General features: G+C 40.2%; 2 protein-coding genes across 7 annotated transcripts; one reads left to right on the top strand and one right to left on the bottom strand.

The window, feature by feature from the left end:
- Nucleotides 1–47,334: 47,334 nt before the first annotated feature.
- LOC135983647 (uncharacterized) lies at nt 47,335–49,925 on the bottom strand. The gene is made up of 2 exons (XM_065596442.1): nt 48,947–49,925; nt 47,335–47,952 (listed from the first exon to the last, which is right to left on the bottom strand). The coding sequence occupies exons 1-2, from the start codon at nt 49,521–49,523 to the stop codon at nt 47,477–47,479; spliced, it is 1,053 nt and encodes a 350-aa protein (XP_065452514.1). The 5' UTR covers nt 49,524–49,925; the 3' UTR covers nt 47,335–47,476.
- A 17,935-nt stretch (nt 49,926–67,860) lies between these two features.
- On the top strand, nt 67,861–287,727 carry TTC29 (tetratricopeptide repeat domain 29). Of its 6 annotated transcripts, none has more exons than XM_065596439.1 (13): nt 67,871–67,996; nt 70,687–70,719; nt 75,212–75,309; nt 82,151–82,234; nt 112,098–112,321; nt 138,369–138,554; nt 154,571–154,783; nt 158,502–158,587; nt 187,391–187,482; nt 197,905–198,028; nt 203,100–203,331; nt 281,600–281,675; nt 282,579–287,727. In XM_065596439.1, coding segments are annotated over exons 3-13 (1,410 nt in total). In that variant the 5' UTR covers nt 67,871–67,996; nt 70,687–70,719; nt 75,212–75,217; the 3' UTR covers nt 282,580–287,727. The 6 variants fall into 6 exon arrangements, with proteins under 6 accessions (XP_065452512.1, XP_065452511.1, XP_005284331.1 ...); XM_005284274.5 differs by lacking the exon at nt 67,871–67,996 and adding an exon at nt 68,714–68,817; XM_042850269.2 differs by lacking the exon at nt 67,871–67,996 and adding an exon at nt 68,736–68,830.
- The last annotated feature ends 631 nt before the right edge of the window (nt 287,728–288,358 follow it).

Raw genomic sequence — 288,358 nt, 5'->3', positions numbered from 1 at the left:
AAGGTATCTTTTTACAGGCTACATTACTTATATACCTTAAATTGGCCTGACCTGCCACTTCTAATTTTAAAAAGATGGTTGTATGGGATGTGGATGAATATGGAATTTCTATGCAGCACAAAACTTTTGAACGGTTCCTGTCCTCTGTGATAGTGAGTTTTAAAAGGGAAATCTCCATAGAGCTAATTAGTAGACAAGTAGAGCTCAGACTGAACAAAGCTGAAAAGATAGCAGATAACTAAAAGGACCTGGCCATAGCTGACAAAAATCAAAGCACTGACAGAGAGCTGGCAGTAACCTTGGGCTGCTAACTGACAGGGACAATAAAAAAAAAAGCCTCTGTATGTGGCAGAGAGTGACAGCCACAACCACAGGCTCTCTAAAGAGCACAAAACCTCCACCAAAATGAGAGAGAATTTTTTGACTGGCAGTACCATAGACTTTTCCATCCCACTCCAGTTCTGGAAGATCTAAGCTTGTTTAAATAATTCTCTCATGGAAGAATGTGAATTGAGAATGGAAACATGCAAGAATGACCTGAAAGGTTAGTGGCAAAGTGCTCTGGGTGGGAGAGGACTTGTTCAAATGTGTATGAAAGATAAGGTTGGTTATAAGGAAATCAAAGTTTGTTTTCTGCCTAACTTGAGATTCCTGCTGCATTTCCACCCAGCTGTGTGGACACTAGCCCTGCCACAGTTAGATACATCCTCTATGACACATACATATATGTGACAAGGTAAATAAATAACACAAACTTTGAAGTTATTTACACTTTATATATGCCCCCTTTGCATGTAATGTGAAGTGAAGTGAAATGTAAGATTAGCTTCTCCCAAGGGAGATATTCTGAGTTACCCCATATTTGTAGTTGTAACTTGGCCCAATTGGATTCTATAAGTCGCATACCTATCATTTCATAGGTTGTGGTGATTCTCCATGTGAGCACTATTTGCACTCTTAGTGCAATTTACTGCCACACTCAGTTCAGGTCAGCAACCAATCACGCATATAGTCTATCCAAATGTATTGCAAAAGTTCACCCAGATATCATGTCACACAAGAAGCCAGCAAGCACCTAAGTATATCATTCAAGAAAAAGTGTGAATCGCAGGGACTTCTGGTGTCTCATTAGGTGGCATGGTTTTCCCCAGAAACCAGACTAAGATGAGTTTGAACAATTATATTGGATGGATGGGTGGGTTAGGGCAAAGATTTCAGAAGTTGTATTCTCTTCTCCCAATTTTCCACTCTCACCAATTCTTTTTCTCCTTTCTTCACTATAAGTGGCTGAAGGCCCATAGTCTATGCAATATATTAGTCTTACTCTTCAGCAGTGACCCTTGAATTACATGGCAGGAGTTCCAGAATTACATAGCTCTATCCTACAGGAATAGATAAAGCTCCTCCTTTTGCTCACATTTTGAGGGTTATCCTAGCAACCATTAAGGCTAGACACTTTTTTAAATGACTGCTTTAATTCTAGAATGTAGTTTTACTCCAAATGGAAAAAGAGGCCACCTTAGAGGCCATTTATGTGATGACACAATTGCATTGTCCACCGAGTCCTATATGTAGCCAGTGAAGCTGTTTAGAACTACTGTTGTAGCTCTGTGTATAAAAAAGATAAACATTTTAAAAAATTACATTCTTTTTCACTATGAATAAAAATAGCCTTCCCCTATGCCCCATTTCTCTTTCTCCTAATTTGTCTCTTGCACTCCTATTTCCTTTGCAACCTACCCCTTCTCTAAGACTTCTTTTCCTCCCTTTCATGCTCAGTTTCTTGCAATCTCCCTTTTTCACTTCAAATCCTTGTGCTTCTCAACTCTATTCCCTGTTTCTCACTTACATTTCCTCTGCATCCAATAGTCTCCCTCGCCTTCACTCATATGTCAAGTTCACCAGAGTGGCACAGAGGCCAGAGCTAGCCAGAGAATCTGGACATTTGTATGCATGTCTTTCCTTGTCTCTTTTTCTGAGCTAAAATTCGCTTTGACTCCCCCCCCCCCCTCAGTTTTCCTTTCCTCTTCAGACTGCAGTTAGCCAAACTAGATTGTCCTGCTGCAGTGAAGTGTCTGTAATTCATGGTGGTGCTTGAGTGCATGCCGCTGCTTAAAGTAGATACACAATTGCATCCCCTTACACCTGCGCTTCTTCATCCACATCAAATAGAAGCACTGATGTAACTGAGGCATACTGTGCTAATTGCAATTTTTTAAAAATATGCTTTTGATGTCTGGTTAATCTGAGTGATTTCCTTCCCTCACTAGCTATACGGTGGCTAGTGGTTTAGATGACAACATACATAAAATGCAGCTCTTAAACTCATTATTGATTATAGCAATGAGCTACTTTTATTTCACAAATCCATTCAAAATAAACAGCAATTTGGGCAGGTGACACTGGTTTCAAGCAGCAATTATTTTAAACAAAACTAGACCGGTTTAACACAGATTGACACTAATTTGTTAATGCACAGTTACCTATATAACACAATTTTATGTATTATATGTTCAGGAATGATTTGTTACATTTATAATACGAATTCTCCGACATAGGTGAGATGGAGCTAAATAGTCATAAATCATTGTCATTTGATCTCTCAGGGTTGTATTGAGGGCTTATCCTGAGGAGCTCTTGTAGCAGTTTGCTGTAGAATAAAATAGGGATGTGGGCAGTGTTACCCAAAATTGGGCTAGCTTAGGGAGGACTAATGACCCACCAGAGTTTGGCAGAAAGCAGCACTTTTATTATACTGATAGCTAAGCTCAAAAGAAGCCGGGGGAGGTCACACTCACACTTGCATACTCACGCTCCCAGGACTGGCACGGCACTGGAGATGTCAGGATTCTTCAAGGTAAGTGTCCCACAGTGCAGCAATGGACGGTGTGATGAAGGTAAGTCTTCCTGAGGCATGATGGAATGCAACGGGGTGAACCACTGGCCAGGCGGTCCGGGCGAAGGGCCTTCACGGGAGGTACAGTTTTGTGAGTGCACTGCTGAGTACATGGCCCCTTCCCCTTTTAAGGACCTGGTCCTAGTGGGCTGCGACTAGAGATGACTTGGCTGCATCTGGTTGGTCACACTCCACCTCGGGCAGTGTCCATGCATTGGGTGTGTGAGCGCTGCCTAATTAGAGTCCCAGACACCTTGTCTACCTGGGAGCTCTTCTGATCTTCCAGCTGTTCAAGCAGCCCATTCATTCCACAAGCATTCCAGGAGGGAGGGGGAGGGAGAAAGCCACTTCACAGGTATTCAGAGAGAGAGAGAGGAGACAAAAGGGGGGGGGGGAAAGTGTAACAGACCTTTTGAGCATACAGGTTATACATAGCATATAGATCACTGGTGTTCCTACAACACTCCACCCCTGGATCTATGATCATTACAGCAATTGTTGTCGTTGTAGGGCACAGGTGATCTTTTGCAAACAAACCAAACAACTATAACCAGGTGAATATAACTAAAACCATTACAATTAACTAAACACCAGATATAACATAAACACAAATGCAAACCATCATAATCATAACAATTGGGAATACAATAAAACCATCACCATTACAATAATTGGGTACATTGACAAACAAAATGAGGCCCAAGTTTGATGCTGCAATAGCCATCAAACAATAAAAGTCAACCCTAACCCTTAAGTACACACAACAAACAAGATTTGTAGGAGTACCACAGTTGTCATGCATGGTTAAACTGATTTGGAAGATACATAGTAACAGAGAACTTGGTGAAATTGCTGATACTTAAACTAACATTTAGTTGTACAGGTTATGGGGGCCCATGAGCTACCCTTCAGGGCTTGGGGAAGTAGAACTAGGGTGCATAGAGGAAAGTGGAATTAACAATACAAGAAAATGTAACTAACAATACAAATGTATTAATAACAAAACTCAACAACAAAATGATTATTAGAGAACCTAAAAAAAAATAAATAAACCTGATGCATTGGGGACCAAAGTCTTTTGGACAGAGGTGGATGTGATTGATAATTTGGTTGGAGATGGGGGAAGTAGAGAGAGGGAAAGGCATTTACCCTGTCTAGTGTAGTATCCCTTCTCTCTTTCTGGACCCAATGCTAGCACAGGACACCCACCAGAGACAGACACAGAACATGGAACACAGAACACTGAACACAGACTTTGTTGCGACATTATAACCATTGTATTTCTGTAACTCTTCAGTTGGTACCAGCTCTCCTGATGTTCCGGTTCATAGGCTGAAAGATAGAAGATTAGAAACAAATTAGCACAGTGCTCCCACCATGGCAAACCCTGCTCATTTGAGTTGTCCGCGGTGTACCCATTTTCCCTCTGGGGTATTATCTATGCCACCCAGAGTTTTTGCTAACTCTATTGCTTGCGCAGGAGTCAACTTGGTCTGTGCCACAGTGTGTCTGGTACTTGGGGCTGTCCCTCCCCCTGCGGACGCAGGCCCATAGTTTTGAACCACCCTCTGGACTGCCACAACACGGTGTCTGGGGTCTGGCCATCTGGGGTCCGGATCCGGGGGATCCAGATCATACCAGATATCCCCATCCCAATCATCATATGGTCCCACACTCCCCTGGGCTTTCACCCCAATGGCGGTGACCTGGGCTGATTAAGCCCCCCGGACCCTGTTCTCCTGGGTGGACCCCTCCAGGACCAGACCCTTTAGGCAGGTAACTGCCTGGCTCAGAGCGGCATTCTCTACTTCCGCAGTCAGAACCTGCACCTTCCACATATCCCGTTCCTTCTCCAACTCCTAGGTGGAACAGCCCCTGACATCCAGGGGTCTGCCCCTTTCTTTTGGAGCCATTCTAACAACACCCCAGGCAGCGACGCCGCTCCCCAAGGGGGGGTGTGTGTCTTTTTGCTCAGGTTGCTTCACCTTTTCCTTCCCCTTGCCCCACAATGGCATACTTAGCAGCAGCATCCTTTTCTCCCTGCAGTGGGTTGCTAGCCTACCACTTTTTCATGCAAGCTCGAGCTGGACCCACCCAGTAGAGCACCGGGGGACAGCAGGGGACCCCTACTCTTGGGTCAAATCGTCCACTAAGCTGCCCACATTCTCCACCATTAATGTTACCCGAAATTGGGCCAGCTAGTAAGCTTAGGGAGGACTAGTTTGGCAGAAAGCAACACTTTTATTATACTGATAGCTAAGCTCAAAAGAAGTGGTGGGGAGGTCACACTCACACTTGCATACTCACGTTCCCAGGACAGGCATGGGACTGGAGATCATGGAATATCAAGTTTGGAAGGGACCTCAGGAGGTCATCTTGTCCAACCCCTGCTCAAAGCAGGACCAATCCCTCTCAGATGTCAGGATTCATCAAGGTAAGAGTCCCACAGCACAGTGATGGATGGTGCAATGAAGGTAAGTCTTCCTGAGGCATGATGGAATGCAACGGGGTGAACCACTGGCCAGGATGTCCGGGTGAAGGGCCTTCATGGGAGGTACAATCTTGTGAGTGCACTGCCGAGCACATGGCCCCTTCCCTTTTTAAGGACCTGCTCCTCATGGGCTGCAACTAGAGATAACTTGGCTGCATCTGGTTGGTCTCACTCCACCTCGGGCAGTGTCCATGCATTGGGTGTGTGAGCGCTGCCTAATTAGAGTCCCAGACACCTTGTCTACCTGGGAGCTCTTCTGATCTTCCAGCTGTTCAAGCAGCCCATTCATTCCACAAGCATTCCAGGAGAGAGGGAGAGGGAGAAAACCACTTCACAGGTGTTCAGAGAGGGAGAGGAGACAAAAGCCGGGGGAAGTGTAACAGACCTTTTGAGCATACAGGTTATATATAGCATATAGATCACTGGTGCTCCTACAACAGGTACCAGAGTTTTCAATAGGGCTTCCTGTAGAAGTTTTCTTTTTTTGGCTGATTTCTCACTTCCTTTGTTTGTTTCAGAGTATTGCGTGATGATATAAGCCATTGCAGTGATGCACTTGTTATGTTAGTGCACTTTTTGAGAGGGCTCACTCTGATACTCCAACTTGATTCAATCTAAGAGGCATCCCAATGAAAGGATAATGCTGTGGAGTAGCTAGTGGTTCTAGTGTCGAGGAGTGCTTAGAATCTGAAGTAATGAGACATTATTTTGAATGCTAGACAGCTAAGACCTTTCTACTTTACTTTTCTCAGAACTACCTTGAGCAATGCTTTGGGATGTTAATATTCTATCAGTTCTGGGTATAAGCTATCACAGCAAATTACTTCCAATTTGACAGTACCATTATTATTATTTATTTGTATTACCATAGTACCTAGCATCTCCAGTCATGGATCAGGATCCCATTGTGCTACGTGCTGTATAAACATCTGCTAGCAGAGTTGGTCAAAGAATGTGCAGAGCACTGTGTGTTTGTTTGTTTTTAAGTTGCTTTCTACAGTGAACATCAACATGCCTCATAGAGTTGGCTGAAAAATTTTGGACAGAACAGTTTCCCAAAAAATGCAGCTTCACTGAAATTTAAATGTTTTGCAGGAATATTCATGTTTCAATGATATTTTCAATGGAAAAGCATTGAAATGTTTTTTGACTTTTTCATTCAGACATCTATATTATAACTAGAAATGCAGTATATCTTTAAATATTTACTATTATAATGTTCTAACATTATAGAAGTAAATGGTTTCTTGTTTGCAGGCTGTATTTTTTCTAAACCCATCCACCAACATCAATACAGTGCAACATCACAGTTTTAACCTCTACTTCTTTCAGCCCTTCTTTGCTAGGGCCCTAGGAGGAAAGGGAGGTCTCCATCTCTCTAGGGAGCTCCTTCAGTCCACACTCAGCTAGCCTTGTCCTCCTCTCTGTGGTTAGTCAGCTGAGGGCTAATTAGTCCCTTACCTCCCCAGCCTCTCCTTATTAGCTAATTAGTCAATCAGCTGTTACTGGGGGAACTAATTGAGGCTACAGTGATCAGAGTGCTGACCCATCTGTCAGATCTCAGCATTCCGTCACACTTATCAAAACAAAATGTTTTTAATCAAAATGTTTTTTAATTTTTGTTCAAATTCAGAATGAAAACAAATTTCAAAATGTCATAATTTCCCTCCAGGCAGAAATGTTTTTTTCTGACTGCCTTTAATGTTTAACCTATATATAAAAACTTATGATTTGTCTTCCATCAGAAGTCAGACTGTGTATTCTTTATTTTGTGATTCTGGGTATAGAGGACACTATCTGTATGAGTTGTGATTTCTGATATTTATAGCCTGCACACAGGATTCCTAGTTCCACTGCATTATGGCACCTGTAGCACAATTTCAGTTCCTGTTGCAGATTACAGTCTGTCCTTTTTGAAAAAACAAGTGTCTAGTTCTTCAAGAGATGCTTTGGAGAATATAGTACATGTTCAGAAACAGCCAAGTGGGGATGTGTGTGTGCTACGGTGCAGCTGTTTTTCTAGTGCCTTTGGGATGCATTCAATTTGTCTTCCTGTTTTACTGCTCTCCTTTCTACATCTGGCATTTGTGCATAAGTAGAGTGGATCTTTCTTTCAGCAAGGCCCCCATTTTCTTGGGGGACACTGCTTTTGGGAGATTGCATTTCAAACTACATTCCATGTGCTAATTTTTCCTGTGTGTGTTCTGATCACTTTCTCAGGAGTTGATTTGTAGTTCTCCAGTGTGTCATGGTAGGCATTGTGCAGGATAGCATCTCTGCATTTTAATTTGGAGCGTTCTCCCACTTCTTTTCCCTAATGTGTGGCAGCCTGCATCAAACGATTTCCCCCCTTTCTTTGAGTTGCAATCCTTTTTTGTTGGGTGTGTGGCTAGAGTTTGCTTTGCTACTCCGGTGAGGACTTTACGTAAGTCCTCACTGGCAATGTCACTGTCATTTTGCTGTTTCATATAATGTTTGTTTAGAAACATATACATTTGAATTCCACGGCGCACTCATTTTTCTTCTATCTGGAGGCAAGATTTAAACTTCTTGGGAACCCATAGAGGTTTTGTGATATTTTGTTTACTGCAATTTGGTGTGATTTGTTAGATATATCAACATTTAGCTGTGGTCTGAGTATGACTGCAGTTTGACTATTTGTCACTAAAGTGTGAAGCCACTAGGACATGGCTAATCATACTGTTCCATTTTGCTGACTGAAAGTAAATCTGCCTATAGAGACCCCTTCTGCTCTCCCATATAGACCAAGGGTTTTACACATACTGAGCAGTTTCTTTTCATTTGTGTTGATGACAGTGTCAAAACTATGCTTGGGTTTCAGTGGTGTGTCGTAAAAAGCTGTATCATCTCCAAATATATGCTTATTTCCCTCAGTAAGGACCAAGTCCAGTTTTCTATGCCTATTTGTGCATTTATATCCACTATACACTGATTTTGATGAGTGTGAATGACCACACAAGGTGCAAAGCTCCCAGGGACTTAATCTTGCTTCTCTGAGATCAGTTTTTAACTCCACTGATGTAAGTGAAATTACTTCTAATTTATAATGCAGTAATGGGAAGCAGAATCAAACCCTGTGTATGAAGTGTCTCCTGTAATTTACTCATTACATTTAACATATCCTCAGACCCTCCTGTTGGTAGCAATAGAAGCAACCAACAGGAGAGTCTGAGATGTATTTGCAATGTGTGGGATTTAAAAAGATGAAGCTTCATCTGCCAAGAAAACACAAAGATCGCATGTGTACAGTGGTATCTGCTATTTACTGAAGGAGCATCATCACAAAGAGACAGAAAGGTGAATAGTGCCAATCTTCCTGTTTTCTCAATGTATGGAGTGATATATCCTCACTATCTTCTCTCCCTCCCACTCAAATTCTGAATGCTGCCTTATCTACACCTAACCCTCTGGGTTCTCCCTAAAACTCATCTGAACCCATGAGCCACTGAGCGATGTTTTGAGGGAAGCCAATCCTTTGAGGTACCTTAACATATGATTTATGCAATTGAAGTTGGTAGTTGGTGAGAAACATAGACAGAAAAATAAATAGGATGAAATCTTACATGTATTGCAAATAAAATTATATTCTGCCATGGTGGTAAGGCCTAACCATGCCTATCATTACCAAGTATACTACATTGCAATTATTAACTCCTCTTAACAGATCGCAAGTCCTTTTATAATATGTTTGTTTTCATGTACTAGAGCCATTGTACACTGCCTTTGAATATATTCTTAGGTTTGGTACATTAAGTATCTTTGGGAACATGTGTTACTCAAAAAGAAAAAACAACCTTCTCCCCGCCCCCACCCGTGCATTAGGTTTGAAGTAAAGCAGGTTGAAAAATGGGAAATAAGATGTTGCTAAAAAATTAATTTTGAAGATTCAATTTTGCGTAGTTTGAACTCTTTTTTGTGAGCAATTTTGCACTGAGGTTTTTTTTTTTTTTTCAAAAAGGAAATTTTTCAGTGGAAAATTTCTTGTGCAAAGATTTTTAACCAGTGCTATGTATAAATCAGCACTGTTAGAAGTGTAATGTGTAGAGAGATAATAAAAAAGCTTCTGAGGTCTAAATTTTTTTTAGTGCAAAGAAATAGCTTCTTGCTTCTATACAGATTTAATATAAAAAGTACTGATTGGAAAAAAATTGCTCAGTCCTGCTTTTGTTAGTAAGATGTGCAAACTTCTGTCCTTGGCTGCATGCAGTTCGTTGGACAAATTGCAGTACAAGAAGCCAAGAGTGCTTTTTATACACATTTGGCAAGGCAAATTATGAATTTTCCTTTCAAGTGTGCACCTTGCCACAATTATCCATGCCCCGTATTGCACTCTACTTGGGGCTAAATCTGAATACTATTTGGAAACTTCAGATAATACCATGTGGTTACTTGCTTGGTGAGTGGAATTGCTTACAGGAAATGTCACTAACCATGCTTGCCTTCAAGTGACTTCTAACTTCCAAATTGTTTGCAAATGAAATTCAAGACCTTCATGATTTGGGTCCTAGCTACATTAGGGATCACCTCTCTCCTCATGGTCTAGCTTGACACTTGAGATCAGATGACATGCTTAAGTGGAAAAAAGCACTTAAACCTCTGTGAGATGATGGCTCACTGCAGCATTGCAGGACTGACAAAGCCCTAGTTTGTTGACCTTCAGAGCTCCAGGTCTGATCTTTAGGAGAAGACTCCACCACAAGGTGTGGTTTGATATAGAGATTTACTGAATTGTTGAACTGGGTTATTGGAGGAATCTGTTAATTGACAATGGCTCAGTTTGTCTAGTACACCTCTACCTTGATATAATGCTGTCCTCGGGAGCCAAAAAATCTTATCGCGTTATAGGTGAAACCACATTATATCGAACTTGCTTTGATCCGCCGGAGTGCGCAGCCCCACCTCCCCGGAACACTGCTTTACTGTGTTATATCAGAATTTGTGTTATATTGGGTCGCGTTATATAGGGGTAGAGGTGTATGTGTTAATCTTGTATGTGCTCTTAGAGTCTCATAAGCATCCTTTAAAAATCAAACCAGATGATACACTATTTTATGATACAGTCAAAGAGAATTAGTCATTAAAGCATATATTAAGACTATTTAAAAGAACAAAAACATACAGCATACAGTAGTCGTATGAAATAAAAAAGGGATTACACTGTAACCTCATCACATTTAAAAAGCTACTAGGTTTATTCATACAAATGAAAAAATCCTAGTTACAGTAAAAGATACAAGGTAAAATTAATGAGCCAAATTCATCCTTCATGAATTTGCTCCAATGATACATATGCCTAATTAACCCTGGTGTTAATTAGCTAACTTTAATTAACTCTGCAGTGAAGATATTACTATTAAGTAGAACACTTCTCTGCTGTTATAGGCATGTTTATCATTGTGCTCCTTTGGCCCACCTTTCTTGCAGGCTTCAGAGACATCAAATATTCAGCTGCTCACAGTAAACCTAACTTGGTCTAGTAAGACCTGTAGGCTCCAACTACTCTAAATAAATAAAAATGACCTGCTGTTGTTAATAGGTGTCTTCTACTACAGCCAGCACTCCGAACTGACTTTATTATGTTATGTTAATTAGACACAATCCCAAGAATCTAGTGGAGGGGCCTCACAGCAACAGTAGCAGGGGAAAGCATCTTCCCACCCTGACAGAATCCATCAGATGAGTCTAACAGCTTATCAAAGACTTTTTTTTTCTCCCGCCCCGGCTTATGATGTAACTACAAACTGCTGATTTAAAACAGTTTAGACTGCCAGCGATAGCAATAGCCAGACTGTCCACATAATGGAGATTCACAGACCCTCCCACCACCATCACCACTAATTAGGTGAAATCCCATTTCTAGTAACCCCCTGAACACTCAGATAACCACCTTTCCCATATCCCTACAAAAAAATCAAACCCAACAAATACTGTCATCCATACCCAAAATATCTGTGATTTGAGAGGCTTTTCAAAATAGGTAGGGTGGGAAGTGATAAATGGATAAGACAAGCTTTCCTTCACCTTAGCTAACACTGTAGAAAGGGGATTGTTATTTTATTTGCCAACTCAGCTTCATTTCAATTAGAATATTTGGATGGTATATGGTTAAAGGCACTGAACCAAGCCTCGGGTTATCAAGATTCTTTCCTGGTTTTACCACAACTGTTCTGCATGACTTTGGGGAAGTCATTTTGTTTTTTTCTGTTGAGGATAAATTAGTGTATGTAATTTGCTCAGATACAGGATATGTGTACACTAGAAATGCAACTGCGACATAGCTGCAGTGCTGCGGCTGTAGCATAGATGCTTACTACAGAGACAGAGGAGGTTCTTCTGTTGCTGTAGTAAATTCACCTTTCCCAGAGGCAGTTGCTAGGTCGATGGAAGAATTCTTCTGTCAACCTAGCTGTGTCTACATTGGGGCTTAGATTGGCTTAACTATGTCTCTCAGGGAGTAAATTTGTCACTTCCCTGAGCAACATAGCTAGGTTAACCTAACTTTGTAGTGTAGACCAGCCCACAGATGAACTCCTATAATAGGCTAGCAGTGTCTGCTCTAAATGCCTATGCTATTAGTAGGTGTTGATGTTCCTAGGAAAGGTTTAAGTGGGTTCTGCTAACTCAGGCCTGGCCTACGCTAGGAAATTACATTGGGATAACTGCGTCATGTGAAAAATCCACACCCCTGAGTGAGAGTCAAACCAACCTAAACCCTGGTGTAGACAGCACTAGGTCGATGGGAGAAGTCTCCTGTTGACCTAGCTACCACCTCTCAGGGAGGTGGATTACCTATGCTAATGGGAGAACCCCTCTAGGTAGCATCTTCACTGAAGAGCTACAGCAGCGCAGCTGCAAGGTTTTAAGTGTAGACAAGCCCTTGTTCAGCAAATGGCTTGTTACTACCATCTGGATATAATGGAAGTATGTGGAAAGGGTGTGAACTGAATAGTCCTGAGGGAGTTCTGCTAGTAATACCAAATCTGGGGACGTTTGAGATGAACTTTTATTCTTGTTTTTTTTTAATGAAGTCAAACCCCAGGTAAAGGGGTAAGTTTCGACTCTACATAGTGAGTAAACTGTGTTTGTAAAGCAAATTGGGAAAGGAACCTGCTTACAACTCTATGAAAAAGCCTATAAACAACTAACAAAATGTTTAAAGGGCTTGACATGTAAATGTAATCTAATCAGAGGGATACTGAGAGCAAACTGTTTCCCTTGGATTGATCCATGGTCCCTAATATCAGTCAAACATTGTTCTTTGAGGAGTTTATTCTAATGCAACTAAATTCAGAAAGGGTCGAATAATAGGAGTTTAGGTGTTTAATTGGTAGAGTCAGAAGAGGAATACTCCAATACTTACAAGCCAAAAAGATTTATGGCTAAATCTTCCCATGCTATTGGAGGCTTTGAGCTGCTCCCTCAATGTAAAGCACTGGGAGATCCTTTGCTGGCATAGAGCTTCCATAGTAGCTCTTGTGCTACTTCACTGCTCTGTGACCAGTGAATGCAATGGTGCCAGGATATGCCACAGTCTTGAGTTAGTGGATCTTGATTATACATATTTGCTGCATGACCATAGGCAAGGAGGCAGGGCAAATCTCCCAGTATTGACCAAAGGGGCATCTCTAGTAGTGCATCCCCCATGGAGCAAGCATAGGTAGGAGTCAAAGATCAGAGGCAGTACTGAGATAAAGGGCTGTGGCCCAGATCCTCAAAGTCAGTGGGAGTTAGGTGCCTAAATACCTTTGAAAATCTGCACCTGTGAGTATGGGGGACCTCTATCTCCAATGACACATGAAGTCACCATGAGAAAATCCTTGCAGAAATTTCCTTCTTCAGAGTCTCATCCGATGAGTTTAACTGCAGTGGAGGATGATCCCAGCCTTGTAAGAACCTCAGACTTTAATTCTTAGTAATTGATTCCTTTCATAATCAATAATAATAATAATAATTATAATAAGGTATTATAATACCTAGTTCTTGTGTAGTGCTTCTCATCAGATCTCAATGTGCTTTACAAAAGACATCAGCATTATCATCCCCATTTTACAGATAGATAAACTGAGTCACAGAAAGGTGATGTGATTTCCTCCAGATCCACAGGCAACAGAGCTAGGAATAGAACCCAGAGCTTCTGAGTCCCAGTCTAGTACTATGGGATTCCACTGCCACACTGCCTCCTTAAGTAAGGAACATACACATTAAACAATTCAGTCACTCCAAACAGGTTTAAAAGAACCTATTTTATGTTTCAGATATGTATAAAAACAATACAAACAGCAAAAGCAAAAAGTACCCTCATAAAGATGAAATACTGTATTGATTTTCTGAGATGTTCAAGGCCAAATTCAGAGGTGAGTCTAAGAACTTTGGGGGGGGGGCGGTAAGTGTGTTTCACTTGCACCTATTTTTGCTCTTCCCTCTCCCTTAAATGCTGTATAAAAACCTGCTCCTGGAAATTTCCACTACATGCATTCGAAGAAGTGGGTATTCACCCACGAAAGCTCATGCTCCTATATGTCTGTTAGTCTATAAAGTGCCACAGGACTCTTTGCTGCTTTTACAGATCCAGACTAACATGGCTACCCCTTTGATACTCAGATAATATTGTAACCTATTATATTTATATTTGTAACCTATTTCAGTCAGTTTTAGGCAAGAGGCCCATTGATTTAAATGGGGCAGGATCAGTCCCTTTAATAGTAACCATTGTATGTGCGCATCTAAAGGAAACCATTAGCATTTAGCAAAACCTAGAAGCTTAGAACTTTGATATGGGAAAAGACCCACTGGGTCATTCTGTTGATCTCCCTGCCCACGTACGATTGTTCCCTACAGTAAAAGGTATGCTCTGTTACCTCACTGTCATAAACACGAATGACACAAGAAAGCTGAACTTTAAGTATTTGCTATAAAACACATACATAAGTGTTAGTTTATTAAAATTCTCTAAAATTATTCCATTCGTGTCTCATGATGCATGTGTCTCAGATCTGATTAAATAAATCTTGGAGTTTAAAGCACAAAGGGATACATTCATGCGTAGGATTAAAGGGCCCATTGAAGTCAGCAGCTGTTCCATGTACAGTGCTAATCACGCATGTTGAACAGAATGACCAATCTGAAAACGACACAGGCAGTCCATCCCAGTCTGAACACTTAGATGCTCATAGGAAATGAATGTAGTGCTACTGGTTTATTAACCATACTTTATGGTGCAAGACTTGGACATATATATCCTATTCCAGCAAAAACACCTAGACATACATACAGTATATCAGCTCAATATTTTATAAACTCTTTTTGTTAACTTTACTGAGCTTAACAATAAACTGTAGAGCCCGGTAAAACAAAAGTATTTAACATTTCTTTTTATTTCACTGCTGCTATCACTACATATTCTTTTTTTCTGCACTGTTGTGTCCTGCTAGTTTATCAGGTTTGAAAAGAGATGTAAGACAATATTGACGCAAGAAATGACGTAACCAATTGTGGTGCTGGATCCAAAGTTTTGCGGGTGTTCAGATCTGCGATTTTGGTTTAGTCCATCCTAGAAGGAAAGGCCAACAGCAAAATTGAGGTTAAGATCAAAACTTGCTCTTAATTTGGGTGTGTTTGGTTTAAACAAATTTATAAGAGAAGAGATAATGGTCCATGAACATTCATATGAGGTCACTTCACAAAGTAAATCAAAATGCTGAAAACATTCTAGACCACAGCTAAAACGTTGTTTTCCCCTTGAATCTTCTGTCAAAATACTTTTGTACTCGTACCAGCCAACCAGGAGGGGAGAACAACTTGGAATTTACACCCCACTACCCTTAAGGGCTGGTGGGATGTAGAGAGAGAAGAAAGAGACCCTTTACCTTCTCCCCTTTCTGGGAGAAAGATAAGCTCCCTCATAAATGCAGGATTTCCTGAGGGCTGCAGCAGCCCATTCCCCCAACCACCTGTCTTTGGTCCCTTCTCCACAGCAGAAAATGAAGGAAGAGAGAACATGAGAAACAGGAGAGCATGACAGTGTCACCAAATATGCGGGACAAACAGAAAAACAAATGTATCCATCTGTGACTAGATATCTGGGATGGACCACACTGAGAGTGCCACACTCAGGGAAGACTGCAAGAAACAGAGCAGGCAATCCTCCAAAACTGGTGGTTTATTCTATAATTAGATTCACCAAGCCAATAACAAAAGAGCTTCTGCAGTACCACACTGGTTAGCCAGAAGCCAAACACATTAAGAATCCTGACCCTTGGCTCCCATCCAGACAAATAGATCTAATACACCTCTACCCCGATATAACGCGACCCGATATAACACAAATTCGGATATAATGCGGTAAAGCAGTGCTCCGGGGGGGTGGGGCTGCGCACTCCGGTGGATCAAAGCAAGTTCAATATAATGTGGTTTCACCTATAACACGGTAAGATTTTTTGGCTCCCGAGGACAGCGTTCTATTGAGGTAGATGTGTATAGTGAAAACCTAATTCACCATATGTGGCATTCTTTCTAATGCCAAAGGATCAGACACTTACCCCAGTTCAATATGTATCTCAGATCTTATCCAAATATCATGCTGTCAGCCAATCCTCAGTAAACTAACTAAAGATTTATTAATAAAAGAAAAGAGAGTTATAAAAGGTTAATAGATCATATACATACAAATGCCTGCAAAGTCCTTATATCAGGTTTGTAGGAGTGACTGAATACACGGCTGGCTTCCAAAGTCACTCTGGTAACTTCCAAAAAATTGGAAGGTCCTCAGAGTTCAAGACACTCCTTTTAGTTGTAAATCCACAGTCCAGAGAATTAGAGCAGGAAAGAGGCAAAATGAAGGCATCTGAGATGCCTTTTATATCCTTTGCCATGTGCATGGAAATGTACTGTCCCAAACAAAGCTCACAGCGCCTGTGTATGGAAAGTTGCTGGCCTAAGATGGATTCCAGGGTCACATGAGCATATCACATGTCCTTACATGTTTTCTATTGATACCTTACATGACACATTTTGTGGGGCATGGATCAGCATTCATGTTGTGCTCCCTGTCAGTACCCAGCCCAGGCCGGGGAAGCTAATGATCCAAAAAGCGGACTACATTTGATTATGCATCCTGGTCATATGCCATGGGAGGCATGTTGCGCGTACACTAGGAAGATGACATACTTTGTACAAGATTTATGGTAATTTTGAAACAGTGGTAACAGCGGTGATATAAATGGTTACCTTTTTTATACAAAGAATCTCACCATCCATAAGCCAGAAAAAATTGCAGGGAGCTTGAGCTCCTTATTGTGGTAATTTAATTTTAGCAGCCAAGAGGGCATGAGAGTGTTTTGAGGTTGTGTACATTTTACATTTATGGATACATATTGTTCTTAATCCATAATAGAACTCCTATTGCTGTTCAAAGGAATGGTGCATGTGGATTTGAGGGCAATAAATTGCCTAAAGGTTTCAAGAGTGCCTTCTCACACCACTTATGGTTCTATTCACAAAAAATGTAAAGGGAACATTAATGCCGAGTAACACACACAAACACATTTAGTTATTGTACATAGTGGGGTGCCATCCAGACCAGTGAGGGGGTTGGGTCACCATCTGCCCTGCAACCCTAGGTGCCTTCCAGTGCTTTGCTGCTGTTTGCTCCCAACCTGGCCCGTCACAAACAGCATGCAGGTCACACCCTGAGTGTCTGTCTGCAGCTGCAGCCTGCCAGCTACATTTCAGTCAGACTCTTGCTTCCACCAGCTTTAGGTACCACTTGCATGGTGACTTCAACGCACTCCCAGCCTCTAAATTTCCCAAAAATGTTTGTTCTGAACTGTCCAGCCCTCTCCTGGACAGTTCAGATATTAGACGTCTGTTGCCCCTGTAAGGGGTCAAGGTATAACAGTTTGCTACTTTAATTGGAATTACCAAACAATTCAGTTTAAAAACAACGTTGGATTACTTTTTATTAAAAAAAAATTAAAAAGTGTATTTGACTACAAAGAGCGATTTTAAGTGAGTAATAGTACAAGGGATTAAAGTCAGAAATGGTTACAAGAGAAATAAAGATAAAATGCTTTCTAGTAACTAAAACTTGGTTCAAGGTAAAATCCTTATCATATGTTCCCAGCAACGAGGCTGACCAAATTCTCTGGCCAGGATTTCCCCCCAAAGTTAAAGGGTCGATTCTTTTCTCTTCTTGAGTGAAAGAGAGAACACCTGTGTTGTGTTTGCCCCTCACTTTTATAGTCCAGTCACCCTTTGAAATGCATTTTCCTGAGGGTTACCCCTAGATAAAGTTCCTTCCCAATGTGAAGACGGAGACATGGAGTCTCATGGTGAAAGAAGTTCACATTGTTATTTGCTAAAATGCAGATCAATCTGCTCCTGCCCCTCCCCCCGTTCATTGCCAAAGAATGGCCACTTGACAAGTGATTGCCAATCAACTTTGACACCTGGCTAGATGCATTAGCTTGTCCATTGTCTTTACACCCTCTCCAGACTTATCTGGTAAGCATATTTCAGTTACATATAATCTTGATACACACATTTAATTATGATATTACTAACCGGTGAGTTATTAGTTTTCAAATGATACCTCACAAGGCATATATTGTTCAAAGATTATTACAGTAGTGCATAGGGTGTGAATACAGAGGTGAATTTGGTCAGTCATACGTTGCTGTCCGCTTTGTCTGTTCGTCTTGACTATTTAGGTTATAATCGCTTGTGGCAGGAACCTTGTCTTTTGTTATATTCAGCACCCTGGACACTGTTGGCTTTTAACAAATAATAGATAATAGGTCAGAACCTGATAGTCTTGCAATTTCTGGTGTAAAAGGTCAAATAGAGTGAAAATTATGGGGATATCCTTATAAACTCTAAAGTAGCAATAAAAGATACAAGTGATTTTAAAGAACATGTCGGCATGAACATGGATTGTTTTGTGAAGTACACTTAGAAATAGCTGATCCTTATACATTCAAGTAGCACCGTTTAGACAGTGGAGGTACTATAGCTAAAATGTGGTCCTCAGCAGCAAATGATTTTCTAGGTAGCCAGATTGTAAACTCTTCCCCTGCCGACAGGGGCTCTGGCCAGGCAAGGTTCCACTGAAGGGATCTCTTTTAGAGAGAAATTGCTCTGTCCTCAAGAAGCTACATTTTCACTGAAGAATCAAAAAGTGACTCAGCGTAGAGAGATGGAAGTAGCTTTTCCTTCACCTCCATGCACGCGCACACAGCAGCTACTGTGTTTAGTGGAAAGGGCAAGTATATCTCTCTGGTCTCCATTGTAACAACTGTTGCCAGCCCATGCAGTGAAAAAGCAGCCATTTCCCTGGTAGTGGCTGATGGAAATCAGAGGAGGGAGAGCTTCTCCAAGCTTCCTATCTTCCTTTCCAATTCCCCACCTTCTGTTGCCAGCCCCCAGACCTTGAATTTGTCTTGATGGGACATGAGTGTTGTCTTGCTGAGAGTTAATGAGTCATGAACAGCCAATGAGCTGAGGATATAAATAGCAGTTTTATCCCAGGTTCCCCACAGAAAACTGCTTTGAAACATGTACTAATGGTACTACCTACTGATATGACTTCCCTTCATTCCAGGGAGCAGGCTTTTGTATTAACCTACTGAGTAGAGTGTAGGTTCATTGCTAAATATGTTTTACTGTGCTCCTTCATTGTTTGTGTGCACTATTGCTTACTGTTTGTGGTTACTGCTGTTGACATAGTCAACTGAGCAAATAGTTTGTAGCAAATAATTTCACAAATTTAAATTAAATCAGCCTGTTTTTCTCTTTGTGTAACGTTCATGAATAGTTTACAATTTTCTCGTATGCATGCATTATTTTAAACATTTTACCAAATAATTTATTTTAATAATTCTTGGCCTGTTTGCAAGCAGTTCATTGAAATTTGAGTTGTGCTGACCACTTTCCTATGGACAAGTGGGTCACTTTGTACTAGGGTGACCAGATGTCCCAATTGTATAGGGACGGTCCAGATTTTTAGGTCTTTTTCTTATATAGGCTCCTATTACCCCCCGCCCCCTGCCCCAATTTTTCACACTTTCTGTCTGGTCACACTACTTCGTACTCTTTCCATTCTTTCACTGGATGGGAATAACTTGTAGTAAGATTTCCAGTGTAAATACTGACATTTATGCATTTGTTAGTTCTGTGAACATTCCTGCCAGCAAACCTGCTTGCTGGAATACTTGTGGAAAGTGAAAATAAAAAGAGCACAGGCGTATTTGCTTAATACAAAATTGGATTTGTATCAGGCTAATGTTCTCAAAAAAATTTAAGGTATTCTTCAATCTGCTCGTGCAGACAGATGTTTATCCTCTGATTTTATTGAAAAATAAAATAATTTTTTCCTACATTCCTCAGTCGATGAGGGAGGAAGCAACAATTCGGACTATCGTTTTGTTCACATACATTCAAAATTGGTGAAACCATATTTGCTCAAACTTTCCAAAAACCATTTCCATCAGACAGAGACCTAAAGTAAGAAAATTTTAGTCTGACGGCTGGAAGCTTCAGAAAGTTACGAGCTTCTGAAAATAAGATTAGAATGGAAACCATTATACAACCTTCACTAAAACAGTCATGGTTGCTCCAACTACAAGATATCATGGTATAATTTAATAATGTTCTAAGGTATATTCAATGGAACTAATGAATTCTTAGTAATAGCACGATGTCTAAGTTAATTCTCCTATTAGTTGCTGAGAAGTAAATTGAGACCAAAGTGGGATTTTTGTTTCAAATAAGTGGTGTGCAAGTTATTTAAAAGAATTGGCAAGATTCCCTTGTACTTGAAAATAACAGAAAGTAGTTATCTAAATGCCATTTCTCATTGAATTTTGGCCTGTAACCCTGGGAAACATTTACCTAAATAGCTTCTTCCTCATTGAATAGTTTGTTCCTCATTCTTTCTGATGCCTTTTTGGAATATTTATAAAGATTCCATAGATATAAAAATCTTCCTCACACTTCACACCATTTTAAATGAACTGTTTACATAACAGCAAAGCTTAAGCAAAAAATGTAAAAGCATTTTAGTCATTATACTTGTGCTTTGACACATCAGTGTGTAGCGACAAAGTTGATTTTGCCATAGATCACTACATTTTCTAAATCAGACTGAATTAATCTGGTAGAATTTACTGTAAAGCTTATTTTTATACTTTTTTCTTTGAAAAAAATCAGAAACTTCTGTTTATTTCAGTAAAGATTCCAGTCTGTTTCCAAGCAGGCCATGACTTCCAAAGCATTATTTAAATGCCTCAGCTGAATAAGGGGATTCTTTCATGCCATTCCATACATTGAAGTACCAAAAGGGTAAATAACTTGCAATATCATTTTTGACTGACTTGACTTTGAAAAATGCACAGCCTACATAAACAACTGCTCAGTTGTTAGGTGCTTAAGTGCATCTCTAAATGGGGTCTCATATGTTAGTATGCTGATGTTGGTAATGATTATAAACACATTCTTTCACCATATTAATGAGTTATAGCCAATAGGAAAGGACAAAAATCCATAACTTTTCCACAAACTTAGTTAAATGTCAAGGTTTTTAAAGGCCTAGTTAGCAAGTATATTAGATGAGATATGTCAGTTTCCCAATTTACGACTCTGACTTGTCTCTTGTGATTCCTTATAGCCTCTAGCCATTCTCCTCTTACCTGAGGCATTCTCTGGCAAAAACCTGATGCTTCCAGTCATTCTGCATTCTTGTGTTCCTTCAAAAATAATTGGACAGGCACCTCTCCATAAACAATCATCATTAGTCATATAAGGTACACAGATAAGAATACCATACAAATAAGATTCAGTAGACTGTCTTCAGCCAAATAATAATAATTTGGCCAGCATGCTAAAAATGTGATTGACAAGGAGTTAATGCACTTAACACTTTTCCAGCAGGCTGATGGAATTAGTTCCTTGATGCTCAAAAAGTCCTGCTCCCAGAAAAGTGACACCGACATTGACCAGTGAATTTGTTGCCTTTCAGTAACCTGCTCCATTGCCAGACTGTATGATTAAAGTCATTATGGGAACTGTCAGTAGAAGGGGAAAATGAAAACTGTCAAAAGAAGCAACTGTTGGAAATTTTAAAGATTTTTTTAATGTTAAGCTAATTTAAATATTGATTGTAATTTTAATATTATGATACAAAGCTCAAATAACAAAACTCCAAATAATAAATAGAATCCTCTCAAGTTATAATGGAAATAGTGTACTTATTTTTCCTTGCTACTGTAAATCAATTAAATGAATTGTAAATAGTATTTTTCTTTAAAAAAAAAAGCAAGGAATTACCATATTAAAATCCATTACCTTTGTTTAAACTCTCTAGATCACATTATATAAAATAGTAGAAAGAAAATCCATGAATTCACAGAATAAAACTCCTTTTTAATAGACTACTATATCAGTAAAGCTCAACAACATAAATTATTTCCAAGTGTAAGATTAACAAGTGCTAAAGAACTAATATTTTGCATGATATAGAGGTACCAAATTAAGAATGATTAATTTAAAATTTAAAATTGTCTACATTACTGTAATATTTGATGCAGTTTTACGTAAGTGCGCATATACAGTAATATATGAACACATGGCAGGCAATAGTTTCATAAAGTATTTCACACTTTTGGATACCTACTAAATGTCATATTTTTCATTGAGCTACTGAATGCAAAAGGAGTATAGAAATTGCTAGTTTATTGTAATAGAGTACATAGTACTCTATTTAATTCAATGTTTTGTTTAAAAATATATAACAAATAACATTTTAGTATCTGACATGTGCTTGAATATTTTTTCAGTGGACTTTTATAATGCCTCTTTACAAATTCACACATACTTAAATCCTAAGTTTTAGTCAAAGATTTTTTTTCTTGCATATCAACATGAAGACCTGACCCTTTCCTCAATTATACTTTAAGATACCTTTTATATAGATCAAGAGGGAGCCTGGAAGAGAGGACAGCATCTTTATTTGATACAATAATATCAACACTATAATTTTCTTATATTTATTTTTCTTTCCTCACCTGCTATGCCCAGGTTTTGACACTAAGAACATTGTGTTTGATATTTTCAGCATTAAAAACCACTTTAGGCTTTGGTTCCATTTTACTCCCAGTCAGAAAGATCAGAAAAAGCTCAAGTCACACAGTGAGAAACTTTATCCACTGAATGAGACATTATCCATTCCACCAGACTACAAATCAAAGAGTATCTCTTAGGCTGCTTAAAAATTAATTTTAAAATCTGATCCTGATTGTACTTTTATGGTAATTTTATACCATCAATCATCCTTTTACCTTTAGTCTCTAGGTCCACTGCTTTCCCCATAGATCTCATTCACTCTACCTCATTATAATTCTTTAGGTGAGAAAACAGGGTAAGAAACCTTAACAGAAAATGAGAGAAAGATGTAAATTTCTTGAGAAAAGTCAGGTTCACTATGAAGCATGGCTAATGATATGTTCTGATCTATTTTTTGAAAAAATTAAAAGATGGGGTGGGGGGAATGATAGAATAGAAGTGAAAAACATGTTTCCCATGCAAATAGCATATTTGTAATCGGTATTCTAGCTCAGTCATATAATTTATACTACTAAACTGTCAAAATAATATCTTAGATGGAGTTTGGCTGAAAAAGAACAAAAGAGATATGTTTGAAATTCCACAGAACTTTTCTTTAATTTCAGTGTTAAACTTTCTAGGAGTCTGTAATTTCTATTAAGAATAAGGAAGCCTCGTCTTTGTTAATTCTATAGACTATGAGTTGTGATTATTAGCAAGTGGTACCATCTAAAGATTGCTGTAAACACACTGATCAAAAACTCTTCCTGGTGCACAAACTCATATTACATTAGTTATATAAAATCAGAGCTATAACTTTGCTTATTTTCCATCTGGCAATACTCAAGCCTTCTCCAGCAAACAGTTAATCACAGGAAAGGAAAAATAATATATGTGGCTCTGTCAACCAATGCTCAGTGGCAACTAAAATTATGGGGAACATCTAGCTTAAATCCAGTATTTGTCTAGTATTTTCTACATGATTCATATTTTACTAACAGTGAATGTTATAATTTTACTCTTGATTTGAATTCTTACTGTAAATGAAAAGCATATTTTTAGAGCAACAAGAGATATAACAGATAATAAACCCAGCAATGCACACCCAATACATTTAGACTGGAAGAAAAAATGGCTGTTAACCACAAGGGAAAAGAATATTTTTTTCCAACACAGTTGGTCCATCGACATTGCAGTTCATTTTGTTAATACGTTTAACAAAATGTAGCAATAAACCACTGAATACTGGTAATAGCAATCCCTTCTAAATGGGCTGTTACCAGCAGTTAGTAACCAGTTTCTTAGTTAATGGCCTGAGGGGAAGGGCTTTAAAAAAAAAAAGCTGTATTCACTGTTTCCTGTCAGGTAATTTAACTGGATGCATTAAACTGCATTTTCATTGGGTTTCCAAATGTGTATGCTCTGATAAAATTCTAATCTGAGGGGGAACAGTTGATTTAAATCATGTTTATAGAACAAATTATAGTCTAAACATCTTGAAAGAGGTTATGAATTGTTTCATTAGTCTTCTAATTAACAACCTAAATTGTATTAGGATTTGGTGCAAAAAATAATATTCATGGTTTTTAAATATCACATGAAATCCAGTGCGCTCTACAACTCCATCTGAAAAAGATTTGCAGAATATTAATATAGCTTTAAGGTAGGACAGAAAAATCATGGAATGCTGCAAAGAGCAGTTATGCCCTTTTCTACAATATCAAATGGCTATTTTAAATATACCTCATTCCTTTCCATAAAACAATTTTTTTTTAATTCTTATTTGGAAGTATGCTTAGCACTAACATGATATATGGCAATATTGAAAGAGTTAATCAAATATAAAAACAGGATTGCATATAAGACAACTAATACTGTTTTCATTAGACATTTTACTGAGTTAATACATTTTTTCATAAATGCTTCCAATTATGTCATTGATACACATGCCTATGGAAATAATGTATACACATGCTCTGCCTAGATGCACACAACAGTATTTTTTTTAAAAAGCACTATTATTGAAAGACACTGTGCCACCAAGATTTAAAGCAAAGAATGTAGTTTCTCTTGTTGCTTAGTGTAGTAATCTATAAATCAATCAAAACCATGAACAAGTTATGTGTTGACTAATTTATCTGCCTGTGCAACTCTTTGGATTTAAATGGTATCTCTTAGTTACTCATTAGCTGAGGGGGTAAAAAGTCTCATTAATGAGAAATATTAACTTGACTATGGCAGTAAAGTCAAAGGAAATGATTGGCATTACACAGAACACTCCACTCCATACTATACACACAGGAATGCACTCATTCATTAGGCATACCACATTAAAAAAAATTTGACACTTTTACTTACACTATACACAGTGTAGAACTAAGGCATGAAAGACAAAGAAAAACATGCATGCAGACCATTTTACTGTGGAGAAAAATCAGACAGCCGGGGAGAGAATTCTGGTTTCTATAGTCTCATGTAGGAATAGAAAAAAATTATTTTTGAGGAACTAAAACGTCTGCATTATGGATTTGAAACTTCTTGGATCAGAACTATTGGTGAAAGCCTGGTTGCCCACACAAAACCCCAGTGAACTGATGTTGCATGGAAGACCAATGTGAGGATTTGAGGGGATAGAATGTTCCTTCCAATCTACAGGCGGAGGGCGTGGGACACTTACACTGTTGGTACTTGTACCCAGCTGTATGAAGATTATATAAGAGTTTTGGCCAGTGGATCTATGCAGTTCATGAACCCACAGGCCATACTCGTAGAAATACCCCACACTCATGTTTGAAAGCTACTGTGGTACTCAGCTCTGCTGTGTATATAAGACTATGGGTCCCCACTTCTATTCTCTCCACTACCTGCCCTACATGCAGCACAATTCTGGGAATTTTGAAGCTCCCATTCCTGGGACGATTTCACCTTATATGATATTCAAGTTGTTTTTTATCACATTCTCCCTTAAACAGGGCATGCAGGAACAAGGGGTGCTGGGGATGTGGCAGCACCCCTGGCTTGAAGTGGTTTCCATCATATACAGGGTTTACAGTTTCATTCAATGGCTTTCAGCCCCCACACTATACAAACTGTTCCAGCGCCACTTCCCTTAAGGTTGATGGTTAATTCTGAACTGATTCCATAGATAAGTGAATTGTAATGGGTGGAGAGAACTGTAGCCAAGATGAAGGGGTTAGTAAGTAGTACACAAGCAGTGATGGTTTGGGAAGCACAGTTAGCGTTGTTAAGTGGCATTGATACTTTTAAAGTAGAGACAAGATGGTGAGGTAATATCTTTTATTGGACCAACTTTTGTTGATGAACGAGACAAGCTTTCAAGCTACACAGAGCTCAATAGTAGCATAAGCAGCATTAATATTAGTGAAATTAAACATCAATAGGTAGAAAAGCTATGTGTTGGACTTGAAAGGTAGTTAGGTAGGAATGAAGGAGACAAAGAAGATTGCCAGGAAGTTGAGTGACAGTAATTAGGCTCTGTAGACAAACAAAAGGAGACACAGACCACTGGAAGCAGAGTCAGAAGATCCTTCAAGAAAGAAAGGACATTGCCAAGAAAACCTACTCCAGGTGTTCCTTCTAGTCCAGGAAGGTTGAAAGTTTTAACATTTTTTTCCAACATAACAAGGTATAAATGATTCAGGCCCACCAATTGGGGGGGGGGAGATGGGCAAAGGGGGCAATTGTCCAGGGGCCCGGGCGATTTAAAAGGAGGGCCCCAAGGGCCGGCATGATTGGCCAGTGCAGTTGGTCCCTGCACCCCCCTAGGGATGGCCCCTGTGGCCCGGAATTGCTGTCAACGAGCCTGAAATGGTTCTATTTTGCTAGCAAAACATTCATTGCAGTAATTTCTAATTTCTAAGGTAATTTCTAAGGTAATAAGATGTTCAAAAATTATCTGAAATATTTCTTTGAATACCTCAAGTCTTTTGAAATTCTTCCAGATGTTTCACCTAACCTCAAACTTCTACAAGTATTTCACCCTATTTTCTCCTCATACAGCTTTGCCTGTATGCAGAGGAAATGAAGCAGACATTAAAATGGGGAGAAATTCTGCCCTAATTTACACAAACCTAGTGAGGTGGTGGTGTTGTCTGATTGTAACTGGGGATAGCATTTGGGCTGAAGGAAATGAAAGAGAAAAGTATAGTGTTTTCTGTGTTTGTTAGAACTAGGAAAGTTAGCTGGACGCACTGGGGATGGAGATACTGTAGGATTGTGTCGAGTTCAGAAATATAGATCCATCCAGAGCAAGTAATTGTAGAAACAGTTGTTCATGAGTACTCATTTGAATTCTGATTGCTTTTTGTTCAACCATGGTTTTCCCTCTCATTTTTCATGGAATGTTCTTGAACAGGTATTTTTGTACAAGATTCCCAAGCCCTCTTACAAGGCAATTTGCACAAAGGCAATTAAAAGTGTGGGACAAGGATCTGGCCACACCCTTTGCAACTAAAAGGGCACATACTTGTGTTACTTGGTGTGAATGTGATGACAGAAAAATTAAAACTCTGCAGCCAGTCAATAGAACTTAGAGTAGCCTACATTTGTCAGAAATTATGTCTTTGAGCCCTCCATGGCGCACTAAGGCAAAGATTTAAAATGTTCTGAAATTCTTTAATTCTGTTTATCTTCTTCCTCTCCCTTAATTGTTACCTCTGAGAGAGACTGACAGCCAGCGGCATTTTTTCTAGGCCTCCTGATTATAAAAGTTCAGTCAGTCAGTCATGTACCAAAAGCACATTGACAAGTTCAACTGACAATTGGAATTTCAGATATCAAGTATTGAATACTCTCAGCAAATTACTCATAAAAAAGTTTACAAAAATATTCATTGGGTAAATTCAGATATATTTGAGAGAAGTTGCCTGTGGATATTTCAAAACTAGGAAAAGAGGCTAAATTTGTCAAGTAAATTTTATTCAGTGCTGATTGTGCTCAGCACTACAATTGTTACTGGATGTTTCTCCCATTAGTATGTAGAGCATAGGGTGGGGTGTAGATTAAGGTCCATAACTGTGTTATCAGTATAGCAGAGTGTGTGCTGCTAGGTATCTCAGTCAGAAGTTGATCAAGGATAGGGAAGAGCAGAGTTAAAGTTTTTATGGAACCTTAATTCTGAATTTCCTGACTTTAGTCTCAGTTTTTGAACTGCAACATTCCAATGAGGCTATTTTTGTGTAAGTCCCATAGACTTCCAACCGTAACTCCCTCAAAGTTTCTTTGTGGATATCTTTAGATTTTTTTTTTAAGCAGCACCTTAAAGAGATTTTTATAATAATTTTTTTTGCTTTTTTCTGCTGTATTTCATAGGTAAAGAGAGCCTATCAGGTCTTTAGTTTTTTAATTTCTGCTTGTTTTTTATCTTCAAAACACCAACTCTGTTCTTCCCTGGTTTTTCTGGAGGACTTCCTGGCTATCTTTTGACTATGCATATTGTTAGCTCTCAGACCATAACTGAATTGGAAGGGGAGAAGGGGGCGAACCTTTATTAGAGAAAATCTTTCTCTAAAACAGTAGTGGCAAATATGAATTAGAAGTGCTCAATATGAAACTCTCCAGAGAAAAGGTTAAACATAGAGGGCCTGATCATTCAGGGGGTTTTATGGGGTTACACACACTGTTTTACATGGAAAGGGATTAGCAGAAGTGCTGAGTAGTGTCAAACCTGCACAAGTGGTAGAGCTGTTGCACCTGATCTAATCCATGCTTGGTATTGGGAACACGAGCAACATCTGGCCACTGGCTAGTGACTTTGGGCTAAAAGGTTTCCCACATGAAAAATACAGAGCACAGATGAAGGAGAGAACAAAGAATGCACTAAAAGCAAAGAGACAGAGATCAAGAGTGAGAGAGAGAAGGAAATTCTTTACTTAGCATCAGGCCTTGACACAATGGTGTCTAAGCAGGATATGCTGCAAGTACTATTGCCTGTGTGCAGTTTCTCTATTTAAAGTAAAAGAATAAACATATATATTTTATAAGAAATAAGTTGCATTAGAAATATATGCCTCGTCTGCATCACCAATTTCTCTTCCAGTAGGAATCTGGACCATTGCAAAGTCCTAAAATCTGCTGCTGTGCAGAAAGGGGCAATGTGGAGCCCTCCCGGCAGGGGCACGGCTGGAGTGGCAGTGCCCCGCTGAAGCCCTGGCCGCCCCCCTTCTCTCTCTCCCCCCGCTCCCTCTTCCTTCCCCCATTAGCCGGAGCACATCTGCAGGGCAGGGAGTCCCCCTGCACCGTGACTCCGGCCGCGCCGCAGGTGTGGGGTTTTTTTTTTTTTTTGGCTTGGGGTGGCCAGAAAGCCAGAGCCGGCCCTGAACATGACTAGTATCTAAAAAGCGCATGAAAAATGTCCTCGTATAATTCTCTTATAAATGACATTATGGACCATTCATGTGTTTCAGTGGTAAGGCTATGAAGAAACGATAAAAAATGGTCCTATGCTCTCGTTTAACGACATACAGCTATGGGTACAATGAACTCGGCCAGAGGCCATCTTGATTTGACTTCATGCTAGCAATCTACTATTTAATGTCAGATTGCAATTAAAATTTTACGAACCCTTTCAAGTTTGGTTCAAAGAGCTTCGGAAATTTGTGTGTGGGAATTGCAGCATTGCCAATCCCAACTGTTCAGAAATTATGAGTCAGGCCCTCCAAAATTCATGAGATTTTTAAAAATGACAAATTTTGAGTTCGTCACTTGCCTTTTGGTTTTTGAGCCTGTAGGGTTCACATTTTCAAGTTTTTCTCTGTAACTATGAGGGCTAGGAACTTAATTTTTTGTTAAATGAAAGCTGAAACATCATCATATCACTATAGGAGCTGAAACTTTAAGAAAAAGACTAAATATTGCAAGACTTGTGATTTTTTTTTAATAGCAACATTAGAATTAGTTTGCCTGGGTTAAACAGACTCTGAAATATGAAAATATTTATATTTACCATGTGCTTGAGAATGTTCTTCCCAAACATACTACAGACTTAGCTGACTCTTCTTATAAAATTCCTGTTTGTTAGATATAGTAGATTCCCTGACCACAAAAATGTCATATAGACAGTCTGAGGAGAATCGCAAAGATTCCACGGAGGTTAATGGGCATACAGATAAGGCATTGGTGGTCAGTAGGCACCAGAACCAGAGCCCCTGTCCTGGCTGCAGGACAGATGCCAATCTCAGTACCGATGGTGATCTCTGGTGCCTATCCAAAAATAAGACAGTGGACAACGCCAACCTGGATCTTGAGGAGTCCCAGAGGCTCTTTGGTGACAATGGGGGAGCCAACCCCAATGGGGAAAACAGTCAGATTTGTCTGAAGGCCAATACAAGGGAAACATTAGTGCCAAAGACAAATGGGGGATTGGCATCAATGGTACCAAATGAGAGACACTCCCACCCTAGTACCAGGAGAGGTGCTGGTTACCAGGCTAAAGGTGGTACCAAGCTTGATTAAGAGATCTTTCACTGAGAGACACACCAATGTTGAGGGGGCCTTTGGTGCCAGGCCCAGTGTTGCCCTCAACTCCACAGTCTGAGGCCCTGGTGGTGCAAGCTGTGGTGCCAATGAGCCTGATAGCTTTGTGCAGCAGCCAGAAGGTGCCAAGGGCTCAGCAGAGAATGAGATGGTAGAAGCCATCTCACTAGCAAACTCTTGAACCAATGGAGAGTCCAGGACTGAGAGGCAAAGCAGGTCCGATGCCACCTGATATGCTGCTGGCATGGAGACAGTTAGCACAGATGCCAACATCATCAGTACTGGATTCAATGGATGCCCCATGGCCGGAACTGGAGTCAATGGTATGGACTGTTGCTGCTCTCAGCCTGGTACTGGGGAGTGATTAGACAGACTGCTTCATCCTGTGTGCTGGAGAGAGTAGGGTGCCAGTCAGCACTCCTCTGAGAAGACTACCCAATTCCTGGAATGGTCCCAATTCATTTTGTGAGATCTCTTCCTTGCTGTACAAGAGGAGGGGGAATGACTCCTCTTCCTCTTGGGGGAAATGGCAGAGCCCAAGCACTGAGCAGCATTCCTTGCCAGCTTTAAAAAAAACAAACATGATCAGCTCTTTCTTTTTGCCTTCTGGTTTTTGAACTCTTGGGTTACACTCATCCCATTTTCAAGCTTTTTTAAGCAGCCACGCAGGTTACAAACTTTCATAAATGACAGCTGAGATTCTAACGTATCTACGTGACTCCAGGAGCTGGGCTTTAATAAGCACTGATGATAAAATGATGAGTTGACACCACGACATATAGACACCACCCATTCACAAACAAAAACACAGCTAAAAACTAATTAAGCTATTTCTTACTGTAAAAGAAGAGAGAGATTGTTATTTCTATTTTTAAATATTTGGGAGGTGCTTAGAAACTACAGTGATGGGGACCATAAGTAGCAACAGAGATACCCTTATCATTCTGCTTGCCTGCCTCTGAACCCCCTGTATTTCTCAGGTATCCTTTTGAGATACGAGTTATCATAACTGAATATTGTATTCCAAATGAGGGAATGCTTATGCTTCACGCAATGGCCTTCTGATAGTTTCAACGCTATTTTCTGTCCCATTCTTTGCATATTCCATTGCTATTGAGATATTGCTGCTGCACTTGGATTTCATTCTTCAGGAAGCCTGTGGTAGAGTGGGGAATTGAACCTGGGTCTCCTCAGTCCTCTAACTGCTGAGCCAGCCTTCCTCTACCTTTGTTGAGATGTTTAATGATGTGCAGGTGTTTTTCCTCAGTAGTTACAGTTAATTTAGAATCCAGCAATGTGTATGAGTAGTTCAAATATTGCTTCTAATGTGCATTACCTTCAATTTTCCAACAATGATTGTCGCCTGCCATCATGCTTCCTGTTTGCTTAAGTGCCTCTGAAGTTTCTCACTATTTCTGCTGGACTTAACTAATCTAAATAACGTTATCATCTACACATTTTCCTACTTCATTGTTCTTCCCTCCCCCCACCTTGCATTCCAGATCAATAATAAATATATTAAACACTAATGAGTTTTAGTCCAGAACCCCAGATGACATTCTGTTAACCTTTTGCCAAGATGAATAGTGACCATTTATTCCTACTATTTATTTTGTCTCTTTTAACTCTGTCCATTCCCTGATAGAACTTTACCCATTCATCTCATGATACATGGTTTCCTTAAAATAGCCTAATTGTGAGGGACTGAGGGATTTTTGAAAGTCCAAATAAGATGTTACCTGGTTCTCTCTTATCTGCTAATTTGTTGACACTAAAAGAATTCTAAAGATTAGTTTGGAGTGTTTTTAAAGTGCACTGTTTATATTTGAAAAGTACTAGACTGACTACACTGGGAACTGAAAACCTTCATGAGGTACAGAGTGGTCAGCAATGCATAGGCTTCTCCATGATGCTTAGCAAAAAGAGCCCCCAGATTCCCATGTACTGCAAGGACCACTTCTGAGGATGAGGCAAATGTTGACCTCTCCACTGAGACAACAATAAAAGTATCTGTTGTAATTGGGATGGTAGCTTTGTTCCTAGGGTCATAAAGCACAAAATTAGTGAATCAAAAGGAGGGGACTCCTGGCAACTTACACTGAGTCATCATAGATCTCTCACATTATAATCTGCAGTCTTATGTTGAAGGCTTTGATGCATAATCACATTCACTCCTTTACTTCAATACAGTATAGATTTGTGAATGATGGATAGCCTGTCCTGGATGACTGAGAATCCACAAAAAGGGAAATTTAGAAAAGAGTTGACTGCTAGCAGCACCACAGGAGTTACTTCACTTCCAAGAATCTAACTGCGTTCTTTGTGCTTCTGACAGCATCACTAACAAAATGCATTCTTGGCTACAAATCTTGTTTTCTATTGTTCAGGATGATGTCTGAAACCAAAAGAACATAGCTGTGCATCTGTTAGGATGTACAGTGGTGAAATGATCAAAAACTTGTTTTGATTGGTAAACTCAACAAATATAAGGTGGAAGTTATAAAGCAAACATATCTGTGCAACGCGAAGGTCAGACTGTTGCCAAGTGACTTTTGGAGAGAGAGTGAATGGGAGTGAGTCGGGGGGAAGGAAGGCAGGAGGGATTTTAGGTTTTATTTACAAGTGTAAATTCCTGTGGGTATACTTTTGCACTAAGACAAAACATGAGATGTTATATTTGATGACAGGAGGCCTAAAATGGTCTGTTTCTGTGACACTGTTGTCTTACTCCTTTTTAGAAAGGCTGAGGATTTTTTCTTCCTCTCCATTGTCCCCTGCGGGGTCTTCCAGATATTTTGATTCAGTCCCTGCAAAGAAGCATCTCTTCTTGTGACCCCTTTTTGCTGCCTACTGTTTGGCTTTTCCCTTGTAGGCTGCTGGCCTATCTCCTCAGGAAGGAATTATCCCATGCCCAGCATCTGGTTCAGACCATTTTCTCAGGGCTTCAGCTTTATTTCTTCCATGGAAAACTAGAACAGCATATCAATTGTCCATTCCCCCTAACCTTGCCTGAGAGTCATACCCTGCTCTAGGGCCTCCCACAGAAACTGACCTGCTTCCTGTGGCATTCAACACTCCCTTCCCCTATTGACTCAGTGGCTTCCCGCCAGATCCTCCTTGCTTGTGGCAGCTCTCTACACCAACTGAGGCACTTGCTTTGCAGTCCTTTATAATCCTCTGATCCATAGTTGATCACTTTCAGCTGGGAGGTAGATGACTGGTTACAGGTGAGGCTGGGCTCAGTTACCTTTAAAGGGCCAGCCAACCTGTAACACCCTTGTTTTTATTCTTCCATTTCCTTTTGGTGCCGTCTTCTCAAATGTGATCCTGCTCACCCCTCTTTCTAGTGGGAGGAATCCTCTTGACTGTAACAACTATCCTTTCTCAGAGAAAGTAACCGCTTCTCAAGCCTACAATGATCTTGCTTTTTTATCTCTAAATTTCCTCAGGCTTCCACTGATGGATCTATCCAGTGCTTCCTCTTGGCTGCTCCTTTTGCCACTCACACATCAAGCTCCATCCTTACTTGTTTTCCTTTAAAAAACAAACAAAAAATTAGTAAATAAAAATCTCCTTAAAATCCCATGTATTCTTGCATAGCATTCTTGCTTCAGTGGCTGCACACTACTCTTTGACTACTCATCACCTGTTTGTTATGCTTGCTTGTACTAAACCCACTCATGCTTTTAATTTAATAACTCCTCAAGGCAAAGACCCTGTTCTCTTTATGGACACCACCAATTGTAAATTCCTGTTTACATTTATTTACACACTGCTAAATGTAATTTATAATGTATGTATTTGTTTTTATTTTTTTAATTCACCCAAATATCCAAGTCAATTTCAGTCTGGTTCTTGGTCTGACCATAGCAAAGAAAAAAGCCATCTCTATGTAGCTAACATCCCTGTTCTTTAGCTGCTGCTGCTGATACACCTCTCCTTCCTCTGTGCAGTCTTTGCCACTTTTGATCCTCCCATCCTCTTGAAAACTAACTCCAGAGTTGTAAAGCATTTTGGGATAGTTTGCCATACTAAATAAAATTGAACTATTCTGTCATTTTAGTAATACATATTGACTGCATCTGGTTTCTTTTAAGATTATGACAAGGTTATAATGAACATAGCTGTAGTAACTGACATACGAGATTCAGCCAGAGGTCCTTCTTGTCAGGTAGCTTGTCTCTGACAGTGACCAGTAAAAGTTGCTTCAAAGGACAGGGGAAGGAATCTTATAATGGAGAATTATGGAATAATCTGTCCATTGTAGTGCTTCTTCCAGACTCCTATCATTTTCTGGTTGCCTTATGTGTTGAAGCAGTTTTATAGCATTTATAACCCCTTTTAAATCTTAAAATTATTCCACAACAAAATCCTAATTACCTCATTTAACAGTGGGTGTTATCTATATATAAATATCTACTTATTTTTTTAACTTCTGTTAAGCTCTTGGATGCAGTAATATAGTGTGGTAATGAGTGGCACAGATTAAGCGTGTGTACAAATACATGATGTACAGGGACTAATCAGTGTGGACAGACATTATTTAAGAAACTAATTATGATTAAATAGCTGTATAACTACAAAACTACTAAAAAGGAAGTGTACTGCAAATATTTTGGAAACAAAACATCATTAGTTATTCCTAGGAGGGTTATTTAACAGGCATAAACTGTGAAACAATTCATTTTCTGACTCTCTTCACTAACGAACCAAATCTACAGAATCTTCTGGTTTTCATCTGGTCACATGACGAAAATAGGACCAAGCAAATGTAGGCAAGTCATGGGCTAGATTCTCAGCTGGCATATGTCAGCCTATTAAATGGAACTACAGTTTTTGCCCACTGAGGATCTAGCTCCATGTATCTGAATGTTGTTCATTTGCTATCTTACAATAGATTTTTTTAATTAAAAGGAAATGAGCAGTTTTGCTCTGCATAGCAATCTGAAAGTTAACATGGTGAGCAGTACTTCACTGTCACTATCTGTAAACTGAAAATAAGTGTTTAACAGAGTGGGAAGCTTCTTGCTGATATTCTTTGGACGTTTAATCAGTACTAATTAGAGGCTAGAAACCCGTAAAATATCTTAGAGACCCAGTCCTGGCTCTGTGAGCAGTCATTGATTTCAATACGACTACTTGCGTGAGTAGGACCGTCGCCAACCTGAGTCATTATTTTGGTTGGCATATTTATAGGAGGCTGCATAGCTTGTGATAGAAAAATATTAGATCTTCAGAATTTGTACTGTACATGAGAATTTAAAAGAGAAAACTGGACTTGTCTTCATAACCCTCAAATACTTGTAAAGACACATCAACTCCCTGTAAGACATTGAGCATGTCACTGAATAATAGGGGAGGGCAAATAGACAGTATTCATGTGATACTTGTCTTCAATATTCTCCTATTCTCCTCTAACCATGAATTTCATTATTCCCCCCCATCCCTTTTTCTTTCTGATGCTTGCTGCAGCTGCTGCCTTTGGAGTCTTCGTCTCTCAGCCCCAGCCATGAATTCTTTCACAGCATCAGCTGCTCCTCTCTCTCAATTCCAGCAATGCAGGGTGGGAAAGACCAGCACTAAACACTGCTATTTCAGGGGACCCTTCTTTTCACCGAGCATTGGCTGCTCAAATTTTCTAATCTCTACAAAGGAGGCAAAAGAAGTGCCCTGCTTAGGTACTGCTGAGCTGAAGGACTTTTCTTTGCCCACTGCTGGCTTCTCCTCTTCCCAAAAGGGTTTAAGAAAATCTCTTTTCTCCCTTTATGAGCTACTCCTTCCCTCCAGTCTTTTTAGAAAGAATGACATGGAAATGGCAGCAGATCCTTCTGGTAGAGGATGGTCATCCTAATATCCAAATATTATTCATCTGTATTCAGCAGTCCAGATATGCCCACAGGAAATCTGTTATCCTTCTTAACATGCTGAGTGAAATTTTAGTGTCTTTGAGTGGTGTTGGACTGAAGTCTTCTTCACACTGTCCGGGATACCTCAACCCTAACCTAGAGAGACTATGTCTACCAGGTGAAAAGTTAGGTTAGTTCCTATGCCCATTTAATCCTTGATCTCTCTCCTGGTTCTTCCAAAATTCCAGTTATTGTAATTTGTGAATGCTAACACCTGCCCTCTGGAAAGTGAAGTGTACTTCCCTTCATTCTCATTCTTTTTTCTCAGCAAAACACTTGGCTTCATGCTCTTCCTTTTCATTTTCCTCCTCCTCCTTTTCCATATGCCTTTTGCCCACCTCTCAACTATTTCTCTCCCTCCCTCTCTCTTAATTATGTCTCTTTTCTCACATTCAACCCATCATCTTCCAATTCTTTCATCCATAGTCCCTAACTTCTCATCCTTCTCTCAAGTCATTCCTATTTCTTTTCATTCCCTACACAACCTGTGCAGATGTTCACTATCTGTTCTCTCCTTCAACAATCATGCTTAAATGCTTTGTCCTTTTATCTCTGAAAAGCCATTCTCACTTTACATATAATTCCTTTCCTAAATAACCCTAATTAGTTCTCTAATCTATACTCTGTATACTCCACTCCTCACTGTCTGGTTCTTCTCCAACTGCAACAGTCCATTCCTTGCACTCAAATCCATGGGAAATGTCTGTGACAATTGCCATCGTTCAGACCAAATTTTGTAAGACAATTCTCTAAACCTTCCGTTTATTTTGGCTGGATCTGGTCTCTCTAGCACACTACAGTGGGTCCCAAAGTTTACACACCCCAGTCCATTGTTTTGATTTGTTTTGGAGGCAGCCTTGGCAAATCCATCTGGTACAATTAAAGAGCAATTTAACAGCCACTAACAAAGATTTATTTATTTTCTTTATTCTAAGGTTATTTGACTTGCTCTTTTGACCAATGCAGTTTGTGCTAATATAATAAACTGTTGCTAAAGTGGCCAGATGGCATGGATAAGGTTAGGATGTTATATGGAAGATACTACCCTCCACTTCTATAACTAATTTGCTATTTTGAAACCTGGAAGAAAAAGGAATCTGAGAATAATAAATAAATATGCTAATACAGTAAAAAGAGCTTATGAGCTCTGAGTGAGGATTGTCACTTGAGCTCACTAGTAGGGGAAACTCTTTTGTGTAAACTGCCCTGCTGATAAGCAAAAACCGTCATTGGCTATGTTAATACAATCAAAGATATGATTGTGATCATTTCAACCCTATGTGGAAAAACTGGTACAGAAAATAAGGAGCTACCAGTTGATCCTGCACACACTGAAGAAAATAATAATCAAAACATGTTGCTAATCCAACCTGATGACAAGATTGTGTGAAATTAAGAGATCTTTACTCCAAAAAAGTCTTCAATGGCTGGAGGCAGTGAATGTAGGAAATGTACTGTAGGCTGTAATTGCTGTCTGCCCTGGGAAATGGCATCAAGGCCAGAGAAGTCATGGCTCCATGCAAGCACATCCTCTAATTATTGAAAAACCTGTGTAGAGTCTCAGTGTTAATCAGTCTCTCAGAGACTTCAGGTTTATGTGGTTAGTGCAGATTTATGGCATTTTTCCTTTCTTGTTATTAAAACTGATAGTTTCTTCCTTGTGAAATATCTCCAGACCACTGTTAAAATGCAAAGTTTCAGTCATAAAAGAAAACTGCAGGATTATTCTGAGAATATCCCACAGAGAATCCAAACAAGGAAGATAAGAAACAACACATCAAAGGCACAGGAAAAAAATTAAAAAGAGAAGATTTTAAAATTTTAACAAAAAATTCAACAGTTGGCCTATAGATTCAAGAGGTTATAGTGTAATGAATTTAAGTGCTGGTTACAATTATGGAAATAAACACTGCATACACAAATGCAATATGAATTATACATAATTATAGAAAGGCAAAACAAATTACAAGATTTGCATGGATGTGTGCCTGGAGCGATTTGCATTGTTTCATCAATGATGTCATTAGAAAATGTACATATATATAAAGGGTTTTTGAATTAAATTACATAAGACCAAACTTTGCCACCTTTACTGTACTTACAGGTTCTGCCAGGACACCCACTTTTAGCTCCCCAGCCATTGTCTTTCTTTGTGAAGACTAGCATCTCTCTCCCTTCTGACTGGGATATTCCCAGGCTGCACAGTTCCTTGCCTTGCCATGTATTTCCCAGCAAAGACAGTCTGTCTAAACCAGGGATCGGCAATCTTTGGCACGCGGCCCATCAGGGAAATCCGCTGGTGTGCCGGGCTGGTTTGTTTACCTGCAGCGTCCGCAGATTTGGCCAATCGCAGCTCCCCTGGCTGCAGTTCGCCGCTCCAGGCCAATGGGGGCTGCGGGAAGCAGCGCAGACCAAGGGATGTGGGATTCTGCAGATGTGAGGGGTGACTCTCATCTGACAGAGCTGTCTCTAGGGCACTCTAATCAGTATAACTTAAAGCAGCCGCTATTTGTCAGTTCTAGGATTGTTGAAGCAGAAATGTGCCTGCAGACACCTTTTCTCCTACTGTAACATGCTGCATCAACTCTCCCTCACAAAATTTTAGATAATGCAGCAAACAGCGAAGCCCTAGAAATGTAACAGTGCAGTATACAGAAAACAAGATCATAACAATTACATAATTGTGCATCACTGATTGAAATTGATAAGGATTTGGGATGGGGAGTAGATCGCCCACAACCAGATATGATAATCATGCAAGTCAACCTAAAAAACCAGAACCAGCACGGCATATAATGTTGGCTACAGGGACTTAGGAGATCCTGGTCATACAGCATTCAATTTGCCTACAGCATTCAATTTACTAGTCATTACTGACTGCTCTTCATAATAGCATGAAATAACCATCCTAAGAAAAGTAACTTTCGACAGTCTTTCTGGGGAAAAACATGTACACATGGGCTACCACAATGCATCGTAACTGATGATGGGTCCTATTTCGTATCATAGGACTGCCACACTTATTCTGTACAGGATGAGCAGTAGGTATCATAGTGAAATCTTATCAGCTACAGAACACGAAAAGTTGGATAAATGAAACCGGACTTTGCATAAAGCAATCTGAATAACTGAACCACAGCACAAAGCCTGGAAACAAAAACTGCTGATATTCTTTAGAACCTGCAGGTCAATACCTCTCGCCACTTCTTCATAAATCCAATGGAACAGTTTGCATGGAAAAGAAATTATAGGTTAAGATACCTCACATATCGCTAGGAAAGGAGCAGAGCAACTTAAAAGTTCAAATGACTATATTGAAGGGCAAGATGTGTGTGGCCAAGAAGTGTCACACAAAAGAAGGAAGATCTTGGAACCTAGATGTAAAGTTAGTTTTGAGAGAGAGGTGGTAGTTGTGATAAAGAAAAAATGGGACAGTATCCTTTCAGACAGTGAATGTTGTCAGAGTCTCATGCAGAACTCATCACTGGTGAAGACATTTCAGGACTGTCATGGACTAACTCATGGTCTGTAAACCAGTAGATAAGAACATAAGAATGGCTCAGTATTCTGTCTTCCAACAGTGGCTGGTGCCAGATGCTTTAGAAGGAGTGAATAAAAAGGGGCAATTTATCAGATGATCCATCCCCTGTTGTCCAGTCTCAGCTTCCAGCAGTCAAAGGTTTAGGGACACCCAGAGAATGGATTTGCATCCCTGATCATCTTGGCTAATAGCCACTGATGGACATATCTACCATGAACTTATCTAATTTTTTTTTGATCCCAGTTATACTTTTGGCTTTCACAACATCCTCTGGCAATAAGTTCCACATGTTGACTATGCATAGTGTGAAGAAGTAATTCCTTATGTTTGATTTAAACACAAAATGATGGAAAGAACAGATGTTCTTAGATTATGGCTGTGTCCAACTCCCAACCAAAAAATAGGGTCTTTCAGGATTTGGATCTGACCTAGAACCAAAACCATATACAATTTTTGAAAAGCATCTAGGGTAAAAGCTCCCACTGACTGCAGTGGGATTAGGATTTTACCCATAGAATTGTTTATAAAAAAAATTCATCCCTACATAAAATACATTATTCTCTTTTACCATGACTAATATTACAATGTCTGCTATAATATAAAAAAAATAGTACAAGAATATAAAGCTGTGCAGCAAGGAAGTTAGTGGGTTGTGTCAGCCAGACAAAAGCAATTTTAGCTAAGGTTGTTTATCTGACAACACAATGTGAAAGTTCATCAAGGTGCAAAAAGACTTCTATAATATACCTCTCGATGGTCTGCACTAATAAACATTAATATCCACATATTCTCACCTTCGTTATATGTTGTTCTTGCTGTTCAGCCATTCCCAGAGATTATCTGTCACGGGTTATCTTGCTAATAGGATGTATACCCAAAAGGAGAGAGCAGTTTTTTGCAGTATTCTAGTTACCATGCAGTGTTAAAACTGCATATCTAGTTGCAAAAAGTATAGAGTATAGAATGGTCAACTTCTAGATATTCGGAGATAAATTTTCAAATCAGCTTCTATATTTGCATGCCTATAATTGTGCATCTGCATTTTTACATGCCGTCATCTTAGTTCAAATGTGCCAAAAATGTGTTTTAGTGAGTGAATTTGGTAGTTAAATGCCACCCTTATAAAATACAACAGAATTCTACAATAATAGCCCCAATTGTATTGTTGATATTGTTAGATGTAGTGCTTTGGATCATTTCTACAGAAACACTGTCGTACTTTTTGCAATTAGCTGATTTGTGCAGTTTGCATACCCATTACTGAGTTTTTGAACACATGAAAATTAAGGCTCTTTTTAGAGAACTCCTATTACTATAAACCACATGTAGGTTCCATTTAAATTATATGAAAGTGGCAGAATCAGGCTCTCCCCTCCTATTTGTGAAGTTAAGTTGGTGTCAATTGGTGAAAAAATATCATGTAATCAGGGCTGGCTCCAGGCACCAGCTTGGCAAGTAGGTGCTTGGGGCAGCCACTCCGGAGAGGGGCAGCAGGTCCAGCTATTCGGCGGCAATTTGGCGGACGGTCCCTCACTCCCACTCTGAGCGAAGGACCTTCCGCCGAATTGCCGCTGCAGATCGCGATCGCGGCTTTTTTTTTTTTTTTTTGGCTGCTTGGGGCCGCCAAAACCCTAGAGCAGGCCCTGCATGTAATATTAATAATGTAAAGAGAGAGTGGACTTCTGGTTAGTCAGTCTTCTTTATTTAACAGTCTTCTTTTCTAACTTGCCATTTTGTGGCTTTGTAGCAACACAGTATTACTCTTCCCCCTTTTAAATACTGGGTTTTGAAATAAGTAGTTAGTATGGTCATGCTAGATCGGCAGGTGTGATTGGACCATCTTCACTTATAAATAAAGCAAAAGGTCTGCAAAGCCCCTTTAAAGTTCAAATCAAAGATGTTCCAGAAAGCACTTCTTCCCTGGTTCATTTCCTGCTGTTAGCCAAGATGGAGACCATCACATACCCGGGCGTTTACCAACCTGCACTGCACCAGATATTCAGCAGTTGGTGCCAGAAAAAAGGGTAGCTTTAATCCTGGGGCCACCAAGCTGGTTCTTGGGTGCAACTTAATGAAGCCTCAGTATTGCTATATATTCTTCCAGCTGCCAGTGGCCTTTCAGGAGCTGATCTGCCAGCTGACGCTTGCTGAGGCACAGGCACTCCCAGGGCAAAGCCCCTATGGCTGGCTCTAGGAATGTGGCCAGGGATTCCTCTCAACTCATTCCCCTCAAACAAATCCAAAACCAAATTCAAAGGGGGCTGGGTAAGATGGCATTACAGCTGCTCTGTGCTGCAGGAGCAGATATTTTATTTCATTTCAATAAAGTTCAATAAAGCTTCAAATCTTTACCACTTCTGGGGCAACAGACTCAAGCTATTAGCCTGAAGTCCCTCTCTCAAATGAGCCATGCATGTTACTGAAATATAATTTCAGTTCAGTTCAAGACAAAGAATGAAGTTCAATAGTGAGCCAAATCTGTCTGAATAACATTGCTCCAACATATGATGATCCTTTGTGAAAATGCATCTCTGGCAACCTGGCATCGCAGAACTAATAAAGACAGAAATTGTTAGGACATAAATAACAAGGGCAAACCAGTTATAATGACTTCTTATACTAACAGATCTGTGTCAGGAAAACACACACATTGATATAATCCTCTCCCCTTTTTGTGGTGCAGGGATGTAATGAGCTGAAAACTCAATATTATTTTGAAGATTACAGAGTTGAGCCAGGGAGACAACATCCCTCATCTTTTTGATTCAAACTGTGCATTTGGGCAATGCAGTTTCAGTAATAAGGAGTTTGGCTGTACAGGCAAGACAAAAAGTCATGAACCTCTACTCTCTGCAGTATCTTTCCCCCATAAAACCCAGGGGGGTTCTCTCTCCGTGTCAGTATTAAGTGATACAGGCTCAAGCTTCACTCTGGGAAAGGGGTTGGCCCTCTAAAATTGTGGGTTTTTGGATATTTGTGCAAAGCCCTGCTCCATCTGCCCAGCTCCCAGAGCCAACCTCTGTTCCCACAACAGCATGGCTTCGTCGGGAGACATGTTCCTTGTCTTTAACCACTCTCTGAAAGGGGTTACACTGAATAGATGAGCAACCAGCAAAAGATAATGCTGATTACTCAACATTATCTTACACCTCACAGGGTGAAAGGAAGATAATGCAACAAACAGCAGCTCTTCCCCTCACCAATGCTACCCTAACCTGACTTTGAGTCACACCCATAGTGCACTTGTGAAGAAGTTCTACAGGATTGGGGGTGGGGGAGAGCATGCTGCAGAGCCGGTGCAAAATGGGCCTTATCTGCTGCCTCTTTTTGTACAGTAATAAATAGAAAAATCAAGACAATGTTACTGATATATAACTTGCTTGCATAGCACAATTGCATTTGATGCTCTGTAGTACTTCTGCTCAATTCTTCGGCTTCAGCAGTTCAGTTGTTTTTATTTTTATATTATCTGGTAATTTTAGATGCAGTTGTTTTACGTTTTTCAGCCTGTGTTAGATATTCTCTATAATCCCCAGAGTTTTGTATCCTGTTTTATACTACTTCTCTTGTTTTTATCAGTTGTCATCTACTGTGCCTGAGCATTTTACTCTCGGGTGCTTCAATTATATATGAATGTGGTGTGCTTCACAGTAGTAGCAAGTTTCCATTTGCCATCTAAATATCTTTGTACATGAATGGAGTAACCTACATTTAACTTCAGAGGCACTTGTGCAAATCTGTTGTATTTCAGCTTTTGCTTTTGTCTGCTTACTGTTATTTGATAATTGATTTCTAGTTGGTCCTTAGTTTTATTGTTTTTGGAATATAGATTTTCTTTCAAAAATTAGCTAGGGAATGAATCACAGGGCTTTTTCCAAAAGCTGGATGATCCCAGGGTCATCCATATAAAGGCTCCATACTGGCTCAATGCCCCCAGCAGCCCTCTCCAGACCTCAGCACAAAGAATTCTTTACAAAAATGTCAGAATAAGGACTTCAGAATCTAGCCCTAAGCAGTGCAGCAACATACATACAATTACAGATCAGATACATGTTGGGGAAAGGTGTCATTCCAAAAGAGCAAGGAGAAAGCAGATGCCTGAGCAGACCAGACATAAATCAATAAGCCACACAAAGTAAAAACTAGAGGTGGGCAACATTTTTTGGACCACATTTTTTTCATTGAAAAATGCAAGTTAGGGTCAACTGAAACATTTTGCAAGTTTGCATCGATTTTGGCAAATTGTATTAAACATAGGAATGGCCATAGTGGGTCAGACCAATGGCCATCTAGCCCACTATCCTCTGTTCCGGAAGAAGCTGGTGCCATAGGCTTCAGAGGGAGTGAACAGAACAGAGCAATTAGCGAGTGATCCATCCCATGTCATCCAGTCCAAGCTTCTAGCAGTCAGAAGTTTAAGGACACCCAGAGCATGGGGTTGCATCCGTGACCATCTCAACTAATAGCCATTGATGGACCTATCCTCCATGAACTCATCTAATAATTTTTAAACCCAATTCTGCTTTTGGCCTTCAACATCCCCTGACAACAAGTTCCACATGTTGACTGTTTGTTGTGTGAAGAAGTACCTCTTTATGTTAATTTTAAACCTGCTGCATATTCATCTCATTGGGTGACCCCTGGTTTGCGTGTTATGTGAAGAGATAAACAACACCTCCTTATTCACCTTCTTCATACTATTCATGCTGAAATGAAAAGAGGGGAAAAAATTAAGAATGTTGAGATTATCGGATGAAGCATTTTGACTTTTCTGACTAGAGTCACAAGGGGTTTTAGGCATCATTCACAAACCTGGTGGTGGGTAACTTGGCCTTACCCTTATAACTATTATCCCAGTGGTTAGGAACTCATGTGGGATATGGGAGACATAGGGTCAAATCCTCACTAAGGAATAGAGACTGGAATCTGGGACTCCCCCTTCCTAGGTGAGTGCCCTAACTAGGCTATTCTGCGGGGAAGGGGGAGCGGGGAGTTGTCGCCATCTCTCCTGCTGAAGGTGTTCCACTTTGTATACACTACTTGAATAGTCATTGTGCATGGCTCTATAGCCTGGTGGTTAGGGCATTCACTTGGGTGAGGGGACAGCGGTGCCTGGGGTTCCAGTCCCTGCTCTAATGACTATTTAAATATATAGTCATAATGGAACAGCTTCAGCAGTTGAAGGAGACATTGAGAGACAGGAAATATTTTATACAAGGTCAAATGAAATGTTTAGCTGAATCCGAAATACATTTTTCACGCTTCTTTCAATTAGCTAATTAGCTGAAAATTCTGAAATATATCAGTTTCAGTTTGACTGGCACCAATTTTTTTTAAAATATTTCATAACAGCCAGTGAACTGAAAAATCAGTTATTCACCCAGCTCTGGGAAAATTTAGAACATTTTTCAGAATTTCAAGTATCTGCAACATGGATTTGAGTGTCTAACAGTTATGGGTATGGCTGATGGCTTCCTCACTGACTCCTGTAGCATTATGAGTCAGTTTTTACAAAAGGATAAACAGTATTTCAACTACAGTTGGTTGGAGAATATTAAAATTTTGATGACAAAAACATTTTCTCAAAAAATATTGCAGAAAGTTCTGTTTGTTCTATTTTTAGGCCTTGTCTACACTACGAGAGTAGTTCGATTTTACTTGCATCGAATTTTGTAATCGATATTGCAAAGTCGAACGTGTGTGTCCACACTAAGGACAGTAATTCGACTTTGTGCGTCCACACTAACAGTGATAGCGTCGACATTCGAAGCGGTGCACTGTGGTCAGCTATCCCACAGTTCCCGCAGTCCCCTCTGCCCATTGGAATTCTGGGTGTAGCCGGCAATGCCTTCTGGGTAACAAAATGAGTCGAGGGTGCTTTTGGGAAACTGTCGTCATCCGTCCATCACTCCCGCCCTCCCTCCCTGAAAGCGCCGGCGGGAAAACAGTTCGCGCGCTTTTCCAGTCATTGACAGCGCGGACGCCACTGTACTCCGAGCATGGAGCCCGCTGCGACCATCGCTGCAGTTGTGGCCGCTCTCAACGTCTCGCAGCTTATCATAAAGGTTTCCCTGAGGCAGATGCAGAAAAGTCAGGCGAGGAGGCTACGGCACCGCGGTGATGTCCTGAAGTCTGAGAGTAGCACAGACCTGTCAGAAAGCAGGCGACCCAGCGCCGAGGACATCACAGTGGTAATGGGTCATGTTGATGCCGTGGAACGGCGATTCTGGGCACGGGAAACAAGCACTGAGTGGTGGGACCGCATAGTGCTGCAGGTCTGGGATGAATCCCAGTGGCTGCGAAACTTTCGCATGCGGAAGGGAACTTTCCTGGAACTTTGTGAGTTGCTGTCCCCTGCCCTGAAGTGCAGTGACACCCGGTTGCGAGCTGCACTGAGTGTACAGAAGCGAGTGGCCATAGCCCTCTGGAAGCTTGCAACGCCAGACAGCTACCGGTCAGTCGCGAACCAGTTTGGGGTGGGCAAATCTACCGTGGGGGTTGTTGTGATGCAAGTAGCGAAGGCAATCGTTGATGTACTGCTGCCAAAGGTAGTGACCCTGGGAAACGTGGAGGCGATCATAGATGGCTTCGCAGCGATGGGATTCCCAAACTGCGGTGGGGCCATAGATGGAACTCACATCCCTATCCTGGCACCGGACCACCAGGCCACCCAATACATTAACCGAAAGGGATACTTTTCCATGGTGCTGCAAGCACTGGTGGACCACAGGGGACGTTTTACCAACATCTACGTGGGATGGCCGGGCAAGGTTCATGACGCTCGTGTTTTCAGGAACTCTGGTCTGTTTAGACGGCTGCAACAAGGTATTTACTTCCCGGACCACAAAATAACTGTTGGGGATGTGGAGATGCCTATAGTCATCCTCGGGGACCCAGCCTACCCGCTAATGCCCTGGCTCACGAAGCCCTATACTGGCGCCCTGGACACTGAAAAAGAACTCTTCAACTACCGGCTGAGCAAGTGCAGAATGGTGGTGGAGTGTGCTTTTGGCCGTCTCAAGGGGAGATGGAGAAGCTTACTGACTCGCTGTGATCTCAGCGAAACCAATATCCCCATTGTTATAGCAGCTTGCTGTGTGCTCCACAATCTCTGTGAGAGCAAGGGGGAGACCTTTATGGCGGGGTGGGAGGTTGAGGAAAATAGCCTGGCTGGTGATTACTCACAGCCAGACAGCCGGGCGATTAGAAGAGACCAGCGGGAAGCGCTGTGCATCCGGGAGGCTTTGAAAGCAAAGTTCCTGAGTGAGCAGGGTAACCTGTGACTTTATAGTTTGTGTACTGAGAAGCTAAACCTGCCCCTGTTTCTTTACCCAGTGAATGTTGACTATCCTATCCAGTTACATACCCCCTTCACCCCCCCTCCAACACACGTGTCGAAATAAAAATAGTTCTACTTTGTTAAAGCACACCGTTTTCTTTAATACTGTTTTCGCGGGAATTTTTTAAAACTGGGACGCAGACTGTGGTGCGGAGCGGGTGTAGTGTTGTGACGCGAATGCAGCTTCTAAACTCAAGGATTGACAGGCTCCGCTGCGGTGGGATGCTTGTTTCAACGGAGCCTGTCAACCCTCCTGATCGGGACTGTGTGTATGGGGGGTCTATTTGACTTTGTGGCAGGGGGAGGACGGTTACAGATCCCATGCTGTGTGGCTCTGTGATCCTGCCTAAGGACCGGCGCTTAAGATCTGTAACTGCCCTCCCCCGCCACAAAGTCACAGAGCAACCCCCCCCCCCCCAACATTACATCAAAACAACCTCCCAGACTAACCGGGGCAACTAGTCACTGCATCACTGCACTGTGTATGTGCCCTGCTGCTGTGCCTGCCCCCGACTATGTACCCTGCCAAAGGAGACTGTCCTGTCCAATTACCAACCCCCTTTCCCCTCCTCCTCCAAAAGAACATGATTGAAACAGTAGTTAACAGAAACGAATTTTTTATTATCAACTACACATGGCATTGGGAGGTGAAACTTGGACGTGGGCTTCTGTCAGGCGGGAAGGAAAGAACTTTTCAAAGTTTGGGAAATGAGAGCCTTCTGCTACTAGAGCTCTCTGCAGGGGTGGAGTGAGACTTAGCAGGGACTCTGCCGCCTCTCCTTCTTTGCACTTTGGGTGAGGTGGGTATGGGACTTGGTGGCGGGGGAGGGCGGTTAGAGATGGACTGCAGCGGGGCTCTGTCCTCCTGCCTCCGTTCCTGCAGAACATCCACAAGGCGCCGGAGCGTGTCCGTTTGCTCCCTCAGTAGTCCAAGCAGCGTTTGAGTCGCCTGCTGGTCTTCCTGCCGCCACCTCTCCTCCCGATCCATGTTGGCTTGGTGCATTCGGGTCAAGTTCTCCCGCCACTGGGTCTGCTGTGCTGCCTGGGCTTGGGAAGAGGCCATAAGCTCAGAGAACATGTCCTCCCGTGTCCTCTTCTTCCTACGCCTAATCCGCGCTAGCCTCTGGGAGTGTGATTCCAGGCTAGGTTGTGAGACAGTCGCAGACGGGGCTGTGGAAATGGGAAAAAGGGAGTGAATTCCTCAGAAAGATAAATGTAGTTGTGAACAAAGAACATAGTCTTTCTCTGTGAACAAGACCATGCACAGCACCTTTCACATGCGCACTCAGCACAAGGTCGAATTCTCGGCCTTCGCATTCAGTGCCTGGGGTCTTGAACAGCACATTTGAGAAGCGAGGCAGCACAACGGAATTTCTGTTGCAGGCAGACATGGTAAGCCGTACACTTGTGGCAGTTTAAAACTTTTATATTACCACTGGCCTCATTTCACATTTAAATCAATGTCAGTCCCTGCTGCCAGCAATCCGGCAAGCGGGAACTCTGCCCCTGTCCCACCCCCTCGCGGCTGTCCCCGGGAACGATCCCTTTCGGCTGCCCCTCTCCCGCCTCCACCGCGTGGCTGCAAACCAGCAGTTACAGTTCTGTAAAGGAACGGGAAAGCAGTCCCAACACTAACATTCCCCTACCTAATTAAAAGCAGGTCACCATGGCCGACATCACCCTGATGAGGATCTCCGAGAGCGACAAAGAGAGAATGCTCCGGGAAAGCCTCCAAAGACCAGGGCCATATGCCGCCCTGCTGTGCAGAGCAATGATCCCCGAGTACTTGATAATCTCTTGGCGCGGCAACGTGTCATACTTCGGAGGACCCAATAAGGCCGCTCTCCCCAAGAACCTCATGCAACGGCTTTCAAGTTACCTCCAGGAGAGCTTCATCGAGATGTCCCAGGAGGATTACTGCTCTATCCCCGGACACATAGACCGCATTTTACTGTAGCTGCAGTAGCAGGGAATAAACAGTAGAGCGGCTTGTGCAGGACAATCACTGAAAACCGGACATTGCTAGATTTCTTTTCAAAACTTGCACTGCCCCTTACTAAACCGTTAAGCGCCTAGGGCACACTAATCATGAACAACCCATTCTTTTAATTGTTAATATTCCTGTTTTGTTAAAAATAAATGTTTAGATGTTTACAACACTTACTGGCTGATCCTTCACCAGATTCTGTGTCCGGGGTAACGGCTGGGGACGCTTCGTAGGGGATCTCTGTAAGGGTGATGAAGAGATCCTGGCTGTCGGGGAAATCAGCGTTGTGAGAGCTGCCGACTGCCTCGCCCTCCTCATCTCCTTCCTCATCTTCCCCGTCCCCTAACATGTCCGAGGAACCGGCCGTGGACAGTATCCCATCCTCAGAGTCCACGGTCACTGGTGGGGCAGTGGTGGCGGCAGCACCGAGGATGGAATGCAGTGCCTCGTAGAAACGGGATGTCTGGGGATGGGATCCGGAGCGTCTGTTTGCCTCTTTGGTCTTCTGGTAGCCTTGTCTCAGCTCCTTGATTTTCACGCGGCACTGCGTTGCATCCCGGCTGTATCCTCTCTCTGCCATGTCTTTAGAGATCTTCTCGTAGATCTTTGCATTCCTTCTTTTGGATCGCAGCTCGGAAAGCACTGACTCATCGCCCCACACAGCGATGAGATCCAAGACTTCACGATCAGTCCATGCTGGGGCTCTCTTTCTATTCCCAGACTGCACGGCCATCACTGCTGGAGAGCTCTGCATCGTTGCCAGTGCTGCTGTGCTCGCCACGATGTCCAGACAGGAAATGAGATTCAAACTGGCCAGACAGGAAAAGGAATTCAAATTCAAATTTTCCCGGGGCTTTTCCTGTGTGGCTGGTCAGAGCATCCGAGCTCGTACTGCTGTCCAGAGCGTCAACAGAGTGGTGCACTGTGGGATAGCTCCCGGAGCTATTAGCGTCGATTTCCATCCACACCTAGCTTAATTCGACATGGCCATGTCGAATTTAGCGCTACTCCCCTCGTCGGGGAGGAGTACAGAAGTCGAATTAAAGAGACCTCTATGTCGAACTAAATAGCATCGCAGTGTGGACGGGTGCAGGGTTAATTCGATGTAACGGCGCTAACTTCGACATAAACGCCTAGTGTAGACCAGGCCTAAGTGTCTTATTTGTAGAAATTATTATTTGCATAGCTCCAGAAGTGTTCAGGTGGCTTGATTTTTCAGAGGTTCTGAGCTCCCACAACTCCTATTCAAGTCAATGAAACTGTTTGCTCAGCACTCTGAAAATTAGATGATAATCTGCAACTAAAAGGCGATGTCCCTGCTCTGATATGATTATTACCTAGACAGAGAAGGTACAGATAAAGATGGGGATGGAATGCAACAAAAAGCAATGTGGTTCAACAGTAACATTTTGCACATGCCTTAGTAGTTCCATGATTTTGCTATTTTTTTTTTTAGGACAAAATCTGCAGCATGCACTATGCACAAATACTTTTTCATAGTAGCTGCACAATTTCTGTTTAAAGAGGAAATAAACATGTACAAATGCAAATAAATCTCATTCCCTGTTCATGTTTGTTTTCTTTTATCCCCACACAGTATCTTAGGATAGTGATCTGATACAGAAGATTGTTCCAATCATATCATATTTGTAAAATTCTTCCTTAAGACTCCTGAGCCAAGTAGCAGTGTTCATAGACTTTCTGCACCAGCAGAAAAGTTCTTCTAACACTGAAGTTATTTTCCCCCCTATTCACGTGATAACTGTGCCTCATTTTATGTTACTCAAGTGTGATGAGTGAACAATACATAATATATAAAACCACAGGCCCACAGAGCTCATGCACTAGCATGAGTATTTTGATGCTGTTCCCACCTCTTCATTTACTTATGAACCAGTTCATGTAGCATGCATTCATACCTGTGTTTTTTTTAAAAAAAGTGACTAAACTAAGTTAAACTAAATTCCTTATTCTCCAAATGAGAAGTGGGTAAACTCCATATTCCCTCAAGGACCCCCATGTGCACTACTGGTGTACACTAACATTTCCTTCCAACTCACACGATCATGTAAAGTGTATAGCTAATGTGAAGAGGAGAGTCTGGTGTTAAAACTTGTATTTCTCCCTTAAGCAACTGAAAAAAAAATGGGGGAGGGGAGGGTGGTGGGAGAATAATCTTGGTACTCACATTTGAAGACCATATTCATATATACATTTACACCAGTCTACATGGATGCCAGTAGACAGGTGAACTTTTGCAACAATAAACACATCTTCCTGTAGCAAAGATCTGTAGAACAGAAAGTAGTTATCTGAGGACAAAAAAAAAAAAAAAAAAAAAAAAATCAAAACAGAGTCTTTAATATTTAGCTACATAATATTGTATTTGTCTTTAAAAAAAATGTCCATGAGCACCCGACTGTTGGTACAAATTTTAAAAAAATAACAATTTGAAAAGATTTTTGAATCAGTTGTTAATTCGTGACTTGACTGACAGTCTCATTAATCAGGAAAGCAGCATGAACAAGTGGCTAAGTAAATATGAGTCAAAAAGCATCGAGAAATAAATGACTAAAAAAACAACAACAATCCACTAGGGGATTTTCTGACTTCAAACCTGTTCAAACACAGATTGAGTTTAAGATGTGTGGTTATTTGTTAAGCTATGTTTAATGAAATGTAAAGACCTATGTGCTTTTAAATGGATAATTTATGTGCAATTTTATTGTCTCTCAAGGTTTAATTAAATGTTTGCCTTGTGGCTAATCAGCTACACTTAATAACAGAAGCTTATATTCATGTCACTTATAGGGAACGCTGAAACTGTCTCCATGAGAATTTCAGTATCTTGTTTATGGATGGCTGAGAACAACAGTCTAGTATACCAGATGCTTGGTCAAAATAACACTGAGGAAACTAAAACAAAATCTCACAAGCATGCAACACTTGTATCACAATACATTATGTTTTAAAGGCCACTGTGAAGATAAATATAAGAAACTTTTTATAATATATTTGTACAGCACTTTTCATCTTAAAGGTTCTAAAGTGCCAAAAAACCCAGCTGCTTTGTACCTCTTAGCCTTATTGGGGGAAGGGGGCTTATATCTCATTGTTGAAGTATTCAGAAGAGAGGAATTTTGTGCTGAAATTGGGCTGAAGCAAAATTCCACATCTGGCCTTGACTCTGACTCAGGCCCCAGTGCCATTGTAATTGAAGGGTGTGAGCTACGGTATTTTAGCAAAATAGAAAAAAAGAAAAGGGTACGGGCTAGTGGTGCAAGGCATTAAATGTCTTTGAAAATATTGTGGGATGATGACTGGTTATTATATTCCTACAAACTGTTCTGCCAAGTCCTGTTTCACACAAGCTGCATGAGGTTTCATAATGCTGCAAGTGTTTTTGATGCTCAGCAAGTAAACATTTAAAATGTAAATAACTGACTACTAAAAGCTGTTCCCCAAGCTTATTATACTACATAAAACCATAGGCATCTACAAAGTTCATGCCAACAAAGGCAGTCCTTACCTGTCATTCTGGAAGTTGGATGGAAAGAGAATTTCCAAATCATTTGAGGTGCACAAGACACCTCTTCTATGTAGTTATAATTATTGTTATAGGTTGGGTTAAACCTCACTGAAACTGGTAGTGTAACAGCTGCCCTTCATGTAGGATAAATGTAAGAAACAATAAGGGCCTAAAGCCAGACCCAGGCACATGTCACTGGCCAAAACAAAGGCACATCTATGGCCTGGTCCACACTAACCCCCCACTTCGAACTAAGATACGCAACTTCAGCTATGTGAATAACGTAGCTGAAGTCAAAGTACCTTAGTTCGAACTTATCGCAGGTCCAGACGCGGCAGGCAGGCTCCCCCGTCGACTCTGCGTACTCCTCTCGCGGAGCAGGAGAACCGGCGTCGATGGCGAGCACTTCCGGGATTGATCTGGGATCGATTTATCGCGTCTAGACAAGACACGATAAATCGATCCCAGAAGATCGATTGCTTACCGCCGGACCCGGAGGTAAGTATAGACCTACCCTAAGTCTGCTCAGGAATGAGAACTATGTGGGAGGAGGGTTTTTGCTGGATATTCTTTGGTAGAGAGCAGTTCATGTGTCCATGAGAGAAAGGAGAAAAACACCAGAGAAGCAGAGAGGGGAGATACTCTCACAACTGCACAAGCACTGTGAGCCTGGCCCCGAGAAAAGCCTTTGAAACAGCCTTTTGGGCTCAACACTGGATGAATGAGGCTTGGAGCTGTGAGCAAAGAAATTCCCTCCTGTTGTTCAGATTCCTCCTGTGTTCAGGAAAACAGGACTTAATACAGTCTTTGTAATTAGACATGATTGCATCCAAGATACACCTGACTCCACCAATTTGTCCTTCTAATGGAAACAATTTGCACAGCTCAGAACTTTGGCTCACTGCTCTGGCCAGAAAGGGGTAACATTATTTATTATTAGCATTGCAGTAGTGCCCAAAGGTCTCAATCAAGATTGGGTTCTCACTGTGCATGGTGATGTACAAATAAGACACAATCACTGCTCCAAATTGCTTACAGTCTAATTTAAAACAAGAAGCAGTGAGAGTTACAAACAGCAGGAGGGAGTAGCAGAAGGAAGAAGAGGTTAACAGTAATAAGAATATATAGTTACCTAGGTGAGCTATATGCACAGGTTCATAGTTCCAAATCACTGGAAAAATATTTATCCTTCAATATATAAATATTGGCAATCTCCACTGGCCCTCTTCCTACCTATTAATTTCTCTGATGTAAAATGAATTTTTTCCTGTGGCTTAGTGCATTGTAACAAACAAAGAGAATTGTGTGAGAGAACTTGTGTGTCAGCATTTGTTTAATATACACCTCTACCCCGATATAATGCTGTCCTCGGGAGCCAAAAAATCTTACCACGTTATAAGTGAAACTGCGTTATATCAAACTTGCTTTGATCCGCCAGAGCGCACAGCCCCACAACCCCCCCGGAGCGTTGCTTTACTATGTTATATCCGAATTCGTGTTATATTGGGTCGCGCTATATTGGGGTAGAGGTGTATTTTATAGTGTCTGTTTTGACTTTAAGGTCTCGGTTCCTACACAAGACCATGTTTTAAAAAAATCAATCTGAAATGCAGTGCAGTGCAATACATTTGGAGGAACACAAAGGATTGCACTACACTTATTTTTGCATTGGTATAAATAATTAAAGACCTGTTTGTTTTTAATTCTTTAGAACACATCCAGAATGTTGGTTATTTATGTATTAAGTAATATAAATAATTTGTTCAGTTTTAATATAATTTATAGTTAAAAGTATAGTTTAAAGTAGAGTTAATCTGTGACAATCTAACGTCATACAGTGAGATAAATGAGTCTTTGAAAATGAGAATATCTCACTTCTAAAGGGTGACTTATTTTTTGTTAGGAATGTGAAAGACTCCTTTACCAAGAAATCTATAGCCTTCTCAGATATGTTTCCATTTAGTGTAGCCTGAAGACCATCCAAAATGGATAAAGTTTGAATATCTATATTGGATAAACTTGGAGGGTCAAATTCACTTATCCACCCATAAATGGGAATTGTGCCCCCTTAAACTGGAGCTGAATTTTGTCCTGTAATTCTGAATAAACAAAATGCAGTAGGGCCTTCTGACTGCAACTACAGTGAGAAAATTTCTGTGCTGACTTTTATGCTGTGTTACTCAAATGAAGTCAAAGGAGCTACTACAGAGTTCCTGTGATGTAACTCAGAGAGCAGAATTTAGCTCAGTTTGCAATGGCTAGTATCAGATAAACATGGTCTGCATCTGTTAGTAATATGAATTCTGACTTCAAGTTTTAAATATTTCCTCAAAAAAAACCCAACCCCCCCCTCCAAAAAAACCCCACCTCTCCATAGAATAAACAGCAGCTCGACCTAGATTTTGATTATTATCTTTTATTCACTCACGAAGGAAACCTTCAGACTCACTTGCCTGAGGCAATCAGGAGCTCCAGGTCTTTCAAGCTCATGAAAGAAAGATAACACTCACTCTTCCAGGGAGAGACATCTGACTATACAAATTCACTGTTCTTTTGTATCCTTTACCAAACTGCACCTCTGTAGACTTCTAATTTCTTAACAGTTTATTTAGGCTTTCCCGCATAATTCATTATGCTAACCTGTATGTCAAGTGGATATTGAAATAGCAATGAAATGGATCAAGTATTGACCAGCTGTATCAGTGATGCTGAGTGATAAACTTTTATAAGTAAATCTTTCCTGATAAACTTTTTATGTTAAAAGTCGCTGAAGCAAATAAGGTGATCACATTAGAAATGTTTTAGTAAGTCAACATCTATATGACACACACAAATCTATATGAAATATATACAAATTCACCCATACATGGATGCACGCACACATACCACATATTTAAAGATCCTACCAACAGGATAAATTGTGGAGCCTTGTGATAAATTGCAGAGCTATGTGATTCATATATTTATCATGCACCTTTGACTGCTTTACTAGCCCTCTGCCCACTAATCCATCTCTACCTGACTTATTCTGAAAATCTAATTCCCTGGGCAGCTTCAAGCACTCACCATTTTCTTTAAATCAGCCTCCCAGAGAAAAGTTTCCTCCTCCTTTTCTCAGATATTACCCTGCCGAAGGCCCAGGACAGGCAATATTCAGTTCTGCACTGAGGACTGGTTTTGTAAACAGAAAAATGTCACAGTTTTAAATACTGGTATCTTTCACCCATACAGGGCTAAAAACAAAAGCTTTATACCAAATGGAGAGATTCCCAATGAAGATCAGTACTCATTTTACCCTGAAAGGATCTTAGACATTCATTGAGTTTTAAAAATCCCATTGTAAAGGCCATATTTAGATACCTGATTTTTTCAATGAGAACAGAAAATCAGATCATTGACTTGGGAGCCCTAAACTGAACTCCTATTTTTAAAGTCTCGTCCATTGGTTTCAAAATTGTGACTTTTTTTTTAGGTATTTTAGGTTATTTTAGAGGTGTTTATGGCTCCTTCTGAGCCTCATATAGTTGGACTCATGATAATGACGGTGTCTGGCTTTACAAGTGGAGGGCTACAAAAATATCCCAATGAATGTTTTAAAAACTCTCTAAAATATTGTTCGTCTGTAAACATAAGTAGTAGTATATACCAAATATAGAATGGTGTGGCAAGGTATGAAGGTTTTATCAGCATGAGTTTTGGATGACTATATTACTCATGAGTAATGGAGCCACAAGTCAATTAAGCAGGCCATACCAAGCAAGTGCTACTAACGTTTCCATACCACTCCTCCACCTCATTTATCCTGTGTATGTGACATGGGTTATAGAAAAACTACTTTAGAAATGTCTGAGAGTTTGTGAAAAATGTATTGGGATGCCTTAGTTACCATGATTTCAACTACATAGGGCTCAAAGGGAGAGGAAAATTATAACAAATGCATTTAGAATACCTCAAAGAATTACTTCTAAAAGCCACACTTTAAAGTATAATATCTCAGTTTGGGGTTTTTTCCCCAAAAAGACGTATCCTTTAATGTCACTATAATTATCAGTTTTTAAATCATGCTAGATAGTCTTCAGAAATAGAGATAAGCATTTACTGAAATAACCAGAGAAAATACAATTATCTTCTTTCCTATAACAACCTGTGAGCATAGGTGTTGGAACAATGGGTGCTGGGGAGTGCTACTGCACTCCCTGACTTAAAGTGGTTTCCATCATATTCAGAGTTTACAGTTTGGTTCAAAGGCTCTCAGCACCCCCTCTATTCTAATTGTTCCAGCACCCCTCCCTGTGAGCTGTGTGTTTAGGGCTAGTTTGTTTGCAAGCTTTCACTTACATGAGTAGTTCCATTGAAGTCAAGGGAACACCTTGAGTGAATGAGTGGTCACCAGCCTGTGTAAGACTAGCCTAACGTGTCCCCAGTTTTATTTAGTTTTGCATTATAGTGGTTTAACTGGCATAAACAGAAGGAATAGGAAAGTTGATAAAACAGAATCTTAAGGTGTTTAATCGTTTTGCTCTAATACTCTTTTGGAAGACTTCCATCTAAACTACTATTGATATGGTGAGATGAAATATGACAAGGAGTGAAAAGCTGAACTAAAGGTATTGGAGGCTTGACTTTTCTCACAAATATTTGGCTCTTCCTTCAGCCTATCATGCCAGCAGTGGGACTTGACACTGATCAGGTATATTGAAGCATAATATGTATATAATGAACAGCAAGACTAGAGATCCTGACAGTGGTTTCTACACTGTAGGTTTTTGATCTTCATCTGCTGTCTCCATCTCATCATTCAAACAGAAAGTTAAAAAAGGAGAGACATCATGTAGACACACTGGTTGATTGAACAGAATGCAAGTGCCACATTAGAAAAGTAGAAATCTTTAATCAGCAAGATGCTGCTTATCCAGGTATGTATTCACAAAAAATTGCAATGAAAGAAAAGATCAGATGCAAACCAGCAAGGTGAGTGTAAGCTCCACATTTGTCTTTCAAATTAAAAATAGCTCTTATTGTAGAGGGAACTTTTAAATTCAAGTTACACTTTACTGCTGTCAAAAAAACCAATCATTTGGGTACATCAGAAGTTCACAGCCATTTCTGATGGAGCCCTCCTTGAGGTGGACTGGAAGATTGGGACCACCTAACTTGGTAAAATGGCTAATTATTACCTTTTTGAGAAGTCCTTCCATTTGTGAAATCCTTATTTTATTTTTTTTTTCATTCCACTTGCTGCTTGAGGTGCTAGCTTCATGCTGCATCTGGCCTTAGGACTGATTCAGCAAGTTGCTCAGCACTCTCAGCTCCCACTGAAGTCATTGGTTGTTGAGGCTGCTTAGTATCTTGCAGGACTGAGTCCCTTACTGGCAGCTTTGCCCACAAACTCCTGTACATTTCTAATGGAAACAGAGTGGCAACAGCATGTATCTGGTGACTTTGAATAATGCACTTGTTTCATGTACTGCATGCTGGGTAAGAATATGAGTGCTCCACATTTCTAAAACTAAACTGTCTCTTTATTAATCAAACTATATTTACAGATGCAACTGCAGCTAGCATTCAAACCAAATGCACACAGACTGGCTTCCTAGTGCCTCCTGCAAACATAATTTTCCTGCTGCAAACTGTGTCCCTCCTCCTTGCCATGCAGGTTGCCAAAACACTAAAAGAGAGTTTTGAACATTGTGCACAGGGAGGGGGCTGTTTGTGAGACTGATACCTAATTCTGGCTGGAAAAACAAAAGATGTGAAATCTTGTGAACTTCCATCTGAATCAAGTGGTGACAGCAGAGGGGAGAGTTCTTTATTGTCTTAAGTATATTTTAACTTCCCATAATAATAACGTAATCATAAAAGTTGGTGGGGGAGAAATGTAGGATAGGGTGTGTGTGTGTGAGTAAAAATTACTGTAAGAAAATCCATTCTGAGAAATGATAGGTCTGTGATGGTTGTAAAGGAAAGCTAATATGATGAATATGGAATTCAGGTAAAAAAGACTGAATGCAAAACACTTTAAATGTTTCTGGGCAGTGACTCTTTACTTTTCTGTGTTTCTGTACATTTTATTTAGTGTCAAGAAGCATTATTGCTGCCACAGTCACTCTGGGCATGGTGTGCCTTTCATCACTGGAGTGACTATTCATCTGTAATTTACCGTCATTCCAGACAGCATTCCAGTTGTAGTCAGTGGGAGGTTTCTGAATGAAGTGATGGCTGAGTGTTTTGCTAACTGCCTTGGAGGGGTGAATCCCTTGTTACAAGGCAAAGCATACAGTAATATTCTTACAGCTATGCAGTCACTCTGGTGATGACTGGCAGCTGTGACTGTGAGAGACTTTAACAGCTGACAGAATATCTATGATGGGGCTGCCATAATTTTTAATATCTACAAGAACGTATCACTACAGATACTGGTTGTTATGCACTTTAAAGCCTAAAAGCTTTCCTCCTCTCTAAGTTTTAAAACAATCATAACTAATAATAATAAAGTGTGCTCCTGACTACTTTTCTAATAAATTACAAGTATCACTCAGAGATTATCCATATGTAAGGCTTTGATCAGTCCTCACCACTATTGCATTTGCAGACAAGACACATTAACAACCATATTTTCCGCTTGCATTTCAATATGTGTCCACATATTTTGTGTATGTAAATGACTGCACATGTATACCAAAATACTGTAAATTTTTCATGTACAGTTTAGGTATTAAAGCATGCAAATAGCTGGACACACATTTTTGCTCATGAAAATGAATTTGAAAATTTGGCCGTGTGTGTTTTACAGGTACTCTTATGTGTAAAATTTAGCAAGGTAAAAACTACCTCAATCAACAGTAGTAAAATCCAAGCAAACAGAACCCTTCCAATTCACATCAACATTTACAGGATTGGTCCCATAATTTCCACTGAAAGGAATGGGAGCAGGACTGAGCCCAAACCTATTGACACAAAAAATGTTAATAACTTTGAAATAATTTTTGTTCAAACTTTGCAAAAATGAACTCTTTTCTCTTCAGAGTGAATCCGACAATTTTCAGGCCAAACAAATTTCCAAGCCAGTTACAAGGATGCTAAAATACAGCTTTTTAATGGAAGCTGGTTTCATCCTTCACTACGGAAAGGCTACTGTCTCTCCATATTACTACACAGATACAGACTGGCTTTGATTCTTTGTGTTAAAGACATGCCTCCTGTAAGTTACATATTGTTTGGATTGAGGGATCCTTTGAACTTCTAAAATATCTCCATAAGATTTTTTTCTTACTCTTCTTCCAAGTAAAATGACTTATAAATGTTTAATGCAGGAGACCCTAACATGGAGTAAAATCACTGCTTGTTCAGTGCTTAGCTAGATTTTTTTTCCAGAATGTTGCCAATAAATGTCAGGTTGCCGTTTGAATCTTTTCCAGTTCTCACAAATTTTCTTTGTAACTGAGCAGGTGTGAAGGCCTCAAGCTCTTGTTTTTTCACTCAAGTTCTCTTCTGACATGCTGTACAGGTAATAGTCCATCTCTTTTACAAACAACTTTAGTGTCTGCCTGAAAGAGCATTGTCAGCATTGACAGGCTAAAACTCTTACATATCAACTTGGTTAGAAGAAAAAAAAATAGTTACCTAAAACAGAGACTGAGGCAAAACAACAAACTGAGGATGCCACATTTATTTGGGATCATAGACACAAGTGTGCACATTACATGCAACCCATCCCTCTGGTCAACTAGTGGCAGCCTAGCTTTGTTTATTTTTGGTCACCCATTTTATCAGCTTGGATTTTTTTAAATGTTGGTGTTGTATCCTTCATTGTGGAGAGCTGATAGTATTTTCTGCTACAGGAGGATCTCTCTCTATGAAAAGTGCAAAATACAATTCCTCATGGTGGGGATTAATCAAGTAGATATGGGCTTAGATTCTCCATTATGCAGCACAAAGCAGCCTGTATAGGAGGAATCTCTGTGGGCATAAAGCTGGCAGACAGTACACATTTACTTCCTATATGTGTCTGCCCTGCCACCTGACATAAGGTGGCACCAAGAGGGAGTGTGGCAGAACTGAACTCCACTACACCTGATCCTCTGATGGCATAAATACTCTTATGCCAGCAATTTAAACTAGAGCAGGACCCTTCTATGTTTAAGTGAAATCAGAGCCAATGTCAAAAACTCTGAGTTTAAAAAAACAAAACAACAAAACACCCAAAAAAGATTGACAACACTGAGGCCCTTGCATCAGCTCAGTTTTGAAGGAAAGGGTTCATTTAAAAAATACAGACTTCATTTCACATACATTTCAAGCACAAAACAGTATGTATCATGTCTCTTATGAAAATGGATGTTTCTAATAATTTTCTGTTCCAAAACTTTTATATATATATAACAATAATTTCTAAATATATATATATTGACCCTTTTAGTTTTAAGGTTTGCTGGGACAAAGTTTTGTCTTAGTTATTTCTGAACCACCACCCCTCTCTCCAACCCTGAAGAAATCAACCTTTTCTAAACACTATGTAACATATTTAAATCTCTGCATTGACAAAGTCACAATGCTCCTCCACTCCATTTACCTTAGTGTATGTAAACAGATATTTTTACAGAGCAATTAAACCTATCCTGCAAAATTTCATAAAACCAGCAATTTAAATTTATACCAAAGACTTTTGGTAGAACATCTAATAACAGTAATTATTAAAACTATTTATTATGGTAGTACCTCAAGGCCCCCACTGAGACTACATCTCCATTGTGCTAGACAGTGTACGTACACCTAATAAACTTTTGGGGCCAGGATTTGTTTCTTATCATCTCAATAGACATGACAACAAAGGCTGCGAGGGAAAGAGAAGACAGATTAGTGGCAGATCTGCATCTTCGAAGTTCCAGTCCAGTGTCCTGTCCACACAGTCACAGTACTTGCAATAATTCTGTGAAGCATTTGGTGCTGTGCTTTTATAATAGAAGAATCATAGAATCATAAAAGATTAGGATTGGAAGAGACCTCAGGAAGTCATCTAGTCCAACCCCCTGCTCAAAGCAGGACCAACACCAACTAAATCATCCCAGCCAGGGCTTTGTCAAGCTGGGCCTTAAAAACCTCTAAGGATGGAGATTCCACCACCTCCCTAGGTAACCCAGTCCAGTGCTTCACCACCCTCCTAGTGAAATAGTGTTTCCTAATATCCAACCTAGACCTCCCCCACTGCAACTTGAGACCATTGCTCTTTGTTCTGTCATTTGCCACCACTGAGAACAGCCGAGCTCCATCCTCTTTAGAACCCCCCTTCAGGTAGTTGAAGGCTGCTATCAAATCCCTCCTCACTCTTCTCTTCTGCAGACTAAACAAGCCCAGTTCTCTCAATCTCTCCTCGTAAGTGATGTGCCCCAGCCCCAGATCATTTTCGTTGCCCTCTGCTGGACTCTCTCCAATTTGTCCACATCCTTTCTGTAGTGGGGGCCCCCCAAAACTGGATGCAATACTACAGATGTGGCCTCACCAGTTCCAAATAGAGGAGGATAATCGCTTCCCTCGATCTGCTGGCAATGCTCCTACTAATGCAGCCCAATATGCCATTAGCCTTCTTGGCAACAAGGCACACTGCTGACTCATATTCAGCTTCTCATCCACTGTAATCCCCAGGTCCTTTTCTGCAGAACTGCTGCTTAGACAGTCGGTCCCCAGCCTGTAGAGGTGCATGGGATTCTTCCATTCTAGGTGCAGGACTCTGCACTTGTCCTTATTGAACCTCATCAGATTTTTTTTTGGTCTAAATCCTCCAATTTGTCTAGGTCACTCTGGACCCTATAACTACCCTCCAGCATATCGACCACACCCCGCAGCTTAGTGTCATCCACAAACTTGCTGAGGGTGCAATCTATCCCATCGTCCAGGTCACTAATAATGATGTTGAACAAAACCGGCCCCAGGACCGACCCCTGGGGCACTCCGCTTGATACCGGCTGACAACTAGACATCTAGCCATTGATCACCAGACAATCTAGCCAGCTTTCTATCCACCGTATAGTCCATTCATCCAATCCATACTTTTTTAACTTGCTGGCAAGAATACTGTGGGAGACCATATCAAAAGCTTTTCTAAAGTCAAAATATATCACATCCACCGCTTTCCCCATATCCACAAAGTCAGTTATCTCATCATAGAAGGCAATCAGGTTGGTCTTGGTGAATCCATGTTGACTGATCCTGATCACCTTCCTCTCCTCCAAGTGCTTCAAAATGGTATCCTTGAGGACCTGCTCCATGATTTTTCCAGGGACTGAGGTGAGACTGACTGGGGGTCTGTAGTTTCCCAGGTTCTCCTTCTTCCCTTTTTTAAAGATGGTCAGGAGACAAGTTAGAAGGGAGCATTTTCTAAATCCAAGAATAAATAACTTTAAGGCTCTGATCCTGATACAGGCTCTGCATGGCTGTATCTCTTTTATTTTCAGTGGGGTTGTGTGTCGGCACAGGTCTCCACCTGTTTGGGGCAGGGATTGTCTCTATATGTGTTTAAGGCCTAGCACAATGGCATCCTGATCCTCACTTGGGCCTCTAGGCCCTTCTGTGTTATATACATTAATAATAAATTCTAGCAATAGGGAAGTGTCCTAGCAAAGATCATCAGCATCCTCTTCATGCTGTCATTTTTAGATTTTGTTTTCCCAGAGCTTTATGGGATGAAATATTGCTTTAAATTGTTTAATTTTTTGTGATGGCATTAGACTGAAGTTTCAAAAGATAACAGGGAAAATTCTACTATGACAAAGTCCCTTGACCAGAACTGTCTGCATATCTTGGATGTTGGATTGTATTGGTCACAGTGCTCCCTAGTCCAGTTTGCCTCTGGTTCTCTTGACATGGAATACGGTAGCATTGCTCCCTATAAATGTGGGATTCTCTTTTGCTTTTCGTCCCAGCTAACCTAGGGTTTTATGTGAGACCTTTCCCTATCAGCTGGTATTCTCGTGATTCATTTATTCCTAACCAGGAATTAGTTTCAATACTTGCCTTTTATTTCCAGCTTCACACTTCTATTTCACATCTCTTAAGTAGGGTGATCAGATGTCCCGATTTTTGGGTCTTTTTCTTATATAGGCTCCTATTACCTCCCTACCCCCGTCCTGATTTTTCATTCTTGCTGTCTGGTCACCCTACTCTTAATCCCTGCTATCTTGTGTTAGAACTAAACATGGATTTCCCAGTTAATTCTTTAATTTCAGTGAAAGGGACAAATGCATTATTCTATCTGATTCCAATTCTTCCTTCTCAAATAGCCCATCAATTCAATTATATCTCTTCAACTGTAATTTCTGTATTTTATAACTCAACTATTACAAGCACGTGCTATGTTTTCCCCAAAGTCTAAGAAGCTTTCATCAAGTTACAGTAGCTTCCATTTAATAGCAACTTGGATAGTAACAACTTCCAGTTATTAATAACATTTTGTTGGCAAACAATTCTGCCTTGTTGACTTTAATATTAATGGGATTCAGCTATTGGCAACAGTATACAGCTTATTAAGGACACTTTTTGTAAGAAAGGCCCCAGCTTCAGGCAGGTTTGCGAGGCTGAAGCCAGGGAAGGAAGTGCTGGAACATGCCCAGACACTGGAGCTGCACAGTGCTCTCTCCAAGCTGTGCCCCGCTGGGACATTGTACCCAGAGAAGGAAGCACTGGGATGTGCTGAGTTGCGATCCCTGGATGGTGTGGGGAGAGGTACTGTAAAACTCTATGAACCCTTAGTGCCCCCACTCCTCTTAGAAAGCCACAACATCCAGGTTGCAGCTACCCTCCCCACTGCTGCCCTATACACATCAAGGTTGCAGGGCTTCCTTCCCTGACTGCGGCCTTGCAAAACTGCCTTCCACTTATTGGCAACTGCCAGATAATGGTAACTTTGCTGGCAAATGAGGAGTTGCTAATAAGTAGTATCTACTATATAATTAAATTTGGAAGGATTAGATTTTTGTCAGTAAATGTCAGTAAACCTCAATTTCACTGTACACACGCAAACCAAGGAACAAATATTTTCATTGATGATAATTGAAATTGTCTGACAGGCAAATAAGAAAAATGCTGCTTGAGAACTTATTAGAGTTCAGTTTAAGGCTATTTATTTTGTATATTTTGACGTGTGATGTTGACAATTTGTGTTTTAACAGTTATTAAACTTTACCTTTTTGAATCTTGAGTCTACTGTCATTAAATAATTATTTTAACCCTCTCCCCCATAATTTCCCATAACTGTGAAAATGTTAAATAGATAAAAAAATTAAAATGTTTTAAAATAAACATTGAACTTTACCATTGAAATTATATAAATAAAGATCGAATTCTGCCAAGCTGAATTATAATATATCTGCTCCGGCACCAGCGCTGCATTATCAAAGGAGGAAGAGCAGCTAAATGCAATGTAGGCCTCTGCTTGTGCTTTGAAGCAGGATTGCCCTAACCTTGGCATGCACTGGAGGCGATTTCAGCCACCTTTGCCTTTAATACAGAAGTATATCCAGTAAAGTCCAATGAAGAGTGGATGACTGCACTGATCAAGACGCAGCATTCTACACTGAGGCTTGTTACTGTGCACTGTACTTTTGTATCAGGGAAACCCTATTGATGAACTCTATTTTGCATTGGTCCACCTTTTGGCAAATGAGGATACAAAGCCCAAAGTCTCTTGCAATGACTGATGAATGATTGTGCTATTATATTTATACTTCATCTAGACAGGTAACACTAAGGAGGCAATTCTTTTATCAAGGATGCCTTGAAGGTGCTTTGGCCAACATTCTTTACACCAAAGCCATTTCACTGTGTCCAGTCAACAGTCCATCCCTTCATGGGGTTTAGTTTAGGAACAACAAAAATTAACAAGATAAAAGTTCAGCTCCATGCTTCTCCCCACACTTGGCTGCTCTGAGGCTTCCGATCTCAGGACTGCTCAGCATACCCCCTAGATCCTCTCCCTCCAGAGAGCCACTCCCACCTTGCTTATATTAAACTGGAATTGGGACAATGAGTAATTTGCCTTAAAGTCACCAGAACCATCTTATCCCTTTACTAGCAGGATCAATGCCCACTGAAGCAGGGAATGGAGATTTCAGCCTATTACAAAGGGACAATGAGAGACAGCTATTCTTGTATGATGCTGATATTACAATAGGAATTTAGTCTTTACTGCAAATTTGCATCCCTTGAAACTCTGTGCTCATCTCTTCTCTTTTCAGTTAAACCCTGCATAATCTCATCTGGATGGTTTCTCCCCCTTAACTCTTACATCTTCAAGTGTTTATCCAACAACTCTTCCTCAGTGACGAACTGAATTTACCTTCTCCCCTTCAAACTCCAGCTGCCTTCACCTCCTTATCTATTATTGCTGAAAAATCCACTATTCTGCTCAGTCTGAAGTTTTGTAACCATGATGCCAGGTTCTTCTCTAGCAGGTTCTGAGTCTAACATTTTACTTTCCAAAACTTTTAGCATTTGGCTCATCAGCCTTATTTGGTTTCTCTTCCCCCATGGAATAGCACCAGTGTCTGCCTTGATTGCTGCTCCTTACTCCTCAAAACAACAGCAATGAAACTGACATGACTGGCTTTTTCACTCTTGCCTAAGAAGTCCAATTAGCAGTCATAGAGTTTAATCTGAGTTAATTTCACTCTGGGGCTGAAGCAGCCAGCCAGAACTAGGAGCAGCAGTTGTCACCGGGTTGTCCTCCTTTGAGCTAGGGATGGTTCTGTGGTGAGGATAAGGGAAAGACATTTAACTTTTTTCCAGCGGAAGGCAAGATTCTGGAGAGGCTCCCACTGTGGAGACAGGCCATGAAGGAGGTGTAACACTGACATCAGCTCTTCACACTAAGATTGCAGTCCCTCTGTGTGCAACTGCCATACACCTAGGGTTGCCAAGCCTCCAGGATTGTCCTGGAGTCTCCAGGAATTAAAGATTGTCCTGTGATGAAACCTCCAGGAATACAGCCAACCAAAATTGGCAATCCTATACACCTATCACGATTAGCATTGAGGGCCCCCACGTGGCTCTTGCCCCAGCAGGGAGTCAGGGCCCCCAAGGATGAGGTGGGGTGCCTGAGACTGCATTGCCAGTGTAGTTACAAATTGCTTTCAGAACAATTTGCTATTGGTAGCAGCTACTGACATCTAGGTATGTTTTGCTTCGTTGCCGTAATTTGCTATGCCATATCTTTCCCCATTGCCAGGTCCTATGGCAGCAAGTTTTACTCCCTGTCATAATTTGCTACCATGAATTTTGCCCATATCCTAGTCCATGGGTAGCAAATTCTACCAGAGGAAGGTCTCCCTGTCAGAATTTGCGCCCCTGCCCTTGGTTGTGTTGTGTTCCACAGACCTGAACTCAAGTAGTTAGCTGCATCCACTCCAACTGCCATTGTCTGTGTTCAGTGTAGCTGTACTGAATGGTGAGGGATTAGTTGGAGCAGGCTGGTAGAATTGTCAAGGCAGTGGTTCTCAACCAGGGGAACATGTACCCTTGGGGGTACGCAGAGGTCTTCCAGGGGATACAACTCATCTAGATATTTGCCTAGTTTTACAACAGGATACATAAAACGCACTAAAGTCACTGGAAACTAAAAATGTCATACAATGACTTGTTTATATTGCTTTATATACTATACAGTGAAATGTAAGTACAATATTTATATTCCAATTGATTTATTTTATAATTATATGGTAAAAATGAGAAAGTACACAATATTTCAGTAATAGTTTGCTGTGACACTTTTGTATTTTTATATCTGATTTTGTAAGCAATTCATTTTTATGTGAGATAAAACTTGGGGGTATGCAAGACAAATCAGGCTCCTGAAAGGGGTACAGTAGTCTGGAAAGGTTGAGAACCACTGCCTAAGGGATCAATTATCCCTCCTTTCAGTGCTAAGTCTATAGGCTGTGTCAGCAGAGGTGCACAAGGACATCATCTTGCCATGAGAATTGCCAGCAGTCAGGTGGTAAACATGGTAGTGCTGGGACTGAGGGATAAGTGAAGACAATGTCTCAGAAGCAATCCTCTGGGCATGGCTGAAGGGGAGATAACATTTTGCAAGTCTAGGGTGATTAGTGTAGAGTAGGCTCGGTTTTGAGTGGAGACCAGGTGTAGGTAGCTCCTCTTTGCTAAATTGGACCTAAACCTAAGCTCTGTTTGAGCAAAAAGAAGTTATTTTGTTATACAGTGCTCATATGCTCTGTTCCCAAAGTGCTCTGTAGCATCTGTAAGGTGCTACCATTTGTCTTACTGATTTGTTGGTCAAAGCTCAAAGGGAGGAGACGAGCTAAGGTTGCATTGCAGGGGTTGTGTGTACATTACCCTCTTATTTCTTGGTTTTCAGAGACTTACGTTTTTAGCCACTCTCCACATTCCAGAAGGACACAAGACACCACTGGGCAAGCTTAACTCTGCCTTAATTAAGTTTTTGGGCAGTAAACTACCTTTTAAAAACAAATTGTTCAAACATGGAGGATGATAAGGTGATAAGTAAAAGCCAGCATCGGTTTGTCAAGAACAAATTGTGCTAACCCAACGTCACTTCCTTCTTTGACAGGACAAGCAGCCCAGTGGATGGGATGAATTAGTTGGCAGGATGTACTTGGACTTTAGAGAGGCTTTTGGCACATTCTCATAAGCAAACGAGGGGAGCAGGGCCTAGATGCCATTACTATAAGGTGAGTGCAAAACTTGTTGAAAGACTATTCTCAAAGAGTTTACTACTCAAGCCATACATGCAGAAGCACAATAATATCCACTTGCACAATAATAACCAAGGTAAAATATGTTCTGTGGACAATGAGTCATAAAAATACTGCTTTAAAAAAAAATAAACTGACTGAAACTCCATTTCTAGTGCATGACAGGAACTGGGAGTACCACTCCAGCCACCCGAGCAGCCCAGAAGACAAACGTGAGAGCTGTTCTGAGGCTCCATGCGGTCATGTCACAGCTCTGTGCATTGACTAGGTATTTTAAACAAAGTATGTAAATTTTGACTTTTTAGCGTATTTGTTCGCGCTAAGGGTTCATAGACTCTGGGTACATCATTTCAGAGAGCGAAGAGCTGCCCTGCTTGGCACTGGGCCACGCTATGCCTACAAGGCACAGCCCCGGAGTGGCTGCTGAGACGTTCCGTCCCACCAGGGAACAAACCTCCTCGGCCACCTACACCCAATTTCTGCAACCACTGCCGCTGGCTCACCCCAAGGGGGTCCCCTCCTAATCCCCCTGCTCCTCCCTACGCCGGAGTCTCCCCGCCGCGGCGCTGGCTGGCAGCGCCCCTCCCCATCTGCCGCTCACACCTGGCCAAATTCTACCCCCGCCCCGTTCATGGCAGGGAACTGACAGTGACGCCAACTGAGGGCAGAACCGAATGCCCCGACCTCAGCCGAGGTTACTGCGCATGTTCACATCGCTTCTCGCTCCGGCCCCTCCCCTCGCAGGCACCGCCCCGGTTCCCACGGTGACGGCTCTAGGCGTCCTAGGACTCGGCCAGGTGCGGCCGGCGGGTGAGCGGGGCCCATGTGGGTATCGCCCCCTACCCGGCCCAGTCACCCCGTGGGGGGTTCGTGGGGGTTGGTCGGGTGAGGCCCCGCTTCCCCCGCCGGGTCCCTGGGGTGGGGGGTGTTGTTAATTCCTATGTGGGTTTCTGGTTTGCCCCCTCCCGGGGTGGTGCCGTGGGGAGGGGGGACGGCGGGGATACACCCAGCCTTTCGTGTAGGCGGGGGGATCTTGCAGCTCAGAGCAGGGCTGCACGGCTCCGGCGCTCGCAGGGCTCCCCGCTGCGCGTAAGCTGCAGAGTGTGTCTGGCGCTGCGCGTTAAGGCAAGAAGCCGCGGTGCGATTCGTGCTGCATGCTTTGGCGGTGTCAGGGCGCTTGCACTGTGCTGGAGCTGGAGGGTCGCTCGCTCCTGTTGTGTGTGTGCCACAAATGCTTTCCCCCCCCAAAAATATTATTTGCCCTGTTGCTATTGTAAATGCAACAGAATGGCGTGGTTCCAGTCTCCTAGAGCGGAGTTCTGAGTGTGCTGGAAGAAGTGATTGAAAAGAACCGCGAGGGGACCAGTAGGCGCACCGCTGTCTCCACACTTAACAGTTCAAAATACTTCCCCTAGATTCGCATAGGTTTCCAGTTTCTTGGAAACTGGAGCTCTGATTAAAAATTAAATAAGTGAACAGTTAAAAGAGTCTGTAGTTAAGTTACACAAATAATAGTGTGTTCCCAGACAAATTTGCAATTGATTAATATATAAGATTTCCTTTACTCTCCTCAAAGTTCATCAGATAGTTAATTCACACAAATCAAAAAAAATTGCAAATGGCAAGAGTCCTCAATCCTCCACTGTGAGACATTATCCCATTAAAATGATGCATCACATGGTGAATTCCTTTAACTGTGTTTTTGTCCATTATTCTTCAGCTCTTTTGTTTAATTCCCATCTCCCAAAGCCACTTCACCCTTATCCCTCCTATTTCTGTTTTCACCCTTTTCTTACCTACCTATCTTTCTTCATATTGCTGCTGGTCTTTCTCTTTTCCTGTCTCCTGATGGTGTGGTTAGTGAAGCAGCACCAGTTCTCAGGAAGGCCTTCTCTTCATTAGGGAATTTTCAGAAAACATTGCTACTGGTGCTATTACTATTGGGAGACCTAATTTAGGAAAAGTTCTGGTGGGATCCAGCATTTTGAGCAGCTGAAAGTTGTAGCACAGGTGGGAATTTCCCCTTAAAAGTCCATAGTATAGACATGACTGAAGATGCTTGATTTCACTCATGGCTCGTGAAAGTTGTTTCTTGAAGTCTTGATTCACACTCAGAAGCATCACACTTTGTTCGTGATCTTTTGTCAAGCTGACATTTGGTTACTCTTGAATATTTTATAAATAAGTATCAATTTTATACAGTTAGTCATATAATAGATAAATGGTTATACAGATATCTCTGTGTGACACCCAGTCATGTAAGTGGATCATATGGGAGGATCTGTGCCCATGAGGAGTTCCGTTAACTTTTGAGACACTCATCATGAACTTAAGAGTTTGCCTGCATGAATCAGGTTGCAGAGTCAGGGCTTTTGTACAGTGCCATAAGCATTTATGGTGCTTTGCAGACGAAAAGTGACATGGCCTCTGCTCCAAGAGCTTAAAGTCAGTACTCTGTTTGAGGGCAACTAAATGTCTTGATCCCCATGACTGCAAATTCTGATTGTTTTAATGGTGTGGGGATTTGGAACTGTGTTAGAAGGGAGGTAGATGAAACAAAGTGGCATTATGAAACATTCTGTAAGTTAGCTATTATATAGAGTAAATAAATTTAATAACTTCATTGGACTCTGTAGAGTCAATACATTTGTTTTTCTTATTTTTAGCCATCTTAGGAGTGAACAAGTGCCTTCTATACAGTAAGTGTTCAGTTATATTCTCTATTCTCTACCACTTTCCAGTCCAAAGCCCTGTAACGTTGACTTTATTGATTTCTAGAATGCCTATTGTGGCAGCAAAGTGCTTAATCATAGGAACACAGGAATTGCCATACTGGATCAGTAGAGCCCTGCAAATCTGCAGACATCCGCTTTATATCTATGGATATCTGCATCTGCGGATGCGGTGACTATCCGCAGACCATGTTTGCAGATCTTGGATGGATAAGGATCCAAATTTTATATCTAGAGCGCTGCAAATCTGCAGATATCCACTGACCATGTGTGTGGATCACGGATTGGATGCAGATACAAATTTTATATCCTCACAGAGCTCTATGGATCAGACCCAAGGTCTGCCTAGTCCGGTATTCTGTCTCTTACAATGGCCAGCACTAGATGCTTCAGAGGAGGGAATAAGAACCCCATACTAGGCAATGTGGGATAATCTGTCCCCCACCCCAACACTCATAGCTCTCATCATGGTATTTAATAGCGATTGGCTTAAGCCCTGAAGCACAAGGTTTAATATCCCTTCCAAAATGTTTGTTGTAGTTAGTTATGATTGTCATGCTGCCTAGTATGGGACACAGCTAAGAGCACCAGTTTCAGGTCAAAAGAAGAACAGGAGTACTTGTGGCACCTTAGAGATTAACAAATTTATTAGAGCATAAGCTTTCGTGGACTACAGCCCACTTCTTCGGATGCATATAGAATGGAACATATAATGAGGATGGCTATATTACAACAGAAAAACTTCAAAAACAGACTCCAAAGAGAGACTGCAGAGCTAGAATTGATATGCAAACTAGACACAATCAACTCCGGTTTGAATAAGGACTGGGAATGGCTGAGCCATTACAAACATTGACTCTATCTCCCCTTGTAAGTACTCTCACACTTCTTATCACACTGTCTGTACTCGGCTAGCTTGATTATCACTTCAAAAGTTTTTTTTTCTCTTAATTAATTGGCCTCTCAGAGTTGGTAAGACAACTCCCACCTGTTTATGCTCTCTGTATGTGTGTATATATATATCTCCTCATTATATGTTCCATTCTATATGCATCCGAAGAAGTGGGCTGTAGTCCACGAAAGCTTATGCTCTAATAAATTTGTTAGTCTCTAAGGTGCCACAAGTACTCCTGTTCTTCTTTTTGCGGATACAGACTAACACGGCTGTTACTCTGAAAGTTTCAGGTCAGACTGCCATAAGAGAGGGCATGTACCCCAGACTGGTGGTCTATTCTATCATAAAATTTCACCAAGCCAGTAACAAATGTTTGCTTCCAAAATACTATACTAGTTATAATGAAGCCAAAGACAGCCCTCTTTCAGGCTCTCTAGCCTCTCATGTACCAAACCAGACTTCTATGTTAAATTATATTAGGTTCTTCCAGTTCTAAAGAACCAGACACACACCCAGGTCAAATATATTTCAGCTCTTCCCCAAAACCCATGCCAGTAGCGAATCCTTTAGTTACTACAAAACTAAAGGTTTATTAAAATATAAAAAAGAAGAGAGTTATTAAGAGGTTAAAATGAATCATATGCATTACAGTTGATTGCAGAGTCTGTAGATCAGGATAATAGCAGTGATTTTAAATCTGCCAGTTTGCAAAAATCTCTCTGGTTCTCCCCAGATATTGGGGTCCTCGGGTCATTGTTCAAAGCTCTTCATTGTTAGAAATCGTAATCCAGAGATGTGGAGCAGGAAAGAGGCAAGGGAATTATGTCACACTCTCCAATTTATACCCCGCAGTCCACGTGCATGAAAAGTTACTATCGCAAACATCACATGTTCTACACGCCCTGATGAGTCAGTGGGCCTCCATTGTCCATATGCTCTTTGTGGCATCCTCGAGAGAGGCCTATTAGAAGAGTTGATTCTCCTTAACCATGTCTGGCTGGTCTGGATATAAATCTATCTTGTCGGTGTTACCCAAACACATAGCAAAGATTCATAACGTCCTACACATTGATAATACACACAGCATACACAGGAAAACATTGTTCAACAGATTGCAAATTTTCCATTGATACCTTACAAGTCATACTTTATACAAGAGCTATTGCAATTGTATAACAGTTGTAACAACAATGACATAAATGATGACCTTCCTTTTTATACAACATCACAATGATAACTATGGGTATTTTCATGTCCGTATAACTATCCAATCCCTCTTTGAATCTTGTTAAATTAAATTATGGCTTCAGCAATTTCCTGAGTCAGTGAGCTTCACAGTTTAATCACATGTTGTGTGAAAAAGTATTTCCTTATATTGGCTTTGAATTTCCCACCCTTTAATTTCATTTAATGTCCCCTGAATTACTTGCTTAATTTTAATATGTACTTCATGCTTAAGTGATGTGCTGAATCAGAGCCTTCTGGTCTTCTTCAAAGCCCATGAAAATCAATAGAAGCCTTTCTATTAACTTTGGTGGGTTTTGGATCAGGCCCTTAGCGTCCAGTCCGTTCCTCATTGAAACCAGCGGAAAGACTCCCATTGACTTCAGTGGGAGATAGATCTGGCCCCTATTTAAAGTTGAATTATGCTACCCTCACTTTCACAGAATATCACCTTATCTTGTGGGTAGTCTGATTGCTATTAGTAAGTGCAGTACAATTTGACCCATGCAGAATAAGTAAAATGTAGAGAGATTATCACTCATTTACATGAACATCAAAATGTGTTTAAGGGAATATTATCATAAATTGCTACACTGAAATGTATTACCAAAACCTTTCTTTTTTTGTGTACTTATAATTTATATGTAAAGTTTGTTCTTAAATTTTGGAAATAAAATAAATCACCAAAAATTCCATATACTTATGAAGACAAAAACCAAAATAAATGAAAAACAAAAATTAAACACTAAACTAAAACATATCTTGCATCTTGTCATGAAGCTAACTTGGGCTGTAAAATACAATTGCAGATAATTATTAGATGTACAGTAAGAGATGAGACTTATAGAAGGATTTGTTCTGAAGTCTTTTTCCATCTCAGGTCATTGATATTTTTGTTACAGTGACAGGAAGGCTAATCAGTGACTGGCCATCTCTCATTATAGACCACTGCCAAACGGAACTCGTTTTCACAGAAAAACTTCTTTAATCACAGACACAAATACAAATCTAGAATTTTTAAAAGGTATAATCCTTAACTGAGATCAATTACTATATGCTCTTACTTTTATTGCTGTTTTTTAGTGACATGTGGTTTGAGATGTTTAGATGAAAAGTGTCACCATATACTGTAAATCTGGTTGTTTGTATAATGTCTAGCTTTCACTTGGGCTGTGAAATACAGTTGTAAATGTTATCAACAATATTCAATCCCTATTAAACCCCCCCAGCCTCCTTAATGTAGTGCCCTACTGTATCTCTTTCCTTACTCTCCATTACCTTATTGATATGCCATTCTAAGTGATGAGGAACAAATATGCTTTTTAGAAACTTTAGCACAATATTTTTGTGTGCTATTGCTCACTATAGCAGCAATGAAATTTATTTTGCTTTTTCAGAAAGGCTAATTTAAATAGGTTGTGCTACCTTTTGATTGATTGGTTATCTATCAACTACTCCTGACAAGTAACACAAAGTAAATTTCCATTCAATACATGTAACAAATAGCTAACTTTCTTTCCCCCTTTAAAATCCTGTTTCCCATCCCCATTAAAATTTTGTCTCTTGGGGCCTGCCAGCAGATCTTGCAATACCTACATTAAACCAAATTAAAGTAAGGGTGCTCCTGCTGCTAACGTCTTCAGATCACAGATGTGCAAATTGAAGGAACTGGCAGCTGAAGCTTTAATGGTGGGAAGTGTAGGTTGAGTACTTGAGAGGAAAGAACACAGTAGCTCTATGTGACAAAAAAGTCCTGTTAACATTTATGTACTTCAAAAAGACAAAGTAGACTGCTCTATGTAGCTATGGGGACTTTTTGGTTTTGTTCTCCATAAGTAAAAGCCTGTGTTCATATAGCATTACTTATAGTTATAAAGTTAAGTGGTTGTTTCTATTATTACTTATTTTGTAGGATAATACAATACCTGCTGTTGCATCATTATTATACATTGCATGTTTTATCATTTCTGTATTTTACTTATCTATTTAATAAGATATGATTGACATTTGAGAGCCCATAGACCCTTAAAAAAGCCTGATTCTGATCTCAGTTAAACCCATCTAAATCAGTAGTACCGCAATGAAGTTACAAATGGGATCAGAATCAGTCCCGGACATTATGTTCCAATCCAGTAACTACAAGGATCCAATCCTGCAAAGACATATGCACATTAATCACATGTGTAAGTTTTTGCAGCATAGGGACCTAATTTTACATATTATGTAACAAAAGGGGAAAAACAGTAAACGGGGAAAGACTGGAGAAAGGTAAGGGATCATTAATCATGGGTCACAGGAAAGACACTATTTTAAATTTTATGTATATATTATTTTTTTTAGTTCAGAATGAGTACTTTGCCTCCAGTGCTGATACAGTGTCCAAAGAGATATCCCAGCCTCGTAGAGCAGATGGTTTGCCCTTCAATAAAACTTGCAAGGTATGTGTGTCTCTTATTGACTTTTGGAAGACTAACACTTTTGTTGTAAATATCTTCAATCACATATGTTAAAGAGAAGACAAATTATGGTTTGAGTAGTAGGGATATTTTAAAAAGCGAAAGTTTAAGACAAGAAAATCATCTTTCAGCAAAGTTATATGCACATAATGAATAAAAGGCAATAGGAAGCGCAAATTCACTTGTCTTTTTAAGACAGAACAATAAAATCCAAATGATCTTGTCATCTAAAATATAATGTATTGAAAATGTCCATATTTGAATTGGCATCATCTAATCCACAAGGTTGCCTGCAGTTTCAGTAAAATTGTTAAGTTCAATGAAATTTCAAGATGCTGCTTAAAGAATGAAGAAAAACTTTCGAACAATCAGTGAAGTATGTAAAGGCAGGAGAGATTAGTACCACCATTTTTCTTTGGCATTATGATAGATTTCAAAAGAGCTCTATTCATGGTATACACTTTCTCCTAAATTTTCAAGAGTTCTTTCCTCTAAGTAGGTATTTCATTGCTAAATCTTTATTTGCCTCTTTGAAAATGTAATCTTTTGGATTAAAAAAAGAAGACTTTATCATTTTGACTTTGCATGGGAAGGAAGCATCCCTATATCTCTCAAAATATAATGTATACAAATTGTCATGAAAAAATTACCCAAGACTTGATAGTTCAAGGACTAAACCTATTCACCAGGCTGAAATACACCAGTGCCTCAAATCACACTCCCTACCAAGTCATGTCTCCAGCTACCTGGTCTGCCATTAGTTAGTTGCTTTCCACTGCTTAGGTTTGAAGACCCTAGTCTCCCACTGCTTGAGTACTGAGATCCCAATTAATGCTGCTCCCCACTCCAAATAAATCAGTTAATATTGGGTCACAGTAAATTAATGGTAAGCAGCCCCACTTAACCTCCCACAAATCAATTTATTTTAGTCCTAAAAAGAGAGCTCTCTGCATTGAGAGATGCATCACGGCTGAGGTTTTTCTTCCTCCTGGACCAGACTGCAGCATTTAGAAACTGAGAACAGAATGTAGTGAGCTGAGGAGCAGAGAGGCTCCAGCTGGCCTGAAGACCAGCAGTGGCAGGACTCCTGTCTGGTTTAGCAGAGATCTCTTTGTATGGGACAGTCCTTGTCAACATCCTCTAAACAAACAGAGAATTCTATATGGGATAGGTGTGGGGGGAAGGATGGATGGAAGCAGCCTCTTGCCAAACTAGCACAGGGCTCCTTGCTATTGCCACACCCTAGTAGAGTACTCTGTTGGGATGGTGGCAGTGGAACTCCCCATATACAGAATCCTCTGTTGGGGTAGTAGGTACCCTTGTTGGCAGAGTAATTTTGATGTGGGCCCCATATCAACACATAGATCCCTTTGCTGTGATGGTTTGTCCCCCTTAGAATTCCTTCTGAGGGAGGCAAACTCCCAGTTCCCTCTGTGCCAGAAGGTAGGAATAGCAGCCCCCTCTGGTTATTTTAGTCCTAACAGTAGCAGCCCCTCTCCAGTCTAATGATAGCAGCAGCTTTGGAATTGTCTCTGTGCAAGCTTCAAAAGATGTCACCACAGTCTGAGACACACAGGAGCACACCTGCTATGGCCACTAGCATTGGGACTCCATAGCAGATCAGTTGGATGCCTCCATTGCCTTCTGTTCCTGAAGCCTCACGCCCAATTATTTCTCCTTCCTCCCTGTATCCCCATTGAAACCTTTGCTCTCTGGTTCCAGCCATGCTCCCTTGCACCTCAGGCAGCCAGCTTCTTTACCTGTCTCAAACCCTCCAACAATCTTATGTTATCCAGCTTCATCCAGATCTGAAACAGGCAGACGGGTGGGTGAAATGTTTAAGAACTTCAGTAGTTCACTTTAGAACTGCCTTCTGAGCCTCTGGCCGTGCACTGAGGCAGCCTTTCAGTGCAATCCAGCCCAGTTCACGTCTTGCTGGAGCTGGGGCAGAGAAATGGGTCTGGATCATTTACTCTGTGTAGCCCAGGCTTCCCTGAATCTCTCAGGCTTCCCTGAGCAAGTCCTGTCTTGCCACTTTCCCTTGAACATTCCACCTTTCACTATGCCCATGCTCCCTTGGCATATATCTGCTCCCTCTGTCTTTCCAACAAGGGTCCTTCAAAATCATACTAACGTGGCCAGTAACTCTGACCTTGTTTAATGTAGCTTACCAATAGACAACCTTTGAATAAATTCTGTTACTATTAACTATCAAAACAGTCCATGGTTGGTTTTACAAGCCTTTGTGTGATTTTTCTGAAGAACTGGATATGGGTATGTGGTGATTTTATTTTGGAATTTAAAGGGAATTTGTTATGGATTTAAGGAATCTGTTAGCATGTTTGAGTATTATGACTGAGTGATAAATCCTGGGAGTGTTAATGTTTACTATAACTATTGATTTCTTTGATATTTTGTCTGCATTGATACAAAATGTTGAGAAACTGACTCTAAGGCATTGGCTACACTTACCCGGTAGTTCGGCGGCGAGCGATCAAACTTCTGGGTTCGACTTATCGCGTCTAGTCTGGACGCGATAAGTCGAACCCGGAAGTGCTCGCCGTCGACTGCGGTACTCCAGCTCGGCGAGAGGAGTACCGCGGAGTCGACGGGGGAGCCTGCCTGCTGAGTGTGGACCAAGGTAAGTTCGAACTAAGGTACTTCGAACTTCAGCTACGTTATTCACGTAGCTGAAGTTGCGTACCTTAGTTCGAATTAGGGGGGGGTAGTGTAGACCTGGCCTAAGTTACCAGTTTTTGAAGTGGGAATAAGATAAGATTTAAAGTGTATTTATCGCTCTTTATCTTTGCATGGTTCTGTTTTGTGTAAATGTTACAAGGCTGATTCTTTATCTTTGTTGTATGTATAAAGAATGTTTTCAGTAAAAGAAATTGGATAATTTTGCTCTATAAACTGAGGAGGCAAACAATTGTAAAATAGCTGCTTCAAAATGCTAGCAAGTATGGACTAGTCATCAGTAAGAAGATGACAAAATTGATTTTTTTAAAATAAGAAATCAATTTAAAATTAAATAGAAATCAACTTAAAGGGAAAGAAGATCTTTACATAATCTATTTATGAAATGTGGAGAGTCATGGCACATGGCTGAAGCTGATTGGTGAAACAAGTGACAACTTCTGGAAGAAAAAGTATAGTGCAGGGGTCGGCAATGTTCGGCACGCGGCTCGCCAGGGTAAGCACCCTGGCGGGCCGGGCCAGTTTTATTTACCTGCTGACGCGGCAGGTTCGGCTGATCATGGCCCCCACTGGCTGCAGTTCGCCGTCCCGGGCCAATGGGGGTGGCGAGAAGCCGCGGCCAGCACATCGCTCGGTCGCGCCGCTTCTCGACGTCCCCATTGGCCCGGGACGGCGAACCGTGGCCAGTGGGGGTCGCGATCGGCCAAACCTGCCGCGTCAGCAGGTAAATAAAACTGGCCTGGCCCACCAGGGTGCTTACCCTGGCGAGCCACATGCCGAACGTTGCTGACCCCTGGGATAGTGATTCTTACCCAGTTTCACCTTCACCCCATCTCTCAATTATGACAAAATGAAAATTCTAAATAAGTGCACATGACACCTTGAAACAGACTTATAAGACATGGCCAGATAATTTTCACATTAATAATTTTTGTTGCTTTCAATTCTGATTGTTTAGAAAACCCTGGTTGGAGCTTTAACTTTTTCCTATTTGGTAGTAATTGAATTGACTCTTGTATTTTTATGGTGAATAAGCTATTATGGTTCTTCTGTTTTTTCTTTCTTGTTTGTGCACAGACATCATTGATGGTGTCAGCAAGGTCTGAGAGAAGTGTTTATTTTTTTCCAGTAGCTTGAATTCTTTATGATGGATATCTGTCTTGGCAGGCCTTTTAATACACCACAAAACATTGTAGATCTTTTGTAAACAGTAGCTGATTTGTGAGGTGTGTGTTGGTTCAATTCTTGGCTATGCTTAATTTTTTTTTTTAAACTCTGGAGCACATTCCCCCATCAGAGTAGAATAATTTTAAACCTGGACTACATGACAAGTGCCACTTTAAGCTTTGTGATTCATCTTTGCTGTCGATAGAGTGTAGTATTAAAAAAAAATAGATTCCCAAGAAGCAGAGGTGAGACAACAGACTTTCCATCCATCTTACTGGATATTATATTTAAATGGTGATTTAAATTAAATGTTGGTTAGATAATTGTGGTGCTTGAATATTGCCACCTCTAGATATTTTCTGCCTTTTCTTTGTATTTGGAATGTCCCCAGGAGCAGGATGGTTCCTTTTGCAGACTTCCTAAGGTGCATAGTTTCAGGGCATTTTGGTGGTGTCTAGCCAAAGAGTTTTTGTTTTTAATTACATAGTCATATACTATTTCTCGAATACATATATATATTTTGTCTACATTCTTGGCCAAACATATAGTATCGTGTAATACATCTTTTACATTATTGCACACTATTTGTATTGTCCTAATGGTCCATAATACCTTCATTGATTTAGACTCTTAGGTGTAGTCTGCAGACTTTGATTTGGGTGGTAATTTAGATTATAGTTTGATAATTATGATAAATTGTTTTCTTTCTAAGGTATGTATTTTTATGTAATCAGTAGCATGTTCTATGGGGTGGGGCCTTTCTTAGGTGCAATTGAGGAATGAGATAGTGTACTATCAGGCTAATGTACTTTAAGTGCAGTTAAGGCAGCAATAGTTATGTATGAGTTGAATTTAAGTGGCCTGTATATGGCAGCAAATTTTCATTTTTTTTGTTTTTGTTTCCTACTTTATAGGGTTGCCAACTTTCTGTCGCACAAAACTGAACACCCTAGCCCTGCCTTTCCCTGAGGTCCCACCCCTGCCCTGCCCCTTTCCCAAGGCCACGCCCCTGCTCAGTACATTCCCCCTCCCTTGGTGGATTGCTCTCCCACACCCTCACTCACTTTCACTGGGCTGGGGCAGGGGGTTGGGGTATGGGAGGGAGTAAGGGCTGTAATTAGGGGTGCAGGCTCCAGGGTGGGGCCAGAAATGAGGGGTTCAGGGTGCGTTGGTGGTGGGGCTCCTGGCTGGGGCAGAGGGTTGGGGTGCAGGCTCCAGTTGGGAGTGCGAGCTCCAGGGTGCAGCTAGGATGAGGGGGTTGGGGTACAGGAGGGGGCTCCAGGCTGGGTGATAGGGCCAAGGGATTCAGGATGTGGGAGGGAGCTGTGGGTGGAGAAAGGGGGTGTTAGAGGGGGTACAGGCTCTGGGCTGGGGGTGTGGGCTCTGGGTTCGGGCTGGGGATGAGGAGTTTGGAGTGCAGGAGCAGGTTCCAGGTTTGGAGGGGTTCAGGGCTGGGGCAGGGGGTTGGGGCACGAGCTTACCGCGGGCGGTTCCCGGTCAGTGGGGCTAAGGCAGGCTCCCTGTCTGTTCTGGCATCGCGCTGCACCCCGGAAGTGGCCAGCAGGTCCGGCTCCTAGGCAGGGGGGCCAGGAGGCTCCGAGTGCTGCTCTCTCCCGCAGGTACCAGTCCCCCCCAGCTCCCATTGGCCACGGTTCCTGGCCAATGGGAGTGTGGGGCGAGGACAGTGCATGGAGCCCCGTCCTCTCTTTGCATAGGAGCCAGACCTGCTGGCCACTTCCAGGGTGCAGTGCGGTGCCAGGGCAGGTAGGGACTAACTTTCCTTAGACCCACAGAACTGCCGACCACACTTTTAACGGCCTGGTTGGAGCTGTCAGGGTGCCGTTTCAACCGGGCGTTCTGGTTGAAAACTGGATACCTGGCAACTCTATTACTTCAGTGTGGTATGTTTTGTAAACACAGTTTATTATGTACATATAAATGATTTTTTGGCCTTTTCTGGCATTCATAGAGTAGTAGGCAACACTGCAAAATGTTATCCAGATGTCCATATAATTATGGAAAAAATATATCAGAGGGAGAGGATGCAATGAGGTAATTATAGGCTGCAGTGTAATCTATAGCCACAAAGGGGCAGAGTTATGCATTTATATACAACAGTGCTTAAGCATACAATCTTAGTGTTCTCTTCTCATAGTTTTTTATTGAATAAAAGTTAATTCACATTACTGCTATAAAAGTAATATCCTCTAACGTGATGTTCTTAGTATATATAAGAAGGCCTCATTGCTTTTATGGTCAGTACATAGTGCCTTTGCAATGCCAGGGCCTTTGTTATGTATGGGATTGGAGGCACAATTAAAGAACTGAAATGTTGGCTGAAATTGAATTGTCTGTCAATCCAACTTCCAACCTTAGCACTAGATCAGAACACACTGAAGTCAATGGGAGTCTTTTTGGTGGCTTCAGTAGGCTTTGGGCCAGGCTTTTAATGAAGGTCACCCATTAGGATATGCTCTTGAGATTTTTAGATAGGTAAAATTGTCTCTGAGCCTAGATTACACTACGCAGTATCTGCGTGAGTAAATTTTGTTTTTAAGGAGTCTAGTACAAAACAGATTTGACACTTTGCTTAGTCCAGGCTGTCAAGACAAAAATGTAATGATTCCATTTTGGAAAAAAGTTTGAGTCTAGGGGGGTGCTAAACACTGGTTTACCTAACAAAGAACTCTGTAGTGTATATAGAACCATTGGATAACAGGGTCCCTAAATACCAAAGCCAACTCTGCTTCCCTGCGAAAATAAAGATTTGAATAGCTACAGACCAAAAAGTTAATGTGATACTTGTAGGTGTTTATAAAATGTGTCTGATACATTACTTTGTCAATATTTCAGTATTTATCTGTCTCTGCGTAGCAATGATAATACATTATACATACTGCAGACGTCTACTTTAGCACCTCACAGTGTTTCTTTTTAATTTTTTTTCATTTAAATTTAGGATTCATTTGATCAAAGACAAAGATGCCATAGATCATTATTTGGCGATGAATATCAAAGGGTTGTCAAAACAAGAGGCTGCTGCGTAAGTATGGCCTTTTTGAGGCATTTTAACATACAGTAAGTTTATTGTTTCCTTTGTTTCTAGTCATCATATTCAATAAAATCTGAAGTTCCCCAGGCCTTACACCTTCCTGAGTGGAACTTGGAACTTAAAAATGATGTTTCAGTTCTACTTATGTCTATCAAAGCATTTAGTCCTGTGGTTTTATTAATTCTCATTTTTACTGAGGTTATATTACATTTCAAACATTATAGCTAGGATTGTGTCAGTAATTATATTTGAAATCATCTTTTTAAAAAAAAGCCTATGTGAAAACATCTCCTGTGGGTCTGAAGTTTTGTGAACCAAAAATAAATGTTCTTGTATACTGAATTAACATCTAGCCAATCCCCACCTCCAAATGCTGATTTTAAGATGTGGCATTTCATACACCATTAATTCTTCAAAAAGCTAATGACTGAAAGCACACTAGATATATTTTTATTTCTTACTGCTGGGATATTTATATTTAAAAGCTACAAAAGACTACACTTTTTCTGCAGTGCTTTATCAGATTTGGGATTTGGCTCCATCAGAATTAATGAAGGGATCCTAAAAATGTGGAATTACTAGTAGCTTAAAATGGGATTTATTTCTTTCAATATTTAAATAACACTGGTCTACAATTTTTGAGAAGTTGTCTGCTTCAGAGATAAAATGTGCTATTTATTATGTATTTTATAGATTCATAGATTCTAGGACTGGAAGGGACCTCGAGAGGTCATCGAGTCCAGTCCCCTGCCCGCATGGCAGGACCAAATACTGTCTAGACCATCCGTGATAGACATTTATCTAACCTACTCTTAAATATCTCCAGAGATGGAGATTCCACAACCTCCCTAGGCAATTTATTCCAGTGTTTAACCACCCTGACAGTTAGGAACTTTTTCCTAATGTCCAACCTAGACCTCCCTTGCTGCCGTTTAAACCCATTGCTTCTGGTTCTATCCTTAGAGGCTAAGGTGAACAAGTTTTCTCCCTCCTCCTTATGACACCCTTTTAAATACCTGAAAACTGCTATCATGTCCCCTCTCAGTCTTCTCTTTTCCAAACTAAACAAACCCAATTCTTTCAGCCTTCCTTCATAGGTCATGTTCCCAAGACCTTTAATCATTCTTGTTGCTCTTCTCTGGACCCGCTCCAATTTCTCCACATCTTTTTTAAAATGCGGTGCCCAGAACTGGACACAATACTCCAGCTGAGGCCTAACCAGAGCAGAGTAGAGCGGAAGAATGACTTCTCGTGTCTTGCTCACAACACACCTGTTAATACATCCCAGAATCATGTTTGCTTTTTTTGCAACAGCATCACACTGTTGACTCATATTTAGCTTGTGGTCCACTATAACCCCTAGATCCCTTTCTGCCGTATTTTGCTGTGCTGAATTCAAATATGACAATTAAAACAACTGATTGGCTACTGTTTCTAAGATATTTAAGTTTTTACATTTTATGTCTATGTATATTGTGTAGATAGTAGAGTTTTAATCATAAATTGTAAACCTAGGTCTTTTCATGTGTTTATGGTTGCTTTACATGATAATATTTCACCTGTCCTGTTTATGGAACACTTTAAAAATCAGCGAAAGGGTTATATAAATAAAATTTATTATGAAACAAAAAGCAAAAACTATTATGTACATAGTTTAGTCCTATTCAGTATCTACTCGGCGCTTCTTGGCTTGTCTCTTGTATTCATTAAATGAAGCATTCTTGTCACTGTTTAGCAATAGTCTGCAAGCACTGATGAGCTCCATTTGCCCTGATAGCGTTTCTCCATTGTTGCAATGTCCTGGTGAAATCGCTCGCCGTGCTTGTCACTCACTGCTCTGCAGTTCGGTGGAAAAAAATCTAAATGAGAGTGCAAAAAATTTATCTTTAGTGACATGTTGCAACCAAGGCTTTTGTATGCCTTGAGGAGGTTTTCCACCAACAACCTGTAGCTGTCTGCCTTGTTGTTTCCGAGAAAATGTATTGCCACTAACTGGAAGGCTTTCCATGCCGTCTTTTCCTTGCCACGCAGTGCATGGTCAAATGCATCATCTCGAAGAAGTTCACGAATCTGAGGACCAACAAAGACACCTTCCTTTATCTTAGCTTGACTTAACCTTGGAAATTTTCCACGGAGGTACTTGAAAGCTGCTTGTGTTTTGTCAATGGCCTTGACAAAGTTCTTCATCAGACCCAGCTTGATGTGTAAGGCTGGTAACAAAATCTTCCTTGATTCAACAAGTGGTGGATGCTGAAGACTTTTCCTCCCAGGCTCCAATGACTGTCGGAGTGGCCAATCTTTCTTGATGTAGTGGGAATCTCTTGCACGACTATCCCATTCGCAGAGAAAACAGCAGTACTTTGTGTATCCAGTCTGCAGACCAAGCAAGAGAGCAACAACCTTCAAATCGCCACAAAGCTGCCACTGATGTTGGTCATAGTTTATGCACCTCAAAAGTTGTTTCATGTTGTCATAGGTTTCCTTCATATGGACTGCATGACCAACTGGAATTGATGGCAAAACATTGCCATTATGCAGTAAAACAGCTTTAAGACTCGTCTTTGATGAATCAATGAACAGTCTCCACTCATCTGGATCGTGAACGATGTACAGGGCTGCCATCACACCATTGATGTTGTTGCAGGCTACAAGATCACCTTCCATGAAGAAGAATGGGACAAGATCCTTTTGACGGTCATGGAACATGGAGACCCTAATTTTTTTTAATTAATGGAGATATCCCATCTCCTAGAACTGGAAGGGACCTTGAAAGGTCATTGAATCCAGCCCCCTGCCTTCACTAGCAGGACCAAGTACTGATTTTGCCCCAGATCCCCAAGTGGCCCCCTCAAGGATTGAACTCACAACCCTAGGTTTAGCAGGCCAATGCTCAAACCACTGAGCTATCCCTCCCCCTTGACATCACCTGCCAGGAGATTCCACTGCTGTAGTCTGGAGCCCAACAGCTCTGCCTTACTCTTGGGTAGTTCCAAATCCCTGACAAGGTCATTCAGTTCACCTTGTGTTATGAGGTGTGGTTCAGAGGAGGAGGATGGGAGAAAATGTGGGTCCTGTGACATTGATGGTTCAGGACCAGAAGTTTCATCCTCTTCCTCTTCCTCATCTGACTCAAGTGAGAATGATTCTGGTGCATCAGGAACCAGCAGTCCTTCTCCGTGGGGTACTGGGCGTATAGCTGATGGAATGTTTGGATAATGCACAGTCCACTTTTTCTTCTTTGACACACCTTTCCCAACTGGAGGCACCATGCAGAAGTAACAATTGCTGGTATGATCTGTTGTCTCTCTCCAAATCATTGGCACTGTAAAAGGCATAGATTTCCTTTTCCTGTTCAACCACTGGTGAAGATTTGTTGCACAAGTGTTGCAGCATATGTGTGGGGCCCACCTCTTGTTCTGATCTCCAATTTTGCAGCCAAAATAAAGGTGATAGGCTTTCTTAACCATAAAAATATTGGTTATACTGCGCTTTTGTGAGGCAAAAGTCACTTCACCACAAACACAGCAGAAGTTATCTGCACTGTTCACACAAGTACGAGGCATCTCTGCTCACTTTGGCTAAACAGAAATGTGTCCCTTTGCAAAATCAAACACTGACAAATAAGAGAGCACGACACTGTATGATTTCTAGAGCTGATATAGGGCAATTTGTTCAGCAGAGTGATGTAAGCTTTGTTATGACTGCATCATCCATGACTTCTGGGAATAACATGATGCAATTCATATCATGTATGACGCAATACCAGCTTCAGATTGCATCATTCATTGTTTTGCCTAAAAAGCAAGTACTGTCCAAACCCAGTCATAGATTTATTCATAGATCCAGACAAAGATGTATTTTATTCATTTCTGGTTTAAATTGAGATCCCTTCCCTTTATAACTCACTTATCCTCCGCCATTCCCAAGTCAAGGGTCGTATATACTGACCCAAGAGCATATCTTGAAAACTAGAGCCAATCAACAATTTTAAGCATCATTTTCATTCTCAGTGACCCAGAATTAGTAAAGTTTGACTACATTTATTTCAGAAGCATTTTGGCTGTAGAGCAGTGTAATGAAAAGATGTCTCTACAAAGTTAATTAACTATTAATATTGCAACATAACCCCATCAGTGTTAAAATAATCCCTCAATCCAACAGGAGTTGGCCAGACAACCATATTTTAAAAAAAAGTACTTGTCTCCTCTTCTACATTTCAGGAACATACCCTCAACTCTGTCTCCACACTCTGGCAAATGCATGTCTTTTTGCAGCATGCCCTGAAGGTTCCCAAATTCAGGCTATTTCTGACCAATGAAATGGGTATAGCAAGTTCAAGAGTCTTAACCGAGAATGGCCTGCCAGCATTTGCCATTTCTTTTGTAATGTTCTGGATTCAGCTTGAGTGCTTCCGTTTACCATAGCTGTGGCTGATTCAAGAGTTGCTCAAGCTCTCTAATGTGTCAGCAGGAAAGATCCTAATGTATCTTAGGAAGGATGTGTTGAAAAAGCAGTTTATGTTAAAATAAACTTGTTCTTTACTTTAGAGTTGGGAAACTACTGGAAGATGATGGACTACAAATAGATCCAAATTATGGGGCAGATTATGACTCTCTTTGTATATAGTACAAAGGAGTAGAAAGATGTAAGGGTGCTCCCTTTCCTTATCTGTGTGAATTATCTGTATCATGAGTCACAGTGTGAGATGGGGAGCAGGGGCAGAGAGCGGGCAGAACCTGTTCCTCTGCATCTTTGTGCTAGCTAGCATAGATGGTGAAGGAATCTGCGTCAAGTGTAAGGACTGGCTTGGATTACTTCCCTAATGGGGAGAGGGGGAAACCAGGGACCAGATTGTCACTTTCTAAATCACAGTATGATCCCTGGTCTGCTCCTGGGTCTTACCCTTACTTAGGGGTTCTGGCACAGCCACAATCTAGACCTATTTAAATAACAAATCTCTCCCTGGACAACTCTGTGGGTACAGATGGCCTGAATGATGTGGAGCTAATGTGGTTCCAGTGTGCAGGGGGAGAAGGAGCAGAATACAGAGACCATAGAGAGGAAGAAACATGTATTCACTCATTATTACCCTAGCAACATGGAAGGGGAGAACACTAGCCATGGAGGGCTACTACAGCTTTGAAACTGCAACAGTGGTTGCATACTGGCTTTGCTTCTTAATGGCGGAGGTTTGCTTCTCTGCCTGGCCCCATGTGGATCTCCCCAGCACACAACCTATGCAGGGAAAGAACTGTCTTCTCTGTCCAACTTTGGGAAAGCTCTCATGCCTCTATATTGTAGGGTTCTAATTTGATGAGATCTACTTTCAGCCATAATAAAGAGATTTTTTTACACATAAACCATGAGTTCTAAGAGAGTGTTGAGGTTGTAAGACAGGAAAAAGCAAGGAAATCCACAGTGGAGTGAGAAATGTACCATCTGTCCTTTAGTACCGGGATACACTGGGGTACAGTAACACAACACGCTGCTTTCAAAGTTATTAAAGCCTTTTGATGGATTAAAACTGAAATATCATGTAATTAATTGGGTGTATCTTTATTCGTATGTTAGAAGTGAACCTCCTTTAAATGGTTATGTTGTTTTTTCTTATCTTTAGAATTTTAATGAATACTTATAGTAACTCAGAAGAAAGTAACAACCTCACTTCTACATACAGTTTATCAGTGCAGTCCTGTGTACCTACCTAGTATATCCACAGGGAAATGTCAAAAGAATATTAACACAGTACATCAACTAGAGAGCTGAGGTGTATTTATTAAGTTTATCTAGTTATATAAAAAGGAAAATTAAAGTCAGTCAGCTGCCATATCTCTAAATGGTTTCATTGCAGCCTAATTTGTGCTTTGTGTTGCTCAACAGACTACAGATACTTTTTATTAAAGAAACTGCAGGAAAACATTTATATTTTGTCAGGTAATTAATTTTTTCCCTCCTAAGCATGGATTATTGTATTTATTTTACTTAGGACCATATAGTATATTGAAATAAAGGGGAAGGATATTATCCACTTGCCACCAATTCTCTAGTGTTCATATTTGAAATTATTTTAAAAGATGTTATCAGATTAGATTTGGTCCAAATTTTAAGTGATGTAAAATGAAACTTTTTCAAAATAGTTAAGTTTGCTAGAAATATTGCTAGAATTAAAACAAGAAAGAAAAGATTTTTGTAAGCAAGTGTTCTGCTGTGTTAGCAACCCCAACATTGCAACACTAAGAACTTAAAAGTGAAAGACTATTTTATATTAAAAAAAATAAGTGAAATTGACTCTCTTGAATTTCATCATCCAAGCTGAGAGAATTACAAAAAAGTCAACAGAGCATAATCAGTTACAAGTGAACTGGAATTTTAAAATTCTTTAACATCTAATTATCTAGATCCCAATTGTGGAACTTGTAATCCTTCTAGAGAACACTCAGATATGTCTACACTTTGAACTGGGGGTGGGATTCTCAACTCAAGGAGACGTACTTTCATTAGCTCTCATTGAGCTAGTGCACTAAACATAAAGTGTATTTGTGGCAGGATGGGCTAGCTACACCAAGTATGGGCCTAGGGTCTCAGATGGGCACATACTCTGGGTGACTAGCCCCTCCCTCCAGTTCAAAGTATAGACATACCCAGGGTCAGTGGTGCTACTCATGGAAGTATGTGCTTGCTATCATGAGTCAAGGTTGTCCTAATTGCGATAGCTGATGGATTTCTTCACCAAGTAGTTGAAGAACCAACAAGAAGGGATGCCATTTTAGATTTGGCTTCGGTGAGTAGTGAGGACCTCATAGAAGAAATGGTTGTAAGGGACAACCTTGGTTCGAGTGATCATGAGCTAATTCAGTTCAAACTAGATGGAAGGATAAACAAAAATAGATCTGGGACTAGGGTTTTTTATTTTAAAAGGACTAACTTTACAGAATTAAGGAAATTAGTTAGAGAAGTGGATTGGACTGAAGAACTTGTAGATCTAAAGATGGAGGAGGCCTGGAATTACTTCAAGTCAAAGTTGCAGAAACTATCAAAAGCCTGCATCCCAAGAAAGAGGAAAAAATTCATAGGCAGGAGTTGTAGACCAAGCTGGATGAGCAAGCATCTCAGAGAGGTGATTAAGAAAAAGCAGAAAGCCTACAAGGAGTGGAAGATGAGAGGGATTAGCAAGGAAAGCTACCTTATTGAGGTCAGAACATGTAGGGATAAAGTGAAAAAGACCAAAAGCCATGTAGATTTGAACCTTGCAAAGGGAATTAAAACCAATAGTAAAAGGTTCTATAGCCATATAAATAAGAAGAAAACAAAGAAAGAAGAAGTGGGACCGCTAAACACTGAGGATGGAGTGGAGGTTAAGGATAATCTAGGCATGGCCCAATATCTAAACAAATACTTTGCCTCAGTCTTTAATGAGACTAATGAGGAGCTTAGGGATAATGGTAGGATGACAAATGGGAATGAGGATATGGAAGTAGATATTACCACATCCAAGGTTGAAGCCAAACTCGAACAGCTTAATGGGACTCAATCGGGGGGCCCAGATAATCTTCATCCAAAAATATTAAAGGAACTGGCACATGAAATTGCAAGTCCATTAGCAAGAAGTTTTAATGAATCAGTAAACTCAGGGGTTGTATCGTACGTCTGGAGAATTGCTAACATAGTTCCTATTTTTAAGAAAGGGGAAAAAAAGTGATCCGAGTAACTATAGGCCTGTTAGTTTGACATCTGTAGTATGCAATGTCTTGGAAAAAATTTTGAAGGAGAAAGTAGTTAAGGACATTGAGGTCAATGGTAATTGGGACAAAATGCAACATGGTTTTACAAAAGGTAGATCGTGCCAAACCAACCCGATCTCCTTCTTTGAGAAGGTAACAGATTTTTTAGACAAAGGAAACGCAGTGGATCTAATTTACCTCGATTTCAGTAAGGCATTTGATACGGTTCCACATGGGGAATTATTAGCTAAATTGGAAAAGATGGGGATCAATATGAAAATTGAAAGGTGGATAAGGAATTGGTTAAAGGGGAGACTACAACGGGTCATACTGAAAGTTAAACTGTCAGGCTGGAAGGAGGTTACTAGTGGAGTTCCTCAGGGATCAGTTTTGGGACCAATCTTATTTAATCTTTTTATTACTGACCTTGGCACAAGAAGTGGGAATGTGCTAATAAAGTTTGCGGATGACACAAAGCTGGGAGGTATTGCTAATACAGAGAAGGACCGGGATATCATACAGGAAGATCTGGATGACCTTGTAAACCGGAGTAATAGTAATAGGATGAAATTTAATAGTGAAAAGTGCAAGGTCATGCATTTAGGGATTAATAACAAGAATTTTGGTTATAAATTGGGGACATGTCAGTTGGAAGTAACAGAGGAGGAGAAGGACCTCGGAGTATTGGTTGATCACAGGATGAGCCGCCAATGTGATATGGCTGTTAAAAAAGCTAATGCGGTCTTGGGATGCATCAGGCGAGGTATTTCCAGTAAAGACAAGGAGGTGTTACTACCATTATACCAGGCACTGGTGAGACCTCATCTGGAATATTGTGTGCAGTTCTGGTCTCCCATGTTTAAGAAGGATTAATTCAAACTGGAACAGGTACAGAGAAGGGCTACTAGGATGATCCGAGGAATGGAAAACCTGTCTTATGAAGGGAGACTCAAATTGCTTGGCTTGTTTATCCTAACCAAAAGAAGGCTGAGGGGAGATATGATTGCTCTTTATAAATATATCAGAGGGATAAATATCATGGAGGGAGAGGAATTATTTAAGCTTAGTACCAATGTCGACACAAGAACAAATGGATATAAAATAGACATTAGGAAGTTTAGACTTGAAATTAGATGAAGGTTTGTAACCATTAGAGGAGTGAAGTTCTGGAACAGCCTTCCAAGGGAAGTAGTGGGGACAAAAGACATATCTGGCTTCAAGACTAAGCTTGATAAGTTTATGGAGGTATGATGGGATAGCCTAATTTTGGCAATTAATTGATCTTTGATTATTAGCAGGTAAATATGCCCAATGGTCTGTGATGGGATGTTAGATGGGGTGGGATCTGAGTTACTACAGAGAATTCTTTCCTGGGTGCTGGCTGGTGAATCTTGCCCACATGCTCAGGGTTTAACTGATGGCCATATTTGGGGTCGGGAAGGAATTTTCCTCCAGGGCAGATTGGCAGAGGCCCTGGAGGTTTTTCGCCTTCCTCTGCAGCGTGGGGCACGGGTCACTTGCTGGAGGATTCTCTGCACCTTGAGGTCTTTAAACCACGATTTGAGGACTTCAGTTACTCAGGCATAGGTTAGGGGTTTGTTACAGGAGTGGGTGGGTGAGATTCTGTGGCCTGCGTTGTGCAGGAGGTCAGATTTGATGATCATAATGGTCCCTTCTGACCTTAAAGTCTATGAGTCTAATGCATGGGTTCTCAGCCTGGGGTCAGGGTCACACTGTACCTTCGATATTGGTAATTGGGAAGAGGTCCTGGTTAGATAGAAGGGATGTTCATGAGGGGGATCAAGACTCAGAAAGATTGAGAACCACTGATATAGTGTGTTGTTAGTAACATAAGTAAGGAGATTTGTTTGATTACACAACTTATTTTTAAACTGAACTTGTCCTTTTAAGCAACTTGATGTTCTTATGTGTATGAGATCATTATGTGAAGAGAAACTCTCTTAAATTACACTTCTGTTTAAAATTATACTCCCTGTAATTGTCAGTATACCCTGGGCAAGCTTTGAGTACCTCCCAAATAAGGGAATTTCTGTGGTTATCACTCCTTTTTTGTCAAACAATTGAAAAAAAATATTATGGAGAAACACTAGTGTGACGGGTTCGGTCACAGAGACCCTCTTGGGACTGTCACCTGATGTGCTGAAATTACCTCTGAGCCCATTTTCCCTGTCAGCTTGAGACACCAGAACCCTGCCTTGTTGAGCCAGATACACTAGCCTGCTGCAACACAGACCCAGGGTCTGGGCCATGCCCCGAAAGCTGCAGGCTTTAAGTGAAAACTGCTCTGCAGGTTACCTGACTCCAGCACCCAGACACCCAGCTCTCAATGGGATCCAAACCCCAAATAAATTAATTTTATTCTGTATGAAGCTTATACAGGGTAAATTCATAAATTGTCCACCCTCTATAACACTGATAGAGAGATAGGCACATCTGTTTGCTCCCCCAGGTATTCATCACTTACTCTGGGTTTACTAATAAACAAAAGTGATTTTAGTAAGTATAAAAAGTAGGATTTAAGTGGCTAGTATCTTCATAGTTATGGTAAGCTAGCCTTGCATTATATACCTGATTTGAGCCCTGTTCAGAACTTTTCCAGAATTAAAACAACTCCTTAAAAGTGCTTCTGTCATAGTCTTATTCATCTTGCTTTAGGCATGTGTGAGATCTTTTGGGTTTTCTCTGAAATCATTGTTATGACATAGGGAGGTTTAATGGAAGGAGGTGTTGCTAAGGAGAGGGAAAAGGTGTATAATAATGTTGAGGTTGAGAGGAGGTTATATTTTGCTTGGTTGTCTCTGTTACTCAAGACTATGGCTCACCACACTGCTACCAGTGATAGTGAGGTTAAACTGCTGTTCCTGAAACTGAAAGGCGGGGGGAGGTTGTGTTTCAGGTAGAATATGGCTGCTCTCCTCCATGGGTTAGGCTGTTGTAAGTTTGTGCTGTAGTTCCTCCACAGGCTCTCAGTTTGTCTCTGCTGCCAGGGCAAAGCCGTGACCTTGTTCCATAAAGCCATTAATGGATCAGGTCCTAGAAACATTAGTAACTACATCTTCATCTGTGAACTGCCAAGACAGTTGATCTCTTTAACAACGTAGATCACTAAGCGCAGGATGAAGCATGTGAAAGAAAAAGGTAAAGCATTCTCAGCCAAAGAGGTCTGTTTGTGGAATGACTTTTCCAAGGAGATTAGACAAATCCAGAATTTGACAATGCTGCAAGACCTTCCTCTTTGCTAAATTTTTTCTACTATAACCAGAATGACATAGCAATAATTGTCACATCCCCAAAATAAACAAAAACTATCCAAAGAAGAATTTGCCATCACCAAAGATGGGAGAAATGCTAAGACTTCTGAGTACATTAGGGACCTCACTTTGCCAATGTTACATGGCAGGTGCTCATCTATTAGAATGATTCAAGTCAGTACAAAATTTTAAGACTGCTAAATAGGTTATGACTGAGAGCCTATGTAGCCGTAGTTCCTGTATTTCTCTTTTACAGTGTTGGAGGCATCCCTTTGGTTGGCCACAGTCCCCAGGGTCCTTACCAAAGTCCAGGTTGTTTTCCCCTGAGTAACCTGTCAATAAGAGCAGAGTATGTGACATGATTTGTGCAGGCAGGAGACAAGATCCCCCTATGGTTTCTAGGAGTTTTTGATAAACTGGGAGAAATCCCACTTAGAATTATCCAGGATGTCACTCCACTTAAGGACAGACCAGGACACAGAAATTGGGAAATCTTTAATCCTCAGGCTCTTGTCCTCACAGTCTTGCCTCACAGACTGCTAGTCATCTCAACTAGCAACAATACCAACAGGGTCCATTATTAAACTACTTTGCACCCTGTATATCCTTGGTCCTCCAGACATGACTTCATCAAAGATCTCTCGGCAAGGTTTTCTCCAGTGAAGTGGAAGTGTCTCTATTTCTTGGAGGTCCTGCTGCTCATTCCACTAGCAGTATGGTTGTCCCCGTGTGGAAAACAATGTCCTCCAGTTTCTAGAGCTTACTCTCCAGAAGTAAAGATATGCAGAGTTGCAGATGCCAACCTTCCGAGCACTCTCCTGGTCCTTTTTTCTGCAGGCAAATAGATAGTGTCTCTGAGAGTCATCCTGATATATTAATGTGTTGGAACTTAAGGCACTGAGGTATCTTGATTTTGGAATCATTGTTTAGGGGTCTTCATACTTTGGCATTGTATGAAAATAGTACAGTTGTGTGCTACACCAAAAGGCAAGATCACAGCAAGGGTTGGACTCTACTTTTTGTGTTTTTTTTCATAGGGCAGAAACAAATGATCTTCTTAGGTATTTATTTACAGGACACAAACAATATCTGCTTGATTGGCTCAGCAAGAAGGAACAGATCCTGGAGGAACAGAATTTGAAGCTGGATGTTTTTCAGTCCATTTCTTATCCTCTCGGTCATACATCAGTGGATTGGTTTACCACTATGTGGAAACACTTATTTTTGGTTGAATACAATAGCCATAGAAATAGATATTTTTTATTATTGGGGGGTGTAGATACATCTTTCCACTAAATCTTCCTGGAGAAAGCACAAGAGAGTTTATTTATATCCTTTGGTGCTTCAAATCATGTTGTTCCATCCCAAGAGCCTGACTGACGAGAATATTGGAAGCTTCCAATGAGACTGGAGAGACAAAGCCTAGGAAAGTTGGATGCCACTAATTGCTGATGGACTGTTTCTCCCAGGAGCAGGCAGGTTGTAATGTCAAAGAGCAGAAAGTATGTTGATCCATTTTAAACCTTGTACTAATATCTTGTGTCTGAAGATGACACAAGGCATACGTCTTATTTTGGAGGAATTTAGAAGGGGGTCTGAATATTAAGACTCCACATGCCTACTATTTCTAATGATGACTTGAGGCCTCAGCCCGGTACAGATTTAAGAAGAAAAAGCCCAGTAAGTAAATAAACTGTTGGGTTAAATTGTAGCATCCAGCACAGGGTTGGAGGAAGCATCTTAGTTGTTGGGGTTTTTTTAGATGTCCCTACTTATTCCATCAATCCTTGTCTGAATCTCTTCACTACATTCCTTCTCCTCTGAGTATCTTAGATTCTCTTTCCTGCCTCCCTCTGTTGTCCATATAAGCGCACACATCAATCTCTGTCTGTCTCTCCCTCCCTCACACACATGGGTAGTCCTTATCCTTCTCATTCTCTCACTGCTTTTAGGAATGGAGTGTCACCGGGAGGGCCTTCACAAAGACTAGGGAGGATATCACTTGTAGGAGGATGCCCTGGCTAGAAGGAGGGCCAGAGCCAGGAGGGTTTGGAGAATCCAGCAATGGGGAAGAAGAGGAGCTACTGAGCCAACAGGGAGGAGATACTCCTCAGATGGTTTTGCCTGCACAATTCAAAGCACTGGAGTTTTCTAGCTCTTTGTTTTCTTAGTGGGTGGAATGGAGGTGAGGGAGAGACCACCAGTGATTGAACTGACCTGTCTAGAACTCTGTAGCTGTTCAGTTTTCAAACATGTTTTTTTTCAGTAGAGTTTGAGTCTGACTCGCCTGGTGTTAATGGGGGAACTTTTTCACAAGCAGAATAAATATTGCTACTTTTGTTTTTGATGAAGCCAGACTTCTTAGTTGGCATCACATTTGCCAGGTGACTCAATAATTGACTTTTTTGATTGTTGACCTTCCTTATCTGTTCCTGAATCTGGGGCTTTTTGTTTGCCCTTTACTTTTGTTCCTAAAGTTAACTCTGGTTCATGTTAACAAGCTTACTGTATTGCCATTCTCCCCCCTCTCCCCCCCTGCTAATTCAGGGTACTGAATGCACACAATTATTAATTTAGGATTGTAAGATATGTGTTACTGAATGTTTTTGTGCCACTTTGTAGGTTGTGTGGATCTAAAAATCTGTAGGTGGGGGCTAGTGCTGCTAGGGTGGTGCTCTTGGAGGATGCTGGTGCTGCTGAAATGGGCAGGGGGTTTGGGGAGGAGTCTGTTATGTGGGTGGGGTTGTGCTGCTGGGGTATAGTGAGTAGGGCTGCTGCTGTTGAGTGGTGGTGGGACTGCTGAGATACTGGGTAGGATCTGGTGATGGTGCTGCTCATGGATGCTGTAGGCTTCTCTTTTCTCATGCCCTCTATTGCTTGACTACATAGTGCTCAGCTCCAGGAGTGAGGAAGCACTGCTCCCACCCACCTCCTTGCCTCCTGAGCCAGGGAGGGGAAAGCGCCAGTGTAATTATGTTAGGAGTGAAGAGGGCATAGCAGATGAAGGGGGCAGGTGTGAACTCCTCCTTCTCTTTCCTGCCAGGCCCCTACCGGGTCTAAGGCCTGGTCTACACAATGAGGTTAGGTCGAATTTAGCCACGTTAGGTCGATTTTATAATGAATGTGTCTACACAACCAACCCCATTCAGCCGACCTAAAGGCTCTTAAAATCGACTGCTGCACTCCTCCCTGATGAGGGGAGTAGTGCTAAAATCGACCTTCCTGGGTCTAATTTGGGGTAGTGTAGACGCAGCGCTGTGCAATTCGATGGCATTGGCCTCTGAGAGCTATCCAGAGTGCTCCAATGTGACCGCTCTGGACAGCACTTTCAACTTCGATGCACTAGCCAGGTACACAGGAAAAGCACTAGGAACTTTTGAATTTCATTTCCTGTTTGGTCAGCATGGCGAGCTCAGCAGAACAGGTGACCATGCAGTCCCAGAATCGCAAACGAGCTCCAGCATGGAGTGAACGGGAGACACTGGATCTGATTGCAGTATGGGGAGAAGAATCTGTGCAGGCAGAACTCCGATCCAGCAGAAGAAATGCTGATATATATGCCAAAATCGCACCAGGCATGATGGAGAGAGACTACACCAGGGATGCACAGCAATGCCGCGTGAAAATTAAGGAGCTCAGGCAAGCCTACCAAAAGAAAAAGGAGGCAAATGGTTGCTCCGGGCAGAGCCCCAGACATGCTGCTTCTATGATCAGCTGCATGCCATTCTAGGTGGGGACCCTACCAGTACCCCAACACTCTGTGGCAGCCTCACGCAACACAGATGAGGATTTTGTGGATGAGGAAGAGGAGGAGGAGAATGCACAGCAGGCAAGCGGAGAATCCATTCTCCCCAGCAGCCAGGACCTTTTCTTCACTCTGGAGCCAATACCCTCCCAGGGCCTATTATTCCCGGACCCTGAAGGCGGAGAAGGCACCTCTGGTGAGTGCACATTTATAACGACACTGGAGGGGTTAAAAGCAATTGTGTTTAATGTTTGATTTGCCCTGAGCAATTGGGATGCATTCGCAGCCAGTACAGCTAATGGAAAAGTCTGTTAACATGTCTGGGGATGGAGCGGGAATCCTCCAGGGACACCTCCATGAAGCTCTCCTGGAGGTACTCTGAAAGCCTTTGCAGAAGGTTTCTGGGAGGGCTGCCTTATTTTGTCCTCCATGGTAGTACACTTTACCACGCCAAGCCAGTAGCAAGTTGTCTGGAATCATTGCAGCACAAAGCATGGCAGCGAATGGTCCTGGGCTTTGGTTGCATTCAGGCAACATTTGGTCTTTATCTTTCTGTGTCAGCCTCAGGAGAATGATATCATTCATGGTCACCTGGTTGAAATAGGGGAAGTTTTATAAGAGAACAGTAATCCCCTCTGTTTGCTGATCCCTGATACATCAGATCCCGGGCATGCTTGGCTGTTTGTGCTTGGCTAAAAGGGATCATCCCAGAGAATAGCCACACGGGAGGAGGGGAGGGAGGGGGTGTGCTGCACATCCACCCCAAAACTGCAGCCCCTCCTTTTAAACAGCAACTGCAGCCCCTCCTTTTAAATGGCAAACACAACCGGCATTTGTTACTATGGGAAAGGAGGGCGCTGCAGTTTGAAACCATTCCCACATGTTATGAACTCGGAAGAAGACAACCCCACATACCCTTTGGTTTACCATGGCTGCCTGCAAACTGAATTCTGTTGCCCAGCCATGTGTGATGTGTCACCATACCAGCAGGCACTCAATATAAAAGGCAAAATGCAACCTTGTACCTAAAACACATGTGCTGTCTGCTGTGAATTGCTTGATTCACTATGAAAGAGTCTCCCTTTTGTTCTCATAAATGCATCTTCTTAAAAGTCTACTCTCCCTTTTCCCCCCGCTGCAGCTGCAAATGCTTCTATGCTCCCTGCATCAACTCCGTCCCTGAGGTTATCGCAGATTAGAAGGTTAAAAAAATGTACTTGCGATGACATGTTTTCAGAGCTCATGCAATCCTCCCGCACTGAGAGGGCACAGCTGAGTGCATGGAGGCATTCGGTGGCAGAAGCCAGGAAAGCATACAGTGAGCATGATTGGAACACGCAGGAGGAGATGCTGAGACTAATGGGGGAGCAAATGGACATGATGAGGCGTCTGGTGGAGATACAGGAAAGGCAACTAGAGTACAGACCACCACTACAGCCATGCACTCCTTGCCAAGTTCCATATCCTCCTCACCCAGACGCCCAAGAACGCGGGGCGGGAGGCTCTGGGCACCCTGCCACTGAACTCCAGGGGATGGCCCAAGCAACAGAAGGCTGTCATTCAAACAGCTTTGATTTGTAGTGTGACTACAATAAGCAATGTGGCCTTGTCCTTCCCTCCTTCCCCACCCTATCCTGTTATCAAACCCTTTGTACACCCCAGATTCCTTTTACTAGTGAGCATTGTCAGTGATCTCACATATTTTTTAATAAATAAAGAATGAATGGATTCAGAACAATAGGGACTTTTTTTTTCTGTGTCAGCTGTGGTCAAAGGGGAGAGGGGGGTTAGCTTACAGGGATCTACATTCACCAAAGGAGGTGGGTTTGCATCAAGAAGAAAAACACAACTGTCACACCGTAGCCTGGTCAGTCATTAAACTGTTTTTCAAAGCCTCTCTGATGCACAGCGCGCCTCAGTGTGCTCTTCTAATTGCCCATGTGTCTGGCTGTTCAAAATTGGCCACCAGGTGATCTGCCTCCACCTCCCACCCCGCCATAAATGTCTCCCCCTACTCTCACAGATATTATGGAGCACACAGCAAGCAGCAATAACAATGGGAATATTGCTTTCGCTGAGGTCTAACCTATTCAGCAAACTGCGCCAGCACCCCTTTAAACGTCCAAAGGCACATTCTACCACCATTCTGCACTTGCTCAGCCTATAGTTGAACTGCTCCTTACTGCTGTCCAGGCTGCCTGTGTATGGCTTCATGAGACATGGGAGCAAGGGGTAGGCTGGGTCCCCAAGGATAACTATTGGCATTTCAACATCCCCAATGGTAATTTTCTGGTCTGGGAAGAAAGTCCCTTCTTGCAGCTTTCTGAACAGCCCGGATTTCCGAAAGATGTGAGCGTCATGCACCTTTCCCAACCATCCCACATTGATGTCAGTGAAATGGGCCTTGTGATCCACCAGTGCTTGCAACATCATTTAGAAGTACCCCTTGCAGTTTATGTAATGGTTGGCAAGATGGTCCAGTGCCAAGATAGGGATATGCGTTCCGTCTATTGCCCCACCACAGTTAGGGAACCCCATTGCAGTAAAGCCATGCACTATGACCTACACATTTCCCAGAGTTACTACCCTTCTTAGCAGAAGGGTATTGATTGCCCTGGCTACTTGGATCACAGCAGCCCCCATGGTAGATTTGCCCAGTCCGAATTGATTAGTGACTGACTGGTAGCAGTCAGGCATTGCAAGCTTCCACAGGGCTATCACCACTCGCTTCTCAACTGTCAGGACAGCTCTCATTTTGGTATTCCTGCGCTTCAGGGCGAGGGAAAGCAACTCACAAAGTTCCATGAAAGTGGCCTTACTCATGCAAAAGTTTTACAGCCACTGGGAATCATCCCATACCTGCAACACTATGCTGTCCCACCAGTCAGTACTTGTTTGCCGGGCCCAGAATCGGCGTTCCATTGTATCAACATGCCCCAATGCCACCAAGATATCCCAGTTGCCACGTCTGTGTCCATGTCCTCCTCACAATCTTCCTTGTGCTGGCAGCTCCTAGCTAGGCTCTGCACAGGGGTGGCTCTAGGCACCAGCAAAGCAAGCATACGCTTGGGGCAGCCCATTTGCAGGGGCGGCAGGGATCCAGCATGGGAGCTGAGAACCAACAGGGGGCCCTGGGAGCTGAAGTTCCTTGGTTAGCTCCCTGCCTATAGAGCCAGCCCTGGAGCAGGGAAAGAATTACATTTCCCAGCATTCCCTTGGCCACTACCAACAGGAAAGACGGGGAGGGAGGGAGGTAGCTGAGACCTCATGCTGCAGTGAATGGAGAGCTGCACTGTGAATAGGGATTCCATATTTAACATTCAAAAAATAGGACACTCCATGGGGAGGGAGGGTAGCCCTACCCTGCCACCATCCACTCCCTCCGACTGCCCCCCACAGGAACCTCAACCCATCCAACCCCCCTGTTCCCTGTCCCCTGATCGCCCCTTCCCGGGACCCCTGCTCCAACTGCCCCCCAGGATCCCACCCCCTATCTAAGCCCCACTGGTCCTTGTCCCCAACTTCCCCCTCCTGAGACCCCCCCAACTTCCCTCCTAGGACCCCACCCCCTACCTGTCCCCTGACAAACCCCTGGGACTCCCATGCCTATCCAACTGCTGTCTGTCCCCTGACTGCCCCCTCCAAACCCCTGACCCATCTAACCCCCCCTTCTCCCTGTCCCTTGACTGCCCCCACGGAACCCCCTACCCCTTCTCCAGCCCCCCCAGCCCCCTTACCGTGCCACTCAGACCAGCGTGTCTGGCTTTGCGCAGCGCCAGACACGCTGCTGCGTACATGCTGCCATGCTCCCCTGTGGAGCCACAGCGCCCCCCCCAGCACCTGCCTTCCAGATTTGAACACCTCAAAATTCAGGAGTGCTCAAGCTCAGTTTGGGCGGCTCTTACTTCATTTCTCCCAAATCAAATATACTGATACACTGTAACTTGCTGTAGAAAAAGTAGGATAAAATTGAGCAAGAAATGCTTCCCAGTGGTTATTAGGACTGGAATTGCTATTTTCAACAGCCATTGCCTTTTTTTTGTTTGTTTGTTTAAAAGGAAGACAGTGATATTGCATTAGCAAATTCCCCATAGAAAGAAAGTGGAACAAAAGAATAATAAAGGCACCTCAACTTTTCCTCATTTATTTAGGACAGTCTTATAATATGCATCCAGATATCCTCCAATCACACAAGTTGAAAATTGTTCCACTTTATTGCAGTTCTGTAACCATATGGGAACCAATCCTGTCTGTGTTCTGTGCACATCTAAAATTCCTGCTGAATGACCTGTCCTGGGAGTGAGTTACCAGTGACCCGGGGCTGTGGCGGAAGGAGGGTGCAGGTTGGGTGGAGGTGAGCCCAGGGCTGGGGCGGCAGGAAATGTGTGTTGGGGGCAATGGTGGGGGTGGGGGGAATCCAGAGCTGGGGTGGCAGGATGTGTGTGTGTGTGTGTGTGTGTGTGTGTGTGTGTGAGTGAGAGCCCAGGGCTGGGGTGGCAGGGGGGTGCGGGTCGGGGGGGGGGGTGAGAGCCCAGGGCTGGGGTGGCAGGGGGGTGCAGGTCGGGGGGGTGAGAGCCCAGGGCTGGGGCGGCAGGGGGGTGCGGCGAGGAGCCCAGGGCTGGGACGGGGGGCAGCCAAAAATTTTTTTGCTTGGGGCGGCAAAAAATCTAGAGCCGGCCCTGGCTCTGCACATACTGCAGGATAATGCGTGAGGTGTTTACAATGCTCACAAAAGCAGTAAGTGGCTGAGTGGGCTCCATGCTTGCCGTGCTATGGTGTCCGCATGGATAACCCAGGAAAAAAGACGCGAAATGATTGTTTGCCGTTGCTTTCAAGGAGGGAGGGTAGGGAGACTGATGACATGTACCCAAAACCACCCACGACAGTGTTTTTGCCCCATCAGGCATTGGGAACTTAACCCGGAATTCCAATGGGCAGCGGGGTCTGTGGAATAGCTACCCACAGTGCACCACTCCATGAGTTGATGCTAGCCATGGTATTGAGGACACACTCTGCCAACCTAATGCACTTAGTGGGGTCATGCACGATTGACTATATAAAATCGATTGCTGAAGATCGACTTCAATAAAATCGACCTAGTTTCATAGTGTAGACATGCCCTAAGCTACTGCAAGATTTTTGTTGCTGTCAGCGATTTGATGTGATCCATTGTGCCAACCTCCTTATGACCCACTTTTGGGTTGTGTCCCACTGTTTGAGAATTGTTGGCCTATTTTGTAAATTCATTTACATTTTAAAGGGCTTTTTTCTTTATTTGTATATTTTGAAAATCTTTTTTTACAGAAAATGGAAATTTGCAAGCAAAAGTTATATCCTTTCATAACAAAAGAAGTTCAACTTTAAGGCTCTGTATCCTAAACCCCCTTCTGATGTGGTGCTTATTTAAATATGTATTTTTTTCTTTCTGAATAATTCCTCATAATCTTACTTGTCATGACCAGGATTCAGTGTTTATTAAGTAACTTTCAAAAAGAGAATTTGATACCTAGAGACACACATTCTTTTTGGTCAGATGAATGCAATCTCTGAATTTCAGGTCTGGCATACATGTGATTTAGCGTAATTAGGCAATGATCTAAAAAATAGAACTGTGGGGGGAGTGAATGGTTTACCTTTCCTATAGAAACTTCTCTGTGCAGTTGTGTAATGTGAAAGGTTTTTCTTGAAAAGGTTAAAAAAAAGTTCTAATCAACTTCTGTACATTATGTAGAACTTCATTTTCTAAACTCTGCAAAAGAAAGTTTCATATTTAATGGGAAATCATGAATTATTCCATTTATTATCTACTTCCTCCTTTCAAAGACATGATCTGGATAAAAGGCGGGGTGAATAATTTCAAAAAATACAATACATTTTTAATGGGAAGGTGCAAACTACAGATTCTCATGACTATTAGCAAGTGTAGAGGAAACAGAATTTTACTTGCAAAAACTCATCAAACTCTTGCAAAGATAAAATACATGACAGACTTTAATAAAAAAGAACACAGTGAGCTGAAGTTTTTTTTTTTATGTGACTTGTTGTTTTTACTAAGTTTGGTCTTACGGTTTTCTAGAGCTTTTATTTCTCAGTAGTACAACAATATTTTCTGCTGAAGAAAACGTAAAAAGTATACACAATTGAGTTCTATTTTTGAAACAGTGTGCAAAGGTAAAGCATAGATCTATAATGTACAAAAAAGAGCGTGAAGTATAAAAAGACAATTTAATTTGCTTTGAGACAATCAAGACTTTCTAATAATTCTCATAGTGATTTTGATTTGTATAAGACTCCTCTTTGTTTTCCCCTTCATTTAACTTCTGTCTTGTCTATAGGTCCTTAGACTGTGAGCATCTTGGGACAGGAACTGTCCCTTCTTGAATGGTGTGATCATAAACAAATATAATATACTGCGGGGATAGGAATTGAATAGTAACTATGTGATAATAAATACTTAGCACTTATATAGTGCTTTCCATTTTCAGAGCATTTTACAAAAGTTAACTAAGCCACAGCAACCCCTTGAGGAGGTGTAGTAGGTAAGTAACAATACCATTAGTATGTTTTCATACATTTTATATTATCTTTCTGAAAGAGCTTACAGTCTAAGACAAAAGACAACAGATGGATACAGACAGATGGGGGAGTACAAGAAGACAGTGAGAAAATATGAGTATGATAGGTACTGTACAGTTTTACATATAGTGAAAGAAAAGAACAGAGAGGTTAAATGACTTGTCTCAAACCACACAAAATGTCAAAGATGTAGCTGAGATTAGAACCTGGAAGTTCCTGGCTCCCAGCCTTGTCTTCAGTCCTTTAGGTACAATATTAATTAACACAGAAGAATTAAGAAATCCTTAATTTTGGTAAGCGACGATCTATAACAGAGGTGGCCAAACTGTGGCTTGTGAGCTGCATGCAGCTCTGTTACAATTAAAGTGTGGCTCCCAGAGGCCCCCCCCACCCTCTTCTCTGCCTACCAGACTGAGATGGGGAGCTCGGGGCTTCTGCCCTGTGGCGGGGTAGTGGGGCTAGGGGCTTCTGCCAGAGATGACTGGTGCCTGCTGGAGGGGGGGGCAATTTAAAGGTTTGACCCTCCCCCCAACAGCTTGAGTCATGCTCCCAGAGGCACACCCCCCTCTTTCCCTCAGCGGCCCCTCCCTTCAGCTCCCAGGTGTTAGCTCTGCATGGAGAGGCAGCGGCAAACAGCTGGGAGCTGCAGGGAGGGGCCTCTGCTTTAGCTCCTTGGGGAGAGGCAGCAGCAAAAGCAGTGGCTTTCCCTGCAGCTCCCAGCTGTTTGCCGCTGCCTCTATCCAAGGTGCAGCTCCCAGCTTGCTGGCTCCAGCAGCTGCCGTGCAGAGAGGGGGCCTGGCAGCACCATGTTACTAAGCTGGGCCAGCAAACTCTGGCAAAAACCTAACCTGGAAGAGCACGTGACCCCATGTGTGCCCCTCCAACATTGTCTCTGACTTCAGCCCCTGTGGGGAAGGGGGTCTTGGCGGGACTGAAGTCCTGAGCCCCAGCAAGCACACCCCGGCTCTCGAAGGGTCAGTAAGTTTGGCCACCCCCGATCTATAACAAAATTCGGATGCAACACCACAAGTTAGAATTAATTTTGATTAATGAACATCCCTGAATTCCAGGAAAATGAGAAAAAAATCATTACATTCTAAATGTAAGATACAGTGAATTCCTAATTACCATTTAAAAATCAACAAAGATCATAGAAAATCAACAAAGATCAACAAAGAGAATAACATTTTCTCTGACAGTGCCTGAAATATTCGCTAAAGATCACTGATACATGTTGCGGTGCACGAAGAATATTTTCCTATGCTTATCACTTTTCTCTTTAATTGTTCTGCTTTTAGAGCATTTATATTTAGGGACAGAATATATCAAAAATACATTTCTAAATGTATATTTCCATTTACCTGTATTACTGATGTATTACTGATGATTTTTAATTATTACAGGAATGGTATTCATTTGAAAACATTTCTTCAGTATCATCCTTTGATGTTTACAATTGATTAACTTTTCTATTCTTGTAATGTTAAAGTGGCAGTGTGGCTTTAAATAAAAGGAAGAGAGGCAGATATATGTATTCATTAAAGAATTCTCACTGACACTTGTATTTTTACGTTAGGATATTTCAAATTTTATATTTGAATTGCAACAAAACACAAAATAAATGACTTAATCCTCAACCTTGCTGACTAAAAATATCTGATTTGGAAGTTAATTATCTATTGCTACTTAATGGGATCTACTGTACTTTCTAGTCTGCTATTTAATGAGAATTAATATACTCTGCAATTTAAAGTATTACTATCCAGTAAGAATTTAATGAAAGGGAAATATTTTAAGCAGCCAGGATGAACGAGAATGACCGGGGAAAGGCTCTCTGGTATTAGTTAAATAACACTGGGTCAGTTCCAGCCTCCAATGATAATATATGGGACACACTGGCCCTTTAAGCCTCAATCCAGCAAAGCACTTACGATGTGCTTAGCTTTAAGCATGTGGGCAGTCCCACTGAAGTCAGTGAGATTACACGCATGCTTGAAGTTAGGTACGTACCTGAGTGCTTTGCTGGATTGGGGCCTAAATGATTGGTCCTGTGACTTGCAAGGGTATGTGTACATGGTCTTATACCAGTCTGACATGGCTTTAAGCATTACAGTCTGAGATATTTGTTGAATTGGTGAAATATTTCAGTTTTACATATGTATAGGCAGTCAAACTAAATCACTGCAATAATTCTACTTTTTGGTTAAGTATTTAGATAAGTTTGTATCTTCAAGAATGCACAACAAAAAAGTGTACCTTTATTTTAGCAGCAATTCACTACCTTGTATTATAGAATTCTTCATTCTTAGGAAGAATTGTCTATAATTGACTTATAGGTATTATCCCTTTTGATTCTTATGAGTGGAATCCTGAAGGTTTTAACAATGCAGCATTTTTGGTTTTATGAATTTTCCAAATAGCATTCTTTATTATTACTTAAGCTATATACTTCTAAAATGTTAATAGAGTGGTTCTGTTTTCACATCTTTATTTTTATATGTATATATGTTTCTGTATATACTCAGACATACAGACAATGCCTCATGCTTCATAAATCTCAAAGTATATCTAAGTATTGAAACATTTAGAGTCATTTGGGGATTTTTTTAAACAATTTATTTTTAACAAGCAAAAATATCTTGATTTTTTTCAGGATTTTGGATAGTAATCTGTATGATAACTTTATTGCCAGATGTTGACTTGCCTGCTAAAGAAAGAAACCCAGTTTAGGTGTGAAGAATATAATTAGGCTTGGAAGAATTCAGATTTATTTTTATATAATTTTGATGGATAATATCAATTTTCATTGTATCTATTTAATTTTCTATAGGTGCAGGAAATTATGAAGGGGAGAATAATTATTTAATGATAGTAGATTTGAGATTCAAAAAGTTAGAGCTTCATAACCATTAAAACACAAATTGTCAACATCACATGTCAAAATATAAAAAAGTAAATACCTTAAATTAAACTCAACAAGTTCAAAAGAGGCATTTTTTCTTTGCCTATCTGTAAATTTCAATTATTATTGATTGATAGAAATTTTATTTTGTCAGTTTCTGTTTGTATGGTGAAGTCAGCATAATTAATACACTGTGCAATAATGTTACGTTATAATAATTATGTCTTTTTAGTAAACTGTATATTATCATTGCTTACTGCATGTAATCCTGCGTTCTACTAACTACAGTAGTCTGTTTAGAAAAATTGCCAGCTGACATTTTCTTGTGTTTTTTTTTATTAAATACCAAAGACCTAGCGATATGAAGCCTGACATGGAAACGCTATCAAATGAGAATGATAATATTTTTCACCCACTTTGCTGAGGTGTAATTGACTACCCAAGGTGTGAGCTGTGGGGAGTCAGGACCGTTAAAAGTATCTCTGCCACAATATATTTTTAATGTGATTATTTTAATACAAGTATAATTCTTTTGGCCTCTTAAAATGCAAATAGTAAAATAAATCAAAAATAGGTTAACAAATGTGAAACGGTCTAATTTACATCATCTACTGCAAGGAAATTTGAAAGTTAAAGCAAAAAATCTGGGATTATATTGAACTGAATTCAGAGCATTATTTAATTTTTTTTAAGAGTACAACAGAATAACAAGAGAAATACCATGATTTGGGCAATTTACTACAAGTTTCCTTGAGTTTTTAATATTGGTGCAACTTAATAACCTCATTTTATACTGGTTCAGGCAGATCAGAAAAGGCTTGTGGGTTTCAGCCAGATCTTCTGCACCAATGAGCATTGCACAAGCATTTCTTTAGGTAGCTTTTAAATTTTTTATTTTTTTTATACAGAGAAAAAGGTATAAATAGCTATACAATGGAAGAAAGTTAAAATGATTATAACATTAAATGTAAATCTGAAGTCTTACTAAAATACCTTGTGTTTTAAAAGTAGCAGCGCCTTTTAAGTTTACATATCCGGGTTTTTTGTAGCTGCTACCATATGTGTGATAATATAAGGTGCATGAAAATTACCTTATATAATTTTTTTTGTTAATGCAAAATAAACAGCTATTACAGAGTAATCTCCTAATTTTCAGAAGTCACTGGTAGCTTCTGAAGATGCTCAACACTTTGAAAATCAAACCATGAGATACTATATTTCAATAACTGCTAGAGCAGGCTAAGGGCAAAATTCCCAATCAGATCTACCCGCTGGATCTCAGTCCCAATATTCTCCTTATCCTACATAAATGGACAATCCATTGACATCATCAGGCTTCCATCAGTGGGAGATCGAAGCATGTATCGACAGATAAAGGGTAGACTCAGAATTGTATGGATTTATGTTAAGAATTTTGCCCTTAATCTGTTGAACTTTATATACTGAGAAACAAAAACAACAACAAAATAAACTACATTGTCTAAAAATAAAAGCAAATAAAAGCATTGTTTGGAAAATTGCTTTTAAAATGCTCATCTATGTTCTAAATTTTTTAAAAACAATTTTTAAGTTCATGATTTTAAAAATGCTTTCTGAAATCTTGTTTAGGTTTTTTGCTAGGTGATCACTCGCCAGGAAAGCAAAACCCCATGTTTATCTTCATATTACAGTCTTTGCAATTAAACATAGTTTGTGAATCATCTGATTAAAAAATAATGTATGCTTATACTGTGTTAAGTCCACATGGTATTATAGCTTGCCCAACAGTGCATGCGGTATTTGCAGGTTTTGACGGTCATTCTGTTTGTGTGACATTGAGAACGGTGGTCAAATTCACAATCAGTGTATGAAGTTCAGCTCTACTGACTTCATTAGAGTTGTTCCGATTTATCCCAACAGTGTATTTGACCCAACATTTGCACTTTTCTTTTGTTCTGAAGTAGTATGTTGTTGCAGTGGAAGTTGCTTGTTTAACATGATCTGACTGCAGTTTTGCCAGATTTCCAGTAGATGCCCCCAGAGACCATTCAACCTATTGAAAAATTGTTATTACTGTTAAAATCAAAGTTCTTTTTTTTTCTACTTGACTCTCAGTGAGTCTTGAAGTGGCCTAAATGTTGACAGGAAGCCTCAAATCAGAATGGATAGAATGTAGACAAATAAGTTTTATAGTTAAATAATAACATCTTACTATGCAGTAAGATTCACTAGGGTCAACATAAATGTATTGGAAAAAAAAAAGCAGAATCATCAGGTAAAAGTTCACAAGTAGTTTTAAAAAACCACTGAACTATGTGTTGGATATTTTATGCAATTGATAACTAATTGTCAATTATTGAAAACATGATCAATTTGATTTAGTATCTCTGTTTATTCCTGTGCACTATATAATGTTATAATGAAATATATGCTGGAATATAAACAATAATGTTGGTAGGGATCGTTAATTCATCTTAAAATGTTATCAGAAGATTACCTCCCTTGTCTCCACTACATCCATGTTAAAAAGTAACATGCTTTACTACAGTGTTAGGGGAAAAGAACACTGGCATTTTCAACAGGAATCGTGTTGATAATTGAAACAATTTCAGTATAATTGTCAGATGATCCCTTAGATTACATTAGTAAAATGTATCCCAACAATGTGAATTTAAGATCATTATAACTCATGCATGATCCGTTTATAAATGTTTTACAGTAATTTAAAGGGGCAAAAGTATTATGCTGCTCCATACAGTACTTTCTATCCTTTAAGTGTAACTTTTTGTCATATAAACTAGTGTTATTTTTTATTATACTGTAGTTGAAATGTTATTACTGTAGGTAGGCTTGTTATTGGTACAATATACAGTTATACAATTATCTTCCCCTGAGAAGAACTATATATTAAGTACAGTGAGGTCACTCCAGCTGTAATTTAGTTTCTTTTTCTTTTAGTTAATTGGCATAGCCTTTTGATAGAAAATTGGTGACGCAAATTGTAGTTACACCACTGACTTCATCCTCCATGTAAATGTATTAGTTTGCAAATGATACTGCTCATTTGAGAAAATGTGCTTTGACCTTAAGTAAAATGTATTTGTCTAATGAGATTAGCACACTTGGCTGGGGCAATTTTATGTTATTCTATAAATACTGGTATCATGTTCAAATAATTATGATGGAACCTACAATTGAACTGAATAATGTTTTGACTAGTTACAAATATATTTTATATATTTTCTAAAATGATGGCTAGTTATTTTATCTCTACTTCCTAAATGACTTTTAACATTCACTTCTCTCTCCCTCCCCCCACTGCTTTCACTACGCTCAATTATACTAATTTAGAGTTCGCTGTTATTCCCACTGAAGTCAGTGGGATTTCCTCCCACCCCCCAATTACTCTCCACAACCACAGGTGAATTACTTATGCAGGATCAGTATGCATTAGTAGAAGAACAGATCCTTTATTAATGGCTTTTATTTTTATTATGTTAATATAATATAAACAGCACAGATCATTGACACTTAAAGCTTATTTTAAAACTTGGCTGCTCCATTTTCTCTTAAATAAAAAGGTGTTTACATAATTTTCATTAATATAGAACTGGAAAATAACTACAGTAGTAATGAATTGGACAGAGACTGGGCCAGCCACAAAAAGGAAATCAGTATGCTTTCCACTATGGCAATGAAGATGTTGTGATGGTCAAATGATTGGACACTCCTTGATGGGAAATGAAATGAGGTTGTAAGGGGCATACTGCAGTTGCTCCAGTTGAAGACAAGTTGAGGAAGGTTAGCCTCAGTTGGTATGAGGTATATTGGTAGGATGGCTGCTGCAATGATTGTCAATGGAAGGCGACCAACCGGGAGACCAAAGACTCAGTACATGGGCTGGATATCAGCAGGCCTCAGAGATAACTATCTGTATGACAGCCATATGTGCAATAACATAAGTAAGGCTGCAAATCATGAGTAAGGCTGCAAGTCATCACAGAAGTCACGGATTCCGTGACTTTCTGGGACCGCCATGCAGTGGCAGGTGTGGCTGGCCCGAGGGCTGCCTGAGCTGCTCAGGCAGTCCCTGGGCCAGCTGCATCAGCCGCTACTGAGGCAGTCTCGGGCCACCGCCCCTCCCTCCCCCCAGCAGCAGCAGGGGTCCCGGGCCGTGCACCACCAGCTACCTTCTCCCCCCAGCAGCAGTGGAGGTCTCAGGCTGCCACACACATCCCCAGCAGCAGCCGGGGGCTGGGGCCAAGCACCACAGCCAGCTCCCTCCCCCCACCTCTCAGCAGCAGTGGGGGTCCTGGGCCGGGGCCACGCACTGCCACCCGCCCCCCAGCACCAGCCAGGGTCACGGACCGTGTGCCATCTACCCCAGCACCCGCAGCACGCCCTGGGCCACCCTACCCCCCAAGGAACCCAATATTTAGTCGGGTATATAGTACAAGTCATGCATAGGTCATGGGCCGTGAATTTTTGTTTACTGCCCGTGATGTGTCCGTGACTTTTATTAAAAATATCCATGACTAAAACGTAGCCATAATCATGAGTTTTGGAAGAAGGCTATAAAAGTTGCCAATCCTGAATAGGGAAATGGCTAGAAAGAAGAGTTGTTCCTAGGCTAGAATTATTCTTATTCTGATTTGTTAAATGTACTCTAAACATCAGTTTTCAGAATTCCTTATTTTCTTTTATATGCTCTGAAAATTTGGCAGTAAAAAAGATAATCTTTTAATGGGAAAAATTGTTTGGGAATATCAGTGGCATAATACAAAATCTGAAGATTTGTCATTTTAGTGGGATAGAGAGGGAATTTTTACCCAACACTAGGGGCCCAGTCCTGCAAACCATTATTTCTGAGTTTAATCCTTAGTGATGCAAGCAATCCCATTGGCTTCAAAGGTTTTTAGTATTGGGCTCTAGATTGTTTCATGCCACTTGAAAGAAGTATTTGGATTATGTCCATAAATAATGTCTCAAAAGATGTATTACCTCTTGAAAATATTTAATTATGCATCTCTTTTTTAATATGTATATCTTACCCATGTTTATCAGTGGAATAACTTTGATATAAATTCTTCATTGTATCTCTGTGGACATGTCATTTGCTTTTAAAATTAGGCAGAAACCATGAAATTTCTGTACCACTAAACTAGTCCCAGATGATTCTGTTTCTAACAAATACCAATCCACCATTACCTCCAGCAAAACTATTTAACATGTACATTGTTTTGACATGTAGTATGTGCTTTTTTTTTTCCTGATCACTCTTTTTAAGCTAACTAAGAACTTACGGTGTTTCAGTGAACTAATGTCAGCACCTTCTTTTTTTTCTATGTAGATTAACTCATTTGACTGTCCTGACTGATGTCAGTTGAAGAACACTAGTATATTTATAATGCAGTTCCAATAAAAGTGCTTATAGATTACCACTATTGCTATATTCTGTTCTATAGTATAGGATCTAGTTAAAACCCATTTTGTAAAAAATCCTACAATTATAAGTGGTTCAAATATCACCTCTCCTTTGTTGGCTTCTGAAGTCTACATTTGAAAACCATTGTAGTATCTTTAATTATGTGTGTGTGGGAGGATTGTAGAGAACATAATACAGATTTAAAGGACTAAAATCAGTATTTCTTATTCCCAGTTACAGGAATTCATACAAGAAGAACATCTGCATAGACATGCTGCGACAGGGTTATCACAAGTCCTTCTCTGAGCTCTTCACTCTGATACAGAAGTGGAATGCCTTGAGGGAGGCTGCAGGGCCTGGGTCAGCCATATGGCAGCAGAAGTCCCTGGAGGAGCAGCCTGATAAGCTGGATCAGCTTCACCATTTCCTGACCAGGGCTGAGGCAGCCCAACGAGCAGGTAAATGGGGGAACTGTGGGTAACAGAACAGCAGGAGCTGCAGCAGTGAGTGCCTGAGGGAAGATTCTAAATTGTTTCATGTATGAATTTGAAACATTACCGCATCTTAGCACATTTCAGCCTTAGTCATCTAAGCTGTATTTATAGACTAAATGATAGGTAACTCTGAATTTCGACACCACGGATACAGTGAGAGGTTCTGTGAAATAAACTGGGAAAGAGCATCTAGAGTGTATTATGTCACTAGAAATCTTGAGATATATTTACAGCCTTGATAACATCTCAGTTATAACGTAGTTCATAGTTTCTTTATTTTTTTGTTTTATCTATTGATTTTAACAGCTATTTTTGTACTTTACTAGAGAAATATAACTTAAAACATTCTTTTACACTATCAATATTTTATAAATCTGATATTTTAAAACATAGATGCTGCTCAATATGGTTGAATTTGTAACTGAAAAATTAAAAATGAATTGCAAATATGTCAAGTACATCATGATACACTGATGTGACATGTTATTTGTGAATTAAAAGGTGTTTGTGAAGCGATAACTCTGAATTACTGTATATTTTTGCCGATGTCTAAAAATAAATTTACTAAGCTATTCTATTTATAATATTCTTTTACTGTAAATACTAGATCATGCAATAAGTTTTTTTTCTTATGTTTCAGAATAATAATAGGAGTTGAGGTAGATGAATATCTACAGGAACCCTGTTATATAAGATTTCCATTACACTCCACTAATTTCAGTTTATATTTTTGATCGTTTAGGGTAGGAAAACTTAAAACAAGGTTTCTAAGGTTTTGACAAGGAACATTCTTCATCTCAACTTTTTAGACAGGGCAAACTTTTTTTTTTTTTTAAGGAGCAAAGCTAAAAACCTTTGATTTATTTTTAATATTATTGTTCTCCTGTAGTTCAATATTTGTACTTTAAAAACTGAAAATTTTAGGCCATTTTATTTATCCTGAATTAATTGTAATTACAGCCAACAAACTCCACATTGGGCTAAGGTTCTGGAACAGCCTCCCAGTGGGGTTGTGGAACAAACATCCTAATGAGTAGTAAGATGGAGCTTGATAAGTTTATGAATGGAATTATATATTGTGGTTTCCTGTGATAGTATCAGACTGGACAGGATGATCCAGCAAGTCTTCCAGTCTTATGTTCCTAAGACAGGTAAAAGTTAATGGACTGTCCTGGAGTGGGGATAAAGCTATCTTCACTTCATAAAGCTGCCTCCCAGATTGATGGAATACAAGGTGAAGAAATAGCCTTTCCACCTGAGCTGTCCTGATACAGGAATTTTCAGTATGATGTCTAAAAAGAAAGGCTTAGACTGGACTTTATGTTGACTTATGGTTCATTTGTTTATTAACAAAATCAAAGTCCATGAAGGGAGGAGAGTTGTGACCCTACAGAGTGTGTGGGCTGTGTCTTAGAGCAAGTGGGAAAGGCAGGGAATATAACAAAATATTAGCATTACTACAGTTAATACGATATTGCACTATTTAAGGACCATAGCTTAGCATAACATTATCTTCTAAAATTAAAAATACTAGAGCCAACCAAGATTTTGAAGATGGGGAGGGGGGGGCAGGAGGATTAGTTTTAGGTTTATGCAAGTATGCATTTGAAAATATAATTTTAATAGCCATTTAGCCACATTGTTTAGATATTTTCTATATAATCAGAGAGATGTAGGGCAGGAAGGGATTCAAGAAGTCATGTAGTCCATCCCCCCCATGCTGATACAGGATATAAGACTTGTTATATGTTCTATTTGGATAATATCTCTTAAATGGTAAATCATCTATCTATATATGGATGGTGCATGTTGTGACTTCTGCTCCATTGCTGTAAGATGTTGTTGGTTAACAGGAACAGTTGCACAAGAAGTTATTTTCCAGTGCTGTGGATTAACTACCCATATCTTAGAAGATCAGAGGTGGGGATAAGTGAATACCACTTTATGAAATACGAGGATGGTGAAAGTGAACTTAGTTCCCAAATCTTAATAATGAATAAACCCGTGATTAAAGAGACCTTTGGCTTCACAACCACTATCAGACATTCCAGATGCTTTTTAAAAATTCTCTAGCAGTGTTTGAGGTGGAATGGGCTATTTGGAATACAGACACTTTTGTATTGTATGATGTTACTACTTAATGATGGTCATGGAGTAAGAGCTGCTGTTGCCAGGTTTAGAAGTTTATAACTCCTACACACCAATTGCTAACCTACTGTGTTGATAACAAAAGCTAGGTATTTATTTGGCTGCTTTCCACATCTCAGTAGGCAAATTTGTTATTCTTGTCCTTATGATAACTTAATAAAAACAGGACCTCTTGTTCAGAAAGAATTTTCTTCTTGGGAAATTCCAATATGCTGTACAAATCAGCATTGGAAGGGCACTCATTTTTGTTGCTTTCTAGGTTATGGATATTGTGATGGGTTGATTTTTGTTTAGTGTTTTGTAAGGATAGTTTAGTTTTTCATGTCCTTTATTGCTATTGCCTGCTGATGTATTTCTGGCTGATGCAATGTTTGCTGATGATAGACATATAGTTTAGATAAAACTGAGTCTAGCCTGATGCAAACCAGAAAAACTTTTTCCTTGCCAGCTGCCTGTTTGTTTCATTTCAGGTCTGAGGTGCTGCTAATCAGCAGTCATAGCATAGCTCTTTTGAAGAAGCACAAGTCCAACATGTGTGTGAAAATGTTTTCTCATTACTGTGGTACCCTGGTTACCAACCTTTCTTATTTTACTTAGCATTTTGAAATGAACAAGACTACATGGCATGGATCCTCAGTGTTCTAAGAATAGTGATCCAAAACAGCTAATGGATACCTTTGAAGAAAGCTCACAGATTCTGGTGACATAACAGATGATTTTACTCATACGTGGACTAATATATAAGTAGTGTTAAGGTACAAGCTGTGATATTGGCATCAGAAGAACCAAAACATTTTTTTCCTTTCAACTTTTGGCAAACTGACTTTTGGTCTCTTTTTTAGCACCTGTTTTCACCAGATGTTCTTATCACAGCCTTTTGCTTAGTCAGTTTGTGTTGCTGTCGTTAGTGTGGCATATCTCTAATGTATTGGTTTTGTTACCATCGTCAATAAAAGGCACATGTTCCCTGACATTGTCAGATTCACCTTCCATCTTCTCCATATTGCTCCTGTTAGTATCAATATACATCTCAAGCTTGTTTGTTTTTCATATCATTACAAAATAAGTTGAAGAATGCTCTTCCATTCCGATTGCATGAATCAAAAAATGAGATGCATCAATGCATGTTTTGCCAATGTTACATTTTTATAGACCATTTACCATTGCTCACAGTCAGTGAATTTTCACTCTGTTTTCATTTTTACTGGCAAATTACAATGGGCCTTCAGATCTTATAAGAGTGCAAGACACGTCCTCCAAATCAGCCACCAAAGCAGTATCATGCAAGGTGCTGGTTATCGAATCTGGCCCCCTTCACCACAATACCTGAGTACTTCCCAAGTATTTAAAAATAGAGTTAAAAGAGAGATACTATTGTCCCTTGCAGCTTGTAGGAGAAACAGCTGACAGGGATTTATCTGGATGAAAATAAGAACCACTAGCAGAAAATGGAAGAATTATAGATGATATGTATAAAGAAAGTGCAGGCTTGGAGTTTGTTGATGCTGATATTTCAGATGTTGCTAATTTGAAAGTAGACATGTTTACAGTTATTCTCCTGATCTCAGCCTAACTACTGTGGGCCTAACTCATCTTTTTGCTAGATTTGTTTACAGAAATAAAACAAAAAGTCTGGGCTGCTTCTCCATGTTATATTCTTTATAATGTAAGTTTGTCATAAATAAACAGGATAGATGAATGCCAGAGCCACCTTTCTGTGTGACATAGCACTTGGTGTAAACCTTCACCTTTTGATGTGCTTGCAAAAATACTATTAATGTCTGTTCACTTAAAACAATATTATGGTTGACGAGCAGTAGTGTGCTGAGGATAGGTAGAAGGTGCACCACCTGAGCAGTTGTATCTGGAGGCATATGTCCTTGAAAGGCAGACTTAGTGCATTCAAGAGGTGCTGCTAAGCAGTTGTTGGTGTGCCTTTGAAGAGGGTCAGCTAGACTTCCCCCTCACCTCTCCCCTCCCTCCCTCCCCCACCCCCCGACTTGTGCTGGTATGTAGTGAATATGAGGCCATAGTCCCACCCTTCTCAGACATGCCTTCTCGGGTGCTGCTTGCACTGCCAGCAGTGCTAGCTGTGGTTCTCAACATCTTCTAGTCAAATTATGGCTAACCCCCAAATAGGTGCAATGACTGGGAAGAGTTCCTTGCATTCTTTTCCTTGGTAGAGTGCCAGCCATAATTTGGTTATTAATGTGTGGGGGGAGGCAACATTTACTTAAATCTTTTACTTTGCTTGGATCTAGAACTTGTGAACAGCACCCAATTAAAGCATACTAAGGAGAGCACCCCACCTCTTTGAGGAAGCCTCTGACCCTTCCCTACTATAAATGATTTAAAAGAAAATAGAGCCCAAAACACTGGCTTTTAAGGGGTAGTTGCTGTGATCTTATATGATGCATGTTGCTGACCCTGTAAACAGCTCTTTAGACACTGCTATCTTATTTTATCTTATTTGTTCATTTATGCTTTTGGCCTATGTAGGCCCCATTTAGGCTAACTAACTCATTTGAATCAACTTCCAAATCTCACACATCTATTTTTTTTTATTTTATTTATTTGTTTACTTATTTATTTACTATTAGAGTGCGATACAAATTATACTGTAAAGGATCACAGTGTTCCTGCCTTGATGAGTTTACAGTCTAACAAGATAGGCAACACACACAAAGGTTTAGAAGTTGATACTAACTTAGACTTAAGTTTTCCTCCCATAGTAGTGTGGACACAGGTTTTGCCAATAAGATAGTATTGGTTGACTTCAAAAAATGCCTTTTCAGGAGTATATGAATGAAGAGAGAGTGGGCACATGATGCATTGTTATTGGGAAGTTATACTTCTATCTTCCAGCACAGATATTAACAGTTATGAATGACTTACTGTTGAAAAAGACTTTGGCACCATATAATAAGAAATTTTCCTGTAAAATTTCAACCTTGTGTCTTTGGCTGATTTAGATATACTGCAATAACGTGGCTTGTGGTATTTAGGATGAAACCAGAAAGTGACTGTGCACCAAAAATAATAATAAAAAATTAAAATATGTGAAGATATCTGAACTTCAGAAAAGGTTTGGTTGTAGAAGCTGTGGATGGTGGACTTTTTTTCTAAACAGGTTTGTCCCTCCCTAATTTCTACTGATACACAGAAACAGTATCAGAAAGAACAGTTAACAGAGACTGATCAACAGTAAGTGAAAGTGCTAGTTGCCTTGACCACTTCTCAATTCTCTTTTACTACTCATGGCAGTGAGATGGAACTTGGTGGTGTCTGCCTGCCATGCCATAGTGACCTTTCATTGACTCAGTTTGTAACTACTAAATTAGTGAGTTTCGTGTAGTGACAAATTTCTGCCCTGTTGGCAGCCCTTTATAGTTTAAAATCTCTTTCCTTTCTTGTGACTACCACTTGGTGCCAAGGTGACTCTCTTTCCAGGAGTTCCCCCAAGTAGATCAATTCCTGGACTACTACCAACCGACTTTAGGGGCATCCCTGAGGTTTCCAGGCCAGAGCTCCTAAACACCCCCAAGTCATACTGATATTCCTTGGCAGAGACCTCTTTGAGCCTCAGCACCTCTCAATCTTATCTCATTAGTTTCCAACGCTATCCTTACTAGGCATTTGGGGGCCCCTTATAGATCCTCTAGTAGCTGCTCTGTCTCTTATTCTTCCACAAACAACCTAGATCCCCTTCACCTGTTATATCTCTTACTGGACCACTCAGGGAAGTCTACTTCCCAAGGGAATGGGGGAGAAAACAATTTGAGGAGAAGGCAGGGTCAGGAGGAAAAATCGGAAGATGATTCTCTCCAGGATCCACAGGAAACTTTTTAACCTCTTCCAGCTGACTACTCCTAAAGATGAGTCTTCCTCCTTACCAAGTGAGGCAGTGATATCTGCTCCAGTACCACCTCCTGATTATTTCAAGTCCTTTCAGGAGTTGCTAGGAAGGCTAGGAGGCACTCTGGAATTATCTGTGTTAAGGAGAAATCACAAACATTATTTGACATTACCCTTTCTAATTTCCCAGACAAATTTGCAGTGCCAATAAATAGTCTTAGAGCATGCTAAAGACCTCTGGCAGACTCCAGCCACTGTACCTGCAGTATCAAAATGATCGGAGAAAATATACCAAGTCCTTCAAAAATGATTGAATACTTCTACTCATATGTGACTCTTGTTTCTCTAGTGGAATATGCAGCACAGGAGAAATCCAAAAAGACAAGACCATGTAAAACCACTTCTAGTGACAAAGCTCTCAAGAGTCTTGACCTTACAGGCAGACAGGCCTATTTCTTAGCATCTCTTCAACTCTAATAGCCAGCTAGTCACTCAGTATGATGACCTGACCTAGGACAAAGTATCACCATTTGACAAGCTCCCACAGTAAGCAAGGGTTGACATTTCATCATTTCAGAGTGACAACTAACAGCACAACTTTGCTCCAACCAACCCTGGGTGCCTCTCATATAGCAGCCCATTCCAAGGCTACAGCTATCACCATGATAAAGGTCATCCTGATTACAGTTCTCAGGGATTACCGAGAACTCCAAATGATTATATAAGATCTTCCTTTCAAAGCTCACACACATATGAATCATTACACTACCTAAAGAACTGAAGGGATACACTGAGATTTATGCATCTGCTACCAAGAGACAATTCAGTCAGAGAACTTCTTTCTTTCAGCAACAGAAGCCTTCTCATTATACTCTTAAGGGGGAAGTGTCACTTCTCCTCCCTCTTCTACTACCATCACTCTGCATCATCATCTGAGTAGGAGGTTTGACATTCTAGTCAAGAGCTGTAGACCATCCTTCTCTCTTTTTTGGATGCTGCCTTTTCCATTTTTCTCTGGCATGGTTTTAGGATTATTTCATATTGATGGATATTAGAAATTACCAAAGCCTGCTCTATTTGATTCTAATCCTTTCCCCGAACTTTGACCTTCAGAGAGCTTATTTTCATATAGCGATTCATCTAGCCTACAGAAAATCTCTCTCTGTTTTATAGTGGGACCTGACCACTGTCAATACAGGATTCTACTTTCTGACCTGTCTGCAGCCCTGAGAGTATTTGCAAAATGCTTGTCAGTGGTAGCAGCCTATCTGAGACAGGAGGGAATACATGTTACCCATATATGGACAAGTGGCTTCTGAGAGGGAAATTCCACAGGAAGTATCCAGTGTCTTATCCACAGTCCTCAACCTGTTCCACTCCTTAAGATTGAGAATGAATTTCAAGCCATCTCTCACTCCTTCTCAGGCCATAGAATAAAGGTGTTTTTCTGGATTCCAAGTTGGTAAAGGCATTCCTCTCTCTAGAAACGATTTCAGACTATCACATAAGAGAAGGCAGAATCCTGCAACAGTAAGAATCTGGCTCAAACTATTATATCACATGGTATCATGCACTTATGTGATACCTCTTGCCAAATGTCACCTTTACAAATCTGGCTGAGATCTGTTTACCAACCCAGATATCATACAGACACCTCTCAGATTCAGCTCCTGTATTATCTTCCCTGGATAGATGGACAAGCCCAAAGAGCTGCAAAGGTGTCCAATTTGTATCCCATCTCTCATGATGACACTGATTACGGATGTCTCCACAGCAGGTTGGAGGCCCAATATAAAGCACCTACAAATTTAAGGCATTTGGTTCTGGAAAAGGTTGTTGCTCCATGTCAGTGTGCTAGAACTCCAGACAATTTGACTGGCCTGCAGAGGCTTCCTATTGATCCTGAAAAGAATCAAAGTGCAGATACTGGCAGACAACAGCACTGAAACATATTCTATCAAGAGGCAGTGGGTGCCTGTCAAGAAGCAACCGAAAATGGTGCCATCTTGATGGGATAACTCCCATAGCCCTTCACCTACCAGGAACAAACAACTATCTTGTGGATTACCTCAGCAGACGCGTACTCTGCCAACCACGAGTGGTTGCTGAAGTATTCTATTTTCAAGCCTGTATTCCACAGATGAGGCACCCTTGTGACAGGTCTGTTTGCCACCAGCGAGAACAAATGCACCTTTTTCTGTTCCAGAACAGTGCCAGCCGAGGATCCCTCTAGGATGCTTTTCTCACCCCTTGGTCTCAAGACAGCCTCTCATCAACTGAACTCCCTACCACCATTGTAGAATGGATCGAAGAGCTCACTAGGAGTTGGGGCCCGTTTATTTGTGTTCTTTTAGCCATTTCTTCATCCACCCACTGGCTATGCTGTCAGTGGCGCATTTATCTCCTCAATTTAGCTAGCACCCAACCTCAAGAAGGAGGACAGCTGTCCTCTCCCTGGGTTGGTAGTCTGACACCTTAATAACATGGTCGAACCTACTGAAGAATATACTCCGCTATACTCGCTGTCAGACAAGCCAGGGTCACTGCTGCGCCACTTTCAGGTGTTGAGGTAGGATTTTGCAGCAGAGAAGAAAGTGCTACAGATGGCAAATCAGAGACAGTGGCCAAAAATATTCGACAAGGCAATCTTGAAAGCAAATATTTACAAGGAAGACTGGAGTCTTATAGATAACTGTAATGAGGATTATAAAAACTTCACTGATAAGTTGAGGCAATACGTGAAATTAGCTGAGAAAGAAAGACTGAAAAGAGTGAAGGGAAGAATCTCGAAAGAAATGTGGAACTTGCTAGAGAAGTGGAGGAATATGAAGTGAAATGATGGTGACAAACTTGAGTACTCCCTCCTCTGTAAATTGATAAGAAGAAGACTACAGGAGGACTTTGAGAAGTACCGAAATGAAAGGCTCTTAAAGACGGCTGAAGATCGCAGAATCCTCAAAAAATGCAAAAGGAAATTGACACTGTACAGGTCAACATTAATGGCGCTGAAAAACAGGGACGGAAAACCAGTAATTGACAGAATAGGGATGGAAGCGGTCTGCAAAGATTTCTACACCAAACTGTTCGCATCTCAGATAAATGTCCCAGTACCAACACTTCAGCAGACCAACAAGCATGTACTTCCAGCCCTCATCAGCCAAGTTCAATATGCAGTTCACCAAATGAAGGAAGGAAAAGCCCCAGGTAAAGATAGACTGACAATCGAAATGATAAGAGCTGGAGGCCAAGACCTCTGGGAAACCCTTACCTGGAAATGCAGAAGATACCATCTAGCTGGAAGGAGTCCAACACCATTCTGCTGTACAAGAAGGGTGATTGTCCAGTATGCCTGCTCTCACATGTCTACAAGCTGTTCACCAAAATAGTAACAAACCGATTCTCAGAGTCTGGACAAGAAGCAGCCGAGAGAGCAGGCAGGTTTTCGAAGGAATATCAGCACAATGGACCATATTTTCACTATAAACCAGCTATTGGAATGCTCAAGGGAATACAAATTCCCTCTATGTATTGCCTTCGTCAACTACGAAATTGTTCAACAGCATAGAGATCAATGCAGTGTTGAAAGCTCTTGCAGAGCAGGGCATCGACACAAACTATATCAAACTATTAAAGGAAGCAAATTCTGACTGCGCTACAGATATAACTTTATTTGATGCTCCCCTTCGCATCCCAGTTAAGAAAGGTGTGAAACAAGGAGACAAGGTTTCACCGAAACTCTTCACAGCCTGCCTCAAAATGGTAATGAGGCGGATGAATTGGAAGGGTGGAATCAGCATCAACGGAGAGCAGTTAAACCATCTCAGATTCATGGATGATAGTGTGTTGATCACCGAAAATATTATCAAACTACAGAAAATGGTGCGAGAACTCAACACAAAAAGCAGCCACGTCATACTGAAAATTTACTGCTCCAAAACGAAATTAATGCGGTCTGATACCTTGCCAAAAGCCCAAATAACAATCAAGGGAGAAAATAGAAGAAGTTGAGCAATATGTCTATTTGGGCCAAGAAATTAATATGCGCCACAATCAGGATGGTGACCTCTTGCAAAGAAAGAAAGCAGGTTGGTACACATTCAGTTCTATCAAGGATGTCCTCCAAGGAAAAATCAAGAAGGCAACATGCGCCAGCATCTTCAACTCAACTGTACTGCCAGCAAGGTTGTACGGCAGCGAAACATGGGCACTGACAAAGACAGAGGAGCAGCAACTGTTGGTCACGGAGAAGGTGATGGAAAGAAGAACTCTGTGAATTTCCATCTGCGACCGAGTCCCCAATGAAGTGATCAGACAGCAGAGTGGCGTGCAGGATGTCATTGTTGAGAGCAGGCATAATAAAATGCAATGGGCCAGGCATATAGCGAGGCTTACTGACAATCGATGGACTGCAGCTTTCACCAAGTGGTACCCATGGCAACTGAAATGACCACTCAGCCGACCTCCAAAAAGATGGGAAGATTTTATCGTGAAAAGACATGGTCACACATGGAGAAGGAAGGCGAGGGTACAAGAAGAGTGGAAGATGTGTGTGATCGGCACAATCTAATGAGGACTGAAGGACTGATCTATCAAGGTGGTGATCACGGTGGTCTCAAGATCTTCTCTGTGCTTTTTCTCCCATCCCCCTGATACCTAAAGTCATAAGAAAAACCAAGGAAGATGTGGCTACAGTGATACTTATAGCCCTTTGCTGAGCCAGACAGCATTAGTGCACAGCCTTACTGCATCTGTCCATACAGCTACTGATCTTTTGCTCCAATTTGCCAGAATTGAGGACAAATTCTTCACTTAGATCCCATCGCTGTTTTGACCTGACTACTTGTAAGTTGTCTACCTGAGCACATCACACAAGATAGCTCCACAGAAGCTTAAGATGAGATTTTTCTTCTTGGCTTCATAACAAAGTCTTAACTAGAGCTTAGTGGGAACTGGATTTTTCATTTTGTGGGAAAATTCAATATTTCATTTTTTTTCCATTCCAAAATGTAATTTTTTTTTCAAACTTTCCCACAAAACAATATTCCAGAAAATAAAATAGTTTCAGGTTAATCAAAATGTTTTGTTCCTATTTTAACTTTTTAAAAATTTAAATTAAAACTATTGAAAGAGAATCATTTTGCAATGAAAAATGTAAACATTCTGTTCCAAAAGGTTGACTCTATTGAAATACTTCCTTCAAATTTTCTTTCAAGAAAATAACTAATTAAAATAGACGTGTTTCTGTGAAATGTTTTGCTTTCGACAAATCAGCCTTTTCAAATCAGAAAACTTCTAACCAGTTGTAATCTCAGCCCATTGCAAAATTATTTCCCCAAGATTCTTGTTTATATACTCCATTTTGAACTATCAGGCTTCTAGCAGGTCTGTCAGAGTACATATAGCTGCCATTTCAACTTGCCACCCTCCTTTTCAAACATACAGTGTTTACTGATTCCATTGTTTCACAGTTTTTAAAAGTTGTGGTTCATGTTTATCACCCTATGCAGAAGCCTCCCACATCCTAAGACCTAAATGTAATTCTTCTAGACCTTATGGGACCCTCCATCTGAACCCTTATCCAAGTGTTCTCTTTACTATCTCTCATTCAAAACCATTATCTTTATTGAAAGAGTGGTTTCACAATTGCATATCCAACTCTTTCAACCTTCTCCTTTCCATCCATGTGGTATCTCGCTACTTGGCCAGTACTATCATGACCCCATTTGATAAGTGTTTTTGGATGAGAAATGATAATATTGTATTAGTTTTCTATTCTAGTATAAACAATAAAACATTTAATATATATTTTATTTCCTGATGGCAGGAACACATTTTACAAAAATAGGGTGGATCAGTCATTATACCCCTTTATGGGAGATTTTATATCATTGTTACCTAATTTCTGATATTTTTTTCTCCTGGGAAAAGTTGTAAAAGTTCACTCTGACTAAGTCAGCTGTCATTTGTTATTGTCAAAATAATTTCAGTATATTCCTAGATTTGAAAATCCAAGATTTTTAATCTAGAAGAAAATAAGGCTTTTGAAAGCCCATCTTTGTTGGATGTGCTTTCTTGTGATGCCAACACCCTGTGATCAGCTTCTATCCAAGACAGTTATACAGAAATGGTTGTCTTTGTGCACTTCTCATTGTTATTCACTGGCAGGATAGTCACTGGAGGGTCACATTAAAGTTCATTCAATCAAAGCTGCGGCAGTAACAATAGTCAGCCTCGGGTCAGTTCCATCTCTTGAGATTTGTAGGGCAGCTACCTGACGTTATTTGCATAATTTTACGTAATATTACTGCCTTGAAATTTGTAACAAAGAGAGTTTAAAGGCAACCTATCTATATCTAGGGCTCTTTGCCCAATTGACAGTTCAGCTCGCCTTTGCCTTTTCCCGTTTTTGTCTTTCTGGTAGTACCTTTTTTGTCTATGCATCTTGTGGTATGTTTCAGGGTTTTTTACTTTGATATAATTAGAATATAATGTGTAGTGTTATATTCTTATACTTAAAAACTCTTTAATAGCCAGTATTTTTGTGTGTGTGAATATTACTACTATTTCAAGGTGACCTCTGCTTGTTTCCTTTTCTAGAATGATCTTCAGAAGCCATCTGGAAAGCAGTGCCCACTGGGACACACAAATGCCCTCATGTGGTAGCAATAGTTAGTGCCTGATTATAACATGGCTGTGTGGCCCCAACCACTTGAGTTGCTTCCTTTCAAAGGCCAGTTGTAGGGATCTTCTATGCCCCGAGCCATTCTGAGAGATTTTGAGCCAAAATGCCATTAATTTCTAGTGTGTTGTATAGTTAGCCCCTCCTCCCTGAGGTCCCTCTCCCCCCCTAAAGGGACGAGTCAGTCTGTGACTATGGTGTATATATATATAACTGCTGCTTGTTCTCACTGTGCTTGAGTAGAGGGCCTACACATGTTGAGCCTGCAATCACAGGCTGTGGAAATCCATGCCTTCTTCACTAAAGAGGCTTATAAGTCCAGTCCCTGGATCCAATATCAATTGAGCTGCCTGTTCCTATGAATAGAGATCGCAGGTTACCTTCAGCTTCAAAGCCAGGCAAGTTGAGGATGACCCCTGGCCAAGTTTGTGCCAGATAGAGGTCCAGGGCTCTAGTACCAATGTCTTCTACAGGCAGTAAGGTCTCGTTGGCATCAAGAACATCAGCTCAAAGAAGTGAGCCATCCAGGGCCAATTTTACTGGTGCCAATGCCAAATTCAGCTTCTAGGGGTCCCTTCATGGGTGGCAGGAATGTCTCAAGTATCTAAAATCCAGCTACAAAGCAGATACCTATTGATGTGTTGGAGCAGGGGATTCCCTTGGGAATGGAGAGATTCATTTCATTGAAGCAAGCCAATGTGAGTACTCCCTTGGTGTCAAGTAAGGTAGTGTCAAAACATGAGGCTGTCAATACAGAGTCCTCAGGCACCATGAGCTCAGCCTGAAGCAGGTCCTCTTTTCAAGGATGCTTTGGTTTCTCTCTCAGCTGCCTTCCACAAAGGCAAGAGAAAGAGAAGTGCTGACGGGCTGTGACAGGATTGGGCCTCACCACCATGGCGCCTCCCTCTGGTTGCTCTGGGAATTAGCTCCGTCCTCTGTGGGGCGCCCTCTGTCGGTGGTGTCCCATCCGTCGTCTGCTCCTGTTGGTGTCTGGACCCGCGTTGCTCCCCGCTCGGCGGCATCCTCTTCAGGACACTGCCCTCCAGCAGTGCCCACCGCTCTGGTCTCACCCCCTTCCAGGGGTGTGGTGTTATCAGCAGTCCTCCGTCTGCACCTGTTCTAGTGACCGGCTGCAGCCTCAAAGTCTAGTCCCTTTGTCACAGGGGCCAACCACAGCCTGTATCAGGCCATGCTCCTCCTCAGCCAGATGTAGTACAAGGGGAAAGGGGGGGACCCAGACCCACCCACTACTCTGGGTCCCGACCCAGGGACCTTCTAGTGGCAGCCTCCCTGCCCTCCTTCTCTCCCCTTGTCAGACTTTGTCCCTGGGCCGCTTCCCCTTCGGCCCTGTGCACCCGCTCGGCCCCTCTGTAGCAAGGTCTGCAGCCTGGGGTTTTCCTTGGCTGGAGCTCCCCAGCTCCTTCTGCCCTTCCCCAGCACTGTTTTGTCCAAGGTGCTGGTCTCCTGCTCCAGAGAGACCTTCCCCCATGAAGGTCTGGGACAGACTGCCTGGTCCTCTCCTAGGCAGCCTTTATATAGGGCTTAGCCTAGCCCTGATTGGCTGGCTCTAATCTCAGCCCTGATTGGCTCTCAGTAGGCCCTTCTCTAATTGGCTGCTGGCTTACTCTAGCCCTTTCTCTCATGGCAGCCGCCCTACCACATGGGCCTTCAGTACCAGAGTTCTCAACAGTGTCCCTGAAAAGGATGAGGTCCAGGAACCATAAAACTTAAGTTGCCTGCCATGGCACTACCATTGCCAATGGCTTCAGCTTTATCAGTGTTCCTGACACTTAAGATTCCTGTTTCCTTTCCTCCATCTGTGTTTTTCAAGGACCTTTATCACCATGAACAAAGTAAATTGTCTTATTCTTGAGTGTGCACTTTTCTGGGGAAGATTGAGCCCAGTCCCATTGGATCTGGACATTGTAGTGGAGTCTTAATCAGGGCCTCCATTCTGTGGATTTTTCAGGTTGGCTGTGAAGCTGACATCTCAAACAGGGAGTGCCTCAACGCCCTCGTAGTCTTGTTCTCTTGGGTTCTAAAAGGAACTCTTTCTCAGTTTCTTCAGCCTCTTGGCTGAAGTCTGAAGTCTTGGCTTTTGGAAGTCTGGATGTCATAAAGGTCAGCAATAAAACCTACTACTCTTCCTCATCCATCTGATTCTCCCAGCACACCTAGGATGTTTGTTTTCCCCACCTCCAGATCAATGCTAGTATTTGCAGCATTATCCTTTCCATTTGTCAGTATTCTAGTCTGCCTGTTTGAGGAAAAGAAGGGGAGGAAGATTTGTAACAACCCCTCTTCTGATCAGCAAGAACGGTTTTGCTACTATTGTATTTAGATAGAATATATGGGCTCAAAGTATCAAAGATGTTAACAAGACCCTGTCATAGTCCATTATTAAACAGTGTTAAATAAGTGTAGTGTATGGTATGCAAAGACCTCAGCCTGCTTAGTACCATGTCAAAGACACCATTAAACATCATTTTAACTGTTTATTAAACATAAAGAAAAGAAGGCAAAACAGTTAAAGTATTTGAAATATAACATTTTAACACATCCATAGTTCCCTTTCCCTTTAGCTGGAGAGAGTTTTTAGAAGGAAAACCACTCTTGTTTAACAGTCTGTTAGATTATATTAACAATGGTAGTAATTGTTCTTATGGGGAAAAGGGAAGAAATTAGTTGAGCTGGACTTAAGCTGGCGTCGCTGCTGCTGTTAAAGTCTGATCCTGTTTCTTGGAAGACAAAACAAAATACACACAAAAGGGGAGAGAAAAGAACAGCAAAGATAGAAAATACAGTTTCTGGTTTTGACTCACTTGTAGCCTCATTGCTGGAGAAGCACAGGCACAGCACATAGTCTTATCAGCCACTCTGAGACTTGGAAAACTTGTACCAGCATTGTGCTGTTTTGGACATTGCTTCCAGTTGCTGCTTCCTGGTCATAGGCTTTCATCAGTCTTGCAAAATATACAGTCTTGGCCACCTAAGCCAGACTCTTATTAGACAGAAGGAAAGAGGAGAGGGATAGGAAAGAGAAGAAATAAAGTGGGGAAGGAAAAGGACACATGGTGTGGGGAGAGGATATATGCAAATTCACACATCCCAGGTGGTGGTTGGGATTCAACTGAAGCCAGTAGAAGTGGCAATGACATCTGGGTCCCGTTCTATGGGCCAATCTGTTGAAGATTTTTCTCAGGATCAGGATGACAAAGGCCTGGGGTCCCAAGAGATGGTTTGAGTAGAGCTATGATAGTGAAGATCTCTCTAGTAGGCCACTTTTCCCCTAAATTCTGTTTTTTAAGGACCCCAAAAGAGAGTGTTGGGTGGAATAGCTCATCCTTTCATTATTTTTCCGCCAATTAACCCTCGTTTCTGACCCACCAATTTTGGTTCACTGATTTTTGGTCTCTCACTGTCTTGTTTACCAGGTATGATCTTAACACAATTTTTGAATTATATCAGTAAGCCTTTGTGTGTGGACTAATTCAGTCTTTCTGTCTCCATTTTGTACCTTTTCCCATCAAAATTTGTGATTGTAGGTTCTTGTGACTTTTTATAAACTTTACTCAATTTTTACAATTGAGCTCACAATTAGGGTAAATTTGAAGGCCCAGTTATCACAATGCTACTTCTTCAACTTTCTCTGAGGATTCAGGCCCTCCATCTCATTCATCACTAGACTATTTAAGACAGTTCCAGAAGTTGGTAGGACATAAGACAGAGGCTCTGGCATTGGAAATATCAGCAGTCCATGAAAAGACTCTCATGGCTATTCAACATTCTAGAGCCTAACAGAAAGAAACTCACTTGCCCCATTACTATTAGACTGCTGGACCCTGTTAAGAACATCCTCAATCCCAAGCACATCTGAGAAGGCAGAAGAACTTTCCTCAGGTGTCATAGCAAGGCGTCCTGTACTTCCTAACCTACTATACTCCGGACTCATGGGTAGTCTGTTACCAAAGAAAGGGTGAGATGTTCCAACACAGGTCAGACCTTCCTATTAGATAAGCATGGCAAAAAAATTACATTTTGGGAAGGAAAGTGTACTTTCAGTATGGCCAATTATAAAGCCAGGCATCAGTTTCATCTTTAGGAGCAAATGCTCCCCATAAATGACCACCTTCCTGAGGAGCAGAAAAAGTCAGAAAATGTGCTGGTGATTGAGGAACATGAAGTGACCAAGAACATTCTTTGAGGTGGTTTATGAGGCTTAAGACATTCTGGCTCAGATGTTTCTTTCGGGTAGTACTCCTTGCTTATATCATTGAACCTTTCTCCTAAAGCTCAGGCCTGTACTGAAAATTTGTATTGAGGGTGAGGTGCTTTTTCAGACTCAGGAGAGAATGAAAGACATCAAGTTCACCACAAGATTACTGAAACTCCTTCAGTAATGTCAGATGAGGAGCACCTCAACATTCCTGTTGTGTTATCAAAAATCTTCCTTGCCATCCTTAGCTTTCAGCCTCAATATCAGAAGAGGCAGAGAAATGGAAAATATCTAACAAAGACAGCTGCTTCATATTCTGCTGTTTGTCTTTCTCAGAAAAAAGAATGCAAATTTGATGCATTGGCTGAAAACCCAAAGGCCAGTTTTAATTTCTGATTTCTTCTCTTTACCTCTCCCTCTGGTACGCACTGTTTGGGCACTTGTTTGATACATTTTGTTGTGGCTTGGGTGGATTTACTATGGATTCTTGGGTACTCAACATCTGTCAGTTTTGATAGGTGGTCCAATTCCACTCCAAGGTTCCTCACAAAGTAGTATAGGCACCATGCTAAGTAATCATTTTTTTCTCCTTTGTGACACTGCCCCCATGTAATCACATTTTAAGAGTTGTATGCCTGGCCATGCAATTTTTTTGACTTTTAGGGGTGTGCACACTTTCTTTGAGCCCAACATTCTGCTAACTGATGGTATGAACATCTCGTCCCTTATAACTGCCTGTTGACTCTTCTCTACTTCCAGAGGCTTTAGAATTCGAACTCTGTGCAGCAAGAGAAAGGGTCAGTGTAGCTCTTTGGAAACAACACATTCAAATTTCAGAGAACAAAAGTTACTTTGATAACCCCTTTTCATCTTAAAACTTCATAGTTTAGACGTTTACTGTGTGTTGTGGATTTTCAGATCATGGCTTGATGAAATATCTTCTTCCTGGGTGCATATACATATTTACTGTTAATTAAAATATCCCCCACTTACCAGACTTGTGCATCTATTTTCAAATGAGTTTGTGGTATTAACACATGTAACCTTGGAGCCATATTGAAGATATTGAGATCTGGGAGTAATTTTGGGGTTTCTCTATTTTAGTGGTTTTAAGGAGATTGCCAAGGACACCCAGATTTTGGGATGGATGATACTTCATTTAGCATAGTAGAAATCTAAATATATATATATCATGTATATTGTGACAGGGCAAGGCCAGATGGCTATAGCAGAGTAGTGGGAGACAGATATATTAGCCACAGGCTAAACAAATTCCTGTTACCAGGATAAGCAAATGGCAGGTGCTCCAGGTCAATTAAGACACCTGGGGCCAATTAAGATCTTTCCAGAAGGCAGGGAAGACAGCGGTTGATTGGGACACCTTAAGCCAATCGGGGCTGGCTGAAACTAATTAAAAGCCTCCCAGTTAGTCAGGTGGGGGTGTGTGTCAGGAACTGTGGGAGGAAGCCGCGCTGTTGGAGAAACTGAGCAGTGCAAACTGTATCAGACACAAGAAAGGAGGCCCTGAGGTAAGGGTGAAGTAGATATTGAGGTAGTGTGGGCTGATGTGGGGAAGTGGCCCAGGGAATTGTATGCATCCTGTTTCCAAAAAGTCAGCTACTGTAGCTGCTACTATTAGAGTCCCTGAGCTGGAGCCCAGAGTAGAGAGCGGGCCCAGGCTCCCCCTCCCCTCCCTGATTAATCACTGAGGCTGGGAGACAATAGAGATTGTGCGAGGGAGGATAGCTTCTCCTCACCTCCCTTGCTGGCTTATGATGAAAATGGCTCAGTAGGCTGTGACCCTTGCCTCTAGAGAGAAAAGGGCTACATGGAGGGTCACAGTGAACCTCTGAGGCTAGTGAAATCTGACAGGAAGCACGGGATCCACGGAGACAAGGTCAGAGCTTTGTCACAATATGTAGGATCTAGAAACCCTATTATAGACCATTTTTGTTGTTCATGAATCATGTTAATTATAGAACACAGCCAACAATAACCTTAATCTAAAATGCACCATTTTGAGAATTCTGATGAAAGTTAAATAATATTTTAGAATCACAGAAATAAAGAGCTGGAAGGGTCCTCAAGAGGTCATGAAGCCCTGCACTGAGACAGGACCAAGTAAACTTAGACCATCCCTGATGGGTGTTTGTCCAACTGGTTCTTAAAAACCTCCAGTAATGGGGATCCCACAACCTACTTTGGAAGTGTATTCCAGAGTTTTACTATCCTTATGGTAGAAAGTTTTTCCTAATATTTAACCTAGAACTCCATTGCAGCAGATTGAACCGATTACTTCTTGTACTACTTTCAATGGACATAGAGAAAAATTCATCACAGTCCTCTTTATAACAGTCCTTAACAAACTTGAAGACCATTATTAGTCCCTTCTCAGTCTTCTTTTCTTAAGACTAAACATGCCCTGTTTTCATAGGTGGGATTTTCTAAACCCTTTATTATATTTGTTGCTCTCCTCTGCACTCTCTCCCATTTGTCCACAGCTTTCCTAAAGTGTGACACCCAGAACTAGACACAGTGCTCGAGCTGAGGCCTCATCATTGCTGAGTAGAGCAGGACAATTACCTCCCATATGACACTCTTGTTAATTACCCCAGAATGATATTAGCTGTTTTTGCAACAGCATCGCACTGTTGACTCGTATTCAATTTCTGATCCACTACAAACCTTGATCTTTTTCAGTAATATTACCACCTAGTCAGTTATTCCCCATTTTCAGTTGTGCATCTGATTTTTCCTTCCTAAGTGTAGTACTTTCTTTATTGAATTTTACCTTGTTGTTTTCAGACAAATTTGTCAAGGTCATTTTGAATTCTAATCCTGGCCTCCAAAGTGCTTGCAACTCATCCTAGCTTGGACTCATCCACAGATTTTATAATCATACTCTCCACTCTGTTGTCCCAGTCATTAATGAAAATATTGAACAGTACCTGACCCTACCAGACCCTACTAAATGCACCCTCCCAGTTTGACAGTGAACCATTGATAACTACTCTTTGAGTACAATCAGCTGTGCACCTAGCTTACAGCAATTCCATGTAGATCATATTTCCCTAGTTTGCTTATGAAAGTGTCATGTGGAACAGTGTCAAAAGTCTCATTAAAATAAATATATATTAAGTCTACTGTTTCACCCCATTCACTAGGCCAGTAACCCTGACAAAGAAGGAAATTAGGTTGATTTGGCATGATTATCTTCTAGGTGCTTACAAACTGATTGTTTAATAATTTGTTTCAGTATCTTTTCAGGTACTGAAGTTAGGCTGACCAATTATATGGTCTATAATTTCCTGGGTCCTCTTTGTTCTCCGTTAAGACAGATACTATGTCTGCCCTTCTTCAGTTATCTGGGACCTCACCCGTTCTCCATGAGTTCTCTAAGATAATTGCTAAAGATTCTGAGACTGTTTCAGCAAGTTCCTTAATTACCCAAGGATGAATTTCATCAGACCCTGCTGATTTGAGTATGTCTAATTTATTTAAATATTCTTTAACCTGTTATTCCCCTATTTTCCTTTGCAATTTGTTTGTATGGGCATATATATTTCGCAAATCTATACTTCAGAATTCATCAGTGTTAGGGATACATTTCTAATACACTTTGAAAAAGGTATGCAGTGTGGCTCTTCTAGGTGAGCTGCTAGTGACACCTATTATAGTTAAGCAGCAGCTCTCCTGTAGTTAAGCTTGTGAGTCATTTACTGTTTAAGAGATAACTTTTCTAAATTCATTTAAGGTGAGAAATTACTACTTGTAACCAGTTTCTTTAGTATCTTATGCTTAGGTTGCATTTTTGTTTTATTTGCTGGGTAATCTGCTTTGATCTGTTTACCATCCCTTATAATCACTTAAAATCTATATTTTGTAGTTAATAAACTTGTTTTTATTTTGTCTAAAACCCAGTGTGTGGAATTCATAACTGGGGTTGGGGGGGGGCAGCAAAAAGCTGATGCATATCTCTCTCCACATTGAGGGCGGGAGCGAATTTCATAAGCTTATGCTATACAATTCTCTGTGCAGCGCAAGACAATACAATTTTGGGTCTACCCTTTAAAGTACTGGGCAATTCCTTAGCTGAATCTTCCCATGCAGAGCTAATCTCAGCATCTGTGTGTAAAGCTGCAGCTGCGTCTGTCCCTACCCATATGTGTGCTGGTAAAGTGAAGTCCGAAGCCTGAGGGAGGGCTTGGCTAGCTTGCCTCAGCAATACAGTGTGAAGGAAACCCAGGCTGGTGGGTCAGGTGGGCTCAGTGGTACCCCAGTTCCAAGTGGCACGTAATATGGGCCTGGGCATTGTAGTGGATCACAGATTGAATATTTGCCAACAATGCAATGCAGTTGCAAAGAAAACTAATTTAATTCTGGTGTGTATTAATAGGACTGTTGTATGTAAGATATAGGAGATAATTATTCCACCCTACTTGGCATTAGTGAGGCCCCAGCTGGAGTACTGAGTCCAGTTTTGGGGCACCACACTTTAAAAAAGAATGTGGACAAATTGCAGAGAGTCCAGAGAAGAATAACAAAAATGATAAAAGGTTTAGAAAACCTCACCTGTGAGGAAAGGTTAAAAAAACTGGGCATATTTAGGCTTGAGAAAAAAAGACTGAGGGCGGGACCTGATAAGTCTTCAAATATGTTAAGGGGTTTTATAAAGAGGATGATGATCCATGTCCACTGAAAATAGAATAAGAAGTAATGGGTTTAATCTGCAATAAGGGAGATTTAGGTTAGATATTAGAAAAAGCTTTTTAATTATAAGGACAGTTATGTATTGGAATAGATTACCAAGGGAGGTTGTGGAATCCCCATCATTGGAGGTTTTCAAGAACAGGTTAGAGAAAGACCTCTCAGAGATAGTAAGTCCTGTCCCAGCACAGGGGGATGGACTAGATGACTTCTTGAGTTGCCTTGTAGCCCTAACAGATATATATATATGTTGACATTTGTGTGCATATCACCTAGGAAGTGTTACTAAATTTACTTGTAATATTTAGGCTAACCACTCATCACACATTGTTTGCTATTCATCTAGTCAAAGCATCAGCTTTTGCTGGTATCAAGCATTAAATTCAGTCTTGCATTGTGAAATTTGAATATCTGTGTCTTGGAGCAGTATTGCGACATTGCATAATTTAGTACATATATCAGTATCTCCTACATAAAAGATCGCAATAAGACTTTTATACCACACAACATATGATCATTGGGCAGAAAAAATAGTGGCCACTTTAGATTGCTTTTTATCACAGTTTTCTCTAATCTATGGTGCCAATTAAGTGAATTATTATAACTTGACCATTTCCAGCTGAAATAACTAAAATCTTTATCAGTTACATGAAGGTTAATAGTTGTTTATTTGGGAATAGAAGAAAATGCTGAACACTGGAACTGAATTTGCATCACATTATTGAGACAAAAATTAGAGTAAAATTTTAATTGAGGAAACAAAATGATTGGGAATGATTGCATAACAATGGGCACAGGAAGTTTATTTGTGGTAACCAAAAAGCAAATTAATCTGTCAGAAGAATAAAACAGAGTAGCAGTGAGTTACAAGTGCTGAAAAGATAATTCAGAGACGTAGAAATTTTGGGCCTGAAGAAAATAACACAAAAGAGTCTTCAAATGAAAATTCTCTGTATTTTAAAGGAAGCTGATTATGGAATCTTAAAAATGATAGAAAGTGTGGAATGTAAGAATGGATGTGCGAAATGTGAACAATTAAGATAACTCTGAGAAAACAAACAGGAATGGAGAAGGCAAAAATTGAATTAACAAGAGGACAGAGTTGTTTAACAACAAGGGAAGTAAGTTTAATTGTCAAAAGAAAAATAAAAAGAAGAACAGGAGTACTTGTGGCACCTTAGAGACTAACAAATTTATTAGAGCATAAGCTTTCGTGGACTACAGCCCACTTCTTCGGATGCATAAAGAAAAATAAAGGGGCGGTAAGAGTGGAAGAAAAGAGTTCAGAGTGGCTTCAGAAAACAAACAGGGAAAAATCTGCTCACATTACTCAAATTGGCCAGGATCAGATAAAAAATGAGAGTTGTTAAAGCACTAGTTAAATGTGTCAAGGGGATGGCAAGAAACATGAAGGGGTATGTGATATTTGGAAAAGTCAGAACAGGGAATAGCACACATGAACAGAATACAGAGACTTCTGTTATATGACACTTGCTGCAGTGCTTCATCGAGGTTAACTTGAGGTGATAAAGAAATTAATCCTGTCTGAAGATAGTACAAGGCACTCAGAATACTTCATATTAGAAAATATGTAATCCAAGTTTTGATTTTGAAATGGAAAGATGTAAAAATGGGGAGGCTGTGGAAAAAATCTCTCTTCCTGGTTAGAACTGAAGCAAGGAGTTGTAAATTTTGTACAGAACACTCTTCAGAGTAATTACTGATAACTTTTTGTTCAGACAACCTAAGTGACTGACATGAAAGTTATCATTTGCAATCCATATAGTAGTTCTTTACAGAGGTTTGACTTTTTTGTCCGTCCCCACCCCCCAAATTGTCTTTAGAAAAATATACATTAAGGCTTGAATTTCCCTGTTAGATCAGCTATTATGAAGGCTTCAACATAGAATTTAAACATGTTTTGATGTGGTATTCTGATTTGTAAGCAGTAAGGAAAGATTTGCACTCCAGGAGTGAAATCCTGGCCCCTTTGAAATCAATGGGATTTTTTCCATTGACTTCAGTGGGGCCAAGATTTCACCCAGGGCTGGGTTTTTCCTTGTTTAGAGATAGATAAGTGGATGCAAGCTCAGGATATCTGTTCCTACTCCTGCATGTAGATCCTGTCATTGCTTTGAGCACAAAAGCTAATCAACTGTAAAAACAACAGCAAAACTTACAACTCACAGAACTCCTGAACACAAAGCATCTGTGTTCACACCTTCAGCTAGCCAACAGTTTCTCTCACCAAACACTGTCTGACCTGCTGTGAGATATGCATGCAATTGTATCTGTGTTAGTCCCAGGATATTAGAGAGACAAGGTGGGTGAGGTAATATCTTTTATTGGACCAACTTCTGTTGGTGAGTGAGACAAGCTTTTGAACACAGAGCTCTTCTTCTCTGTGTGGCTCGAAAGTTGTCTCAGTCACCAACAGAAGTTGGTCCAATAAAAGATATTACCTCACCCACCTTGTCTCCCTGCTGAGAGATATGTCTGTTTTAACCCCTCCATCTCCCCAAATACATTAAAATCCTTTAAGAATATGTTCCTGGACTTCCACTCGGTAACCAGCCACATAAACAATATATCAATCAAAGTTACAATAGCATTTTAGTCAGTTGTCCAAATTTAACTCTGGCTTAAGTGGAGACAAATTCATTACCTTATGTCAGCATTAAATTTGGCCTGATATTTTTGCATCTGTGAAGTAGACAGAAGGGTTATGTGTTCTGCTAATTACTTCTGTGGACCCTCTGAGCCCATGAGAGAATAGGTGCTTCAAACCCACAGTAAGAGGAAACAATGTGGTAATTATTGTCAAAGTTCTTCAGTCTGATGCTGATGCCTCTAAGCACCAGATCATTAACCTAATTCAGCAGAGTATTGAGATAATCTCCTGTGATTTTTAAATGGACTCTTTTGATGGGAAATCTCTCCTATTTCATATAAGCTGTAACTTAGAGCAATAAATAATACATTTGATAATATATTAACACTCCTTGGATTTTGGACTTGCAGCTAGCAACAGTTTAATTAAGCTTCATAAGGTGTCCAATGTGCTGTTACTTAGGTTGTTGAGAAGCTGAATAATGAATTACATTTCCAGTATCTTTATAAATTTTAGGACAAGATTGTGATATGTACTGTTGGTTTGTACATGTGGAGAGAGCATAATCTGTGAGGCTGCTACTTCACGCTTACTTTCGCAGGTGGGTGGAGAGTGGATGGAGCCCTTGGCTGGTCCTCTCAACATGCCACTAGGAAGTAATCTGCTATTGGTAAAGAGCGGGAGCAGACTGTTTTGTCCTTTTAAGCAAGGGGATTTGGGGTTTGAATCTCATTTACTTTCCAAAGCTGCTTTGTGGGCAGCACCTCTATGCACTATCCCTTATTCATAGCAAAATATAAAGTTTCAGTCTTGCCATTAATTTGTCACAGTTTTTAAGGAAATAGAAACAAAAATGTACATGAAAACTATTAGCCTTTTTCATTATTCCTTTTTACTTGTAATGCTTAAAATGGATATGAAAATGGTCAAGATTAGTTAAATAAATGTTTCATATAGGATTTTTTTCAGGTATTATTGTTTTCCTTTTACCTCCTTCATTGCAACCGCTAAGGGTATGTCTACACTGCAATTAAAAACCCACGGCTGGCCCATGCCAGCTGACTGAGGCTCATGGGGCTCTGACTTCAGGGCTGTTTAATTGCAGTATAGATGTCCAGGCTCGGGCTGAAGCCTGAGCTTTAGGACCCTTCAAGGTGGGATGGTCCTCATAATGTCTACACTGCACTTAAACAGCCCCTTAGCCCAAGTCAGCTGGCGTGGGCCAGCCACGGGTGTCTAATTGCAGTGTATACATACCCTTAGACACAGACAGTGATTCTCTTTCAGACTCAGGCCCATTCTGAATCCTGTCAATGCCTTTGCAGTCTCAATCAGTGGAGGTTGTTCAAGAGTCATATAAGGCATTCCCTTCTCCTTTAGTGGGGTTGTGCTGCTCCAAGCTCTGACATCTGCATAGCATTGTGTTGTGCTGACACAGGAGTGCTTTCTAGTAAGTCCATTTCTATAACAGGTACTTATTTTACATACTTTGAAGAAATATAGTTTGGTCTGGTATACAGAAAATAATATTCATGTATTCATATTCCTGCCACAATTCATTTTTCAGTGGTGCTTTTACTTGGAAGTTTATCCCTTTTCCTTAGTTTATATTTGTTTAACAAGTATGTATTTAAGAGAGTGTTACTATATGTAGTTGAATGGGACACAGTAAACATCCCTTTAACTGATATGTTTATTATGAAAATAAATCTGATTTTACCAAACAGGCCTTCCTCTTGAAAGTTAATAATATTCCATTGTTTTGACTGAATTGTAAATTTTTTTACATTTTAAGAGTACTACGAGGAGGTGTACAATAACCAACTTAATTTGGCCTACTGCTTCAACAACACTGAGGACAAATGGTTAAGGAATTACTTTTATGAACAATGTTTTAGCACCGCCCAGCTAATCAAAATCGATGGTGGGAAAAAAGAGGCTGAAGCGCATGCAAATATGGGCCTTGTCAATGAGGAACAAGGTAAGTAACAGTTTATATCATTACATCAAAATGTATTTCCATTTTCACACAGTCACATTCTATTGGTCTATATTTATTTACTCTGCACAATATTATACCATAATATATTATGTAATGCTAAAATTTCTGTGGGTTTGTGACGTAGTCATAATTTAAATTTTTAGATCGGCAAATCTACAAATAGAACAGTTCATCATTAGAGACAGAATTTTGCACCCCAGTTGTAGTTTGAAGGTTCTCATTCAAACTGAAGACAAGCTATGTGAATAGAGGAAGCATTTCTTTATAAATAAAGATGTTCCGTTGCTTTAAGTTTACCTCCTTTCATCATGTGCTGTTTGTTCAACTTCTCACTAGCTAATGTTGTCGCAGATTGTGAGCCTGTGATATCAATGAGAAAAGATGTTAATATAAGCAACAATTGACTTCATTGCCACATTTTAAAAATTGTGCTAGTTTTCATGGCAGAAAGGTTTGGGTGTATATGACAGGGTCTGTGTATGAAGGAGGTTTCTCTATACTTAATACTAGAAAAGAAAAACAATGAGCAAATTTTTCACCACAGGTAATTTGTTCTGTTTCTACTTGCTAAATGTACTTTAGCTGTTTATGATTTCTTCAAATGTATTTGTGTGAATATTCAGTTAATATCTTCTCATATATTTACTTTATAGATTGACCACAGACTTTTAGATATATTGCTTCAGTGTGATTGACCATGTAAGAAACAGTGTATTGTTTCTATTCTCTGATTTGATGAACAAGCAAGCACTTCTGGCATGAATCCTTGTCTATATAATTTTCATGAATACTTGTGTATGTAATTTTGAAATCTGCTTTCCACAAAAAATTTTGCTGATAAAACTCAATCATTCCAATGTTGTCAGAAAAAAATGTACAAAGGGTCATAGGTGTGGCAGAAGTTAATTTGTTAAAAAATCCTGAGCTATATTCAAAGAAAATATTTGAGGTATCTGTGATATTAAATTGTATTATTTGAGAAATAGAAAAGTAGAAATGTAGCGCTGGAAGAATCCTCACCTGGTCATCTAATCTGCCACCTGGGCTTTTTAAAAGAACTGAGCGAGCGGTCAGTCTGGAGTTGAAACCACAATGAGCAGGCAGACTCCTGTGAAGGGCCCTGAGTCAGGGTTTTCAGGAGAAGGATACTCCATGGAAACAAGCCTGGGGACAGCATTCTTGCCCAGAATGGAGAGTCTTTAAGGTAGCCTAGAAAGGGGCTGGGAACAGGGCCCACAGGGTGGGCTGAAAAAGAAGGGGTTATGTTTGTTGTAATTTGGCTGGAAGACTAAGCCACATCTCCAGTACAGATTGGTGTGTGGAGAGCTGAGGAGACACACCTTGGGGGAAGGAAACTGAGTCAGGGAGCACCTGTAGTGCCATACTTGACCATTAGGGAGCACACTGTTATAACTGACAGCTGAATATGGGCCGGTGTGTTTTACTGATATGATGGCTAATGTCTGTTCTGTTCCATATAGTTTCTTCCTATATAGTGTGTACCATACTTATCACTGTCGTATCTCGGTACTTTTCAGTAGTGCATTAAGCAATGTGATTAACATCATTCACATGAGGAATATTATATCATGTTAAACTTATTAATTTGTTAACCTCTATACCAGATTTTCAGATAATGTATTATGTCTGTAGGAAAAGTGACCAAAAGGAAGAAAGGACTCTGAATGCGCAAAAGCCATGTACTTTGAAGGGGTTGTATCAAATTAGATTGAAAGTGTCAGTCTAACTTAAAAAACAGAAAAAATTAAAATAGGTATCTAATCTTTTTGTCTTTTTAAAAGCAGTTGAACAAAACTACTTCAAGCAAATTTTATAGATATGAAAAAACAGCAATTCTACTTAAACCAATAATTAACTAAGCACTGGAACAATTTATCTAGAGAGATAGTGGAATCTCCATCATTGGAGGCTTTTCAGAACAGGTCAGACAAACACCTGTCAGGGATGGTCTAGATCAGTGGTCTCCAACCTTTTTACACCCCAGATCACTTTTTGAATCTAAGGGCAACCCAGGAAATACTACGCTCCTTCCCCGAGGCCCCACCCCTTCCCCAAAGCCCCGCTCCACTCACCCATCCCCCGCTCTCCATCGCTCGCTCTCCCACACCCTCACTCACTTTCACCAGGCTGGAGCAGGAAGTTGGGGTTCGGGAGGGGGTATAGGCTCTGGGCTGGAGCCGAGAGGTTCACAGTGTGGGAGAGGGCTCTGGGCTGAGCCTGGGGCATGGGGTTGGGATGCAGGATGGGGTGAGGGGTGCAAGCTCTAGAAGGGAGTTTGGGTGCAGGAGGGGGTTCCGGGCTGGGGCAGAGTGTTGGGGTGCTCAGCATGAGGGTTGGGATGCATTAGGGGGTTCAGGGTGCAGGAGGAGGTATGGATTGCTGGCTCAAGGTGGGGGCTCAGCGCTGGGGTGCGGCTTCTCGCTAGACATCATTTACTTCCAGTGGCTCCTGGTCAGTGGCGGGCACAGCAAGGCTAAGGCAGGCTCCCTGTCTACCCTGGCCCCACACCGCTCCTGGAAGGGGCCAACATGCAGGGGGTGGAATAGATGACTTGTTGAGGTCCCTTCCAGTCCTATCATTTTATGATATAATCCCCTCAGCTTGTGTTTTAGATAGAGTCCCAACCTCTATTTCAGACAACTCTGAAATTAGCTGGGAAGTCTAAAGACACAGCTAGAACTAACAAACACCTGCAGTAATGTTATTTTTTCATAAACATACAAGACTTTTGTGCCTTTAAGCTACAGCCCTGCATTAGTGGTGGTTTAGAGGTGTGCTGTCCCAGCAGGATGTCCAAGGTATAGTGAAGCAGGAACAGTGCTCTCAGAGCAGAGTGGTGGAAATGTGGCCACTGGTACATCCTTTTACAGGCATTTGTTTCCCTCTACCTGGCTGGCTATGCAGAATGGTGCAAGTTCTTCCATGTGTACTTTTCAGAGTTTAGCAGGAGCAGCACTAAATTCTTATAAGCAGGGACTTCAAAGTGCCATTTAAAGTGCCCCTCTCCCCCTCCTGCTGACCTTCCTCCTCTTCCCCTCTGAGGTGCTTCCACCCACCACCAGCAGTCTGACCCTCCTTGGCCTGTGACCTCCTGAATCACTCCTCCAAATTTGAGTGACAGATTGGCAGGCAGGCCAAATTTGAGAAAGTGGCATTGTGACCTGGTGCATGGAGTCACAGAGCCACTAAGGTTTGGCTGGGTCAAAAAATGGTCAGTCATGGCCCAGCTGGCCCCTTTGGCTCTGCAGCCTGTGCTTGTAGGTCTTGCTCCCAAGGAAGTGTAGGGATTTGTAAGCTTATCTATCGTTACGTGTTACGTTAACCAATTACCCACCCCAAGGTGAGCGTTTACATGTACTTTAATCTGTAAGAATTCAGCCCCCAAGATCAACTGCAGTAGAAAGTTTACCAGTAGAAGGGGGAAACTCATGGTGCACGAGACTACGTAGTGCTTTTTGTATAATTACTTTTACTAACCAACCAAACAATACACATATTGCAATCTGGTAAAGGAGAGAGACACCAGTACAGACTGTATAATATTTGCATTACTCACACCAAGGTCTTATAGAAAAACCCAAAGTGCTTGTCTTCATCCTCTCCATTGTCATCTTGGTATTTCCCCTCGACAAAGGCACACAGGGTGGGATACAGCTTTCATAATGTGTTACGTTAACACCCACTGGGGTTCATACATATTTATGAAAGTTTTAGCCCCTTTTCCTTATTTGAATTGCTACATCCCACTACTTTTCAGGTTTCCCATTTTTCACAGGGTAACTCATTAGTTTCCCTTGTACTCATTGACATTTATGTCACCTTGTCACCATGCTAACAGGTGGCTACCTTAAGGAAGTCTCTAACATTTCACCCCAGCTACCAATGGTCATCTTGTGGTATCTGCTGATCTCTCATAGACATTATTGTCCAAACTCAGCAATTATTTTCAAAACATCGTCATATCACATAGACACAAGCTCAGCAGGTTTATTATTAATGTACTTATGGAAACTTGTCTTTGGCCTAATTTGGTGATGCTAAATATCTTACAGGCCTAATTACAACATTAATTAATACTTATATTTCACCTCCTAAAATCGGGTATATATCATATATATACCCAATATCTTTTATCCTTGGCTACAGATTACAATTGTGTCCAGTGAAGAAAATCTTCCAAACATATGCCAAGTGTAAGTCAATACTGTGTGTGCCAGAATCCATTGACAATCTGAAACGGAAGCTCTGAGATGTGTGAATTGTGCCATTCATCTCCCTGGGAGGTTAACTTTGAATAATTATTTTAATTTATATTCTGGTACAACATAGAGGTTCTGTTCAAGAGCAAGTCCTTGCCCTGAAGAGTTTTACATTCTAAAAGACAGGAGACAGAAAAAGCTAGGGAGAGTGGGGTACAGTATACAAACAAAGATCTAATTATGCCAATATCAGTGTCTGCTATCTCGGGATTATGGTGGACGAGAAACTGGATATGAGTCAACAGTGTTCCCTTGTTGCCAAGAAAGCTGATGGCATATTGGGCTTTATTAGTAGGAGCATTGCCAGCAGATCAAGGGAAGTGATTATTCCCCTCTACTAGGCACTGGTGAGGCAACATCTGGAGTATAGCATTCAGTTTTGGGCCCCCCAATACAGAAAGGATGTGGACAAATTGGAGAGAGTCCAGCAGAGAGCAATGAAAATGATTAGGGGGCTGGGGCACATGACTAATGAGGAGAGGAAGAGGGAACTGGGCTTATTTAGTCTGCAGAAGAGAAGAGTGAGAGGGGATTTGATAGCAGCCTTCAACTACCTAGAGGGGGTTCCAAAGAGAATGGAGCTAGGCTGTTCTCAGTGGTGGCAGATGACCAAACAAGCAGCAATGGTCTCATTTTGCAGTGGGGGAGGTCTAGGTTGAATATTAGAAAAAACTATTTCACTAGGAGGCTGATGAAGCACTGGAATGGGTTACCTAGGGAAGTAGTGGAATCTCCATCCTTAGAGGTTTTTAAGGCCTGGCTTGACAAAGCCCTGGCTGGGATGATTTAATCGGGGTTGGTCTTGCTTTAAGCAGGGGGTTGGACTAAATGACCTCCTGAGGTCTCTTCCAATGCTAATCTTCTATGACCTAGCTGTTTTTAAGTATCTCACAGCTGATTATTACTACATACAACTAATATGCTTGTATCATAAACTCACATGTTTCCAGATGCTCAAAGTCCCAACTATTCTCTACCCAGTTTCCCCTTGACAACTTCTAAAGTTCAGTTATGCAGTTTCAAAAATCTGCATCAAATTAGGGTGGGACATTTAAAAACATTCGGTATTGGCTTAATTCTCCCCCCATTGAAGACAATATTAAAACTCCCATCTACATCAGTGGGAGCAGCATTAGACCAATTCTGTGCACTTTTGAAAACTCCACCCTAAAAATGTAGACAGACCATGAAATAAATTAGATTTTATATTAAATTTAATAACAGGGGAGCTTCTGTTGCTGTTATATTCATTGGCCTATTTTGTATGTCAAAAATTTCAATGCCGGGGAAACCATGTAAAAGTGTAAGAGAAACCAGATAATCTTTTTTTAAATAAAGATTAAAAGACTAAAATACATGCTACATGGAAAATTCTCCATAAAAATACAACTACTAGTATATTATGCAATAAATAGAATAATGATAAAGAAAAATTCAAAAAAATTATATTTCTTCATAATCAAATAGTGAACTACAAGAATATTTAAGAACTAAACGTATTACATGTGACCTAGACTAGTGTACTCCTTAAAGGCTTACAAATTAGAATACTTTATATTATTTTCCAGTTACAACACCCAAGATTATAAAAACCTGCAAAATACTACACTCACCATCATTTCAAATATTACAAGTGCAACAGTTGCCATTAAAAAGTTAGCATTTGAGTGGTATATGAGATTATCAGTTTTCCTCCTTTATTTAGCAAAGGAAATATACCTGATAACTAGAACTGGTTGAAACATTTCTGATGGAGCAGTTTTTCATGAGAGAATGCTGATTTCACACAAATCTATCAATTCTGTCAAAATTTATGACAGGTAACTGAAATAAAACAAAGATCCAAAATTTCAACTTTTCATTCCAATTCAGAAAGAAACCAAATTTCAAAATCTCAGAATTTCCCGTGGAATGAAAATTCCAGTTTTCAACTGGCTCTATCGATATCAGTAGTTGAAATTTTGGATTTTTTTTTGGCAACATTTAATTTTGATTTTATCAATTTGACTTTTGTTCTACCATGATTTCTAATATAATATACAAGTTGGCTTGTATATTATGTAATATTATATAACTTGAAAATTGCAATGATAAAATCAAAACGAATAATTGATTTCAACCTTAATGAAATTAAATGTTTTATTTCAGTTTCCTGTCATAGTAGTTGTATTTTTATGGAGAATTTTCCATGTAGCATGTATTTTAGTCTTTTAATCTTTATTTAAAAAAAGATTATCTGGTTCCCAGTGGATATCTTGGCTGGGAGGTTAGGTTAGGAAAGCAAAACAGGGAAAAGAGTTTCCACATATTTCATAACTGGGTGATTTACAAGGTGCATTTCCCTAGATTACAACTGGGAAGGAAACTTTTTGAGATTAGTAATTAAAGCCCATTAGTCCAAGCTACCTTTTGAGCAAAAAAAGAGGAGCACTATTAGTAGGTGAGATCTGAAGACCATGTCATGCCTTTCCAAACATTATAGGCTTCATGTAGTGGCCCTGTCAGATCCGACAATTATCTTAGGGAGTTAGTCAAGAAATATCACTAAGTCCTGGATTTAGGTTTATATGGGGACTGCTATTTAAAGATTGTTGTCTACATCAGAGGATCTGAAAGGCAGAAAATTGACTTTTCCTTCCTGTAAAATGGAGTTTTGCTCATCAGATCTCATCATTTGGAACCCTACCAAACATTGATTTTATGTAATCATATAAAAAAAAACCCACTATTTCTAAATTATTCTACAACTGCATTATTTTATACAATAGCTGTTTTATTGTTCTAGTTGCATGAGAAGTTAATGTGTCAGTTAGCTAAGGAAGCACTTGACTGGAGAGTCTGGCATAAGAGGCTTAAGAAGTAGTACAGTAGGAGAAAAGGTCTTTAGATGCTGCTGCTTTTCCCTGCCAGTCAATGGCCAGAGGGAAGCACCTATAAATCCAGATTGACAGATCTGAAGACTAGACAGATTGAAAAGGCTTATTAGATAATTGAGTCTATCCCCATCCAAATGCAGGATGTAGTTTCCAGATAAAGGACAGCATATTATTACATAGAAATAATATATTGTTATTGATATTGAACTGACAGTTACTGGATTGAATTGATGTTACAGAGATTGTGTATTTTCAATTCAAATTAATACAATCTAATAAAATCTGAGAGTAACTCCTGAACATACAGCATGAAGGAGAAAATTGCAAATTGAATTGATAGAAAAATATAGTACATCTTATTAATGTTTATTCTTATAACAGGAAAAAAAATACTGGCGGGCACTGTGAATGTTTTGAATTAAGTGCTCCAGCAGTTACTCCCAAAGGAGTATTGTAACAAAAAATATTCAAAACTCTTATTTTGTTCTTTTTAATGAATCTAACTTCCCTGTATGTTTATACTTCTTTAATGAAATAAAGTAAGTGTATCCTTTACATTTCTAATCTTAAGAAAAGATAAACGGATCTGATTTTCACATTAGGGAGTCTCTTAGTTTTAGTAGAATTTTTAGGGGCAGGAGACAAATTAATTCTATTCATATATTGTAGTGAAAACCTCTTCAAGTCAGTCACAGTAATGCATTAGTGCAAACTCTAATAATCATAATTTACATGTTCCATAAAAGTTTTATGGCCTAGGCATAAACAGTCTTATTTTTGACTCTTCAGGCATTTGGGGTTATAACTTTTAATTGAAGACAGAGTTCCTAAGATTAGTTCAAAAACTTCTTTATTTTATATTTTAAAAATTAAATTGAACTGTAGAAAGTAATTTATTAGAAACTTTTTTTACTTAGGCAAAATTAATTAAATATTTTAAAAACTTGCTATAATTCAAATAATTAAAATATATAATCCTTTTTCTATAAGTTAATTGTTAACATTTTTGTAGCATCAAGTATTGTTCTCTGCTTTATGTACATGTTTGTAAAACTACGGCATTCAATGAAGAGATCTTTTTAAAATATGGATAGTCACAAGTAAATTAAACTATGTTTGATCTATGTTAAAGATTCAAAGTCCAAGGTCTTTGAGTAGAACTTAGAATAAAAATGTAATTAGGTTACATCCCTAAAGTCTGATATATCTTTAAACAAGACTGCAAATGAAACTTTATTAAAACTTCATATGAATTATTTCATTGCTTTTTTAAATTCATTTTCCCTCTCTTCTCTTTCATGTCTATTACTGACATTGCTGCTTGTATTTTACCTGTCTTTTCCAGGGTATTTTCATTATTAACTGCTTAATGAGTAGTACTGAGATGAAGCTTCATTCAAAGCTGCCTGCTCAGAAACAGATTTTTTTGCTTCTAAGCTTCACAAGGTCTCGGACTACTGCAGCTGGGCCTGCAGTTCTTACCACATTATATAAACTTTTCTGGAGGCAGGATTTACTCCTAGTAATTGACAGAGGAGACACTGCTTCTAGAGATGCCTTCTCAATGGGACTGATGGCCAGTGGGAGTGGCCTGGCTGTCAGTTGAATAATTTTTTCCTCAGTCTTCCATTGTTGCTAAGATTGTCTTAAATCTAAAAATCATTCGTTTTCAACTTCTAAGGCATGATGGAGGGGCAGCCAGGCCAAATTTGAGTGGTGTGTAGGGTTGTGACCCTCTATGCCAAGTCAAATTGCCAACCAGCAGCACTTTTTGGTTGAAATACAGGATAAAAGGCATCCTGTACTGGTTTAGTATGGGACAGGGTAGTTTTCATTTCAATAGAAGACATCACTCATAATATAGGACTGGTGGCAATCCTAAACTGTTGGTGGATTCCCATAAACACACACTTTTTTTGGTAACAGATGTTTCCTTTCCTAGGGGTGTCAGAAATAAAAAGGTGCAAATACTAGTGCTGTCAAGCGATTAAAAAGATTTAATTGTGATTAATCGTGTGATTAATCGCACTGTTAAACAATAATAGAATACCATTTATTTAAATATTTTTGGGTGGTTTCTATTTTTTAAAATATATTAATTTCAATTACAACACAGAATACAAAGAGTACAGTGCTCATTTTATATTTATTTTTGATTATAAATATTTGCACTGTAAAAAAAGAAATAAAGTATATTTCAATTCACCTAATATAAGTACTGTAATGCTATCTCTTTATCATGAAAGTTGAACTTACAAATGTAGAATTATGTACAAAAAAAACTGCATTCAAAAATAAAACAATGTAAAACTTTAGAGCCTACAAGTCCATTCGGTCCTACTTCAGCCAATCACTCAGACAAACAAGTTTGGTTATATTTGCAGGAGATATTACTGCCCACTTCTTGTTTACAATGTCTCCTGAAAATGAGAACAGGCGTTCACATGGCACTGGTGTAACTGGCGTTGCAAGATATTTATGTGCCAGATGCACTAAAGATTCATATGTCCCTTCATGCTTCAACCACCATTCCAGAGGACATGAGTGCACGCTGATGATGGGTTCTGCTCGATAATGATCCAAAGCAGAGTGGACTGATGCATGTTCATTTTCATCATCTGAGTCAGATGCTACCAGCAGAAGGTTGATTCTTTTGTGGTGGTTCAGGTTCTGTTGTTTCCGCATTGAAATGTTGCTCTTTTGAGACTTCTGAAAGCATGCTCCACACCGCGTCCATCTCAGATTTTGGAAGGCACTTCACATTCTTAAACCTTGGGTCGAGCGCTATAGCTATTTTTAGAAATCTCACATTGGTACCTTCTTTGCGTTTTGTCAAATCTGCAGTGATAGTGTTCGTAAATCAAACAACGTGCTGGGTCATCATCTGAGACTGCTATAACATGAAATATATGGCAAAATACAGGTAAAACAGAACAGGAGACATACTATTCTCCCCCAAGGAGTTCAGTCACAAATTTAATTAACGCTCTATTTTTTTAACAAACATCATCAGCATGGAAGCATGTTCTCTGAAATGGTGGCTGAAGCATGAAGGGGCCTACGAATGTTTACATGACTGGCACGTAAATACCTTGTAATGCCAGTATCTCCCGTCAATGTAAACAAACTTGTTTGTCTTAGCGATTGGCTGAACAAGAAGTAGGACTGAGTGGACTTGTAGGCTCTAAAGGTTTACGTTATTTTGTTTTTGAGTGCAGTTATGTAACAACAACAATCTACATTTGTAAGTTACGCTTTCATAATAAAGAGATTGCACTACAGTACTTGTATGAGGTGAATTGAAAAATACTATTTATTTTGTTTATCATTTTACAGTGTTTATCATTATACAGTGTAAGTAAAAACTAATATAAAGTGAGTACTGTACACTTTGTATTCTGTGTTGTAATAGAAATCAATATATTTGAAAATATAGAAAAACATGCAAAATATTTAATAAATTTCAATTGGGATTCTACTGTTTAACAGTGCAATTAAATGCGATTAATTTTTTTTAATCATGGTTAATTTTTTTGAGTTAATTGCGTAAGTTAACTGTGATTAATCAACGGGCCTAGCAAATACCATTGAAACAATTACTTTAAATTACAACACAAAAGGTTAAACCAATAGTTCCTAAACCAGCACTGAAGGATAGTTCAGTACAGTGGTATAAATATAAGAGTCCTGTAACCCCTGCACATCATCCTGCTTCCCCCTGCCATGGCTATTGCTGCTCCCCTGCTAGTAAGTCTCAGCCCTCCAGTGCTAGCTTCCAGGCTGTTTGCTGCCCAGTCTTCCCTCTGTAGCCACTTTTCAGGCCTCCAGGCTGCTGCTTCTGCTCTCACAAAGCCTTTGGCTCTCTCTTGAGATTAATGTCCTTCGACCATAGGAAGTCCTTTTTTCTCTTTGTACTCTGGGGATTATGGAGCCTGTAAGGAGTCCCACTGACTTCAATACAATCCACTTTGCCTCAGGAGTCCAGTCTAGCCTATCTATTTGCTGAATTAGGGCCTTGTTTTATCATTTTGTATGCTATTTATTTCATCTTCCAGCAAATCTCCACTGAAGATTTATAAAACCTCCGTAAATAGTGGCTTATATTGGAAACTGTGACAAATCCGTAACTATTTCAGCATGAATAGTGCTACCATAATTATCATAATTGTATATATGAAACTAAAAATAATATCAATAGTTCAAGCAGTTAAATTGAAATGGAAGCCAATATCTTTTAAAAGTGGCAATAACATTTTTCTTTTTTTGCTATCACTAAATATTGCTTCTAGCAGACTTTGTGTACGTTGTACAGTATAATAATTTATTACAAAAGATGCCCACTGGTTTTAGATTAAAACGCAACATAATATACATGAAGCTTTATTGTTCCTTTAAACAGGTTGTTTTAAACTAAAGTGGAATATTTTGCTAACGTCCCAACAAATGTTTACAATTTAGAACTAAATGTGCTTTCGGCTTGTACTAGTATTGCTGAAGAAATGTGCATTATAGATCTGCCACATTTTTTTCATACAGTTGTTTATACTGCATTATTTTCATTGGTAAATGTACAAGCTGAGAGAAAAGGAAATAATTAGGTACTTTCAATATTGCTGAGGCATGGAGCTAGAACAGGTCAGTCAGTGCATCTTATTGTGACATACTAAATTACCTGAACAATACTAGAAGCAATCTTTGGACCTAATTAACATCCCACCTAATTAATGTCATCTCTGTATGTACAGACCTCTAGACAGAGTCATACTTTATTTATGTATTAAATATCACATTATTAAAATTTGCTATCTTTAATCTCTGTATTGAAAACTTAAGATTTCTGTGCTGTTTTCTTAAGTGGGAGTAACTCTTCCTTTTTTTTTTCTCCTTCAAGTAATCAATGCACTGCTGAATGAGTTCATTTTAATGCACTCAATCATGCCTCTAATGTTTGTAGCTTACGGGCGCAAGCATCAGTAATGCAGGAATGTTATATGGCTTTAGTCTGGCCATTTCATAAAATATTCATGGAATCAAAAATGTGCATCAAAATAGCGGTTGGGAGAATTACATTTATGTGCCTGCTTTTATGGCAGCTTCACATTTAAACCCATTTGTGTTAATATCTAGTCAATCTTTCTACTTAAAAAAAAGGAAAATGGTAGTGATCATATACATCCTTCATGGTTAATATTTGTCTAAGATATCTGCTGTGATATAACATATATAAACTTTTGGAGTATTTTGTAGGAAGAGGATTTGTAAAGGAATACTTGGATAATATTCAGAAATATAAAATGTTTGTCTACCATGCTTTTAAGTTTATATCATGTTGAGTTTTGTTCTTTGAATGAATGGATGGATTCTCTTTTTTGTGGGCTTTCGGTAAATTCATACTCTTCAAATAGTTTTATTCAAAAGTAAACTTTCCTTCCATTGAAAAACTATAACACAAACCTTAGTGTGTATACATCTAGTTAGAATGAAAATAATAATGATTTATAATATTTAATTTATTTAGTGGATGAATGATGCTTTGTATTAATATAATTGTTTAGAATGGGTCTCCTACTGTAAAAGTTATGTGGTTATACCACTTCCTTCCAATTATTAAGATGAATTGATTACTGATAGCTTTTTGATGCCTTGTCCTGGGGCCCCAGTAAATTATAACATTTTTGTAGTACTGCTATATATTTTATAAGAATTACATTTGTGATTCTGACTCATTTGATTAAATGAGAGAAAGTATCAGTATTTCTCAAAATTCAAGTTTAAGACACATGGGGATAACTTCTGAGCACATTGCTTGGGGAAATTAGACATGCAGCTACTTTTGTTAACAATAACAATGGAAATAATTTCCTGTGTAACATTTTGAAAATATGTGCTATAGATTGTCTGGAAGCAATCATTTTTCTTCATGGAATCTGAGATAGATATATGGGATATCCTTTCTCTTCTACGAAATATTCTTGAGGATCCCTCCCGCTGTCTGTCCCTCTTCTTCCTTTGTCTATCTCCCTTTCTTTTCTCAAAGACAGTAAAAATCATTTTAAAACTAGCCTTCCCGTCATTGAATTGATATAAAAAGAAATCCTAACTTTTAAAGCAGAGATGCTGTGTAACCAGCTTCCATTCCTCCTAATACTTTCCATAATTTTATCTATTTGTTTATTTTTGAGTTATTACAAAAACACCTATTCAAGTGCTCTAGCTACTTGTGCAACAAATAAAATAAACAACAACAATAATAAAAAACAAAAATAACACAACACTTAAAATTAAAATACAGGAGACAATCCTACTAAATACACAAACTCAAACTGAACCAACTAGCCAAACAGAATGAATAAATTGATTCCCCATCACCCTGAAGATTTTATTCTCCCCAAGCTTTTGACTGTCTATACTGAAATGCTTCAGAGAACGGATAGACCTTGCAGGTGAAGATGGGCAATTTCAGGTTATTTTGGAGTGAGGAGTCAATTCCAAAAAATGAAATGTACTACTAATAGTAACTTCCCAGTTAATCCAAGAGGACTTCACCTTGAACTCTTTTGCTGATTGCAACTGTGATTCTCAAGTAGACAAATCCCAGGCCCGTTAAGTCAAAACCTTTCACTTTTTCTTTGCTTAGGAAATTCCCAGCCTATTTTTAAACTTATATTTCTTTTTATTTTCTGTTTAGCATCTTCACTCTTGTTCTTCTGTAACCAGATTGAGTTACTTGTGTTTTCAATCTTGGCTTCTTTTTTATGTCTGTAATGGAACCACACTTAGATGCATTTTCACCTAATTCTATCTGAATGATACCAGAAAGCACAGTCTGCCTCTGTATTTTGGTGCTCACTGAGTTCTGGCAACAAAGATGTCAGGACAGGGCCCTTATGGCTAGTTCAAAGGCCAATGGGATATATGGATTATATTACTTCAATTTCCGCTCTGTTAGGAATGCTCTCAAGGGAGTCCCTCAAATATGAGGTTGCCCCTCAAATATGAGGTTGCATGGGAGAACAGGACCACCATATACTGTAGCTCCAAGCATCCTAAACAGGCAATAGAAAGGTATGCTGATTCTGGAAGTTCACCTGAATCTGTCCATCTAAGAGATAACATCTCAGAGTCTGAGGAGGAACAAGTACATTAGATTCACCTTCGACATCCACCTCCCTGGATGACTTGCTTGTCACCTCTTCCTGTCCCTAGAAATCGTTTCTCCTTAAGGTGTTTTTTTTTCTTTTTAGTTTCACCTGAATAAAACCATATGTCTGCCAGTCTTTTCCCTCCATTATACATCTGGTGAAATTAGGTTGCATAAATTGAATGGCAAAAGAGCTTTGCATTATTACCTGAAAAGACTCAAGCCCTTTCAAAAGTCCAAGCCCTTTGTTCATGGACTTTGGGGGAAAAAACAAAGAGGGAAGTGAGTTGTGCCAGAGACTAGCCAAGTGCATAAAACTCTATATCCAGCTCTTTGAGTCAGAGCCTCCAATTCATCTTCACAGTAATCTATCCCAGAACCAAGGTCAGCTTAATCTCCAATCTCTGAACCTAGCAGCTTGGAGTGTGGTATTATGTTGACTTTTGACTTGGAATGTCTCTGAGCAGTTCACCAGATTGTGATAGGGGTTGTAAAGTTTCTTCAAGGAAGACTAATGCTTTGAAATGGAAGATAGATATTGTTATGGGTCTTTAAGAAGTCTTCCTCTGTCACTATATTAGGCTATCAGTAGATTGTCCACTTCCCTGGATTGACTGTAATCACAGTCAAGATTAATTTTGAAGCTGTATCAAATTAGCATCTTCTGATTTTGAGTCTTCATACATCCAACAGTTTAAGTTTTTGAAAGAACTAGTACATATCTTCCTATCTGTGTATGAGCTATTGCTTATGTGGAACTTAAATTGCTTTAACAAAGCTGATGAAATTCCTTATTGAAACTTCTTGAAGATTGTCCCCTTTACCATCTATCTTTGAAAACAATGTTGTCATGGCAGTAACTTCAATCAGAATTTTTAATGAGGAGCAATCCTTGATGACTGACCCTGTTACACAGCATTCACAGGTATAAGATGGTACTTTGTCCAAACTATAATTTCTTTACTAAAATTACCTTAAAGCTCCTTCTAAACCAGTCTACCTGTCTCCTAGCATTTTTCAAAGCCCACTCTTTACCCAGGGAAAGCTAGTCTCCATAAATTAGAAGTTAAGGAGGCTTTGAATTACTATCTTGGGAGGACTAAATTCATTCATTGTAAGTCTACTAGGCTGCATGTGTATATAAATCCAATAAGGGAGAAAATCCATTCAGATTGTTGAAATGGATTAGACTTTATCTTCAAACTTGTGTTTACCTTATCAGTGTTTCAGTAACTGAAGATATTAGAGCACATTTGAAAAGTTCTACCTTCTACTCCTTTCTTACCTTCTCAGAATCTTTCAGCCGAGGATCTGGACTGTGGTCCTTTACACACACTTGATTTTAAAATATCACATCCACAAGGTATGGTTTCTACTTTCTAGAAGATTCTGACTTCTGCTTCCTAATATTGTGGATACAGGCAACCTACTCAAAAACTACATTTACTAGTAAGTAACTTGTAGTTTGGGCAACAAATTGTGAATTGAAGGTAAAGATGACTTACTGATACCTGTAAGATCTGGAATATTTTTTCCGTTATTCATATTTTTATTAAGTTATGGGTTGATGATTTTTGGAACCTTTGTGAAGTGAAGTTAGAAACAACTTCTTTTGTAAGAAAATGATAATATGCAAAATGTTTTGGAATATTTTGTTAAATATACTGCTTATATTTATGAATTAGTTGTGTTTTTCAGGTCAGTTCATGAAAGCTGCTGAGCATTATGAAACATTCCATCAATTGACACTGGGACGGATGTGGAATGATGAGACAGGCCATACTTACAACTCACTGGCCTGTGAGCATCTCTGGAGAATTTACACATTACTAGCAGACAAAATGCTAGAAAATAAAGAACACCAACAGGCCATCAAAACTCTAATAAAAGCTTTTGAAATGGCAAAAAAAGGTGGGTGGAAAATAACACTTTCACATTCCTTTCTTTAATGTGCAGTCTCTGATTTTCCCAGGAGTAAGGTAAAAATCGTCAAGGGTTTGAATGATTATTTCCTATGAAATTCAAAGACAAATGCCATCAATACACTTCCAAATCTCACTGTAAAACAGAAGTGCCTTCTTGCTGACAGCAAGGAATCCATTAGTTTCTTGAAAGCTTTATCTCCAAAAATGCAGTCTTCTGGGACTATAGTGTTGTAAAACAATGAACCCATAATCAGAAGTAAGGTCATTTACAGAAGTTGAGATTTTTGTAGGTTAGCCACTGTTGGTTTTTCATTTCCTTAGTAATGTTATCAGGCAGATCACTACTGTTTCATTCTACATGACTGATAAATAATTATGGAAAGAAAACCATTTGTTTTCCTACTGCAGCCTTTCCAGTATACCTGAAATATTGAAAATAGTTTTAAAACTTAAAGTTCAGGAAATGCTGTATATGATGACTATCATGATAGTCTTAGTGTTTTGACTATCTGTAGTAAGAATCCAAAAGTTGATGGAAAGATGAGGATGCCATTTGAATATATGATGTCAGATGCTGAACAGTTACAAAGCAACTGCTTATTTATGGGGCATTATTATATATGAGAGGGAGTAGAAAAGGGAGAGTGAACCATCACAGTTGATTTTAAGAAAGTACAGATTATTTTTCTGTTTTTTGGGTTATCTTAATAATGCTTATTTGTTGGAAGATGTCATTAGATTCCAACATCTACGGTTTTCTATGTTCTGAAGGAAAGAAATTATTTTATGTGTTTCCCAGAATTAGAATGGAAGATATTGTATAATCACCTTTATTCAATTAGCATTGTTATGCTAACTTTGTGGCAGCTTTAATATTTTTTTGTATAAGAATTATGGTTAATACACACTAGTAATTTGAAATTTATCAGGAGAGAAATTTTAATCTAAATGTTAAGAAAATATATACAAGTATTGATCGATCAGTCAGTCCCTAAGAAGTAAGTGGAATTAAGCTTCAGCCAGAGTGGCCAAAAAAAAAAAAATTCTCCTTATGTGTTTAGTCTTGTAAAATAAAATTTGTGAGAGTGAAATAAAATAAAGTTTGTTCTGTGTAATATACAGAACAGTATAAAATGTATAGAATTAAGCATTAACTGTGCTATTCATTATTTAAAACAATATTGAATTATTTCTGTTCGTTTTCTTTAGTCATATTGTTTCTAAAGATCTAATATTGTTAAAATTTCTTTATACTGTTAAAAAGTTAAATACTTTAAAATACCTTAAAAAAGCTTACAAATCTATATTGCACTCCCACACTGTAATTTTCTGAGGATAAAGCAAAATGTTTTTTTTAAATTTACTACATCCTGGATCTGAGGTTTCCATTCATTCCATAACAGTCCTTTTGAACGTGTGTCTTTTTTGAGTGCATTTGTCTGAATTTTGATTGGGTGGTTCCTTCTTTCTTTGGATTTGGCCCTTAAGCAATCTGTCCTACTTCTTTTTCAACACAGAAGCTAATAGTTCTCTTTTGAGACTTGCTTCTTCAGAACCCCACTCCTGGGAGCAGGTGACTCAATAGTGTGAGTTCCAAGACCATTTAAAGCAATAACTGTTGCAAATAGGCATATATTCTACCATAAAATGAAACTTCACATGTGTCATGCTTCTTATTATCTGTTTATATAGTCAAGAGAATTGTTAAGAGATTATCAAAGTGGATCTGACTCTGCACTGAGACCACCAGGCAGATGCCCCAATTTAGAGCTGGGTCAAAAATTTGACCAAAACTTTTTTTTGGAAAAAAAAATGCAGATTTGGCAATTCCTAACCATTTCACAAATTTATGTTGACTTCACCAAATTGTTCCAGTTAAGAAAACCAAACCAACTTTTTGGTTTTAAATTTTCTTTAATTTTGTTTAATATAGAAATTTTAAAAATGCTCTAACGCTAAACAAACTTTTTTCAACTTATCAATTTGCTGAAATTTTTTTAAAAAATTCTTTTATGGGTTTACCCAAAACACCTTTTTTCCCCAATTTTTCAGAATGCCAGAAAATTGAAAGATCCATTATTCACTACCAGATGGCCTTAGAGCTAGACATGTGTCTTTGAAACTTGTGGGAGTTCTGCAATTCACACCTTTACTCACCATTATTCTGTAGATATTTAAACAAGATAAGATGCTCATTTCAGAAGGGCAGTCCTTCAATCTCTGTTCAAAAGCCCCCTCTCTCCCTCAAAGAGGCCCTTATTCAGCAAAATATTTAAGTACATGATTAAGTTTAAGCTAGTGCTTAAATCCATCTCTCTTCAGCATTCAATCCATTCCACTGGACTTAAGCCTGTGGTTATGTGCTTTGCTGAATCTGGACCAGAAATTGATAAACAGTCTCTCAAGATTCAGGCTCTACAGAGACAGTTCTTGAAGGAAAAAGAGAGGTTTTGAGTGTGTTTCGTCTATAGAGCCATATTTGCTCATCCTCTTTCCATGCCCACTTGGAATCTTAGGAAAAAGAACAGAAGGGCTTGGGATTGCCTGCTTTTATAATTTTTCCAAGTGTGTTCAATTCTTTAGGTAGGGGGGTGTCCTTATGGGCTCAGCAATTATGACTTTCAAAGATTTCAGGATACTTGGAGCCTAAACACGAACTTCCATGAGTGTGGATCTGTAAAGACAATATATTAGGAGAACATCAGTAGGGGGAAAAAATCTTCCTTTTTCATGTGTAGATGTTTATACTGGTGCAGGAGTTGAGAATTTGTTGACCTTCAGGACTCATTTCAAAGCTCATTTTCTAGGCTTTTTATGTGTTGAATGGGCAGTATTGCGTGATGAAAAAAGGTTTTATATTTTGGACATTGATTCCAATTTGTTTGCTTTACTAATCAATTTTTGTATATATCCCCAAACTCTGGATGGGTTAATTTTGAAAAAATGATATAAATAAATTATTTTATAAAAATTAGAATATTAAATATACAGGCCAGGTTTTCTTTTGCTGGAGCAGTGCAAAGAGCCAAGAAAGCAGCCCATTTTGGCCAGCTGAGAATTCCATTAGCTGTTGGGAGCTCACGGTGGGGCCAAATTAGCTTACCTAACTCATTTGCCACCTCCAGTCTCTGGAATAAGGAAGAGGCACATCCAAAATGTGCTGTACTTCAGTTGTCCACCAGTTGTGTAGCATTTCCTGGAACCATTGCCGCCTAGTATAGATTACAGCAGCTTTCAGGCTGCTCTAGCCTATGCCGGTGTGGAAACCTATCCTGAGAATCAGGGAGCTGTAACTGTCTCCCTGACTTCTTTCTGCTGCACCAAGTTTCGTTTTGTATGTAGCTAAATAAATATACAGAGATATTGTACTGACCCTCTAAATGTAAGGTGTTTCGTGACTGTCTTTGGCGAGGTGGTGGCAGTGCTGTGAAACAATTCATAGTAGAGAACCTTATAGCATGATAAACTGTGTGCTCTGTCTCATGACAACATTTGTACTTCCTATGTTTGTGGCTTTTTTTAATTGAGTATAAGTGCCCTAGATAAACATGGACAACATCAATGTTATAAAGTGATAAATGACAAGCTATAAGGAAAAATTTCATATGTTATTAAAAATGACGTACGTTATTTTCAAGAGCTGTCAGTAGTAGTGTAATTTGTTTAGAACTAAGAGTTATTATAACCCAACTCCTCCCCTTTAGGAGGTGATAAGAAGATGGAAGGAGAAGCTGCCTATTGCTTAGGGCTAGCCTATCATTCTGCTGGAGAAGAACAGACAGCAATAATAGTGAGTTTACTTAACGTTTCTTAACATGCATTTTATAATTTGTCCGCAAGCAATTACCTTGGCTTTGCTATTAAGTGACCTTAAATAAAGGTAGATTTTGATCTGCTATTTTTAGTGAGGAAAGTTTTTATTACTGTTTAATATTTATTTTATGATTTTACTACAATTGCCTGTATGAAATATCTGCTGGGAATAGATGGTGAATAGGATAGGAAAGAGTTCTACATGTGAGAATTCTGGAAGGACAGGACCAATAATCCATCTCTGCCTCTTGGATCAGTTTTAGAGGAAAGATCAGTGACAACCGAGTATGCTTCTGTCAATCACTGCTGTATCTCTAGGGAAATACGCCAGCATTCGATGATCAACTGTAACAATGTTATGGGGAGATCCAGTAGTATGAATATGGATGTATTTTGTCCTTGTCCATGGACAAACAAAAGGACATTCATCAAAATAACCAGTGCCATCTCTGTGCATGCCCAAGCCTTAACCTCAGTTTGGAGGGATCCAGTGTTCTAGCAGCAGACATGTTTCGTGGAGAGGACTCTTCACTAGTTTATTTTATTAACTTGCTCAAAAATTGAACACTGGAAACCGGATAATAGTTGAAGTTGGTTGAGTTGAGCAATGATTTCTTCAGTATCAGCTTGTTTAGTGTATGCGTATAGTTGATGATGGATTCCCTCTTCAAAGGAGGCATTGATAACTTGATGTTCCAGAAACTTTCTATTATCTTTTTCATGATTCTTCAATGCTTCTTGGATTTTCTTACATGCAGATTGACTGAACTGTGGAAAAGAAAGTGTCATGTTATTTGTCCTGTTATAGACGTGTGCTTTCTGGTGTTCAGAGAAGCCTACCTTGATACTGCAGATGATCAATGTGAATAGGCTGATAAATCCTCACACTCAGAGGTTCTGGGTTGTGAAGTTGAATGAAGGCATTTCAGATTGAAAGAGCAGTTTCTGATCCAGAATACTTTACAGAGTGAGATTTAGTGGTTGCAGTGGCAAAGGAGAGAGAATTTTTTTGGCCTTTTCCAGGTTCTAGTCAGATTAGACTAGAATTCCTTGTGCTGAAATTTTTCTGCATGTCCACAAGTTTTTGACCACAAACACTCCAAGTTTTCTTTCCTTCCTGCTGCTGCATTAACAGGTGTCTGAGAGCTATGGGAACAATGACCAGAAAGACCGGTAATAGAGATAAAGAATTCGGCATGGACACTTGATTTGTTCATGACCAGGAGAAGCTCCTTGACCAACAAGACAAGCACAGTCTTCATTCCATTCAAAGGCCAAAACCATACTTGAAAGCAGCCCAAGATTATCTGAGGACTATGATATTGTCAGACAGTTTTCTCATCACCATCTCTTGCATTATTTTTTCTTAAAACAGGAAGGTTAGAAACCACGTGACCATTTACTAACCTGTGGCTTTTTGACCCTGGGTCAAATAATTGCTTTTTTGGAGGATGCTGGAATCTGTTCTTTCAGTTAAGATGCTCAGCTTTATATATTAGTGTGTTTTATAATAGTTTTTAATCAACAGATAAAAACAACTGACAGATGGTAGAAAACAAAATTTGCCTTTTTTTGTTAAATATGAAACACTCCCTATACAGTACAGAATGTAAATGGGGTTCACTAGGGTGGATCATAAAATACTTTAAGTATCCTTACTTATTAATATTTCCATCACTTGTGTGCTAATTAAAATAAACATGTTAAATAGAGTTTAACTTATGAATGTTGTATAAAATTGTGAGATCAACTCTTTACATAAACTGAGAAGACTTACATTTAGAAAAATAGGTTAGTTTTCACACACACAAAAAACACGAACCCACATGAGAATGAGAAAAGAAATAGGTAGTATTTTATTTCATGCATTCTTTTCATCCTCAACTGTGATCAATATATACAACAGTAAAATATCAATGGTTTCAGTGCCATTGAGCACAAATTTTCTTTGCTCTACAATTAGAAATCATTGCCTAAAATTTACCCTTCTGTTCTCAATTTAATGGTCTCTGTATCCAAGGGGAGCTCAGATGCTTACAGAGATGAAATCATTGCATCCTGTTCCCAGAGGACTACTGCTTATCATTACACATAACATACAAACAATACTGCTAGGAGCCAGTTTGCTTCATGGTAATGTGTAGTTCATCACCAGCTTCTGTAGCATGCTAAAGAGGTCTTGCCACTCAGCTTGGGACTATTTGAGTGTAGACTCAGGGGTCTCAGCAGTTATTTTCCTGCTTTGCATCAGAGTTTTCATCTTCTTTATCCTTTTGTGCTGTGGCCCACCTCAGGCAGTCTTCTTCTAGGGGAATCTAAAAGGAACAGCTGTTACAGATACCATTTCCTCAAATTGTTGCCATTTGGTTCCTTTTGCTATTTAGTGTGTCACTCCCTTCCCCCAACATGCACACACACCAGTATGCATATAAACTTGTTTCTCTTTCATTATCTCTTCTAACAAAGTGGAGAAGCATATGTTCAAAATATTCATTATCTGACACATAATTAAAAGGTTGAAATTATGAAGCTACAATCTGTTATATCAAAAATATAGCCTCTTTGTCTAGAGAATGGAATATTTTCAGTGAATAGAATTTTGTATTGCTAAGCATGTAGTATATAACCTCACTAATTGTTGATAAATTACACTGCTCTACAGCCAAAATGCTTCTGAAATAAATATAGTCAAACTTTACTAAGTCTGGATCACTGAGAACAAAAATGATGCTTAAAATTGTTGATTGGCTCTAGTTTTCAAGATATGCTATTGGGTCAGTATATACGACCCTTGACTTGGGAATGGCGGAGGATAAGTGAGTTATAAAGGGAAGGGATCTCAATTTAAACCAGAAATGACTAACATACATCTTTGACTGGATCGATGAATAAATCTATGACTGGGTTGGACAGTACCTGCTTTTTAGGCAAAACAATGAATGATGCAATCAGAAGCTGGTATTGCGTGATACATGATATGAATTGCATCATGTTATTCCTAGAAGTCATGGATGATGCAATCATAACGAAGCTTACATCACTCTGCTGAACAAATTGCCCTATATCAGCTCTAGAAATCATACAGTGTCGTGCTCTCTTATTTGTCAGTGTTTGATTTTGCAAAGGGACACATTTCTGTTTAGCTAAAGTGAGCAGAGATGCCTCGTACTTGTGTGAACAGTGCAGATAACTTCTGCTATGTTTGTGGTGAAGTGACTTTTGCATCACAAAAGCGCAGTATAACCACTATGGTTAAGAAAGACTATCACCTTTATTTTGGCTGCAAAATTGGAGATCAGGACAAGAGGTGGGCCCCACACATATGCTGCAACACTTGTGCAACAAATCTTCACCAGTGGTTGAACAGGAAAAGGAAATCTATGCCTTTTGCAGTGCCAATGATTTGGAGAGAGAGCCAACAGATCATACCAGCAATTGTTACTTCTGCATGGTGCCTCCAGTTGGGAAAGGTATGTCAAAGAAGAAAAAGTGGACTGTGCATTATCCAAACATTCCATCAGCTATACGCCCAGTACCCCACGGAGAAGGACTGCCGGTTCCTGATGCACCAGAATCATTCTCACTTGAGTCAGACGAGGAAGAGGATGAAATTTCTGGTCCTGAACCATCAATGTCACAGGACCCACATTTTCGCCCATCGTCCTCCTCTGAATCACACCTCAGAACACAAGGTGAACTGAATGACCTTGTCAGGGATTTGGAACTACCCAAGAGTAAGGCAGAGCTGTTGGGTTCCAGACTACAGCAGTAGAATCTCCTGGCAGGTGATGTTAGGGTTTCCATGTTCCGTGACCATCAAAAGGATCTTGTCCCATTCTTCTTCATGGAAGGTGATCTTGTAGCCTGCAACAACATCGATGGTGTGATGGCAGCCCTCAACATCGTTCATGATCCAGATGAGTGGAGACTGTTCATTGATTCATCGAAGACGAGTCTTAAAGCTGTTTTACTGCATAATGGCAATGTTTTGCCATCAATTCCAGTTGGTCATGCAGTCCATATGAAGGAAACCTATGACAACATGAAACAACTTTTGAGGTGCATAAACTATGACCAACATCAGTGGCAGCTCTGTGGCGATTTGAAAGTTGTTGCTCTCTTGCTTTGTCTGCAGACTGGATACACAAAGTACTGCTGTTTTCTCTGCGAATGGGATAGTCGTGCAAGAGATTCCCACTACATCAAGAAAGATTGGCCACTCCGACAGTCATTGGAGCCTGGGAGGAAAAGTCTTCAGCATCCACCACTTGTTGAATCAAGGAAGATTTTGTTATCACCCTTACACATCAAGCTGGGTCTGATGAAGAACTTTGTCAAGGCCATTGACAAAACACAAGCAGCTTTCAAGTACCTCCGTGGAAAATTTCCAAGGTTAAGTCAAGCTAAGATAAAGGAAGGTGTCTTTGTTGGTCCTCAGATTCGTGAACTTCTTCGAGATGATGCATTTGACTCTGCATTGTGTGGCAAGGAAAAGACGGCATGGAAAGCCTTCCAGTTAGTGGCAATAAATTTTCTCAGAAACAACAAGGCAGACTACTACAGGTTGTTGGTGGAAAACCTCCTCAAGGCATACAAAAGCCTTGGTTGCAACATGTCACTAAAGATACATTTTTTGCACTCTCATCTAGATTTTTTTCCACCGAACTGCAGAGCAGTGAGCGACAAGCACGGCGAGCGATTTCACCAGGACATTGCAACAATGGAGAAACGCTATCAGGGCAAATGGAGCCCATCAATGCTTGCAGACTATTGCTGGACAGTGACCAGAGATGCTCCATTTAATGAATACAAGAGACAAGCCAAGAAGCGCCGCTTTGACACTGAATAGGACTAAACTATGTACAGAATAGTTTTTTGCCTTTTGTTTCATAATAAATTTTATTTATATAACCCTTTTGCTGATTTTTAAAGTGTTCCATAAACAGGACAGGTGAAATATTATCATGTAAAGCAACCATAAACACATGAAAAGACCTAGGTTTACAATTTATGATTAAAACTCTACTATCTACACAATATACATAGACATCAAATGTAAAAACTTAAATATTTTAGAAACAGTAGCCAATCAGTTGTTTTAATTGTCATATTTGAATTCAGCACATCAAAATACATAATAAATAGCACATTTTATCTCTGAAGCAGACGACTTCTCAAAAATTGTAGACCAGTGTTATTTATTTGATACGTGTAACCTCAGTTTTGCAAAGACTGAGGGCAAGTCTACACTATAATATTAAGTTGACCTAAGTTACCTCAGTGTACAGCCACTGCAGTAATTAAATTGCTTTTGCATGTCCGCACTACGCTCCTTGTGTCGGCGGTGCATGTCCTCACCAGGCATGCTTGCAGCGATTTAACTGTCACTGTAGGACATTGTGAGATGGCTTCTGAAAGGCAGCAACAGTTGATGTAAGCAACGCAGTGTCTATACTGACACTGTGTTGACCCAACTACATTGACCTAAGCGCTACGTCTCCGGCAGAGGTGGAGTTATTAGGTTGGTGTAGTGGGAGAGATACATAGGTGGGAGAATATTTTAGTCTAGACACTAACAGAGTTAGGTCAATGTAAACTGCCTTACCTTGACCTAACTCTGTAGTGTAAACCAGACCTGAGCTTAGTGGGACTATTCAAGTGTGTAGAGTTAAATACATAAGTCTTTGCAAGATTGAGACTTAACTCCATTTAACATCTTTGTGGTATTTTTGTGTGTCAAGCAAGGTCCGGTTTATAATTGTCTCTAATTACTTTTGCCATGCTTGGAAAAAAGTATAAATGTCTAAAATGTAAAAGTCTACTGTGGGTTTTGCCATGAAAAGGTTAGCTGGTTGCTGTCTAGACTAACTTGACAATAGGTCTTGCTATAGATGCTTCTCTTCAAAATTGTATTGCTAACCAAATATTTGTTACAAATATTTTAATTAGAAATCTTGTATATGGCAAAGTATCTTATTGCATATTTGACATGGTTTTTTAAAGTTAATGTAGATTTTATGGCTGGATTTTCAAAAGTGCCTTAAGGAGTTGGGCACCCGATTTGTCTTTCAATTATAGTCGCATGCCTAACTCTCTTACCTTAACTCCTCTTGACAATCACAGTGTACATTGTGTACATTTCTTGTCTAAGCATTCACAATAGGGACCACTCAGAAATAAAATCCTTATAAAATGGATATTAAATTCTATATTTCATATAAGGTATGTTTTAATGTGCAATAATATAGGGACTGCGACATTCAACACTGCAAAAAGAAACATGATAATTTATGGCACAAAATCACACCCATGATTAAAACTTATAATAGTTATGTTCTTAAAGCTGATGCTTCAGAGTTTCAGCTGGCCACCAGCAAGGGGCAGGAAGGAATTTTTCCCCCAGTGTATTCTGGGAGGGTTTCTTAAACTCCTTCCTCTGAAGCATCAGAGATGGACATGGTTGGAAAAGGGACATTGGGCAGAATGTACCAGGGCTCTGAGGCGTCTGAGCATTCTTTCTCTCAGGGGCTTGCTTGGCTGCTTCTTGATGACATGCTCAGGATCTGACTGATCACTATACATGGCATCATGAAGGATTTTCCCTCAGGTCAGATTGGCAGTGAACTTAGGGTGGTTTATTTTTGTTTTTGTTTTGCTTTCTTCTGCACCATGTGGGTGCAGGTCACGTGCCAGGATAAGCTGAGTATATCTCATTTAATCATTTCCTTAGGGACTGGTGAACCTCAGTACTTCTTGTTCTGTCTGTGGCACATAATAATCTAGTCTCCTGTGGTTTATAATATTTTGGATTTATTTCAGTGGGTGGTTTTAGTGTATGGGTGCTGAGTGGTGTTGGTGGCCTGTGTTATACAGGAGTTCAGATTAGATGATCTATGGTTCCCCTGTCCTTTGTTCCTGATTTTAGGAGGTTAATATTGTTATTTTAGATAATATGGGTTATAAACTCACCAGTTGATCTGATCAGAAGATAAGATTCTTGTCCCAGAATCAGGCTACACAGAGTTTGCAAGGACTCTCAGAATGTAAGACAAGGATGCTCACACTTAGACAATTGTAGCTTTAAAGATTTTTATTGAGATAAATGATATAGTAATTAAATGGTAAAATAATCAGAGTTACAAAGGTAACAATGTTGTTCTAGATGTACATGTGATATTATGCACTATAAACTTTTGATTAATATACTCAAACCCTTCCTTGATAATCTGGTGGTAAAAGACAAAGGACCAGCCTCGCCTCTGGCATGCCAAAAGAGTTCAGTCCAGGTTCCTCAGTTCTTGAGTGACCTCCTACTCAAGAACTTAGGAGCTTAGGAGAAACTAAAGAACTGAGAGCTATAAAAGACTAAATAAGCTAACTTAGAATTTTACTTAACTAACTGACTTAAAACTTACAATTGAGAACTAATAGACTAATAAACAAAAGGATAATAAACAGAGAAATAAGAAGCCTACTTGGCATGGTGGGTCACCCCTCGTATAGAGCTTGAACACTTGATCCCTCCTTCTATGTCCAAACTTAGTTTCCTCACCTACAGAAAGGTTGGGGTACACTTACTCCAGAGGCTGGTACATTTGTACATATTGATGATATATACTTACATATTAATGACATTAACTTATTCTCACATTTTTTATTTCTGGCCGAAGTGGTTATTTTGGTTATTTCCAACTTCTTTGTGGTGTACCTGATAAGTTTAAAGAGGGTATGAACTTAGGGAGCCCCCCCATATCCGCCTGCTCCAAGGCATCCTTTATCTATCTATGTTAAGGGTTGCAACCATATATGGACCTTATGCTTTAGATCATCACCACTTATCTAGGTGAAAGGCCCCAAGCATATATATGCTAACTTTGCCTTAGCTCAACATACAGGATGTGGCCTGTAGGTCCCTTGAATTACAGCCAAAAATACTCCTATAAACCTGTTATACCCTATTATAATAAAACAAATAATCAAACCCATAAGAAAAGAAGCCAATAAGAAAAGAGATATAGGCAAGCCCTATAGGCTATACCTTAAACTCTATGACCCTAAGTTTTCTTAACATCTTAAATGATTCCATTAAAGTAATCAAAGAGGATTCCCAAAGTAGTATGATACACTAACCTGTATATCAGAATCAAATGAAAATTTCACTTCAGCTCACATAGTCAATTAGAATATAAATGGGTACATATGAAGCAGGTGGCCGTAAAATTAATGTGTACACTGCTATATAATGAATTTTTCTAATCATGTTTGTCATGCCCATCACCATGGTATCTGAACGATTTTTTTCCTGCTGGGGGAAGTTCTACAAGATCACAAGATACACCTGATTAGGTATGCACCATTCTCAAAGTGATTTTACCTTTACAGAAATGAGCTGCTTTCCCTTGACATTCAAGATAATAAATAGCCCCAGTATTGTCTGCTACTGTCTGTACCACTGATCCCTTGCAGCAAGGAAGAAAACATTTTGCTGTCAGATATATTGCTTGATTCTCGAATATATTGATGAGAAGTCTGAACTTCAGGTCAAGTTTTGTCTAGATGTTTTCCTAAATTTAGGTTTGAGGTATCCGTTCCTATCACTACACATAGAGATGCTTAGCAAACTGGAACTCCCAAAGGAAATTATAAGATATTGTCCACTGCATGGAGGATTTTTGAATTTGCTGAAGTATTATCAGCAGTGGTCTGTCCCTTCCAGTTCTATAATTGATACTTAATCAAGATTGTAGGAAATTTGGCAAATGGAGTCACATGGATGCAGAAGGCCATATAGCCTAGAAACATTAGATAAGATCTGATCATACCTAGACTCTGCATTCTGATTGTTTTTGAATATCGGTAATTATTTAAGGGAAAGCAGTGGTGTTCCTCCTCTGGAGTGTGTCTGTCTGTTTTTTGGGGGGGAACTTTGCATCTGAGTGAAGGAGCACTTCTGATTGATGTGAACTGAGGGAGCACAGTACATATAGGTCAGAAGAGTCTCTTTGTGTAAATCAGGGGTTGATGAGACAGTTGTCCAAATATTTATAAGTTTTTAAGGTTTACATATTTATGAGGTGTGCCACCATTACCAGGCATTTGCTGAAGATTTGAGGATTCATAGCAAAAGGAAATGGGGGCACTTGTATTGGTAGTGATCATTGCCCACAAAAAAGCTTCTCTGTATTACCCTGAGTGAAATGTGTAATTATGAATCTCTCAGGCTGAGAGTCTTGAACCAGTCCTACAACTTCAGGGAAGAGATGATTGTTGCCAGGGTCACCACATGAAACCTGAACATTCAGTTAATTTGTTCAGCTTCCTCCAATCTTCATCTGGAAAGAAGATCTAATTTTTTAATTTGGATTTGGGTGGTGCTAGGCATTTACCAGTACCATGAGGGATTTCATTGATCGCTTTGTTTTAGAGAAGCATCTTCATCTCTAAGAAGTTTCTCATTACAGAGATCCCTGAAGAGGGATGGGAACAGAGGGTTGAGGTAGCATGGAGTGGAACTGAATAGAGTGCCCTTTCTCTAAAATGTCATGACATTTTTTCCCTTCAGTGCTCACCTATGACACCCAAATTTGCATCTTAGTGATACTGCCTCCCACCTTGTTTGTCTTGGAGCAAAACAGTGGTTTTCCTTTGGGGTCTGTGGTTAAAATGCTTTCCTGTTTGCTCAGCTAATGGTGTCAGAATAGCTCCATCACTAATGGACTGAATTTCTCTTGGGTAATATGCCCTCTGAGGGGAAACCCCCTTAAAAGTGATGCAGTTAAAAAAATTAGAATTAACATAAAAATATTATGCCATGGGAAACAAGAAAAATAGAATATACTGAAAGCATGTTACTAGATCAGAAAATTATCATGCTTTTGGAAAGCCTTGATACAGCAGAAAATAATAGCATTTATAAACATCCCTTCTTACAGTTAATTGCCTGACTTTTTTGTCTCAGGGTTGCTTCTCAAGAGTAGGAGACTCATGTCTCTTTTAGTTCTCAGTTTTGATGACTTAAGCCCCCATTTCCCCCCTTCCCCAGACTAAAAAGATGATGAGCTATAGTCTTGGCCACCTATCCTGATAGATTAATCTAAAATAAATAAACCTTTCAGCATAAACATGTTTACATGACCATCAGTATCTGTTGTTGGGAATTTGTGTCACAGGCAGTAGGGGAATCGGCACAATGAACAGGTGTCAGGAAGTTTAAAAGACTGAGTATTTCTCGATATCAGATAATGTTGTGTGAAACTTGCTGGCTTTGTTATTTGTGAGTGTCACATCTGTGCAATTTTGCTTTAAGTTTCCAAACCTAGAGTTTCATTAACCTTTATGCATTGCATATGATTGCCTAGACTTCACATAGTTATTGTACACAAGATTTTTGATTGTCAAGTTTTATTATGAAACTACAAAACATGCACACAAAGAATTAATAGTTATGCAAAGACAGTAAAGGACCATGGCTGGGTTCCTTCGTGCTACCAAACTGGAAATAAATAATAAAAATTTGTTCCTGATAATCAGTGAAAGATTCTTTGCAATCTAAATAATTTTCACAAAATGTAGCTGGTTTAGCTTTCATGTTTGAACATGAAGCTAGCAGAGTTTTACTTGGTTTTCACTTTCCTTGCAGAAGGTTCACATAGCTGTAATATCAAACTGCCTGATGTGTTTGATCATTGAAGGCACAATCATAACACCAGCTATTCTGACGTGCAAGGGAGTGAGAAAGTATATGGAGCCCTCCTATTCCCATGCTGTGTCTTCACTGCTGTTTCAGCCCAAGTTACTTAACACAGTTTAGCTAAACCATGTTAAGAATTTTCCTTTCATTTGTGGTGAAGACAAACCCTATGCGTCAGCCAGTGCAGCAGAAGATGTAATCATTGCTAAGTATAAGGCTGGCGCAGATTACATTTTCCCCATCCCCTATTATCACGGTGGGAGTCAGGAGCCAAATTGTGTGTGCCCTTTATACCATGCCCCTTACGCAGAGCTTGTAGCAGTTTAAAGCCACAATTAAGCCATTTTGTCCCATTTGAGGCTTTTGAAATCTCAATTGTTTCCTTCCATGTGTCAAAATAGGTACATTAAGGGACATTTTCTGCCACTTATGGTGAAACTGTTCCCTGGTGCAGTTAGTTAAAAATGACCATGCTTCTATTTCTAGACACTGTTTCAATCTGTGTCATTCTTATAGGATAAAAAAGTAAAATTAAATATAAAACTATATAAGAGTGAGTTATTTAGTGCTCAATCTTTTTATTAAAAAGCAGAAATGTAAGAACTCTGGTGTGCAGGGCTGAGAAAGATCTGGAAATGTTTTTGTGAAAAATTGTACAGTTCATTTCTCAGGTGATTAGATACCCACAAAAACTGAGCTTTTTGCATGTTTTGAGAAATGGAGGATTTGCACCAAAAATCATACAAACCCCATGAATTTGTACGTTTTTGTTGCAAATCCACCTTTAACTGAAATTGACTTTGTGTGAAAACTTCAAAACAGTATGTGGATTTTCATGAAAATAAGGCAAATTTCAATTTCTTAATGAAATGCAAATATCGTTAAATTCTGAGGAGGCTTTTTAGTTTGATTTCAAACATTTTCCATAGCACATATAGCAGGCATTTTAAAATAATATTATAATTGAATATGAACAAACTGTTATAATGATTAGTTTCTTAAATTATTATAAATCAGGCCCCCAGTTCAGCAATTCATTTACTGAGACATGGTCTTAAATTTCAGCATGTGAGTAATTCCATTGACTTCAGTGGGATTACTCATGTATTTAAGCACATGCTTAAAGTTTTTGCTGGATTGGAATCATAACAGCTATACAAGAGTGAGGGGGAAGGTCTAGTGTCTAGACTTAAAGAATTTAAACATTTATTGTTTGACAGATGAATAACTTGAAAAGCTAGAACATTGCAATATGCCAATTTATACTATAAAACCCTAAAGCTTGCTGTGGCATTGCTAGCAGCAGTTTGTTTTGCTGTTTTACTTTCAGGCTTTTATATTATTTTAGAGCTGATCAAAAGAATTGGTAGCAAAGTGTGAAGTAAATTGTACATCTAAATAAATCGATTTAACATTCCTTAGTGCTTTAAGTGATTTTAGTAATATTAATATTTAAAATATTTCTTTCTGAAATCTTTTTACGACTACATATAGCAATAATGGCCACCATTTCATTCTACTGTTTTTCATAGTAGAACATTACACAGTAAACATTGTAAAATTATTATCTTTTAGCATTGAAATGGATGCGCAGAATTGATTTAAACTCTTTATTTGCATGTAAATGACTCAAGTTTTATTCAGTCAATAAAAATATAGTCTATTAATCCATTCGGTATATTTCGTATATAGGTTAAGATGTACAAAAAATGCAAGGTTTCCTATTGAATTAGAACTTTGCCTTTAACTTTCATATCTGCACAGAGAAATTAGATTCTTTAAATTGCATTTTAAATTTTATTAAATGCTTTCCTAGCTTATTTCCAATTTTTTTTCCTCTCTATACAATGCAATTTTGTATTTTTGATTGGGTTTTTTTTATTTAGGAAGATTTTTATTGTATAAACACATTTTTATGGATAGAAATAAAGATATAAGTAAGCGTTAAGCAGAATATTGATAGAAACTCAGAGGTAAGGAGTTATGGGCACTGAAGCATGTACATGCATACACTATGATATTAGGGTCTTAGGAGGCTACAGCAATTTGACAGCCAGGTATATTAGTGTTGACACAGCTATGTGATAAAAGCAATTCAGACATCTGGATCACAGTGTTGCTCTACAAAGGCATTTCTGAACAGTTCATGCATTTGTACTTACCCAAGTCCCCAGTCTTGTCCACCCCTCTCTCACTGTTTCCTTCTCTGCCTCTGTCTGACTTCGTCTTGTATGTACTTGAGGAATCTCATTTTTCCTTTACAAGTCACCTCCATCTGCTTATGTGTCAGCGTGGCCCTTACGCCACACATCATATTCAGGCACTTTCAAAATGAAGGGCTGTATTCTTATCACTACCTCTGTCTCAGCACTGTTTCATGCTTGTCACTGCTCAGCACTCAGCGCCACACTGGCTTGTTTTGTCAATAACCATTTATTTGTTGCTGGAATAGTAGCAACCATTACATCTGACCTCCCTGTTTCATCAATTATGGATAAATTATTGGATGTGAACATCTGCAAAAGCTTGCTGTTGAACTCACCTCCTGGCTGGGATTAGATAAAGTATTAAACTGTTGTTTATTGTCAGGCCAAAAGTCTACTGGGAAGCCAGGGAATTCCAAGACTAGCAGACCCCCATCAGCAAGCACCAAAAATTGTTTAGTATTGCCACTGTTTCCCATAAGATCGTAGCCATTTATTATTTACACTTATTACTAGTTATAACATACTTGATAAAAGCTCTTGGCAGGCATAGTGTTTGTAGCCATTGTCACATCTGTCAGGATGGAAAGGATACATAAATTGTTTTTTCCTCTTATATCAGTGTTAAAGGATAACAGATGAAGTTTCTTCCCTCCAGACGGTTATACCATGTTTTATTTCGAAGAAATATGTCCGAAGTGGCTGGTTTTGAAAACATTACATTCCAGTTCTAAATTAGGGTTACAACAACCTTTGCTGTAGTAATGGCTCATGCAATGAAGATTTCAAATTGTACAAAAATACTATACTAGGATGTCTGGGATTTTTTGAGGCATGTATAGACTTCTGCACTAAGGGAACTGGTTGGAATATTTTTGTATTGAGTCAGACCTTATATGAGGTTCAGTAAGGGAGATTATAAAATGACTGTATTTTATAAATGACTGAACTGATACATCCAATGCAGAAATAGAATCAGAATTAAGAGTTACTGTTAGTGCTGATTACAGCACAGAAAATTATGACAAGGAATAGTAGTACTGATGAAGAAAGAAGCAGAAGGAGGAGTATCAATAACAAAATATTAGAGGGGAAAAGTGACCATAATTAACCTTTATTTAATCACCTAATAAATGTTGTGTGCAGCAAAATGCTAAGCATATGAGGTGAAATCTTGGCCCCATTGAAGTCAGTGGGAGTTTTATGTCACCCCTTGAAATAAGTTTTGATGCTAAATTACTTGTAATTACATCCTATCAATTTAAATCCATTCTGCCAAAATATATACATTACATTATACAAAACATACATTATGTAATATACATTATGTGTGTTAGCAAGAGATTTGTGGAATATTCTTCTTCTTTCCAAGGCATTAATCCTGCAAGCACATATTGCACATTAATAGCTTGAAACACCTGGTTTCAATGTGCCTACTCACATGCTTTACATTACTCACATGCATAAATGTTTTCAGGATTTGGGTGTCAGATTGCTAGTTCTTTGGGGGCAGGAACTGTATCTTCATACTTGTTTGTACAATGTCTAGAGGAATGGGGCCTTGATCCTTATTGGGGCCTGCGGACTCTACCATAATAAGTACATTAAAAATAATCTCTGTTTGCTTTTTGACTTCTTCCACTTTGCAATTAAGTCCATGTAATCATTCAGCAGGAGCCACGTCATAAAACCCATACTCAGATTTTGCTTAGCCCTTACTCAGGTAGATCTGTAGGCATGTAGACACTTAACCAATCAGTGTAAAAACTGATAGATGAAACGGATACACACACACACACACAAATTACAGATGTAGGGACTGGGTGAAAACAGAGTAAGGATCAGAAGATTTGGCTCCAGAAAACAGAAAAATAATATTGAAAATTAAATATTAGAAGTATACTTAGTAAATAAAAGGAGCTTGATTGGTTGCTTGCTCAGTATAGTGAGACAGTTTATGTCCTGTTGATCCACATTTAGAGGGCATTTCATACTGTGGTAGAGCTCCGACCTTGTCCTCGCGCTTCCAGGCAGTTTATGCTAGCTTTAGAGGCTCACTGCTACCCTCCACGTAGCCCTTCTCTCTCTAGGACCAGGGATACAGTCTACTGAGCCCTTTTCATCATAAGCCAGCAAGGAGGTTGGTGAGAGAACCCTCACAGTCTCTGTTGCTCCGATGGCCTAATACCAAAACAGTTCAGCCTCCTGTCCTGACAGGGGCCTGTCTTCCCCTCCTAGGAGGTGTTCCTGTAGTGGTGGGTTCGGGGGAACCCAGGCCCACCCTCTACTCCAGGTTCCGGCCCAGGGACCCTAATGGTAGCAGCTGTTGGCAGTCAACCTTTCACTGCCAGAGTTGCTACATTTCCCTGGGCCACTTCCCCACAGCTCTCCTGCTTCTCCCTTCTTCACCCTTACCTTAGGGCTCCCTTACCAATGACTTGAGGGTGTCTTCATTTACCAGCCCTTCAACTGTACTTACTCTCCTTAGCCTGACTGGAGTGAGTCCTTTCATAGTATCAAAAAGGGCCTTAATTAGAGTCCAGTGATCACATTACCTTAATGGCCTCACCTGACTCTTTGCAGGTTAATTGGAGTCAGGTGTTCTCATTAGCCTGGAGCAGCCCTTACTCTGGTCAGTCAGGGAACAGAAAACTGCTAATCCAGTGGCCAGTATATCTGCCTTCGACTACTTTGTTGTACCCAACTGGCCTGGATCAATCACAATACATAAGAACGGAGCAAACCAGGGTCAGAAGGACATATATCACTCCCAGCCCTCTGAAAATCTGAAGAAAAATTGATGCAGCTTTAGGTTGCAGTAATTTTCCTGGAGAGACCTTCTGTTGTGTGGAACCTCTGCTTTAATGGGATTATAGGAGCGGTTGCAGCAGAAAGCCTCAAAGACAATGTGGAGGCATAGGTCCTCTGTTTTGGTGACACTGCCTTTGGAAGATCCTGTCACCTCCAAAAGGTTTGGAGACCAGCTCCCTTTTCTTCTGTGTGGGGTTCAAACCGCGCCACAAAACAGAAGAAATGAAAGGAAACTCCAGGATGGAATATTTTGGTAAATTTTCCTTCCTGTGATCTGACCCAATGTTTTTAAATACAGTAGTAGTGTGAGCTGCCTTAAAAAAAATCAACAAAATATAAATTTCTTTGACATCTTTTGTAGTATTCTTACTGAATTGCAGATTAAAATGCCCATGAAGCACCAGTGTTTTTATTTTAACTGCATAATATGTCTAGAAAAAGATTCTGTTTACTGCCATGTCAGAATTATGTGCTTTTTCTGGAAGTGCATGAGAGGCATTAAGTGCACATTGCATCATCTATCTACCAGCACCTATTGTTGGCTCCAGTAAAATACCCTCAGATACTGCTGCCCAGTCTGGTTCTTAGCCTGTTACTGCAGCGCTTGTCAGAAATCATTAGCTAGTGATCTCTTTGACTAATGTTGCGGTTGATTGTCTAAATCATGTTCAAGAACTGGAAATGAGGCAGAAACATCTTTACAGCTCACCGACTGTGAAATAGCTAAACAGGGTTAGATTGTCAGAAATCAAATTAAATGTATTTCCAATAAAATTTGACAACAATTTAAAGTGCAGGTTTGGAAGCAGAATTGTATTTTATGTTTTTAAAGTTACAGTAGTAGAAATTAGTATCCTCCTGTCATCTTTTTTGCAAGAGCAAATTGATAAAATATTGATAGCAGCAGTAATCTTTTGTTAACATGGATAGTCATTTTTCCAACATAAGTTCTCACCTTAGTCTCACTTTTGTGTCCTTTATCACCATATATTCATATCATAGAATCATAGGACTGGAAGGGACCTCAAGAGTTCTTCTAGTCCAGTCCCCTGCATTCAAGACAGTATTAAGTATTATCTTCTAGTCCATCCGTGACAGGTGTTTAACCTGCTCTTAAAAATCTCCAATGATGAAGATTCCATAATTTCACTAGGCAGTTTATTCCAGTGCTTAACTACCTGACTGTTAAGAAGTTTTTCCTAATGTCCATCTAAAATTTCCCCTTCTGCTTCTTGTCCTGTCCTCAGAGGTTAACGAGAACAATTTTCCTTCCTTTTCCTTGTAGCAATCTTTTATGTACTTGAAAACTGTTATCGTGTCTGCTCACAGTCTTCTCTTCTCCAGACTAAACAAACCCAGTTTTTTCAATCTTTCCTCATAGGTCATGTTCTCTAGACCTTTAATCATTTTTGTTTCTCTCCTCTGGTCTTTCTCCAGTTTGTCCACATTTCCTGAAATGTGGTGCCCAGAGCTGGACACAATATTCTAGTTGAGGCCATATCAGCAGAGAGTAGAGTAGAAGAATTACTTCTTGTGTCTTGCTTACAACACTCCTGCTAATACATCCCAGAATGATATTTACTTTTTTTGCAATAGTGTTACACTATTGACTCATATATAGCTTGTGATCCACTATGACCCCCAGATCCATTTCTGCAGTACTCCTTCATAGGCAGTCATTTCCCATTTTGTATGTCTGCAATTGATTGTTCCTTCCTAAGTGGAGTATTTTGCATTTGTCCTTACTAAATTTCATCCTATCTGCTTCAAACCATTTCTCCATATCATCCTCCAAAGCACTTGTAGCCCCTCCCAGCTCGGTATCGTCCACGATCTTTATATGTGTACCCTCTATGCCATTATCTAAATCATTGATGAAGATATTGAACAGAACTGGACCCAGGACCAGTCCCTGCAGGACCCCACTTGATATGCTCTTCCAGCTTGACTGTGAATCACTGATAACTAGTCTCTGGGAATGGTTTACAAACCAGGTATGCATCCCCCTTATAGTAGCTCCATCTAGGTTGTATTTCCCTAGTTTGTTTACAAGAAGGTCATGCAAGACTGTATCAAAAGCCTTAGTAAAGTCAAGATATACCACATCTACCACTTTCTCCCTATCCACAAGGTTTGCTACCCGTCAAAGAAAGCTATTGGGTTGGTTTGACATGATTTGTTCTTGACAATTCCATGCTGACTGTTACTTGTCATCTTATTATCTTCTAGGTGTTTGCAAATTGATTGCTTAATTATTTTCTCCATTATCCTTCCGGGTACTGAAATTAAGCTGACTGGTCTATAATTTCCCAGGTTATCCTTATTCCCCTTTTTATATATTTGCCCCTTTCCAGTCCTCTGGAATCTCACCCGTCTTCCATGACTTTTCAAAGATAATCACTAATGGCTCAGATATCTCCTCAGCTAGCTCCTTGAGTATTCTAGGATGTATTTCATCAGGCCCAGGTGACTTGAAGATGTCTGACTTGTGTAATTAATTTTTAACTTGTTTTTTCCCAATTTTAGCTTCAGATCCTACCTCATTTTCACTGGTGTTCACTATGTTAGACATCCAATCACTACTAAACTTTCTGGTGAAAACGGGGGAAAAAAAGGCGTTTAGCACTTCTGCCATTTCCACTTTTTCTATTATTATTTCTCTGCCTCATTGAGTAACGGGCCTCTCCTGTCCTTGGTCTTCCTCTTGTGTCTAATATATTTATAGAATGTTTTCTTGATACCCTTTATATCTCTAGCTAGTTTAATCTTGTTTTGTACCTTGGTCTTTCTAATATCATATTCCTACACTGCCTACTTCCTTGTGAGAGGACATCAAGGTATACCTATTGAGGCATTATGACAGATTCTCCAGTGTTGCAATGTATTTGTTTGATATTGTTGGGACTCTACAGAAATCAGTGGGGTCACGTTGCTGTAAAATTGGAGTAACTGAGCAGTGGATCTAGTCCACAGTGCCTATCATTATGGACTGTTATTGGGATGAGGAGACCTTCCTCTAGTGTTCCTGAAACATAAGCTCCTAAATGTTCAAAGGATTGTGTGGGGTTTTAGCCATACAGTTGTCATTGATGTTAACAGGATTCAAGTGGCTAAAATCATTCACCTTGCATGCACTTACAAGTTGTAAGTTTAGGAGAGCACATTTTAGTAATATAATACTTAGTAAATAAAATTGGTATGGTTTATTCTCTGAAGCATAAGGGTATGTGTGTGTTGTTTGAACAGATTTACAGTTTTACTATATTTGGTGCTTTAGTATCAAGCAAAAAACTTGTTTAGAAATTACAAGCTTTCATGTTGATTCAGAATTAAAGATAGACAAAAAAGTGATTCAAATGCATTATGATGATGTGCCTCCCTCTTTCTCAAATGTACAACCATAAATAACGTTTTATTTGGCAAAGGACATAAGGGTGACCACTTCAGCCCTATTTTGAGGATTTATGTGGTATATAGACTGAGCTTGCTTTCTGCACAAAAAAGTGACTTTCAGCCGCAACAGACCTGCTAAGACCCAGGGAGAGAGATGTTGTTCTCAGAACCAGCCTTTCTAAACAGAAATGCTGTTCACTCAAATATTCATCCTGTCCTGTGTCTTAACATAAGTCTATGTCCAGTGATTATCCTGGTAAGAGTTTGCACTTGCAGTCTGCTGTTTTAAAAAATCCTAGCCTTGAGGCTTGACACTTGAGGCAGTGTTGTGGAGGAAATGATATGGGGAAGGAAAGATCAAGGTCAAAGATAATTCCAAGTTTATGGAAAACATAGGTATGAGTAGGAAACTTTCCCCACCTGTTGTAAGATGCAGTCCACAGGCACTGTGTATGATCAAAACTCATCCTCATTTTGCGATTTGACATTCAAACAAATACATTAATAAGAAGATAACCTAAAGCCAAGTCCAAGTTTTCTCTCCAGATTTGGCTGCTCCTAAGATGCCTAGTTAAGAGCTACTCATCCCACAGCCTTTCTGTCTCAGACCCAAGATCTCCGCCTTTTTTATTTCCTCCCGCTAGTGTTCTCTCATTGTTGGCAAGGGTTGTGGGTCACATTGACTTTAGCCCTAGTGTGCAGGGGAGATTACTAACCCTTTCTTGCCCTGATCCAGTATGAGATTTGTCCACCATATCACAGGAGGCAAAAGAGAGGTCTAAGTTGATAAAGGAAATGTATTTGTGTTTGAGGCTGCTTTTCTTGCTCAAAGAAAGCACTTAATGTTTCGAGTCATACAGTTGCAGGAGGTTGAGATAAAGGCATCAGTATACTTGGTCAGCACAGGCTAAGAAGAGATTTATGACAAAATCAACACTTCAATTATGATTTTTCTTCCATTAATTTTACTTCATATTTTCTTTTTCAGTGGTTCAAAACAAAGAGAAAATAGCTATATCCTCTTATTTTGAGAACTGTACAATAATTTAATCAGTTCAACTGCACATAGAATATGAAGTCATTCCACAAGATTCCAAAAGTACAAAAATATCAATCTTTATTTGAAAAGATGTTATAATGGACCTAGCAACATCAAGTTCATGCATTTCAATAGTCTGCCTTCCTCAGAACTTTTTGTACAAAGCAAATTTTTAAAAACCCACTTTAAACCCCTCCAATAACTCTAAACCTCATAAACCCTACCTTCTGCTCTTTTGTTTTGTCAGCAGGAAATTCATCAATCAAACTCATGCAGGTACCAAATAAACCTCTGTAATGTACATTAGCAGTATAGATTATCCTGTCTAGTCCAGTTTGTTATATCATTTATATATATGCAAACACAAAATGTGAGAAAATAGAACGTGCTTGCATTTTCCTTGCAAAGGAAATTACCAAAAGTCATGCTAAGTAGTATGCAATGCATAGTATTTTATCATAAAATGCATTTTTATTTCATGCTCTCAAGTAAAAATGCAGTAAAATCCATTTATTTGCTGTACTTGTAGTAGTTGACTAAATTCTGTGGGTATTTCAGCATTGCAGCAGATATACACAAATGTACAGTTACTGTATGGCCTTCCAACCCTATTGACTTATCTCCTCCATGACTGTTGTGATTTCATAGCCACTGAACATCCTCTTCTAGACATCCATGTGCTCCGCACAGATGGGCTAAGAAGCTCAGTGGTTTGAGCATTGGCCTGCTAAACCCAGGGTTGAGAGTTCAATCCTTGAGGGGGCCACTTAGGGATCTGGGGCAAAATCAGTACTTGGTCCTGCTAGTGAAGGCAGGGGGCTGGACTTGATGACCTTTCAAGGTCCCTTCCAGTTCTAGGAGATAGAATATCTCCATTTATTATTATTTATTTATTATAAGAAGGAGTGTAGCTAGCAGCGGAATTATTTCCTTGACCTGATTCCTATAAATAAGCTACTGCCACGTGACAGATCAATTTGTATAAGGAAGGATAGTGTGAATTTCTCTAGGTCTGAGCAGATGTGTACACATTTAAAGACAATGAGAACATTGTTCCCTCTTCCAAATGCCTACCCCAGCTCCTTTGCTAATGTTTGACCCTTCCTCGCGCTTGCCCACTATCAGCCGCCAACTGGCTTTCCCAACCCTGTCTCAGCCCTTTCCCCTTCATCCTCTGCTTGACTCACCAGTGTCTTCTCCAAGCTATGGCACCCCAGGAATCACCACATTCAGCTGCAAGTCCCCTCACTGGTGCGATCCCACCAGGCTCTAAACAGCTACATTCTCCTCGCACCACCACCCCACTTTATCAACATCCCTCACATCCTACTTGTTTTATTAACTTACTATCACCTAACCAAACTACTGATCCCCTTGTAGAGGTATACAAGGGCTGGATTAAGGCGGTCTGTGCTATAGGCACACCATGATATGGACTTCCCTGTGGCATGGGTCAGCCACATGGGGACCCCTTCACTTTCTAGGCGAGACAACAGGGATTCCCCAGTATTTACCCCAGCAGTCAGAGTGTATCTGGGTGGGTGGATGGGTCAGGACTTCTGCAGTGATATTTTCTTGCCACAAATACTCTCCTGGGTGGTGTTGGCAGGATGCCTCCCATCAAAAAAGTAGGTCTTGGAGTTAACACCCAGTTGTGAGATGCATGAGGCTCTTCTTCTCAGAGCTGGTTGTTTCAGGCTAACTGCAGACTCTGGCATTGGTAACATTTGAGTCATGTTTTCAAGCTTGTCTTTACAACCATGAAGGCCACATGCTTTTTTCTAAAATAAAAGTTACAATTTTGATATAATCGTATGACTCCAGGACCTGGGGTTCTGGCATGAGTCTATAGTGCCTATATCTTAATCTGTCCCTTTAAGTACACAGTACCTCCTGATGTTTTTCCTCCCCAGCAGCTGTTAGTGAAACCTTGACAATAGATGAGGCTCTCATGCTCCACTCACATATTCCGCTTGAGTGAACACTGGGCACACAGAGAGTACAGGGACAATTGCACATCTCCTTTCCTTTGAGGATTCACCTCATTATGTGGTAGATCTGCAGTGGCAGAAGTTGGGGAAACAGTCTAAGGTGGACCCATACAGTATATCTTGTCTGTTCCCTTCTTCATGTTCATGATTTATTTGGTTTATTTTTTTGCAGATCTTTTATGTGCAATTTGGGATTGCGTACACAAATATTTATCTCTTAAGCATCCTGTTTTGTGAAAGAGGTACAATAAAGTAGGCCATATTCATCCCACTAGGGCAGGCATTCTTCTCAACTTGCCAAGTCCCAAATATGGGACACAGTGGGCCAGATCCTCAGCTGGTACCAATCAGCTTCAGTGGACCTATGTCACCAGCTGAGGCTTTGGCTCAGTGTTGGACCTTGACCCAAAATGAGGGACACAGAAAAACTTATTCAGACAGGAAAATTAAAATTCTACAGGATTAGTCCCTTTAGTGTAAATAGCTCTTTCTGTAACCTTGGTTGCATGAGTCTTTATTTTGGATAGCTTTAAATAGTTTTCAACAATGTAAGTGACAGCATACCAAATTTGTGTGGAATGTATGTAACTTTGGGACCAAAATAAGTAACGTCCCTCAAATGGGGGACATTTGAGAATTATGAGTGCCCATTGCACCTCCTTGTACAAGCAATGGCTTCAGCAATCCAGGTGGGAAAACCATTCTCTGGGGAGTGCAAGAGAGGTTACCACTTCCGCCTTCTCTAAGGATTTCTTCCTAGGGAGAGCAGCTTTACTTTCTTTTGAGAGTTACCAGGGCTGGCCTTACCATGAGGCGAACTGAGGCAGCCGCCTCTGGTGCCAGACTGTGGGGCGGGGAGGGGGGGGCGCCACTAGGACCCAGAGTGTAGAAAATTGTGTCTGCTGCTGGTGCATATGTATTCTCTCTGCTCTAGATGCACAGAGATGGTGGAGTGCTGTGCTGGAGGAAGGAGGGCACAAGAGACATAACAGGCAGGCAGGAGAAAAGGTGAGAGGGAATAACAGAAAGTAGCAGGAGCTGCAGGGAGAGAGAGGAGGAGGAGCCTCTTATGTACCTCTCTAGCACCCCTAGGAGCCTGGACTGATTAACACCAGCTTCTCAGGGAGCTTCCTGTTTCCTGCTGCTTCACTGAACCTACTTGCGGAGAACAGGCAGTCAACTGAAGTAGTAGGAGCCAGTTAGTCCCTTAAGATGCTGATATCTTCCCTCACTCAGGCCCTGCTACCAGCCTGCTTATTTGTCCCCTTCAATTGAGTGATGAGAGCCAGTCATGAGTGAAAGAAGAAAACGCCTTTCTGGGGCAGCATTCAGAAAAAGAAAGAAAGCAAAGGAAGCTTTTCTATCTAAGCAGGAAGGAGCTCCCCTGAGATACATAGACACAAATGTTCACGATGAGCCTTCTAGCCCCAGTGAGGATGTGAGTGGTGAGGAGATGCCTGATCTTCCAGTTAGTCAGAGTGCAGGTGACCTGGCAGCTACTGCAGCATCTATATCTCCATCTCAAATGGATGTAACCATGCACATTCCTGAAGAAAAGTGTAGATCAGAAAAGACTGTGGTGGAGGCACAAGAAACAGCTGCTGCTGAGTTTAGTTCCTTAAGTCTAGATGATCCAGGACTGTGGACCCACTTGAGCAGTAGCCTTTGGGACTTCCTTGTACTGCATGGGCCACAGCAAGTGAAAAATGTCATGTTCCCCAAAGACAATGAAAATAGAAGTTTCCATCCAACACATTACTGGTGTGAAATCCCCAATGGTGACAAAGTGGAGAGGCCATGGCTTATGTACTCAAAAATCTAGAACGCTGCATACTGTTTTTGTTGCAGACTCTTCCAGTCTAATGTTCCAGCCACATTGGGTTCTACAGGAACAAAGGACTGGAAAAATCTGACTAGAAATCTGGCATGCCAAGAGAAGGCAGCAAATCACTAGAGAGCATTCCATAGGTGGAAAGAGCTTGAGATGAGACTAAGGTTAAAGGCCACCATAAATGATCAGCATCAAGAGAAGATTGCATCAAAGTCTCTTTACTGGCAAAATGTTCTGAAAAAGTTCATTGCCATTGTGAGAATGCTTGCTACCCAAAACCTAGCACTGCGTGGCACTTCAGATCAGTTGTATGTGCCAAACAATGGAAACTTCCTTAAAATTATGGAGCTGATAGCTGAGTTTGATGCTGTACTCCAGGAGCATCTAAGAAGAGTCACCACCCAAGAAATGTACACACACCACTACCTTGGGAAAACAATTCAAAAGGAGATCATACAGTTTCTGGCAACAAAAGTCAAACAGAAGATTGTGGCAGATCTGAAGTCAGCAAGATATTACTCTGTTATTCTGGACTGCACACCTGACATCAGCCATACGGAACAAATGACTTTAATGGTGTGTTTTGTAACAAGTGAAAATGATCCTGCAATGGTGACTGTCAGAGAGCATTTTCTAGAATTCATTGACACTGATGATACTACAGGAGCTGGTATGATAAATGTGCTTCTAAAAAAGCTGGAAGATACGAGAATTGCGATAGCTGACATGAGAGGTCAGGGCTACGATAATGGTGCCAACATGAGAGGAAAGAACAGAGGAGTGCAGACACAGATCCGAGAGTTAAAGCCTCGAGCTTTTTTTGTCCCATGCAGTTCCCATTCATTGAACTTGGTGGTCAGTGATGCAGCATCAGCTTCTAGTGAGGCTCCTGAATTTTTTAATGACAGGTTTCAGAGTAGCAGCCGTGTTAGTCTGTATCCGCAAAAAGAACAGGAGTACTTGTGGCACCTTAGAGACTAACACATTTATTAGAGCATAAGCTTTCGTGGACTACAGCCCACTTCTTCGGATGCATATAGAGTGGAATAAATATTGAGGAGCTATATATATATATACACAGAGAGCATGAACAGGTGGGAGTTGTCTTACCAATTCTGAGAGGCCAATTAAGTAAGAGGAAAAAAAAACTTTTGAAGTGATAATCGAGATAGCCCAGTACAGACAGTTTGATAAGAAGCGTGAGAATACTTGCAAGGGGAGATAGATTCAATGTTTGTAATGGCTCAGCCATTCCCAGTCCTTATTCAATCCTGAGTTGATTGTGTCTAGTTTGCATATCAATTCCAGCTCAGCAGTCTCTCGTTGGAGTCTGTTTTTGAAGTTTTTCTGTTGTAAGATAACCACCAGCAGGTCTGACATTGAATGGCCAGACAGGTTAAAGTGTTCTCCCACTGGTTTTTGAGTATAATGATTCCTGATGTCAGATTTGTGTCCCTTAATTCTTTTGCGTAGAGACTGTCCGGTTTGGCCAATGTACACGGCAGAGGGGCATTGCTGGCACATATCACATTGGTAGATGTGCAGGTGAACGAACCCATGATGGTATGGCTGATGTGATTAGGTCCTATGATGATTGAATAAGGACTGGGAATGGCTGAGCCATTACAAACATTGAATCTATCTCCCCTTGCAAGTATTCTCACGCTTCTTATCAAACTGTCTGTACTGGGCTATCTCGATTATCACTTCAAACGTTTTTTTTCCTCTTACTTAATTGGCCTCTCAGAGTTGGTAAGACAACTCCCACCTGTTCATGCTCTCTGTGTATATATATATCTCCTCAATATTTATTCCACTCTATATGCATCCGAAGAAGTGGGCTGTAGTCCATGAAAGCTTATGCTCTAATAAATTTGTTAGTCTCTAAGGTGCCACAAGTACTCCTGTTCTTTTTGTGAATTTTTTAATGTAATTCAAAGCATCTATGTATTTTTTTTCTCTGCATCAACTCATCGATGCCAAATTTTGAAGCAACATCTGGGAACATCCTCTCTGATACTCAAACACTGAGTGCCACATGATGGGAAAGTTGAGTGGAGGCGATAAATCCTATCAAACACCAAATTGGGAAGATAGATGTTGCCATAGTTGCCATTATGGAGGATAATGCTATGACAGGTGCTGTTCATGGGAGAACAGTGGCAGAGGGAAATGGAATCACCAGAAACATACATAAATTCAAATTTTTGTGTGGCTTAGTGTTGTGGCATGACATACTGTTTGAAATAAATGTTGTAAGCAAGAGACTCCAAGGTGTTGACCTTGATATATCTGGAGCAACAGAACAACTGGACAAAGCAAAGTCATACCTACAGTCTTACCAGTCAGATGAGGGATTTCAAAACGTTCTGAAGAGTGCACAGAAGTTGGCAGAGGAACTTCACACTGAAGCTATTTTCCCACCCATTCAAGAACACAAGAGTCACCAAAAAAGAAGACCTTTTGATTACAAGGCACGGGATGATCCCATAAGAGACCCCAAAAAACAATTCAAAGTTGAATTCTTTAACCAGGTGCTAGATTGTCAAATACAGTCAGTTGAAGAACGTTTCATGCAGCTCAAGGAACACAGCAGTATATTTGGAATGTTGTATGATATTCCCAAACTCCTCACTATACCTGAAGAAAACCTACACCAGCAATGCAGGACACTAGAGACAGTATTGACATATGATGACGTGTGATATTCATGCGAGTGATTTAGGTGATGAACTGAAAGCCCTTTCAAGATACATTTCAGCAGGATCAACTCCAAAGGCTGTTCTGGAATATATGTGCACAAATAAAATAACCACCCTCTTTCCAAATGCTTTTGTTGCTCTGCGCATACTTCTAACACTTCCTGTAACAGTTGCTAGTGGAGAACGCAGCTTCTCCAAGCTGAAGTTAATAAAAACACATCTACGCTCCACAATGACACAGGAGAGGCTGGTCGGCCTTGTAACCATCTCAATAGAGCATGAGCTGGCCCAGACTGTGGACCTTCAGGAATCAGTTCAAATCTTCGCAATCAAGAAGGCATGGAAAGCACCACTTTGATTATTCAAACAGATAAAAATGCCAGTGTTTACTATGCAGACAAGAAAAGTTACATTTGCTGTTCAGGCGTTTGAAAGTTAAGTGTTACTTAAAATTTTTGAACAAGGCATTTAAAGTTGTTAGTTCTCCTTTACTGGGGTAGGTAACAGAGCAGTACCATGAGAGGAGTAGAACAGGAAGAAGGCAGAATTGAGACCTTTCAAAGTTTTGGCCCAAGCGAGGGGGCATGGGGCATCATTTGAGCTCCCCGCCTCAGGTGCCAAAATGTTGTGGGCCAGCCTTGACAGGACCCCAAAATTCTTTAATTCTGCACCATTGAAGACTTTAATTTGAGCAAACACTCAGTCAAGAGAGAATTCCAAGCTGGTGCTACGAGCCTTATGACCAGTGTCATCTGTTCTCTTTTTGACATCTCATTTGCTTCAATGCTTCAATTCACAATGCTCTTCAAAACACAGGAAGTAATACTGCTGAATATGAAGAATGAAGCTCTGTTGATGAGGTACTGAAGAGGAAATAGTGCAGAATACATATTGGCAAATGTTGCTTTCCAGTGCATACATCGTTTAGATGACTCAAAAATAGAATGAGAATCCATGGAGGGTTGGATCAACTACCCCTACTCAGGCCTATACCAGACATGCACAGTAGACAACAAGAAATCTGAGTGGTAGAAGCAACAATAGGAGTGCTGAAATCCATGCTCACTGATGCTTGGCACACAGATGTTCTTCTTCTTTGAACCCTCTACTTTACCAGATGAAGAGAGATGAGCTCTTAATACAAAGTGCCCTTTCTTTTCCCACAACATAAACTGCCCTAGACAGGCATCGTGGGGTAGGTAAGGTGCTGTCATATGTCCCTTTACACCTCCCATCCCCCTTCAGTCTGGTAAATGACATTCACTAATCCTTTCTTGGAAATGTGCAAAAAGGATTTCCATAGATAGTCTTTGGAGATTTCCTGTGTCCTCATGTGTGTAATAGGTTGGGTCAAGGAACAAAGAGGGAGGGAGGAAAGAATGGGATTTCATTTTATATGCCTTCCCTCCTCATCCCCATTGAAAAAAAATGGATGAAAAAGGGAAATTATGCAATACAGATGATGTCAGTGTTAAATTAAATTAAGATCATATGTTTCTTGGTGGCAGCTGTTATCCTTTGATTATAGAAGAGGTCATGTTAATGGAGTACATTCCAAACAAGTATTAACAAATTGCTTGTGTGCTGGAATAATTAGTAGTGCATGTAATGAAATGATCTACAATATTCTTTTCTGATTAACCCTAGCTTAATATACAGCCTACAATTTATTCAATTTCCTTTATGCCTCAGAACTGTACCAAAAGCAGAGTTCTCATAATTAGTGTTTTAAAGAAACACTGAAATGCACATTTTCTATCATATCAAAATATATCACATATGAATGCAGAATGCGGTCTTAAAATATTGACTCATAGATTTCTTTAAAAATATGCAGAGCTCCTAAAATCTATTAAATTATAGATAAGCAAATTATTTTGTAAATCGCATATTTGTTTGGTTTTCTGTAGTACCAAAAGAGTGATTTAAGGAAATTGGACATCCTTCTGTTTATTACTTGTAATTGTTGCATATACAAAAATGAAATAATGATAAAAAGTAGCACTCTGTAGATAATAAAAATGGCATGTTAGCTCCTTGTATGGACAGATCGATTCTAAATCAAAAGCAGTAATGTTTGATGTTATGTTTTTATTGTTTGTTTTTTCCTGCCTCACAGACTCTGAACACCTACAAAGAAATCTCCACAGAACTGTGTGATATTGTTGGCCTAGGTAGAGCATATCAAGCTATAGCCAAGGTCCTGGTAAGGTAGGTTAGCACACCCTTGTCTTGCTGTCAGTGCAAATTCATTCAACTGTGAAAGACTTAAATTGTTAGAGGTCTGTCAGTTCCCATTACTGACTGCTTAAATTTTAAGCAGTGCCCTTCTTCCAGTAAGTGACCCTTTCATCGTAAGTTATTTTAAACCAGCACAGTTTTTTAAAAGTGCATGAGCAAAGCTTTTCCTGTCTTTTTTGTTTGTTTGTTTGTTTTGTTTTTATATTTTCAAAAAGTTAGGAAAAGACCTTGCTGAAAGACAGAAATTCAGTCATATTTTACAGGTTAAAAAGCAGAAAGCCTAGAAAAGTATAGTATGCTCCAGTAAGTGTGCCTCAGTGTAACCTTTCAAGAACTCTTCTTAACAGAAGTTTCCATTTATTGTTCTACCTCACTTTTTCCATCGAGACATTTGTGTTTTGAGCATGTATGGGTAAACAGTTTGTTGCAAATATAATTCTTCTCTGTTGTTTCAGTCCAGCATTTTGAGCCTTTAAAAGCCTCTGCCTGATGGATTAATTTGAAATTAGAACTTTTACAAAAATCATTGATACAAAATAATATAATGCAATTAAATATGATCAATAAAAGCAAGGAAATTCAAAGTTAAAGTTTATGGATTGCCCTTGACTCATTCTGTTGTGCGTAGGTATTGCAGGATACATGATGTATACATACTATTCCAAGACTCCAACAATATCTGCACAAATCAGCCTTTATGGGAAAGAGAGCACTTGTACAAGGCAGGGATGGAGAGAAAGGGCTGACCAGACAGACACAACTAACATTTCCTTTCTCATCCTGGTTGCCATCAAAAGGTCCCAGCTTTGCCTATAATGAGCCCTTTCATAAATTCCCCCATTATTTCTCTATCACCAGTGCAGCACCACCATTGCTAGCAACAATGGGAGAGCTGGATCTGACTGTCCACTGGTTCTTTTACCACTGTGCCATCTAAATCTGCTTTGAGCAGGGGAAAACTTGCTGCCTGACTTACATCAGCCAGACTTATCTCTAGCAGTCCCTTTACTGCCAACAACCCTATTTAGAACTGGGCTCTGAGCAGAGGAGAGAGTATCATCCTGTGACTCTGTGGAGGCAATACACTTGGAGAACAGAGTTACTATTAAGTAACTCCTTTATCTTTTTTGTGACATCTGATTAAAAAAAATTAAAGCACCTAAGAAATTTAAGCCCTTAGGTCTCATTTTCAAAAGTGAGTTAAGCACTTAGCGTAAGGCCAAGTCTACACTATAAACTTACATCGGTATTACTGCGTTGCTCGGGGGGGTGAAAAATCCACACCCCTGAGTGACACAGTTATACTGACCTACCCCCAGGTGTAGACAGCACTATGTCAACAGGAGGGCTTCGAAATAGCTACCACCTCTTGCGGAGGTAGATTAATTATGCTGATGGGAGAAGCTCTCCCATTGGCATAGTAGCATCTTCACTGAAGCATAACGGGCCACAGCTGTACCAGTGCAGCTACCCCGCTGCAGCGTTTTAAGTGTAGACCTACCCTTAGTCTCATCGAAAGTCAGTGAGTCTTAGACTTCTCAGTCTTTTAGGTGCTTTTGAAAATTTTACCCATTGTCTCCACAGAGCTCCATTGTAGGAGACCAGCTAGCACTGACTCCCTAACGTGAACTGAGAAGTCCTGCTAACTGAACAATGACTATGGTATTGCCCTCCTGAAATCAGCATCAGTTCTTGATGCAGTGTTGAGAGACTAGTGATTCATGAAAGTGTGAACTGAATTTCAAGATTTTAGATAATGGCACACTGCAGATTCTTGCCACTGATGCTGCTACCTCCCTAGCTCAGTGTTTCCCAAGATGTTTGGTACACAAACATCAGGTAGGTTATAACATGATTGGATGCACGATTTTATCCACTTAAACAACTTTAGAGCTGAACTGTCTTCATTGGTAGATATTTCTCCAAAGTCCACAAGTACTCTGACTTTCTAAACAACTTCATTCTGATTAAGTAGTAACTAAAAGTTCTTTTATCATTCATGGTATGTACCCTCTCTTCCCCAGCATGCCTATGGGGATTCTGCGGAAAATACAGACATTGATATAGACTGAGGTGAAACTCTGATACTGTTTTTGCAGAAATTTTGGGCAAAGTCTGCATATCACATTGTCATTGTGAAATGTAGTATAAGGTGGAAGGGTCATCAGGTCCTGCAATTCCAAGGCCCCCTGGCTGATTTAATGGCCATGAAGAATGAGAACTTCAGCAAGAGGGTGGTACAGACCACAGGATCCCATAAACTTAAAGGGCTCTTCTATGAGTTTGTGTAGTGCCACAAGTTCCAAGGATCAGCAGAATCCCAAATGGGAAGAAACAAGTCTGTAACATCCCTTTAATAAATATTCTAAGAAGGGATGGTTACATTCCATGATATAGGCAGATATAACAGCTAAGTAGATGTTAGTGGAAGCTAATGACAGCCTTCATACCATCAGAAACTAGAGAAATTCTAAAATAACTGAAACTGGCCATAAAAATGGGTCCAGGTCTTTTTCTTAAGGTAACATTTTAAATTGCCTTGCATGGAGACAGGTTTCAGATGGTATGCATCCGAAGAAGTGGGCTGTAGTCCACAAAAGCTTATGCTCTAATAAATTTGTTAGTCTCTAAGGTGCCACAAGAACTCCTGTTCTTTTTGCGGATACAGACTAACACGGCTGCTACTCTGAAAGGTTTCAGAGTGATAGCCGTGTTAGTCTGTATCAGCAAAAACAATGAGGAGTCCTTCTTGCACGTAAGAGACTAACAAATGTATTTGGGCATAAGCTTTCGTGGGCTAGAACCCACTTCATCGGATGCATGAAGTGAAAAATACAGGAGCAGGTATAAATACATGAAAGAATGGGGGTTGCTTTACCAAGTGTGAGGTCTGTCTAATGAGATAAATCAATTAACAGCAGGATACCGAGGAAGGAAAAATAACTTTTTAAGTGGTAAGAGAGTGGCCTATTACAGACAGTTGACAAAAAGGTGTGAGTAACAGTAGGGAGAAATTAATATTGGGGAAATTAAGTTTAGGTTTTGTAATGACCCAACCACTCCCAGTCTTTATTCAGGCTTAATCTGATGGTATCCAGTTTGCAAATTAATTCCAGTTCTGCAGCTTCATGTTGGAGTCTGTTTTTTAAGTTTTTTTGTTGAAGAATTGCCACTTTTAGGGTCTGTTATTGAGTGACCAGGGAGATTGAAGTGTTCTCTTACCGGTTTTTGAATGTTATGATTCCTGATGTCAGATTGGTGTCCATTTATGCTTTTGCATAGAGACTGTCCAGTTTGGCCAATGTACATTGCAGAGGGGCATTGCTGGCACATGATGGCATATATCACATTGGTAGATGTGCAGGTGAATGAGCCCTGGATGGTGTGGCTGATGTGGTTAGGTCCTATGATGGTGTCCCTTGAATAGTTATGCGGACAGAGTTGGCACCAGGGTTTTTATCAGGGTTTGGTTCCTAGGTTGGTGTTTTTGTTGTGTGGTGTGTAGTTGCTGGTGAGTATTTGCTTTGGGTTGGGGGGCTGTCTGTAGGTGAGGACTGGCCTGTCTCCCAAGGTCTGTGAAAGTGAGGGATCGTCCTTCAGGATAGGTTGTAGATCCTTGATGATGCGCTGGAGAGGTTTTAGTTGGGGGCTGTAGGTGACTGCTAGTGGCATTCTGTTACTTTCTTTGTTGGGCCTGTCTTGTAGTAGGTGACTTCTCGGTACCCTTCTGGCTCTGTCAATCTGTTTCTTCTCTTCACCAGGTGGGTATTGCAGTTTTAAGAACGCTTGATAGAGATTCTGTAAGTGTTTGTCTCTGTCTGAGGGACACCATCAAAAACCAGTAGGAGAACACTTCAGTCTCTCTGGTCACTCACTAACAGACCTAAAAGGGACAATTCTTCAACAAAAAAACTTCAAAAACAGACTCCAACATGAAGCTGCAGAACTGGAATTAATTTGCAAACTGGATATCATCAGATTAGGCCTGAATAAATACTGGGAGTGGTTGGATCATTACAAAACCTAAACTTAATTTCCCCAATATTAATTTCTCCCTACTGTTACTCACACTTTTTTGTCAACTGTCTGTAATAGGCCACTCTCTTACCACTTCAAAAGTTATTTTTCCTTCCTTGGTATCCTGCTGTTAATTGATTTATCTCGTTAGACTGACCTCACACTGGGTAAAGCAACCCCCATCCTTTCATGTATTTATACCTGCTCCTGTATTTTTCACTTCATGTATCTGATGAAGTGGGTTCTAGCCCACAAAAGCTTATGCCCATATAAATTTGTTAGTCTCTAAGGTGCCACAAGGACTCCTCATTATTTTAAATTGGTTCCATTTGGCCATATAACACCTCCTAGTGGATGGCTTCTGGACTCTAACAGAATAGCTTTGATCTCTTTGGACAAGCATAAATCTACTTGACCTTAGAAATCTAGCAACCATACTGTCAGTAGAAGTGACTTAAGATTTGAGAGCATTACCCTATTCTGCTCAAACAAAGTATCATGACTGGGTAAAGATTAATGAGAGCCAATAGTTCCAAGAACCAGTTTTGCCCAGCCCAGATGATCATGACTAAGATCACTCTGGATCTGTTTTGTTGAATCTTCCTCAATATTACGTGGATGAGGGGAAATGAAAGACAGGTGTAAAGGAGCGCTTTCCCCAATGTAAAAAAGGGCATGTGATACACATTGTAGGTCCCCGTTCACTCTCACACAGAACTTTGGATGCTTATTGTTCTGACCTGTGTCTGGATGACCCCACTGGAAAATACTGGATGAGCCAGTGAAGGTTTGAATGACTTCCCATCATGATTCATAACCTTTAGAAAGGCAGATTTCTACCGACTCAGAAAAATAGTAGGCAAGGTCCTATGGAAAGACCAATTAAGAAGAAAGGGATTCAAAGTCAACATCAAGTTATTCCGATGCAGAGGAAAGATAAGAAGAGCCCCAGGAGGTCAGTGTGGCTGCATAAGGAGCTTCTAACTATCTAAAAACCAAAAGGGCTACATACAGGAAATGGAAGGAAGGGCATGTCCTCAAGGAAGTATACATGGGAATAGCGTGAGTGTGTAGGGACAAAATCAGGAAAGCCAAGGCAAAGAATGGCAAGAAATGCTAGAGATAACAAGAAGGGGTTCTTCAAATATGTCAGACGAAAAAGAAAGATCAAGGACGGTGTGGGTACACTGCTCAATGGAGAAAGTGAGCTGGTAACGAAAGATGATAGGAAGGCAGAGCTGCTCAATGCCTTCTTTGCTTCAGTCTTCTCCCCAAAAAAATAACAGGTGATTGGACAACTAATGAAGTCAAGGGAAGGAATGCTGTAAATATGGGATAAGTAAAGAACACATCAGAGATCTTCTGACCAATTTGAATGAATTCAAATCAACAGGGCTGGATGCTATTCACCCAAGGATACTGAAGAAATTAGCAGAAGAAATCTCAGAGCCACTAGCAATAATATTTACAAAGTCATGTATGACAGGAAAGATTCCAGTAGGCTGGAAAAGGGCTAATGTAGTGCCCATCTTTAAAAAGGGGGGAAAGGAGGAGCCGGGGAAATATAGACGAGTCAGCATGACTTCAATACCTAGGAAGCTGCTAGAGCAATGTATAAAACATTCCATTTGCGAATACCTGGCAGATGAAGAGGTAATCACTAGTGGCCAACATAGATTTACCAAGAACAAATCATGCCAAACCAGCTTGATTTCCTTCTTTGACAGGGTAACTGATTTGGGGTGGATAGGGTGAATGCGATGGAGATAATATACTTGGACTTCAGCGAGGCTTTTGACACAGTCCTACATGACATTCTGATAAGTGAGCAGGAGAAATGCAGGCTCAACAGCACTACCATTAAGTGGATACATAATTGGTTAAACAATCGCAAACTAAGAGTCACTGATAATGGAATGATTTCGGGTTGGAGGGAGGTTTCAAGTGGGGTTCCACAGGGATCTGTTCTGGGTCTGGTGGTGTTTAACATCTTTATTAATGTCCTGGATTTAGGAATAGAGAGCATACTGATCAAGTTTGCAGATGACACAAAGCTAGTGGGGGTTGCCAATACTTTGGAAGATAGAGCTAAAATTTAGAGAGAGTTTGATAAATTGAAGAACTGGGCTATAGACAACAAAATGTAATTCACCAAAGATAAATGTATGGTGCTACACTTAGGGAAGAAAAACAAAATGCACAAATATAGAATGAGGGGAAACTGGCTTGGCAGCAGCACTGCTGAGAAGAATCTGGGAGTTGTGGTGGATCACAATCTCCACGTGAGTCAGCAATGCAATGCTGTTGCAAAAAAAGCAAATGTAATATTAGGTTGCATTATCCGAGACAAGTCCCGGGATGTGATAGTCCCACTCTACTTGGCGCTGGTTAGGCCTGAACTGGAGTACTATGTCCAATTTTGGTCACCAGTGTATCGAAAGGATGAAGAGAAACTGGAAAGGATCCAGAGGCAAGTGACAAAGATGAGCAAAAGGATGGAGTGCAAGCCTTATGAGGAAAGTCTGAAGGAACTGGGTATGTTTAGTTTGGAAAAGAGAAGGTTAAGGGGGGACATGATAGCGGTACTCAGATATTTGAAAGGACACCATAAAAAAAGATGGAGAAAAGTTCTTTTTTGCCACAGAGGGCAGGACAAGAGGCAATGGGTTCAAACTACAGCATAACAGATTTAGATTAAATCGCAGGAAAAACTTCCTAACTGTAAGAACAGTAGGACAATGGAACAGACATCCTAGGGAGGTCATGGAAGCTTCTTCGCTGGAGATTTTCAAAAGGAGGCTGGATCTGGAGACTTGGATGAACAGTAGGACAATGGAACAGACATCCTAGGGAGGTCATGGAAGCTTCTTCACTGGAGGTTTTCAAAAGGAAGCTGGATCTGGAGGCTTGGATGATTTAGACACAAGAAATCCTGCATCTTGACAGGGAGTTAGACTAGATGAGCCTTGCGGTCCCTTCTAACCCTATGATTCTATGATTCTAACCTTCAGACCCAGGTTATTGGTGCAGAATAGACCGGGTCACCTCATTTTGAATGCATCATTCCACTGATTGCCTCTTAACACAACAGAGTTGAACAAGCTTCTCTGGTCATTCAGGTAATATATCACAACTGCAGTGTATTGCCCTCTGATCCATGGGGAACCAGCCTGTTGTCCCATATATTTTGCAGTTTTATATGGAGTCTTGGAGATCTTAACCATGCTACTGAAGCCTGATTGGAGATTTCTAGGCCTATCGTTATTTGAGGTGCAGTCTGGTATAAGGGCATCACCTTCAAGATAATCTCTGGTGGTGTCCTCTGTAGTAAAGAGAGGCATGTTGTGGACACTGGGTTGTACATCAGATTCAGCCACCCTCGCAAGACTTGCTTGAGCAATGTCACAAAAGGTTTAGGCCTCCATAATGCCTAACACTTGCAGAGAAAGTTCCATTGGCTCATTTAGCCTGAATCGAGAAAACAAGAGTTACTGCAGGTATGTAATACCTTTTACTTAAGCAATCATAACTGCCCTATGGAGTCATGAATGCCAATGTTGTAAGGAAGTACATATCTCACAAGTATAGGAGGGTAATATCTTAGGAAGCAGAACATGTATAGTTATGCAAAGCATGTAGAATTTTTGAAAAATATGCATTTTTGAAAGAACCATAAAATTATAGTTGATTGAGATGGATAAGACCTATTTATAACATTATTAGTGCATCTTACTGTCCAATGCAGAGTTGTTTCTGACAGACTGTATTTTAGTGCTTTGTCTGGACTAGTTTTAAATGTCTCAAGCTATAGGCTTCCATAACTTCTTTTGGAAGACTATTCTACCATCTAGTAGCAGAGCTCTTTAGTAGTGTGAGAATTACCTTTTCGTTATTAATCAAATTAATTTCCTTTTGCCTGAGAGAAATTATATGCCTTAGTAATTTTTATATTTTCTATAAATGGAACATAAGGTCTTTGATGTGAAATATCCAAAAATGACCAAAAATACATCAAAACATTTCTATTAATTCATGAGATTAAGAAAACCTTTTTACATTTTCTCCTGTCACTGATTCCATTTGCCTTATTACTTTCAGCCTCTAGCCCACAAACTTGGTGGCACAATCAACAAACCCCTTAGTGGCTGTTTCATCTCTGCTCTATTTGATTTCTCCACTCTGAGTAAATGATTAAGTTTTCATGCATTGGTTCAACCAAAATCTATGTTCACTCAACCACATCCTTTATTGATTACTTCTACTGCAAACAGTAGGCCAAGTGTGATATACATAATTGGACAGTTGTCAGGGGATGTGGGTGTTAACAGTCCTGTTTTCCCAGTTGGAAACTGGAATCACCTTGATACACAAATATTCTGCACTGTTTCATTCTCATCCTTTGGACCGAGGAGTTCTTTTCCTCAGAATATATGTTTTTAACTCTCTAAGGTCTGGTTGAATGGATTTAATGATTATACCATATAATATGCTGTTCAAGTTGCACCTGTGCACTGCATATAGAAAACTAGAAAAACTGGAATTAATATTTGTCTAACACTTTAACCTTGTCCTTTAACTTATATAAATCATGTGCCATGCTTCTGTGTGGAAATGTTTGATTTTCTCCCCTTTGGAAGAAAGATAGGTTTCCAAATATGTTTCTAATTCTAAAATTCAGAAACCTTTTGACATTGAGCAAATGTTTACAATTCAGTACATTTCATATTGTAGTGCTGTTTAAATATGTTCATTTAATAATTTTGATAAATAGAATTCTACTCATTTAAAAATATATTCTTTACTCTAACATAATACTTGAACATTTTAAGCACCCTGTTAAATTCTGGATGTTTTGGCAGCCTATTGCAATAGTGCAGCTGACTCCACTTATCTAGAGGCGGTCGCAGCAAAATTAAAGATTTGCATCAAAGCTTCACTGTTTTTTCCTGTTCAGTGGCAGGAACTTCACTGTTCTGATTACTCTGTTTGCATAAGCCAATTAAGGAACCATAGCAGACATAGCACCATCAAATTCTGGAAACATGTATCCCTAATATGGTTTATATTAAAAGGATTAGTTTAAATAAACCTCAGTCAGTCATTTGTTGCAGGAATATAATTTAAAGGTATTTTAAAATAGTATGAATTTTCGTCACTTACAGGAACTTAAATTTGTGAGGATCTAAATTAGGACTGGATGTTTTTTGGCTGGCTTGGTGACTTGACATATAGCATGCTGCACTACTACGTTAGAGACTCAGGTTCATGGCTTATATTGAGGTCAGCTGCAGTGACAGTCAGCCTTAAAGAGAAAAAGAGTGCAGTGCTTCACTCGTAAGCAAACTCGAGCATCTGGCCTAGAGGGCAGAGATACTATATTGTTAACATGGCCAGCTTTATTAAAAATGATATGTGAAAATATTATTGTCAAAGTCATTAGCCAATTTGCATCCTAGATTCAGAGTAACCTCAAGTAGCTTGAATCTCAGTGGGAATTGGAGGTGACCCCTGCAATCCATAGTTTATAGGGCAGCCTGGATGACTGCAGCGACCGTTAGTCTGTGCAGCCAAACAGCAGCATTACATCCTGAAGGAGGCTACCAGCTCTATGGTCTACAGTGTTAGTGTCATTATATTGCTGCTGCTGTACAAGAAGAGAGAGGATTCTAAAGCAAACAGTGGCATTCATGAGTGCTGGGGGCAGAAAAATATAAAAGCAAGATTCTCACTGACAAACTAATATGCTTAGTCCCCTCCCTCGGCATGTTATCTCAATTTGGTCGCTAGGTGAGGTCTGACCTATGTGTGACCAGATGCTGATTACATAAAGCAACATTTTAGAGTACCGGAAACTCAGAAACGCATTGTAAATAATAACCTACCTATTTTGTTCATTCTTGGTACTAAAAATAATGCAACAATACACTGGAAATTTAGGAAATGTATTTTTTCTTATTGTGTATGGAGGACCTAATTCTGCCCCTTGTCAGCTACAACTGGTTAATAACATAGTAAAAACATCCTGATTGATTAATAACTTAGATTGGTTAATAATTAAATCACACAATGTTTTAATATCATGTGCTGCAAAGAGCTGCAGGAGACACAGTAAAGAGCCACTTGTAGCTCACAAGTCTCAGTCTGAGTATCACTGCCCTACATGCCTCCATGGAGGCAGCAGATATGCAAATGAGGACAGAATTGGGTTCCAAATTTCACCCCAAAGCAAGTTAGTAAATACAGTTTCTAGACTTCTGTACTTCAAAATAAGTCTGCTAAGGGAAGCAATGACAGATTATCAGCTATAGTCTATTGAAGTGTATGAAGAAACAACCTCAATAAAAATTTAATTGCAACCTTTGTCATTTGTTTTAGTCAGGGGAAAGTGACTGAGGCTATTGAGTACTTGGAAAAGTTTGTGACAGTTGCCAAGAGTGCTCAGCTAAGCCGAAGTCTAGTGGATGCATGCATATCCCTTGGAGATATTTACAATGAAAGAGTAAGTATTAATTATAATGATGATGCCCTACAGTTGATTGTAATTTAGGGTCAAAATCTGTGTTCTTGTATGCGAGACTGTCTCATCAGAATCTGATGAATGTATTGATTCAGATAGGAATTTCTCCTTTATTGCCAAATGACTAGGTATGGATGTGAACTGGAATGCCAATTCTGAACACTTTTGGGTAACGTTAAAATGTGTTTCTAAACCCAGATCCAAATTTCACAATAAGGATGTAATTCTGTAATGAGTCAAACCCCAAATCCAAACAACCCCATATTTCAACTCTGTCAATGGTCTGGGTCCAGTTATGCAGCTTGGGCACATCTATACAAATTAACAATTAAATCACAAATAAATATCCTATAGAATACCCCTGTACAGTATAACTACTGCTCTTTGAAGATTAACAAATGGACAAATAAAAATTCTAACCTACTACACTGGTGGAGATTTAAATCTTTTAGCCTAATTTGCTATGTGTGCTCTGCCAGCATAATTCAGGAAGTGACTTCCAGTAGAAGAAAGTCCTCCGGGGGAGTGTATCAGTAGTGCAAAATCTTTTTCCTCACACATGTGCTCGCATGCACTCACACACATTCTACTTAATGGCCTTGATTTGGTCTGTGCAACCCAGAAAATAGACAGTGCTGGGCAAGGCAAGGTTGGGGTACCCATGAAATCTGCTGATTTAACTTATCTCCCAGACAGCTTCCTTTTGAACTAGGCCTGATATTTAAAACTGTCCTGTGGTGAAACCCCAAATGAAGGCACTAGCTGCCTTTCTTTCCATGTAATAAAAGCCTCTGCCAGTGCAGCTGCCCATGCAGGGACAAATAAAACCTGAAAGAGTATTCAGAAAAAAAGTATTTGATGCTAACTGTTTTTAAAACATTTTTGAATTTGAAATGATACATGGAATCATGTTGAAATAATAAGTAATAAAAGAAAATTGTACCCATCTTGTTCAGCCCTGCTAGTTGCAGAAGGTGGAAAGGCATTTTCACCATGAATAAATTCTATATAAATATTGAAGATGAAGTTTTAAATTACTAAGAGCATTTCTGAGCTAAGGCTACCATAGTGCTGAAAAAGTGAGGGAGCTCTATGGGTATGCAGCAACCATAAATCTGGTATTTCCTAACTTTCAAATGCTTGATTTGGCGACCTAAATAACATTCTTTTAATTTATTCTACAGCTGCATGTCCACCTTAGAAATTGCAACCCCCAAATGACTCCTTACTTTTATGTTTTATCTTATACAGAATTCCCAATGCAAAGGTTACTGTCCTGTGATGTTGCTTAAGCAATGAAACAAAGTCTATGCTGTAATCTTTGAATTAACCTGGGACTTCAATATTATGATATTCTCATTTAAAGATTTGCTCCTTAATGCAAATGCAAAAGACTCGGCCTTTATAAAAAATGGTCTTGAAAGCCAAAGAATTTGCAAGGTATATAAGAAATATATTTAAAATGTACCTTTATTGTAGTTTAGTGGATTTGGAAGTCAGAATAAAATAGGCTTATATCAACAATAGAGTTAAATATTTCCCCTCCACAGTTCAGGCAAGTGTTGCAAAATATTTAACTCAAACTCTGGTTAACTGCCATTTACAGTCTTCTGCCATCATTGCTGATTACCAACTGCATTCAAAGTGATCTTCTGTAACAATCAGCCTTCTCCTACATGTTCTCCTTAAGTTTTGTTTGTGATATCAGAATTCAAAATTGATTGGTGTCTCAGCACTGAATTATGGTATCACAAAAAGAAAGAAATACAGAGAAAGAATATTACTTTTAAATATTCTTGGGGATTTTTGTAAAATATGTTACTTTAAAAGTATGGCAATATTTCTTTAAAACTAAAAACGTATAGTGAGAGCTCACTGCATTATGTTAAATGACATCTTTTTTCAAACTGTCATTCTGAAACAATGTATAAGTCTCATGAAATTAAAAATACTAAAGCAAAAGCATATATCTGCTCTGCAGAGTTCTTTCCTTCATTTGGTTCATTTTAAGGAATGTGTTACTTTTCTTGTTACAGTTATTGTTGTTACTATTTAGTTTTAGAAATCATACTACTTGAAACATCAATAGCAAATTATATTTCTACTTGATAGGAAATAGGGTTTTCTTTTAATGGTATATATCAAATAACATGTAGTTTAACTAGCCTTAGTTTAGTATTAGCTCTCAGCATAAATATAGGAGTGATTTTGCAAGACTAAACAAGTTCTGAGAGTTCTAAATCCTAGTTAGTCTCAACAAAAATTGAGGAAGGGACTGTCCACAGGAAAATAGTGCTGGATTATGTGACTGAAAAGAACTCTCTGCTCCAATATGCAAGCCAGGTTGCTACTTCTATCACTGAAGAATTTTTTCTAGTGATTGGTGTTTTTTAAATCATATCCCATTAAGCTGCATATTTAACATCAGAAATACACTTTTCCTTTTTACAATGCTGACCATGCTCATGAGGTTTTGTATGCATAAAAAAAAATCACATCTACCCATAGCTCCTTCTCACCAGGAAGCCCTCTAAACCTCCACAGTCTAATCAGACTCCCAAATTACACAGGGGAACTGAAATCTTCAGTGGGGAGTGGGGACTTAGTCAAGTTAAAAGTAAAGGGGTCAAGCAGCTGACATCTCTGAAAAACACTCGTGTGCCAGGAAGGATGTACCCAACAAGGGCTGCAGAATTCCATGGGACTTTGAGGGATGGAAACTGATCCACTATGGCTGCTAATAATAGGAACATAGGAATTGCCATACTGGGTCAGACCAGTTGTCCATCTAATATGTGTTCTTGGTCAGTGGCCAGTTTCAGCTGCTTCAAACAAAGACACGGAATGCCTGTAAGAGGCAGTTATATGATAATTTGCCTCCAGGGAAGGTTTCAATCTAACCCCACTAGTGAAAGTTTGGCTTATGCCCTAACACTTGATCCTTTATATCCCTTCCAAAACATTTATCTATTTTTAAAATATTTACGATTACAATTTGGATATTCTTGTTACTCATATCAGTGTCCAATCTCTTTTTTAAATCTTAAACTCTTGGCCTCCATGATATCTTCTGCTAACTCTGCACTGTGTGAAAAAAAAATTTCTTTAATTAGTTTTGAATTTGCTGCCTTTCATTTATATCAAATGCCCTCTTGTTTTTTGTTTATGAGAGAGAATCTTCCCAATTTATCTTTTCTGTACCATTTGTTATTTGGTGTGCTTTAATCAAGTCGTATCTTATCTCCTGTCTAGTGTAGGCAGTTCAGTTTTTTTACTCTCTCTTCATAGGGTGGTTTTTTCATGGCCCTAGTCATTCTCATGATATATCTCTGAACCTCATTTATTGCTGCTGTATCTTTTTTGAGGTGGAGTAAATAGAACTGAACACAGTATTCCAAGCGAGGGCATACCATTTATTTATATAATCTCACATTATAATATTTTCAGTATTCTTTTCCATCTCATTCCTTATGCATCCTAACATTTTGTTTGGTTTTATTAATATATTATATTTTATTTTTAAGGCTGCTGCACATTGAGCAGATATCTTCACTGAGATGTTCATATGGATGCCTGGCTCTTTTTCCTGAGCTGATACAGTTAATTTATAACCCAATAAGTGTAATAAGTAATTCAAATTATACCCTCCAATGTGCATTTGGCATTTTTCAACATTGAATTGCATTTACCATCATGTTGCCCATTGACCGACTTTGGTTAGATTCTTCTGAAGTTCCTCCCAGTCTTCCGTGGTCTTGACTAACTGAAATAATTTTGTGTCCTTTGCAAGTTTGCCACTTTACTACTCGTCCCCTTTTCCAGATAACTAAACAAACAAATTAAACAACACCGATGCTAGTACAGAATCTTGTGGCACCCTATTTTTAAAAACTATAGGTGTGCCACTTGCTACCCTCTATTATAGTATCTGATTTTTATGAGAGATTCCATATATTTGCTGGCAACTCAGCCACTTCAGTTTCAGGTTCCTTCAGAAACTCTATGCTGTATACCATCTGGGCCTGGTGATATATTGCCTTTTAAATTGTCAGCTTGTTCCAGCATCCCTTCCTTAGACACCTCCATTTCAGATTGTACTTCGTCTTTATTACCAGAAAGATATAGGTCCAGTGTAGGCATCTCCCCAACATGCTTTGTGGTAAAGATAGATACAGAGAAATCATTTACTTCTCAGCAATGTCCTTATTTTATTTAATTGCTCCTTTACTCCCCTGTGGTGCAGACCCATGGATTCTCTCTGTCTTTCTGCTTCTGATGTATTTAAATAATTACTTATTTGTTTTTATTTCTTTTAGCTATTTGTTCTTCAAATTCCACTTTAGCCCTTCTAATGCCTTCTTACATATTGTCTGCTGTAGCTTATGCTCCTTTATTTTGGCTCCACTAGTGTTGGATTTCCATTTTCTGAAGGAAATCTGTGGCTTGAATAACCTCTTTAACCTTGCCATTTACCCATAGGAGTTTACATCTTTCCCTCCTGTTTCCCCCATTTTTTTTTTGTATAGAGAAGTGCATGCATTCAGAGACACTATTATTATTTCCTTATTTCTAAACATTTTAATTTCTATACTTTTGACAGTAGGGGTTTTGACTAATTTCCTTGTTTCTTAAAAAAAATCCCTGTTTCTAAATGTTAGTGTCACCATGCTAGTTTTTATCCTTTTCCTCTCCCAAGGATGTTGAACGTATTGAATTTCTGGTTACTGTTACTGAGTGGCTCAGCTATAATCAGAAATAGAATTTACCATTTATATAGAAGTTTACATGTTCAAAATGCTATACGAATAGGACTAATAAATACAGTTCCCCAGAGAAACAAGTAAGTAAGTCCTATTATCTGCATTTTACAGATTAAGAAACTGAGGCAGAGAGGTGTGAGTTTTCCAAGATTACACAGGGAATCATTCTGGGGGTGGAATAACAACTGTGACTTCTTTAAGGTTGTGAAGGGGGAAGTACAAAGCACTAGGGTAAAGATGTGCTAGTTAAAAAAATGTAAAAACCTCTTCTTCACTTTTCTCTTCCTTATTAGGGGAACTATTACAAAGCCTGTGAATATTTCAATCAGGCTTTTGAGGCAGCAAATACTCTAACTGACTTGCCCCTGGTGGATGAAACAAAGGTTTATTACGGCATCGCAAAAGGTCATAACATGATGGTGGTAGTTAACAGTCATACAGACGCTGCAGATCACGTCAGCATTGAGTACCTGCTGGCATGGAAGGAGAACAGAAGTGACATGTGCACTGACCCTTTTACAGTTGGTAAGACATTGGTTATGAAACGCATTAGTGCTGCATTGTCCTTAATGGTTGTCATTTTTCTTGTAGAGTTTTATTAAATTATTTGCTGAGCTTAATCCTATTGGATTACCCTTGTACTGTATGGAGGTTGGATGTGCACTTTGTTGTGTACTTATTTTTAAAAATTAATTAAAAGAGGTTTAAACAATACATAGAAAAGAAACAGATAGTGGTAATCTATTTCAAATGCTAACTCTAACATTCGCAATGCTGTTTTTCAAATCATCACAATTACAGACAAACAAGATTGTTAGTTTAATCAAATGAAGATCTGAAATTTAAAAAATCTTCTCCTGTAATCTGTTTTTACAAGAAAAGGGTAATATAAACTCTCTTATTAAGAATAAGAAATACTTTCTCAGTTATCCCTAGCATGGTGGACTTCTTATAACCCTGAGCACTCAAGCACATTTTTGGCATCTTTGCCCACGGCACTGATATCACTTGACCAAAGGAATTTAAAAAAAGAGCTTTTCCCCATTTCCCTAGTGTAATTTCTTGTATCAAATAGGGTAAATGTGGGTGAAGTGAGATGGATCTTTCTTTCACTGTTTAAATTTTCTTTAGTTTTTTTTATTTCCTTCTGTCTTCTTTAATGAAAGGAAGAATGGTAATACAGTACGAGCTGTCTAGTTCCTTGTTATCTCTAGTAATCACATTTAGGCATTAAAGCGTTGATGCTATTTTACTGAGGATAAACCTACTGTGTATTCTCAGGAAATAATTTCCTCTGCAGATTCCCGTGCTTGGGAGAATGTGCACCTGGAATGATTTAGGAAGGAATGACATTTGTGGCATACTGCATGATACTCCCTTGCAGTAAATGTTTGGATCTGCAAAAATGCTATTTATAAAGGACAGTGCCTCAATTTCTTTTTTACTCCCATAGGCAAAGGATCATTCTGTCTGTGTTTTCTTGTTTGTCCTCTTTTTCCCTGTAATAGAATTAGGACAGGTAAGTGTAATTGTAATATGTAAAAATAATTGGTTAGGCATTTTCTTGCTGAAGATTTTGGCAGCTGAATTGGAGACAGTTGGGTGTTGATACCTGGGACAGCATGGGAGGTAACTGAGAATTGTGGGATGCTATGATATAATTGGATATTTCTGCTCAAATGACCAGCAGTGAAAGAGTTAACAATTAAATTATCATTAGGTTTGAGTCTATATCTCACCGAGATGATTATGGCAGTTCACCCTTCTGAGCTATGTTAAGGATGTTTGCAGATCCAAGAAGGCAACAGCATATTTATTTACACTTGGGTCACATATTCAAAGTTACTCAGTATACGTAACTATGTGGGCTAGCTGCAGGGGGGGGTTAGAGTGAAAGCTTAGATTCTTTAGCACAATTGTATGGCAAGGAGTGAGCAAACAGGAGATTCTGCTGCAAACTCCATGGAATTGCAGAATGCTCAAGGCACTGATTACATTAGAAAATTTCTGACTCCAAAGGGAAAGGGTCTTTGTTCTGTACTGAACAGGTTTGTTTCAAGATTCAGTTTTTGTATGATGACACTGGTAGCCACCATGCCTTTTATCAGTTCACAGGACTGGTTTAGTGCTTTCAGCCTGAGAGGCATTCTTTCACATTTCGTTCACTACACACAGTTTGCTTTCTGCTCAGGAATCAATAAAGTCCATCTTTACCCAGACATAGAAATTAACACTCATAGGGACCGGTCTAGATGCTTCAGTGGTTACTGCCTTTTAGCTCCACAAGAAATATTAAACATTCAAAGAAATATTGCTTCTATAAATTTGCAGTTACGTGCAAGGGAAGAGGGTAATTTTTTTTGAGGTCTCATGGCTTCCTGCATTCATGGGAATCCATTACACATGCTGATTGTGAGAAACCTACAGTCTTGGTTGAGTGCAAATGGCAAACCAGAAGTCAGCAGTTCATAAACATCGAATGCAAGATTCCATCATCTGATGGATAGTGTCTTCAAACATTCTTTAGGATTTTTTCCCCTAAACCTCTCCAGAATGGTGATAGGCACTTGGGCTGTATTGCAGAGTTCTCTAGAATATCTTAATATTAATATTTTGTGTAAAGCCAGAGAAACCCAGAGTTTGCTTTAGTGTATTGTAACTTAGTGTGCCTGGCATTAAGAGCTATGTTCAAGGATTTGGCAGTTGGTTCACAACTCAGTATACTCAAATACAGTAGTATAAACTCAGATGTACAACTCAAGAGCAGTGTATTATCTCAACCATTTGGGGTAGGACTCTCACTTAAACTGTATTATGAAGACAGACCACTCTGGGATTGGTGCATCCTTCATAACTTTTTTACAGCTATTCATCTGATAGGGGGAAGCTAGTCTCCTGCAGACAATCTAAAAACTTTACAATCAGCTCAAGTGCTCTTTGAAAACCGCAGTCAGGTAGCACTTCAGTGTAGATCTGTTTAGCTACAAGGTCAAGCACAAGAAAATGCACTGTAGGAAACAATTCTGCATCTTCATAATGATGAACTGAATGATCTAATAGATCTTTTCCACATATAGATTCTATAACATCAGATGTCCTTGGGATTGATAGGAGCTGGTAGGCATCCAGATTCCCTGATTTTATGTTCCCTCTAGACTTAAGTCACAACCAGTTATTTTCCTTCCCTCAATTTCACGTATTTCCACAGTCTAGAGAAAGGTATTTGCTTAGCACCAGTGAGAGTTTGCTCAATTCTGATCTTCCAATCTCCTGACCATGCCATTAGAACCAGCTTTCTTTCTTCCTCTGTCACCAGGCCATCTTACAGGTAAGGTCAGATTCCCCAGGGAGATCCAGACTTATTCCATCTGAGAGTCTGCATCTTGGCTAGGGTGACCAGATGTCCCGATTTTATAGGGACAGTCCCGATTTTTGGGTCTTTTTCTTATATAGGTTCCTATTACCCCCCATCCCCTGTCCTGATTTTTCACACATGCTGTCTGGTCATCCTAATCTTGGCACCTCTTAATGTGGCTCTTGAATGCTGTGACAAAGTGGGACAGTTTCCAGTGGAATGCAGGAAGTCAACTACAAAAAAGGTATTTGCATAGAAGAGGAAGAACTCCATAATGAGAGTTCACAAGAGCAACATAGATATCTGGTCTTCCCCAACTCCTCAGATTGAGACTATTTACCTAAAAATTGTCAGGTCTTTTTTTGGCTGCTTTTAAGGGTCAAATAAGTGATAGTAGCCAATCATTTTATAGTATGGAAACCAGTAATTTGGGTTTATTCAACTTGTGTTTGGAAGGCTTTGAACTTCTGATCTGTGTTTACCATCTGGCTTGAGACCCTCCTCCTTCCTAAATGTAGAACTTGGTTCTAACAAGGTGTCAGGGAACAGACACTGAGGTGCAGAGCAGACACTTTCTATATACACCTCTACCCCAATATAACACTGTCCTCAGGAGCCAAAAAATCTTACCGCATTATAGGTGAAACCGCGTTATATTGAACTTGCTTTGATCCGCCGGAGCGTGCAGCCCTGTCCCCCCGGAGCGCTGCTTTACCACGTTATATCCGAATTCGTGTTATATCGGGACAAGTTATATTGGAGTAGAGGTGTACCACCAACAGAATATGAGTGTACTGCTGGTGTAGGTGGTCTCTGGAGGAACACCCCAGTGTAGAAGAATCTTCCAGTAGCACAGATCTATATTAATGACTCCTTTTACAATTTTCTGACATCCATTTAGGGAGATGGTCAAGGGGTAATCGTCTCTGTTTAGAGACTATCCAAGTGGATTAGACTCTGTATCCATTATGATCATGTAGATGTCAAACACCAATGGATTTTTTTTTCTTTCTTTGAGGTTTGCCCAGTGATACCTTTAAATAGTATAAGTGTTTGTTTTGTGTGAGCCTTATATCCCCACTTCTCATGCACCCACTGGTAACAAGCTTTCAGATAGAAGTAAGCAGAATGATTTGAAAACTCCTTTACTCCTTTGCAAGTGTGGTATGAGAAACAAGTTCTGCCTTCTTGAATCCCTTTCCGTCAAGCTTCTCTGGCCAATTCACACTATGCTGCTTTAATGTCAAAATTACCACTCTAGTTCCAGCAAGCTCCAGGCATCCTATGACTACTGCATATTTAGCAGCTCTTTCAGGGCTGTATTCTTTTTCTCATTAGTATCTCCAGGCTTACTCTCATGATACCCAGACTACATCCAAGAAAACATCATGTCACACTGTCAGCACAATCTGTAGCATTTTCTGCATTTTTCTTGCCAAATCGGTATATGGTGCTGGCATTACATTTTTGAATAGCTTTGTGTGGCAAAGCATAGGTTTGGCATGAATTCAGTATTAAGACTCACCAGCTTTCTGTTTCAAGCATTGACATCATGCTATCTTCTAATAATAATATTTGTGCATTCACTGATGAATTTTCAGTTGTCACTTCATTATTTTGGAAATTTCTTCTGTGCTAATAAGATAGTATCTCCTAGTTTATGTTGCAAACAGATCACATTGATACTCTGCAAGACTATTCTCAGTCAAATTGAGGATAAGAGAGTTAAAGATATCATTTAGTGGCCTTCCTTATCCACATAGAAATATAATACAAGGAAGCAGGGGTATTGCTAGCCCTCTAAAAGCAAGTTGTAAGTTTCCATTTCCAACTGTTCTGTATGCATCATTGCCGCTAAAAATTAATAGCTTCTGTATTCTTGAGTGAACTCATTAGTTGGGCTGTTCACAAACTATGACACTTAAACACAAGAATTTCCAGATCACCCTTTCCTTTCTTCCCTGTCCTCTACACCTTTCAATCAGTATTCATTTGCTTCATCAGTCATTTCAAGAACCCAACAAGATGAACCATCAATTACCGAACTTTCCTCAAAATTAATGAATAAAATGGATACTTTGACAAAGTTATGGACAACAGGGATGGGATTGTCAGAGAACAGAAACATGTTTCGTTCATTAGTATATCAATATCCTTTGCTTGTTTGGCCTTAATTTCGGACCCAAACACTAAGAAAGTTATTTAATGCCATCCTAAGTCCAAGTGTGTCTTTACTAACCTTTAACGGAGGCATATAAAAGAAGTTATTAATACAGGATGGCAGCAAAAAGACACTCAGATCTACATCTGATCCCATGTTAAAGCCCAAGAAGTAACTCATGTATCACAGGGTCCTTCTCACACTACCTTGTGAGCAGCACAGCCTAATCTGTTTTTGTGGACTCCTATTCACAGACACACATAGTCTGTTTCTTCTTACACCACAGGTACCTTTAATCCTTAGTTTCCAAACATGGCGGGACTTAGAACAGGTATACAGCAGGAGATTTCACACAGCTTTCTCTCTTCCATCTGAGCTCTCCCCTTACTTCCTGTTCCTCCCAATTCTGTAACCTCCCATTACTAAGCCAATTACCTCATTAGCACAACAATTACCACCAACTGTCAGTAACCCCACCAGGAACAGGTTGATTTATTTCAAATAAGCTTATAGCATCCTCTGTGACCAAGATGCTACAACTAGTACTCTGTCACATAGCTCCCCTCCTTATTTCAATTGAGACCTTTTCTGGCCTTCCTAGTCTGAGCTCCGCCCTCTTTACAGGTCTGGGGCTCTGTTGGGATTTCCTGGGCCCTCTCTGTCTGGCCTTCCATGGGCTGCGGTGAGGGTCTCCTGCATTCCAGCCACAAGAAGTAAACTCAGAGAATGGAGATTTCCCCCTCATGTCCATCTCTGCCCATAGGTCATCACACCAGTTGCATCCTATGGGCCTTTCCTCTAGTTTCCTTTTCCTCTGATTTATATCTACTCTAGTAAGTTGTCCCTCCAGGGCTTCTATGTCAGGATTTCTCTCCTCCCCTGACTTACCTTGCCCCAGGGTCAGGTAAGTTCACCTGCCAATGCCACTTTATCAGGACCTTTCTCTCCCTCCTTGGTATGTCTTTCATCCTGGGCCTTGCCCCAGCTTGCTCCTCCTGACAGTTGGCCAAACCTCTGCCCTCCTATGCTGGATGTCTCTGATCTTTCTCTCTTGAATGGTGACAGGGCACACTACTCACCACTGGACAGTGCCTCCTCCTGGCCATTCTGCGGATTAGCTCTGCCATGCCAATGCCTCTTCCTGCAGTTGCACTTCGTCACTCCCTGTCATTCTCTGACTCTGAAGCTCCTCTCTCGCTTCGGGACCTGCAGCTTTCTCTTCGTGACTCAGCCCTCCTGCTAGGTGACTAAGTGGTTTCCCCATCTGGGGTAGAGTCCTCCAAAGTCTTTCTGCTCAAGTAGAATCAGGCATTTCTCATGCCTGCCTCCCTGCCCCTGTCACTCCTGCAGTCTCTCTACACTATTGCCAGCCTCCTGGCTTTGTAGAAGCTCCTGTCTGTTCCCTCACAGGTGAGCTTCTTTCTAATCAAGGCTCTCCACAGAACCCCAAATCTCCCTTGTTTACTGCTTAATTGGGCTCACCTGACTCAATTCATGTCTCTCAGGTCCAGTGTGTGATTACACGCCATCACATGGATCCTCTTCCTCTCAAGTCCACCAGCATGTTGTTCTCTCTGAGCTTGTTGTCTAGAATCATTACACAGTGCACCTGGAAAATTTCCTTACATGGACCCATTGTTTGGGTCTCCCTCTTTGTCCTTCGCTCTTTTTACATAAGGGGACAGAGTCGAATCAATTGCTATCATCACTGCATACAGCAACAATTTTACCACACCCACTCTCTGCCACTTAAAATTTTCCTTCTCCTTCCAATGGAACGACTGCCAGGGCATAAGTATTCTTTTTCCCATGTACACAGTGGATTGTTATTGTCTCCCCATTTTGTTACCTTGATTAAACTGCAGTGCCATTTCATATAAGGTTACATGTTGCTGCCGAATCCACCACACCCCATGTGATTCTCCAGCCTACTAGGAACTGTCATTGTTCTAGGCCTGCCTTTTATGCCCACCCACCCACAAAACTCTGTGAACCCACAGTCCATGTATGGGCAGTCTTCCTTTAAATGTCCTTTGCCACCACAATGGTAACGAACCACTAAGTGGGCACTAAAGACACTCTTGTTTGCCTCTTGCATCCCCTTCCCAGGCTTTGATGAAGGCGGTTCCTCAACCATCCATTCTCCCCTCCCTAGTGTAGGGGAACAGACCTCTTTTCATGGAAAATCTGCTTCCACATACTCCTTTATTAGTTTTACATGACCTCTAGTGATTCCAGCTGATGACTTTGGACCAAAATTCTCATAGCCTCAGGGAGGCTCTGCATAAACTGCTCAAATATAATTGAGTCCCTTATGCCTTTGTGTCCGGTCTGTCTGGCCTCAACCACCAATTGGCCCAGTCAGATAATTTTTGCACAAAAGTCTTGAGATATATCCCATCATTCCATCTGGCTATTCTGATTTTTGACAGTATTTTTCTGATGTCAGGCCCACCTTGTCCAGAATAGTGGCCTTCAGCATATCATAGTCTTTGGCTTGGGGCTCACTCAGTGCCATATAAGCCTTTTGAGCCTTGTTGGTCAGGCATCCTTGTCCCATCCAGCACTGATAGCCACCATCTCAAAAGTTAGCAAAAAAAAACCCATCAGGATGATGCCCTGGGGCCATCTTACGTAGTCAAAGTTCCACTGCCTGATTTCCAGTTCCCTCATTGGAACTCACCAATCTGCAATAACTGCTGCTGTACACTGAGACTGCTCATTGATAAACTCCTGCAGTGCCCACTGCTGCTCCACCTGCCAACCCAGAAGTACTTTCCTCTCTGTCTGCTGGGTATTCTACCTCTCTTTTTGTTGTTCAGTTAACCAATGCAGCATCTAATCCATTGCTCCCCTGCCCTCACGGAGATCACCTCTCAAGCCTCCTTCTCTTCACCAAGAGGGTTAAGATCATAGACAAGTCCCCACATGTCACAGAATCCTTCTCATGCTACCAGGTGAGCAGCACTGCCTAGTTGGATTTTGTGATCTGTTCACAAACACACACAGTTTCTTTTCCACCATGTGCGTCTTTAATCCTCAGTTTCCATTCATGGCAGGACATAGCACAGGTATACAGCAACAGCCGGAGGAACTTTCACACAGCTTCCTCTCCTTTCCTCCACACAGCTCACCCTCTGAGTTCCTCTCAATCCGATATTTTCCCATTGTTCAGCCAATCAATTTATTAGCCCAACAGTTGCCACCAAGTTTCAGTAATTCCCACCAGTATCAGCTGATTGATTCCATTCTCTCTACTGCAGCAACTTCAGTGACCAGGGTGCTACAGCTAGTGTTGTGTCAAACCATGGCAGAACTAACCATGGCTGATGATAAAATATTTCTTAGATCTTCTAAAAAGTAATCTCCAGACTTGGTTCCTTCCTGAAACAACAATAATTAAAATTAAATGCTGTACTCTGAAATAATGAAAACTTTGTATGCAACCCTATAGATTTGCGCACAAAAAAGATGCTTCAGCAAACTTGACTGTATCCTATTGAATTCTTAGCAGAAAATTAATAAATAATATATGGCTACATTTTCATATTCATACTTCAATATCACAGTTCTCTCTGGGATAGAGTTAGAGGACTGGGACAATCACTGATTGAACCCATGGCCATTTGTCCTTTTTTGTTTACAAAAAAGGAAAGCCGCTGGTATAATACTAACCAAAGATGTCTACAGATAGCAATGTAGCCTTTCAAATAAAATCCTTATGCTGCAACCCTGAGAAGATCTGACTAGTATGGAATTTCAAGATTTGCCTTTTCCATCTTGTGTCTTGTTGAAAAGATAAATGTGATTTTAAAACAGACTGATCAAATAAATGAAATAGACAAGCTGTAAAAGCTGTGCAGTTATGCTCACTTCAGAGACCTCTAAGCATACTATTAGCTCGCAAAGCAGCAGTGGTCTTCTAAGTAGATGTCACATAGATCATGTAAGTCTGTAGGTAACATAAACCATTGACTCTCCAACTATCCTCACTCATTTTTATATCTTTCACAGTGAACTAAGCAAATGATAAGAGCTCTCCCCATTCTACTAATCTGTTTCAATGGTGCTATTTTCCATTTCCTGCTTTAAAGAAATAACTTCATTTATATTACCATTCTGAAAAAAGCTGTAGCAACTTCTGAGAAGATCCGTAATCATTAGACTCTGCTTAGTTTTAATAATCAGATTTTAACTTTCTAGAATTTAAGATGCAATTTACTATGAAGCGTATGGGCCAGATCCTCTGTTGGAGTAAGTCAGCATAGTTTCACTGAGGTCATTAAATGGTCATAACTCTCTGTGTTCTTGTCTACTTCTTTAATTCTTACCCCTTTGGACATGTGAGAGTAAGGTCTGAATTTGAACATTTCTGATCCTTGCTAACGTATGGGAAATGAATAGATTTCTAACGCTATTATTTATGAATAATCTATAAAGCTATACTGATTTACACCTACTGGAGATCTGGCCCATAGACTTCATAGTAAATTACAATTGTCAATTTCTACAAATTCTAAACATTTAACATTTGGTCATGGACAATAAATAGATTCTGAGAACATAGGGTCTTCTCATGGATTTTTACATGATAATGTAAATGAGGTGGGTACCTCCTCAAATTGTAACGATAACATTGAAACTGTAAAGTGAATCACCAATTTAAAACAAAAAGTTATGTCTGCAGGAGCAAAAACTAATATAAGCAAAAAAAGTATCAAAAAGGAATATTAATCCATTGTAACAAACAAATGTATATTAATGGCACCTGCTCACCTCTGATTTATGACATTGGAAGCAAATATGTAAAACTTTTTTTTTTAAACGGTTTGGCTAAAAAACAGATTTTCAAGAGTGTGTTATGTTACAGCATACAGTAATAGATCTGAAGTTCAAGCCATCAGTCATATCTTTAAACTGACTCATGAAGTCAGTTTAGTGGTATGACTGATGGTTTGTACCTTAGAGCTATTTCTCTATGCAATAGTGTAACATTTTCAACATTTTTTTTAAAAAATGCCGTTTTTCAAACAAATTATCCATCCTATTTATCAAGAACTAGGTCTGCCCACTGCCAAGTACACTTCCAAATGGGCAATGACTGTATTGAGAAGGCCTAACTCCTAGATAAATAAGAAATTTTCATTCTTTGCTTCTGCCAGTCTCGTGAAGGTTTTGCTTCCTGGGCAGGCTAGGTCAAGAGTTTAATTTCAAATTTTTGATACACTTAGTTTTTGACCTCAGCAACTCTGACAAGTGTAATTATAAAATGTACCCTATGGTTAAACTTGGCAGAAATCAATTTTTATTTGTTTTATATTTTTGACAGTTATCAGTGGTGATATTTAAGCATTTTTAATATCTTACTGAGTTTAATTTTCACAGTTGTGCAAAACTATGGATGGTAAGCATTTATATTTTATCAATTGTAAATTTTCAGTTGCTAGAAATTAAGGGGGGTAGATAGCAGGGGGGTGTCAGACAATAATTATTTAATGACCGTAGAGGTTGAGATTCAAAAAAGTAAACTTTATACCCATTAAAACACAAATTATCCACATCACATCTCAAAGTATACAAAGTAAATATCCTTAAATAAAAGCAGCATTTTTCTTACTTTGCTTGTTTGTAAATTTCTATTACTGGTTGAAATATTTTTCCATTAGTTTCTGTGTTTGTACAGTGAGTTGATGTATCCCAACATTTACTGATAAAAATCAAGTCTACTTATGGTGTTTATATGCAGTACTTGTATGTTATTATCAGACCTACCTTTCTTATTCCCTTATTATGACTTCTTAGTCCAACCATTTCCCTTATTTTTGCCTATTTGATAGGCATACCATCTGAGCTAAAGAAGCAAGTAGAAAATGGAATAGTTGGGTTATTTGCTCTAAAGGAGACCTTGTTCCATAAGTTTGAGTAGCAGCCGTGTTAGCCTGTATCCGCAAAAAGAACAGAAGTGCTTGTGGCACCTTATAGACTAATAAATTTATTAGAGCATAAGCTTTCGTGGGCTACAGCCTACTTCATGGGATGCATGTAGTGGAAATACAGTAGGAAGATATATATATGTACATACACAGAGAACATGAAACAATGGGTGTTACTATACACACTATAAAGAGAGTGATCAGTTAAGGTGAGCTTTTATCAGCAGGGGAGAAAAAAAAATGTTTGTAGTGGTAATGAAAATGGCCAATTTACAGCAATTGACAAGGAGATATGAGGATCTGTAGAGGGAGGAAATAAGCATGGGGAAATAGTTTTACTTTGTGTTGGAGAACACTTCAATCTCCCTGGCCACTCGATTACAGACCTAAAAGTTGCAATATTACAACAACAAAAATTAAAAAAACAGACTCCAATGAGAGACTGCTGAATTGGAATTAATTTGCAAAATGGACACCATTAAATTAGGTTTGAACAAAGACTGGGAGTGGATAGGCCATTACACAAAGTAAAACTATTTCCCCATGCTTATTTCCCCCCCCACCCCCGTACAGTTCCTCATATCTCCTTGTCACTTTTGAACAGATTAAATTATACACAGAGCTGGTAACTATGCTACGGGTAAAGTTGCCTAACACTTTCCCTTATAAGACTCTGTTCTTCTTTGAGTGATTGTACACGTCACCCATTCCACCATAGGTATGCATGCAATTCATGCACAGTTGGCACTTTTCCCTCATCAGTATCCATGAGAGTGGCACGAGTGCTCTCTGCTGCCTGGTGCCACAGTGCACAGTTATAAAGGGTGGAGCCACCCCTAACACATACCCCAGTTCCTTCCTACCATCTGTGATGGTTGTTGGAGATGCTATTAGTTTTAGGCTAGTTTAGAGTTTTTGTACATAGTTTTGGATATAAGATTAAATTTAGATTAGTAGTTAGTAGCTTGGATTTATTGGTTCCCATTTGGGTACCGATACCAAACTCAGGCCTCATTCTCCTAGCTTCACGCTTATAGCAAGTCTGTCCCAATGAGTGACCTGCACCCCAGCTGCCTGAAGTATCAGGGGAAGGAGCATGTGAGTGACAAATGTCACATTCGTAGGGGGTTCAAGCTCCACTCAAAGAAAGGCAGGCCAGCCAGACTTAAGTGTCTACTGATGGAATCTGCACTTCACCCACCATCAAAGCCTTCCCACTTGGTGCGGGTACTGAGCATGTCCACATTTGTTAGGAGTGCTCCGCCTGATCTGACTGAGTTGAGAGGCAAATCTTCAGTGCCAGTAACGAAGATGAGACAACGTAAGTCTCCTGAAGACTCAGTACTGGAGTCTTCAAAATCTTCAAGGCAGGCACCAAGTCGAGGCAAGAACACAGAGGTGCACTCGGAAAAGAGGCGGTCTCAGACATAGTCTTTAAGGCAACGAGGGTCATTTACTCCGGTCCCCAGGACTGGCCCTTTGAGACCTGTCCCTGAAGTACTGACCGTGTCATCATCAGTGCAGTTTTCGGTACTGAAGAGCCAAGAGCCTGCTGGTGCTGTCTATGCCCAAAACTAATGAGGCAGCTCAGGAATTGTTGAACCTGCCAGTTCTGGTTTCCCCATCTATTCAAGACTCCCATCTGGTACAATTTTCAACTGTTCCAGCTCCAATCCTAATGCAGCATTTGGTATTGGCAGATGCTAGCTGTCAAAGGGTTTCCGTCTAGCAGAAAGCCAGTAATGATCTCGCCAGTATCTCCATCTCCAGGCTTAGAACTAATCTCTTCAGTACCGATGGTGTCAGCTCCTCCTTAGTTGGAGGAAGCAGAGTCTTCATCAGAATCCAAGGTCAGCTCGTTCTTGTCTTGGCCTGGATATGTTCAGCAGCCTCTGGGAGGTGCCTGCCCACTGTGAAACTGGCCAAGCCTCAGCATTCCAAAGACATCAATGTTCTGGACATAACTGGGTCCCACCTCCATATCAATGGCCCTTTTGGAATCCTTGGGGCTTCCCTCCACAATCTAGAGCATTTCTGTTCCCTTCCATCCTTCAGCTAGGTGTCAGGAACATCTACAACAGGGTCACCATCTGCCCACCACTGGTACCAGGACTGGTGCTGTGCATGAGGAAGTTCATGCTCTGTATTGCCTTATAGAGACATTGGAGGAGGCTCCACCTCAACAGCCTTTGTCCTCTACTCTTTTGTCACCTGATGAGCAGTGATAACAGTCTGCTTCTTTCCCACCTGACACTTTTGGAGCTCATCAGGACTTATAGAAGAGGGTGGCTGTAGCTCTGGATATGCATCCAGAAGAGATACAGGAAAAGTAACACAGGCTGGTGGACATTTTGGCCTCGGCTATCCAGGCTGTCAGGGCGCGATAGCAGACCCCGTTTTTTCTGTCTCCCACTATAAAAAGGGTAGAGAGCAGATATTGCGTCCCTTCTTAGAAACTCGAGTGTTTTTCTAACTATCCCCTTCAGGGCTCCCTGGTAGTCTCTGCTGCTAACAAAAAAGAGAGACAGACACCAGATCTTGACACCAAATGGAAAGAAGCTAGACCTATTTGGAAGGAATCTGTTTTCCACGGGAGATTTACAGTTTAGAATTGCAAACCAGCAGGTTCTACTGGGTGGTATGATTTTAGCCTGTGGGATAACATCTTAAAATTTAAGGACAGGATGAGGTAAAGCAAGAGTGGAGGGAGGCAAGTTAGTTGCCAGAATGGCCTTGCAGGCAGGTCTAGATGTGGTGGACTCTGCAGCTTGAGTTATCCCTGTACAGTGCTCCTCATCAGCTGCATTCATCAGGTCTTCCCAGTAATATAAATGAATATAAATGGTAATATAAATGAAGTTATTTCTTTAAAGCAGGAAATGGAAAATAGCACAATCAACAAATGATCCAAACCCTCCCATTTGAAGGCCCCTCACTTTTTTCCATAAAGACTGATGAGAGGCTACATAGTCTTAGAGATTTACGGGAGACCCTTAAGTCTTCTGTATTTATACAACAGTGACACAAAGAGAGCCATTCCACTCACAGATTCCCCACCATTTGCACCTTTCATTCTTTGTACTCAGAACCTATCCAGAAAAAGAGGCAGATATTATAAAAAGTGTCCTCCATCTTCCTCCTCTTCTGCAGCTGCTGGTTCATCTAGGCAAGCTGGGCCCTCTAAACAAACATTTTGATCTATTGGTTGAGAGCGGTCTACCATTCCCCAGAATTCCATCTTTCTCTACCCCACTATTTGCCAACCACCTGTCCCACTTCATAAGAGTGTGGTCCCGCATCACTATGGATCAGTGGGTTCTAAGCACAGTGAAACTGGGATACACCCTTCAATTTGTTTCTATTCCTCCTTCCCACTCCCCTTCTCCATCCCTTTTCAGGGCCTTGGAAGAAGTTCCTATGTAGCTCAGGGAAAAGGAATTTTATTCCTTCTATTTCTTAATCCTGAAAGCGAAGTGGGGGTGGGATGTGTCAGACTTATTTTACATATAAGAAAGCTAAACAAGTTCCTAAAAAAAATAAATTTCTGGATGGTCACTCTAGTTTCTAATATCCCTTCCTTGGATCCAGGGACTGATATGCTGCCCTCAACTTAAAAGATGCTTATTTTCATGTGACAATTCACCAGAGCCACCAAAAATTCCTCAGGTTCGTGGCCAATGGATCCTATTACCAATTCAGGGTGCCGCCTTTTGGACTGTCAGCAGCTCCTTTTGTGTTTACAAGGTACATGACCATGATAGCAACATTCCTGCAAAAGTCAGGAGTCCATGTAATTCCCTTACCTTAGGGTGACCATACATTCTGTTTTAGCCGGGAAAGTACCTTTTTAAAGCCCTGTCCTAGCCATCCTGACTTCTTTGGCAAAAGTGGGCGGCATTTGTCCCCTTTGCTCTTGCCATCTTGATCAAATGCCCACTTTTATCAAAAAGGAATGTGTGGGGAGGAACGTGTGGGGGAGCAAGTGGCGATGTCTGCCCCCGCACAGGTTTGGAGGCAGGTCTCTAGGAGGGGGCAGACAGAGCTTAAGCCAGCTCCTCGCATGGGGGGCAGGCAGGATTGGAGTGAGTGGCTTGGGTCTTATTTTCTTTTTGGGAATATGGTCACCCTGCCTTACCTAGATGACTGGTTAGTAAGAGATTAGTCCAGGTCTCTGGTAGTGTGCAGTGTGCTCACTATACAGTCCACCTTCAACACACTGGGGCTCTTAATCACTATGGAGAAATCTGCCCTGACTTCTGTTCAGCGAATAGAATTTATTGGGGCAGTTCTCTGTTCTACAAAGGCCAAAGCTTTCCTGATGGGATTGAAATTCCAAACAATGCAAGCCATTGCTCCAGATCAAAAGGCACATCCCATCACTACAGTGTGAAACTGTCTCAGGCTTCTAGGGCACATTGTGGAATTCACGTACATAGTACAGCATGCCAACCTGCACTTCAGGAAACTACAAGGGTGGCCAGCCTCGGTGTATTCACCAGGACATCATCTTATGGACATGGTGATTCAAGTACCTACTCAACATACCATCAGAAATATGTGATTTTTTGAAAATTGGTTCTGATTTGCTCAAATAACATGCCTTATAAATCACACATTACATATGCATAGTAAATATTTATCACTCTGAGAGAGAAGGTAAGGTACATTGCTCTTGCATGTAACTTATCTATGTATGCAAACATTTACTGAAGATTTTTAGTGAATGAGGAAAAGATCAATCTCTGTGCATCTTGAAAGTGAATAATGAGCCATGTATAGAAGTCCAATAAATAAAAGTCCTACTTTATTTACTGTGCCTTTTTGAAGGTGTTCATTATTTAAATACACATCTTGTATGGTACATAGTGATTTGGTTGGGAGTCTGCATAAGCATTGCCTCATTCGCTGAATGTCTTGTATATACATTATTTTCATGGACTCTGTGTACTGGAAGTAATACTACAAGATTTTATACATGTATATAAAGTTTCAGAAAAGAATTGTATTTATATATTGCATTATTTGATAATTAGTTTCTTATTTCAAAACTATATTGTAATTAATATGCACAGGAGGCATATTTAAGGTTGCACATGCAGACTTAACTTGGCATTGTCTGACTTGAATGCTTAACCGTGCAACCTTAATATATTCTTTTAACACAGACCTTTTGATGGCATATGTATTACTGAACTGCATGAAGTAATGTGCAGTGGCGTGAATGTCATTAAAGGTCTGTAACTGGATGAATTGGCAGTGGAAAAGTGGATGGCAGTACTACTGGGTTGACTTGAACCGACAAAAAAATGGGTATTAAATGGTTCCTTTTCTACTCACTATTAAGAAAGATACAATGATAAATCTAGATTCAAAACTAAGAAAAGTGCATAGTAATCATAAGCTACAAAACTGTATGGATTTTTGGAATACTATGGACAATTCTGAACTCTGTGTGTGTGAGAGAGAGAGAGAAAGGGGAAAGAGAGAGAGAGAGATCTTCAGGGCCTTGTCTTTTTACTGTGAAGTGTATTTTGTATAGTATATGTTTACAATGCAATATAAGGGCCTGATGCGATGTCTATAGAAGTCCGTGGTTCCATTGATGTAAATGGATGCTAGATCAAGCTATAAATTATTAATTATGATTTTATATTAGAAGAGGGTATAGAAAGTACAGAATTTTTCTTAATGTATCTCAACTGCGGTCAGAAATAAAGAGAATTAGAAAGGATGTTAGAGATGGGTACAATTTTGTGTTCAGCTTTCTGAGAAAATCGCATGGACAGTGAAATGATGCATTCATACAGTGACTTGTACTGTTGGGTTACAAGGAAGTGCCTGACCAAATACTGAACTCTAACGCTGTCCCTATGCCAGAGCCACCTAAGACTGGGTTATTATTCGACATGTTCCCAAAAGTAAATCAAATACTGGTTCCAATTCATCACCTTAGGAATTGCATGTCTCTGGTAGGAAGGCAGCTACTTTCCTCCTTCCTACCCATTGAGTAAGTGTCCTCCTAAAGCTTGTCAGTTAGTGTAGGTACATGCACTGAAGCATGAATGTTTTATATACCTTTATAAAATGTTATTTTTTTATCTGATTTAATGTAACTGTGGATGTTCTTATCCATATGAAACCCTTCCTGTCCAAGGAGCAGGTATACATGTTTTCCTGCATACTTTAGAGACTTCTTTCTTAGATCTCACAATAAATTTACTTTAGAGAGGCAGTATGTTGAATATCAGTGATCTCCAACCATGTGTCCTCAGACAAGATTTCTGGACCAGCAGAAAATGCTTTCCTGAACAAGTAATCTGTTCTTTCTTGTGGCAAAACTGTTGGAAGAGGTATTCAAACTACAGAACATCAGAGCCTTTTTCATAGCTTAATATAGTCGGCACTTTCATCAAAAACTACTGTATTTTCCGGCGTATAAGACGACTGGGCGTATAAGACGACCCCCAACTTTTCCAGTTAAAATATAGAGTTTGGGATATACTCGCCGTATAAGACTACCCCTCTTCCAACGCACACCAAAAATTTTTTTAAAAAACATCAGATTTGATTTCAATATGGTAATTTTAATTCAAATGCTTGACATGCAGGTACTTAGCAGGAAAACTGTCACTTATAAACATAAGGCTGTTTGTCATCAAACATGTAAACATAAAACAGTGCAAGTGGATTAAACTTTTCCTAATTCACTCTAAAGCTGAAAGGAAGGATAAGACAATAAACCCATGGGAGCTGCCATGCTGTTTGTTTTCTAAGCTGTCAACCAAACTGGAACTGATGATGATAGGAGGAAGATAACAAACAAGAGAGAGAGAGCAAGTGCCGGGCAAGTCCCTGGCGAGTTAGCAACGCCCATCATAACTGCAAGCTACGGTATTTTTACAGGTTTTGCTGGCGTGACAGTTTCCCTTTAAAAGCCTTTAAAATCCTCCTGTTCGTCATCTGATATCATAAGTATATCAATGACATCTTGTGATACATTTGTAAGGCAGTCATCGTATGGATCGAATTCCGTATCAGATGGTGTGGTCTCAGCTTCGGCTTCCTCTTCATCTTGCCACAAGTAGTCGTCCTCCATACCATCTAATGAATTTGATATGCCACACTTCTTGAAAGACTTGATTACTGTTTCTGCATCAATATCATTCCAGGCTTTTATGACAAACTTGCACAAAACATCCAACTGCGGAGCACGCATGTTTCCTCCTTTTGTGAATGACTTTTCGCCGCTAACCATCCATTCATTCCACTGTTCTTGAATGCGATCTTTAAATGGCTTGTTTAGGCACACATCCAGTGGCTGTACCAACGATGTCAATCCTGCAGGAATAACTGCCGCATCTGTGTTTAGTCTTGCAAGCATTTGCTTGGTGCTGGGAGTTAAATGAGCCCTGAACATATCCCACACCAGTAGACTACATTTTTGAATAAGTCCACCTGGTCGCCTGCTCCATACATTATCAAGCCATAGCTTTACTCCTTCTTCATCCATCCAGCCTTTTTCATTCACATGTACAAAACCACCAACAGGGAACTTGAATTTCGGCATTGTTTTTCTTTTAAAAATAATCATTGGTCTCAGTTTGGCGCCATCAGCTGTGCATCCTAGTACCACTGTAAAACTGGACTTCTCATGTCCTGTTGTTTTAATTAAAATTGTTTTTTCACCTTTTTGATGGACAGTTTTATTTCCAACCATATCAAAATTCATTGGAGTTTCATCCATATTTCCAATACTACTTAACGCATAGCCATGTTTAGTGCGCTGTTGTATTACGTATCGATGGAAACTATTTACTTTGCTATCAAGATCTGCAGGTAATTTTGGGGCAATTTTCATCTTTTGCCTCAGTACCATATTATGCCTTCCCATGAATCTAGTACACCAGGATACAGTGGCCTTAAATCTCTTGCTGTGATCTGGGTTAGATTTGGCCCACTGAAGTGCAAACAAATGTATTTTATTTCGTGTCACTACATAACCGTTTTGGCGATGCTCATTCACCATGTCTGCTACATGTTTTTCGAGTTCTGGCCAATGTGGAGTGCCTCTTCTTAATGCACACTTACCCCTTGGCATACTCTTTAATGCTTTTTCATTTGCTTTCCAGTCCCGAACCATCTTTTCTGTTACTCCATATTGTCTTGCAGCAGCGCAGTTATTATGTTTCATGGCAAAGTTTACAACTTTAAGTTTGAAACTGGCTTCATATTTCTTTCTTCTTGCTGGTGGAGCCATGTTGGGGTTTTGACTGTTGGACATTTGTATACTGTACTGTATGTACTGGTGCTATACTGTATGAACAGGTACAGATACTGGTGCTGTACTGTATGTGGTACCCAGTATACAACAACCAGCCAATCACGGCAAGCGATGTACCTTACCGGCGATTGGCTGGTTGTTGTATACAAAGCCTGCTTGGATTGGTCAGCTCTCCCTGCCTGCCCAGCCCTCCCTGTCTCCAAGACTATCAGAGTGGTAGCGCAAACACGCCTCTTTCACCCGTCTGGCCCGCCCTTGTATCCTATTACCTCCTTCTCTGCCTCTCAGATCTCGCACATGCGCGCCTGCGCCGCTTCACTGCAGTCCTCAGGAGCGAGATCTGAGAGGCAGAGAAGGAGGTACGGTAATAGGATACAAGGGCGGGCCAGACGGGTGAAAGAGGCGTGTTTTTCTGGGCACAGCGCCGCTCTCTCTTTTTTCCATACCCCAGGCGTCCCGGATGCCTGCAGCTTGCTCCGCCCTTCACTTACACCTTCCCGGTGAGGCACCCCCTCACCTCGTCATCGGGCGGGGATGCGGCCGCGGCAGTTTTTGAGCTCCCCCCACCATATGCGGCAACCGCAGATTCTCCAGTCCGGCTCGGAAGTTTCAGCACCCGCCCTATAACACGACACCCGGCGTATAAGACGACCCCTGACTTTTGAGAAGATTTTCCTGGGTTAAAAAGTAGTCTTATACGCCAGAAAATACAGTAGTTCCCTTGTTTTTCTGAGACTCCTTCCAGGCCTCGTTATACCTTTTAGGTTCCTTTTATATGTCTGGCTTATCAATGTGCCAGACACCATCACCCTCAGAGCAATGTCCCCCAATGTCTCCATCAAAAGGATGTGGGCCTTTCTCTGTTGTTTTCCCCAAAGTTACTCTACAGTGTAATTACTACTTTAGATACCGAATTTATGTTCCTGTTTACCTCTTGTTTTGTACTTGTTCTGAGGGTCAAATTACCATTTCTGTTAAGTGTCCAGAGGTTGGGAGTAAAAAGTTCAAATGCTTTGTCCAAGTACAGAGTGCATCCCTTTAATAGCGTGAACATATTTCCCAAAGGGAAAATGGGACATGGCATGGGGCTGACCCGAGGCCCCTGCTCATGGGGGCTGGCCTGAGCCACTCACTCAAGCCGTGCCTGTCCCCCATGCGAGGCGCTTGCTCAGGCCCTGCCTGCCCCCTGTGCTCTGGAACCATTCCTGCCCCCCTGCTGGAGAGCTGCCTCCCCACCTGTGCGGAGCGGGCATTGCCACTTGCTCCCCCACACGTCCCTCCCACCACACCTTTTTGACAAAAGGGGCATTTGATCAAGTTGGCAAGAGCAAACAGAACAAATGCCCACTTTTGCCAAAAAAGTCAGGACAGGGCTTAAAAAAAGGGACTGTCCCCCTTAAAAAAAAGAGACTGCCAAAATGGGACAGATGGTCACTCTACTCTTTAAGAAAGTCAAGTACCACTTTTAAAGACCTCTTTAAAAAGGTGACTATTTATGAAACCTCATTCCCTCGGTCTGTTAATTTACCTTTCTTTTTATTCCCCTCCAAGAGCATCCTTACCCCTAAGCATATAGTGAATTTTCTCTGTTTTCTCCCTAACTCCTCCACCCTTAGAATATTTTTCTCAAACCCCCCCATACCAGTTAGTGTTTCACTCTTCTACCACTGGGGATTTTTCCTTATCCCAGTTCTCTTGCGTTCTCCCTACCTGGCGATCCTTTATCCCCTTTCTCTTGTCTCCTTCCATTTTTATGTTCCTCCCCTTTTAGGATTCTCTCCCACCTTTTATCTTTCTTCCTTCTTAGGGATCCTTCCCCCCCCCTCCTTCCCTCTCTGTTCTCCTCCCCACCCTTTTCTTTTTTTTTTCCTTACCCCTTTTCCCATTCTCCACTTCTTCCTTGCGGATTCTTCCCTCTCTCTGTTCTCCCACCCACCTCTTTAGGGATTCTTTTTTGTCCCACTTTCTGTACTCTCCCCACCATTGGAGGAGTCTCTTCACCCTCTCCTGCTTCTCTTCATCTCCACTCCCTTGCCCCCCTTTGGAGATTCTCCTTCTGGGTCCTGTACTCTGGAGAAAGTAGAAATAGGGAAGGAGCTGCTTCTCTGAATCTTTCACTAGGGGGCCTTGTTTTGAACAGCTTTCCCGTGAATTCCCCATGTAGACAAGCCTTTACTTTAAGCACCCAAGTAGTCCCACTGAAGGCAGTAGGACTATTCAGGGCTTATTTAGATATATTAAGTACCTTGCTGCATCAGGGCCTCAATGTATGTTTGGAATTATTGCAGTTGTGAACTTAAATCAAATAATTGTACACACAAATGGCTAAATACCCAAATTATACATGTGATTGCACATACATTTGTGCCTGCAGTAGTGTTGCTAAGTTCTTTAAAAGTTGAGTGCAAAACTGTCATTTTTCTGTATGTATTTTGTTTTATGTTTTCTGGCACTGTTCTCTATCTTGTACATTTTGTAAAAATGTAAATTGTAGGGTACATACGAAAAATTCAGATTGATTTGATTTTAAAATCAAATCTCCCCATAATTTTATTTTATAAAAATTGCATATAAAGCATTAAAGTAGTATTTAAATAAATCTTAATTACTTGTGCAAATGGATTGACTAAGTTTAGGTATGCAATTAGATGACTAATTATGTGGAAAATCCAAGTGCATGCTTAAATAGATGACTGCGCCCCCAGGCTCATCTCGTTGTTCCCATTCACTTATTTAAGCATGTAGTATTATCTTTGATACAAAACATCCCCCATTACATATTTTTAAAGCTTATGTGAGCATAACCAGTCAAATAACTCTTTTTCTTCTTAACTTCTTAACAGAAGTTCATCTTTTTGAATATTTAGGCTAGTAGATAGATAGAGTGCAGACAGACTGTATTGTGTTTGCATGGACCCTATTGGAAGTCAATGGGGCTCCACATTGGCGTAGCAGTCTGCCCACAGGCTATCAACTACAGGCTCAGTATCTTTGTTTTCTGGCCTCTGTTTGACTGGAACTACAAAAAAGAAAAGGTTTCAGAGTAGCAGCCGTGTTAGTCTGTATCTGCAAAAAGAAGAACAGGAGTACTTGTGGCACCTTAGAGACTAACAAATTTATTAGAGCATGGGCTGTAGTCCACGAAAGCTTATGCTCTAATAAATTTGTTAGTCTCTAAGGTGCCACAAGTACTCCTGTTCTTTTTAAAAAAATAAAAGGTGTACTATGTATGAGTAAGAGCAGAATAAAGCTCTAAAACTATTAATCTATAGTTAGATTAATCTTTTATTATAATTAATGCATTGCTTTCTGTCTTCCTTCCCTATTCTGTAGCAAGGAGTATTTTCTTGTTCTGTTTTAAGTATGTGATTTTGGTGGCGTAATTGAAGGAAGGAGAGGTCAGAGAACATAATCTACTGAGTACAGGTTATTTACAGAGGACCCATTTCCTCAGAATTTTACTCCCACTGAATTAGAAACTTCTCATGTAGGTAAAGATTACTCACATTGTAGAAAAATTTGCAAAACAAAGTTCTTAGTCACCTCCTGCAGCACTGACTCAAATGAGAAATCCCACTGTATTCTATGTACGGAGTAAGGGCTGCAAGACTAGCCCCCATCTGAGGAAAAAGTTGTAGGCCGAGCACATGAAAAGAAAGACAAAGAAGCTAAAAATAAAAGTTAGTGTGAAAAAAGACAAAGTATTTAATTGAAAAGTATAAAATATTAAATGTAGAAAATGTGAACTCTTGGTAATGTTTTAGTGTTCATATAGAAAATAGGGGAAAGGACATAAATTGCAAGTAAGGGGAGAATTCAGAATGAATGGTTGCACCTTTTTACAAGGAAAGATTCAGAAATGTGTCAAATCTGCTGGGCACACTTAAACTACAACGCAGAGGTTATTAAATAAACACAAGGTAGAGTAACTGAAGGGAAGGGGATGATTTAAACTAGAAAGATGGTTCTTAACTGGCTGAACAGTATTCATTTATTCTTTCCCAATTGTAACAATATTTAATTAAATTCATCTTCATATGAATTTTGTTGTTTTGTGTAATTCCCAAAATACAATACACCTCTACCCCAATATAACGCTGTCCTCGGGAGCCAAAAAAATCTTACCATGTTATAGGTGAAACCGCGTTATATCGAACTTGCTTTGATCTGCCGGAGTGTGCAGCCCCGCCCCCCCAGAGCGCTCCTTTACTGCATTATATCCGAATTCGTGTTATATCGGGGTAGAGGTGTAATTACCTAAATTATTCAAAGAGGTTCTAGATAAGGTAAGACCTAATCTTGAGTGGTACTGAGTGTTATTCCAATAGAATAAAAACCAGCAGGATCTTATTAAGAGGGATAAGGCAAAGATGCCACATTTATTGTAAATATAATGATAAAGCAAAAGATAAAAGTAACAACGTTGTTTGACTACTTATTTTATATATATATATATATATATATATATATATATATACACACACATACACACACACACACAATTATTTATTTAAGTTTTGTATAGGTGTTATAGTTACCAGCCTAGAAGTTGCTCATGCCAAGTTACTGGCCAGGTATCTTGGTCATGAGGATGGAGCGAGTCTGTGTCAGGTGCACCTGATGCTCCTGGAGGTTGGCAGCAGAACCAGAGACTCAAAGTCCTTAGTCTTTAGAGTCTATTCTTATAGGAATTAATTCCTATGTTAATCTATGGGAGCTGTTTTATCCTGCGGTTGCTGACTCAATCAGCAGATGGCACATTCCTGGTGGCTCCACACTGTTCAAAGTTTGTGTTTCTCATCCTTTCAGGTGATGGGGTGGATTTCAGTTTATCCTCCGGGGATTGTCTGGTGGTCCACTTGACACATTCTTCGGTGATGGATACTTCCTTTTTAGGCTGGCACCTTCCTAACCATTTATGTACATTAAGCATTTATTAATACATTTTATATTTTAATTTACTGTTTTCACCACTTTTGGGGTGTGTGCTAATTCATTTGAGACTCCTGGCCCTTTAATTACAGAGGGTGGGGGTCTGTTTTTAGGAGCCGTCGCTGTTACAATGAAGTGAAAGTTACTTAACGGCTTATAGCGTTTGTTTACATTGTATTAATTACTTTAAGAACAAAGTTAATTAACTTGTTTGTAAGTTTTACATCGTAATAAAGTATCTTTCACAGGACAGATACAGTCAATGGTTTCTACAGACAGTAGCTTACAAGTTTTAACAGAAGACCCAAGAGATTTTTGTACTTGGTGAAACTGTTGGATTTTAAAGTGTGGGGGACATATTATGGGGGGGGGTCACTGTCACTTGGGGGAATCAGTACCTTCTTTAATATCCCTACACTGAGCAGCTGCACCTCTCCTTGAAGTCAGTGGGAGATGCAAGGGCTCAGTATCACTTATGATTAGGCCCATCATTCTTAGGCCAAAACACTGTATATAGGCAGGTTGATTTTCAGACTGGACCTTCATTGCTGAGCATGCAATTCTGCATATGCAATTTTTCACCTACAATTCATGTGGGCACCAGTGTTTTCCTTTAGACATCTAAGGACTTGTCTACACTTGAAATGCTACAGCGGAACAACTCTACCACTGTATTGCTTCAGTGTAGACACTGCCTATGCCAACAGAAGAGGTTCTTCCATTGGCAGAGGTAGTCTACCTCCCCGAGAGGCTGTAACTAGGTCACCAGAAAAATTCTTTCATCAACCTACTGCTTAGGTTGGCTTACTTACACCACACTCAGGGGTCTGAATTTTTCACATCCCTAGGTAACGCAATCAAGCAGACTTAATTTTCTAGTGTAGACCTAGTCTAATGATCGACACCTACAAATTAGGTTTTAGGCATCTAAATGGTAGTATTTGTGCCCACAGTTATTTGCAGACATAAAATTGCACCTGAACAACAGAGGACAGGTTTAAAAAAATATTCCCATAAATTAGTGTTTCTCAATTTATGGGATGCAGCTCATTGAAAGGATGAAGGATGGAGATGCCAGATCACACCTCCAACATTTGAGAGAAATCAAAACAATTAGCAAAATTTGATAGATATGAGGACTCAGTGGGAGTTGGGGGAGAAGAGCTGATTGCCCATTTCCCCCCTCCTACTGCTACTTCTGATCTCTCCCACTCTTACCCAATCCCAACTGCTTCATCCCCCCCCCCATTTTTCTTCCACTACATTTGGGAAACTGCCACTTCAAGATGTTGTGGAATCAACTGCTCCAGCTCTGCATTCAGCCTGCTCAGCAGCATTTTGATTTGATCTGGGGCAGATCATCTTTAACAAGCCCCTCTAGCAGTTACTTTGTGGCTTGACTTTTGAGATTAATAATATCAAAACAAATGCCTATTTTCTTAACTAGGTTTTGTTGGATATTACATATTGGATATCCTGTCCATTTGTTTTGTTTAAACATAATATATACTGGGTAGTTCATTTAATATAATCTCATATATAGAGTGAAATAGATAGTAAAAATATGTACATTCTATACTACATTGATAACAAAATAAATATAGTAATATGAAACATCTCCTGAAGCCCAGGTTAATCAACAGATTGAAACATTCGATTTTAACTGTTTTCTTACCATTCCAAAGCATAGAAGAAGTGGCAGGAAAACACTGTGCTTATATGGGAGCAAGTGAAACTTCCCTGTACTAATAAAATTGTTAATTATTATGACTGCAACAGGTCAGTTATGATCACCAGAAAAGAGTTTTCAAGTTGATACTTTTGAAGTTTGACTCATATAGTTTCACTTTTTTGTGAAAAAATAAAATACATAAAAGCATTTATTTCTCCCTCATGACCATAATTATAGATATGTTTCTGGGAATGTAATGCATATATACCTGTAACTGTGTGTATACTTATACGGTGTATATACATGCTTACCTATATAAAAAGGAAAAAATATATAAAATATAGTGGGTCAAATTCTGTTCTTAGTTACATGTACAAAATCCAGTTGATTTCAGTTGGATTGTATAGGTGTAATAGAGCAGAATTTGACCCAGTGTGTGTATATTGTATGTACAGTCCAACCCCTTTTATCCAAGATATATCCTCAAAACCATTCAGATAAGTAGGGGGTTCGAATAATGCAGTAGTTACTGGGTATGAGATTCATGCTGGGGGACATTCCCTCATATCTGAATCTAGGTTGTTTCAGATTAGAGGGATTTGGATAAATATATTTTTACTGTATTACATTTTTCACTTCAGAAGAGCTTACTTTGAGCATTGATATTGAGAAATATTAGAAAATAAATTACTCACTAATCTTATTACTAGTACATTAAAGGAATGATCTTCTGTCACTAAAGCTCCTGAAGCAGAAAGATGCATATAGAGTTCTTATATGTCTGTAGGAAAACATGGGGTTAAAGTGGACTATATTTTAGGCAGTATTCAGTTGACTTGCTGTGTGGGGAGAGACTGAGCAGTCCTGGCTAATGACTTGTAGGTACTGAATCCTCAGGTCTCTCAGGTGGTTTCACTCGACCAGTTTCAGCAGAATGATGAAAAGGTTGAGATAAAATAAACTGACAGTTGCTACTCATCGCAGGCAGCAAGCTGTACCCCAGCAGCTGAGACCCTGGGAGCCCTCTTTTTTAAACAAAGGCTTTCACTGCAGTGAGCAATGAACTCTACACAAAAAGAGAGCGAGAGATTGGCAGCTGGTGACCAACAGGAGGAGGGAAAGGAGGGAAACTGGGAAACACAGCAATTGTTGGCTAATTAGAAGCCATTCCCACCTACTTAATACCAACCCATTAAGCAGAAAACACTTTTCATCTTACTCTCGCTGCTACACATGACATTATACTCCAATCAATACCCTCCCACTGGCTGCCTCAGTGCCCACAAATGAATACATTGCAGTTCAAGAATGCAGTAATTGAGTTGGGGCAGTGAAACTGCAGCTCTCACCGTCAAGATCTTTCTCTAGTATTTGTGATGCTCAGATAAATAAATCAAATCCCTATATTGACAGCTGTCAAAAATTGACAAATGGAAAAAGAGTCAGTGATTAATCTATTTTAACCTTTCAATCAAGAAATGAAGCAAGTCTTATTTTCCTCTTATTTTTTTCCACTTCAGTAAAACACCTGCTTTATTGTACTCAAGTGTTGAACCTTACATTGGATCTTTTGAACTCTGATCCTAAGTTATACCTGCAAAATATGCACACATACCAGTACTTAATTGTATACATGTGACATACATCTGAGCATGCTTTTTTTGGAAGGGGCCCAAGTTTTAAAATTTTGACCCATTAATAGCATTAATGGTAGTTTATTTGTAGGAAGTGTTTAGTCAAGATATTATTTTTCTCATCTTAAACAGAATTATTTCCTCCTCCTATTTTTCAGAAATATACTTTCAAGTTTACAGGTTGAGCTGAGTGCCACACATAGGATCTGCATGTAGGTTTCAGGCTTAGTCCTTTACACCCTGAACCAGCTGAAGTTGGGAACCTTGTGGAGTAGTGCATGCCACACACTACATGTACTTCTTATGTCACTCTTAAGCAACTCTTGTCATCAGCTCTGTAGATGACCCTCCTTGGCTAGAGTGTATGTGTTTTGGAAGTGCTGGAAGGGAATCCTAGAGGAAGAGGGACCCTGAAAAAATACCCTTTTCCCTCCTTCCATCCTCCTCCACTCCCTAAAAATACTCTGATTCCATAGTGGTCTAAGTATCAGTTCAGGAATACCTGGGCTCCTAGGAATCACAGATTCAAATCACAGCAGGGTTAACTTTGCCCATCAGCCTTTTGAGGTCTGTACTCTCTGGACCAATGCTCTTTACTATGTGTGGTTCTCCAAAAGAAACTTTAAAAACTATGATCCTGCCTGCTCTTCCTGGACATAAATAATCTCATAGCATTTGTAAGAGTAGGGTTTTTTCTGGTTTTCTTGACCAAACTGTTTCCAGCTTCTCTATGGATTTTTGTACATGGCAGGATACTTGTGTTGTCCAAGTTCCTGTATGCTATCTGCCTAGCTGCTGCCCTGTATCCCTAAGTTAGTCTGCATTATTTGATCTATATAAGGACAAATCCTCAGATTCTCTCAGTCAAATTTGTGTTGATTACTGTTGAGTAAAAACTGCATAAGAGCCTGGAGATAAGTAATGTGGGATCTGTTAAGATTAAAAAGATTAAGTGACTATTGTGTGAGATCCAGCTGTCAGTGTGTGATTGTGTTGTTAGATTTTTTCCTTCTCCCAAACTGCAGTTGCCATATTTTTTAAAAATCATGCTGCTTCCAACATGTTTTCTATAATTAGTCAGGTTAAATATGTCTGAGTCTTTTAGGTTTCAAGTTGTGTTAATAGTAACAAATTAGTGTATGATAATTTAAATTAAATTCACCATTTGATCTTACTAATAAAAAAAGTCTAAACATTTGTCACTGACTTATTTTATTTCTCTGGGACTTATCCAGAGCTCAAGTCACCTCCCAAAGTTTAAAATACATTTAGAACATCTAAATTTTTCACTACAGTACTTTGAAGAATTTGTAATTGGAAACTTGCTTAACCAATAAATAGGCATTCTCACAATGACTAAAGACACTTTACTCAATCATATACATCTCCTCTTCCTAAACCATTTTTCAGGCACCGGTGCCCCTAGCTTATGGAGCCCCCAAATCACCATAAATGCCTGTGAGAACAGATGGGTTTTGCAGTGAGGCAGAAGGTTAACAATTCTGCATACAGGTGACTGAAGGAGGGAAGCGAATTCTAGAGTTAAGAGACCCCACAGAGAGAACACCCTGCTAGCAGCCCTCTCATTTATATCAAGGGAGGTCCAGCTCATGTCGCTCCACTGATATCCAATTGTGGCAATATATGTGGTGTGACAAAGTTCCTCCTCTACCTTGGTGGGTCCTGCGCTTATTGGCGGATTTGCTCGCTTCACAGATTCACCCTGTGGGTCAGGAAATAGTCCAGAGACCTTCCCCTCTGGTAGAAGCTATAGTCCAGGTCAATTCCTCCTGTGTTTGATCAGGAGTTGAGAGGTATGGGGGGAACCTGGGCCCACCCTCTACTCTGGGTTCCAGCCCAGGGCCCTGTGGACTGCAGCTGTTTAGAGTGCCTCCTAGTACAGTTGCACAACACCTACAACTCCCTGGGCTACTTCCCCATGGCCTCCTCCCAACACCTTCTTTGTCCTCACCACCGGACCTTACTCCTGATGTCTGATAATGCTTGTACTTCTCAGTCCTCCAACGGTACGCCTACTCACTCTCAGCTTCTTGCACATCTCTTGCTCCCAGTTCCTCGCACACACTTCCGCTTCCTGGCTTGACTGGAGTGAGCCCTTTTATAGCATCAGAGGGGCTTTAATTAGAGTCAGGTGCTTAATTGCCTCACCTGACTCTTAACAGGTTAATTGGACTCAGGCGGTCTATTAGCCTGGAGCAGCCCCTGCTCTGGTCACTCAGGGAACAGAAAACTACTTATCCAGTGGCCAGTATATCTCCCTTCTGCTACTCTGCTGTTCCCAACTGGGCTGGGTCTATCACAGTGGAGAGAAAAATGATCTCTCAAGTAACAGGGTCGCAAACCATTCTTGGCTTTATTATGTTAAAACCAGCACTTTGAACTCCACCTGAAAGCTCAATGGAAGACAGTCCAGCTCTTGGAATATTGGTGTTATATGTTGTCTATGCTATACACTGCTCAGTAAGTAGGAAACCTCATCCCGCACTAGCTTCAGCCATTGGGTAGTCTGAATAGGCAGCCTCATGAAGAGAACATTACTGTAGTCTAGTCTTGAGGTGACAAAAATAAAAATGGTGTTAGCATGGTCGGCATTGGAAAGAAAAGGTCACACCTTTCTACTCAAGTGTAGATGGCAAAATGTTTTAAGTAATTGCAACCATCTATCCAGCCACCTCCTACTGCCATGTTCTGAGGTTTGCTTTGATAAACATTAATAATGGTCTTGACAAAACATATGGATGCTGTCCTCAATATAACGGTGAAAATGAAGAAATAGAATTTTCTGATAGAGAAAACTAAAATGAACTAAATCACAGCAGATGCAAAAAGCCAAGCTATTTAAAGGTTCAATATAGTATTTAAAAGTTCAGTCGGGGGGGAAATGGGGGCTGAGTTCTTAACATCATAAAATAATATTTGCATAGGATAGTCAAAGCCAAATTAAAGTTTCTACCTAGGAATGCTCTTCTTAAGAAGTGGTTTTAAAACATTTATTTCTGAAGAACCATAAGACTTTGAATGTTCTTTTTAACACAGGCTTATGAATTCAGTCTTCCTTTGACTTGATGCCAGTGCAGTCTTCCATTAAGAGAATCTGAGGCAGGCTAGGGGAAATAGGAGGAACGACTGGCAGTTTTACAAATTCTGAGTGCCAAAGCCTGTGGGGTTAATTTGGAGATACCCTGAATCATATCCAGGCAACATCATTTCTACTCTTTTCCATCACCCTGGAATATGATGGCCTAGAGTGAAACTATAAACATGAAGAAAGGAATTTTGTGATATAATGTAAAAATATCTATATAAGCTGGCTTTCCTAAGAAGAATTAACCAGTGTGAAATATTTTTGTTACTTACTATTTTATAGCACCCAAAAGTGTGGCAGGCACCACACACAAGTCAAAGCAAAACATGTTGCAAAGATCTTATCACCTAAATGTAGAGTGGTGTGTGACAGTAGAGAACAATCAGAGAGGAAGGTTGAGGCTTATAGCCATACAGTGTAAGACTACTGAGTTTAGCATCAGAGCGGGTTAGGTTTTATTTCTAAATACTGTATGTATAAAAATAAAGGAGTTAAGTGGGTGAATACTCATTCTTGAATATTCAAGGAAGAAGTGAGGTTTCAGGAGGGATTTAAATAAAGAGGCTGGTGGCTTAACAGAACACGAATTTGGCAGAATCACTGCTGTTTCTTACCAAAAAGATCAATTACAAGAATACCCCAGCTGTCCTGAATTAAATTACATATCATGATGTCAAACTGTCTGGAGTGGCCCAAGGGTATGAGTATTAGCCTCAGGGCAGACTGTTAAGAAGCAGGGCACAAACCCCAAACTGATGGTGAATTCTATACTGAGATTTCACCAACCAAGTATCACATGTAAACTCCTCAGGCACTTTAACAGCCAACCATGGAGTCACAGACAGTCCACTTGGGTATTCCAGTCTATCTTGCCACCTAGGCAAGCTTGCCTTTTTGATAGATGGTCCCTTACACCAAAAATCACAATATTCAGGTTACTGCCAGTCCCAAAGGATCAATCACTTACCTCAGGTCAACTGATGGATGGATCCTTCCTTGAGAAAGAGGATTTTTTTTCTCCTTAAGTGAATATTTTACTGTCTCATGATGATGCTATCCACCAATCCAGAGGCAACCACCTTTTGTTACTGTTTTTGCCTATTGTGCTTGAAATTATATATTTTTGTCAATTATTAACCACCTTTTGCTTGAGTTTTGGATTAGTTCTCCTGGAGTATCTGCAGCTTGGGTCTTCAGTGCTTCTCCAGCCATCAAAATTCTCAACCAGTTGTCTCTGAGGATGGGGGGGGGGGGTCCTACCCAGCACTGAATCCTCTGTTTGGTGGATGTTGCAGCATGAGCAACAGGATTTAGATAAAGAAAAAAAAATCTTTTTTCCTGACCTTGTAAGTCCTGTGTAATGTATAGTGAACTTCATAGTCTAGATATTAAGGAGGCTATTGCATTTTATTTAGGTTAGACTGAGATTTTTGGTCTTAAAATCTGTCAGCCTCTATGGATAAAACAAAGGTTTAAGAGTTTCTAAGGTGATCATTACCCGGTAGATTGAAAGACTGTATCCTACAATGCCCTACAAAGAGGTGAAAAAAATTCCCCTCCACACCCTTCAGGGGCTATTCAGTGATGTTCTAACACTAACCTGATATATGAACAGTTGATGCATGTAGGGCTGCTAGTCAAGCTGGTTTAAAAAAATTAATTTAATATTTTAATGAAAATGTTCATTACAAATTGATTTTTGACAGGAAAAGAAACCACAACAGTTTGGTGGTGAAGGGGTTGACCAGCTACAGAGAAAAATGCTCAGGTTTTTTGACACAATAACTTTTGACCAGCTGGATTAAAAAAATTGTCAAAAAAATCATTTTTGATTTAAAAAAAAATCAACAAATACATTTAGATTTTTGGATTGGCTCTAGCTGCTACATAGTCCTTGCTGCCTAATTTTTTACCCTTGTTATCATATTACAAGGTTCATTTTGGACATAGATTTCCTTACGTGCAGCTTGGAGAACTCTATCTTCTTATATTCACTGTCACTTGCCTCTCTGCTTCTCTTTCCTTTTGTGATATGGAATCTTGTGCTTGGGATGGAAGAAAATGGGACGTACTACAAGGTAAAATCATACATTGGCAGATGTGTATTTTGTAATCCTTCCTTTTCTACTATCCTATCTGGCTCCATTCAAGTACTCTAATACTTGCTTTGCAATATGCATCTATATATCTTTAGCTCTGTTGGGATTTTGGTGGGCTTTAGGGGAGGAGTCTGATTATAACTCTGATATAACTCCTGCTGCCTGGTAGTGGAGCTATAATGCACACTGTAAGGAATCTTGCCTTGTAAGATGGAAGGAAAGGAAGAACTATTCCTAAACACAATTACCAGAATGTAAAAAAAAAAAGAGGGTTGGTCCCTTCATGGCCTACCCATTTTGTAGGGAACAATAACAATTATATATGAAATCCTAGTAACTGAAAAATTGGGCCTAGACTGTTAATCTAAGGGTATGTCTTCACTACCCGCCGGATCGGCGGGCAGGGATCGATTTATCGCGTCTATCGACCCCCGAGCGCTCTCCTGTCAACTCCTGTACTCCACCTCCGCGAGAGGCACAGGCAGAGTTGACGAGGGAGCAGCAGCAGTTGACTCACTGTGGTGAAGACACCACGGTAAGTCGATCTAAGTACATCGACTTCAGCTACATTATTCAGTGTAGACCAGAGCTAAGTAAATCATAAAACAGTACTGGCCATTACCTGTATATTCAGTATAGTTGCATACTTTTTTAAAGGGGAAGATAGTTGCATTTCAAATCTGTGCTACTAATAAAAATTGCCCTGAGGAATAAAATCTAGTTCGACAGAAAAAATCTCATAATTAAATGAGTAATTTTTTTCCTTGAAAACTGAAATAATGAGACACTTAACAGGATTATTCTAACAGGTATCATGTCTTTCTATAGTCTACTTTTTGTGTAATTTAAATGGGAAAGTAGCTTAGTACAGCTCTCCCATCTAATTTAAAAAATATCCGTATTCTACTATCTGGATGTTTTATTGCACAGCAATGTAGGGTACCAGAATGTGAAACGGCATTGAAAAGTAGGTAGAAACTTCATCAAAATGTGAGGAACTATGCCAACAAGAAAGTTTAAACCTATTAACAAATGCAATACTAGGAACCTTTAGAGGCAGCCTTATCTTGTTTAACTGACATTTACAGGGCTGACAACTCACATTTGAAAATCATCTCTGCAGCGTTACATCAAGAATAATTTTTAAGGATAAATTGTTTTTTAAAAAGTTCACCAGTGTACAGTATTATTAGATATACTCAAGCTTTTTTTCTCAACTTTGGGGTTGCATGCCATTTAGATCCATTTTTTGGGATATATTTAGGGCTCGACTCGGTTTCATTGAAGTCAATGTGAGCTTTCCCATTGACTCCAGTGGGAGGAGGATGCAGCCCTTATTTTGGGCAGTGCAAAGAAAATCCCATTCTTTATTTATGTTTGTGCTCTTACAGTGCTCCAAGACAATAATTACATACAGGGTGTTGTTTCATAACCACGGCCCTTTTGTAACATTTCCCAAATTACCCTGCTTCTGAACATTTATGATCATTTCTTTTAGCAAGTGGAGTTCTAAGGCCAAATTTAACACTGGTGTAAGCAGGCTGAGGTGAAATTGAAGTGACTAGGAATTGTGCCCACTTCCTCCACAATTGAATTTAGCCTCTAGAGGGTGCAACTTGATCCCTCTTAATCATACAATAATTTTCTGTGACAAAAGCAACTGAGGCTGTGGATGCAGCAACTTGTGCATGAACACAACATCATACAGCAGCAGATTCTGGTGAGGCAAGCCTCTTATCTTATGCAATAAAGCATTTCATCTTATTTGTACTATTCAGAGCTGGAGGTTGCCTGTTTGGCTGCTGAATAATGTGTTAAGTATTAAATCAGTATTCAGATTTATGCATTCCTTTAGATGCTCAGAAAAGGAGACTCCTTCATCCCTGTGCCTGTGTCTGAAAATCTGAAGTCAAATTGAGATGCTAGTGCACAGTTTTCATATTTTGCAAATTATTTTCATAGAATATCATTATCAACACAAGTATCCTGCCATGTACAAAAATCCATAGAGAAGCTGGAAATTTGAAGAGTTAGAACTTTGCAATACAAGGTTTTATTTTACATCATGCCTTCTTTATAAATTCCATTTCTTTTCTTTAATGTGAAAGGAGTCTTCAAGAAAATTGCTTATCATTTTGCTTTGATATATGTGTGTTTTTAAAATGTAGTCTAAATTCAGTGCAGTGGAAATCATGTTCAGGATCTAATAATATAGGTGCATTCAAAAATGACTATCAAGCTTATGTTACTGAATCTGGTTAAAAACAATGGTTTAATTGGGCAGAAAAATGTAGTTACCAGATGATAAAGATATGAAGTGAAGGGCAAGATGTGCCTTAAAACAAGCATTTTGCTGCCTAAAATTAGGCAAAGTTAATAGGTTAAATTTTGTTTATTGAATAAGAGAACCCAGTGTTGATTGATATAGTAATTTCAGCATTTGCTATGGCAAATATTTAGCTCATTATCAGTTTTAATAGCATTTTGCCGAACAAGCCTTTTCTTGACATGCAGAAAATACTATTAAATTTCCCTGCATAGATACATTGTTATGACATGCAATAACTACTTGAATATAAAGGGGATTAATAATTTAAAAGGTGTTAACAAATTAGGGCCATCATTAAAAATAGACTTTGAACCATTTTGTAGAAAAATCAGATTGAGGTAATGCTCTACTCTTATGATAAAGAATTACAGCATTAATTCTGCAAAGTGAACTTATTGCTCCTATTCGTCTCCAAAACCCTGGAGCATTAAAAGACAGGAAGAATGAAATGATCACTGCGTTTTTTCAGGCACAACAGCTCTAATATTTCCATCACAGTTTCACAGCTCAGCTTGCATGGCTGTGCTAGAGGAAAAAGCCCACAAACATCATCCTTTCCTTTGTTTTGCTTTTGCTGGGCTTATGAAATCAGGTCAGATTTTCTCAGACAGTTTGTAATAATATATTGAGAATTTTGCTTGAGCAGCATCTGTGTTCAGTACAAAGCAAACATTTCTTTTGTCAGCAGCTGTCTTTTTCTTGATTTTAAAATATAATCTGCTTTCTTTTGTTTTTTATTTTTTCTCTCTTGGAACAATTACAGGTCAGATGCATTTCACAGCTGAATTCTGTTTGGTTTGCAAAGTATTTATGTGTTTGTTCTAACTTGACATAAACAATGAGGAAAATAATAATACTTTTGAAGCCTTTCATCATCATTTCATGTTACATCTAAATTGTGCACAAAAACTTTTCTATCCTGTTTGTGTTAGCATAAATGTGTTATCCAATATATTAAATAGGGCCTCATCTGTAACTCTGGCTCATATGAGCAATTCCTCCTCATATGAATAGTTCCTCTGAAATCAAAGTCAAAGGATTGGACCCTTATTGTGTAAGTAATTAACTCTTTCAAACTCAGTGGTGCCTTCACAAATCAAAAGTGTTTAAATCAGTTTTATGAAGTTCAAGCCTTTCTTTTTGCTTCATCCTTGCTTACTGTTTTTCTTCTTTCATACATATTTTGGAGCAGAAAAAAATACTATACTTCACCTTGGTGAGGAAGATGCAAACAATTAATTTTTAAAATCTTGCTAAATAAGGATTGTTAAGGCAGATGTATTTTTATTTTGGGGTCATTGTGACTTTGTACACACTAACCTTTTATCCCTAAAGTTTTCCACTGGATTGGTTCTTCCAGCAATAGCAATGGTGGAATCACTCGTTTTAGATAATGTGGTGGCACCTGGAAGTATTTTTACCATTATGTCACCTAAGTTTGATCTTAGCAGGATTAGATAATGCTTTGGTTAAAACAATGGGGCCATTAATATCTGCCGGCATTAGCACTTCCACCAATGCTTCTTCTGGAAGAGCTACAACAATGGGCAATTTTAGGGGGGGAAATGCTCATGTAGACACAGCCAAAAAGAGTAGATCTATTCTGAATTACCAATATACAATATAACATTATTTTTATAATAAGTGAAGTATGAACTGATTTCCAGGGATACATAATAATCATAGTGGATGGAGACACTGGAATATATAGACAGAGGGAACAGTTATGCTCTCAGATAAGATGTGAAATGAGAGTCGGTGTGGGGAAGAGATACAGGAAGTCTTTTTCAGAAGGCTCTTACACCAATAGTGTTGAGATTACGTGAAGGGAGGAAGACAGGTTCGTGGGAATAGTAAGAGAGAAAGAGAGACAAACACTCAGCATAATGCAATAGGCTAGTAAGTACATGATAGCTTAAAATAGCATGGGCCCACTCATTCCATCATGTAAGTCAAAGGGAATTGAGCATACATAGTTGAAACAATAATTGAAGCCAAAAGGTGTCATTTTAAACTGCATCCTAACCTGTAAGAGGGGTTGGTGGCGTTGTCTGGGAGTGAATATAGTTTTACTTCTCTGTGTTACTTCATTCTGGAAAGCTGGGATTTGAGATGCCACTGAGAAAACAGTGTTGCCTAGTAGATAGACTGGGTTTATTTCTGGCTTGGCCACACTGACCTCCTGGGTGCCCTTCAGCAAGTCACATCATTGTTCTGTGCCTCAGTTTCCCCAGCTGTAAAGTGGGGTTAATGATGCTTACCTCCTTTGTAAAGCACTTTGAAATCTACTGATGAAAAGCTCTGTATAAGAGATAGGTGTTGTAATTATAAATAGTTGAGGCAAGTAGAAAGGAAAGTATTCAAATATATAGGGAAAATGGTTGCAAATTCCTGATGACTGACACTGACACACTGTAAGATGCTGACTGTGTTTACAGTATACTTTACACACCTTTTCAATATGGATGCAATTTATTTTGCTTGCATAAAGCCCATGTAATCAGGTTTTATATGAGTGAAGGCCATGGAGATTGGAAATGTGAAATTCACTGTTGCCACCTGCGAGCAGGGTTCAAGGCTGTTGTGCAGACTCTCCCTTCCCCCAAATGGCTGCTACTCCAGTTTATGGCTGGAATAGCAAACGAGCCTCTCCATGCTACATGCACTGAATATGCATTATCATCGCTCCTTTCACCTCTCTCCAGGCCCAGCCCCCAATCCTTCCCTTTGCCAGCCTGTGTGTTGCCAGCACAGAGATCCCTTTCACAGTGTGCATGGAATGCAGAGATCCCCACATGTCAGCGGGAGAGCTCTCGCCCATTGGCATAGAGCAGCTACAGGAGAGATCTTACAGCAGCGCAGCTGCATCGGTACAGCTGTGCCACTGTAAGGTAGACATAGCCTTAGCACTCTTTTTTGCAAATACAGAAATGTTCAAATACAAATACACAAATAAACACAATGTGAATATACTGAGTTGATTCACTCCCTGTTAATGGACCCTGTGCCGCAGGCTTCAGTGGCGCAAAGTCTGTCCCAAGGGAGATCACAGCAGTACACTGCGCCCACAGCACCCCTTACTGCCTGGGCCTGAAGGCAACCAATAGTGTCCCAAACTATGGCCAGAGAGAGTGCACGGACGAGTGCCTGGGAAATGCAGTGATTCAGCATGTTGCTCAGAAAACATCAGATGAATGTTTTCTCCCAGCTCATATGGGCAGTGCAGGTGCATGTACGTGTGTGCGCATGCACTGAGTAATGTGTTTCTGCATGTGCTGATCTCTCCCAGCAGAACCCTCACCCCAAGAGAGAGAGAGATCAGTATGTGATCACTATCTCCCTCTCATGAGATGAGTCCTGTCTGGGGCACACATGTGCCTTGTGCCATCAGGAATTATTCAAGCCCCCCGTCTATAGAGTATGCAGCACGTACTTGGTATTCTGATAATGGCATCAAATCTGATCATTGTGACAAATCCCAGGGAAGAGTTCCAGTACAAGTCATTTCAATGACTAAACAATGGATAAATGGCACACTGACCCTGTTTAAAGGGCAGGCCTGTTGTGATTGACAGTAGTTTAGAGATGAGAATTAGTTTTTCTTATATCCCACTGTGTGGCCCTTTGTTCACTTCAGGAAGCGCTTCCCTACTCTGCTATTGCTGCAAGTCAATCTTGTCTTCATATTTTTTCCCATGTGTTTTAATGCTCTGTATAATTATTATTTCTAAACTAGTTCATAAGTAAAAGTAAAATCTACCAGTACCATATTGTATTGGATTCCCAGGAGCTTCTGATAATAGGCACCCACAGGATGATCACATACTGTAACTGAAATGTTTGTTTCCACTGGCTGGTGATTTACCCTTTCATGAGATTCCTTCACAAGCCCCTATGCTAAATCATTTGATATCATATAATTTGCATACTGTTTCTTTTTTTAGCTAACACTGTTCAAAATTGAGAATGGTTTTTCAGTTAAAAAAATTAGATTTTTGTATATTGCTATACCATACTTTTCCAGTTTGCCACAGGGTTTTGTACATTTTTATTCTGAAATTAGATATCTGTATTTAAAAAGTCAAATACATTTTGTACAAATTCTATCATTTTACATTGTTTTATGCCTCTGCTCAATAGTGAAGGATTGTGTACAGAGAAATGAAGCATTTAACATAAATGCAAAAACATTTGTTTTCTTATGATTTAAATTAATATTGAAGTTATTTAAGTATTTTTCCATATTTATTTGCCTCTATAGGTAGTAAGTATTTAAAAGCTCTGAAATTCACACTATTTGAAAAATGAAAGAAGAACATACTAATTGTACTTTAAAGTTAAAAATATATAGAATTCAATATTTCCCAAACACTTCCTGAAATCATTTCAATTGTTTGATTGTATGTTTTGTCCTGTAGAATGTTGGTAGTTGGTTTAGAATCTGACATAATAAATATGACAGAGTCAAATATGAGAATTTTTATAAAGAGAGATAAGTGATGCTAGCCTGAAGGCTGAACTTAATGTCAAAGAGGGTATTCATGCAAAGTAAAACAGTGTATGTAGTAAACTAGAGAAAGATCATCTTTGGGGGAAAAAATCTCTACAGATTTTATGCCACTTTTAACCTTCGACAACAACAGCAAAAAAGCTCTAGTGGTACCTCAGGATATTATCAGCCTGTTTGAACTGAATTTGTTCAGTACATTTTTGTTCTTCAGTGCTGTCTCCAAGCATTCCTTTACTCACTCCTAAGACTCAGGGTCTGGCTGTCTTATTTCTTTGTAATATTTTTATCATCCGGAGATAAAAAGTCAAGTACAAGTGATGTAATGGAAGCAAATGATACCTGTGTCTGAACATAAGGAAAAAAGGGTTCTCGTATACATTGAATCAATGTGTTTATTCTGTCATAAAAATGATGCAGTTTTTAAAAATTATTGGTGATTTTTTTTATGGCTAGCAAACTGCAGCTAGGCTCAGAACTTACCTTCAGTAGCCATCTCAGAAATAACATTTCTCAGGATAGCTGAGGTTGAGCGTGTTGTGGGTATGATACATTCAGACTCCATGGGAGAGGATGAAGGCTGTATCACTCTTGAGTAGCCCCTGGAGGTTAGCTTAGAGCAGCAGTACAGCTTTGGAGGAAGCTGTCAGCCCTCTGGGCTACAGGGATATGCTGTTTTTAATAAGTACATTGCACAAGACAGTATCTATGAATTGGAGTGCGTTTTCTCATAAAAAGGTCTCTTGAAATATAGTGATTAATAAGTTCTAATGCCAGATAGTTAATTTCTAAGGTGCATCCTGTGTTCAGAATTACCAAACAGTCTTAGTGTATGGCTTTATTCAGATGACCAAAGCCTAAACAAATTAAATTCTACAGATGGGCAGTTTGGCTCAGTTCCTTTTTCCCTATTCTGAATCACAATTCCCTTGTGTTGCCAGTCAAGAAGAGGTTGGGGAGATGGAGTTAAATTCATCCCAGTCAACTATGTGTTAATAGTGTCTCTTCTCTCTAGCTAAATACTATTTAACCTCAATAGTTAGTGTAATATTTCTAGAACAAAATTTAACAGGGAATTAGCAGGGAGTGTACATATAAACATTCATCTTCCATACCTCAGAAAGAATAAAGATGCACATTGAAAAATTGCTTTTCTGAATATATGGTCTGTATGTGCAGCAGTCTTTGAGGTCGTTGTATATGACTTCCATTTTCAGTTCTCATTTTAGTATTGGTGATGGTGACAAAAAGAAAATGACATCTTGTATATCTCACAGTCTTTACATTTCTGCTGCTTCTCCTCTCAGTCAATTAGCCACTGAAAGGGTTAGGCCTTTTTACTTGTCATGTAAGTAAACACATCAGAAAGTTATCAAATAAGTACAACAGCACATTGTATTACTTACTATGAATGTTAGCAAAACTCAGTTACTTGCTGCCTTTGATCGAACAATCTAAATCATATAATACTTAAACTTAAGATGAGGGGAATAAGAGTACTTTTCATTTTCTATTTCATAGCTTTTATGAGTTGTAAAATTTTATAAGTCTGAGATCCATAGCCATGACTCTGAAGTGTGTGTTGGATTTGTATGGTTGTAATTAAATAAGCCTGTTGAACTTGCTGAATGTCACTCATGAACTGATCTATGAGACCATGAGATTTCCTAAAATTGTGTTTTCACAAGTATACATGTTTTGCCAAAAATGGAGAATGAGGTTCTAGTTGTTTTAGAGTTGTTCTGAGTGGAGATTACACAGAGGTATATGGGATTGGTGAACAGAGATCAGAGAGACCAGAACATAAATGAGGGCAGGAGGGGAGGAATCAGGAGATCAAAGACTCTAAAGGAGCTGAAGAGAGACAAAGGCTTTGTCTTTACTGCCAAAAAATGTAAGTTTTTACAGTGAGATAACTAATGCATGTGTTAACTTTCTCTCTGTAAGAGCCTAGTGGAGACAAGGCTCTGTAGTCTTTTCCATGATGTAGTTTGGCTGGCTCAACGACGAGTGGGAAGGTATAGTGCTGACCTCACCAAAAACTACATGAGCCCTAGCTCCTAGGATTTTACAGCAAGAGAACTAATCCATATTAGTTATCTTGCTGTTTAAACAAAAACAAAAAACCAACTATTTGGGCAATGAAGACGTAGCCTGAGAATGACTGAGAGGAATATGGAGAAGTAGTTCCAGTATTGCCAAAAAGCAAACATTCAAAAGTCTTGAGTCAGGGCCCAAAAATCATGAGCTTGTCTGTCTTAAAAACCATGCTCTGTTTAAAAAGAAATTAATTTGGGTTCTTCTTATTTGCCGCCACATTTTTTTAAATCTTATCATTTTGGGTGCACTTGGGTCATATTTCCAACTTTTTGCTACAACCATGAGGGATAAAAGTTGTTTTTTTCTAATGCAAGCTAAGAGCCTCACATAGTCTCATGACTCCAGGAGCTGGGGCTTGAAGATAAATGCCAAATATTGTGAGATTTATGAAAAAAGTTCTGAGAGTTTGCAACAGTCAGAGAAGTCCATGCATAGCAATATGGTCCAGGTGAGAAGGCACTGAGGAGTGTGCAGCAGAAGACCTGAATTCTATTCTTGCCTCTGCCACTGACTTGCTGTGTGGTTTTGGGCAAGTCACTTCAGCTCTCCGTGCCTCTGTTTTCCCATCTGTTAGATTAAGGCTGGGTCTACACTACCCACCTGAATCGGCGGGTAGAAATCGATCTCTCGGGGATCGAATTATTGCATCTCGTCGGGACGCGACAATTGATCCCCGAATCGACGCTCTTACTCCACCAGCGGAGGTGGGAGTAAGCGCCGTTGACGGGAAGCCGCAGAGGTCGATTTTTCCGCCGTCCCTACAGCGGGGTAAGTCGGCTGCGATACGTCGAATTCAGCTACGCTCTTCGCGTAGCTGAATTTGCGTATCTTAAATCGACCCCCCCGTAGTGAAGATGTAGCCTCAGATAATAACACATTTCTTTGTAAACTGCCTTGATGTCTAAAGATGGAAATGCTACAAGAGCTTAGTATTTATTTATTTATTTATTTATTTATACGTTCTTTACCATGAATTACTTAAGAGCAGTCCAGAGCTCACCGAAAATTTAAGGCTAAATTTTCTGAATTTGGGTATCTGCAGTTAAGCACTTAAATCCATATGTAGGCACCTAAATGAATGTGGCATGATTTTCAGAGATGCCTGTCACCCACAGTTGAAGTCATACTGATTGTATAGGTGTCTAGATATGGATTTAAATGCCCAAATGTAAGCACCAAGTTAAAAAATGTTGGCATTAAGTTATAAATTTAAACTCCCAAATAATGTCTGTCCCAGTTGTAGATTTGAAGAACTTTGACCAGTTCTGTCTCTTGTTGCCAATGGACAACATTTTGCCCAAGGGTATTATGCAAAAAAGAATCTAGGAGTGCAGTGATTTATGTTGAGTAGATATTTTAGCAGTTTCCTTTGCCAATGATACATAAGTTGCTATAGAAAGAAATTAGTGTTAAAAAAATGCTTGCTAATAGACTCTGTAATGGTGAAATTAGATATACAATAGAATTTGTTAAATATGTAACTTAAAGTTTATACAGTGCTTCACAGATGTAAATTGCTGTAGTTCTGAGTATGATACTCCGCTATAAATGTGCACAGAAGCATACCTTTTAAAAGTATGTATTAATCCTCATATTAACATCTGAAAGTGAGGTAAGACAAAACCTTCTTGTCCACAGAGGTCCAGAAAGGTAAAAAGCAATGATAATTAATCAAATTGAAATGATGTATTTTCTGAGCAACAAACTAAATCTACAGTATTTCCTTAAATGTGCAGCAAAAGAATAAACTTGTTAATAGAGTAAACTTTCCTCAAGGATTATGTATTTAACAGTATACCTTATCTAGGGAGTTGATTCTTTGTTTAGTGTAAGTAGCATTGGGATCACAGTAAAGAGAAGGCTAGCCTCCTTTGCTGTCTGCAGAGTAGATTGCCTTAAGAGACATTGAGACCAATAGAGAAAAAAGAAATTACACTGATCCAATAGATATACTGCTGAGAGGTTTCTATTATATTCCTACCTCAGACATTGTACCACCATTAAATTCACACTTTCAAGCTCTGGGAATCAGGCCAGCATGACAGAGAAGTTTGGCTAAAATGAATCTACTATATTAGTTTTTGTGAAAATGATTAAGCTCTGTGGGTTCAAGATCAGTACTATTTTTCAGGCAGTCATTGTTTTGAAGCTAGGCAAATAAACCCTAATACAAGAGAAAAAATGAGAGAGACAGATAAAATTGAGTTGCAGAGTAAACAGACTACCTGAATACATGATCTGAACTAGAAAACAACCAAGGTCACTTGTTTGGCATAGTAAAAAGAAAAAAAATGCTGCCAGGCAAATATTTTTTTAAAGAAGTATTTTAAGTAGACTGCCCATCAAATAAGCATAATTATAATCAAAATTCTTACAACGTTCACAAAAAAATCCTAAAGGCAATCGGCTGCACTCAAATTAGTAACTCAGATAAATCACCATTAATTAGCTAATATAAACCAGCAAGTGGTTTTGAGCCCAGAGACATTCCCTGGTTATTTAAATTATGTATATTACACTACACCAAAAATAGATTAAGTGAAAGGGGAACAACAGACACAAGTCTATAAAAAATAAAACCAACCCTATTTAGGGCTAATGCTCAACTAAAGTCTCCTGCAACTCCCAGATCCTACCCAAAGGAATACAAGGCAGTTTTGACCTACCCCCACCCCCACCTCAAATATAATCCATTAATGTTCTGCGCAGATCTTATTTCAACACTGATTATACATGGGTGAACAAAGTATGAATTGAAAGGTTACTTAAATATATTTGTTCTAGAAAAATTTATGATGACTGGAGGATGGACTGAGCAATAATCATGTTTTTTTTAAATATATATATAATGATGCAAGGATAGCATCAAAATACTATCACTTTAGTCATAAATACAGGCCAACATTTTCATATTTGAGTGGTTGTGGTAGGCACCTAAATAAAACTGGCCTAATTTTCAGAAGCATCCCAGCTTATAATAATAATAGTTAGTGGAGATATCCCATCTCCTAGAACTGGAAGGGACCTTGAAAGGTCATTGAGTCCAGCCCCCTGCCTTCACTAGCAGGACCAATTTTGCCCCAAATCCCCAAGTGGCCCCCTCAAGGATTGAACTCACAACCCTGGTTTTAACAGGCCAATGCTCAAACCACTGAGCTATCCTTCACTCCCTATGTAATGTATGAATGCAAGCTTCCACTGACGTTCATGAGAGCTACAGGTACTCAGAAGCTTTAAAAGTAAGGTCACTTTTATTTAGTGCCTAAATAGAGATTTGTATGCCTAACTTCAGTTTGGAAGTTGGACATTTTAAAATAGTTGGGTAAATCTTTGCACAAGAGGGTAGATTTATGAGGGTCACCATTAACATGGTATGCTATCCACAGTCGGGTATCAGTTATATTCTACTGTGTTTTTTGCCAGCAAGGACAAGCCACTGCCATTGTGTATCAGAGACAGCAAGACCAGCATGAGCGTTTGTGTTTGTGTTTATGGCATCTTTGGGGTCTGGGACTGTGGGAAATTGAACAATACTTGAAAGGATAGGAAATCCTTCCAGGGACTACTGAATGATGTGCAGGTCTGGTAGTAACACTTACTTCTACTGCATACTCTTGGTGGTTGTTATAGCAATAAGGTGGGGCAATTCAGTCTATCCATGCTTTGTACATTAGCAGTGCACAGCACAGCTCACTGCAATATGCTGTTTACAGAGAGCTAAGGCTGCATATCACATCATTCCCACTGCTGTTTCTGTCAGAACTCGTATCTGAAGTGCTCTGTGGTACATTACTGTACATTTCTTTCACATACCTTTCTGTGTATTTCCAGTCCCTCTCTCTTTTTTTCAATATAGGGAAATATGTGATCTTCAGAATTGCTTTGCATATGCATTGAAATATAGCTTTCTGTAAGTATAATATGCTAGATGTTGGAGGGGACAGTATAGAAAAGAGTGAATGTTTAATTTTGCTAAATTCAGTGTTGTAACTCATAAATCCAGAAGCCCTTGGGAGTGGTGCCTGAGTAAAGTAAGAGTAAAAACTGAGTGCCAGGCTATCTCCACTCCTTCTATGTGCGTATAGAGGGCACAAAAGTTGCCAACTTTCACGTGGTAAATAAGCACCCTGACTTTCACAATAAGCCAAAAATCAAGCTAATCCCATTTCAAAACTATTCCAAAACAAGCCAATCCCTAAGAACCCCATCACTCTATGTGACTAGATCCCCCCGGCATGCAGTCAGGGACTGTGGTGGGCCCGCTGTGCACCTTTGACTCCCCTCCCGCTATTGCCCCTGCTTGCCTCCTCCCCGCCCCCCACAAAACCCTTGCTGAGAGCTGATTGAAAAAAAGAAGCAGCAGCAAGCTACAAGCCAAAAACTAGCCAACAAGCAACTCACAAGCCAATTAAGCCAAAAACAAGCCCAATTTCTGTGGGGTTTTTTGCAGGTTTGGCATGACTGATAAAGGGAACCCTTCCATACAGATCTTGCCTTTCCCACATAGAAGGGGAGTCAGCTGCTTCCACAGCACCTCCCCGCAACATTGGGCCCCATAGAGCTTACCCCATGGATCCAATGTCTGCACAGGGGAAGGGGACAGAGACTGGATGGACCCGGGGGGATGGAAGCCATTCACAAACTCCACAGAAAAAATAATACTGGCTTTTTATTCTTTCCCACTGATTCCCTCCCCCTCTCCAACCCGCCATTCTAAGGGCTGCTACCGTGGTTCCATTGAGCCACACTGCTGGGAATGTGGGAGCAAGAGCTGGTGTGGCAGCATGGACAGCCAGGGGATTTGCCAAGTTTTAGGACAGCCCTGCACCTTGTTCTTTATGGAAAGGAAATGCAACCCCACTCTTTTCAATGGAACAGACGGACAAGCAGATTTCTTTCCCAAAAGTGCTCTCACTCAGTTTCTACCACAGGAGGGGACAGTCTTGGCCTGAGTAGGAGCTCAGAATATGACCTCCTAGCAATATAAAATATTTATAAAGAAAAGAATGATTTATGTGAAGCTAATTACAACGTGTGCACTAAGCTTACATCACTTGTGTTTTATTTCTAAAATATTTTCTGCATCAAATGTAACTTCCTTTATTACCTTAAAATATTTTTTCCAATCATGATATTGAAGTACGCCACAGTTCAGGAACAAAGATACAGACTTGTTGCTCAACACATGTAACAGTGCCCTTTGATATCTTTTTTTGACGTTTGTAATAATGCTGTGACTACTGCTGTTCACAAATATTTTATTTATAAAAACTATCCTCCCCCAGGGCTGGTGCACATGATCTACAAGCTGAAAGCTAGCCTGTAAACACCATTCTCTCTAGGAGACTGTGCTTCTGTTTTTAACATCAATGGTTGGGCTGGGAGTTTCAGCACAGTAACTAGCAGTTTGCTCCCAATCTCAGTATATAAAGCAGAAGATCTCTCTTCAAATAGCTGTCCCATACCCTATCTCTTGGGGGAAATGACAGCATTGATCAACTAGATCAATGTCCAGCCCTTCTATGACTGTTCTATCATGCTCAACTATGGACAATAGTTGCATGAAACAAACCTGATGCTGCACATTAGCACAACAGAGAAAAATAATAAGTTTTAGGGATGAAATTAAAAATGGGCACTCAGGTAAAAAATAATACAGTTCGAAAACTGTCATTTTTCAATGATTCTTGAAGGAAAGCTAACCAACCATTATTACCTTGAAAATATAAAGATTAATTTGATGGTTTTAGATTACCAAACTCAGAGAATTGAGGCAATAATCAAAACCTTTTCATAGCATTTAAGACAGGTGAGGTTACACCAGACTTCATACAACCCCAAGTTTGAAGAGTTCTTATGCAGCTTTTTAACTTGAGCCCATCTCTACAGTTTGGTGCTTCATTGTTACAATAGTACAAAATGTCACCGTTTTCTGTAAATTAATTTTTTTAGGCATAACCAATTAGGGTTACTAGTTAAACACACAAACTACAAAGGAACAAATGTCCTACATACTATGATGAACCCTGTTCCAGCTGTACAGTCCCAATAAAATAAAGCTAGTGTTAATGAGAGCTGAATTTGGCCCAAATGTATTTGCTTGTCCATTCTTTGAATCCTTTCAGCCTTTACATTGTGGGAAAATACCACTGAGATTTTGACTTTGCAGATGTTGCCACTAGAATTCAGAATAAAAACTCATTTTCAGTGGCAGCTTGCGAGTGAAGTTACTATAATTCAGGGGTGGGCAAACTACGACCTCAGGGCCGCACCCAGCCCTCCAGATGTTTTAATCCGGACCTCGAGCTCCTGCTGGGGAGTAGGGTCCAGGGCTTGCCCTGCTCTGGCGCTCCAGCTGGGGAGTGGGATCAGGGGCTTGCCCCACTCCGCGCAGCTCCCGGAAGCAGCGGCATGTCCCCCCTACCCCATGTAGCCAGGGGGCTCCACACACTGCCCCCACCCCAAGCGCCACCCCCACAGCTCCCATTGCCTGGGAACCACAGCCAATGGGAGCTGTAGGGGTGGCGCCTGCAAACAGGGCAGTGCGCAGAGCCACCTGGCTGCACTTCTGCGTAGGAGCTGGAGGGTGGACATGCTGCTGTTTCTGGGAGCTGCTTGAGGTAAGCGCCACTCGAAGCCTGCCCCCCTGCCCCTCCCCTGCTACCCAACCCTCTGCCCCAGCCCTAATCCCCCTCCCACCCTCCGAACCCCTTGGTCCCAGACTAGAGCACCCTCCTGGACCCCCAGCCCCACCCCAGAGCCCGGACCTCTAGCTGGAGCCCTCACACAAGCACCCCGCACTCCAACCACCTGCCCCATCCCAGAGCCCCCACCTGCACACTGAACTCCTCATTTCTGGACCCACCACAGAGCCCACACCCCCCAACCAGAGCCCTCACCCCCTCCTGCACTCCAACCCCCAATTTCATGAGCATTCATGGTCCGCCATACAATTTCCATACTCAGATGTGGCCGTCAGGCCAAAATGTTTGCCCACCCCTGCTATAATGTAAGATAGATGTTCTTAGATTATAATAGCATGCAACAAGTTGCTGTAGGTGAGCAGGATACAGAGCATCTGAAGAACTCTGTTTTGCTAACAAACAAAAATCTCCTTTAAATAACTTTAGAACACTCAAAAACAGGGAAGTTTGAGGATTTCCACTTTATGCTGCCCCCAGACAAGGGCAACAATCTTCATTCTGACTAAAAGCAAATGAAAACCATCTCAGACTTTTCAAGATCACAGCCTAGCACACACCACATACAGGCACGTAAGCAGACTGCAGCACTTGCAGGAAGATGTGGAGAACAGTGAGACACTATTAGAAATATGCTGAAAGAAATCTTACCTGGACAAGCTAAACTACAAGTGGCTGTGACAAGGGTGTCAAATTCAGAGGATAAGTCCAAATTCCATGTTTCATTATGGTCTGTGAGCTGGAGTGTAAATTCAGGAATATGTCCTCTCCACAATGCACAGTGGAATGCCACTGACATCAGTGGGAAGTTTGCACAGAGATCAATGGTAGAATATGGCCTTTATGTAGTAACTAAATTATTGTGTCATTCATCGCTCAGTCAGAAAATCTTCTGTCCTTTATGTCCACCACAGTTTCTGCCCTTTGTTTCACTTCCTTCCCTATTGTGCTTTTTCTGTATCCCCCTCCATTACCTTTCTTTGGGAATCTCCTCTATTCTTTCCTCTGCATTTCCTTCCCTGCAAGGATTCTCAAACCCCAATGCTGTGGGCTTTGTGCCTTTTCCACCTGCAAAATTTATCAGCAATTAAATGGTTGCATTTATAAAGATATATCAGTGGGATTTAGAGTCAACACGCCAATCGGATTAATGGGGAATTAAGGAGTTCACACCCCTGAGTCACTGTTCCACACCACCTGCCAACTCATGGTAACATCATTTCATCCATTACTGATTGGTCTCTGGAGAAAGCTTTTGGTTCTCTTTGAGGAAACAAGTGGGAAGAAACAATTCAGTGGAACCATGTTGGGATTCTTCAGGTATGTATATACAGCAAAAAAAACCTGCAGCTGGCATATGCCTCCTGAGTCGGGCTTATGGGGCTCGGGCTCTGGGCTGTTTTACTGCTGTGTAGGCTTCAGGGCTCGGAAGTCTACACAGCAATGAGACAGCCCCACAGCTCGATCCTTACAAGCCCAACTCAGCTGGCCCAGGCTAGCTGCGGGTTTTTCTTTACTGTGTAGGCATAACCTTTGAGCACTTGAGACTGAGCCCTGGTCTACACTACGTGGTTAGGTCGAATTTAGCCGAGTTAGGTCAATTTGATAAGCAATGCGTCTACACAACCAACCCCGTTCCATCGACCTAAAGGGCTCTTAAAATTGACTGCTGTACTCCTCCCCGGTGAAGGGAGTAGTGCTAAAATCAACCTTGCTGGGTTGAATTTGGGGGTAGTGCAGACACAATTCAATGGTATTGGCCTCCGGGAGCTATCCCAGAGTGCTCCAATGTGACCGGTCTGGACAGCACTTCCAACTCCGATGCACTAGCTGGCACTCAGGAAAAGTCCTGGGAAATTTTGAATTTCATTTCCTGTTTGGTCAGTGAGGCAAACTCAGCAGCACAGATGACCATGCAGTCCCAGAATCGCAAACGAGCTCCAGCATGGACTGAATGGGAGACATTGGATCTGATTGCTGTATGGGAAGAAGAATCTATGCAGGCCGAAGTCTGATCAAAAAGAAGAAATGCTGACATATATGCCAAAATCGCACAGTGCATGGTGGAGAAAGGCTACAGCAGTGCCGTGTGAAAGTTAAGGAGCTCAGGCAGGCCTACCAAAAGACAAAGGAGGCAAACTGTCGCTCCGGGTCAGACCCCCATACATGCTGCTTCTATGATCAGCTGCATGGCATTCTGGGGGGGACCCTACCATTACCCCACCACTGTCCATGGACACCTGCAAGGGTGGGGTCTCATGCAACAGGGAGGAAGATTTTGTGAAGAAGAGGAGGAGGAGAATGCGCAGCAGACAAGTGGAGAATCCATTCTCTCTGGCAGCCAGGACCTTTTCATCATCCTGGAGCCAATACCCTCCCAAGGCGGGTTCCTGGATCCTGAAGGTGGAGGAGGCACCTCTGGTGAGTGTACATTTGTAACTACACTACAGGGATTAAAAGCAATTGTGTTTAATGTTTGTTTTGCCCTGAAGACTTGGGATGCATTCGTGGCCAGTACAGCTACTGGAAAATCTGTTAACGTGTCTGTGAATGGAGCGGGAATCCTCCAGGGACATCTCCATGAAGTTCTCCTGGAGGTACTCTGAAAGCCTTTGCAGAAGTTTTCTGGGGAGGGCTGCCTTATTTCGTCCTCCATGGTAGGACACTTTACCATGCCAAGCCAGTAGCAAGTAGTCTGGAATCACTGCAGCACAAGCATGGCAGCGAATGGTCCGGGGTTTTGGTCACATTCAAGCAACATTTGGTCTATATCTCTGTGTTAGCCTCAGGAGAGTGATATCATTCATGGTCATCTGGTTGAAATAGGGGAATTTTTGTAAGGGAACAGTAAAAGGACCCCGTTCATGCTGGGCTGTTTGCACTTGGCTAAAAGGGATCATCCCTGAGAATAGCCATGCAGTGGGGGGAGGGGTGAAGGGATCATCCCAGAGAATAGCCACGCAGTGGGGCAGGGGTAGAGGTGTGCTGCACATTGGAATTGTGCACCACCCAAAAACCGCAGCCCCTCCTTTTAAATGGCAAACCCAACCGGCATTGTTTGCTATGGGAAAGGAGGGTGCTGCAGTTTGAAACCGTTCCCACATGTTATGAAGGCGGAAGAACCCAACCCCGCTTACCCTTTGGCTTACCATGTCCACCTGGAAACCAAATTCTATTGCTCAGCCGAGTGTGATGTGTCACCATACCGGCAGGCGCTCAATATAAAAGGCAAAATGCGATCTTGTATCTGAAGCACATGTGCTGTCTGCTATGAATTGCTTGATTCACTGTGAAAGAGTCTCCCTTTTTTTCTCAGAAATATATCTTCTTAAATTCTACTCTCCCTTTTTATCCCCCCGCAGGTGCAAATGTTTCTATGCTCCCCCTATCATCTCCGTCCCAGAGGTTATCGCAGATTAGAAGGCAAAAAAAAATGCACTCGCGATGACATGTTTTCTGAGATCATGCAGTCCTCCCGCACTGATAGAGCACAGCTAATGCATGGAGGCATACAGTGACATAGACCAGGAAAGCATACAGTGAGCGCGATGAGCAGAGGCAGGATGCGATGCTGAGGCTAATGGGGGAGCAAACGGACATGCTCAGGCATCTGGTGGAGCTGCAGGAAAGGCAACAAGAGCACAGACCGCCGCTGCATCCCCTATATAACCACCTGCCCTCCTCCCCAAGTGCCATATCCTCCTCACCCAGATGCCCAAGAACGTGGCAGGAGAGACTCCGGGCACCCAGCCACTCCACTCCAGAGGATGGCCTAAGCAACAGAAGGCTGTCATTCAACAGTTTTGATTTGTAGTGTGGCTACAATAAGCAATGTGGCCTTGTCCTTCCCTCCTCCCCCACCCCACCCAGGCTACCTTGTCAGTTATCTCACTTTTTTTTTAATTAATAAAGAAAGAATGCATGGTTTCAAAACAATAGTGACTTTATTTCCTTTGCCAGCTGTGATCGAAGGGGGGAGGGTGGTTGGCTTACACGAAATTAAAATCAACAAAGGGGGTTGGGTTTGTATCAAGGAGAAACACACACAATTGTCACACTGTAGCCTGGCCAGTCATGAAACTGGTTTTTAAAGCCTCTCTGATGCACAGCAAGATTAGCTGTGCTCTTCTAATCGCCCTGGTGTCTGGCTGCTCAAAATCGGCCACCAGGAGATTTATCTCAACCTCCCACCCCGCTATAAACATCTCCCCCTTATTCTCACAGATATTATGGCGCACACAGCAAGCAGCAATAACAATGGGAATATTGGTTGCACTGAGATTTAACCTAGTCAGCAAACAGCGCCAGCGAGCTTTTAAACGTCCAAAGGCACATTCTACCACCATTCTGCACTTGCTCAGCCTATAGTTGAATTGCTCCTTACTACTGTCCAGGCTGCCTGTGTAAGGCTTCATGAGCCATGGGAGCAAGGGGTAGGCAGGGTCTCCAAGGATAACTATTGGCATTTCAACATCCCCAACAGTAATTTTCTGGTCTGGGAAGTAAGTCCCTTCTTGCAGTTGTTCAAACAGCCCAGAGTTCCTAAAGATGCGAGCGTCATGCACCTTTCCCGGCCATCCCACGTTGATGTCGGTGAAACATCCCCTATGATCCATCTGTGCTTGCTGCACCATTGAGAAGTACCCCTTGCGGTTTACATACTGGTTGGCAAGGTGGTTCGGTGCCAAGATAGGGATAGCCATTCCGTCTATTGCCCCACCACAGTTAGGGAAACCCATTGCAGCAAAGCCATCCACTATGACCTGCACATTTCCCAGAGTCACTACCCTTGCTAGCGGAAGGTTAGTGATTGCCCTGGCAACTTGGATCACAGCAGCCCCCATAGTAGATTTGCCCAGTCCAAATTGATTCCCGACTGACTGCTAGCAGTCAGGCACTGCAAGCTTCCACAGGGCTATCGCCACTTGCTTCTCAACTGTCAGGGCAGTTCTCATCTTGGTATTCCTGCACTTCAGGGCAGGGGAAAGCAACTCTCAAAGTTCCAGGAAAGTGGCCTTACGCATGCGAAAGTTTTGCAGCCACTGGGAATCATCCCATACCTGCAACACTATGCGGTCCCACCAGTCTGTGCTTTTTTTCCGGGACCAGAATTGGTGTTCCACTGTATCAACCTACTCCACTGTCGCCATGATGTCCCAATTGCCACATCCTGGGTTTTCAGGAACGTCTGTGTCCATGTCCTCCTCATAATTGTCCTCATGCTGGCGGCTCCTAGCCAGATTCTGCACATACTGGAGAATAATGTGCAAAGTGTTTACTATGCTCACAACAGCAGCTGTGAGCTGAGCAGGCTCCATGCTTGCCATGGGTAACCCAGGAAAAAAGGTATGAAATGATTGTCTGCCATTGCTTTCACGGAGGGAGGGGAGACTGACGACATGTACCCAAAACCACCCACGACAATGTTTTTGCCCCATCGGGCATTGGGAGCTTAACCCAGAATTCCAATGGGCAGCGGGGACTGTGGGATAGCTACCCACAGTGCACCGCTCCGTGAGTTGATGCTAGCCATGGTATTGAGGACACACTCCACCGACTTAATGCGCCTAGTGGGGACACACACAATCGACTATATAAAATCTATTTCTAAAGATCCATTCTATAAAATCGACCTACTTTTGTTGTGTAGACATACCCTGAGAATGAGTTTTGAATGCAGCAAAAAATAAATATCTTGTGAAGAAGGAAGGATTTGTATCTTCTCAGAGTTTACCCTACTACCCAGGAAAAAAATAAAAGATCTGAGAAAAATCAAATAATTTTTTTAAATGGGCTTTTTTATTGTATTTATCCTTTCTCCCAAGTTTGAATAAAAATGCTTTTCTTCTCTCAATTTTCAGCTTTCACTCTTGTTTTACGTGATACCCTGATTTTACTAGTTCACTAGCCCCTATTATTTCCAGCTATGTAGACAAGACCTACATTTTAAAAAGGCTAAAAAATTTAGGTAGATGTTTAAAGATCAAAAATATGTGACCTTATACTGATATTGAGTAAGCTTTTTACATTGATAAGGGCTTTGTCTAGTGATCTGTGCCATATTTACATTGAAATGTTGTTAAGTAGTATTGCAATGGACTATCAAACACATGTTTTCAAATATCTAGACTTTGATTTTTCTGTTGGATTTGTTAGCATAAAATATGCGTACAACAAATGATAAATACTTAGGGCCTGTCCCAAAGCCCATTTAAGTCAATGGCAACTGATTATTGTAATAGCCTTGTCCTCAGGGCATTTGGTGCCTGGTGCAGCTTTGGGAGACAGGATTGCAAAGGTGGCTTGCAACTGCCTTTTTGGATTAGTGAGGCTTGGGATGCTGAGCACTGACCCAGTTGCAAGGAGAGAATTTAGGGTTTCTCTAAGGGTATACGTACACTGCAGTCAGAGGTGTGACTGCAGCACATGTAGACCTACCTGAGCTAGCTTTATTCTAGCTAGCACAAATACCACTGGCAGTGATTCTCTGCCTCTGCAGCGACGGTCAGTTGGCGATTACACTGCTCCTGCTCCTTTTATTTCCCTTTTGGGGGGAAATGATAAGCAGTTTTGATATTTCAGGCATCTTTCCTCCTCCCTGGGTCAGTCTTAACCAGTCTGGTGGTTTAATACAGGCTGAGCCTCTGCTGCAATGTCTCCCTGCCAGTTCCTCTGCTCCTATACAGTGTGACAGACCCAGACCAGTGGGGTACAGGAGTCTGGTAGAGGGCAAATATACTGGTCACTGGATGAGTAGTTTTCTGTTCCCTGAGTGACCGGAGCAGGGGCTGCACTAGAGTAACCAGAACCTGCTAGAACCAGTTAAGGCAGGCAGGCTAATTAGGACACCTGGAGCCAGTTAAGAAGAAGCTGCTATAATCAATTAAGGCAGGCTAATCAGGGCACCTGGGTTTTAAAAGGAGCTCACTTCAGTTTGTGGTGTGAGTGTGAGGAGCTGGGAGCAAGAGGCGCAAGGAGCTGAGAGTGAGAGGGTGTGCTGCTGGAGGACTGAGGAGCACAAGCGTTATCAGACACCAGGAGGAAGGTCCTGTGGTGAGAATAAGGAAGGTGTTTGGAGGTGGCCATGGGGAAGTAGCCCAGGGAGTTGTAGCTGTCATGCAGCTGTTACAGGAGGCACTATAGACAGCTGCAGTCCACAGGGCCCTGGGCTGGAACCCGGAGTAGAGGGCGGGCCTGGGTTCCCCCCAAACCTCCCAATTGACCTGGACTGTGGCTTCTTCCAGAGGGGAAAGTCTCTGGGCTGTTCCCCAACCCACATGGTGAATCTCTGAGGCAAGAAAATCTGCCAATAAGCGCAGGACCCACCAAGATAGAGGGGGAACTTTGTCACAACAGGCATGGCAGAGCAGCCAAGAAAGCACCAGATCAAATCCAAGTTGTTCTCCATTTGTGAGGCAGCCTTCCTGGGCATGGTAGATGGTGAGTTGTGCCCCAGCCTGCACCTAGCCAACCAACCCTAATGCTGTCTTGGGGCTCTGAGTCAGACAGGCACATGGGATCCCCTATCCAGCAAAGCAGCCATGTTTCCAATGTGGAAAAAATGGACCAGGAATCTCAGAGCAGGTCAGGGAAACACTGTAAAGATGTGGAGGGTTCCAGCCAACTAACTCGGGGTGAATCCCAGGGGACCCCTGGAGAATAAAGAGGGAAGGCTTGTGGGTCCACAGATCCTACACCTACCCCCACCACAAGTCTTCAAGTGAGTCTGAGTGCCCTGGGAAAAGAAGGAGGTGCTCTTAAACAGCCACCCTTCTTCCCAATTCAACCAGAAGGGTTCTGATCACAAGTCCCACCCCTAGAAGGAATGAGACCTAGGGGGGAGGAGTCAGGTAGAACTTTGTAGAGGGCTGCAGGCCTTATGGAAAGCAAGTTGCAAAAGGCCTCACCAAAGCCACAATAGAGCTCTTGCATCCACAAAGCATGCAAAAGCAGTAGAAAAATCAAAAAAGGGGGAAGAAAAAGCACAGAAAATACAGAGCTACGAGTCCTCTCACTCTTCTTCCTCTTCCCCCTCCATCACTGAGGAAGACGAACAATCAGACTCTGAATCCAAACAAGACTGGAAGAAAACACAACAGAGGCTTTTTCCCCCTGAGATGTTCGAGGCCATGTGCAGAAAGATTGTCTCCAAAATTCAAATCCAACCCAAATGGGCTCTTGAGAGCAAGCCTCAGAGTACATTTCTCCCCTAAAAATCCTCCCCTAAAGCTGCAATCCCGCGCACTCCTTCCAGGACATGATCAGGGACAAATAGAACAAGTGTCCTAAGAGCAAGTACATTAACAAAATTGACCTCAGGTTCTACAAGATACAGGAACCAAAGGCCTCTATCATGGAGGAACCACAGGTAGACGCCACTGTAGCATTGCCACAGATATGCTCATTCAGAAGGGGCATTCTACCCTAAGGATCCAATGGATAGAAAAGTGGAGGCCACTCTCATGAAGGACTTTGAGGCAGGAGTGACCACTTTCAAGGCATCCCTAGCAGCTACCTGCTTTGCAATGGCATCTCTCTCCTGGCTGGAAGATCTCGGAGCCCTAAAGAACAGAAGTCATCCTGATTTTGGCTCCATTTTAAATAAAATCTCCCTAGCAATCGCATTTGTAGCTGACACCTCAATAGATGTAATGAGGTTCTCAGCCAAGGCCATAGCCTCCAGTTGAGTACCCAGATGCCACCTATGGCGCCAACTCTAGAAGGTGGATACTTACGCTAAGTAGGTCCTGTGCTTGGCCAGGTTCCCAGGTTCTCTCCTTTTTGGAGAAAAGCTAGACAATGTGGTGACTGACAATGCAGTAAAATCCATGTACTCCCTCCCATGAGCACTAAGTACCCTCAGGAGGAAATACAGACCTGCCTTGCAACAGAGATGCTTTCTTTAAGCCCTCACCCTCACAGAGGCAACAGCGAAGGGGCAACAGATTTTCCAAAGGAAAGTCATGGAGCTGAGGTTCAGGGGAAAGCCCAGAGGAAGATCTGCCTCCCCACCTGCCGGCCAAAGACAGTTTATGACAAAGATCACATATGCCTCCACCCAGAGCTGAAGTTAGGAGGTGGGCTTTCCCATTTCCCAGAGGAATGGTTCACATCAGCCATGGACAAATGGGTGAGGAAGCTAGTGAACCAGAAATGATCCCTTGATATACCCCATCCATTCTTTAGCCAGTCTCCCATCTCCAATGATCCCATAAAGTGCAGTCTGATCCAGAACAAAATATCTCATCTGAATATTGGAGTGATAGAGAGCTCTCCCTTAGAAGAAAGGTTCTCAAGCTCTGAAGAGCAGCACCTCCCATTGCTTGAGCCAGAGCATTCTGTGTGATATTTACCTCATGCTTTTCTTGTAACTTGGAGTGTTTTTTCTCTGTTTTTGTATATAGTTATACTTAGTGGTAGTACCCTTAGTGTTAGATTCGTTAGTTTGATCATTTGTTTTTGCCTGGTATAATGCCTTCACTAGGTTTCAAGCACTGTCCCTCATGTAGGGTAGTCATTTCCAATAGTGATCCCCATACTTGTTGTTTATTCTGCTTGGGAGAGGGGCATATTAAGAGGAAGTATCCCATTTTCAAATCCTTCAAAAAGAGGATGCAAGTGGCTAGAGACTTATGCCTGAGGCAGCATCTGATGCTGCAACTCATGAGACTTGCTTTGGTACTGAGATCAGATCACCTGGCCAATCAGACACCTTCAGTGCCACTGTGAGACTAACTCTTCTCCAAGAAGAAGAAACTGTTCTCTATCCCCTGAGAAAGAGGACTCATAAAACTGACCATAGTCACTCTAATGCTTGGGGAGATTCATCATCCTCTTTTAAGGCTATCTCTACACTACAAAGATAAGTTGACCTATGTTTGGTTGACATACAGACACTGCATTAATTACTGTGGTGGCTGATGTCCACACTACCCTCCTTCTGTTGGTGGTGCAAGTCCTCACCAGGAGCTCTTCCATTGTCTGAAGAGGGGCAGTGGGGGAGGTTGAGAGCCAGGCCTTTCAGCTCCACTCAGTTCCCCACCAGGAACCCAACTGTCCCCTTGGGCTTCTCGCCTCTGGCAGGGAGATCCATACTGGGAGTCTGATCGGCTGGCATACTCCTGGTAGAAAGCAGGGAGCCGGAACCCCAGGGGGCAGAAGGTCTCCCAGTGAGGAGCCAAAATGGCAGCCCAAGCCGGAAGCCTGTGTGGCAGTCCGGCTTGCAACAGAGACCAGGCAACAACTTGGGAGGCAGCTTTCTTGTCAATTTCATGACTTCATTGACAAGAATGACAGCCAATAGCCGATGTAAGGAACACAGTGTCTATACAGGCACTGTGTCTCCCTAACTACACTGACACAAGCCCTACACCTCTCATTGAGGTGGTTTTATTATGGCAGCATAGCAGAGGAGTTACATCACCAGGAGGAGCATTTCAGTGTGTATACGTCCATTGTTTTGTTGACAAAACTGTGTAGTGTAGACAAGGTCTTGGAGGAATGCTGGCTGGTACCGGGATTCCTCAAATACTCAGGATAAAGCAGGGCTGTCTACCTGTTCTCTGGTACCAAGACAATATCATTGAGGCACCATGCCATCAACTCCAGTACCATCGGTGGGACAGCCATTGAGTCCAGTACTGACAACATTGGTCTCACTATTGACCATATCAACACTACAGGCTTTTCAAGCAGCTACAGATGTACTCTGCTTCACTGTTCTGGATTCACCTGTGATACTGGAGTCCTCAGCTGTGGTGAGGTCTTCTGTGATCCCTGGAACATCTGAGTTGATTGCCTCACAATATGCACTGCATTATCTCTGGCACCACTTAAAAATCAGGCTGCAGAGAAAAAAACTTCTCTCTGTGTCAGAACTGATCCATTGTCGGTGCCAGTTGCATCTTCAGCCCCAGAGCCCATATTGGCTTCTACAGATCTGCGATGAGACAGAGCTATGAATGCGGTACCATCCTCTATTTTGTATTGACATCTATTCCAGTACCAACTGTTAGTGGTACCTCTGACACTGCCTGTCCTCCAAGACACCCACTGGTTTGCCTTCTTTAGTATCAATGTGGCCCACATACTAGGCTTCTAATGAATCAGGACGTATGATAGATCCTCTAGGGATGGCTCCTCCATTCTCTTCAGATTGTTTGGAGGGTTCCTCCTGTTCAAATTCAGAATCATCTTCCACTTCTCCTTCTTCATCCAGACATCAAGCTCGAAAGTCCTTGTGACCTTAAGGGGATCACCATTGGTACTGGGATTGGTACCGGTCTCACAGTACAGATAGGAGGTTTATGGCCCACTTCCTACTGGCCACTGATGTTATATCTGTTTCCTCAGTGGCATTCATGGGGATGTCCCTCAGTCTCCAAGGATTTGATTCCCAGCTCATTCCAAGGCACAGTCACCAAACCCTCCTGCTATCTCACCTCCTCACCCAACTAGGCTAGAGACGCATAGTGAAGTTGCTTCCTCTGAACTGATTCAATCTGAGCCTTTATTGAAGGAGCAACTAGGATCCCAGCAGATCAGTGGCCTCACTTCCCTCTTTATCTTCTTCATTGCATTCATTGCAAAGATTTTGTGGCATTCCCCAGCTTCCTTACCACAAACAGCGAAGCACATTAACAAGTGGTATTATGAGCGATTCACATAAAAGGGGATTTGAACTAAAAAGCAAACTGGCTCAGCAGGCACAGGGTCAACAACTTCAAGTGGGGCTTGAATCAGGAGGTCTTCGTCTAGTCATGCAGACATTCAGTCTTCCTCCAGCTGACCTATTCACAAATCATATGAATGCAAAGAGACCAAATACTTCACCAGGGAAACAGTTTCCAGATCCATGGGGACAGATGTTGTATCACACAGATGGCTTCAGGACCTCTGTTACGCTTACCCTTCCCACTCCTAGGGAAGGTTGTCTAGAAAGTGAAGTGAGAGCAGGCCACAGTAACACTGATAACTCCCCATTGGTCAAAAACAACAAGGAGTCTGGTGGCACCTTAAAGACTAACAGATTTATTTGGGCATAAGCTTTCATGGGTAAAAACCTCACTTCTTCGGATGCATAGAGTGAAAGTTACAGATACAGGCATTATATACTGACACATGGAGAGCAGAGAGTTACTTTGCAAGTGGAGAACCAGTGTTGACAGGGCCAATTCAATCAGGGTGGATGTAGTCCACTCCCAACAATAGATGAGGAGGTGTCAATTCCAGGAGAGGAAAAGCTGCTTCTGTAATGAGCCAGCCACTCCCAGTCCCTATTCAAGCCCAGATTAATGGTGTTAAATTTGCAAATGAATTTTAGTTCTGCTGTTTCTCTTTGAAGTCTGTTTCTGAAGGTGGGGTTTTTTGTTTTTTTTGTTTTTTGTTTTTTGTGTTTTTTTTTTGGTTCAATGATAGTGGCTTTTAAATCTGTAATAGAATGACCAGGGAGACTGAAGTGTTCACTTACTGGCTTATGTATGTTACCATTCCTGATGTCCGATTTGTGTCCATTTATTCTTTTGCGGAGGGACTATCTGGTTTGGCCAATGTACATGGCAGAGGGGCATTGCTGGCACATAATGGCATATATAACATTAATGGATGTGCAGGTGAATGAGCCCTTGATGGTGTGGCTGATGTGGTTGGGTCCTCTGATGGTGTCGCCAGAGTAGATATGGGAACAGAGTAGGCAACGAGGTTTGCTACAGGGTCCCGTTGGTCAAGTAGACCTTGGTTTTCAGATAGAGCCAAAATTGGAGCCTCCACTTCAGCTTCTGTGGAGACTGGACAGTCTCTCGCAAGGTCCTTTTCTCCATCCAAATTCAGTGCTTCAACTAACAGGCTGGCTATTGAGTGGGAAGCACTAGCATTGCTGGGCCTGTACTCCAAAGTCATCAAGACTTTGCTTTTGTCTCTAGGATAATGCTGATACTAAAAGTATATTCCTCTATCTGATCCATATTCAGCAGTTGGTCCCAAGGTCACGGTGCCAATTCCAGAAATCCAAGAATTCCAACCATTTTGGATTTTATCAAAGAAGGCATTGAGAAAGGTCTTCAGCCCAGCTCCGTAGCATGTCAGGTGTCTGCTTTTTGTAGTGTTCAGTTTGCAGGATCCACAGGCTTTCTGGCAGAAAACCCCCAAGTAACAAAGGTTTCTTAGAGCAGTCCAGCCAGCTAAGTCGGTGATCAGACCACTTTTCCCAAAATGGGACCTGCCGTTCCCGTTGAGAGCCTTGACATCCCTTCAAACCTCTGACTTGAGTGTTGGCATTCTGCCTGTTCATCAAATCTTTCTCTTTCTATGCTAACTTCTTCCATAATCCTCCTTACATCTATTCACTGCTCGCTACTTCCCAGAAGTCCAGAATTCTAGGATACACTGGACTGCAGAACAGAAAATTTCCTTCTGATAATTTCTTTTCTGCTAGCAGCATCTCCCACAATTCACCCAACCTAGATATCTCATGAGCCAAAAGTCAGATCCTAGGTGAACATGCACATTTTGTTCGTTACCTCTGGAGTAGTTGTTAATATTGTTATATGGGTATTTTCACACCTTTGAAATAACTCACCTGTCAGCAAGTGGGAGGAAAGAGGGTGTGGTGTCAAATCTTTGATCTGCCTCCATGAGCTGCAGAGTGCAGGGAACAGCCCAGATGTCTAGGATTATCAGAGATGTTGAGCAGAAAGGAAATTCCTGGTAAGAAATTTTCTGCAGTTAACTATGAGATCCAAATAACTTTGGTTCAATGTGATCATCTTGGCAAAGCTCTCTGGAAGCAGAATTGTGTCAATGAGTCTACTAATAACTTTCTCTTAATCTCTTCAGTTTCCTTGAGTAAGTTTTCTTACATGTTTGTGAGACTTTTTCCTGGCTTTGGTTCATAGCTTGTAATATCACTGACTAATCCAGATAGGGAATAAATATGCTCAGGGCTTTGGGACGTATTACTCTTGTGAAATCAAGCTAAAAAGTAGGCTAGTGTTATTGCTGGAAAAAAAACTACTAGGGGAATTTATTCTGCTAGCATATATTTTCTGCATACCTGGTTTGTTTAAGATGTTTTTTCAATTTATTTTTCTGAAAAATTACATCTTTAGGAGAAAAATACAAACCTACTTTTAATATGTTTGGTTTATTATATTGCACTTTATTGGTAGCTTGAATCCAGGGTAAAAAAATGATCTAAGGTTTTAAAGAAAAACTCTTACAGTACAGAAAATCTTCAAGTACATCTTTCATTATATCATTCATATTGCAATACTTTGTCATTTTTGTTAATTATCAAAAATATTTATTGTTTAAACAAGAGTTGTCTCTCAAGTGTCCCTCTGCAATCCCCACTTGACATTTCATTGATAGCAGCATTACGTTAAATATGTCACCGAGTAATAAAAGTTAGCACTAGCACTTGTATAACACTTTTCATCTTCAAAACTTAACTGCAAAACAATTTCTATGGAATTATTCTATGGTGAGAGAATATTTTGTCATAATCAAAGGAGTGTGACTTCACTGCAGGATTAAGTAGAATGAAAGAGGTTGGGTGGTGAGAGAAAGAGCTCTCATTGAAAAATTATTATAATAATAGCAAGGACAAAACAGCATCGACACAAAAAATTGCTTTCTGTTTTACGGTTTTGCCCAGAGTCTCACAGTATCATCTGGTTTGAGTTTGCCATAACCTTAATGGTTTATATCCTATCCATATTCTAATTAAGAAAGAGGGAAGCACTAGTTCCTCTTCTTTCTGTCACAGAAAATGAATTTAGAAATTTCTTGACCCAGACTCCTGTGGAGCCATGAACAATGAAGCTCGCCATGTTGATAAGAGTTATTTAAATTGATTCAAAGATCGCTCCTTCAGACTTATTGCAAATGGGATAATATGAATTTTTGTTGTCTCAGTACCTGTTTTACTAGTATCTTCAGTCAGTATTGTTATGTGATTAGATCTCTTAATAATAGTCTCTCATAATAATTACACTGCTCTACAGCCAAAATGTTTCTGAAATAAATGTAGTCAAACTTTACTAATTCTGGGTCACTGAGAATGAAAATGATGCTTAAAATTGTTGATTGGCTCTAGTTTTCAAGATATGCTATTGGGTCAGTATATACGACCCTTGACTTGGGAATGGCGGAGGATAAGTGAGTTATAAAGGGAAGGGATCTCAATTTAAACCAGAAATGACTAAAATACATCTTTGACTGGATCTGTGAATAAATCTATGACTGGGTTTGTACAGTACTTGCTTTTTAGGCAAAACAATGAATGATGCAATCTGAAACTGGTATTGCGTCATACATGATATGAATTGCATCATGTTATTCCTAGAAGTCATGAATGATGCAATCATAATGAAGCTTACGTCACTCTGCTGAACAAATTGCCCTATATCAGCTCTAGAAATCATACAGTGTCATGCTCTCTTATTTGTCAGTGTTTGATTTTGCAAAGGGACACATTTCTGTTTAGCCAAAGTGAGCAGAGATGCCTCGTACTTGTGTGAACAGTGTAGATAACATCTGCTATGTTTGTGGTGAAGTGACTTTTGCATCACAAAAGCACAGTATAACCACTATGGTTAAGAGAGCCTATCACCTTTATTTTGGCTGCAAAATTGGAGATCAGGACAAGAGGTGGGCCCCACACATATGCTGCAACACTTGTGCAACAAATCTTCGCCAGTGGTTGAACAGGAAAAGGAAATCTATGCCTTTTACAGTGCCAATGATTTGGAGAGAGCCAACATCATACCAGCAATTGTTACTTCTGCATGATGCCTCCAGTTGGGAAAGGTGTGTCAAAGAAGAAAAAGTGGACTGTGCATTATCCAAACATTCCATCAGTTATACGCCCAGTACCCCACGGAGAAGGACTGCCGGTTCCTGATGCACCAGAATCATTCTCACTTGAGTCAGACGAGGAAGAGGATGAAACTTCTGGTCCTGAACCATCAATGTCACAGGACCCACATTTTCTCCCATCCTCCACCTCTGAACCACACCTCATAACACAAGGTGAACTGAATGACCTTGTCAGGGATTTGGAACTACCCAAGAGTAAGGCAGAGCTGTTGGTCTCCAGACTACAGCAGTGGAATCTCCTGGCAGGTGATGTTAGGGTTTCCATGTTCCGTGACCGTCAAAAGGATCTTGTCCCATTCTTCTTCATGGAAGGTGATCTTGTAGCCTGCAACAACATCGATGGTGTGATGGCAGCCCTCAACATTGTTCACGATCCAGATGAGTGGAGACTGTTCATTGATTCATTGAAAACGAGTCTTAAAGCTGTTTTCCTGCATAATGGCAATGTTTTGCCATCAATTCCAGTTGGTCATGCAGTCCATATGAAGGAAACCTATGACAACATGAAACAACTTTTGAGGTGCATAAACTATGACCAACATAAGTGGCAGCTTTGTGGCAATTTGAAGGTTGTTGCTCTCTTGCTTGGTCTGCAGACTGGATACACAAAGTACTGCTGTTTTCTCTGCGAATGGGATAGTCGTGCGAGAGATTCCCACTACATCAAGAAAGATTGGCCACTCCGACAGTCATTGGAGCCTGGGAGGAAAAGTGTTCAGCATCCACCACTTGTTGAATCAAGGAAGATTTTTGTTACCACCCTTACACATCAAGCTGGGTCTGATGAAGAACTTTGTCAAGCCCATTGACAAAACCCAAGCAGATTTCAAGTACCTCCATGGAAAATTTCCAAGGTTAAGTGAAGCTAAGATAAAGGAAGGTGTCTTTGGTCCTCAGATTCATGAACTTCTTCGAGATGATGCATTTGACCATGCACTGTGTGGCAAGGAAAAGACGGCATGGAAAGCCTTCCAGATAGTGGCAATAAATTTTCTCGGAAACAACAAGACAGACAACTACAGGTTGTTGATGGGAAAACCTCCTCAAGGCATACAAAAGCCTTGGTTACAACATGTCACTAAAGATAGATTTTTTGCACTCTCATCTAGATTTTTTTCCACCGAACTGTGGAGCAGTGAGCGACGAGCACGGCGAGCGATTTCACCAGGACATTGCAACAATGGAGAAACGCTATCAGGGCAAATGGAGCCCATCAATGCTTGCAGACTATTGCTGGACAGTGACAAGAGATGCTCCATTTAATGAATACAAGAGACAAGCCAAGAAGCGCCAAGTAGACACTGAATAGGACTAAACTATGTACAGAATAGTTTTTTGCCTTTTGTTTCATAATAAATTTTATTTATATAACCCTTTTGCTGATTTTTAAAGTGTTACATGAACAGGACAGGTGAAATATTATCATGTAAAGCAACCATAAACACGTGAAAAGACCTAGGTTTACAATTTATGATTAAAACTCTACTATCTACACAATATACATAGACATAAAATGTAAAAACTTAAATATTTTAGAAACAGTAGCCAAACAGTTGTTTTAATTGTCATATTTGAATTCAGCACATCAAAATACATAATAAATAGCACATTTTATCTCTGAAGCAGATGACTTCTCAAATTGTAGACCAGTGTTATAGAACAAAATCTGTTGTTACACCCTTGTCAATTTGAACAACTCCATTAAAGTCAATGGAATTAATCCAGATTGCCACAGATGTAACCAGGAGCAGAATCTGACCTTAAAAGTCACTATTTACCAGTTGTGTGACTAATGGACTACAGTTTCAATCACCTAATTCAGTCCCTGTCTCTCTAAGATGATCTGATATTTTAAAATAGATGGACTGAGTCACTGTGCTGTATCTCCACCAGTGCTATCAGAACTCCTCTCTTGCTGCTCTGAGCTAGTCATCTCATTGCAATTAAAACACCGAAAAATTAAAATTGCCCCTTGCTTTCCACTCCTCCAAAAAACACAGAAACTTAAAAATAACTTCAAACTATCTAATTTCATTATTGTGAAAATAGAGGTCAATGGCAAAAAAATCTCATCGAAGCAAAAGTGAGGCTTCCCCTTAGGCAAGAAAGATTGTGTTGCTAAAGGGTATCCACAGAGTATGTGAAGTAATGGCCAAGACCTATTATGAGTGGCATTTTAGGAATGTCTGTGTGTAGATGTATATATTTTATTTCACATTGTCCTCACCTTGCTCTGTAAGGATGACTGATAGCCTCACTTTGTGATTTCCTGGCTTTTAAGAGTGTAGTTTTATTTATTTTTTATGACCAGCCTCACACTTGTTAAATGTAATTTTTGCTTCATATAACATAAAAAAGCCCATCAGCAGTATGTTGTCCCATGAATTAACAAGAATGACTGGACATAAGACAAGAAATCTTTTAAAAACATATGTTCACATTAAATACGTTGGCTATCTCAGTAAAAGGGGTCTTACGGGGTCATTTTTGATGCAGCACAAGTATACTATTTCTGCTCTTCTGAAATAGTTTTTTCAGGTTTATACTGAGTGTGTATAAAGGCGTATTACATAAGTAAAGGCTTAGTTTGTACATTAGCATTTTATATCTTGGATTCTTACTAAATCCTTCCTTTTATCAACCTGAGCTGAATAGATCTATATTGATTTCTGCTACATGTGTTTATGGTGTTTATTTTGATATGTCTGGGATTAAAAACAAAATTAACAAGCATAATCAATTGTCTTAATGGTAAAAAATGGTGCTTTATTACCCTTGGTTACATTCTTCTAGGGGGAAAAAGAGTGAAGGAGATGTTATAATAAAGGAATCGATTTATTCAATCACTGGGTATAAAAACATTAGCCCTGGGAAAGAGCTGTCCTCTAAGAGCTTTAGCTGCCCAGTCTCACTTGTGTGGCACAAAATGATTTGCATTTTTAGAGAAATTTCATGTCTTCAGTGAGCTCTAGTGAAACATGAATAAATTGCTTTCTTTTCCTCTTTTTCTGACTTTATGAAGCTGAATCCATTAGGGGCTGAGCCGAACTGTAATGAAATAAAGGCAACAGCTGACATGATGGAAACCCTGGATTAGGTTTCTTACTAGTCCAAGCTCAGCTGTCATGGCCTACATGTCAAGTTAGTGGTCTTCAGGGAGGCTCATGAGTACATGTGGATATTTTTTTTTTAGCTGCTACATTACAACTGGTCTCCAAAGCAGCCAGAAATTAAATAGAGAAGCAAAGATTAAGAATTAGATAGAGACACAGCAAGCAGTTCACCAGAGAGAGTTGGAGTCAGGCAAATAAATCTTTCCAAGCTTGCTAACTCACTTCTGTCTGCTAGGCAGGGCTGCTTGTGACCCACCTTGCTCCTTTTGTGCATACTGAGTTTACGTGATTGCTTAAGATGCATGTAAGAGATACTGCTGTTGATATTACTGAGTACATTAGCCTGGCCTTGCACTACAGCAGTCAACAGGGTTCAGCACAAGGGAACATCACTCAGCTTGGGAAGAGGACTGTCAGAGGCTAGAATTTTAATTCTTCAGTGTTGTACAGCTTCTGAAATATTTGTGTTAATTGGTGCCTAATCTGGCATTGGGTAAAATCTAAACTGGACCTAGAAGAAATAGAAGTAAGATTGCTAGTTTTATTTTTAAGAAATGTGTTTGCAGATCAGGGATCAGAATGGGACTTTGCAATTGGGAGACTGGCAAGTTTCAAGATTTGTCTCTGTGAAACATTCATACTTCTGCTGTAAGAAGTCTGACTAGGAGCCACTCAAACCTCAAAGCAGGAGCAGACATGTTTGAAAGAAGCTTTAATTAAATTTTAGTTTGCCTTGTGAGTTTCAGGATGGGGTTAGATTATGGTTTGATCAGGACATGATGAAGAATGAAACAGACACAGGATAGATTTTAAAGCAGAAAGCTGCAACTATGGCTGATCAGAAATTTTCCAACAGACCATTTTTCCATCAGAAAATGCCAATTCATGAAAATCTAAACCTTCCGTAGGAACATGTCAATTATGACAAAATTTTGACAGAAGCCAGACAAAGTTCCAACAGCAACTTGCCTAGTTTCTTGCCAGCTCACACCTACCTCTGCCATTTCTCCACAGCCCAAGCTATCCAGCCCCATACCAGCTCATGTACCCAGGAACCCTGGGATCCTAGGCTCCTCAGCAACTTACCTGGGAGACAGAGGAGGTAGAAGCAGGGTTTTTGAAAGCTTACATTCCACAGGAAATTTTGCATTTCCAGCATTTTGTTCTGAATCTAACACATTTTTTTTCATAAACGAGAAAATTTTCAAGGGCTAGAAGCTCCAGTTCTTGCCCAGTTCAAAATGCAACTATATTAACTTCAAAGGGGGTTACCCCCCAAAAAACAACATGCATTTCTTTGAGTCCAATATTCCCTCAATAGCGCATAACAAATATTCAGAGTTGGTCCCCTTCAACTAATCCCTAGAGTTCAACCCACCTCTGAATCCACTAGCCCTCTTCCTGTAAGGAGGAGGAAGGATACACAAGAGGGATACTTTGGTCTTCAAGACTTAAGGTCTTCCTTCCTTCTTCAAGCAAATTCAGGCAAATAAAGTTCATGAATTGTCTCCTGGGTCTCATGTTTACCTCTGGAATTCGCCCCTGTGAGGCTTTTGCCCTCACTGGTACAAGTTGCAAGGAAATTACAAACTCACTCACAACTCCCGTCCTTACTCTTTATTAACCTAAAACCAGGCCTCTAGGATACTGCAAGAAAGGTGAAAAAACTCACCAGAATCCTCTTAATCTTGTCCTGATACACTCTGCCAGTATTGCCCCAAAGGAGAAATCCCTTCCTGATCCCCAAAACTGGTGACCTGTCAGACATACAGTTTTTTGGAAATAAAGTTCAAACTAATATTGGACAGGGAGGCTGGGGCAGCAACTGCAGCAGAATGGCTGCTGTGTGCCCTGAAGGTTTCACATACACCAAAGGGAGGCAATCAAGTCAGGCAAGAGGCCCCTCCTGCCTCCACTAGTCACTGGTAGTAAGTAGAGTTGGAGAAGTCTCTCCTCCTTCCACTAATTTCCTGTCCACCCAGGAACAATTTTTGTGTGACTTCTGGCTGGGAGGAAGGCCGCAGCGCAGCCAGTCCCTTCCTCTTGGGACTGCAGGGGTTTTCTTTCCTTAGCCAGGCTGATTAGACATCTGTCACATTAACACTGTTCTATATGAGTTCCTATACTGATGTCCTTACCATAGTATGAGAATGGTGGTGAGGGGTGGGCATTGATTTTAAATTAAATAAATATGTTTAGTCACCTGCTGGAGGTTTCTAGAGAAAACAATATGATTTGTATGGCATAATCCAAAGAAAATGTTAATTTTTAGAATAATACATTTTAAATAGCTAATAATTCTTTTGATACAATTTAACATATGGAAGGCCAGATCCTCAGCTGATGTAGTTCCATTGATTTCAGTCCAGCTGCACTATTTTACACCAGTTGAGGACATTTTTGGCAAAGTGTTCATTTTTAAATTCTATCGCTTGCTTACATGTTCTTAAAAATCTCTAAAGTACTGTAACTTTCTACAGTAACTCACAAACCACATGCTGACTGCTAATAAACAGAACATCCTTTTCCATTTTTCAGTGTAATCTTTTTCATGTTAATCTGTTTCTCATAAAAAGATCTAGATTGGCTGGTTGGAAGGCTGGAGTCCTCTCTTTATCCACAGAAAGAGGAAAAAATGGGCTGTGACAATGTAAGCTTTCTCACACTGTCCCACCAATGTACCTCCACCCTGATGTGGAAGAATAGACCCATTAAATCCCAAAGCCTAAATAGATAATCCCAAAACTTCTATCCTGTACCAGTAGACTAAACTAAGGACTTACCTATCTTTTTAAAAGTAGATGCTGCAATGTCAGGTCTAATTAAGAGCATTGGGTCTAATTTCACTGTCTGGTCGGAAAATCAGCCAGGGGAATCTTTCAGGTGGAAATCTCCGCAAACTTGCCCATGTAGAGGTTTCTTACCTATTGGTCTGTCTGGGTGGTGGAGGATGCAGGGACTGGCCACAAACATGGTTCTTGGAGTCCAGCATTTATCATTAGTGTGTGTGTGTGTGTGTGACCATAGAACCAGACCAAGACTCCATTGTGCTAGGCACTGTACAGAGACAGAACAAAACGACAGTCTGCCACGTGAAATTTACAATCTAAGTGTAAGACAAGAGATAACCGATAGATGGAGGCAGAGAAAGCACAAGGAAACAATGAGACAGTACCAGTGTGCCTGATAAGCTGTGGTCTCAGTACACTAGCTGCCTAACTGTTAAGTGTTTTGTAGGCTTTAAGGCAAAGGAGAGTTTTAAGGAGGGATTTGAAGGAGGATAATGAGATAGCTTGCAGATGTTTACAGAAAGCTCCTCCCATACATAAGGGACAGCATGGAAGAAACAGCTCAATCTGTTTAGCTTAACAAAGAGAAGATTAAGGGATGACTTGATTACAGTGAGTAAGCATCTACGTGGAGAACAAATATTTAATAACAGGCTCATCAATCTAGCAGAGAAAGGTATAACATGATCCAATGGCTGGAAGTTGAAGCTAACCAAGTTCAGACTGGAAATAAGGTGTATATTTTTAACAATGTGAGTAATTAACCATTGGAACAATTTACCAAGGTTGTGGTGGGTTCTCCTGTACTACCACTGACAATTTTTAAATCAAGATTGCATGTTTTTCTAAAATATATGCTTTAGGAATAATTTGGGGGGAAATTCTAAGGCCTGTGTTATACAAGAGGTCAGACTAGATTATCAAAATGGTCCCTTCTGGCCTTGAAATCTGTGAATCTAGGTGCTTGTTTGAAAATGTAACAAATAGGCAGTGAAGGCTGTCATCATTGGGAGAGTTGAGGCAGGTTCTCCTGTACTCCTCTTCAGGTTCCTGGCAGCACAGTTCTGTTTGTTCCCTGCTGCCAAGACTTCTACAACTAGTAGCTACCCAGTGCCTCAGTCCTGTGAAGGTGGTAAGTCCATCTTCCACAGAGAAGGGGGGAAATCTATTCATGAATCTTAGAGGAAAAGGTGGGTCACTGCAGAGGATAACTTTCTTGCCCCCCAAAGAACTCAGATACAGTTCAATTGTAGGGATTCTGCCTCTGCTTTGAAAGAATCATTGTCTTCTCTCTGCTTCTTCCATACCCTCTTAGCCTGAATGGATGCACTCATGGTAAGACTCCTTCAAAGATATAAAGCTTACAAAAACATCTCCCTGGCATCCTGTTTTGTAGCAGATGCATTGCTAAATTTTTCTTTGCTTCACTGGCTTCGATTTCTGTACCCAGAAGATACCTTTGGCTAAGATCTTGGAAGACAAATTCCCAGGCAGCACACTAATTTATAGTGTCCTCCAAATACCCAGATGTCAAACAGTTTGAAAGCCACTGGGCAAAGTAGTCACTGGAGATGCTGAAAGGCAGAAGTACATATAATTCTATAGAAGAGTAGGCAGGCCTTTAGAGGCTAGCAAACTGCAGAGCCACGTTTTACAAAACAACGATAGAATAATTTTTCCAGAATAGGAAACTATCAAAGAGACTGCACAGAGCACTAGATTAAAAAGCAAAAGAAAGCTAAAATCAAGGACATTTATGTTGAATCAGGACAATCTATCACTACATTTGAAAATCAGGATGATAATAAAGTACAATTCAGCAACAACAAAAGTTAAAAGATTTAGTGATGACTAATGAGATCTTCATCATCTTGAGTCACCTCAGAGGGGCCCTGAATTTCAGAACATGGGTACTCAGCACTTGCTGATAATCAGAGACTTTGAAGACAGCGCACATGGGGCACCCAAAAATTGACCCCAGAAATCGTTAGTGATTTTTGAAAATCTTGGAGTGAAAATAAGCCAGCTCTGTGCCTCCTGGGATTCTCCAGCCCAACCAGCTGGTTTAGCTGACTTTCAAATTGCTTTGTGCTGCTGGAAAATGTTGAAATAATGAAAGAATAGGAAATTCTCAAAGCATCACATCTGAAAAATTTCTTTCTTGACTTCTCCCAAACTTGGGGAGGGGAATAGACTCTAGCCACAGATAAGATGCTGTATTCAAATTTTAGGAGAATAATTTGGGTGAAGTGTGAGGAGGTTGAAGATTAGGATAATAACAGTAAACTGTCTGCATCTTTTTTTAATGGAAGGACCAGTTCCCCCATGAGGAGGACCTTGTAGAAAGCTATCAATGTTTTTGAGGACCAACGCTTGTTTGTCACTAATGTTCATTTATGTTTGCACAGATCACTAGTGACCGTCCTATCATCCTTTCTCTTTTGTTTTTACCTGATAATTTCCTTTCTTTGTCTATCTGTAGCCAACAATCCAACCTATATTAAGGAAGAGCCCGTTCAGAGTTAAGTATTCAACAGGTGGCTTTTGTGAAGGTGTCATCTCACTATATGCTACACTAATGTGTAGTTTTCAGGATCATTACGGACTGGAAAGATTTCAAGGTTGCCCAAAAGTCTGATGTCTTCCCCAACCATGAAAGAGAGAAACTTATCAGATGGCTGTTGGATATATGCATAAACGAGGAAAGGAAGTTATCAAGTAGGGACAAATTTGTATCCCATTAGGCCTTCCCATCCTAATAAAAAAAAATTGTGCTTTCCTTACAGTTTTCGTGGTCTCAAGAGTGTCTACATTTAACAGAACATAAAGTAAGTTCTGCTTCCAATTCATAAACCTGCCCCAAACTATTAAGCCTTTAATCAAATAAACCTACCTGTTCAGTATACCTGCTGTAATTTGTTTAGAGCTCCCATCGGTGCTCATAAAGACTCCTTCAGTGCCCCGTATAATACATAATCTCAAAAGAGAACCAAATAAAGCATTTTTACAATCTAAATTAAACAACTTTGTCTAATGAAAGTAGAGGTGTCTCCTTCCTAACTAGGCCAGAATCCCTAAGGGTCTTGTATTTATTTATTTATTTATTTTTACTTTTAACAAATTGGCCTAGGAGGATCTGAAAGCTAAGTTAACTGAGCTGACTCCGTTGTTTCTCTTTTTCTGCCTGCTCACCAAGCCTGAAATATGCACAGGCAGGTCTACAATTGACTGTATTAAAATAAATATTCAGCCACAAACTTATTCTAAAATCCAGCTGGGTAAATTCCCATCTTCTTGCTTACCCCACCACGTAATATCTCTAATGTTCAGAATTCATCTCTATCGTATGTGGCTCTTAAAAATACCTACGCTTAATAAATACTGTGATTCACTAACCTGGCTCATTTGTATTGTTTCCCCCATGGAAGCTTTTGCCTATGTTAGAATCTAGAGACACTCCATGCTTACACTGAATGGCAGAACAGTAAGATGCTTTCAGTCTCATGTGATGTTCAGGTTTTAGTGTAAAATAAAATTAAAGCATCTGCAAAATGGAAACTAGAGATAAAAATCTCCTTTGTGTTAAACAGTGAAAGTGTGTGTGTGTGTGCAAGAGAGAGAGACCCTAATCAGCAAACATTTTTCACTAAAAATGCAATTTGGGGCAAATATTTAGATCAAAACCAGTGATTTGTGGTACAACTCCTCCAGTCAGCTATATGATTTTTGAAGATTAAAAACAATACACTTCAACCAGTTTCATAACTGTATATTCTTTCACTGGTATGATTAACCTAGTAAAAATTACATAGCACCAATTTAAAATGGTAAACTAAATTATGTGTTTATTTCAACTATGACAAGTTATCCTCCATTTTGCAGGTATTTATTTTAAATACCCTTTACCTTCAGTATAAGGGTACACTACTCTTATCAGACTGCTGTATGGTTCTCAGTCACTTCACATAGCTTAAGAGAATGCATAGCATTTTTACATTGTATGATCAACTTTTTGACAGTGCGGGGCCAGCATAGCTAATGGAATAATAGCCTGCAGGGTCCAGCTAAATGATATACGAATATAATCAACCTTTGTGATGACTATTCAAAAGTAATCCCTTTAGCTTTCAACTGCAACATATATTTCAGCAATGCAAAGCCATATGAGGAAAATCTCTGCAGACTCTACTGATACAATATGGCCTTCATATCCCTACAGTGTGTTTGCTGCTCATAGTGAGTTTTAAATTTAAGGTAATGGCTACTGTATATTCATGTGAGCATAGAACAATACCTTTGATTTGTTGGAGAAACGTTACATTAGCTACCAAGGGCCCTATTCAGTAAACTTTGACACAACCCTTATATACGGTTTACTGCTTACCCTGAATAGAATGTGCCTGATAAAAATGCTTTGCATGCCCAAATTATACAAATTCATTAATCTTTATATTCATAAAACCACCAAGTACAACTGCCTCTATTTTAAGTATACCACTCAGAATACATGGCTAAAAGAGGAGGCCAAATCTGCTTTTAGAAAGAAAGCATTCGGTTAAATTTCATTTATAGGAATGGAAAAAATTGGAAAATCTTTTGCAAGTATAGGACACATGTACTTTGCTGATTGTGATATTATTTGGTATAGTATTTTTATTTCTGCCTCACCACAACATTCTGCAGCATATAACTAAGAACAGCTTCATGAACTTTCAAAAGGCAAGTAATTTTTAGATGAGAATAATGGATCATATCTCATCATTTGGTTTAAGCCAACTTGACGATATACATACTATAGCCTATCAAGGGTAAGTTTTATAAAAAGTTTAATGAAGAGCCTATAATACATATATAGCTGACAGAAAATGCCATATTTGCTAATACTGAGTCAAATTATATGGAATATGTTGTATCAATTGGAAACATGTATAATGAAAATGCAGTATGCTTCCTTATATTAGTTCTTTGGTAAGTATACCATGCAGCAACGGGGTAAGAACTCAGATAGAAACAACAGGAACATCTGCTGTTTTATATATACACACACACACACAGCAACACATTGTATATATGTTGTTTTGCATGTGTGTGTATATGTAGGTAATACAATAGCACCATTGTTAATTTTTATTTGACATACTAACTTGAATATTTTAAGCACTTCGTGTAAATTAATAGCAAAAGCTACCACAATTAATTTATTTCTATTTATTTCCTTTCCAATATAGTCCATATTGTGTGTTGCTTTTAGCTAGTTTTTTAATTTGGAGTTTGGTTTGGTTTGCTTCTTTACTTATAAGCAGAGCTGCCAGAAGCCTTGGGGGGGAGGGAGGAATAGCTCAGTGGTTTGAGCGTTGGCCTGCTAAACCCAGGGTTCTGAGTTCAATCCTTAAGGGGATCACTTAGGGATCTGGGGCAAAATCAGGACTTGGTCCTGCTAGTGAAGGCAGGGGGCTGGACTCAATGACCTTTCAAGGTCCCTTCCAGATCTAGGAGATGGGATATCTCCATTTATAAATATATAAAATAAATAATAAGCTACACACAAGTCCATTGAAATAAAAACATTTGCATAAAATTTGTTGTAAATAGCACTCCTCTTCCCTCTCCTGTCCCCCAAAATGTCTTTTCTTCTTTTTTGTAGGGAGGATTCCCGCATCAGACAGTAGGGCTGTTGAGAATTCTCATTTTATTATTAGTTAGTCAGTTAGTTATCATTAAATGCCAACTTTCCTGCCCTGCAGTATATACAGTCTAAAAAATAGATGTTATACATTTCATTTTCATTAAAAACTTCTGAGTGCATAGAGTTTGGGTGAACTCTGGTCCTCACTAAAGTCAATTGGATTTTACCATTGACTTCAATGGGGCCGGAATTTCACCCTGGGTCTGTAAAATTCCATGCACACTAATGGTGCCAGACAAATAATGGGTAATATTTTCAAAAGAGCTGAGTTCCCATTTAGACACACAATGAAGTAGCTAAATTCGAGAGCTTAGATGTTCTGAAAATTTGTCCCAGTAATTATAATTGCCAATAAAGAAGCAATTATAATACATCAGAAACATCTTATCGTACATGCAAGGCCCCTCTTTTCCAGTTTTTTATTTTGTTTACAATTTCCTGGGAATTTATTGGGGTTATTACAAGCATTTAAAAATGGATGAAAATCAGTGCAAACAATTAACTTCACAGTTTTCTGGGTAAATAATGGGATTAATATTGGGGGATGGAAGGACCAAAAAAAGCAACAGGTTACCAAGACGCCATTACTCCTTCCAGAATGGGAAATCTGATCCAGGGAGTTCCGGCATTTCCTTTTTTAGGACTCAAATGCTGACATACACATACTGACATCCATGCACATGTGTGTATCTTCCAATGCATTGACTTACTTTAACAGACAGCCTTGCATATACACTTAGACTAATTTACTATTAACATAAATACATCTACCTAATGTAATGGATTGGATTTGCTTTACATAATCAGTATTTTCAGGTACTTAAGTGGTCCAAAATTAGGTAAAAATAGGTAAAAAAACAAATAGCTTTTGTAAAACCCAGGACATTTTAGGTAAAAATCAGTAAAATCTGAAAACAAAGGGCCTTATATATATTACATATGCACATACACACAAATGCATGTCTGTCCATCTGTATATCTATCTGTCCATATTTATAAACACATACACAAAAGAGAGAATGCATGATGGTATGGTTTTATTGGCAAGAGTCTCATTGTTCACAAATGGGAAAGCCATGGCTGAGTTGTGTAGAAGATTATCCCATAGATGTGCCAGTAAAACATTCAGCCCAACCCCCACCATCAGTGTCTCCACATATGTTACATATTTTACAGGGGGGGAAAAAACTTTTGAAAAATATTTTTAGAGGGAATTTTAACAATGTATTGGTGCCAGCTTTCTTATCCCTCCACCTGTACAGGGGACTGACCATATAGGCTGTTTGGGCTTTCAAGAAAAAAGAAAGTTATAGCTGTAATTCTAATAATTTTTAGATGTTTCTAAAATAGCTTTTTTCGTACTTAAAATATCACAGTTTAAATATCAAGTAATTCAAGACCAACTAGGGCTAGAAACAATGGATGTTTGTCAGTGGGATTCCTAGCTTTCCAGTAATATAGAACTCCTATTTCTAGCCCTAATGGGTCACAAAATACAGTATAAGACCTTGAATATGTTACTAGTCCAGAGTTGACTATTTCCCAGTTTAAAGGGATACGCTGTTGGGAAATACAAATATTTGTGACAGGCTGTTCTGGAGTTTTTTGGTGGTATTTTGAAACTTCTCAGAAGTTTCAAATGTTAGAGTGGTAGAAATAGCTTAGTGAACAAATGCAGGCAAAAGTGTACAAAAATGCAATTTATCACAAAATTCCATCATTTTTCATGTGGGAATCTCCACCACTTTTGTAGGTATCCATGTATGTCAGATAAATAGATACATGTAAATATGTGTCTATATATCTATATTTCCACATATTTACACATGCAGCCACTCTGTTACTAGTTTTACAACATTGTGATTCCATTGAAATCAGTGGAGCTGCTATGCCAACATAAAAATGTCACTGCATGGTGATGTATCAGGCCCTTTATTGGCATCATCCTACAATGCAGTGTTGTCAGCTGCTTATGGGAATCAGGACTTCTAAGGCCAAATTCAGAGGTAATATGTAAGGCAGTGAAGTTAGGCTCCCTTATACCCAGTTAAAATTCCCTTAGGCTTACTTCTTCTCAGCCTGCTTCTAAAAGAAGCTGAGCTGATACCTTAGGCCTGGTCTATCCGAGGGCAGGTCTTCACTATGGGGGGGGTCGATTTAAGATACGCAAATTCAGCGACGCTAATAGCGTAGCTGAATTCGACGTATCGGAGCCGACTTACCCCGCTGTGTGGATGGCGGCAAAATCGACCTCCGCGGCTCCCCGTCGACGGCGCTTACTCCTACCTCTGCTGGTGGAGTAAGCGCGTCGATTCGGGGATCGATTGTCGCGTCCCGACGAGACGCAATAATTCGATCCCCGAGAGATCGATTTCTACCCGCCGATTCAGGCGGGTAGTGTAGACCTAGCCTGAGAATGTTTTAACTGGAATAACTAAATTGTCTCAGCCTTCAGCTTTGCTTAAATGCTACAATTCGAGTCATATGTTTAAAGCATTAATTCACATTTTTCTTAACAGAGCTTGCTAAAGACACAAGTGGTGTTTTGGAGACCAATGAACTATTTCTGCAGACCCCAGTTCAAGAACCTCTATGGTACAGTATTTGCCCCCATTCTAAACTCCTATAGGCCTGTTACCTAATAATAATAATCAATTGATAAGAATTGATAATAATAAATATGTTTTATAAGTTTGAATTTAGTTCATAATTAAGATAAGTCAGCTTGATTGAGTTTATTAAGCAATTGTTGTTCAGCACATAACAGAAAGGTATATGTTACCCCAATCTGGAGAATGCCTTGCAGCTAGTAATAGTCTGATTTTGATACTGTCTGGTTCTGTTATTTGCTTATAGCTTGACACGTTTATATGGAACTTGTTTACAGTTTCATTTATATTGTTTCCTTTTTTCACAGACATATCTTATTTTTAGTATTTTTCTAACTTTCCAGCTACATAATCAAATATCTTTTATTTACTTTACTTTATATTTTGCTAACTCAAGTATCTGTTACTTGTTGTTGCTAGTGCGTTGCTAAACATAGTATTCCTTACTTTAATTCTTGCAAAGATTATCATAGCTTTTCTGGTAATTCATGGAAAACTCGTATTTTTCCTTTTCTTAACATAACTGCAAAGCATCAGTCAACAGGCCCATATTTGCTATGCTTGCTCTCGCAAAATTCACAGTGATGTCAAAGGGAACAGTTTACTCTGACTTTCCACAAGCTGTTTGAATGTCTTTTTTTGTTTTGCTCTGTACAAAAACAATATTTTTCCTTCTCACAAAACTGACAAAGACATAATTTCACACTTTTTTGCTGTTAGCATCGAACTGATTTTTGATTGCTGATCAGTTAATCTTCTTTCACTTTAGGGGTATAAACTTCTGAGGCAGAAACAAATCCATTAACAAGCTGTTGAGTCTGGAAAGAAAAATCCCAAACTTACACTACATGAAATTTACAGTAATATAATTTGCTATTTTTCATTACAGAGAATTCCAGCTCACTCAGAGAAAAAGCTCTGAACCCTTTTGATGAAGTCAAGAAGATCCTTATTAGAAAACATGCAGAAAAACTTTTGCGTTTCACCTTGTAATTTTAAAAGGAGCACAGAGTTGCAGTGCACGTGCCCAGCAACATTAGGTCCTTATATGACTGGTGTCAGGTTCAATATGTGTCACAAAGGTTTTTATCTTAACTATCCTGCATTGTTGAAATAAAATACAAAAGGAATGGTAGCATTATAAAGGAAAACCAATATATTTACCTATTACATAATCTGTCCTACAGTGTACCTCCTGTGAGCACCCTTAACTCCCATTGACTTCAATGGGAGTGGGAGTTGAGGATATTCAGCAAAATGAGGCTGTAAACATATATGCTAATTTTAACACTAATATCCAGCATTTTGTCCATTTCTGTAACAGTACACTCAGATTTTGACCCCTTTTACACAGGGCCTTCAGTTGAGTTTAACAAAAGTGCCTAACAGCTGTGACTCAACTGGGTTTTAACATGATTAGAAAAGATCCAGCCTGGTTGGTGCACTATAGCATGGTTTAGATCTAGTTTATAATACAGTTTGGCCCTAACCAGCTTCAGCCACAACTAGGTTTGTTTAAGTTGTGATTAAGCATAACTATTAAACTCTCTTGAAAGGCCTGTATAAACAAAGCATTTGAAACGCTGCTTACTGTTCCTAGTAAAACAATAACCCAACGTAACAGTGAAACAAGTATACTGAACATGGACATTTTTTGTCATATTGAAAATCTGTATTTGACATGTTCAAAGCTACACAAGACACCTTTTAAAAGTGCACCCTGTGCTTGTTCTTGTAATCAAACAAACTAAAATCCATGGAGACTGATTTTAGCTAATAACCCACTAATAATCTAAAACTCTGATTCCTTTAGTACAGTGAAGTCTGCTTGGAGAATTTTATTCTAGTTTGAGTTGGTCAAATTTTCTTGTCAGGAGATTCCCCTCATGATTCTTAGCAGGCAAACTTCAATAGGTTTCCACAGTTCTCCATGGCCATTTTCAGGGCTGCTGTAACCCTTGACCTAGATAGAAGCTAGGAGGATAGAAGATTGAGGTTATCCTTCTGAAAAATGTAGTAAAAGTAGGATGTTGGGAACCCTTTGAGTTTTATTTGGAAAAATTGATTCAGTCTATCATATATTTCAGAAAACCAGTTCTTTCAGATCTAAATAAACAAAGGTTTATGAGTCCAAATAATTGAGATTTATTTTTTCTTTAACAACGAAGCCTCCCAGATTCAGACTCAGAAGGAGGCGCCATTAGGTCCTTTGGTCAGTTTTTATGACAGTCCTGTGAAAGTGAGAGCCTTAGCCATAACAATAACTCTATCCACTGGTTCTCTTCAGGGCTGCAATCTGTGTAACTGGGTAAGAACATCTGATAATAGGATTTGTTTCTATTAAGGCTATGCAAAATATACAACATTTCTAACTCCATCTGCACATTTTTGATCAGGATGCATATATGCAACACACATACAATACATCTAACACAATATGACGGGTTCGGTCACAGAGACCCCCTTGGGATTGTCACCTGACATGCTGAGATTACCTCTGAGCCCATTTTCCCTGCCAGCTTGGGACTCCAGAACCCTGCCTTGTTAACCCAGACACGCTAGCCTGCTGCAACACAGACCCAGGTCTCATCCATGCCCCAAAAGCTGCAGACTTTAACCAAAGTCAGCTGGTCTCCTATCTCCAGCACCCAGACACCCAGTTCCCAATGGGATCCAAACCCCAAATAAATCCATTTTATTCTGTATAAAGCTTATACAGGGTAAACTCATAAACTGTCCACCCTCTCTAACATTGATAGAGAGATATGGACAGCTGTTTGCTCCCCCAGGTATTAATCACTTACTCTGGGTTCAATAATAAACAAAAGTAATTTCATTAAGAATAAAAAGTAGGATTTAAGTGGTTTCAAGTAATAACAGACAGAACAAAGTAAGTCACCAAGCAAAATAAAACAAAACACGCATGTCTAAGCCTAATACATTAAGAAACTGATTACAAGTAAAATCTCACCCTCAGAGATGTTCCAATAAGCTTCTTTCACAGCCTAGACTCCTTCCTAGTCTGGGCCCAATCCTTTCCCCTGGCACAGTGCTTGTTAGTTTCAGCAGACATGTTAGGTGGAAACTCAGCGTTTTCTCATGACTGGCCCCCCTTTGTTCTGTTCCACCCCCTTTTATAGCTTTGGCATAAGGTGATTATCTTTTGTCTCTCTGGGTCCCCACCCCTCCTTCTAAATGGAAAAGCACCAGGTTTAAGATGGATTCCAGTATCAGGCAACATGTTCACATGTCCTGTGAAACCCCAGCCTCCATTCTTTCTGGGCTGGCTCACACAAACACAGAAAGGCTTGCAAGTAAACAGAGCCATTTACAACCAATTGTCCTAGTCAATGGGAGCCACCAAGATTCTAAACCACCATTAATGGCCCACACTTTGCAAAATTACAATAGGACCTCAGAGTTATAGTTCATATTTTTAGCTTCAGATACAAGAATAATACATGCATACAAATAGGAGGAATATATTCAGTAGGTTATAACCTTTGTAATGATACCTTACAAGAGACCTTTTGCATAAAGCATATTCCAGTTACATCATATTCACACTCATAAGCATATTTCCATAAAACATATGGAGTGCAACGTCACACACCGATTTTTTTTATCCAGAAATATTTACTGTAAGCATAAAGATTGTTACAGCAATGTTCATTTTAAAACTTGAATACATTTTGAAGGTCTGTGAAGAATACACTTCAGAGGTCTGAGACATTTTATAGGACTTTTCCTACATAAATATATGCATACAGTCTCATAAATCTCTCTAATAAATGGTAACAAAAACCACAGAACTATAAATTAAATGCTAAATAATAATACTGTTGTCCTTTGAGGCTAAAGTGAACTGGTTTCCACAGAGTTCACCCCTTACATTTCAATATAGATATTATTAATGTGACACTGAAAATATCAGAAAAGCAAAATACATGTTTTATAGATAATAGATGAAAATCACTTTAGTTTAATTTGACCTCTGTACTTTGTAAGTAAGGGAGCAATGGAAAGTGCTATTTCCAAATATCTGATTCTGCTGTTAAGAAAAACATTATCCTATGAAGTGTAGCATTTTAATTTGTACTTTTTTATTGAAAAAAACCTACTCATGCTTTAGAAAAACAGACTATCAAGAGTATACCAGACAGACACTGACATTTTTCTTTTTACATGGTAGCTCCCAGAAATATTAAGGATTATAAAACATGATATACTTTGCTCTTGTAATTGAATGTGATTTATTTCCGTCTCCCAAACTTTAACATGCAAGTATGCTAATTAGCATCCATAAACATCACTACTTTTTGCCAATCTACACTAGTTACTACATGTCACTTTTTATAGGTGTTTGTAACAAAATGATTGCGCATTCAAAATATAAGAAAATAGCTTTAACACATTTTGCCAGTGCTTTTTACCCACACAGCTTTGAATGAAAATAATGAATTGTATTCTCATATAATGAGATATATCTGTATCTATATATATGTAATGATTTTCAAAAGAATCAAGGCATTGTAGGATGTCATATTTACAGAGAAAAATTAACCCACCAGTCTAAGTCAACCACCTGTGTGATAGAATGCAACCACCATCCCGCTCCAGCAACAATTCACAGATTTTTTTAATAGGGGAAATGAAAGCTCAGTTTTCCAGGTCAAATAAACAGAGGAAGTTAGGTAAGCAGAATGTAGTTCCCTACACTGGAATTTGGACAGGATTCTGCGATGAACACCCCTACTCTTGCAAACAGTACTATGAGGTATATGATGTCTAATGGTCAGGACTCAGTTTAAAACACAGTTCCCACTGTCACTCTGCTGGAGCATTGGTTCAGTATAGTTTGTAAGGATGGTCCCACCTACTGAATTTCTAACTCCTCCAGCATCAGGGTTTTCTTTGCTGATCGCCCATCCAAGCATTGACCAGATGTGGGCCTAATTATCATATGAGATCTGATAAAATCTTAGCTCAGATTATTATAATGGAACCTCTGTCTCTCATTTCCTTACCTAAAAGGGATGGTAAGTTGTAAAAGTTGTAGTAGCATTGAAGACTTCCCTATATAGAAATCAGTCATTCTTAGCTCTGTCTGGTTCATTTATCACTGTAATCCTCCATCCAACTTCTTCCAGAATGCCCCTAATCCACAGTCCCCTAAACATCGAGATCAGGAAATAAAACTCAGATCAATCAAAGTACACATTGTAAAGACACCTGCAGCTGCAATGTGTCAAGAATATATACTAATAGTTGGCTTCAGTGGCATTTACTTTGATTACATCAGAGCTAAATTTGGCCCATAGCTTCTATCTGTGCAAAGTAGTTTCAAAAACAAGACTAGCCAAAAATATTGCAGCAAATCAATTTTTTTGAGATGGTAACATTTTTGTCTTTAAAAGCAAGTTTTGCTACATAATGTAAGACCTGGCAATGACTCCATTTCGTTGAATACGTTTTTAAATAAAATTCTTTGTGGATCAAACAAATGGCATCTTACATTAAATAACAATAGTTCCTGGCTGGGAAGAAAATATTTGTGTTTGAAATCATTCTGATTATCATTTAAAAAAATAAAATGTTCTGTAAGTTAATAGGCTGTATCCTCTCAATTAAGATATATGCAATATTTCACCACTTACTTGTAAAGCCATTTTGAAAAATACTGTCTGAGTCATTGAAAGGTCATTCTCTTCTGGAAGGAATCTATTCATCTCAATGTAGTCCACTATAAATGTAGTGGTAGAAATACTATACATAATTATCTAGGGATAGATAGATTAGATGGTTATTAATATCACTTTTTATGTTACAGCTAGGAAGCAAATAGAAGAAACAATATTATCTTATTTTTAAATAAAATGCAAAGCATAGGTTATATACTCAGTCGACGCTATTTGTCAGGTAAGACTCATACCATTACACTCCAAGGTCAAAACTCATCAGCCTACCACGACTGATACTCATTAAAGACTTCACCTGGTCATGAAATCCATTTAAGCATTTCTAAAGATTCCTAACACAAACAAGAAAATGAGGGTATAAAATATATTTACAAATCTGCATCTGTTTTGCTAATGTATCTTTATACGTACATGTTTTGGCCTATCGATAGATCGATTGAAAGGTTTGTGTTGTGTTTGAAGATGAAATAATAACGTTTTTGAGGAAGGTCTTCATGTTTAAGTCTTTGATTGACATCACCGTACTGCTGAAGAGTGATATACAGAACACTGGGTGTCAAGGAGACTACATTAGTGATTGTAAAAGAGCTTTCATAAGAATTTAGTAATTAAAATATTAATTTCTTCTTTATACACCGCTACCTTGATATAACATGACCCGATATAAACAAATTCGGATATAATGCGGTAAAGCAGTGCTCCGGGGGGGGGGGGCTGCGCACTCCGTCGGATCAAAGCAAGTTCGATATAACGCGGTTTCACCTATAACGCGGTAAGATTTTTTGGCTCCTGGGGACAGCGTTATATTGAGGTAGAGGTGTATTTGTAATATTCAATTTCAGTATTACAATATATAAGGCAAGAAAGACTTCTCACCAAATGAACTTTCAAAAGGGACAAGATTCAATGGAGATACAGCTATCATTGGGTTGGGAGAAGGGAGGAGACAGGGCACTGGTGTGCCTTTAAG

This window comes from Chrysemys picta, chromosome 5, assembly GCF_011386835.1.
Source record: "Chrysemys picta bellii isolate R12L10 chromosome 5, ASM1138683v2, whole genome shotgun sequence".
Lineage (NCBI taxonomy): Eukaryota > Metazoa > Chordata > Testudines > Emydidae > Chrysemys > Chrysemys picta.
This window is presented reverse-complemented; position numbering and strand designations above follow the sequence as displayed.

What these genes read in the sequence shown, in the direction of transcription:
- LOC135983647 (XM_065596442.1), bottom strand. Translation starts at nt 49,523, where the DNA reads ATGCAGAGCTCTCCAGCAGTGATGGCCGTGCAGTCTGGGAATAGAAAG. An exon ending in ATCTGGTGAAGGATCAGCCA is followed by an intron (nt 47,953 to 48,946) that starts GTAAGTGTTGTA and finishes CCATTTCCACAG; the next exon opens with CCCCGTCTGCGACTGTCTCA.
- TTC29 (XM_065596440.1), top strand. Translation starts at nt 75,218, where the DNA reads ATGAGTACTTTGCCTCCAGTGCTGATACAGTGTCCAAAGAGATATCCC. An exon ending in CCTTGTCAATGAGGAACAAG is followed by an intron (nt 138,555 to 154,570) that starts GTAAGTAACAGT and finishes TGTGTTTTTCAG; the next exon opens with GTCAGTTCATGAAAGCTGCT. An exon ending in TTTTGAAATGGCAAAAAAAG is followed by an intron (nt 154,784 to 158,501) that starts GTGGGTGGAAAA and finishes CCTCCCCTTTAG; the next exon opens with GAGGTGATAAGAAGATGGAA.